At 42.9% G+C, this 288,358-nt stretch overlaps 8 protein-coding genes and 3 non-coding genes across 26 annotated transcripts in view; 9 read left to right on the forward strand and 2 right to left on the reverse strand.

Moving 5' to 3' along the window:
- The first annotated feature begins 6,422 nt into the window (after window positions 1-6,422).
- LOC129835149 (coronin-1B-like) lies at window positions 6,423-19,956 on the forward strand. 2 transcript variants are annotated; one of them, XM_055900555.1, is made up of 11 exons: window positions 6,423-6,632; window positions 8,047-8,252; window positions 9,926-10,048; window positions 10,877-11,006; window positions 12,061-12,242; window positions 14,114-14,233; window positions 14,481-14,585; window positions 14,703-14,848; window positions 15,075-15,132; window positions 15,349-15,675; window positions 17,547-19,956. In XM_055900555.1, the coding sequence occupies exons 2-11, from the start codon at window positions 8,049-8,051 to the stop codon at window positions 17,667-17,669; spliced, it is 1,518 nt and encodes a 505-aa protein (XP_055756530.1). In that variant the 5' UTR covers window positions 6,423-6,632; window positions 8,047-8,048; the 3' UTR covers window positions 17,670-19,956. The 2 variants fall into 2 exon arrangements, with proteins under 2 accessions (XP_055756530.1, XP_055756529.1); XM_055900554.1 differs by having other exon boundaries at window positions 6,424-6,892.
- Window positions 19,957-21,720: 1,764 nt separating this feature from the next.
- si:ch211-119e14.1 (uncharacterized) lies at window positions 21,721-25,732 on the forward strand. Its single transcript, XM_055900558.1, has 3 exons — window positions 21,721-21,862; window positions 24,052-24,187; window positions 24,557-25,732. The coding sequence occupies exon 3, from the start codon at window positions 24,559-24,561 to the stop codon at window positions 25,201-25,203; it is 645 nt and encodes a 214-aa protein (XP_055756533.1). The 5' UTR covers window positions 21,721-21,862; window positions 24,052-24,187; window positions 24,557-24,558; the 3' UTR covers window positions 25,204-25,732.
- Window positions 25,733-25,989: 257 nt separating this feature from the next.
- Window positions 25,990-26,061, forward strand: trnaa-cgc (transfer RNA alanine (anticodon CGC)). The gene has a single exon. It is a non-coding gene; the product is annotated as a tRNA-Ala (tRNA).
- Window positions 26,062-26,283: 222 nt separating this feature from the next.
- Window positions 26,284-43,083, forward strand: dtx4a (deltex 4, E3 ubiquitin ligase a). Of its 4 annotated transcripts, none has more exons than XM_055900559.1 (8): window positions 26,284-26,701; window positions 27,376-27,590; window positions 30,661-31,771; window positions 38,899-38,960; window positions 39,291-39,452; window positions 39,563-39,945; window positions 40,081-40,170; window positions 40,287-43,083. In XM_055900559.1, the coding sequence occupies exons 2-8, from the start codon at window positions 27,383-27,385 to the stop codon at window positions 40,515-40,517; spliced, it is 2,247 nt and encodes a 748-aa protein (XP_055756534.1). In that variant the 5' UTR covers window positions 26,284-26,701; window positions 27,376-27,382; the 3' UTR covers window positions 40,518-43,083. The 4 variants fall into 4 exon arrangements, with proteins under 4 accessions (XP_055756534.1, XP_055756536.1, XP_055756535.1 ...); XM_055900561.1 differs by having other exon boundaries at window positions 26,285-26,701; window positions 30,700-31,771; XM_055900560.1 differs by lacking the exon at window positions 26,284-26,701 and adding an exon at window positions 26,966-27,193.
- trnaa-ugc (transfer RNA alanine (anticodon UGC)) lies at window positions 41,774-41,849 on the reverse strand. Its single transcript has one exon. It is a non-coding gene; the product is annotated as a tRNA-Ala (tRNA).
- Window positions 43,084-45,942: 2,859 nt separating the features above from the next.
- On the forward strand, window positions 45,943-47,544 carry LOC129835790 (myb/SANT-like DNA-binding domain-containing protein 1). Its single transcript, XM_055901570.1, has 3 exons — window positions 45,943-46,228; window positions 46,508-46,795; window positions 47,226-47,544. The coding sequence occupies exons 1-3, from the start codon at window positions 45,975-45,977 to the stop codon at window positions 47,524-47,526; spliced, it is 843 nt and encodes a 280-aa protein (XP_055757545.1). The 5' UTR covers window positions 45,943-45,974; the 3' UTR covers window positions 47,527-47,544.
- Window positions 47,545-49,043: 1,499 nt separating this feature from the next.
- On the forward strand, window positions 49,044-117,452 carry LOC129835154 (regulator of G-protein signaling 12-like). 7 transcript variants are annotated; one of them, XM_055900565.1, is made up of 18 exons: window positions 49,044-49,143; window positions 50,667-52,643; window positions 55,053-55,169; window positions 86,791-86,812; window positions 89,931-90,103; window positions 90,495-90,587; window positions 90,807-90,950; window positions 91,491-91,664; window positions 92,033-92,186; window positions 92,669-92,766; window positions 93,172-93,372; window positions 95,664-95,737; window positions 95,940-96,066; window positions 98,612-98,711; window positions 99,154-99,224; window positions 99,755-99,851; window positions 100,577-101,164; window positions 116,218-117,452. In XM_055900565.1, exons 2-18 carry the CDS (start codon window positions 50,760-50,762, stop codon window positions 116,535-116,537), a joined length of 4,437 nt encoding a protein of 1,478 aa, XP_055756540.1. In that variant the 5' UTR covers window positions 49,044-49,143; window positions 50,667-50,759; the 3' UTR covers window positions 116,538-117,452. The 7 variants fall into 7 exon arrangements, with proteins under 7 accessions (XP_055756540.1, XP_055756541.1, XP_055756542.1 ...); XM_055900566.1 differs by having other exon boundaries at window positions 49,044-49,138; XM_055900567.1 differs by having other exon boundaries at window positions 49,056-49,143; window positions 50,678-52,643.
- On the reverse strand, window positions 109,879-109,955 carry trnav-uac (transfer RNA valine (anticodon UAC)). The gene has a single exon. It is a non-coding gene; the product is annotated as a tRNA-Val (tRNA).
- A 543-nt stretch (window positions 117,453-117,995) lies between the features above and the next one.
- LOC129835157 (hepatocyte growth factor activator-like) lies at window positions 117,996-134,236 on the forward strand. Of its 2 annotated transcripts, XM_055900577.1 has the most exons (13): window positions 117,996-118,477; window positions 118,630-118,693; window positions 119,377-119,470; window positions 122,924-122,997; window positions 124,314-124,457; window positions 124,786-124,917; window positions 125,782-125,892; window positions 126,183-126,314; window positions 129,091-129,376; window positions 131,582-131,721; window positions 132,323-132,463; window positions 132,769-132,911; window positions 133,725-134,236. In XM_055900577.1, the coding sequence occupies exons 1-13, from the start codon at window positions 118,424-118,426 to the stop codon at window positions 133,896-133,898; spliced, it is 1,689 nt and encodes a 562-aa protein (XP_055756552.1). In that variant the 5' UTR covers window positions 117,996-118,423; the 3' UTR covers window positions 133,899-134,236. The 2 variants fall into 2 exon arrangements, with proteins under 2 accessions (XP_055756552.1, XP_055756553.1); XM_055900578.1 differs by lacking the exon at window positions 126,183-126,314 and having other exon boundaries at window positions 117,997-118,477.
- A 40-nt stretch (window positions 134,237-134,276) lies between these two features.
- LOC129835155 (protein Dok-7-like) lies at window positions 134,277-185,352 on the forward strand. 5 transcript variants are annotated; one of them, XM_055900572.1, is made up of 13 exons: window positions 134,277-134,473; window positions 134,570-134,615; window positions 136,889-137,119; window positions 138,880-139,080; window positions 145,785-145,904; window positions 149,782-149,886; window positions 150,242-151,068; window positions 153,930-153,978; window positions 154,257-154,913; window positions 159,147-159,244; window positions 159,870-159,939; window positions 181,456-181,632; window positions 183,591-185,352. In XM_055900572.1, the coding sequence occupies exons 1-13, from the start codon at window positions 134,420-134,422 to the stop codon at window positions 183,749-183,751; spliced, it is 2,796 nt and encodes a 931-aa protein (XP_055756547.1). In that variant the 5' UTR covers window positions 134,277-134,419; the 3' UTR covers window positions 183,752-185,352. The 5 variants fall into 5 exon arrangements, with proteins under 5 accessions (XP_055756547.1, XP_055756550.1, XP_055756548.1 ...); XM_055900573.1 differs by having other exon boundaries at window positions 134,278-134,473; window positions 159,147-159,229; XM_055900574.1 differs by having other exon boundaries at window positions 134,279-134,473; window positions 183,615-185,352.
- Window positions 185,353-285,093: 99,741 nt separating this feature from the next.
- LOC129835158 (alpha-2 adrenergic receptor-like) overlaps window positions 285,094-288,358 on the forward strand; it is a 3,755-nt gene continuing 490 nt past the window's right edge. The window contains exon 1 of the mRNA XM_055900580.1: window positions 285,094-288,358. This exon is cut by the window's right edge and continues 490 nt beyond it. Coding sequence (XP_055756555.1) covers window positions 285,441-286,739 — 1,299 coding nt within the window. The 5' untranslated portion in view covers window positions 285,094-285,440 and the 3' untranslated portion in view covers window positions 286,740-288,358.

Raw genomic sequence — 288,358 nt, forward strand, 5'->3', positions numbered from 1 at the left:
GTGGGTCGGGCGAATGGGGAACCAGCATCCTCCTCACGATGTCTGCAGAAGCTGGGGTCCATGGCATATGTTGCCTCCTATGGATTTGAGGTCTTACCAATGCCTTGCCCAGCTCCCTGAGAAAGAGTTGTCTCCTCTGGAGCTTCCCTCTGTTTAAATCTGGGTTCAACGCTATCCAGATGACAAACGCGTTGTACGCTGAGATGTCCAAGATGTTGAAGAATATCACAAGTGGCCAATGTAGGGTTCTTCTTTTGCAGCTGTAGCCAGTCACCACCTTGTCTAAATTGTCCACCCCTTCTTGTGGCATTGTAATCAATTATGATTTCTGGTTTTGATGTTCTTAACCACAGATTCTTCCATTCCTATGCAGCATACTCATGAGTAACACATTTTTTAACTCAAAAATGTGTTACTCATGACATGTGATGAAGCAGCATCACAGGCAGCCCAGATCTTGATTCCATATTTTGCGTGTTTAGACAGTATGTACTGCCTGAAGGGGCAGTGGCCCCTAAATGACATAAGCTGCTCATCAACAGTAACGTTGGGCTCAGGGTTGTAAAACGGTAAGGCGATTCACCCACTTGTCCCACTCTGACCTGATCACAGCTAGCTTGTCTCTCTGCCGCCGAGCTGGTCTGGTGTCTCGGTTATAGAAGCGGATAGTCCTGGAAAAAATGTGGAAGTTTTCCAGAGACATTGTTGCACAGAAAAGTTCTGCATCCCACAGGGATTCTGTGGATTCTCCACTGGATCTGAAAGCACCAGCAAGGATAAGAACCCCAAAGTATGCATGTAAATGAGTTTGGTCCATCTCCCATCTCTCTCCAAAAACACACCTTCCCTCCAAATTAGTGCAGTCCATTAGTTCAGAATGATTTTCTGGATGCTGTCAGGGATGAACAGTTCAAAAGAAGACTATGTCCTGCACATGAGTAACCGCCATCCGCGTCAGCCCTGGTTGCATCCTTGTCACATTGGCAACCGCCTTACCATGGCTTATTCCTTGGGCAAGAAGACCATTCAATTTCACTTTTTTCTTTACATCCATATTTCTCCTTCTGCAGGCTGCTGATGAGCTGGTTCCTGACAGGCTGGTCCTGTGGCCTGGCTGAGGGTTAATCTCATCTTCTTCTAACTCACTGTCAGACTCCGAATTGACAGAGACATGATCCTTATATTTGGAAAATTGTTAATCTTCCAAAGTGGAAGACGCTCCTTCCACACTAGCTCCCCTCTGTGCAAAAATGATTTCTAAGGCCCTCTGAGCAGAGATAATTTTTGCCATACTGACAGATTGTGGTAAGGAGCCACACATGCAAAGATATTTATTTGTTGTGTCCCTCCCCCAATTTGCACCTGGCTGGGGTAGAATGTGGGAATACACTGAATTTTTTACAATGTATATCAAAAGAAAACATGAGCTGGCGCACACCCAGAAAAATGTGTTTGTGTGTAGGTGCTGACTACTGGCTAATAAAGAGAGTTGCACACTCCATATATAAACTCCCAGTAATTTATTGGGTATTTACCAACAACGTTTTGCCGAAACGTTGGTAAATACCCAATAAATGACTGGGAGTTTATATGGAGTGTGCGACTCTATTGTGATAGTTCAAAATTATGTATTCCAGCAAGACGTTGTTTCACACACACACACACACACTACAAAGGGTAGAGAGGGCAAGAGAAAAAAGGACAGGCAGGGAGGAAGAAAGATAGGTTATTGGTGCTGTTGAACCAGCAGGCCCAGGGAAGAGGAAGAAAAATAGGTTATTGGTGCTGTTGAACCAGCAGGCCCAGGGAGGAGGAAGAAAGATAGGTTATTGGTGCTGTTGAACCAGCAGGCCCAGGGAGGAGGAAGAAAGATAGGTTATAGGTGCTGTTGAACCAGCAGGCCCAGGGAAGAGGAAGAAAGATAGGTTATAGGTGCTGTTGAACCAGCAGGCCCAGGGAAGAAAGATAGGTTATTGGTGCTGTTGAACCAGCAGGCCCAGGGAAGAGGAAGAAAAATAGGTTATTGGTGCTGTTGAACCAGCAGGCCCAGGGAGGAGGAAGAAAGATAGGTTATTGGTGCTGTTGAACCAGCAGGCCCAGGGAGGAGGAAGAAAGATAGGTTATAGGTGCTGTTGAACCAGCAGGCCCAGGGAAGAGGAAGAAAGATAGGTTATAGGTGCTGTTGAACCAGCAGGCCCAGGGAAGAAAGATAGGTTATTGGTGCTGTTGAACCAGCAGGCCCAGGGAAGAGGAAGAAAAATAGGTTATTGGTGCTGTTGAACCAGCAGGCCCAGGGAGGAGGAAGAAAGATAGGTTATTGGTGCTGTTGAACCAGCAGGCCCAGGGAGGAGGAAGAAAGATAGGTTATAGGTGCTGTTGAACCAGCAGGCCCAGGGAAGAGGAAGAAAGATAGGTTATAGGTGCTGTTGAACCAGCAGGCCCAGGGAAGAAAGATAGGTTATTGGTGCTGTTGAACCAGCAGGCCCAGGGAAGAGGAAGAAAAATAGGTTATTGGTGCTGTTGAACCAGCAGGCCCAGGGAGGAGGAAGAAAGATAGGTTATTGGTGCTGTTGAACCAGCAGGCCCAGGGAGGGGGAAGACAGAGTGAAGGAACACAGTGGGGGGGGGGGGGGGGGGGGGGTGCAGAGTGCACTCAATGAAAATGTGTTATTTTGCAAGTTCTTCACAGAAAATGAGCCAAGGCCAATGAGTCTCAGGTTGAAAAAAAAAACAATCGTATCATTTTTATTTTAGTAAACATTGAAAATGGGCCCCACAGCCCCAAACACCACACAAGGGTGAAATGTGAGAGATACATTTTCTATAAAATATCTGTAGTCTTATGGATTAAGTAATTTGTCTACATTGCAATGGTCTCATGTTTTAAATGCAACAGTAGCCTAAACAAATCCTCATGGACAGTTACTGGGTGTCCAGGCTTGTTTTAGACCTGCTCAAACACACCTTGCTGTTGGAAAAGTACTAAAACGGACTTTCTGTTGTCATGTACTTCCTCTCACTTATTTTGTCTGCTTTAGGCTTTCAATCAAAGATGCTCTATGTTCCAGTATAGCATGTCAACGTACTAACTACCGACACGTCACAACCGGTTAGCCACTTAGCTAGCAAGCTCAAGTGACAAAAGAAATTCTACGGTTGTTTAGTCTTACTATTACTTTTCTTGTTTTTGTGACTTGTGAACTTAAGTTATGTACTGGATATCGTTAGGCTATTATAACCAGAAGCAACTACTTCTCACGCGAAGACTTCTCAAAAAAATATTTGTTCCTTCCTTAGCAGCAAGCGTGTTCGGATGATCTACGGCGGACTGCAACAAACATTTTGACCAAAGTTGTTATTCTTCTTTGAGATTGGGTTGGCGGATCGCATCCAACTTTAAAGTAGCATACACCGCCACCTATTGTACTGGAGTGTGAAGTCAGCCACGGCCTACCTACATTCGATTATCTGCTGTTCCTCTAAGAAAGTGAAATAGAGCCTTGACACCGCTTCCCTCTCCCCACTACACCAACCAAACCCCAATCCCGTCCAGCCTTTCTAACACTTTCACACAATATCTCCCTCTCTATGTCATACGGTTCCCAAATATCCATACATGCTCCACCATTTCCTCCACTAAAAACACAGCCAGTTTCCCTATCATCCAAAACGTGACGATCAAAACTGTCCCCAAACCGTAATCTACTCCACACAAGTCCCTCTCTCTTACATTTTTGTCATTCAGCAGACGCTCTTATCTAGAACAATGTACAGTAGTGAGTGTATAGATGTATAATACTTTTTTCGTACTGGTCCCCCGTGGGAATAGAACCCTGCCACTGCAAGCACCATGCTCTACCAACTGAGCTTCACGGGAGATGACATCAAGCCTCTTCATTTACTAACCAGTGGCTTCTATATTCCAGAGTTTGTAGTGAGTGGAAAAGCCAAACGGATGCTTCACATTTATACATCCGGTGAAATATCTGTCTCATCGTTTCAGCCGTGCTATTGTCCCACTCACTCCATTTTCCCCAAAGTTATTTTAAGTAGCGCATTTCTCTTTGTGGGACATGATCGCCATCTTGTGGTTAGTATGAGCATGGAATTATAATCATATTTCTAGGGGTGAGAAATACATAAAGATGATCATATGATATGATATTGGAAGGGATAAGATAATTTCTTGACCCAAATAGTCACACAAATAAATACATAATAATTTAGCGATATTAAAATGTGAAAATTGTATTTCTCAATCTCAAGTGTAACAAATAATTGAATTTAATGTTTACTCATCACAAGATAAAAAAGTGTACGTTTCTTCCACCTGAGCGAGTCTGACCACAAGTCAGAGACCACTATGATGACACACCAAATGTGTTTGATGGATCGCGGGAAAGGAGCAGGAATATGCTTTTGTAGGCTACAGTCCAAGCTATGTCTTCCAATGGTGCGACTGTTGTCGGCATCCAAAGATTATCCAATTTGAATACACGCTATGGATGACAGCAGTGGTGTAGTCTACGGCGATACGGATATCACTTATTATTGATATCTACATAGCGCATTGATGTGAATCACACTGCTGCTCTCTCATTTAGCCATTTGCGCCTTATGGATTGTGGTTGTTGTTGATGTCTGTTCACAAATCTAAATGTTTATTTGAACCCAATAATGGTTGAATTCCAGAAGTTTAGTCTGCCTATCAATCATTGTTTTTGAAACCAGTGGACAGACAGTGAAAAATGCGCTCTTGCAACAGCGGATCCAAGCCTGTGGAATAAAAGTGGGCCTTTTATTGCTCATTCTAATTCATGCTGATAAAAAAATCCATAGGCCTAATGGACACATGCTCAAACTTACACTCTTTTGATAGACTTAAAGGGGCAATCTGTAGTTGCTACATCCATTTTTGGATTTATAAATTATATATAACCATTGATTCTTGAAGAATATAAATGCCTCATGAGCTTAGTTCTGTCACACTCCATGAGAACCCAAAATATAAGCCTGTTTTACTCCAATGTTTGTAAACATTGTAAATGTAAACAAACACTGTATTGCCTCAGAACATGTTTAAAATAATACTTTTTATATCAACAAAATCATAAAAAACTGAGTAGGGCTGGCTAATAAGTCCTTAGTTTTGGGGTCATGCTCAGGTAAAACAATTTGGCTAATATATACTTCCATATTTCCAAGTCCTATTCTTAAAAATCAAGGGGTATAACATTTATTGGAATGACTGGAATTCTGATAGATTTTGGTTTTTGATGTAAAGATATAATGTAATATTATTATTATATGTAGTAGAAAGTGATGGGTTAGAAGAAGCCTACATAACCAACCCATAAAGTAACATTTAACATCCATATATGACCAGCTATGTAAACTTTAACATTGATTTATCCTACAATAGATGTTGTTCAATTGGTAACGTACATTTTTGTCTTCTTCTAATGCCTCTTAAGGGGAAAGTAATCTAAAAGTAACTCAATGTAATCAGATTACGTTACTGAGTTTGGGAAATCCAAAAGTTACGTTACTGATTACAATTCTGGACAGGTAACTAGTAACTGTAACGGATTACATTTAGAAAGTAACCTACCCAACCCTGCATGTATACCCATATATGTCCAGCTTTGACGTGGTCAATTACACAGCTTTTTTGCTGTTGTCATATATGTGCAAATATAGACAGAATGTGTCACACGCCCATAATCATTTCACTTGTCATGCATTTTAGACACCTTCTGGTGGTGGGTGGGTCGTACCTGAAAAACAAGGGACAAGCAGAACTGTGCATATATGGCCTGGTATGCTTCATATGGTTTAACAGCTTTTTTTTGCTGACATAATGTAATGCCATGCAAATGTTGACAGAATACGTCACTTACACACCCGTTATGTCCACCATTTGATATGCATTTGAGTTAGTACAGTAGGGCTTTGTGTAAGTGCAGCAGCCCAATCGTTGGGTAATGCGTTGGATACAACGCTATATCAAAGAGTTTCTATTATATTGACAAGATACTCGAGTGACCGCTCTAACAATGGAAATGCATATCCTCAAAGATGGAACGCATGCGGGAGGAGACGGGATCAGGTGGGAACCTTCTAGCCAATGAGAGGGCAAATACGCGGAAACCGCTGATTTACAGTTTATTTTATTGTATTTTTTGAAATGTCACGTGCGTCCAATTCTATCAGTGCTTTCGTAACAACCTGAACATTACGAAACTTGTATTCCATTAAATAAGCCTCACGTAGGAAAGTAGCAATACATGATTTTGTTGACCAAATTCGACATTCTCTCATTGACCTCCATTCAAAAAAATCCTCTCTACGTGGTATTATTTTCGTGAACAGATTTTGAGCGGAGCAAACCCTCTCGCTTCACCTCTTCCTCTCTTGCTACTTCCACTATATCCTGCCAGGGGCGGAAGTCTGGATTTCTGTTCCAAACAGTAATCATTCCAAAACGGAGTGCGTAGTGTCAGCATCTTTTCGGTCGCACGCCCATCATTCGCCGTTACCATTCCCTTGTCTTCGTCTACATTTACGAAAATTTTGTCATGCTTGCTCAGGTTAAATATTGCATCACAGATACGCAATTTTTAACCAACTGGGTGGGTAATAATTTTGCATCGGGATTGTGCGCTGCGCGTATTTATTTTTCTTGAGCTCTAATCATCAATCACCTGGCTGTGTTTAATCATCTACAACAATTATTTCCTGCCATCGCAGTAAATCGGCTGTGTAGCCTCCTCTCCAACATAGCAAAGGATTAAGTTACTGCTGGTGGCGGATTATTTTATTGGCTTCCTCTTGTCACGGTTTAGCTTCAGCCTTTTTATCTTTTCCAATTAAGAGGTTGTCTGAAATCGAGGTATAGTAATTGAAAAAATGTCATTCTCTTTGTAAAACACCTTGCTATTGTATTTACCTTTCCTAATCTCTTAGAACCACACATTGTCGACCCTCTTCTCGATAATGTAGGCTACTTAACGTTAGGTTATTTGTCGTCTGTGACATTCATTCCCTTAGTTGTATTTTGTGTCCTTATATGGACATTTTCCGACCCATCTATTAAATTCTTGTTGATGCTGATAATAATGTGCCTTGTGCAGATAATCTATTTGGAAACTACACCTGCCACTCCCACAGGCATTCCTACATTCAAATGATTTGGATGCAAGCCAACGTTTCGTCATGTTATTATAATTTACAAACAATTTGTTACTTTGGAATGTAACATGTTAACATTAACATGTTAGATTAGATTATACTGTAGCGTCAACTGTAAAGAATTGGGTATCACCCTGTATAGGCCTATAGAATTACCCCGTCCCCCCCTTGTGTTTTGACTGCAGGCGGATCATGCCCTCTTGTCCAGTCAGCCTTGACTGTTCTTTTTAGAACTGACTGACTCACAGTATGGGGGAATTTGGCTGATGTTTACTTGCTTCCTTCTCCTCAGTATTAACATTCATTAAATGTTACTGATTAACTGAATAAACAAGTTTGTGTTGGTCAATGCCATATCCTGTACTTTGATCTGATAGGCTTAAAAAAAAAAGTTAAGCTTGACTCTTGACATTGTAGCCTGCTTGAGGTTGTTCTTAAAAGAACATGGCTCACTTTAGGAACTCATTGGCTTAGTATTGACTTGCAAAACTAGCCCCACCAGAATTCAAATACTTTTTAACCACCACTTGCATGTGACTATTTCAATATACAAGGAGTATACCAAACATTAATAACATCTTCCAAATATTGAATTGCATCCCACTGAATTTGTCGGAACATGGACTCTACAAGGTGTCAAGCATTCCACAGGGATCCTAGCCCATGTTGACTCCAATGCTTCCCACATTTATCAAGTTGGCTGGATGTCCTTTGGGTGGTGGACCATTCTTGATACACACGGGAAACTGTTGAGCGGGAACTACCAGGCAGTGTTGCAGTTCTTGACACCTACTACTGGGTCACCGAATTGACAAAAGTGATCCGCTCGAACGCTCCCAATATCTCTCTTCACAGTCATGTCGTTCCGAAGAGGTGTGGTCAGACAGAGCAAGTTCAGGCACGTCTTCGCCCAGGCTTGGAAGGCAGAGCACTGCATCGATGACGTCCGAGTGTCCCGTGTCACATGGGACGGGCCCCTCTGCGCTGTGAACCCCAAATTCACCGCAGTCGTCATCGAATCAGGTGGAGGGGGGGCCTTCCTAGTTCTGCCACTCAACAAGGTTTGTGCTAGCACACTTAAGCATCCACCCAGGGGTTCCTGGAGAAGTTGGTACAATCAAATTTTGCCCCAAATTTTCCAATCAGCCCGCCCGGCCAAAGGAAAGGTGCCATGCATGAGAAATAATTTGAGAAACAGTCGCATGTACTCTGAATGACCTAAAATGATACATCCCATGTTGGTCTTTCAGTCCGGCCAACCTAAGCTGTACTGTGCGAGTAGTGTAATAGTAGGCCTACTATTGAAACTGATAAATTATGTTTAGTTTAATCAACTAAGTTAGATTTTTTTGCTCTCAGTCACACTTTTGTAAGAGAAAAACAGCAAAATTGGTGGTCCTAAGTACATAAAAATGCTTAAACCACATCAGGAGACCACTTTCGATGTCTGGGAAAAATCTACAAAATGTTGATTTTTGATTGTAGTTACCCTTTAATTCAAGTGCACAGGTACCTAGCACTGTTGCTTGTTTTGCAGTATTTCTGTAGCACATGAGATTGAGTTTGCAAAACAAATGGCCACTTGATTGATGCATATAATCATATCATTCTGCCAGGTAGGCATAGGCTACTTTGTAGCTAGTTAACATTTAATTAAGAAGACTGTTAGGCCCATCATTAGCATCATTATATTTTTCCTGTTCCTTAATTGTTTGAAACCTGGACGTTTTGCTTAATGTTATGAGCCATGTATTACTTTGCTTCAAAGGAGCCTATAGCCAAAATCCCATTATAGAAACATGGAGGCACTTCCTCATATGCGTTCTGTTGGTTTTCTTTCAACTTTCTTTCATTGTGTAGCAGCCAAAGGCGGCATCCTGGTCGTATTAGCAACCCATGATAGTCGTTGCATCTTTAGATCTTCCCGCTTTCATTTCTAACGGATGTTTCCATCTCTGTCCATAAAATCGCTCGCATGTGCGAAACGTATACTGTGTTTTCCCGCACATTACATTATGGAACATTCGCGTGTATGCCTATAGCCCTGTGCACAGTGCTGCTCCTAAAATGTGAAAAAATTAAGCAAAACATTCTGATTTGTTCCATCAGACTTATTAATTGATGCAGCATATACCTCTACTACACTACTTTGATACGCACGGTGGGGATTAAGAAGTGAGTATATGCAATGCCCACTAAAAAATAAGTGGGTATATGCGCTCCCGAGTGACGCACTGCATGACAGGGCAAGAGGCGACACTACAGACCCTGGTTCGAATCCAGGCTGAATCACATCTGGCCGTGATTGGGAGTCCCATAGGGCGGCGCACAATTGGCCCAGCGTCGTCCGGGTTTGGCCGGGGTAGGCCGTCATTGTAAATAAGAATTTGTTCTTAACTGACTTGCCTAGTTAAATAAAAAAAATGGCATATACCATCCACTACACCATGGCATCAAACCTCTCAGATGGAAGATTAGGATCAATACCCTGAAAGTGCCCACCTATCTTGATATCGTATCCCTGTAATTTTATGACAAATGTAACAGATTAAAGGCCTATTATTATAAGAAACCATTTGCATTGTGAAAAGTAACTTAAAAATAGTTTATAACGCCATTGATACTCCCAACCAATATTTTTTTCAAATAACAGACCACCAGTTGAAAACCACTGACCTGGAGTTTTGTGCCAACCAGATGATGATGACCATGCCCACCTGCTTCTTTTCCACAGAGTGGCAGAATTGACCAGGCCACACCCACAGTGTGTGGACACGCAGCTCCAGTGCTGGATGTCCAGTGGTGTCCCCATGATGACAACGTCATCGCCAGTGCCTCAGAGGACTGCACTGTAAAGGTAGGTGGTGATGTGAAGGTAGCTGCCCTCTAAAAAGAAAACATAAACAGTTATAGGGTTGCAAAGGGAGGGTATATTACTGGAAACTTTCGAAGTTTACTAGTAAACTACCAGAATTTTTGTTAACTTTAAATAGTTTTGGGGAATTGTATCAGGTGAAATCTAGTGTCCTTTTTGGATACTTCAGATTCTCAGGTGTCTTTAATTATCAGGTAAAATATGATTATATATTATTTTACATACTTTTATTTATTTGACTATGTCTTTGTTGTAAATGTTTTGGCGCCAAATTGGTGGGTGTTGTACATTTTTTTTAAATAATAATTATTAGTTGGAAGAGTTGCAGAGTTCATTGAAAAAAATGCCGTTGTTGATTAGGTACTTTTTTCATTAATTAGGCTATTTTCTCTTGAAACATTTGGTCTATCCACTAGAAACCCATGGACATAAATTACTAAAGTTACCATAGATTATCGGTTAATTACCAAATTTACTGAAGATTCTGGTAACTTTGTTAAATTACCGGTAGCTTTGCAACCCGTAGCAGCTCACTATTGTTTATGAGAAAAGGTTCAACCATTTGTCCAGACCTTTGCATTGATTGAGACGGGCTGTAAGATGGCATAAAGCTGGATGAATAGTCATAAGTGTTTTAAAAGGAGTAAATAACATGCGCTGCTCTAAGATGGCCTTATGACTACTATCAAGAGGGCATATCTGTGTTGAAAATGCTGCAGATCAGCAGATGTATGCCGATGGGAGGGAGGGTCATCTGTATGCTCTACCCCTGTAACAAAGCATTGTTATTGGTTGTGCTGTCTATTAAAGGTGTGGCAAATCCCTGAAGGAGGGCTGAATGGACCAATGACAGAGCCCGTGGTGACACTGGAGGGCCACAGTAAACGAGTGGGAATCCTAGCCTGGCACCCGACAGCTTTCAATATCCTCCTAACTGCAGGTAACTTAATCTATCTGCACCTCATTGTCGTACGTCAGATAGAGCGACATCGTCTGCACTGATGGTTCGTGGCAACACATGGCAGAGGACAATGTCTTCACCTCGAACAGTGTATGTCTGTGCAAGTTTGGACTATCCAGGTCACTATTCACAAGCAATGGCTCCTATGTCAGTGAATGTGTGTGCTTAAAGCTGCAAGGAAAGGTTGACTAGACATATTGATAGTATTATGACACACGTTGGTCACCACCAGTCATGATAATGTGAGACCGCTTATGCTAGGACTTTGATTTTTATGCATAATAGGTCCGTGGTCTGAGAAAGAGGAAATGTGGTTTTTTTTTTTAGGGGGAAGTGTTGAATGTAGTCACAACTGCAAATAGACATGCTGATAGTGTTGGGACATAGCTTGGCCACGAGTCATGGTAGCATGTAGTCCTAGTCACCCATGTGTTAAACATTGGCCCTCCAGAGAAAGGGAAGATGTGGTAGTCAGTCAGGGTAAACAGTGAGAGTTGAAGGACAGCTTTAAACGTACTGGAGAGGTGTTCCATGACAGACCGTTCAATTCCCAATGCATTATGCAAGCCAGGAATTGAGTATCCCTGCCTTGCAATTAACAGCATGTGCTGCACGTTTTAAAGGAGAATGTAGTTAAGGTTAATGGGAAACTGAGTATCCTTCAAGAGGACATCGGAAGGTTTCAAAAGTCAAAAGCAATTGATTTGTCTATGTATGTGTCTGTGTTACTTAGAATGGTATGTCTATACGTTTAGTATGTGCCAGTAATTGTATGTTTGTCTGTATTTTTAGATGCTACGTCTCTATATCCTTTTGATTATTTGAATGTTTTGCATATCCATATTTATTGTGGGAACTCTTTAAAAAAACACATGATTTTACAACTTTTATTGAGATCGACGTTTCGGTAAAATAAGCTTGGTAGCGTGCGTTTTAACCCTCTTCTGTGAACTTAGTTTTGTCTGTGCTCTCCCAGATTCTGTGTTCACGGCTGTTTTTGACTGATGCAACTCTCTCTCATTCTCGCTCTCAGGCTGTGACAACCTGGTGTGCGTGTGGGACGTGGGCACGGGGGAGCTGGTGTACCAGATAGCCGATGCCCACCCAGACCTGATCTACAGTGTGAGCTGGAACCGGGAGGGCAGTGCCATCTGCACCGTGTGCAAGGACAAGGCGCTGCGTGTCATTGACCCGCGACGGGGGACCGTCCTCAAGGTGCTTCATGTCTAGCCCATGAATGACACGCATGCAAATGAATTGAAATAAGTCAAATTAATAGTACCAAATACCATAAAACTTCCCTTATCCTTCAAGGAGAAATTCAACAACACACAGGAGACCAAAGCAAATAAGCACCACCTTGTTCACATAATGTCCTTTTTTGAAAGAAAGTGACCTTTGCCATGCTAAATTGGCTGCAGCTAATCAGCACTTGTAAATACAGCATATTTGATACAGTGCCTTCAGAAAGTATTCAGACCCCTTGACTTTTCCCACATTTTGTTAGGTTACAGCTTTATTCTAAAATCGATTAAAATGTTTTTCCCCCCTCATCAATCTACACACAATAAATATCCCATATTGACAAAGCAAAAACAGAAATATCACATTTACATAGGTATTCAGACCCTTTACTCAGTACTTTGTTGAAGCACCTTTGGCAGCAATTACAGGCTTGAGTCTTCTTGGGTGTGATGCTTCAAGCTTGGCATACCTATATTTGGGGAGTTTCTCCCATTCTTCTCTGCAGATCCTCTCAATCTCTGTCAGGTTGGATGGAGAATGTTGCTGCACAGATATTTCCAAGGCTCTCCAGAGATATTATATTAGGTTCGGGCTCTGGCTCTGGCTGGGCCACTCAAGGACATTCAGAGACTTGGCCCAAAGCTTATGGTTGTTGTCCTGTTGGAAGGTGAACCTTTGCCCCAGTCTGAGGTCCTAACCTGCTCCAGAGCGCTTTTCATCAAGGATCTCTCTGTACTTTGCTCCGTTCATCTTTCCCTCGATCCTGACTAGTCTCCCAGTCCCTGCCGCTGAAAAACACCCCCACAGCATGATGCTGCCACCACCATGCTTCACCATAAGGATGGTGCAAGGTTTCTTCCAGACACGACGCTTGGCATTCAGGCCAAAGAACTAAATCTTGGTTTCATCAGACCAGAGAATCTTGTTTCTCATGGTCAGAGAGTCTTTAGGTGCCTTTTGGGAAACTCCAAGTGGGCTGTCATGTGCCTTTTACTGAGGAGTGGCATCCGGCTGGCCACTCTACCATAAAGGCCTGATTGGTGGAGTGTTGCAGAGATGGTTGTCCTTCTGGAAGGTTCTCCCATCTCCACAGAGGAACTCTTGAGCTCGGTCAGACTGACCATGGGGTTCTTGGTCACCTCCCTGACCAAGGCCCTTCTCCCTCGATTGCTCAGTTTGTCCTGGCGGCCAGCTCTAGGAAGAGTCTTGGTAGTTTCAAACTTCTTCCATTTAAGAATGATGGAGGCCACTGTGTTCTTGGGGCCCTTCAATGCTGCAGGCATTTTTTGGTACCCTTCCCTAGATCTGTGCCTTGTCTCAGAGCTCTACGGGCATTTCCTTCGACCTCATGGCTTGGTTTTTGCTCTGACATGCACTGTCAACTGTGGGACCTTTATATAGACAGGTGTGCCTTTCCAAATCATGTCCAATCAATAGATTTTACCACAGGTGGACTCCAATCAAGTTGTAGAAACACCTCAAGGATTTTCAATGAAAACAGGATGCACCTGAGCTCAATTTGGAGTCTCATAACAAAGGGTCTGAATAATTATGTAAATAAGGTATTTGTTTTTAGTTTATCAATTAGCTTTTTTTTTAATAAAACATGTTTTCGCTTTGTCATTATTGGATATTGTGTTTAGATTGCTGAGGATTTAATAAAATAAAAATATATTTTTTTAGAATAAGGCTGTAACGTAGCAATGTGGAAAAAGTCAAGAGGTCTGAATACTTTCCGAAGGCACTGTATGTCTACATTAACTACAGGCTGTACATAGAATGACTTATTGACATTGACTCTACCTTCCCTTATAACACCTGTGATGTTGTGTGTGTCTCAGGTGAAAGAGAAGGTCCATGACGGCACCAGGCCCATGAGGGCCGTGTTCCTCTCCGACGGGAAGATCCTGACCACCGGATTCAGCCGCATGAGCGAGAGGCAGCTAGCATTGTGGGATACGGTACGGCGGATAGATGGATACATGTCATAAACATGACTTTGCAAAGTCCTATGGGAGTGTATGAGACATTGACGCCTCAGAAACAATGCTCTGACTGTATGGTAGAGGAGAGTGGTGACCTAAGGTATCATGACAGTACAGGTCAGGTCAACCCTGTTTATTTTCAGTTGACTCAACTCACACAGCACTGAGGGGTTCGCTACACACACTGACCGGATCTTCTAATGATTGTATCTGTGTGTTGCAGAGGGATATGTCTGAGCCAATGGCAGTGCAGGAGATGGACACCAGTAATGGCGTTCTCCTCCCCTACTATGACCCTGACACCAACATGGTCTACCTGTGTGGAAAGGTACAGTACACCTGTTTCCAAGCAACATTTTCAATAACAAATTCAGCTAGTGTCAAGTGATCAATTCTCCCCACCGTATGTTTGGTTTAGCTCGGTTTATCTGTTGATCACTCTCAGGGGGACTGCACCATCCGGTACTTTGAGGTGACGGACGAATCGCCCTATGTCCACTTCCTCAGCCTGTACAGCAGTAAAGAGCCCCAGCGAGGAGCAGGCTTTCTCAGCAAGAGGGGCGTGGATGTCAACAAGTGTGAGATTGCCAGGTGAACAGGTTTTTCAGCATGTCTTTATGGTTATTACTTGAATTGTTTCTCAGTGTATTCAGTGTATTTTGCTCTCTTTTTCACCACTCATTTCCACCTCATACGTTCCCTCTTTCATGCCCTCCCACTGTAAATCATTTATTTATTTAATTAATTCACTCTCTTTCATTCACCATTTCTTTCTCTTTTTCGCTCTTGCTCTCTCTCTGTCTCTCTCTCATTGCAGGTTCTACAAACTGCACGAAAGGAAAGTAGAGCCCATTTCTATGACGGTACCACGGAAGGTAAGCTGCCATGCACACAATTTGAAACAAAAGCCCTTCCTCATTTATGACTAGAACTATGTTCAAATAGCCATACTAGAACCCCAATTACTAGCATGCCCAAAACATTGCTTTACACTAAGTGGCATGCTAATGTGGATATTGGAACCAGTCAAGCTTGACTGAATTTGACTTAAAACGCTCTCCCTGTGACCCCCTCCCTCTTTTGCCCCCCAGTCAGACCTGTTCCAGGGGGACCTATACCCGGACACGGCCAGCGTGGAGCCCTCCCTTCTGGCCGAGGACTGGATTGCCGGGCAGGATGCGCCGCCCCTGCTGGTCTCTCTGAGCGGTGGCTACGTGGTCGCCCCCTCCAAGAACAGGGACACCCTCCGCAACAAGCCCAAGCTGTCGTCACAGGGCTCCGGGACAGACTCTCCCCCAGTCCCCCAGCAGGCCGCCATGCCCACCGCAACAACCAGGGAGCCGGAGAGCGAGGGGGTGGGGGTGGTGCAGCAAAGGGTCATTCAAGGAGAAGGAGCATCCGATAGGGTGAAAAGAGAGGTGAGAATGGAGTTTGGGTGTAGGTGGGTATAGCAGTAGGCATAGCAGGGGTGTATTCACTAGTGCAAACCGTAGCAAAACTTTTGTAACCGACAACGTTTTGCAACGAGCGAGAGTTTCTTGGTCAAGTTCAGGTAGTCCCTCCCTGTTTTGGTCTGTTTTCTTCTGTTTTGGTATGAATAAGAGGTTAGAGCTGTAGGTATGAGTACGACATAGAAGTGCCAGAGAAGTGTTGAGTAGACTTGTGTAGTGCCTTGTGGATTTAGGATGTTATCATGTACAATACCAATCAAAAGTTTGGACACACCTACTCATTCAAGGGTTTTTCTTTATTATTACTATTTTCTATATTGTAGAATAATAGTGAAGACATCAACACTATGAAATAACACATATGGAATCATGTAACCAAAAAAGTGTTAAACAAATCAAAATATATTTTATATTCTTCAAAGTAGCCACCCTTTGCGTTGATGACAGCTTTGCGCACTCTTGGCATTCTCTCAACCAGCTTTATGAGGAATGCTTTTCCAACAGTCTTAAAGGAGTTCCCACATATGCTTAGCACTTGTTGGCTGCTTTTCCTTCACTCTGCAGTCCAACTCATCCCAAACCATCTCAGTTGGATTGAGGTCAGGTGATTGTGGAGGCCAGGTCATCTGTTGCAGCACTCCATCACTCTCCTTCTTGGTCAAATAGCCCTTACACAGCCTGGAGGTGTATTGGGTCATTGTCCTGTTGAAAAACAAATGATAGTCCCACTAAGCGCAAACCAGATGGGATGGCATATCGCTGCAGAATGCTGTGGTAGCCATGCTGATTAAGTGTGCCTTGAATTCTAAATAAATCACTGACAGTGTCACCAGCAAAGCACCATCACACCTCCTCCATGCTTCACGGTGGGAACCACACATGCGGAGATCATCCGTTCACCTACTCTGCATCTCACAAAGACACGGCGGTTGGAACCAAAAATCTCACATTTGGACTCATCAGACCAAAGGACAGATTTCCACCGGTCTAATGTCCATTGCTCATGTTTCTTGGCCCAAGCAAGTCTTCTCTTCTTATTGGTGTCCTTTAGTAGTGGTTTCTTTGCAGAAATTCGTCCATGAAGGCCTGATTCACACAGTCTCCTCTGAACAGTTGATGTTGAGATGTGTGTTACTTGAACTCCGTGAAGCATTTATTTGGGCTGCAATCGAGGTGCAGTTAACTCAAATGAATTTATCCTCTGCAGTAGAGGTAACTCTGGGTCTTACTTTCCTGTGGTGGTCCTCATGAGAGCCAGTTTCATCATAGCGTTTCATGGTTTTTGCGACTGCACTTGAAGAAACTTTAAAAGTTCTTGAAATTTTCCAGATTGACTGACCTTCATGTCTTAAAGTAATGATGGACTGTTGTTTCTCTGTTCTTATTTGAGCTGTTCTTGCCATAATATGGACTTTTACCAAATAGGGCTATCTTCTGTATACCACACCTACCTGGTCACAACACAACTGATTGTCTCAAACGCAATAGGAAGGAAAGAAATTCCACAAATGAACTTTTAACAAGGCACACGTGTTAATTGAAATGCATTCCAGGTGACTACCTCATGAAGCTGGTTGAGAGAATGCCAAGAGTGTGCAAATGGTGGCTACTTTGATGAATATAAAATATATTTGATTAGTTTAACACTTTTTTTTGATTACTACATGATTTCATAGTTTTGATGTCTTTACTATTATTTTACAATGTAGAAAATAGTACTAATAATGAAAAACCCTTGAATGAGTAGGTCTGTCCAAACTTTTGACTGCTACTGTGACTACATTCTCCTTCTTAACCTCCATCTCGCCCTATCCATCCATCCCTCTTCCCCACTCCAGGAGGAAGTGCTGAGCGAGGTGCTAGCGGAGGTGAAGGCCCTACGTTCGGTGGTCTTGGCCCAGGGCCAAAGGATCGAGCTGCTGGAGAGGCAGCTGGCCCGCATCGAGGACGGGGACGTCTGATTGGCTGAGGGGCGTCACCACTACACCCGAAGGGCGTTCTTACTAAAACTCCATAGACCATAGCCTTACTAGAATCAACAACAGTACCTTAAGCTGTGTGCGTGTGGGAGTGGGAGGATGTAGTGAAGTGTAGCTGAGTTACTAAACTGTGGGAATCACAGAGGGGTCGAGAATAAGGTGAACTATTATAGTGAAGGTGTACAGAGACCAATTGGATTCTGCGGGTGAATCGCAATTGTATTTCCTCGTGTCCTCCTCTCTCCTCGCCTCCTCAAAACGTGTTGGAGGAAAAGGTCAGAGGTTCCAGAGGTTCAGAGGACCTTCTCCAATGCATTTTGAGAAGGTGAGTAGAGAGGAGGACACGAAAAAATAAGGAAACACCATTGAGATGCACCCTACAACTCTTTAGATGCTGATTCAGTTGTATAGTGGGTGATATAGGATGAAGGGGGATAATCTGCATAGGACTTCCATACTGCAGTAAGATATGTTACCGGTTTTTATTAAGGAGCGTTAATGGTGACACTATTTGAAGGTGTACACATTTAAGTATCCAATATTGTGTATCACTACAAAACTTAAGACATGAGGATTCAATTGTAGCCTTCTCACGAATCCTTATGCCATACTGTATGACAACTGGCACAAAGGTCTATGTTAATTTGGCACATTTACAAAAGGGCACATCTGTCTATATTATTTTGTATAATATGAATGCACCCTCAACAAGTGTTGTCAAGTAGATAGGCAGATCATTTCCTGTTGCTGCTCTCATTGAAGCACTCGCATTGTGAATCCGTTAGGGATTGTTTAATCGGGTAGTTAGAGCTGCTAACCGTGATGCATATCAAACGTCATACTCCAGTTTATTATTCGTGCTTATACATTTGTACATGTATGCATCTATACATTATTTTTCCATTCCATCATAGGAATCTCTTACCCTAGATTAGCTGAAGAGATGAAGTCGGACCATTGGTATTAAGCTAAAATTGATATATACTGTTTACAAAACTGCACTGGTTAATTGCGATTGGGTAAGTTGTATTAAACTGTGCTGTATGGCGCCTATATCGACATATAAAGAAAAAACATTGGTCAATTTCCAAATAATGTTGATTTTTGATATGGGGCTTTTTCTTACAAATGATGTGAAGGACTTGAGTTGGAGGTACCTTAAATGATTGCTATCATGTATGTTGTTAATCTCTTGTGTGATTTGTATTTACATTTTTTGCCTTCGAAGAGAAGGTAACACTAAATTTGTGCTCTCCAACTTAAGTTGTCTTAGGTGAATGATCCCCCTTTGGTGAAGCCAAAAGCAGACTGACTAGCAACATGTAGTATAATTTGTCACAAGGTGTTGTGAACTCCAATGACAGTTTATAACAGAGAGCTCAAGTAAAGTGTTACCTCAGAAAATGTGTTCTCAGTAGAACAAACTTAATATCATACCATTTAAATCATAGCAGTTCTATGAGTGTCATGAGGCACAGAACTAAAGAAAGTTGCAATGAAATTTGAGGAGTTTTTACAAACTGTGTGAATGATGTATTCCAAGTCAGTAGAACTAAATATAATCGTTTTAGAACAGTGGTATTCAAAACTTTTTTAGCTGGGACCCCATTTTTTTCCGCAAGTATATCTCTCGACCCTACCTCGAAAACTAATAACAACCTTAAAATCTGTACATTATGATTTTTACGTGCACAACCATCCACAATACATTTACCCAATAAAATTGTATTTTTCAAATTATCTTTCTCAAAAAAGTTTGTATATTGTTCCATTTTATAATCTTACCCCCCAAAAAGTTGGCAATTAATGAACACCGATTTGACAACGATTTTGAATACCATTGTCTTAGACTAATATAGCAGCAGCTGTGGATTGTATTTGAAGATAGGAAAGAAAGGGCATACAATGCTCAACTGTTAGACAGAACTGAAAATAATAGTTCACTGTGTTACATTTAGATTTTTTGCATTTGTAAGCAGTTTATACTTCACCGTTTTGCAGCCCTCGGGTACAGTTCATATCTAGCCTTATCCCAGATCTGCTTTTGGCTGTATTGTCGACAACGACCACAAGAGGTGGCGAGACGGCACAAATGGGTCTGGGACCAGGCTAGTTCACATCAAGCTCATCACGATTAATTTATTTACTAGATTCATATTTATTTATGCACTGTCATACTACACATCATGTTTTGTGTGGTTGTGAACCAATAGGGGATGAAAATGACACTCCACTGTGCGACTCTTCCAATAAACAGTCTTTCCTCTTTTGCGGTTGTAGAATGGCCACTTATTAACCCTCTCAGGTCACATGACAGGAAGTCTTAGCTCTCATTGAAATTACTTCATAAGGCAGTGTATTGACGCACCAAAAATAGAAAAGTGAGTACACAAAACATTAGGAACACCTGCTCTTTCCGTTACATAGTCTGATTAGGTGAATTCCGGTGAACACTGATCCCTTATTGATGTCATGTCAATCAGTTTAGATGAGGAGAAGACTGATTAAAAAATGATTTTTAAGACTTGAGACATGGATTGTGAATGTGTGCAATTCAGAGGGTGAATGGACAAGACAAAATATTTAAGTCTCTTTGAATGGGGTATGGTAGTAAGTGCCAGGCTCACCGGTTTGACTGTGTCAAGAACTGCAACGCTGCTGGGTTTTTCACTCTCAACAGTTTGCCGTGTATCAAGAATGGTCCATCACCCAAAGGACATCCAGCCAACTTGACACAACTGCGGGAAGCATTGGAGTCAACATGAGCCAGCATCCCTGTGGAATGCTTTCGACACCTTGTAGAGTCCATGCCCTGACGAATTGATCCTGTTCTGAGGGCAAAAAGGGTGCAACTCAATATTAGGAAGGTGTCCCTAATGTTTTGTACACTCAGTGTTTACAACCAGTAGTACAATTATTTAGTTTCATATTAAAAACAGTACATGAATGTTTATGATACACTGTGTGACACAGTGGTTATCTTGTGTTATCATGCAGGGTAAAGCAAGCATGTTACTAAGGCTGTTCTGATTGATTCCTCAGAGAAGGGGGCTTCTTTGGAAAGAAGAAAATTAGAGTCGTTGGAAAGAAGTCAATGAAATTCTGCATTACAAATGGAACATCAAGTGTAGTCCTCCCACAACGTTATTGCTGAAATGTAATCAAACTCAATTAAGAGACCACACAGTGCATTTGTTAGTAGGTTTTAAACATACAGAATCTGAATGGGTACCCAGTAGTGTCTGGTGAAGTGTTTGTACTAGCCAGTGGAGCACATAACAGGATGTGGTTCAAGGCTGAAAGCACATCAGCTCTGTGCATTTCTTTTGAACCTGCCCGTGTTCCATCATTCACTTCCTGCTTCTGGGCTCTGCAGTGTCAGCTGAGTGGTTCTGCACTTCAGCGGACAAACTCAACTCTAACCATGCATTGACTGTTTAAAACAAATAAAAAAAGATGTATACATATTATTTGTGTAAGTCTGGATAGAACAAAATGGGACCTGGTGCAACTCAAATACATCTCACATCTCACTTGCTTAGAGTTTGCATTGATGAGAGTTTGTGTTTATTAGCAGAATCAGTAGGTCCAGTTATGTTAATCCACTTTATGCATCTTATGTTCATACTGTAGGTGGGTTCCTTTGCAGCTGTTAACTTCCTATGGCTGTACAAATAAATTCCATAGCATATTGGAGACATATTAGATAAGGTTTACTTGAAAAGTAACCAAACCACAACCTTACCTACGCCAACTGTCACACCTTCTGTCATACATGAAAGCACACTACACCTTCCTCTTTCTATATTTGGGTGCACATTTGCTAATCTCTGCGCTTTACTCTCTCTCTCTCTCTCTCTCTCTCTCTCTCTCTCTCTCTCTCTCTCTCTCTCTCTCTCTCTCTCTCTCTGTCTCTCTCTCCCTCTCTCTCCCTCTCTCTGTCTCTCTCTGTCTCTCTCTCTGTCTCTCTCTCTGTCTCTCTCTCTCTCTCTCTCTCTCTCTCTCTCTCTCTCTCTCTCCACCCACATTATATCCCCCTCCTGCTCTATTTCTTACATGCCCTTCTTTAAAAAAAAGAAAGTTCCACCACTGACACGCCTGTGAGTTCTTGCTTCCTCTCTGGGTGTCTGTTTTTTCAAAACTCCTAAAGCATGTTCATTTAAAGCAAGACATTGGTGAGTTTTATAGATTTTTTTAATCTACTGACCATAATTCAAATTTTCCGTTTTCTATCTGACATTTATTGTATCATCTTTCCACTCTCTCCATGTCCATCCTCAGCTTCACAATCTCCTCCCAATCTCTTTCCACATCTCCTCCTCACTTCCCTACCACCACTGTTTCTCTCCTTTCACGTTGTCTTTATTTTCTCTGTCACATCAACTCTTTGTCTGTGCCCCTGTTTTATTTACTTTCAGAAATGTAGTAAGAATCTGTATTCGGGTCTAAAGAGTGTAGTTAATACTTCCATATCAAGTGGGCTTTTAATTTAAACATTTAAATTATCTGTACTAATTTATGGTGCATAGGTAATAGACATATAAACAGATGGAGTATGTTAACAGCACATTGCACAGTGGGATCTTTATTCATCTATGCTCCGCGCCAATACTGTACCATGACTGCCTATTACATGTGAAAACATGTAAGGTCATATGCAGAAATGTAAAGGCATTGTAGAATGTAGAAAGAGAGAGAAAAGATTGACTATCATATTTTGTGGCGGCAGGTAGCCAAAAGGTTGGTGGATCGAATCCCCGAGCTGACAAGGTAATAATCTGTCGCTTTGCCCCTGAACAAGGCACTGTTCCCCGGTAGGCCGTCATTATAAATAAGAATTTGTTCTTAACTGACTTGCCCAGTTAAATTAAGGTTCAATAAAATATATATATATATATATTTTGCATAGTCTAATTGGTAATCTAGTTGAGATTAGGTGTGCTTTGTTAATAACTTTCATCTGATGAGCAGAATGTCACATTTGTACATCATATGAAACAACACGTCCACATATATGAATCCAATTGCATTCATGTATGAACTAGAAATATTTGTTAGTCTTCTTTATTATATTCAATTAGTGTTCAGTGTGTCAGCTATCCACACAGGTCAGGGAGGGAGAACAGGTACACTTATTGCAAAACGCATGTTTTTAAATAACTTGTTGACATCCATATCTATGCATATAATAGTTGAAACAACAACAAAAAATGAAACTTTTATTTATTGAGACCAGGGTCTCATTTACAATACAACAAATTCAAAATGATCAATAAAAATAAAATAAACTACAAATTACAGAATCAACACTACAACTTCAAACATCACAAATACAATTATTTAGATTGAATCCAAACAGTTGCAATTCACATTAAATTCATTCAACATTAAAGTCCTAAACTGCCATAGAGGCACCAGAGTCTAGATGTTGGGAGTTTTGCAGGCTATTCCAAAAATAGGGGGCACTAAAACTGAAGGCGGATTTACCTAGATCGGTATGTACTAGTGGAACCTCGAGAGGTAACCATCCCTGTGAACGGGTTTGGTGTCTCATATTTTTACATTTTAACAGTGAAGTGAGGTATGTTAGAAGCTTGGGTAGTAGAGCTTTGTAAATTATAAGGGAGTAATTAAATTATCTACGGGACTTTAATGAGGACCAGCCAACCTTTTATACAGGATACAGTGATGCATATTAAAACTGTCACCTGTAATAAAGCGAAGGATGCTATGGTAGATGGAAATATGTGGGGCGGAAATGTAGATTTTCTGTAAAAAAGAGAGAGAGAGAGAGAGAGAGAGAGAGAGAGAGAGAGAGAGAGAGAGAGAGAGAGAGAGAGAGAGAGAGAGAGAGAGAGAGAGAGAGAGAGAGAGAGAGAGAGAGAGAGAGAGAGAGAGAGAGAGAGAGAGAGAGAGAAAGAGAGAGAGAGAAAGAGTACGCTGGCTTCCTGTTAGTGAGTCACTCAGGCAGAATCATGGCTTCACAGACACTTCCTGTGTCTGAATGTGTGGGATGCTGCATATATAGTGACAGTACACTGTACAGAACAATACAACAATGACATGACACGTCAACTACCATGAAATGACTCCTGTCAGAACCATTTATAATCAGTCACCGTGACACCTGACCAAACACCTCTGTGGTGTAATGACACATTTATTGTATTATTATTCATAGGCAGGTTTCAGGCTGCATTCAAAACAGGCCTCACTTTATCCTTTAAAAAAAGTGTGGGAAAATCTACGTTTCTGCCACATATATTTCTTTAAGGTGTAATTATCTGTTTTAAAGATTTTGCTGCATGGATATTGACATGTTTTGGGCAGTAGGTAACTAATGATCCATATACTTTATTTACAGATCCAGTAATACATCTATGTATGGATCAGCTGCAGTTGAAAGAAAAGAGCGCCCTCAATTTCCAGTAAACTAGATCTCCTTCACGGCAGAGTTTGGCCTTGGATTCCTTCAACTTTTCGGATAACTATTTGAAGAGGTACGTTGCGAAATCAAATCTATCTGAACCCGTTCACCCCAATAAGGGTGGATTTATGGTTTTGAAATTCTGAGAGGATTTATTTTGTTCTAATAAAAGGCCAAGCATGACTGGACTTGAACAGCTTTAGATTAAGAGACTTGTATTTTGTGACCGTCAAGGTGGGGTCGATTCCATTTAAATTCGGTTTGACAATTGAAATATAATTGTTACAGTGCAGATCAGGCCAAACAAACACTTCAGGATCCGAATCATACAGACAGTGTAAAACCCCTTAGATCCAGATTAATTTGGCGTTCAGATCCCAACCAAATGTCCCTTTCAAATGTCAGTCTAAACAGTCATTCCAATTTTACTCTTCACTTCTAGGCATGAACAACGTATATGACAAAACCACATCCACCAGAAAAGTATTGATCGCCTTCTTCATCCTGGTCTTCCTTGTTTGCCTCCTGATCTCCCTGTACATGTGGCTGAACCGCAAGACTAATGGCCAGTACACAGTCCACCAACTGGTCTATGGGCAGGATGGGGCCAGGGACCGGATCATGGGTGGGGTCAGGTTCCTGGAAGTGCGGCTTGGGCGCCGGCTGTGGCCTCTCGGCGCGGATGAGGAGGCCATAAGAGAGGAGGAACCCAAAAATGAAGAGAGGGATGTGGAGAGAGGGAGCGAGGGAAGGGAAAGTGAGGGGGAGGAGGAGGGCGATGAGAGGGAAGACGGAGGGGATGACTCGTCGGACGACTACTCTAGCATGGAGGGCTGTGACCTGAGGGAGAGAGCAAAGCTCACAGGCGAGAAGGAAGAGAAAAGAGAGTGTGAGGAGAAGAGAGTGGAGAATATGGAGGAAAAGTGGGAAAGCAAAGAGGATGGAGAGAGTAATGAGGGAGCAGTGGGAGGAGAAAAAAGTGGAGGAGGAGGTTTGCTGATAGACCTGCATCAGTTCTCTGGTAGTGCCATCTGGTCTGAAGATAGGAGTGAGGGAGGCAGAGACAAGGATGATGTGACTGCATTGTGAGGGAAGGATCAGCGAGGGAATGTTTCAAATATTTCATCTTTGTACAGCAATAGCGCTTGACAGTAGGTTTTGTCGTCATTATCGTCATAATTGTAAATTGTAAACCTTACAAACCAGTGTTACAACCAGATTACAACAATCAGAGCAAAGAGCAACAGAGACAAATTAGAGTGAATAAAGGGACTGACAAGAGCAACAATTGCAGAATGAATACATTAAACAATATGAATGTTTTTGAGATATTAAAAAGCTTTTGTATAGGTTTCATATGATGAAGCTCAGGTTTTGGGTGGCACTGTTTTCTGCATTAGTTTTATTACTATTGGATTATTTGTGGCGCAGTGGTCTAAAGCACTGCATATCTGCGCTTGAGGCCTCAATACAGACACCCTGGTTCGATTCTAGGCTGTAATACAACCAGCTGTGATTGGAACTCCCATATGGTAGCGCACAATTGGCCTAACGTCATCCGGTGTAGTCCTTCATTGTGAATAAGAATTTTGTTCTTAACTGATTTGCCTAGGCTAAAGGTTAAATAAAAAAAATAAAAAAATAAATGTGTGTTTTGTATATTTTAGGAATATTTGTTTGTATTGAAATAAAGGGCTTAATTCGAATTATTACTTGAGTTTTTTTTAATCACATAGAATAATTCGTGTATAATACTTTCACATTTTAATATCACAATATCACACACTTAAATATAATTTCAAACAACCTAATCCGCTTAAGCTTTACCTGTTGCAATTGTTATATTCCATTTTGAATATCGCTTTTACAGGAAATGGGGATGTAGCTCAGTGGTAGAGCGCATGCTTCGCATGTATGAGGCCCCGGGTTCAATCCCCGGCATCTCCACAGCTTTTTAAAAACTGAAAATGTAACCTTACGTCTATTGTCTACACAATTAATTATTGATTACAACACCAAGTGATAATTCGGAGCTAAAGTCATTCTACCACATAAAAACATTTAATAATGTAATTTATTTATGACGTTTTAATTAGATCTAGTGCTGCTTGCAAAATGTGCCTCCTTGTCCGCTCAGTCATGGGCGGAGTATTGGGCCTTGTTTCTGGAATTTGATTGGCTACATTACCTCTTGCTGATAGATAAGGGCTGGTTGAAATTACTGGGTGAAATGCTTGTCAACGCACTCATGGCAACATTTTGTAAAAAAAATATTTTTGACCGGGGATGGCCCACGGAATTATTTCTAGTTGTTCCTCGCGTTTAAATGCAACCCACTCATAAAACCAAGACACATCATGGACCAATTGCACGACATGGCTATGCAGGCTTTCGCGGAGATTCAAACAAATAGCCTAAACACATTTTCTCGCAACAACAGCCTTGGATTTGCACTACTATAGGCAATACTTCCTAACATAACGAGATGGATAGTAGCTAAACCAAGAAAACCCTAGCCTACACTGGATTGGCTTTGATTGGAGGTAACGTTAGCCTACGGAAGGCGAACTAAAAGTATCCAGCATTGGTAAATATGTCTATATTGATTTACTTTAGGCGGTATCCTACCTACAAATAAACCAATATTCCTAAAATGTGAAGGATATACAGTGGAATAAAGCCGTGGAACTCTCGACAGTTCATGGATTTTTGGTCTTTACAGTGACCAGTGGAAGCTCACTGCGTATCTGTTACATTGTATTAAAATAATACCATGAGAAATTCATATAGGCTACATTGTCGCAAAATGAAACCACTTGTTACAGTAAATCACTTTGTCGATGTATGATGTAGCCTATCCATCCCATCATTTCAGCACACCACCACAGCATCTTCACACATCAAAACTGATTGTGCCATAGAAATGATTTACACGCCATTTTTCTGAATACAGGCTAAAATGCAAGGAACCTGTTTGTTTCCCCCCCCTGCCTAAGAACAACGATTTTAATGATGTATTGATTCGCTTGATCAAAGAAACGATTTATTGTTGCACCTGTACAGAATATCAACATGGAAGGTAGGCGCCACTTACAGGTTGACAGAGCTACGCTGTTATTATAGGCTAAATATATCTCAATAGCCTATCCTAGCTTGCAAATGGCTCAAGATGGATGCAGCTGCGCATGGATATGTACGTAAAATGGGACATATTCAAAAGAAAACCACCTAAAAATGCATTTGTGCTATTCTATTTTGCAGGCGTAGGATGTTACTAGCGTCGGCCGTGGTGGTATGGGAATGGCTGAACGAGCACGGGCGCTGGCGGCCTTACAGCCCGGCCGTCTCTCACCACATCGAGGCAGTCATCCGCAACGACCCACGGGGTGGTAGTGTTGTCTTAGGCCAGGTGGACTCTCGCCTCTCGCCCTACATCATCGACTTGCATTCCATGCACCAGTTCCGACAAGATACAGGTAAGACTCATGTGACTGACGACCATGACAAATGTGTATTGAGGGAATGTGAATATAGGTGCTATGCTATTACAGTGTTATTACCGCAGTGAAACTGATAATGTAGCATAGGCCTACAACATATCAGTACAATAGCCTGCACTATCCAGTTACCCCGTAGAACCAAAATAATATGGTTTAATAACAGCCTTTATGTTCTTGTTTGATAGGCTACCGCATCTTATGCAGACTAGCCTATGTGTGCATGTATAGTTGTGTATATAGTTCACATATATTTTTCAAGGCCTTGTTTGTTAACTGCCTCCATTATCCCAAACATAGAGCTTATTTTATGTTTTTCTCATGATCATGTGTTTTGCATTTCACGAAACATTCTTTCACAAGAGTCTTTCAGCATTATCATTGTTATCATTTTTCGATTTTGGATCTGCATAGCATGGGTAGGGGCAGAAGAGTAGCCTAGATAGATAGATAGATAGATAGATAGATAGATAGATAGATGGCACCTTTTTCCCCCCAGAGTCTGTCTATCTAGAACCTAAAAGTACCAAGATTTATGTTGTTGTTGTCAAGTTCCTTAAATGAGCGTAGAATGTTCCAAAGCCAAGCAACTATCCTGCACCATTCCGGTAAAGTTGTAAGCAAAATAACCATAGGACAACCACGCTCTCACCAAACACTAAGAAACATATGGTTCTCAGAACGTTACGTGCTAGCTGGGCAGTGACACACTGTACACTCACAGCCCTTGAGGTAGTGAGCGCAGAAGACAAACCACCTTCCAGTCTTACTGCATCTACCGTAGACTACACAGGCAGTATGTATCAAGTGTATCAGTATAAGAGTGCTGATTTAGGATTAGTTCTTTTAGATCACAATAAAAAAAAGATTGCATGGACAGAGGGGACCTGATCCTAGATCAGCACTCATACTCTGAGACGCTTGATACATATGGCCCCTGATAAGTGACAACTGTTTGAGCACACTTAAGTACAGTTTTCCAGGCCCAATTTAGTTGCTTTACACATATTTCGATATATTTATTTTTAGATTCCAGCATGCCAGCATGATGTCATGGCACACTCTTAGAAAAAAGGGTTCCAAAAGAGTTCTTCGGCTGTCCCCATAGGAGAACCTTTTTTGGTTCCAGGTTGAACCCTTTTTGGTTCCATGTGAAGCTCTTTCCACAGAGGGTTCTACATTTTCCGGTCAGGAAACGTATGGCTTTGTTCCCACAACCAATGTGAAATCAAAAATATATGTACAGTACAAAAAATAAAAAAGTATGAATGTATGTAATTGTAAGTCGCTCTGGATAAGAGCGTCTGCTAAATGACTTAAAAATGTAAAAATGTAAAAAATATGTGCTGCCAACTTCCAAGGAACCAAATGTGCTAGCTGGGTGGTTGTTGTGTGTGAGTGGACATCTACAGTATATGTAGGGCACAGTTATGGATGAGCTGTTCTCATTATGAGTTATTATGCAAAACATGATCATGAATAAAGATGAATGTTGAGGGAAAATTGGTATCAATTTTTAGCTTGTTCCCCTTTTGATCTCAAGAACATTTTTCTTGAAATAAAAAGTGTGTATCCTACACACTACTTTCTCACACTCTTTCATGACACATACCCAAACCATGTGTACAAATGCCTCCAATCCCGGATTGGGTTCACATTCACAGTGCAACTGCAAATCTCACATGCTTTCTCGTGAGCAGCAAATATCCAAAGTAAAACTACTGTATTTACTCTCACCTATGACTGGCTATCTGAACTTCACCCCAAAACTCTCCCTTATGTGCCTCATAATAAGGCTGTTAATGCTATGGCTGATTGTATCCATCCCTCCAGACAGAGAGACGTCTTCACACAATGAAGTGAGGAAAGTGGGCGACAACACAAAGAGAAGAATTGTCAGACGTCTAACTTTGACTCTGGCGCCCTTTTCAAAACTTTGGCTGACAAACACTTTTGTGCGGTTTGCCTGCTTCCCAGACGGTGATAGCTGTGGGGAGAGAGGGGGTAGGGTGCCCCAGTCCCAAAACCAGAGTGAGGTGAGATGAATTGCAGAAGTCTGAGGTCATTGAGAGAAAAGGGGGTAGTTTAGTTGAGTTCAGATACGATGAAAAAATGACTCTGTTGCATTCCAGGCATTGTTATATGTCTATTACATAATTCAATAAGTATGTTCATGTATACTTTCCATTCAAACCCTATTGTTTTGAACAGAAAACTGTGTTTATAGATACATTTATATTGGTTTATGTCTTCTTATTTAAAGATGTCGTTTTCTATTGCAGCTTGGCATCTCAAGCACTCCGGATTTATTCTCTCAAAACGTGTTGTTTGTTAAAAAAGCAACCATCCTTCATTGTTTACCAGTCATGCTCACTTTAATAAGACTTTTTGGGAGTATAAATGAGTTAAACCCAGGATTAGAAATTCTTTGAATCCTAGGTAATAGGACGACAGTTGATATGGACTGAACGTTTTTTGAACATTCTTGGAGTTAAGTCTCTGGACTAGGAAAGCAAACATAACCAGCTCTGAGCAGCTCTGAGCCCAACCAAGGCCAGCAACCAATCACAATCCAGAACATGGTGTGCTGTTACCAGGGGCAACCTGTTAGCCTGTTTGCCCAAATTCTTAGCGAGCACACACTGATTGATCAAATTTGGTGGTGGTGTAATTTGCTTGTCTACAACAATTATTACAGCAGGGCCTACAGAATATTTAGCTCATCTGCACTCTTAGAAAAAAGGGTTCCAAAAGGGTTCTGCGGCTGGCTCCATAAGAGAACCCTTTTTGGTTCCAGGTAAAAAATAACCCCTTTTGATTCTAGATAGACCAACAAAAAAGGTGCTGTCAACCAAGCCTAATTTTAAAAAACATAACTTTTTATTCGTGCTTTTCTTTCACTTGAACAGGTCATATCAATAGTCATTTGTGTCAATGTATGTCTGTTACTGCACTGTGCTACAAATGTCATCGGTGTTGTGTTATGACTGAATGTGGTTAGTTGAAAGGTCTTCTGGAACAGGTCCTTCTTGTGTTCCCCTCTCTGTAGTTCTGTGGCGTGACCCTCGTCTCTCTACCGTTACCCCAGGTACCCTCCGACCGGTGCGTCGCAGTTTCTACGACCCCACGTCGGCGCCGGGCCAGGGCTGGCTGTGGGAGTGGGAGAACGACACAGGCTCGTGGACAGCCTACGACACAGAGGTGGGCATCGCCATCCAGGCAGCACGCGACCGTCAGCAGCCCTGGCTGGACCTGGCGCCACTGGGCTTCTGCTACCTCATCGACTTTCAGAGCATGACCCAGATCAACGGGCAGACGCAGCGCTGCCGCCGCATCCAGCGCCGCTCCGACCTGGCTTACCCTCTGGTGTCGGGGCCCCTTCCCAAGACACACCACGCCTGGGGACCCAGCCCTGGAGGACTGCCGGGGGTGGGGGTTTCCGGAGTGGGCATGGGGAACGGGAACGGTAGCGCCTACCCCAGCGGCGCCCTGCCTGCCTCTGCCATCACATCGCTGGGCCAGCCCTGCGCCTGTCAGCAATGCATGCTGGTCCTGAGCGTCAAGGCAGGCGCCATGGCGACAGCTCACACCCTGGGCAGGAGGCCGCCTCAGAACAAGCCGCCCAGCCCCAAACTAGGTGGTGGTTACTCGGCCATGGGGGGGTCTTACTCGCTGACTCTCCCCCGCCCCCCCTCCTCCATGGCCAGGTCCTTGTCCCCCCACAGGACGTCCGCGGGCTGGGCTAGCAGTGGTGTAGGGGTCGGCGGCGGCTTCGCCCACTCGCTCTCCCTCCTGGGTTCGGCCACCGCCGCACTCTCCCTCACCTCTACCCGGCCCCCTCCCCCGCCTCTACCCCCCCTTCCGCCTCCTCCACCGCCTCCGCCCTCCTCCATCGCGTCCGGTGTCATTCTTCCTCCCTCCTCTTCCTTCTCCATGGCATCCTCCGGCCCTCCGTCGATGCCCGCGCCGGCCCCTCTTCTCATCTCCACGGCAGCCTCCTCCTGCACCCCCTCACCCTCCGCCCGTGTCCTGGGGCCCGTGTCTTCAGCAGCGGCAGCCTGTGCAGCCCCCCTGCCACCTCGTGCCAGCCTTGCCGGGCTCAGCCGACCCGCCCTGCAGCGCATCGCCATGGCCCAGTCCAGAGCCCTCATCGCCTCCGGGTGAGTCACTGCTCCAGCTGTTATGTCACTACAGTTCACAAAAATTCTCCTCCTGTGTACCTCCTTTATGACGAATATCTCTACACATGTCTATCTGATATGATATCTAATACCACAAGCAAGCACACTCAATATCATGCACATCTAGTGGTTTTGAAACGTTTTTGTGCTGCGAGTGACTAGAATTGTCTGTCTACTTTGACAGTCCAGTCTCTTGCCATAACCCGAAACAAGTCAGTTGTGACCCAAACATTGATCTACGCAACCTGCAAGATGGACAAGAACATGTTGGTAATACATAGTTATGTCTCCATTTGAACCGATATCAGAACTGGGCTCAATCTGTGTGCTGGACATCGTGCCAAACAGTGCTTAAAGAAAGTTTTCTTTCTGAAGACAAGGGAATTTCAGTGTTGAGAAAGAGACTTAGTGATGTTATGGAGCCTATACAATGGTTAATCCCAATCCGAAAACACGATGGACTACGCCCGACATAGACTTGTCTCTCGCAGGAAAACACAACACAAGGTATGAAAAACAAGGATAGACGAGGAATTGAAACATTTTGATCCAAGGCGTTTCCACTGGCGAAGACATGCCTCCATAATCACTGCACATATCTGACATTAACACCCCATTAGCATTAATAAACCTTTAATCCCTATGACACATTCTGTTAGCTGGTTCATTTCTATGTGAAATTCCATAACACGTTCATATCAAATACGCCACGATGTGTCACTCAGATTTGATTCACCCAGTTAGAATTTGAGAGCCAGGACGGTGGGGGGAGGGGGGGGGGGGTAAGCGGGGTAAGCGAGCACTTGTGTAGATCGGAAAGGATAGGAGAGGTTTAAACAATGTGATAATAGCGCCATATCTCCTGTCTAAGGTTTTCAAATCTGTGCATAGAGGGATTGGGTGCAAAAGACTGTGTGGAATGGGGTCCTGGTAAAGGACAACAGAGGTAGATAGAGTTTATTTTTTTTAAGCGAGGTAGCAGTTACTTCGGTAATCCATACATGCATATAGATGAGTTGCCACCCGAGCATATGCTCGCAGAGCGAGTATCAATATTGACACAGTTACTGGCTCTGTGTGAATAATGTGTTATTGTGAGAGTAGTGAGGGAGTCTAGCAATGATCTCCTCTTAACACTAGAGGGCATTGTTCGCCACGTGACCAACTCACTGTGAAGAGCTGAGGACTTGTTGCCTGTCTACCCAAACGCCTTGCTCCGGCCAAGAGCCACGCCCACGGACGTTAGTTTCCTCTCCGCATTGAAGTGGGAGGCCAGCTTGTGGAGGGTCAGCTATTTGTGGACAACTAGCTTGTTTGGGGCCAGGAATTGTTGATAACTTGCTTATTAATTATGAATTACTTTTCAATTATCATTTTTGTCAAGTGATACAGTTTTATGAGAGGGCAGCTTTTAGGCATTTCTTGTGGCTTCCAGAAGAATTCACTTGACAAAATTATCTTTAATTGTTTCTCGGTGTCGTTTGTCTCAGAAGTTAAATCAAGTATCAAGTAAGATGTTTAATTTTTTATTTTTTATTATTATAAAACAAAAAAATATGTACCCCTTTTCTCCCCAATTTCGTGGTATCCAATTGGCAGTTATAGTTTTGTCTCATCGCTGCAACTCCCGTACGGACTCGGGAGAGGCGAAGGTCGAGAGCCATGCGACCTCCGAAACACAACCGCACTGCTTCTTGACACAATACCCACTTAACCCGGAAGCCAGCCGCACCAATGTGTCAGAGGAAACAACACCGTACACCGGGCGACTGTGTCCGCCACTCTTCCCGGCCCGCCACAGGAGTCGTTAGTAGTCGATGGGACAAGGACATCCCTGCCGGGCCAAACCCTCCCCTAACCCGGACGACGCTGGGCCAATTGTGCACCGCTCCAAGGGTCTCCCGGTCGCGTCCGGCTGCGACAGAGCCTGGACTCGAACCCAGAATCTCTAGTGGCACAGCTAGCACTGTGATGCAGTGCCTTAGACCACTGCACCACTCGGGAGGCTGAGATGCTTTTTTTTCTAGTAGCCCGCATTCATTACTTAGGGCCGAATCCCTACTTGAGTTGCATGTGCTAAGCTCTAACCCAGTCATGCATTGATGTCAATAGAAGATATACATGAAACCTCAATGGAAGATTTACATGAAAACTAGACTACATGGGATCTTACATTAGGATTTGGGGCAAAAATGCTCAACAAAAAAGTCTTAACCCGTAAAATTACAAGCCGGGGTGACGGTGGAATGGAAAACTTCCCTAGGTAGGTAGACACTTTGTAGATGTACTCCCAGTGACAGAACTTTTGGTGAGGAGGAAAATTGAATCAACTTCCCTGTCAGTTGAATAAGAGGTCAATGTGAAACACTATACCTCCACTGTTGGGAGATAAAGGGATGGTTCACCAAAAATCAGAATTTATTAAATATTGCACTTACCTAAACCGTTGTTAACTGAACAAGATAATTTTAAAGTGCATATTTGGTATTTAGTTGCCTAGCATTAGCTTCCCAGAGGAGAACTAAAAGCCTCATCAGTTGCATACAAATTAGTATTTTGCCAGTGTACACTCCTCAAAACATGGGGGCATTCTCTTCCACATTATTTGAGTATTCATGTTATTGTTTAAAGTTATTTTATACACATTTTATTTTATTTATTCATATTATAAATTATTTTGCAGACGAATGTACCCAGAGTAACAAGACCCAATAATTTCTAGTAATGCACAGCAGACAAACAACTTTAGACTGGTACACAGAACCACACACACTGTAACAGTTACCATGCCAAGTTCACTGACACACAGAGGGGGCTAAAAGGGAGGTGGAACAGGCATGTGAAGGGGAAAAAACAAACACCTGTGTAACGTCATTTAAAAAAATCCCATGGACCAAAAGATTCACTTGTAAACCAGCTGTCGCTTTCCTCAAAAATAGAGTTAAGAAATTAAGAAACCTCAGCGCCACCATTTAATCTCTGTCCAGGACAACCGGCCCAATACGTTGAATTTATTCATTATGTCAGCCTCACTCAGCACATCATAACATAGTTGTAAACTCTGTTCGTGTTTGTTTGGAAAGTTGTTCTTGGAAGACCTGAAGTGAGTAGGTGGGACGATGACCGATGGTTAACAAGTGAATTTTATTTTCCTGGGTATGGTCAACCACTTCAAGAGATTAACCATATGACGTTACAGGGTCAACCCCCTTCTCCCCTGTCACGTGCTCGTCAGTGGTCCAGGGAAGGTGGTCCTGGTACCTATGTATTGCCAGGTATCTGTGAACCAAACAGTTGTTTTAGGATCTGACCCACAACGTGTGATTTTGGAGCTTGTAGGTTTTGTATGTTTCCTATGGCTGTGTGTGACTATTCGTGTCCTGTACACCATAGCAGCCTCTTGAATGGATCAGCCAGAAAGTGCACTAAAGTTTTATATTAGCCAGGGATCAAACTGAACCACATAGTTACCTTCATAGGGATTAGACGGGCTAAAATCCCGTTAACGGGATCGATTTGACAACAGCCAGTGAAAGTGCAGGGCGCCAAATTCAAACAACAGAAATCTCATAATTATAATTCCTCAAACATACAAGTATTATACACCATTTTAAAGATAAACTTGTTGTTAATCCCACCATCGTGTCCGATTTCAAAAAGGCTTTACGACGAAAGCATACCATGCGATTATGTTAGGTCAGCACCTTGACACAGAAAAACACAGCCATTTTTCCAGCCAAAGAGAGGAGTCACAAAAAGCAGAAATGGAGATAAAATTAATCACTAACCGTTGATGATCTTCATCAGATGACACTCATAGGACTTCATGTTACACAATACATGTATGTTTTGTTCGATAAAGTTCATATTTATATCCAAAAATCTCAGTTTACATTGGCGCGTAATGTTCAGTAATGTTTTGCTTCCAAAACATCCGGTGATTTTGCAGAGAGCCACATCAATTTACAGAAATACTCATCATAAATATTGATGAAAATACAAGCGCTATACATGGAATTAAATATATACTTCTCCTTAATGCAACCGCTGTGTCAGATTTCAAAAAAGCTTTACGGAAAAAGCACACCATGCAATAATCTGAGTACAGCGCTCAGGCACCAAAACAAGCCATACAGGTACCCGCCATGTTGTGGAGTCAACAGAAGTCAGAAATAGCATTATAAATATTCACTTACCTTTGATGATCTTCATCGGAATGCACTCCCAGGAATCCCAGTTCCACAATAAATGTTTGTGTTGTTCGATAAAGTCTATCATTTATGATCAAATACCTCCTTTTTGTTTGCGCCTTTAGTTCACAAATCCAAATTCATGAGGCGCAGGAACACTTAGTCCAGACGAAAAGTCAAAAAAATGATATTACAGTTCGTAGAAACATGTCAAACGAAGTATAGAATCAATCTTTAGGATGTTTTTATCATAAATCTTCAATAATGTTTCAACCGGACAATTCCTTTGTCTTTAGAAATGAAAAGGAACGCAGTTAGCTCTCACGACCGCATGCATGATTTAGCTCATGGCATTCTGCCAGACCCCTGACTCAAACAGCTCTTATTTGCTCTAACTTCACAGTAGAAGCCTGAAACAAGGTTCTAAAGACTATTGACATCTAGTGGAAGCCATAGGAAGTGCAATCGGACCAAATTTACACTATCTTGGATAGGCAAAGACTTAAACCTACAAACCTCAGATTTCCCACTTCCTGGTTGGATTTTTTTCTCAGGTTTTTGCCTGCCACATGAGTTATGTTATACTCACAGACCTCATTCAAACAGTTTTAGAAACGTGCGAGTGTTTTCTATCCAAATCTACTAATAATATGCATATCTTAGCTTCTGGGCCTGAGTAGCAGGCAGTTTACTTTGGGCACCTTATTCATTCAAGCTACTCAATACTGCCCCTCATCCATAAGTCAAGTCCCAAGTCCTCCCCACTTTTTCGCTCTCCCTCCCTCCTTCACTATTTTCCTCCCTCCTTCCCTCTTTTCCCCTCTCCTCCACCCTCCCTCCTTCTGTATCTCACACCTTGCACGTCCGCTCCCTGGCACAGCCAATGTGTTATGCCGTCTGCTCCAGTTCACAAGGTGCTTTTCATTCGTCCACATCTTCGTATCTGTGAGAGAACACTGGGCAAGAGCACCCAGACACATAAGGCCGGTGACCCAATGAGCTGCGCTGTGTTTCTCGAACTGTAAGCCAAGTTGGGGATCCCATATCGTGCGGCGGAACAGGGTTCATTTTGGGGTTTAGCCTTGATTGGTTACTTGGGATATGGCCTACAGTTGTACACTTTCCAGACCCTCAGTTCGTTGAAAGACCACGTTGGTCCCGCTTTATTTGGATAGTCGCCAGACAGATGCTCAGATGATAAAACAACTATTGTGATTGGATGAATTCGAATTGAACTACTACTGTTGACATGTAATCGTTGGTTTACTATCCTCAGCCACTCAGGCTTTCAAATTTGTTGTAATATGTTGCAGCTGACACACTCGATAAATGAAACCAATTGCGCTTGCTGAACATCTACGCTAGATCATCTGTCGGGGTAAGGGGCTTTCCGAATAAAGTATTACCAAAATGTTCAAAGAGGGACTGGTGAGGGTGTAACTGATTTGAAATATGCAGATGAGGAATACCTCTGTTGGGGAATAGACCTTGGAGATCATACTATACACAACGAATGAGCCACAGTTGTTCCGTGCTGTGTTTTCTTCTACAATAGAAATATCATAAGTTGGTGATGGGCGAACAGTATTTTTCAGTACCTATTTGAAACAATGTAGCTGAATCATTGGACTAAATGTAGCCTTTATAACTTTCCCACGTTTAGGTTTTATGTGTGCGGGGGGGGGGGGGGGGGGGGGGATAGACGTCACAAGTAATATTCTCTACCTAAAGTACTTTCAGATAATCACCCAATACCAATCCACGCCTCTGCTTTTATGTCAAGGACAATCCCTCAGTGAAAACGCACAGCATTCCCTCACAGCATGTAACGCTAGAGGGGTTAACCTCAGCTAATGCCGTTACTCCAGTATGCGCTGGTGTCTGTCTGTCTGCTGTTTGGCAGCCGTGCACTGTGACTTGCTAATTGGCAGGTAATCTCAGTGTGGTAACGTCAACAGATGGAAAATCCCTATACTGTAAAAGCCAGAGGAATATGAGACATTCATACACCTTCTGACTGGGAGAGGAGAGGGAGACTGGAGCAGGGAGATGCAGCGTATCTGAGGATATACATACTCGACAAGGATTTATTATTGAGATTTGGAAAGGAGACTGAAGAGAGGATTGAGAAAGATTCAAGTTTGGGGAAGCGATAGTGAAAATCTTCTTTGGGATACGATTTTAATTGGTTCCTGAGGGGTTTGCAGATTTCAGCTGGGAAATAAACCCCACAATCAAAGTCAAGATGACAATAATCAAATTGAACACCTAGTCAGTACGGTTTCTGTTTGGATCATATTGTGGAGAATGTGGAGGCTCATGACAAATGCTTACAATGATACAGCCGTCTTTCTTTCAGTTGTCTGACAGTGGGACTATGTTGGATGTGAATAACTGTAGTATTGAGAAGGCTGTAGGGAATGATGGGTTATTTCAATTCCTGTCAGTTATATTGGGCATGGAATTTTTCTATAGGAGTGGTATTCCATTCCTGAGTTGATCGGAATTAAGATGAAATTGACCGACTGGCCAACAAACATTCTGAAGTGTAACAATCTATGCACTCCTGGTTTTCTCAAAGCAGTGTTGGCTCAGGTGAGGGTTGTTGTTTTCAGTCATGGCGCAGACAACTAGGGGAGTCCTGGATGGCGTAGCGACGTGTCAACAACGTGGCTCAGCAACAGCTCTTTGACCTGCTAACATGGTATGACCCTTGACACAGAAAACACCAGACACTGTGGTCATTGGTCACCTGAAGTTTACCGACGACACACCTCTGATGTGATTTGTGATTGTTTCAAAATCAAATCAAATTGTATTTGTCACATGCGCCTAATACAACAGGTGTAGGTAGACCTTACGGGGAAATACTTTGTGTCTGCTAGGTGTGTGTTCTGAAGTGTGTTTTATGTTTAGTGTCCCAACGGTACCTGTGAAGAACCTCAATGGATCTAGCCCTGTCCACCCTGCGTTGGCAGGTAAGAACAACCATTAAGTCTTAATATCAAAACAAGAAGCTTGAAGCTGCCTGGGAAGCTATGTTTCCTAGTCAAGCTATTAGGGAACTTTGTACCAGTGTCTCCAGCCATTTTCAGTCTTCATTTACTAGGCCTATTTTGGTCATTTAGTGCTCAACGTCACTTTATCTAATAATGATAGACAGTGTTACAGAGAATCAGGCTTCATTTGTTAATGTGAGCCATAAATAGAGAATGAGTGTAGCTTAGGATGGACCAGTGTCTACCTGGCATAAGCTCAATAGACAGTGATGGTGGAGTCTCATTGCTCCCACTGCTGGTTGTCTCTAGGTATTACAGGGATCCTGATGAGCGCCGCAGGACTTCCTGTTTGTCTGACCCGCCCTCCCAAGCTAGTGCTCCACCCCCCGCCCGTTAGCAAGAGTGACATAAAGCCCATCCCCGGCCTCGGCCACTGCTGCCGCAAGACCACCAAGAAGCAGGCTCGCAAAGGTGGGTGTAGCGCCCGCAAACACACACACACACACACACATCCCAACATAGGAAATGTGGGTCACAGTGATTAATTCACTAAAAATGTCTCTTTCATCTCTTTCTCTCAGGCAAGACCCCTGAGGAAGTAGTGAAGAGGTACCTTCAGAAGGTCCGCAACCCCCCAGAGGAGGACTGCACTATCTGCATGGAGGCCCTGGCTGGGCCCTCGGGATACAAGGGCCCCGGAGTTGGGGGAATCCAGCGGGCAGAGTCGGTTGGTCGCCTGGCTCAGTGTGGGCACCAGTACCACCTGCAGTGCTTGGTGGCCATGTACAACAATGGCAACAAGGACGGCAGCCTACAGTGCCCTACCTGCAAGACCATCTACGGCGTGAAGACTGGGAACCAGCCACCCGGCAAGATGGAGTACCACGTCATCCCCCACTCGCTGCCCGGCCACCCTGACTGCAAGACCATCCGCATCATCTACAACATCCCCCCCGGCATCCAGGTAACAACCTTACTGCCCATCCACATACTACACGCATCTGATGTACTGTAAATACAAGATGATGGGCGTTCTTGTGAATTCACCCATTGACTGTGCATGATTATTCATATTCTAATCCCTTTCACCTTTTCCCAGGGGCCTGAGCACCCGAACCCGGGCAAGCCATTCACCGCCCGGGGATTCCCCCGACACTGCTACCTCCCTGATAGCGAGAAGGGACGCAAGGTAAACACCAGCTGACTTCCTGTTTACTAGTTTGTACTGGTTTGCTGTAGATGAAATGACTGGGTTGGGTAGCTAACTTTTCTTTCCATCCCTTTCTTTCACTCTTTTATTTCTAGGTACTGAAGCTGCTGCTGGTGGCGTGGGACCGCCGGCTCATCTTCTCGGTGGGCACGTCCAGCACCACGGGCGAGTCGGACACGGTCATCTGGAACGAAGTGCACCACAAGACTGAGTTTGGCTCCAACCTAACAGGCCATGGCTACCCTGACCCAGGCCACCTGGACAACGTTCTGGAGGAGCTTAAGGCCCAGGGGATCACAGAGGAGGAGTGCCTACCCAGAGACTGAGCTAAAGATGGGTCAATGGGGAAACAGCAACACAGAGACTTGTTCTGACTCTGGAGACTTGAGACCGAGCTTAAACAATGAACATACAGACTCAGTGAGACACAATGGAACAGAGATGAGAAGAAATAGACAAATGAATATGTAAAAAAAAAAAAGAGAGAAATACAGAAATGAACACAGACAGCGCAACTGTGACAGCAACAGAAACCGAATGCCTGAAAGACTGCATACGAGAAGAAATGACTGAACGGGTGAAAAGATGAGCCAAGAAAAAGAACCAACGGCACATTAAACAAATAGAGAAACAGACAAATCGACTGTCTGACTGTAGTTTCTAGCGACACTGACTGAGGTACAACATCATACACCCTCTGAACAGGTGGGCTGTGGCTCGGCTGCATGGGTCGGGTGTATGATAGAATGTTTTAGTTTATTTCTGCTACACTAATGGTGGCGTCACAAAATGTCATTCAGTGAGACGTTTGAGGCAACAGTGCACATACAATTCAGTGTTGGACAGAAGCTGTTGTTTACACTGTGAGAGTTTGACAAGAATGTACGGAATCTGTATTGGTCCAATTGAATTCAATGGTGAACCAAGTTACCAGAGCTGCTGTAAGTGGTAGAATAAGCACTAAAAATGGGTATTAGTGGGGTTATGATAGATAGGCTAACGAATGGTAGAGGGCAAAAAAGTATTAGACCACTGGCAGCAGAGTAACAAATCTCTCATTACAGAAAACGTTAACTTTCAAAAATATTTCATGTTTATGACTGGATGTGTGAGCATGAATGTGTAATGCCCTCTAGTGGTACTTATCGAAAAATACATTCCCTTTGCCTCTATAGGGTTTCTTCTGTATTTTATGAATTGCTGTATCATTTTGAAAATGCATTGTTGTACATTTTAAATAGTTGTTATATATTGGCTCTGTTGAGTTTATATAATTTTTACATTCCATTTTGTTTTTACCTGGTTAACGTTGTATGTTGTCTGTTTGATTTCTATAGCATTATTTTCTATATGTGACATTGTAAGGAAATGAGTCAAGCTTGAGTCTTCCTCGAGAGGGCTCCTAAATATTACAAGCCTTTGTGGGTGTGTGTTAATATCTGAGTTTTTACCTCGGACGATTTAAGACTCAAAGTTGCCAGGCACTTTCAGTATTAATTTACATTTTTTACATTTAAGTCATTTAGCAGACGCTCTTATCCAGAGCGACTTACAAGTACATACATTCATACTTTTTTTGTACTGGTCCCCCGTGGGAATCGAACCCACAACCCTGGCGTTGCAAGCGCCATGCTCTACCAACTGAGCCACACGGGACCTGATTTGGGAACCCTCTCGATGGGGTGGGTGAGCCTAAAAGCACAAAATGAGTCCTTTTCAAACCATGTGTGCATCTCAATAGTCTTACATAGCTTCCTCTCCAATTATTTCACGCCAATGCAGATGAATGAACAGAGATGGGGGGTGGGAAGGGCACTAGACTTTTGAGATGCACCCCAGAAGGAATTAAATCAGATATAAAGCTATGATTGGATCTGCCACCAGAGGTCAGATTTGCACTGCACAGAGCATCATCTTTCCTTATTCCTTTAGTCAAAAGGAAACATGGAAAGTTAGGCATGACCTTAAGAAGTTATATCTAACAGTTAAAACTACTTTGGGTTTAATTTTCTTTCTTTTACACACCGGCTTCATTCGTCTCCGAGAAAAGCGAACCTTCTGTTGTTTTTTCTGTAAGGAGGTAGAAAGATTAACTCTGTCGTCGATCTAACCTGTTGTCAAACGGTCCAGTCGGTTTGTGTTAGGTCCATGACGGACCTGCTTATAAAGCGGTACTATTGACAATATGTTTGAGTATGTGTTAACATGCAAATGTTAGGCCAACATTTATAGTTTCTGTTTTTTCTGTATGTATGTGTGTGTTTATGTATACAACTTTACATTAAACATTTTGTAAAGGTACGGTTATAACGTAACTCTATACTTAATTCATTTTATTTATTGTGCTCTATTTTTTATACTTTTTATCGAATTGTTTTTTTTGTAAGTTGCATATCAAAACCACTTTTTTTTATTTTAAACTTTGTATTGTTTAGCCACATTTTACAGCTGTGTGACTACATGAAGTCTACATATCCATCACATGACTGCTGTATTGTACTTTCTGGGTAAGGTTACTGCATTTGCCACATGTTATGTGACTGTATCCCCCCCCACCTCCCCAAAATACCAGCAACTGGTTTGGATGTCTTATGCAGGACTTTATGTAGTCATGTTTTATGTCTATTCACTTCTTGCACTGCTCAGTTTGGCACATGTCATTTTCTTTCCCAGGCACAGTTTGACTACATGTCCGTCAATGGGAATAAAACAACGGTTGAAGGCTCATGATCACTTTGTAAAAAAAACTGTTAATAAAACCTTTGTAAAAGTTGTAATGGAGAGAACGAATGACGTTGAGAACTATGATGGCAGAGAATGTAGTAACATATAAAACTACAAAAGATTTGCATTTAAAGTAACAGTGGGACAATTAAAATAACAGTATTATGATTAGGGTGTTGGTGTTTCTTCGTGTGGGTGTATGTATGTATATACCTATTATGCAGGGATTGATATTAAGGGTTTCCCTATTGGCCGGGGCAAGTAAATTGAACAGTTGAGCAAGGTGGGCAGTTTTCCTTACTCAAACAACCAAACTGCAAGAATTCCAGTAGCCTAACCCTAAACTTTCTGGTTCCTCCCCATCGTTTAAGTGAAATACGGCCAATTTATGGAATTTCTGCATGTAAATGTATATGGGCAAGTGACCATAAATGTACTCCTGATTTGCCCGACTGGCAAGTACCTTTCGGAAATACAGTAATTCTAAGGTTTGTCCCCAGATCATTCACTCTATTGACATGACAGGGTCAGTCTAACCATGCGAAACTACGAGGGACAGTTTATCTCTAGATTAGTCTGAGCTCTGGATTAGTAGTCTGGATTATGTCCACTTTAACAAATGAGAAAAGGTAGTAAGATAACTATTTAAGAATAGCCTATAAGATTTAACAATGACTTTAATGTCTGCTCTTTCAGTTACTAGGCTAATGTGTTGGACAGTAGCCAACACACTAACTGGCATCGGGCAGTCTCTAGACTACCAGCCAGTTTCTATATCACTGTGTGTGGTTATGAGAGGGCTTTTGTGCCTCAAAGTGCCAGTTCTGGCCAATTAAGTCCAATTTCTCAATAGGTTTTCATCTATTTGACAGGCTCGAGCTGCTTGAATACAGTTGCAGACGGTCAAGAGGTATAAATTGATTAACATATGTGTCATGTATTTTATGTAATTATATAGAACTGCAAGGTTTGCTCTTTTACCATCTTCTGCCACCTAAGGACAGATATTTAAGACAATATGTGGTGTTTTGTGGTCATGGGTTCAATTCCTGCAGGGATCACATACCAAAAATATATGCACTCAACTTACTAGAAACTTTAACCAAAACAATTTACAGTAAGTGGCTTAACATAAACCTCTAGATCTCTGTCCATTTCAATGGAGGAGGTACACTAACATTCAAAAGTTTGGGGTCACTTAAAAATGTCCTTAATTTTTTTGTCCATTAAAATAATATCAAATTGATCAGAAATACAGTGTACACATTGTTAATGTTGTAAATGACTATTGTAGCTGGAAACGGGCGATTTTTTAAAATGGAATATCTACATAGGCCTATAGAGGCCCATTATCAGCAACACTCACTCCTGTTTTCCAACGGCACGTTGTGTTTGCTAATCCATGTTTATCATTGTAAAAGGCTAATTTGTCATTAGAAAACACTTTTGCAAGTATGTTAGCACAGCTGAAAACTGTTGTTCTGATTAAAGAAGCAATAAAACTGGCCTTTAGACTAGTTGAGTATCTGGAGCATCAGCATTTGGGAATCGATTACAGACTCAAAATGGCCAGAAACATAACTTTCTTCTGAAACTCATCAATGAAGGCTATTCCATGCGAGAAATTGCCAAGAAACTGAAGATCTCATACAACGCTGTGTACTACTCCCTTCACAGAACAGAGCAAACTGGCTCTAACCAGAATAGAAAGAGTGAGCGGCCCCGGTGCACAACTGAGCAAGAGGACAAGTACATTAGTGTCTAGTTTGCGAAACAGATGCCTCACAAGTCCTCAACTGGCAGCTTCATTAAATAGTACCCGCAAAACACCAGTCTTAACGTCAGCAGTGAAGAGGCGACTCCGGGATGCTGGCCTTCTAGGCAGAGTTGCAAAGAAAAAGCCAATGTTATGGCATGGTGGAACGTCTGTCAGTTTCTATGGAGCAGATGGACCTCAAGATTTAATAAGGACAAAACTGTGTTAAGACAGTGACAGCAAAGGGTACACTAATAAAGACAAAGTGATGGTAAATCACAGATGGGTCCGGCTATTAGTGGCACTGGCATTATAATTTCTTCCGACTTCAACGTGGCCCCTTCTTGGAAATCTGGGGATTGGCTGGGGGAGTTTACACAGACAGTATTATGTTCACGTTGTCTCCAGAGTGCTTTATGTCCTCTAGTATTGAAATCTAACATTTACTATAATGGCTCGTATCCATCATTGCACTCTGTCTTGTGTGAACCTGTACCTGTTGCTAGTCGAGAGCAAGAGAGAGAGAGCTAACATGCTGAGCCCACCCTTGCACGCCAAGGGCCATATCGTGGTAAGGAGTGGGGGAGGGGTTCAAGTGTCCACACGTAAGCTGACCTACTGACAGGACTCCCATTGTCTTGGTTTTACATACACTGCCCCCCCCCCCCCCCCCCCCCAAACGTCTTTCCCCTGCACTTTCATACAATTTCCATATCATTTCATCTTGCATTGAGAATAGTAGCCACACAGTCCCTGCACTCCCAACTGTATGTTATTAAAAGCTTTTAAATGCAGCAACTCTTGGCAGCCTTGTTGCCAAGGAAACAAATTAAACCCGCTCTCTCATTCTACTCCCTCCCTTGGGGCTCACATTTCAAATCTGTTTTCCCTGTAATCTCTGGCCTAACTCGTTGCGTTTCAGCTAAAAGCTTTTTGTTGTGGCATTGGAGCCAGAGAGGACATGAGAGACAGGGAATGGTTAAGAGAGCTGGGGGAGGAAGAAAGAGGGTCCTCCTAGTTGCCAGGGCAACTTGACATCACAGTGACGATTTCCTCCATTTAAAAGCTTTTAACCAGATCCCTCTCCTGCCCTAGGCCCCATTTTGAGTCCTCTTTCAGCTAAACTCGGGGGAAAAGCACAGGCAAAGGAGAGCGGTGAGTGGCTGTTTGCAACCACATTCCACTGACGACTGCTAGAAACACCTTAGAGCAGAAAAGGGCTTTCAAACTAAACCGTTTTGGAGGCCTATTTTTGTTTACCAAACCAAACCAGGAATAGAGTACTTTCGAGTGGGCTTTCAAAATGGCCACCGAGGACAGTTTCAATTACCTCTTCATGGGCCACAGCGAGAAACACAGAAGGGCCCGAAACTGGACCGATGCGGAGATGAAGGGGCTCCTGTACGTCTGGGAACAGAACGTCGCTGAGCTGAAGAAATGCAAGAGGAATGCCAAGATCTATGAGAAAATGGCCCAGAGGTTCTTCGAGCTCACGGGAGAACAGCGCCACCGGGAGGAGATCAAGATGAAAATAACCAACATGTCTTTCCAGTACAGGCAAGTGTAAGAAATACACAATTTATTTGTTTGGATGGAAAGAGGTGGCAACATAAATCCATTAAAATATAATATTGTATGAACTTACTTAAATATCCACAGAGAGAGTAGACAAACGTGGGCTATTTCTTGAGAATTTAACCCCACGGGTGTCAGAGCAGCCTGCATACCTAGAACTCAATACAGGCAGCTATGATACCTATAAACCCAGATGTCTGATGCCCACTACTGGACCCAAACCAATATAGACCATCCTTAACTTCTGTCCTTCTTTGACAGGAAAATGAAGTGCACGACCAATGGGAGTGGAGGTACCCCGGACTGGCCGTACTACAAAGCCATAGAGAAGATCCTCACCAAGACTGCCGATAATGGGACTATGAACCCATTTGAGCTCCAGTCTTCGGGCCCCTCCACCTCCACGGAGGCCTCGATGTCCCATGCGGAGGGCCTCCCCATGGGCGTCCTTCCGGAGTACACAGGCTCCTCTGATGAGATGGAAATGAGGGAGGACCTGGGTGGATCGGAGAGCTCTGGCAGTCTGCATTCCGGGCTTCCCTGTCCTGAGTAAGGCCATGTTTACAGAGAGAGAGAGAGAGAGAGAGAGAGAGAGAGAGAGAGAGAGAGAGAGAGAGAGAGAGAGAGAGAGAGAGAGAGAGAGTGGTATCAAGCTGAGGTATTGAGCTAAACTGCCCACCCTTGCCAAGAGGGGTACTACATTATCATTGTTAGGGTGTGATAAAGAGTCTCCACAAAGTTCTCTAAGTGATAAAGATGAACAATGAATTGTGATGATAGTTAGTTAGCATGAAAGTACTTAGCATACAGTGAGTTTACTTCTTTAGTTCCTGGCTTATCCCAGAAACCGTTTAATTGAAAAAGGTTCCTACATATGGAGAGAAAAACATATCCATGAAATCTCTTGAGTACTTGCATAAACTCTCTATAAATTGTGTCATTACCATTACTTTGACTAACAAAACCACTTTCTGTTCAGTTCCCACCCGGCACCGGCCAAGAGGAAAAAAGTACACCAGCACCTCTCCCTGAAGCGGTGGAAGCTGAAGGTGATGGAGGCAATGCTACAGGAGCAGCGGAAGGTGAGCCGGGCGGTGGAGGAGACGTGCCGCGAGGTAAGCCGCGTCATGCACCAGCAAAACTTCCTCCAGGTGCAGAGCCTACAGCTCCAGGAGCGCATGATGAACCTGCTGGAGAAAATGATTCAGCCACCCGCTGCCCCGACACCCGCCTGGGGTGCTGCTGCCCAGCCAGGGGTCAAAGAGCCAGGGCAGGGGTGAAGGGTCAACAGTGAGGGGTCAAGGGGGGTGGGGGTGATCAATATATAGCTATTCTAGAAAATAAATTCTATATATGACAAAATGCTATAAGGCTATGCTTGGTGATCGCTATGGCTATGCTAGAAAAGACCTGCTATATGGCACTTTCAAACACCTGATTGATAGCGAATACTGACTGTAATTGTCAATCTCACCCTTACCCCTAACCTGGACACTTAATCCCCAGAGAGAGGGAAAAGCTTATCAACTTGCTCAGCAGTACTGAGAGAATATAGATGGTTTCGTCCTTTCTAGAATGGCCATCTTGTAGTTTCTGTGAGAGAGTGAGAGGTCAGGGATGAGGATTCCGGGGGGTGTACGGCTGAGGCTAGTTCTTAGACATGTTCCACCATTCAGATTTGAACGATATCTACAAGCTAGGAAAATACGTATTCACATCGACAAAAGACAATGTATGTCCACAAATTCTATATCTTGATGACAAAAGGCATGGGCATTTGATGTTGTATCAATGATGTTTTAATGTCTGTCTGCTATGGTATATGCATATCCCGACTAGCATAGCCTACTTGTTTGAAATGTATGACTGAAATAAAAACATATGTTCTGTTATCATTTTTGTTTTGTCTTTCAACTATTCCTGGTACCATCACGTCTCCCTTTCATTCTAGATATTGCTATAATGTAGCCTACATATGCTGTGTTTACACAGATAGCACAATTCTGATCTTTTTTTAACTAATTCGATTTTTTGACAAATCAGAATAGCTCTGAAAAGATCTGATGTGAAAAGGTGGAAAAAATATCAGAATTGGGATGCCTGTGAAAACGCATACATAATGTTAGCATTCACACTTAGTGTGTATGTAATGTAATAGGATCTTTATACAATAAAACACATAATATTATATGATAGCAATGATATAATGTGTAACAATAACACAGTGTCTGATGCTCTTGCATGGTAGTGGCTGGACTGGTTTAGAGAGAAAGGATATCACCACATTAAACGATTGAAAGTGCTAGACAGGCAAATCCAGGAAGGGGTTTACCCTCAGTGTTGTGGGTAATGTGAGAGGACAGTTACATTAACTCACTTTAAACAGCATTGTCTTGAATAATTAACTGTTGTCTGAGAGGATTAGGGGAAACCATGGGATTAAATAGAAGGGAGTTGAATGTAGCTTTGCCACGTATAGGTTTAGCATTTTAAATGCACTTTTTTTTATTTAATTAATCAATATACTGAAAGTGGGTCCTACTGCAAAAAGGTAATAATAGTCTGCTTATTCCCATTAAATTACTGTCTTTCACTTCACTAGCCTACTAGGCCTAAGTTTTTTTTATCCTGGGTTTTAGTAGGCCTAAACATTGGTAAACATCTACTTTTGGGCTTGTAATATGTTTACATTGATTGACTCACTTCTGAGTGTATATTGGTCTAGAGACTGTTGTGTGTACAGTACGTGTGTAATAGGGTCACGTGACTCGCCCTTGCGACCGTTGCAGAACTTTGACCACAATGCAGTTTGTTTACAAGTAGCGAGTGGCAGGATGCAACAAAGTATCACTTCTCGAGCTGTGTGGTTAATACATCCAGTTAAGATTTAATGTAAGGTAATTACGATGTTATGATAATTATCTTGTAATAAATCCATTATTAATTGTGCAGTGGATGTTGCATTACATTATCATCTTATAGCTTTGATTTAAACGTGCATAGTTAGCCTATGTGAAATGCTTAAAAGTGTATTTTGGTAATGATATGTGTGAATTGTAGCTTAAATATCGGTGACAATGTTTATATTTAGCCTATCAATTTTGATGATCAGAAACAATAGGATCATACCGCAAATATTTGAATATTCAACACGAGCGTTTGGGCGGATTCGATTATGTTGGGCCACCGACAAAGGCTACCGGGCAAAGCACCGTCACGTCAGCGGGCAAAAGCGGGGAGGGAGGAGCGTCATTCTCATATCGAACAGTAATATGTGCCGCTCGGTCATTTTGACAAGCAGCATGGTGCATCGTCCAGAAATGTCCTTTACATAAAATAAGTATTTTAATTTTCAAAAACAAATCATTGGTAAGGCAGATGAAGCATTTTTATCAAAAGCACTTTTGCACGTCACTTTTGTTTGGAGCCGACTTCGCAGTGGGCTTTGAACAGGGCACCTGGCTGGAGCCCGGGAGGCAGCTGGTTCCAAATCGATGCAATCAACTTTCAGCCGATGCAAAACACGCCTACACGGCGAGATTAATCGAATCCCCTCATTGGCGAATGAAATAAATCACGTGCTCTGAAAACGTTAGGGTGTCATGGTTACTATGAAAGACGCTTTGTCCCCAACATGAATGTTTGTCACCGCCATATGGAATACGGAATACGAGGGAATTTTTGAAAACATAAATTATTACGTGTCGGAAACTACGCACATGAAGATTTCTAACACTTTTGGACGTTTGGGATTATGCAATATTTGAACTGACTTCATAAAGTTTTGAAACGGTAACGTGAATTTCAGTGGTACATTGTATCTGCGCCTAAACTTAATCGGGATAGGCCGGGCAACTTTAAATTTAAAACTCTAGCAAATGTTTTAGAAAATATTTAGGGTTTTGCTGTATTTTGACAGACAAGGCAAAAATGTAATAACCAAGGGAAGTAAAATAAAAAAAAAGGATGTGATGTTCAACGAAACCAATTCAAGGCGCTCGAACAGGTTTGTCTGGTTTGAAAGCTCTTGCTTTGATTGAACTGTTCTTGAGAAGGGGGCCAGCTGGCGCTGTTTGCTCTAGTAGACGGTTTATTTTCACGCTCACAGCCCACACGTGTCTGGTTAAACTATAATAACTCAATATATTTTTGTCCCAAAATATGGAGATTGTTATTGTGTGCAGCATTAGCCTATCGAAGTGGAATAACATATTTTTTAATTCAAGGGGGAAAGCATTTGATGAAATCATTATTCTTTTGTAACATTGTGTAACAAATACGTTGTAACAATAGTATCACAGGATAAGTGTTGCTGTTTGTTAACAATATTGATTCTGGAGGCCTATGCTTAATCAATATTTGATACACTGTATCTCACTTATCTTTGCCCTCTCTCTGTCTCTCTCTTGTCTACTTTGAGTTTTTATGCAGGATGACTAAAAGACTTCAGTGTTGGCACTAAACAGATAACATTCCAGTGTGACATTGAGTTGCCACGCTCTCCATTTGAAAAATGGCCACATTCAGGATGAGGATGCCGGGACAGAACGACAGGGCACGAAGGCGTCTGAATTTGACCTCCCCTCAGGAAGTCAGAGGGGTCGAGGTTGTTCGAGGACGTGTAGGATACGGGTTCACCTTATCAGGACAAGGCCCGTGCCTCTTGAGTGGTATATTGGAGGGGAGCCCTGCAGACCTGCTAGGACTAAAGCAGGGGGATTGTATAGTGAGTGTAAACGGAATCGATGTGGCAAAGGCTTCCCACGAGGCTGTGGTGCAGTTGATTGGCACCTGTAAAGGACCTTTGCGGTTGGTGGTGCTTGTCGGGACCGGGTCCACGGCGGACCCTTCCTCCAGCAAAGAGGAGTTAGGGCTTTCTAGAACAGAGGGAAAGGGGCTTTTTCAAAAAGGGGGAGTTTTTCGAGCAGTTTTGGACCACTCTGGCAACTCGTCATGTAACTCAGTAAACGCCACTCCATTTAAGCCAAGGCCTTTGTCAGAACCGGACATGTCCCACTGGACCCAACCGTGGAACTCCAAATTCCAACCTGGCTTCCTGTCTGAGGAAGAAACTGCCAAAGTGGCAGACGTCGACTCTGTTTTCAATGACCAGGAGAACGATGTGAATCCAGACTGGAGAATGCTGAACACAGCCATGGTGGTGGGCTACCTGGGTTCTACTGAACTGATCTTGGCCTTGTCCAGCCCCAGCTCAGAGGATGACTGCCTACAGGTGATCCGCAGGTGTATTAGACGTATGGGCATTGAGCAGAAGACCCACACGCTGGTGATGATAAAGATCATGTTCGACTGCGTCCGCCTCTGTGACGACGCTGGAGCCGTCCTGGCAGCCTTCCCTTCTGAGAACCTTGTCGTAGGAGTTGTGTGTTCCGAGGACAGGCGCTTCTTTTGCCTGGTCACCACTGCACACGTCTCTGGTGGCCATGTGGGGAAGAACGGTCCCCTGAGGTCCTCCTGCCATGTCTTTTTCATCGACCCCGAGCTGTGCCACCACAGTGACCATCTGGGCATCGCCGGGCGCTTCGGCTTTGACTGCACCCCAGACACCCAGGGCTGCCAGGAGTTCCCCCTCACTCCCCCCTCCGTTCTCCAGTTTGTGTCTGTCTTATACTGTGACATGGGGGAGGCGGTGGAGAGGCTTAGAACCAGGTTGGACAGAGAGTCGGCCCACCACCTCCACACTCAACAGAACAGCAGCAGAGCCTGCAAGAACGGTAGTGCCAGCAGCAACAGAGACAGCGGGATCGGAAACGCTTCCCCCCCTGAGGAGAGACCGGACAGGGATTTCCCAGTTGCCCACGGAACCAACCCCGGGGGCAACCTCCCCAGCTGTCCATGGGAGGATTACCACCAGGCCGAAGCAAACCTCACCCAAATAGTAGCTCACCAAAATGGCTGCCTAAACTTAAATGGTCATCCTAATCCGGGAAGCACACATTCCCTTTCCGAATCTCTACCGGGCCCAGCGTCGTTAACCGGCCCATCCGGAGGCCCTCCTCCCAAGTTGGAGTTTCAGTTCAAGCCCCCGCCACCGCCTTACCCTGTGGGTAAGATCCAGAACCTAACAGAAGGAGGAGGCCCCTTCAGAAGCAGTCAACGCTGGTTCTCTATGAGCGTCAAGCAGAGGTGGCCTAGGGGCCACAGTGGAGAGCCTGAGCCCCAGGCAACACCGGCCACTAACAGCTGGTCAGGACCAGCCACGGTGGGTTGCACCAACACCCTGCCACCCCCCATGAGTCAGATCCCACCAGAGAGGTACCAGGCAGCAGAGGCCATGATGCTTCTGCCTCAAAGGGAGGAGTGGGCCAAACGACTCTGGAGAGCAGAATCTGGAGAGCTGCTAAATGGAAAGCCCAGGAGAGATGCTAACACCAAGGTAAGATTAGAAGAGAGAATGTTGTTGTGTTGATAGAGATTTGTTGTTGTGTTTATGATTCTGTGGTGTGTCTATGTGTGTGTGTTTACTTAATATATAGGCCAGAGTTTGTGTTTTCCCTAACCCAAAGTTAATAAAGGAGATTGTGCAAAGGCTGAACAAAAATACCTTTGCATGTCCCTTCTGTTTAACATCCAGTTTTGTGTTTCTTTTTGCTTTATGTTCAACTTTATTCTACAGGAAGTTTCAAGTTTTATTAGTTGCATGTACGGGATAAGCATGGTATACACAGTCCAGCAAAATTCTTTCTTGCAGGTTCCTTCTCGACAATGCAACAACAGTAGATAAGAATATGAACATAAAGTAAATGGTTCAGTAGAATAAACATTTTAGTGTAAGTATAATACAGGAAGTCACAATTTATAAGCCAATATTGTGGGGAATGGTGGATTGGTGCAAGTGTTTTTTTTTAAATTGTGCAGTATTCAGCAATCATGATAATAGTCTGGTAGCAGCAGTTGCGATGTGTGTGTAGTATGAACATACATCTGGTTTTGTGTTTCTATTAGCTTTTTGTTCAACTTTATTCCACAGGAAGTAATAAATGGTTTGCAGGAGTCGAGTTGCCAGGCACTGATTGGGTGCATAGTCCATTCACTCTCACACCTAATATAATACACCATTTCACCGCTCATTTGGCTGGGAATTGAGAAAAAAATGCCACCTGTTGACTTATACCACAATGATGTCTTTGTCATAAATCCAACAGGCTTTTTTTGTTGTTTTCCTTATTATCCACAAGATGTCCCTGTTTCACTATCTAGCTGGGATGGGAGTGATTTTCCCCATGGAAGAAGTACTTTGCTACTTATTTATGTTTTTTGTTGACACAAGGAAATGTGCATTCCAAACTTGTGATATTCTGGACCCCCCCCCCCCCCCAAAAAAATGTAATAGCCAATACAGAAAGTTGACCTTTTATAATATGGTTCTCCTGTGGCTGCAGTATTGGAGGGTATGAGTGTAGATAATGATGGATGTGTTCCATGGAAATGCAGGCATTTGTCAAAACAGAAACTTTGTTTTGACAGAGTGGAATATTTAAGCAGAATCTGGTAAGAAATGGAGAGAATCCTCCTCCACCATCTAATGTGTTTTTGTTTCTGCTCTTCTTCTTTCCAGTGCAGAGAGCAGATTCCCAGAGTCTGATGATAGTGGAAAATATGTGCGCTGTTTATCATTGTGTTTGTCTCTCGCTGTTTATCCAAGTGAAAGTTATTGTCCTGTGTGCATACTCCGGGATGAATCGCATGTCTGTCTCTGTTCTGAAAAAGAAGACAATTTTGCACAGGAAGCGAAAGAAAATTACAGGGTAGAGCCCATGTGATACCATGGTAATTACCGTCAGTTCTTTATTCCAGCTCAAACAGGCTGGGCTTTCACCCATCATCATTATAATAGTAGGGCTGCTGGCGAAATGCGTTTCTCATGCTCGTTTAGCATATAGCAGTTAAATTGTGAGATTAAGGTGCAGATGAATAGGGGAGGAGTTGAGTTTGATGGAGGCTTTTGAGATAAATTGAAAATCAATTTCTTCACTCCCACAGCCCAACTGGTGTCTGTGAAATCGTCAGCATTGTGCCAAACTGAGACTAATGGGCTTGACCATGTTGCACATGGGGCTCACTGTAAGTCTTGGGTGGCCAGTCTGTTATTTTTATACAATCTGAGAGCCAGTCACATTTGCCATGATGAGTTATGTTGTCTGGCAGAAGGGAGTTTTTTAAATGTTATTTAACCAGGCAAGTCAGTTAAAACAAATTCTTATTTACAATGACGGCCTAGGAACAGTGGATTAACTGCCTTGTTCAGGGGCAGAACAACAGATTTTTACCTTGTCAGCTCGGGGATTCAATCTAGCAACCTTTCGGTTACTGGCCCAACACTCTAACCACTAGGCTACCTGCCGCCCCTAAAGTTGTGTGTCATGACCCATGTTAGATAAGGACACAGCATATGGCCTTAAGGTCAAGGCAGGAAGAACATTTGTCATCTTGGTTGGTTTACATCATCTCGGTTAAATTGCCCAGTGAGATAGTTCCTTATCACCCTCCAAGTTTCCCCCAACACTGCAAGCTTGTTTAAGCCTTGTCTGTTTTGTACGGAAGTGTATTCCAGACAGAAGAATGATCATGTTAAACTGATCAATGATACATTTACTAATCCCTAATGCTTACCTAATAAGGTGTTATGTCATGTTTTTGTCATGTTTATGATGGTGTTATGTAGGCTCATAACCCATTACTAAGTATGACAAAAACCACGATAAGATCAATTGTGTCCATGTAATAGTGTGATGTTTTGGCAGACAGTCATTCATTCTCGTGATTTCTCTTCTCCCCTTGACAGGGCTCCAAGTTCTGGGGCATCGGTGCGAGACGCTCCTCTAGCCGTCGCTTCTCGGGCCGTCGCTCATTTGGACACCCCAAGAAGCTCAGCCTGGCACGATCACTGGATGACCTGGAGGTAGACCCAATACAGTTCCAGTACAGTATTTATAACTGCAGTCATATACATTTAAACCTAGCTCCATCCTACTCAGGGGGTTGCGTGGTATTAACCCATTGGAGTTTTTGGAATTATAATTATTTGAATGAGAGTAAAATATCTGGTGCAATTCAATCGACTTAATTCAATACAACTCTGTTCCGGCTTATCGTACCAATGCCTTTATATTACAGCATTGAACAATGGCCCTGTTACGCTGTGTACCCATCTTTTATGGGAACGGTATTTTTCCATCATGCCGTTCACCTCTATGCAGAGGAGATGGTCTAATTTGAACATTCAGCCAAACGTCCCTCCCCTTTCCGTTCTACTCCAGTTTCAGCTCTTTCTTAACCTTTCATTTCTGTTTCCTTCTCGTGTTTGGTGCCACACTTGTGGCGAGGGTGGCTCACAAAGTGGCCTTTGTGTGGAGACCGAGGCATGGGCCCTGTTGGTTTGGCCTTGCTAATGAGCAGCGCTGCTGAATGACTAAACGACATGCCCACATTTCTCCCCTATTAGCGCTGCTTTGGGATTTTACTGGCTCCTGCTTTCACACATACCCTACTGCATACACGCGCACACACACTGCATATATACACACACACTGCATAAACACACACCCTGTCACTCGCCCCCACGCTAAACAGTAGTGTCAGAAACTTGCGGCCTCTTGTTCTCTGTTTAAGTTCCATAGGGTTATCAACAAGCCTCCCTGGAAGATAAACCTGTACCGAACAGCCTGACACAATGTAAAGCACATTTCTTATGTCTAACCTAATATGTTTTGACATTTAGTTTTGCTCACTTTTGCGTTTGTCATCGAACGACTCAACTTCGAAGCCGTCTGTCAGCACAACGCATGATTCGCTTTCTTATCTCAACGCGGCTGCACATTTTTTACTACACAGCATTAAGATGTCATGACTAACGGTTTCTGCTCATCCTGTCTGAGGGATTTCTGAGTCACTGGCGCTGTAGAGGAGTGAAGAGAAGATAATGGTATTGTCAGCTCGTGTGTGAACCCTGAACTGGGAACTATATAAAGATTTGCTCCAGTTCACCATTTGCTTATGTTACAGCGATGATGTCATTGGTGTAGGCCATCTGGAATTCTTCCGGTTGCGAGGAGCCAAGTACACTCTGGCCTTGCAGCCTCTTCAGGGTCAACAGCTACTGTGACGGCTAGGGAGAAAGACAGGGTGTTTTAAGTGTTGAAACTGTCCGTGACATCAATAAAGAGAACACACAGGCTTTCATATGTTAGCATTAGCAATGATCTCTGTCTACAGAGCCCACCCTCACATGCTAACTGTACATGCGGGCATGTAAGCAACTATATGATACACATAATTCTAAACTGGGTGATTCGATCCCTAAATGCTAATTGATTGACAGCCGTGGTATATCAGACCGTATACCACGGGTATGACAAAACATTTATTTTTACTGCACTAATGACATTGGTAAAACGTTCATAATAGCAATAAGGCACTTCTGGGATTTGTGGTATATGGCCAATGTACCACGGCTAAGGGCTGTATCCAGGCACTCCGCATTGCGTTGTGCATACGAACAGTACTTGGCCGTGGTATATTGGCAGTATACCACACCCCCTCGTGCCTTATTGCTTAATTATAAACCTATAATAGGAACCTATAGAAAAGGGTCCGTTATAGGCCTACATTAGAAGTCTGCTACCTGCAGATGAATCACTTATTTAAAATAAATAAATATTTCACCTTTATTTAACCAGGTAGGCAAGTTGAGAAGAAGTTCTCATTTACAATTGCGACCTGGCCAAGATAAAGCAAAGCAGTTCGACACATACAACAACACAGAGTTACACATGGAGTAAAACAAACATACAGTCAATAATACAGTAGAAAAATAAGTCTATATACAATGTTAGCAAATGAGGTGAGATAAGGGAGGTAAAGACAAAAAAGAGCCATGGTGGCGAAGTAAATACAATATAGCAAGTAAAACACTGGAATGGTAGATTTGCAGTGGAAGAATGTGCAAAGTAGAAATAGAAATAATGGGGTGCAAAGGAGAAAAATAAATAAAATACAGTAGGGGAAGAGGTAGTTGTTTGGGCTAAATTATAGATGGGCTATGTACAGGTGCAGTAATCTGTGAGCTGCTCTGACAGCTGGTGCTTAAAGCTAGTGAGTGAGATAAGTGTTTCTAGTTTCAGAGATTTTTGTAGTTCGTTCCAGTCATTGGCAGCAGAGAACTGGAAGGAGAGGCGGCCAAAGGAGGAATTGGTTTTGGGGGTGACCAGAGAGATATACCTGCTGGAGCACGTGCTACAGGTGGGTGCTGCTATGGTGACAAGCGAGCTGAGATAATGGGGGACTTTACCTAGCAGGTTCTTGTAGATGACCTGGAGCCAGTGGGTTTGGCGACGAGTATGAAACGAGGGCCAGCCAACTAGAGCGTACAGGTCGCAGTGGTGGGTAGTATATGGGGCTTTGGAGACAAAACGGATGGCACTGTGATAGACTGCATCCAATTTATTGAGTAGGGTATTAGAGACTATTTTGTAAATGACATCGCCGAAGTCGAGGATCAGTAGGATGGTCAGTTTTACGAGGGTATGTTTGGCAGCATGAGTGAAGGATGCTTTGTTTGCGAAATAGGAAGCCAATTCTAGATTTAACTTTGGATTGGAGATGTTTGATGTGAGTTTGGAAGGAGAGTTTACAGTCTAACCAGACACCTAGGTATTTGTAGTTGTCCACATATTCTAAGTCAGAACCATCCAGAGTAGTGATGCTGGACGGGCGGGCAGGTGCAGGCAGCGATCGGTTGAAGAGCATGCATTTAGTTTTACTTGTATTTAAGAGTAGTTGGAGGCTTATAGCTCTAATACTTATAGCTCTAATACAATACAATAAAATGGATACAACATGGTATTGTCTGCACGACGAGGACATTTGCCTTGGGCTTCACACAAAGGACATTTATAGATATAAATAAAATATTGCAATACTAGGAATACTTTGTCATGAGCATTTCATTTGACATATAGGACTGGATTCTCTAACGTAAGCATGTATTGAATTAAATAATAACTAGGCCTGGCTCATTTTGACGTCCCTTTTTTAATTGGGCTTTCAGGGTAGTAGCTAATCCTGCTATTTGATCCTCTATATGACGCAACTGTAATTTTATTTTCAGAAATAGTTTTGGCCTAGCTACTTGTGAAGCAAAAAAGGCTCTATTTGGGTGGCCACAGTTCAAATGGGGAACAGTAAGTAAGAGTAGTACGATTCCCTAAAGTGTTTCCTGGAACACTAAGACGTGTGTGTGTATTCAATGAGCAAAATATCATTTTGGTCAGCGGCCGGCTGCCCACTTACCTAAGTGGGGCTAAGTGAATTTGAACACAGTTTGGCCAAGGGAGCCGCGCCTTTACAGTATAGCGTTTTCCTCAAGATGTACATTTCCATGTTATGAAACTGTGGAGTTCAAACTTAAGGGTTTCTTAGGAGTTGCTGGTCCTCTGGGATTTTTCTTGTGTAGTCACTATTTCAGCCACCCTGTAACCATGACGAAATGAATGCAATGAGTGAAATTGACCCATGCTGATGGTATACATTTAAAAATATATCTATTTTATTTAACCTTTATTTTACTAGGCAAGTCAGTTTCAGGTAATGACTTTGTTTGAGGTTTTGTTCTAATGGCGGCCAAAGGCGATTAGATCCTCATCTATGGCTATCACCCACCCCTGGTTTCCACGTAAAGAGCTCATTACCTCGAGGGCTCAGTGTCACCAGCCTGGCTAAACCAGACTGAATGCTGCAGACACCATTGTTTCATTCAGTCTGGTTTAACCAGCCTATAGAGGCTTCACAGGATTACCAGTCAAAGATCAATGAGTCACTCCTAAAGGCTCTGCGCTAGCAGATCTCAACCATAAGGAATATGATTATAAACTATGCTGAGATAATAGGTAATCTATTTGCAGAGGTTAGGCAGTTATTTTTCTCTGTATTTACACTGTGTTGGATTCCGTGAACCATTGATTCAGTGTCATAAACCCCCTAATACCACACCCTGTAATGGAACCTCCGTGTCTATTATCCTGCCTGGTAACATGATCAGCTACTGTATTCAATGCTAGAGAAGATGAAAAATGACAGCAATAGATAAGTAATCTGCTCTTTTATGATAAGGAAAGTGAGAGCCTCCCTTTGGCAGGCATTCCGTAAAGAAAAAATATGGAATGACAAACTGGGGCATGAAGTACAAGCTACATCAAAGGAGTTTTACACTCAAACTGTAAGATTTCCTATGTTGTTAGTTGTTCCTCTCCATATAAATAGCAAGTGTCATTGTATCTCAGCCTCTCCAGAAGCAAAGGTGAATACACATGTTTATTAAGTAGTTTGCATCATATTGGAATATCCCATTACACAGGGATTGGAAGGTGTTTTTTGAGGGGAGCTTTTCCTACGACTACCCTCCTGACTCCTAAAGTTCCTTCCTCAGCTCCTTAGGATGTTGTTGAGTCCTTTTCTCACGCTGTGCGAATCCAAAATGTGATAAGCCGCCATTGGTCACTGCACACATCTGGACATGAGCGGACACCGTGGGACCCTGGTAGACCCTTCCAGCGGCGTTGTGGCGAGACCCCTGCCTGTGGATAACCTCTCGCCGTTTGATGCTCAGGAAGCCGGGGCCCTGTTTCTTTTTCCGTGGTCAGTAGTGTGCGTCAGAGCAGTGGCAATAGGAGTCAGGAATCGGTAAACGCTGTTCTATTTTCCGCACATCACAGAGCCTCTGACACGTAGCTACCCCAGATTGTCCTGTCGGCTAGCCTAATCTGGTGATTTTCCTGGTTGCTGTTTGGTCTCAGCAGAGGACTGTGATGATCAGTGGTTGATGTACAGAGCCTTCAGAAGTATTCATAACCCTTGATGTATTCCATATTTTGTTGTGTTACAGCCTGAATTCAAAATGACAGAAATCCAGAAATATCTAATTTACATAGGTATTCACACCCCTGAGTCAATACATGTTAGAATCACCTTAGGCAGTGATAACAGCTGTGAGTCTTTCTGGGTAAGTCTCTAAAGCCTTGTTCACGCTGCAAGCCTTAATGCTCAATTCAGGTTAGTTTTTAAAATACATTTTGGACTACTGACTGTCCAAACAGCAAGTTACAAGTGACCAAATCGTATTTGTGCGTGTTCAGACAGCAGTCATTTGCTGACATGGCTACACTAGTTGTCATAGTAACGACGGGTGTGTGTGCAGTGGTGTAGGCTGATTTATTATTTTATTTCACCTTTATTTAACCAGGTAGGCCAGTTGAGAACAAGTTCTCATTTACAACTGCGACCTGGCCAAGATAAAGTAAAGCAGTGCGACAAAAACAACGACACAGAGACACATGGGATAAACAAAAGTACAGTCAATAACACAATAGAAACATCTGTATACAGTGTGTGCAAATTAAGTAAGGCGGTAAGGCAATAAATAGGCCATAGTGGCGAAGTCATTACAATTTAGCAATTTACACTGGAGTGATATATGTGCAGATGAGGATGTGCAAGTAGAAATACTGGTGTGCAAAAGAGCAGAAAAACAAATATGGGGATGAGGTAGGTAGTTGTTTGGATGGGCTATTTACAGATGGGCTGTGTACAGCTGCAGCGATCGGTGAGCTGCTCTGACAGCTGACGCTTAAAGTTAGTGAGGGAGATATAAGTCTCCAACTTCAGTGATTTTTGCAATTCATTCCAGTCATTGGCAGCAGAGAACTGTAAGGAAAGGTGGCCAAAGGAAGTGTTGGCTTTGGGGATGACCAGTGCAATATACCTGCTGGAGCGCGTGCTACGGGTGGGTATTGCTATGGTGACCAGTGATCTGAGATAAGGTGGAGCTATACCTAGCAAAGGTTGGTGGTGATGCTTGTGCAAATGTAGCGAGCTAAGGTATTAGTTATGTAGCAAGCTAAAGTGACAACAATGCCAGCCATGGACATTTCCCAGTTGTTTTGAATGTTCAAAATCATAGGGTAAGAACCCATTTTAAAGCCTCAAAGGATAAGAGGATCCAACTTTCAAAACGAGTCATTTTTGGCTAGCCATAGCAGTCAACTAGCTAGCTAGGTCGCTGTTTAGCTTTCTAGCAAATTCACAAATTTGTTTGTAAACAGTAACAATCTAGTTAGCTACCACATGCTCTTGTCAAACTGTCAACAGAGTAGATAGCAAGAACAAGATATGCCGAATAACAGTCTAAAAACCACTTGAGGGCAAATAAATTAGATTTGACCGTTCAGACACAGGAATCAGATTTGTATCTGACTTCAAACCACCTACAACAGTGGTTTGAAATGTGGCTTGAAATATCCGATTCCATGTGCTTTTTGGCTGTTCAGACTGCAGGAAAAATAACAGATTTTTCAATCGGATATGCAAATAAATAAGATTTGAGTAACTTCAAGCTGCCAATGTGAACATGGTTTAAGAGCTTTGCACACCTAAATTGTACAATATTCTTAAAGCTCTCTTAGTGGCAATATGGAACTTTTTGGGCGACCCGACCAAAATCACATAGAAATGTGAGTTATAGATCTATCATTCTACTTGAAAGCAAGTCTAAGAAACTAAGAAGTTTACTTTCGGTTTTGTAAACCAGCAGAAACAGCTATACTTTTGGTTGTGGAAAATATATTTCACAGCGGTTTAGATGGTACAATGATTTTCAAGACGATTTATTTAATTTAATTTAAAATGTTTATTTATTTTAATATTAATGTTTTCTTTCTTCTTCTTTTTTACCACCTTTTTCTCCCCAATTTCGTGATATCCAATTACGATCTTGTCTCATCGCTGCAACTCCCCATGCGTCCTCCGAACATGACCCACCAAACCGCGCTTCTTAACACCCGCCTGCTTACCCGAGAAGCGAGCCGCACAAATGCGTCGGAGGAAACACCGTTCAACTGACGACCGAAGTCAATCTGCAGGCAGCTGGCCCGCCACAAGGGGTTGCTAGAAAGCGATGAGCCAAGTAAAGCCAAACCCTCCCCTAACCTGGACGACCAATTGTGCGCCGCCCTATGGGACTTCCGGTCACGGCCGGTTGTTATGCAGCCGGGGATCGAACCCGGATCTCTAGTGACGCCTTAAGCACTGCGATACAGTGCATTAGACCGCTGCATCACTCGGGAGGCTCTTTTAAGCCAATTTAAGTCAAAACTGTAACTAGACCACTCAGTAACATTCAATGTTGTCTTGGTAAGCAACTCCAGTGTATGTTTGGGCTTGTGTTTTAGGTTATTGTCCTGCTGAAAGGTGAATTTGTCTTCCAGTGTCTGTTGGAAAGCAGACTGAACCAGGTCTTCCTCTAGGATTCTTCCTGTGCTTAGCTCCCTAGTTCTTTGCCGATGACAAGCATATCCATGACATGATGCAGCCACCACCATGCTTGAAAATATGAAGAGTTGTGTTGGGTTTGCCCCAAACATATTCAGGACATAAAGTTAATTTCTTCCCCACATTCTTTGCAGTTTTACTTGAGTGACTTATTGCAAACAGGATGCATGTTTTGGATTTTTTTTTAAAATTCTGTACAGGCTTCCTTCTTTTCACTGTGTCATTTAGGTTGTATCTTGGAGTACCTACAATGTTGTTGATCCAACCTCAGTTTAAAAAAAACTCTGTTACTGTTTTAAAGTCACCGTTGGTCTCAAGGTGATACCATGAGCAGTTTCCTTCCTCTCTGGCAACTGAGTAAGAAGGACACCTGTATCTTTTTAGTGACTGGGTGTATTGATACACTATCCAAAGTGTAATTAATAACTTCACCATGCTCAAAGGGATATTCAATGTCTGCTTTTTATTTTATTTTTACCCATCTACCAGTAGGTGCTCTTTTTTGTGAGGCATTGGAAAACCTCTGGTCTTTGTGGTTGAATCTGTGTTTGAAATTCATGACTGAGGGACCTTACACATAATTGTATGGGGTACAGAGATGAGGTAGTCATTCAAAAATCATGTTAAACACCATTATTGCACAGTGAGTCCATGCAACTTATTATGTTAGTTGTTAATCAAATTACTCATAAATGTATTTACACTTGCCACAACAAACGAGTTGAATACTTATTGACTCAAGACATTTCAGCTTTTCATTTTAAATTAATTTGTAAAAATTTCTATAAACATAATTCCACTTTGACATTATGGGGCGTATTGTGTGTAGGCCAGTGACACAAACATCAACATTTAATCAATTTTAAATTAAGGCTGTAACACAACAAAATGTGGAAAAAGTCTAGGGGCGTGAATACTTTCTGAAAGCACTGTATTTTGTGTGTGTGGGGTTAGAGCGATAGGAGCGGCTCGCTGCACACTGGAGCTTTGCCAACCCCCTTTTTGTTTGGGCATGTTAAAGAATGTGGCGCTTTGTAGCTCTTCTATTTGTTTTTCCGCACACTTGTCAAATACCTGCCGGCCCCCCCCCCCCCCCCCCTCCCCCTTGCACCCGAGCCGGTTCCTTCCTCATCTCAGGCTTTAATTTCTGACTGAAATCAGACACGTTGCACACTAAGTAGACGATGGAAGGCAAGCACAACACAGTTCACAAACTTCTGAGATGACATGGAGCGTTTCTGTTTGTAGTGTCTGTGCGTTTCTGCGGTCTGTGTACGAATGCATTGCAAATGGTGTGAAGGAATGCTTGTGAGTATATGCTATTTTGTGTACCTATGACATGTGTGTGCAAAGAGTTGAAGGTGCTCCCATATCTGTTAGTCTAAGGTTTTGTGTTTCCCCCTCATATCATAGGCTGGATAGCGTAGTTCTGACATCTACTTTGTGGGCGTAGCAGGAACGGTGAGGAGGAATGAAGACAGAGGAGGGAGAGGGAGTCACAGAGAAATAGAGAGGTAAAGGGAGGGAGGGTAGAGAGAGGGAAAGAGGGAAAGAGGAAGCAAGCCACAGCAGCAGCAGAGAGAGAGATCGTTTGAACTCTCAGTAGCTGTCAAGATCTTGGGCGTTCCTGCACTGCCCCTGAGTTGAGCTCTCCCTGGCTGCAAACACACACACACACACCGCAGAGCGCGCCTGCGGATGGACTTGTTTACACACACCGGGCGTGTGGAGCTGCAGCAGCGCTGAAGACAAGCCAAACACACACGCTGCACACAGCCCCATACATGGAGAAAACTTTAACTCTCAACTCTGTAAGTCTTCTACCTCATTGAGCATGTGTATATCTTGTTCGCTCTCTCTTCTCTATCTATCCCTCTATCATCCTTTTGCTTTCATACAGTAGCTCAGGCTTATTGAACAGGAATGCTGCCTATGCTGTGCTGTGGTGTCTTCCAGTGTCTCCCTGACAGCTTTCATGCCTTCTTTGGGCTCTTTCTCTCATATTTGAGTGTTTAAGTGGCTCACAGTGGTTAGCTTGTGTGCTCCTTCAGAGGAATGTTTTGATCAGCTCCAGCCTCCAACGGATCTCGCATGTGTGGCTATGTGACACACTGTGTCGTTGTATACAGAGATACTGTCCAGCTTCCTGAGTCCTGGGACCGGGGACACAAACTGAATTTAAATCAGGCATCATACTAAAAGGGTTTTGTGAAGTGATGAGCGATTTTTCTCGTCGTTGATTCTCATGAAGCGTTCATTATGAACTGTTGACTGAGCGGCGCTGTGTTTGGGGTCCCTTGGCTAGTGACCCATTTCAAATGAATTAGTGTCGTTTGGAGGAGTGAAGCAGAGTTTTGGTGTGGAGGAATTAGAGTTGGAGACGTTGTCAACCCGAAATCAGACCCAACCTACGTGGAGAACATAACATTTTTTAGGGTTGCCTATAGCCACTTGAGTTGAGTTTGAACTTGATGTGGCTATATGTGGTTTTGCCCTGCCCCTCTCAGTTTGCTATAACACTTTACTGTGATTCACCCCTACTCTTAGACAGTCTGTCCGTTTTGTCTTAAAGGAACCTTTGTTAACGTTACTACTGGCAGTGGTGGCACATGTGTTTTTTGTATATATGTTCTCTTCGATCTATTTTTGTCTTAAAGCAACCTTTATGAACATGTAGGCTATGTTGTTGGGCTAGATGTTCTATTCGAATCTAAATGTATTGGATACGAGCCATATATAGAAAATGCCTAGTATGTATAGTATACAACTGGATTGGGTTTGGCATACTGAACAAAAATATAAACACAACATTTAAAGTGTTGGTCCCATGTTTCATGAGCTGAAATAAAAGATCCCAGAAATGTTCCATACGCACAAAAAGCGTATTTCTCTAAATTTGCTTGTACAAATGTGTTTACATCCCTGTTTGTGAGTATTTCTCCTTTGCCAAGATAATCCATCCACCTGACAGGTGTGACATATCAAGAAGCTGATTAAACAGCATGATCATTACACAGGTGCATCTTGTGCGGGGGACAATAAAAGGCCAATAAAATTTGTAGTTTTGTCACACAACACAATGCCACAGATGTCTCAAATTTTGAGGGAGAGTGCAACTGGCATGCTGATTATAGGAATGTCCACCAGAGCTGTTGCCAGAGAATTTAATGTTAATTTCTCTACCATAAACCGCCTTCAACGTCATTTTAGAAAATTTGGCAGTACGTCCAACCGGCCTCACAACCGGAGACCATGTGTAACCACGCCAGCCCAGGACCTCCACATCCGACTTCTTCATCTGCGGGATAGTCGGAGACCAGCCACATGGACAGCTGATGAAACGGTTTGTACAACCCAATAATTTCTACACCAACTGTCAAGAACATCTGCGTGCTCGTCGTTCTCACCAGGGTCTTGACCTGACTGCAGTTTGGCGTCGTAACCAACTTTTTCAGTGAGCAAATGCTCACCTTGGATGGTCGCTGGCACGCTGATTCATCTTCACGGATTAATCCCTATTTCACCTGTACCGGGCAGATGGCGTTGTGTGGGCGAGCGGTTTGCTGATGTGAACAGAGTGCCTCATGGTGGTGGTAGGGTTATGGTAGGGGCAGGCATAAGCTATGGACAATGAACACCATTGCATTTTATCCATGGAAATTTGATTGCACAGAGATACTGTATTCTGTAATCCCAGTCATATGAAATCCATAGCTAAAAAATGTTTTTTTCAATTGGCTGATTTTCCTATATGAATTGTAGCTCAGTAAAATCTTTGAAATTGTTACATGTTCCATTTTTATTCAGTGTATGATGCTGATGTTGTGACTTGAAATGCGGTGCAGAAATAGTGTGTTCTTGGGGGGATTAGCAGTTGAAAGAAGAGCTCGACACGCTTTTATCTCGCTGACATCACAGGGCACCAGCGTCGGAGTGTGGGTGGAACGAAATGTGTCCTCAGGCACAGTATTATGGGATGTAAAGAGCAAGCGGCCTGACATTTTCTAAATCTCTCGACAGTGGTGTACTTTTTTCTCCTCCTGCAGAGGTTTCATTGCATTAAATATGCCGCCTCTCTGCCCACGGACCCGAAAAATGGCTAGCTGCCTTGGACTGTTACGTTAACATGGCCAACAAGTCCGGATTAATATAGCTGCAGTACTCAGAAGATGGAAACTCAGTGACCAAACAACCAGATGTGAAAGTGGTTGCTGACTTCGCTGTTCGACCGCCTCGTGACCATAGAAGGAAAGTAACATCTGACCAACCGAGGGCAGAAATACAGTACTGTGTACTCCCACACTTACCAAGTGTTTGGGTTGTTATTATACATGCAGCTCACAGCTTAATGATGTCATCACCATCATACCAAAACCATGATATAATTTGTCAACAACATCTAGCTAACTGCCTAGTGGGAAAGATGTATACCTATCTAACCCTCACCACGACCAAGCCCACTACTGCTACTGCTAACACCATCAACCCCACCAGCACCGCCACTACCAGCCATCCCACGACACCAAGCCTCTCTGGCTCACAGCTTCTTAAAAACACCACTCACCTGCATGAGGACCTGAAAAAAACATTCGGAGACGAAGAAATGGTTAAAACTTCTTCGGGGTCGGTGTCCCTTCCATGGGACGGTTGAGCTAACATAGGCTAATGTGATTAGCATGAGGATGTAAGTAACAAGAACATTTCCCGGTACATAGACGTATCTGATATTGGCAGAAAGCTTAAATTCTTGTTAATCTAACTGCACTGTCCAATTTACAGTAGCTATTACAGTGAAAGGAGAGTACAATATTTTGAACATGAAAAGTTATTAATAAACAAATTAGGCACATTTGGGCAGTCTTGATACAACATTTTGAACAGAAGTGCAATGGTTCATTGGATCAGTCATGTATACCTATCTAGCACTCCAAGTGCACTGTTATGTGCCTTTTACCGAGGAGTGGCTTTCATACACTTATGCCATCTAGTGGCAAATATCTAAATTGCACCTGGGCTGGAATAATACATTATGGCCTTTCTCTTGCATTTCAAAGATGATGGTACAAAAAAAAATACAAAAGAACGGTTGTTTTTTTCCTTGTATTATCTTTTTCCAGATCTATTGTGTTATATTCTACTACATTCCTTTCACATTTCCATAAACTTCAAAGTGTTTCCTTTCAAATGGTACCAATAATATGCATATCCTTGCTTCAGGGCCTGAGCTACATGCAGTTAGATTTGGGTATGTCATTTTAGGCGAAAATTGAAAAAAGGAGGTAATCCTTATGAGCAGTGCCACACCCCCTCTGCATCCCTCTGGTTGATCCTTTCTTAAAATGTTAAAGCCAAGAATGAGTAATCTTGTATTAGTACTTCAAAACGTTTTGTTGATGAGGCAATGCTGGTTTGCTTTTCTGAAAGAAGTTGTATCGGCTCCTGTTTGTTTCTCCTTATGTTTCTGATGTTAACATGTAAAACATTTGTTGGAGTAGCCATCTGATTTGAAATGCAGTTAGGCTATAAAAGGTGTTTAAAAGTTAAGAGTTAAGACTGTCGCTGTGTATTTTTATGCTCTCCATGACTCTTAAAGGAAGGCATTGAGTACTCTGAAGCTGTTTTTAATCTCACAAAAGAAGAAATTAACCAAAATGTGTAAACTGCAGCAAAAGTATGTCATAAGGATGTGGATGTCATAAGGTGAATGCACCAATTTGTAAGTCGCTCTGGATAAGAGCGTCTGCTAAATGACTTAAATGTAAATGTAAATGTAAGTAGTTTTAAATGCACACACAGCTCCCCTGATAGCCACTATATACTGTCCAACCTTAAGAACACAATCTAAAAAACTGTTCACTGCTCTCACAGCCAACAACTGCCATACCAAATATAACTGTAACACAACAAACCACTCGGGAAGAGTACTAAGGGACATCCTCAACAACACAAACCTGAGCATGCTCAACATTGATGAGCCCGCACACATCCACTCCTCCTCCACCTCCACTGCAGACATCCTTGACCTTGTCCTCTGCTCCCCGGACCTGGTTGCTAAACTCCTCAGCTTCTCCGTCAGTCATGACGTGGGAAGTGACCCCCTTTCTGTCCTTGCCTCCTTTTCCCTCCAACTTCAACAAGCACCTGCAAAACAAAGATACAACTACAAGAAAGCAAACTGGGAAAAATACAGAAAATGCATAACAAACATTGCAGCAGCAACAAAGAACACCAAGGAGCTGGACCAGCTGCCTGAGAGGCTCGGGAGTGTCCTCATTCAGGCCCGATAGAGACTATTTCTCTTACCACCAAGTCAACAACTCCCACCACACATCCTCAGCATTATCAAGCAGAAGAGAAAGGTCTGGAGTGATTTAATCAGAACAAGAGCACCAAACTTGAAAACAGAAGTTAACTGGCTACAGAATCATAATGTACATCAACTCACCCTTCGTAAACAGAAACAGTGGACTGCCTTTTACCACCAGCTAGATCGGAACACCAACCCCGTGACCTTCTGGTAAACAATCTAAGGCATTAACGGAAACAAAACCAACAATATCATTCCTATGTTGAAGTCCCAAGACCAACTCATAGAAGTTAACAAAGCAATACTATTCAGAAACCACCTACAAAATGTCCACTCTTACCCCAATGACCCTCTCTTTGACCAAGAATGGAAAAACAAACCTCTCTCCCGACACCAGTAGACCATCCTCTCACCCGATCCCTCACTATTGAAGAAGCTAAAATCCTTCTGAAAAAAAGAAAAACAAAGCATCTGGGGAAGACAATGTTGACAGCACACTCATCAAACAAGCACCCGATGAATACCTGCACCTCCTTTCCAACCTCTTCCCCTCATGTCTCACCCACGGCCACTTCCCCCTTCCTCGGAAATCTGCAGTTGTTATAATGATTCACAAACCTGGTGAAGACCCATACAACGTCACAAGCTACAGACAAATCAGCCTCCGCAGCCATGTTGGAAAGCTGTTTGAGAGATTACTCACCCAAAGACTGAGCAGCCACACTGAGGAAATGGGCCTTCATGGAGTCCATCAGGCTGGCTTCAGAAAAACAAGATCAACCACAGATAACATTCTAAGACTTTCAGAAGACATTATTTGGAATAATGGACTGTGATTTCAACTTGCAGACTCCAGTCTTAAACTATGACCCTCCATCAGAAACATCATCACCAGCTTCCTCACAACCACACAATTAAAGGTCTCCACAGCAATAACCCCACCATTTACCCATGAAGCAATTGTCCCACAGGGGGCAGTCTTAAGCCCACTACTCTTCCTGTTATACATGTCAGACATCTATTAACCCCCCACCCACCATAGGTCAAGTCTCACAGTTTGCTGACGACCTCTGCTACTGGTCCAGCTCCAGCAGTCTATTCAAGAGATAGAGACATGGTTTAACATGTGACGCGTAAAGTTGAACCCACTAAGACCCAATGTGTCCTCTTAGATCCCAAGCTCTATGGCGAAGTAATACAAGTTGAAAAATAGGCTAAATTCCATGGCATCACTTTTCAGAAGAACATGCACTGGACAACACATATAGCGAACATAGAGAGAGAGGGATGAAAAAGACTCAACCACTTAAAAACCCTGTGCGGAAGAAAATATGGAGCCCCACCGCAGACAATGTTGAAAGTTTATATCAGCTATATATGATCTCTCTTTGAATATGCTCTACCAGCCTGGATAACAGCCTCACCACAGCAGATGAATTGGCTACAAACAATCCAAAAAATAGCTATAAATATGGTCTGCAGACTACCAACCGATAATAATTTCACCCACAGCATATCTGGACACACAATCAAAGACAGACATTCGGTCATTGGTCAGAAGTTAATTAACAAAGCCATCAATAACCCATCATTGAAGGAAGCTGTGGAAGAGGCCGAATGGACCACAGACACACCCATGTCCGACATGCTACTAGGCTGAAAACTGACCCAACATATCCCTCTATCTCTGACATAGCCATGCACAACTGACTCCAATCATACATTGCCATATTTTATTTTATAAAAAAATAAAAACAATATGAATAATATGTATTACCTTTTTTTTTTAATCTATCCAATTTATTGATATCTAACCCTTTCCCCTACCATCTACCCTTATCCGGGTTCATATCCTCTACCACCCCCCACCCAAACCCCATCCCTTACCCTTATCCGGGTTCATATCCTCTACCACCCCCCACCCAAACCCCATCCCTTACCCTAACAAGGGTTCATATCCTACCCCCCCTCATAGTTACGTGCTTTTATCTTTTATCCTAATATAGTTTGTTTTAAATAAAATCATGTTGGGAAAGAACAATAGTTGAACATATAGTCAATTGTTTTCTCAACAGCACCTTTAAATCCTTTTAGGCTGGGTGGATGCCTTGCTTTGACCACACCCTCCTTCCTTGCTCCTGGTCTGCCTTGCTTCTCCCACCCATCCATGTGTTTATATGGACAAAAAAGAGCAGATGCTCTGAGCTGTCCAATCAGGCCCAGTGTCTAGTGTCTCAGTATGTATTGAAGCAATCCCTCCCTCGGCATCTAGAAGAGTAGAGTTGTCCATACATTTTCTTTCTATTTTAATAAAGTTGTTTATCCCATCCCCCAACCCAAAAGCCTTCCCCTAAACCGGGTCTGTATACCGTCCTCATCCCCAACCCTTCCCCTAAACCTTTCCTCTAAATTGGGTTCGTATCCTATCCTATATATCTTTATTTCTGTGAACTACAATGCCCCCTCCCTTGTCCCTTGTTGCCCAACCCAAAACCTCACCCGGAAACCGAGAAGAGTGATAGAAGAGGGGATGAATCCCTTAGCTGTCAAGTACCAAGGTTTGTTGTCAAGATTTATTGAATTACTTTGCAACAGTCAGCGCGCTGTTGTCCCATCTATCTGTCTGTGTTGGACAACCTCCTATCAGGGATTCAGGAAGGCTCTGGGAATGAAGCAGTGTGATTCAGCTCTAAGGCCATCTACGCTATTTACCTTCCTTGCTTCCTTTTACTATTAACACTTTCCTTCATACTGATTTGTTTGCAGTACATCCCTTGCCAAGCGTGTGGAATTTACTTAATGAAGGAAAACCGTGGAACTAGAACTCTGTTTATCATCAAAGGAAACAGTTTAGACATGTCCGAGAGAGAAACTGGTACACTTTTATTCTTATAAAATACAACATTTACCTCACACCTGTGACTGTATTGCACGGGCATGTTTCCGCACAACCCTGACATTGGGTAAGAGGGGGTGTCATGTTTGAAGTAGTGTGGGAAAAGAGAATGTGGTTGTTCAACGATGCAGGGAATTACTGCGTTTGTTGGTATCTTTGGCCTTGTGTTGGCAGAGAACGTCGAGAAACGGTGCCAAGGTTCTGTCTCCTTAACCCCATGGATGTAATTAACATAGATTGTTGTTAGACCAGTTTCTCTCCGATGCTATTGCGAGAGCCCTGCACTATCACTATTCCTTCTCAGGAGATATTTCAAAAACTTGTCAACCCATATCAATGGACTGAAATATAGTAGGGTATATAATGTTTGCCTTTTAGCAGATGCTTTTATCTGAAGCGACTTACAGTACTGTATACATCATTTTTCAAACCGACGATCCTGTTGTTACAAGCACCGTGCTCTAGCAACTGTGCCACAAAACCATGGGCATTAAAATGGAGTTTGTCCCCCCACAGCCCACTCTTCTAGGAAAGCTTTCCACTAGATGTTGGAACATTGCTGTGGAGACTTGTTTCCATTCAGCCACAAGAGCATTAGTGAGGTCGGGCACTGATGTTGGGCGATTAAGCCTGACTCGCAGTGTTCAAATTCAATTTTGTGTTCAAATTCATCCCAAAGGTGTTCGATGTGGTTGAGGTCAGGGCTCTGTGCAGGCCAGTCAAGTTCTTCTACACCGATCTCGACAAACTATTTCTGTATGGACCTCGCTTTGTGCACAGGGGCATTGTCATGCTAAAACAGGATAGGGCCTTCCCCAATCTGTATCCACAAAGTTGAAGTCATAGTATTGTATAGAATGTAATTGTATGCTGTAGCGTTAAGATTTCCCTTCACTGGAACTAAGGGGCCAGCCCGAACCATGAAAAACAGACCCACACTATTATTTCTCCTCCACCAAACTTTAGTTGGCACTATGCATTCGGACAGGTAGCGTTCTCCTGGCATCCGCCAAAACCAGATTCTTCAGTCGGGCTGCCAGAAGGTGAAGTGGGATTCTTCACTCCAGAGAACACGTTTCCACTGCTCTAGCGTCCAATGGCGACGAGCTTTACACCACTGCAGCCAACGCTTGGCATTGCACTTGGTGATCTTAGGCTTGTGTACGGCTGCTCAGCCATGGAAACCCATTTCATGAAGCTCCTGACAAACAGTTATTGTGCTGACGTTGCTTCCAGAGGCAGTTTGGAATTCCGTAGTGAGTGTTGCAACCGAGGACAGGTGAATTTAACATGCTACACGCTTGCTGTTGATCAAAGCAGCAACACCTGTGGTTTGTGCTGTAACGTGCAGCACATGGAATGTGGTCATGGTGTTTCCAGAGGTGGATGTTGTCCCTAAAATGGGATCAGCTTACTCTCCCCATTCCCCATAGGAGGTTAAGCGAAAAGGCAGAACACATTGCAAGGATAGGTGGGTGGATAAGGGATGCATATAAATATGAATATTTGGATTACTTAGCACCAGTATGTTCGATTTCTTTCTTAGCATTTTTTTTTACAGCAGGCCAAACTCTCTAGAAGGAAGATGGTGGGTGGTTCAAAGGATGGATAGCTCAAGTAAAAGTGAGTCACCCAGTAAAATACTACTTGAGTAATAGTCTAAAAGTATTTGGTTTTAAATATACTTAAGTATCACAAGTAAATGTTATTGCAAAAATGTACTTAAGTATCGAAGTAAAAGTATAAATAATTTCAAATTGTTCATATTAAGCAAACCAGACAGCACAATTTATGTTTAAAAAAAATATGGATAGCCAGGGGAACACTCCAACACTCAGCCATAATTAACAAAGTTTTTGTGTTTAGTGAGTCTGCCAGATCAGAGGCAGTAGGATGACCATGGATGTTCTCTTGATACGTGTGTAAATTGGACCTTTTTCCAGTCCCGCTAATTCAAAACATAACAAGTACATTTGGGTGTCAGGGAAAATGTATGCAGTAAAAAGTACATTCTTTTCTTTAGGAATGTAGTGAAGTAAATGTAACAATGTGCGCTGAGAGGCGGGAAGCAAGTTCAGGGAGTGAATGTTTTAATAAAATAAACAGACCATAATACAAAACAAGAACCTTGAACATACATACATACATACATACATACATACATACATACATACATACATGAAACAATGACATCTGGGGAAGGAACCAAAGGGGGTGACATGTATAGGGCAGGTAATCAAGGAAAGGATGGAGTCCAGGTGAGTCTGACGACACGCATGTGCGCGTAACGATGGTGACAGGTGTGCGCCATAACGAGCAGCCTGGTGACCTAGAGGCTGGAGAATGAGCACATGTGACAGTAAAAGTAAAAGTTGTCAAAAATAAAGTGAAGTACAGATATCCACAAAAAATACTTAAGTAGTACTTTACACTACTAAATCTAATTTAGACAGTTTATTGTAATATTTCCGTGTATTTTTTTACAGCAATCCACATAACTCTCTCTAATCCACTCAGTCTCCGTTTCCCTTCAGAAACGTCTATTTTTGCCTCTGAGAGCTGCCCCGAACTTGTCCCCATGCCAAATACCGATGAGGATAAACTAGATGACTGCATCCCTTCGCCTTTCCCCTGAGGGGACCGACTTAACCGAAACTCCGTTCCCCCCTTGTCTTCTCCCAATGTCCCCCAGTCAGCTCAGGTTCCCAGTATGACCAGTAGAACCAACCGTGCACTAGATCACAAGATCACAGAATTGAGAATTGAATATTACACTCAGGAAGTCAGGGAATGGGACTATCTCAATGTCAAGGCCCAGTCCTTCTCCATTCCTGTTACAGTGCATTCCTGTTCAGTGCATTTTCCACATTTTGTTACATTACAGCCTCATTCTAAAATGGATTAAATATAGTCTTCTTGGGTATGACGCTACAAGCTTGGCACACCTGTATTTTGTGAGTTTCTCCCATTCTTCCCTGCAGATCCTCTCAAGCTCTGTCAGTATAGATGGGGAGCGTCGCTGCACAGCTATTTTCAGGTCTCTCCAGAGATGTTCGATATTGATCTAGTCCGGGCACTGTCTGGGCCACTCAAGGACATTCAGAGACTTGTCCTGAAGCTGCTCCTGCGTTGTCTTGGCTGTGTGCCTAGGGTCGTTGTCTTGTTGGAAGGTGAACCTTCGGCATGATGCTGCCAATACCATGCTTCACCATAGGGAATGTGCCAGGTTTCCTACAGACGTGACGCTTGGCATTCATGCCAAAGAGTTCAACCTTGGTTTCATCACACCAGAGAACCTTGTTTCTTATGGTCTGTGAGTGTTTAGGTGCCTTTTGGCAAACTCCAAGTGCACTGTTACGTGCCTTTTACTGAGGAGTGGCTTTCATCTGGCCAGTCTACCATAAAGGCCTGATTGGTGGACTGCTGCAGAGATGGTTGTACTTCTGGAAGGTTCTCCCATCTCCACAGAGGAGCTCTGTCAGTGACCACGGGGTTCTTGGTCACCTCCCTGACCAAGGCCCTACTCCCTCGATTGCTCAGTTTGGCCGTGCGGCCAGCTCTATGAAGAGTCTTGGTAGTTCCAAACTTCTTCCATTTAAGAATGATGGAGGCCACTTTGTTCTTCGGGACCTTCAATGCTGCAGACATTTTTGGTACCCTTCCCCAGATCTGTGCCTCGACACAAACTTGTCTCGGAACTCTACAGACAATTTCTTCGACCTCATGGTTTGGTTTTTGCTCTGACATGCGCTGTCAACTGTGGGACCTTATATAGACAGGTGTGTGCCTTTCCAAATCATGCCCAATCAATTGAATTTACCACAGGTGGACTGCAATCAAGTTGTAGAAACATCTCAGGGATGATCAATGGGAACAGGATGCACATGAGCTCAACTTTGAGTCTCATAGCAAAGGTTATGAATACTTATGTAAATAAGATATTTCTGTTTTTAATTTTTAATAAATTAACAAAACTGTTTTCGCTTTGTCATTATGGTGTATTGTGTGTAGATTGCTGAGTATTATTATTTTTTAATCAATTTTAGATTAAGGCTGTAACGTAACAAAATGTGGAACTGAATACTTCCCGAAGGATACAGTACCAGTCAAAAGTTTGGATTCACCTACTCATTCCAGGGTTTTTTACATTTTTTTTAACCATGTTCTATATTGTAGAATAACAGTGAAGACATCAAAACTATGGAATCATGTAGTAACCAAAAAAGTGCTAAACAAATCAAAATATATTTTATTTTTGAGATTCTTCAAAGTAGTCACCCTTTGCCTTGATGACAGCTTTGCACACTTGGCAATCTCTCAACCAGCTTCAGGAGGTAGTCACCTGGAATGCATTTAAATTAACAGGTGTGCCTTGTTGAAAGTTTCTTCAAGTGCAGTCGCAAAAACCATCAAGCGCTATGATGAAACTGGCTCTCATGAGGACCGCCACAGGAAAGGAAGACCCAGAGTTACCTCTGCTGCAGAGGATAAATTCATTAGAGTTACCAGCCTCAAGGCCTCGCAAGTTGCGCAGTGTCTCTGTGCCACTAGAAATCCTGGTTCGAGTCCAGGCTCTGTCGCAGCTGCCCATGATCGGTAGACCCATGGGGCGGTGTACAATTGGCCCAGCGTCGTCCGGGTTAGGGGAGGGTTTGGCCGGCAGGGTTGTTCCTGTCCCATCGCGCAGAGACAGGAACTCCTGTGTTGGGCCGGGTGCAATGCACGCTGACACGGTCGCCAGGTGTATGGTGCCTCCTCTGACACATTGGTGCGGCTGGCTTCCGGGTTAAGCAGGCGTTGTGTCAAGAAGCGGTGCGGCTTGACCTGGTTGTGTTTCTGAGGACACATGGCTCTCGACCTTCGCCTCTAACGAGTCCCGTACAGGAGTTGCAGCGATAGGACAGGACTGTAACTACCCATAGGATACCACGAAATAGAAAAATGGGTAAAAAAAATGTAATAATAGTAATATAAAAAATGAGTTACCAGCCTCAGAAATTGCAGCCCAAATAAATGCTTCACAGAGTTTAAGTAACAGACACATCTCAACATCAGGTCTTCAGAGGAGACTGCATAAATCAGATCTTCATGGTCGAATTGCTGCAAAGAAACCACTACTAATGGACACCAATAAGGAGAAGAGAATTGCTTGGGCCAAGAAACAATGGATATTAGACCGGTGGAAATCTGTTGTTTGATCTGATGAATCCAAATATGAGGTTTTTGGTTTCAACCGCTATGCCTTTGTGAGACGCAGAGTAGGTGAACGGAGGATCTCTGCATGTGTAGTTCCCACCGTGAAGCATTGAGGAGGAGGTGTGATGGTGTGGGGGTGCTTTGCTGGTGAAACTGTCAGTGATTTATTTATAATTTAAGGCACACTTAAGCAGCATGGCTACCACAGCATTCTGCATCGATACGCCATCCCATCTGGTTTGCGCTTAGTGGGACTATCATTTGTTTTTCAACAGGACAATGACCCGACACACCTCCAGGCTGTGTAAGGGCTATTTGACCAAGAAGAAGAGTGATATAGTGCTGCAGCAGATGACCTGGCCTCCACAATCACCCGACCTCAACCCAATTGAGATGGTTTGGGATGAGTTGGACCGCAGAGTGAAGGAAATGCAGAAAACAAGTTCTCAGCATATGTGGGAACTCCTTCAAGATTGTTGGAAAAGCATTCCAGGTGAAGCTGGTTGAGAGAATGCCAAGAGTGTGCAAAGCTTTCATCAAGGCAAAGGGTGGCTACTTTGAAGAATCTCAAATATAAAAAATGTTTATCACTTTTGTGGTTACTAAATGATTCCATTTGTGTTATTTCATAGTTTTGATGTCTTCATTATTATTCTAAATTGTAGAAATTAAGAAATTAAATTAAGAAAAACCCTGGAATGAGTAGGTGTGTCCAAACTTTTGACTGGTACTGTGTGAAATATATATATATATATATAATCAGTGTTAGCCAGGCCATACTAGGGCAGCAGTGATGGTGATGCCATGTTAGCAAGGAGTTACTGTGTTCGCATTCCTCTCGCTGGAGATGTTTACCTTACTCATTCCTGATGCCCCACTTCTCTCAGGGTCAGACACACCAAGCCCAGGCTACATAACAGTCAGAACTGAGTGTTTCCTCCTTGTCCTAGAGACCATATCAATTTAACCCCGCCTGACCCTTCGTAAATATACAGTCACCTTATTTTCTTCTGAGGCATGACATTCGCGCCATTAAGTAATTACTACTGTCACTCTGAATGCAGATATGTCAGTGTGGTGGAACCATCAAAAATGGGTAACTTAATTTAGAATAGATTGGATAACATAGCTGGAATCTCAGACTTTCATAACAGGCCTACTGTACAGTGTGTGGTGTTCAACGTTAAGCTGCAAACATAATCTTTGGGGTAAATCAGTTGAGGAACATTGAGGAAGACTGAACTGGTCCATGCAAGACACATATTCAGACACAGGACACAGGTTACCTCACATCCTAGTTGACTATGATGAAGGAGAGGCTCCCCTCCCATGAGCCTCGAGGGCGTGCAGAGTTAGAGTTAGCCACATAAGATGCTACCACACCCTTGTCCTGCTTTCTCCCCCCTTTCACTCCCACACAATTACAAAATGAATGGGTTTCCCAACCTGAACTTGTAATTATCCCAGATTCCTCCCCCTTAGTCTCCACCAAAATAGTCCCACTACAGAGAGAGAAATCTTGAAGGGTTGCATGCAGTGTTTTGAAAATCTGGGGTCATCTTATTTGGGTGGTTTTGTTGTAGCGAGCCTTGTGATTTGTGGGCTTGGAGTTTTTCAGCGCATACGGAAAGTATTCATACCCCTTGACTTTTTCCACATTTTGTTACGTTACAGCCTTATATAGTTTTCCTCATCAATCTGCACACAATACTCCATTATGACAAAGCGAAAATACGTTTTTAGAAATGTTTGCAAATTTATTCAAAATAAAAAGCAGAGCAAAGGGAACAACTACTTCAGGTCTCAGAGCAAGTGACGTCACCGATTGAAATGCTATTAGCGCGCACCACCGCTAACTAGCTAGCCATTTCACATCAGTTACATTCACCCCCCTTTTAACCTACTCCTTTTCCGCAGCAACCAGTGATCTGGGTCAACAGCATCAATGTAACAGTTTAATCCATCCTCCTGCCGGGCTTGAACCAGGGACCCTCTGCAGACACCGACAACAGTCACCCACGAAGCATCGTTACCCATTGCGCCACAAATGCCGCAGCCCTTGCAGAGCAAGGGGAACAACTACTTCATTTCTCAGAGCGAGTGACGTCACCGATTGAAAAGCTATTAGCGCGCACCACCGCTAACTAGCTAGCCATTTCACATCGGTTACACGTCAAAGAAAAAACCAAGCCATGAGTTCGAAGGAATTGTCCGTAGAGCTCCTGATTGTGTCGAGGCACAGATCTGGGGAAGGGTACCAAAATACCAAAACAATTCTGCAGCATTGAAGGTCCCCAAGAACACAGTGGCATTCTTAAATGGAACTACCAAGACTCTTCCTAGAGCTGGCCGTCTGGCCAAACTGAGCAATCGGGGGAGAAGGGCCTTGGTCAGGGAGGTGACCAAGAACCGGATGGTCACTCAGACGGCGCTCCAGAGTTCCTCTGTGGAGATGAGAGAATCCTCCAGAAGGACAACCACCTCAGCAGCACTCCACCAATCAGGCCTCTATGGTAGAGTGGCCAGATGGACGCCACTCCTCAATAAAAGGCAGGAGACAGTGTGCTTGGAGTTTGCCAAAAGGCACGTAAAGGACTCTCTGACCATGAGAAACATTATTCTCTGGCTGATGAAACCAAGATTGAGCTCTTTGGCCTGAATACCAAGCGTCATGCCTGGAAGAAACCTGGCACCATCCCTATGGTAAAGTATGGTGATGGCAGATCCATGCTGTGAGGATGTTTTTTAGCGGCAGGGACTGAGAGACTTGTCAGGATCGAGGGAAAGATGAACGGAGAAAAGTACAAAGAGATCCTTGATTGAAACCAGCTCCAGAGCCCGGACTTGAACCCGATCGAACATCTTTAGAGAGACCTAAAAATAGTTGTACAGCAACGCTCCCCATCCAACCTGACAGAGCTTGAGATGATCTGCAGAGAAGGATGGGAGAAACTCTCAAAATACAGGTGTACCAAGCTTGTAGCCTCATACACAAGAAGACTCAAGGCTGTATGATAATAAATATAAATGTGATATTTCAGTTTTTTCTTAGTCATTGTGGCTAAGCAAAAACTTGTAGATTGATGAGGGAAAAAATTATCGAATCAATTTTAGAATATGACTGTAACGTAACAAAATATGAAAAAAGTCAAGGGATCTGAATACTTTCCAAAGGCACTGTATATATACATACACACATACACACACACACACGTCATACACACACATCAGCTCAGGGGGACAATGGCTGCCGTTTACATGCAAATTTAGAAAGATCTTAAATGACAGTAAAAGGCCCTTCATGCATTCATCTTAAGATAGCTAGGTGAGACAACCACGTATCACAATTGTAAAAAGTCGGTGCTAGTAGGAAAAGACAATTGCAATTTTTCTTTATGTGGACTGCTCAAAAAAATAAAGGCAACACTTAAACAGCACAATGTAACTCCAAGTCAATCACACTTCTGTGAAATCAAACTGTCCACTTAGGAAGCAACACTGATTGACAATAAATGTCACATGCTGTTGTGCAAATGGAATAGACAAAAGGTGGAAATTATAGGCAATTAGCAAGACACCCCCAATAAAGGAGGGGTTCTGCAGGTGGTCACCACAGACCACTTCTCAGTTCCTATGCTTCCTGGCTGATGTTTTGGTCACTTTTGAATGCTGGCGGTGCTTTCACTCTAGTGGTTGCATGAGACGGAGTCTACACCCCACACAAGTGGCTCAGGTAGTGCAGCTCATCCAGGATGGCACATCAATGCGAGCTGTGGCAAGAAGGTTTGCTGTGTCTGTCAGCGTAGTGTCCAGAGCATGGAGGCGCTACCAGGAGACAGGCCAGTACATCAGGAGACGTGGAGGAGGCCGTAGGAGGGTAACAACCCAGCAGCAGGACCGCTACCTTTGTGTTGTTTAAGTGTTCCCTTTATTTATTTGAGCAGTGTATTTTTTTTGAAAGACGATACTCTTTGAAGAGGTGTTGTTTTAGAAATTTCTCAGAAGATGGGCAGGGACTCTGCTGTCCTAGCATCGGGAAAGCTGGTTCCACCATTGTGGTGCCAGTCATCTAACCATCGTTCATGAGCTCATCATCACATCTGAGCTGATGATACACAGTGTGTATCAGACCTACAGTGGCTTTGTCGCGCCAATAACATTTTTGGACACAAGTCATAATCTCTAAAGAACACAACACAAGGCTGTCTCTCTGTCTGGGGATTTCTTCAGTTGGTCGCATATCGCCAGAGGACTCTCTCTTCTCTCTCTTCTCCTCACTCGGTTGTGGAGGAAATGTCTCTTCCATCTTATCAGTCGCTGCGTCCTTGCCCTCCCTCCCTCAAAAGGAAGTGGCTTCCAAGGCTTTCTCTTGTAATTATTTTCGGAGGCATAGTTTGTTGTCTGCCATAAGATAGCAGGCAGAGATTCGTTGTCTTCTTCAATTTGAGATTGATTTGTTTAGAACTCGACCAGTGCTGCCTGGGTCTCGTTGACATCGGAGTGTTCGTTTTTTTGCATAGGAATACAGGGAGGATATAGGGAGGAAAGGAAATATTTGAGTAATTGATTTGGCTCTGGTTGTGGGGAATGTTAGCTCAGTGTCATTAAGTACACTTTTGGAGTCTCATCATAAAATGCCTTCAGTTTGATGATTAGAAGCCCTGGGACACAAAAGACAATGGTTGGGACAGACTAAGGCATTTTGGGAAACGTCAGTAATCAATTGTGGCAATTTTCTGCAAGGCTTTCTTCTCACAGCCAGGTAATTCAGCAAGGTAGAATGGTAAGCATGACAGTTGGATGAGGAGCAGATCTAAAGAGATGCTTTAAGTGAAACCAAAACATATTGATTGGTTACTGCTTGTTTGTGTTGTGTGAAGTTGTACACATTCTCAGAGCTAAATTGAGATGAACTCACCAACCCTGAACTGTCCACCCCAAGATGTGAAAGAGTCAAGAGGTCAGGAGGGCTGTTTTTATTCTGATTATTCATTAGGGTCTGACTAATTTGGTCTATTTTCACCAGATTCTAATTACAGCTTGTCAGATGTTATTTATTATTATACACACCCTCTCTCTCTTCCCCCTTCTCTCGCTCTCACTCTTTTGAAACAGTCCCTGACTGATAAACATGAATAGACTCGCAGGAAGAGTAGCTGCTGCATCAGAAGCAGCTAAGGGGGATCCTGATATAATTGTAAAATGCGTAGACCATAATAGATCATGTTTGAATGCACTAGGACAGGAAAAAATCCACCCTAAAATCTTGCATGTTAAGAAGTACTGCATGTGAAAGCACGATTACACTGCACTTTCAGGTCATGAGGCAACGAGTGTTTAGAGAGGAATTAAATGCAATCAGGCTTGTCCATTAGCTATGGGAAAACCTCAGAATGGGCCACCCATGTTAAGGAAAATAGAGTGGGTCCAAAGCAATCTGCAGGCAGATCCCAGAGATTGCCAAAAAGCAGCAGAAATGCGACTCAGTCCGACTCCAATGCCAAAGGTTTGGAAACGTATTTTCCTTCTCTTTTGTGCTAGTAGAACCAGTCAAATAGTTGACATGATTCTTTTCATGAAATCATACATTGTTTTCTTGGTTATAGCAATTGTCCATTGATTTTGTAGTTGTAGTTGATAGTTATGGTGGAACAAATTATAGCTGACTGGTGCAACCTGATGAGGATAAAAAAACTGGAGCAGAAATGTAAGGATGTTAATAAATACTAAATCTGATTGAACATTAATCTGGTTTCAATTTAGCAGTGACTCCAGCCTTCTCGAAGCAATGAATATAGAATACTGTGTCTGGAAACAAAGGGGGGGGGGGGGGTTATTTCATCTGAAAGTCTAACGCCCTATGGTGGCAGAGGCTGTACTGTATTGCTCGTGTGGATCGCCACGGTAACAAAAAGCACAGGAGTATAGGGGAACAGAGCTTCCCCTGTCTGATACCTCGTCAAATTTCCCCGGCTCGCTCTGACTTGTACAGACATGGTGGCAGCGTTTGGGTGGGGAGTGTTCAGGTATGCGCTCAGACACACATCTGTCTGCCTGTTAGCATACACCAGACTCTGAGAATAATGAGTCTCAAAAAGAGACTCTCCTTCAAGAAAACCTGGTATTTCAACACTGTAAGTAAACTTCTGACAACTTTATAGGACAGTTTCAGTCTTTTGTCTGGTGGTGGTGAAGGACTCAGCTGCTTTAGTCATTACTTTCCACAGTTATGATTTGAGAGAGAGGAACTGTGAACGTTGTGAAGGCATTTCTCTCTCTGGCTCTACTGGTGTGATCGACAGAGTTCATCTCTCTTAACACGGTTCTAGGGACACGAGCATGCCTAAACAAGTCAAGAAGTGTGATGTGATTTGAATGTGTGGTGTTTAGGACAAAGCGTCATCAGTGTTGGAAATGTATGCATAGCTTGTGCCCACCATACTGTATGTTAATACTTACATTGGAAAAGTCATTTTTTTTCTCTCTCTTAACCTGATTGGGCTTGTACGTTGTCGCACCTGATATGTTCTTTACATCCCCCATTGCTGTCTTGCTCTTCAATTTATCTTTATATCGTCTTTGTCATGCTTCATTGGATTGCACTATCCAATATTGCCCACATTACTTTTGAGAAATCCCTGTATAATCTGTGCCCCCTGAAGCTCTCTACCAGCACCTAGGCTATATGAAAACCGCATAACTTCAGTAAATTACACTTTAGCAGTGTCTTTTCCAAATAGTGGATTAGGACCCGCTGGCGATGGATCACTAAAACCTGGATTGTAGCTAGAAACATAGCTTTGTTTATTTTGTAAGACCTTTGTTGGCAACTAATGATATTCTGCTCAAGGCTTGTCCTGCCTAGTGCCACCCATGGATAGAGCTTGTCTGCGGGGTGTCACTGGAGGTGTGAACAGAGGAAGAGAGCAGAGCAGTTGAGACAACAGAAGTGGCCAGCCATCACTTGATCTCTTCACAGTTCTGTATTGCTGTGGAAGCAATAACGAGCTGGAAAACACACCGAGGTGTATGTGTGGTCTCATTAACCCCTGTAGGCTGCTACACACTCACACGCAGACACACACACACACGCTCCGTTTCATTAATCAACAGAGCTGTAACAACTTTAATAGGTGTGGCGACAACTTTAGCCTTCATGATGTTAAAGGCAACCTGACATGACTTGTGACGTGACCTGATGTTTTCATTCATCAGAAATACTTCTCATATGACGCATAGTAATTTAGAAGGGCAGGTATTAGGTTGGCTAACATCCGCAGTGTGTCATGATGAGATTTACTGTGACATGCTCTCCTATGAGTCGTCATGAATGAAAGATTGGTTGGGAAGGGAGTTCATTATCCTCGAGAACAGGATATGGCTGACATCTCAACTCTTTGAACACCAATCTCAAACTACTACTAGGTCTGTACAGGCTACGACTCTAGTGACTCCCCTGTATAATTTCATGGTTTCAGTAGGGACTTTTTACGAGTTCAAACATGCCAAGACGTATGTCATAGATGATGGCGGTCTAGTTTAGAATGAAACATGGTTTCTGGAGACTACTGTGTATTTAGGATGGTGGTTTAGGTGCTAGATCTGCTGCTACCACTGAAGCAACAGTCGTTTTGAGCGGGTGCTCTCTATATTTTCTTCCTCTATTTTCTATTGACCTCTTCATCTTCTCTCTCTTTGACTCCTGACTATATGTGGCCTAGCCACCACAGAAGAGGTCCAGGCTGTATGTGTCACGTCTACTCCCGCCCTGCATCACGCACTCCTGCCATCTATTACACACACCTGCCTTCCCTCATCACGCGCATCAGCGATATTGGACTCACCTGGACTCATTCATCACCTGTTTATTTCCTCCCCTATATTTGTCAGTTCCCTTGCTCTGTTCCCTGCTGCTGCATTGATTGTTCTTTGTCTGTATTACTCGTTTGCTGACGCTGTTCCTGTCTCCTTCCATGTCCGTTCTATATTAACTGTTTGACTCCCCGTACCTGCTTCGTCTCTCCAGTGTCATTCCATGTGACAGTATGGGACAGTATGGGTTTGGTTCAGCAGCCTTGTGGTTGTTGAGTGAAGACTAGATGTTGTGGTTCTTGGGACTACACTCTCTTCACCTCTGTGAGAGGGGGAAAATGCTGATGCGACATTTACATGTGGTCACCATCACTCCCATAATGGAATGGACCACAATGGGTGCACATGACCGTGATCCTTACCCTAACATGGTCAAACAACATAAGCCAGCCACTGACTGACTGGTAATGGGCAGGTACAAAATATGTCTGGTCATATTCCTCAAGTCATTGATCAATGTTATTTTAGATGCGTAAATGACTTCTCCCAGCTGTGACCAATAGTAGATCCATAAAGAAAGGATATCTTATTATGCACTCCTTTAACTTAAAACATTGCTAATTAGGCCTATGCATAGAAATATTTTTAAGTAATTTCAAATCAATTATCATCTGGGTGGCGGGGTAGCCTAGTGGTTAGAGTGTTGGACTAGTAACCAGAAGGTTGCAAGTTCAAATCCCCTAGCTGACAAGGTACAAATCTGTCGTTCTGAACAGGCAGTTAACCCACTAGGCAGTCATTGAAAATAAGAATTTGTTCTTAACTGACTTGCCTAGTAAAATAATAAAATTGGTCACATACACATGGTTAGCAGATGATATTGTGACTTTATCAAAATGCTTATGTTATGTTGATGACAACTTTCAAATCTCTTCAATTTCAACTTTCAAGTCTCTAGATCTGATTTATATTCCACAATATTGTTGAAATCCATTGAAATCCAAAATCAGGGCTTGAATTATCTCCAGCCTTGCTGGAAGTGGCCTGTCTAGACATATATCCCAGCACATTCGCAATTTGAAGTGGCTTCTCGAATGCTCGTCGGGCATCACTCTCTTTCTTAATGAATCCTCCAACATACTGATTTAAAGAGTGCTCTTGGAAAGAATGATGCTCCATTCATTTCCTTTGCGGCATGTGAAAATATTGTAATTTTTTTGGCTCTAAATCTTTATTTTCTATCTAAACTGATGTTAACAGGTATATCTGGCTTTCTGACATTCTTCTTCCAGCAATGTCTTCTAATTCTGTTTGCCATGTGAATTTATAAAATCAAGTCAGGGATTGGTTGTGTGAGAGCATCACGCTAATAAATATGCCAGTGAAATACCAACACTTTGGTGAAATGCAATTGTTGAGTCTTTCCAAAGAAGCTTGTTGGAATGACTCTTCACTCTGTGACCTATAGCCTTGTATAGACTTTTATAGCCCACCCAGCCCCTGAATTAGCATGAGAAAAGTGGCCCATTACTGCAAGCAACGGCCTCTTAAGTGGCTCCTCATAATGACTTCTGATCTGACCACGACACCAGCGAGAGGGATTGTGCTACTTCTTAGTCTTTGTGTCTCTGTGTGTGAAAGAGAGTGTGTGTGTTTGTCTGTGTGTGTGTTTCTCGTTATTTGTCTGAGTATGTTCTTGTGTGTTCAAGACGTGCGAGTCGTAGGTGGTGAATGTGTGTGGTGAGGGGAGGGCCACGATCTTGAGGTGTGACCAGCTGTGTGCGCAGAGGCCCTTGGTCCACCCACATCCCTACATTAATGGCCCCTGATTAGAGAACAGGGGCCCTCCCCTTGCAGTAACACACACACTCACACTGGTGGGATGTCTGGAGAGACACTGTTTCTCAGGCTCCAGTTGTTAATTGCCTCAGAGCAGGAAGAGGACATGAGGGCAGCTTCTCACTCATGTCTATCTTTGTTCTCTTTCAGTCGACTGCTTCCTCAGATGCTGGTGAGTACGTTTATCTTTTCTTTTCATTACACCCATTCTGACATTTAGCTACTTTATCCGGGATATCAAAACACAGCAAAGAGATTTGTTGCATGCAGCTGTATGTACTAGCTGTAACTAACTGACAAAATTAGTTTTAAGTTCAGTTCAACTAAGAGTTCCTAGACAAGCCCCGGACCAATTAGGGCATTTTGTCCCGCCATACACTCGTTCCAAGAAGGGTTCTGCGGCTCTTAGTTCCAGGTAGAACTCTTTTGGGTTCCATATGGAAAGGGCTCTACATGGAACCCAAAAGGGTTCTACCTGGAACTAAGAGTGGTTATCCTATGGGGACAGCCAAAGAACCCATTTTGGTTCTAGATAGCACCTTTTTTCTAAGAGTGTAGACCCTTTTGAAGAACAATAATGGTCACTTTTGTGTGCATTTGTTTTGAATGTGACTTTCTCGGTTTCCAGTTTCTTTTTTATTACACTTTCCACCACACGCAATTCGGAAGTTATTGAATAGAACAGGCACACAGAATATGATGTCAACCTATTTATTTACGACTTTAACAAGAGGCGCTTGTGCAGGGGTTTTAGTGCAGGGGTTTTAGGGTTTGGCCTTTGGTGTTTGCTGTCTGTTCCCCATTTCACAGACGTTTAATAATGTTTGCTGAACGCCACGGTCAATGGAGCTTCGGCGTTGCCGCTGCTTACCGCATTTTCTGAGGTTTTGGTTCAGACACCCTATGCTATTTACCCTGTGTTACTCATTAACAAAGTAACACAGGCCCCATATTTTCTCTCTGCTGGCAAACACAATATTCCCAACACCCGAATCTAATACAGCTAACTCCAAACCAAATATCTTGTCAACTCCAAACCAAATATAATGTCACCGAGGTCAATTGTCAGAGTTGAAATAAAAATATAAACAAACGTCTGGGACAAATTGATTGCCACGATAGAAAATGGAATACGACTCTTGCGTCTTTGAATGGGAGATGTAATGGTCTGTAAAATCAGCTTGTTTTATGCCTCTTTTGGCACATGTACTGATTCAGCTGGGTGAATTGGCTAACAAAGGCATGAGATGCTATAGTTAGACTGCATGCCGTGACATTACTCACAGCATTGTAAAGTAGTCAGTCACGAACAGTCATGATTTGGTGTCCACGGTGTCATGTAATATTTGCAATAGCATGAAGAAACTTTGCTTGATAAACCTCAAATGAAACTACATCTATTTGTAATTCCTCCTGTGCTTCTGCATGCTTATCAGTGATTAGATACCTTGGTGCTGGAGGCTATGGATGAATCTTAGATTATTCTCAGTGTAGTGTTTTCAGGAAACTCCCAACAGAGGCTATTCAAATTGCTCAATTTTGGTAACATGTCTTCCTTTTGTATTTTTGTATTGTGCTTTCTCTGATTGGTGGGACTTACAGCCATGAAATTGCCATCTGGTGCCATGATATCAAGTACTAACTGTGAGTCCTTAGAGGTACTTGTTTAAATCGGCCTAGTTGTCTAGATTCCACAGCTCCGAAGCTATTCCCTTCTTTTGGGTGTAAAGATCTAGAGTAATAGCCTCGTCCACCGTCTTTTAGAGTATAGTGATCATGTCCCCCTCGTGTGTGTCCCTGAATTATCTCTCTCTGCTGTAGACGATGCTGGCAGGGTGCAATATAATGGTGGTGGGTTGCAGCACTATAAGGGCTGTTGTTGTTAGAGCAGTCGCTGTCACAAACCCCTTTTCCCCTAACCAATCAATCAATGAAATGTATTTATGAAGCTCTTTTACATCAGCAGATGTCACAAAGTGCTTATACAGAAACCCAGCCTAAAGCCCCAAACAGCAAGCAATGCAGATGTAGAAGCGTGGTGGCTAGGAATAACTCCATAGAAAGGCAGGATCCTAGGAAGAAACCTAGAGAGGAACCAGGTTCAGAGAGGGGTGGCCAGTCCTCTTCTGGCTGTGCCCAGTGGAGATTATAAGAGTTCATAGCAATTAAGTCCAGATTATTGGGACGGCATGGGAGAGCACTAGCAAGCCAATGACTCAGCCCCTGTAATAGAATCAGATGCAGAGAATCCCAGTGGAGAGAGAGAGAGGAGCCGGCCAGGCAGAGACAGCAAGGGTGTTTCGTCACTCCAGTGCCTTGCCGTTCACCTTAGCAGTAAAGACCTAAAGATTGCATCACTCAAATGGATTGACAGATCATTCCATAAAAATGGAGCTCTATAGGAGAAGGCCCTTCCTCCAGCTGTTTGCTTAGATATTCTAGGAACAATAAGGAGGCCTACTTCTTGTGACCGTAGCGTACGTGTAAGTATGTACGGCAGGACCAAATCAGAGACATAGGCAGTAGCAAGTCCATGTAATGCTTTGTAGGTTAGCAGTAAAACCTTGAAATCAGGAAGCCAGAGGCTAGCACTGTAGTAATATGATTGCATTTTCTGCTTCTAGACAAGATTCTAGCAGACGTATTTAGCACTAGCTGAAGTTTATTTAGTGCTATATCCGGATAGCCGGAGAGTAGAGCATTGCAGTAGTCTAATCTTGAAGTGACAAAAGCAGCAGATCTCTTTGTTTCTTGGGACCTAGAACTAGCATCTCTGTTTTGTCCATGTTTAAAAGCAAAACATTTGCCGCTGTCCACTTCCTTATGTCTGAAACAGGCTTCCAGGATAGGCAATTTCGGGGCTTCGCCGTGTTTTATTAAAATGTACAGCTAGCTGTGTGCCATCTGCATAGAAGTTGACATTGTGTTCCCGAATGACCAAGAGGTAGCATATATAATGAAAACAATAGTGGTCCTAAAACAGAACCTTGAGGAATACCGAAACTTACATTTACCACCTTAACGAGTACGTTCTCAGTACTATGATGGGCTCTAAAACCAGACTAGAGTTTTTTGTATACATTATTCGTCTTCAGGAAGGCAGTGAGTTGCAGAGCAACAGCTTTTTTGTTTTAAATGAGAGGAATGGGAAATTTGATATAGGCCGATTTAGTTTTTTAAATGTTCCGGGTCAAGGTTTGTCTTTTTCAGGAGAGGATTTATTATTGCCTCTTTTAGTGAGTTTGGTACACATCCTAACCACTTTTCCTACCCCTTTTCTCTCTCTCCAGACTATGGTGGTGGTGTGCAGCTCCAGGGCTGCTGCAGCCAGAGCAGTCTGAACAGCAACAGCAGTCTGCCCGGCGCCGGCAGCCATAAGAGGCTGTCAGAGCGCCGGGTGGCCAGCTGGGCTGCCTGCTTCGAGCGCCTGCTCCAGGACCCCATTGGCGTCTGCTACTTCTCAGTACGTACAGTAAAGAACACATTTTAGTTCACTGGGAGTTTTAGTTTAGTTATGTGATCTGAAATTCAACGAAATGAACAGTTAATTATCTCTCTCATTCTCAATTTGTTAGATGAAATCAATACTCGTCTACCTCAGACGTCCAACCGTGTTCTGTGGGATAGAATTAGCAGTACGCTTTACAGCTAATCAACAACTGGGAAATTGAGTTTTAGTTTGCAAGTTATGAAATGTTACAGTTAACTCTCTCATTAAATCAATAGGAAGCTAATTAGACATGAAAACATTATATTCTGTGGAATAGAAGCAATAATTATAGCCAATCAACACGACCAGAACATTTACCAGGCTTATTGCATGTGTGATAAAGCTGTTGTGTGTGTCTCTGCAGGAATTCCTCAAAAAGGAATTCAGTGAGGAGAATATCTTGTTCTGGCAGGCCTGTGAATACTTCAGTCAGGTACCTGCAACAGACAAAAAGCAGGTAAGCTTATTCCCCTTACTCAACACCAAGACCAAACTATACTTTCCTATATAGTCCAGTTCAGAAGTCCATATAGGTTTTAGATGTCGTGGACTGGATAGAAAAAGCCCTCCATTGTGAGGGTTGATCATGGCTTAAAGTTAAAAACCATTCCCCTTTATATCATTGGGTTATGTCATGGTTGTGTGTGTTTATAAAACCTCTTCCTCTCCTCCCCAGTTATCCCAGAGGGCGGGGGAAATCTACAACAGCTTCCTGTCCAGTAAGGCCACCACGCCGGTCAACATTGACAGTCAGGCCCAACTGGCCGATGATGTCCTCACCTCCCCATGTCCAAACATGTTCAAGGCTCAGCAGTTACAGGTGAGAGGACCAACTGCCTACTATATGTTATGTTATACCCTAACCTAAAACCTAACCCAAGCCTAAAATAACTATTTTTCTTGAGTGGACAAGCAAAATGTTCCCACTTGTCTGAATTTTCCTTGTTTTATGGTCCCCACAAAGATAGTAAAACCAAAAACACACACACACACACACAGCTAGGAGCAGCACAGTGTCAAATGCAGGGCTGTGCTGCTGGAACATTGTTATGATTCAGTGCTATGTGTGAATGTTCTTTTACTGTTTTACTCCAGTACAAAATGTTTTATGCTCAGTGTCGTTTTTTTCAACCATCTGCCTGTTTCCAAAAGGGCTATTGTGCTTCAGGGCCAAACACAAACTAGCATACACACACACTCTCAAGCCTTTACAAGGTTGTTTTAGGTCTGTACAATGTTCCAAACGTGACCGAATCATAGCTGTTATGACATATGTCATAACACCTGTCATAACACCTGCAATAACCATTTGTGACCCTTCACAAGACAAGATCATTTTCTCTCCCTATTTTTTCTGTAGATCTTCAACCTGATGAAGTTTGACAGCTACTCCAGGTTCCTCAAGTCTGGCCTGTACCAGGAGTGTATGCTGGCCGAGGTGGAGGGACGACCATTACCCGACCCTTACCAGATCCCCTGTAGCCCCGCTCCCTCCAAGCACAGTGCCAGCTCCGGCCACTCCACACCGAATAAGGTACCCACCTTGTACCATAGTAACCATAACAGCCAAAAGGGTATCTGCTATTATCTTAGTAACCACCTTAGGTGATTGTGTAACTCGCCTGTGAGATGCACATTTTGTGTTGTAGCCAGTACAGGTGTTTGTTGGTTTGTTAGTCTTCAAAACATCAGGGTCGTATTCACAAGGTACCAAACGGAAGAAAACGGACCAAAACAGGGAGGCACTACCTGAACTTGTCCAATAAGAAACTCTTTTTCTATTGGAAAATATTTTCCGCTGCTAGATGTTTTCCATGGCAAACGGTTTTCTACTGTATGCACTAATGTATCGACCCAGGTGTTACACAGGTTGTTTGAACTGGTTGTTTTGTTGTACAATAGGAGGCCAGGAATCAGAAGTCAGGGAGGTCACTGAACGAGGAACCCGGAGACGAGCACGATGAGCATAAGAAACGGGGCATCTTCTTCTCTTGGTCCCGGAACCGGAGCTTCGGGAAGGGACCCAAGAAAAAGGACATTGGAGAAATCAACATTGGTGAGCAACTCTCAGTCATAGAATAAGTCACAAGGAGTTAATCCTATGTATTCAATTCAAATACCTTTTCTCCCGTGAGGGAACTTCTTGTGTAGGATTTCAATATTGACATAAAGCTTTCTGTCATGCATTATGGTGGTAGTTCTTTGGTCTGGCAATACATAGCACTACATTGTGTGCTTTACATTTGTTATTGATAGGCAGGAGTTCAGTGATGTTGGTAATAAACTGTTCCTTCTCCATTAATGTGACCTGACCTGACCTCAGCCCCCATTCCTCACTAATCTACAGCTCTCCACCCTTGTCAGTGACCGCAAACATATACATTCCACCTGTGGCCTTTCCATAGGATACCTGATGATTAACAATATTTCAAGTTTACAAGTCAGTGAGTTTTATGTGTGTGTGATGATGCATGGATAATAATTGTGGAATGAGTTGTATCCTAACTGTGGCCTCCCTATCCTTCCTCTGTTGGGTAGATTCCTGGGGCAGCAACGGTCGGAGGGAATCACAGGGTTCCTTGTCCTCGGGTGCTAGTCTGGAGCTGGCCACTTCCTGTTCAACGAGCAAGACCGAGGTAAGATCCTGCTGCAAGGCCAGGCCAAGTCACCATGGCAACATGGACCTAAGATAGTTCTGTAGTAGAAGCATCTGTTAAACAGATCCCGACACTGTTAGTTTTGTGGCATGTTGGCAGAAATTCTGCTTGTCAAGGGATTTGGGTAAACCGTTGTCTGGATGGTTACAGGTGTTATACTGTATGCTACATGAGTTGAAGGGGATTAATTTCAAGGTCCAGATGTTCAATTTTGTTTTTATTATCCCACAGGGAAATTTGGTTTGCAGGCAGGGCGAACATCAAACACTACATACAAAACATAGAGACACCGTTGTGGTTGTAGTTTTGTCTCTTGGTATTCTCTCGTGCTTCCGTTGAGTTCTATCATCTCCGACTATGGTTTGTCATGGTATTCCCGTGCAGGGGGACAATCGTCACTCGGTGCCGGTGTGGGAGAGGGTAAGGGAGTGCTCCAAGATCTGCAGCATGACCCTGCCGGACGGCTCGTGTTCCTCTGTGACCCTGCGGCCGGGGGCCACCATCAGGGAGGTTCTCCGGGACCTCTGTCAGAGCCTCCGCATCAACATGGCTGCCGTAGACCTCTTCCTGGTGGGAGGAGAGAAGGTGAGTCAAACTCACTATGGTTATCAGCACAGTTACTGTTTCCCTTACTGTGCATCTCAATGTGGATGTAGTGTTTTTCCTTGGACCCAAGCTTAGGAAAATATGCAACTATACATAAATATCGGTACATTTCATTGCCCTTATGCCTAAAACAAATGCAATATAGACAAAACAAATAACAATGAAATTAAATATCCATCTAAATATATATTCATGTTTATTTTCCCCCATTAAAACACTCTTACATATCTGTCTATGTTGGAACTGTTGCTGTTAAAATACAATAAATAATTTTCATTCTGAATTGGAATTGACTGAATTGGAATTCTCATTCTGAACTGGAATAAACTGATTGATCACATCACACAGATGAATAACAGAACACACACACACAGACTTTTTGATAGTGCAACCCTAAGTAACAGTACAGATGAAAAATTATCAGGCCTATTACTGTAGAAATGATTGTTGATAGAAAGTCTGTTGGAACTGTTGCTGTTAAAATACAATACATATTTTTTATTCTGAACTGGAATAAACTGATCACATCACACAGATGTAGACCAGAAAACACACACAAACAGTCCTAATGAGAGGTGTGTGGCTGGTTGAAGTTCTCAACAAGCATGTCTATTCTTTTTGACAGTACAACACTGAGGTCATGCTCAGCCTTGAAACTGTTTCTGTACTTGTTTTTTAAGTATGTCAGAGTTGAGAAACCTGACTCGCATAGGTATGTGGTGCCAAACTGGACCAGAACATCTACTGCTTTCTCAGTCAGGCAGTTAATCGCTTCCTGCTGCAGATGAACAACACAGAAATGTGTGAGCGTTTGCCTCAAAAAGGCATCTTGCTTCAATCAGTTTATTCCAGTTAAGAATACAAAATATTATTGTATTTTAACAGCAACAGTTCCAGCCTAGACTAGTTTTCAACAATCATTTCTACAGTTGTCACGCCCTGCCCGTGGAGAGCTTTTTATGTCTCTATTTTGGTTTGGTCAGGGTGTGATTTGGGTGGGCATTCTATGTTCTTTTTTCTATGATTTGTATTCCTGTGTGTTTGGCCAGGTGTGGTTCTCAATCAGAGGCAGCTGTCTATCGTTGTCTCTGATTGAGAACCATAAGGTTGCCAAAAAGGTTGCCTTTTCTCACCTGTCTGTGTGGGTAGTTGTCTATGTGTAGTTGCATGTCAGCACTCGTTGTATTAGCTTCACGTCTGTTTTTGTTGTTGTTTTGTTAGTTGTTCAGTGATCTTCCTTTAATTAAAGAAGAATGTATTCACATCATGCTGCGCCTTGGTCTCCTCTCTTTGACGGACGTGACAACAGTAAAATGTACAATAGACCTGATAATTTTTTCTCCTCATCTGTACTGTTACTATGGGTTTCACTATCAGTAGTTAGCTTGCTTTGGCTAATGTTAGCTATTAGCTGTGTAACGTTACAAGGCAAGGGGATTGTTTGAAAGAGAAACTCACATCTAACGTTACTACCATGAGATAGTACTCCCTTATTTCTGCTCATCATCACCTGTTATAAAATGACAACAATGCCTTGCTAGTTGACTTACTTTTTCACTTTCGAAGCACTGTTTCCTGAAGCATTTAGCCCTGTTCTGAAAGAACTCCCTGGGTTTACCGTCATGTTGTGCCTGAATGTTTGGTCAGGACGTGTCGTTTTATTAATTTGTTCGTTATGAGAGACTCATTACTACGCACTTCCACACGCAAAACACATTGTGGGGACTCCTTGTTATAAGTTTGTATGAAAGAGAGAGAAACTCGTCGCTTTATATGCGTTTCATGACGATTGAGCTCAGTCAGAACTTGTGGCTAGCATGAGTCCATTTCATGACAGCGGTCAGTGATGGCGAGTGGGAATAACAAGTCAGTGACTTGAACAACAGCGCTGCAGCGTGTGGGTCACTAAATGATCTTCAAGAAATTGCAGAAACTTTAGAAAAAGATCTGGTAAACTTGCTCAGCTGCCAAACTGAGCAGAGACCGCTGATAAGCAGAGAACGCACTGAACAGAGAGCGCAGATGCACTTGGCCAAATCAATTCCAGTAATTCATGAAATAATTATAAATTTACTCTGACACATACTTTAAGAAAGGCTGATTTAGAGTGAAATAATGCAGATTCATTGATGTATTAAGTGGTTAGTTCCACTTAATACATCATGTACTTTGGATAAAAGTGTCTGCTTAATGGCATACATTATTGTTTTAGTAAGGCATCGCTTCATGGCTTTGTAAGTAGGTTTTCATGTTGTTTTTGTTCTTTTTAGCCTTTGGTGCTGGACCAAGACTGCATGACCCTCAGCGCACGGGACCTCAGAATGGAAAAGCGCACCCTCTTCAGGTAAAATATGCATCTCTACCTCCCTATATCTTTATGTCTCTATATCTCTCTCTATTTCTCTCTCGCATTCCCCCCTTTTTATTCAACAATGTGAACTTTAAAATAACTCTTTGCACCTGCATTCCTCCCAGTAGAATCTGAAGAAAATCATATGATCGTGTTTCAGAAAGTATCTGCATATTTATTTTCCCTCTATTTTTAGGTTGGACCTGGTACCCATTAATCGCTCTGTGGGATTGAAGGCCAAACCCACCAAACCTGTCACCGAAGTCCTGCGTCCCGTCGTGGCGAAATACGGCCTCCACCTCAAGGATCTGGTGGCCAAAATAGTATGTCGGTGACTGGCTGGGTCGCCTCAATATTTTCTGTTTGCAGCTGTGTGTCCAACCAATCTTCTGTAGAGCATGTAAAAGATGACAATGCTGCTGGGTAGTTGGCTCATTCTGACTCAACTGGCCTCTGAAGATACAAAGAGAGAGGGCTATAATTATGAATGACGACACTCCTAAAACATGCAGGGCGAAGGGGAGTAGAGAGACTCCCTTCTCGTCCAAATCCTTGCCAGTTAGTTGGTTTATTTTGGTCCTGTGGTGGTTTTCCAAGCATTACCCTACTATTACACACAGTGGCGGTTCTAGCTTGTATGGCTCCCTGGTCGAACTGCCCCCGCCCAAAAAAAAACAAAAAAACATTCTGCACTGACTGTAATTTTTCAATCATAACATTTAAAACTATATAAATATAAAAATATATACAAAAATAAGACTCATAAATATCAAAAATAAGTAACAAAGACACATAGAAACAAATTTGTGTTGATTTGGCACTCGAGCATCAATACATTACCCATCCCTCAACACTGTCAACTAAGAGTCAAGACTAAACCAATTCACCTTGGTGGTGTGCAGACTGGTTTTATATTATTCTTAATGATTTCGCGCAAACCAGAAAAAATGCAATAATATGTCTGTGAAACTATATGTTCACAGTATTATGAATGAATTGTGGTTCATTTGGTAGCATTACGTAGTGTGACTGATTTTACTAATTGCATTAGTACTGTACAAAGTTAGAGGTGTGCTATTTGATAGATTCCCCCTCTCCCCCTACCTCGGGCTCCAGTGGGGAGACCTGAGGTCAGCCTACCCCCACCCCCTCCCCATCTCGTACTTCTGAAGGGAGATCTTCCCAGGCAGTAGCCTGCCTAGCTCACAAACTAGAATCAGGGCGCCATCAGGGCGCCTTGACTTGGGTCAAGGTTAATTGACCCACAGTCCCACACGGTGACATGATATCATTGACGTGACGTGCAAATGAGCGATAGAAAACCGATTGCGCAAATGTCACCCTTCCCCAAAAAACTGTGTGGGTGTCCCGTGCCGCCCCTAGTGGCTGCCCGTGTCGCCTATACCTAAATTTGCTACTGATTACACAGTGAGCTGAAAGCCACATTCTAAATGGAGCGAAGGCGTCCATATCTTACATAGTTAATGAAAGTACACAGAAGTTGTGACGATACGCTAAAGTAGCAACTTGTCTGTCTGACATGTCAGTATGTCATCATGGTCATGTGACGAAATTGATGGAAACATGCCAATAGGCTAAAATGCATGCAAACTAACATGCTAAAACACAGGAACGTCATGCACCTAGTATGTGAGGATAGCTGGGGGGTAGTCCGGATGCGGGCAGATTTTTCCTGCAATCTAGAGCCATAATCATTATGCTTAATTCTATGTAAAAAATATGTATCTTTTTCTGCATAGCTAAGCATACCTCTTCAGCTGTCTCTATCATCCTGACTGGTGGTTATTTTTTAATTTTTAAAAAAAAGGAACTAAATATGCTTCTCTGGGTAAAAGATAGAAAGGAATGTGAGTACATTTAGATATTGCTTGCTTTTCTAAAGTCTACCAACCTTGCCAGCAGGTATGCCAGCTAAGATAGACAAGCTAGATACTCGAACTTGATTGATAGCCTGAAATGGCTTCTTGGTAGCTCGTTTGGGAGAGGTTGGGAGATTGTGAACCTATTTGGGCTAGCTAAAGTCAACTCCATAAATTTGCTGTGGCTAGTAGTATTACAGAGAGAAAAAAACAACAAAAAATATACACTACATGACTAAATGTATGTAGACATTTCATTTCATTGTCATTAATATGGAGTTGGTCCCCCTTTTGCTGTTATAACAGCCTCCACTCTACTGAGAAGACTTTCCACTAGATGTTGGAACATTGCTGCCGGGACTTGCTTCTATTTAGCCACAAGAGCATTAGTGAGGTTGGGCACTGATGCTGGGGGATTAGGCCTGGCTCGCAGTGGCCGTTCCAATTTATCCCAAAGGTGTCCGGTGGGGTTGAGGTCAGGGCTCTGTGCAGGCCAGTCAAGTTCTTCCACATCAATTTTGACAAACCATTTCTGTATGGGCCTCACTTTGTGTTATGGGGGCATTGTCATGCTGAAACAGGAAAGGGCCTTCCACAAACTTTTGCCGCAAAGTTGAAAGCATAGAATTGTCTAGAATGTCATTGTATGCTGTAGCTTTAAGATTTCCCTTCACTGGAACTAAGGGGCCTAGCCCAAACCATGAAAAACAGCCCCATACCATTATTCCACCTTTAAAGTTAGCACTATGCATTGGGGCAAGTAGCATTCTCCTGGCATCCGCCAAACCCAGATTAGTCTGTTGGACAGCCCGACGGTGAAGCGTGATTCATCACTTCAGAGAACACGTTTCCACTGCTCCAGAGTCTAATTTGAACGGGTGTCCACATACTTTAGTATATATAGTGTATATAAACAGGACAAATCTGAGGTGCCATGTGCCCCCTATGAGCATGACGACTGCTAAAATTTTGTGTTGTGTTTTGACAGAGTGGAGAAACGGAGCCCCTAGACCTGGGGGCGCCCATATCGAGTCTGGACGGCCTGCGTGTGGTATTGGAGAGAGCAGACCCTGTTGCCTCAGGGAAAGGTAAGACAGCCCATCACACCGAACACCAAAACATGCACTAAAATGCAGATGAGAGACAGATAATGAAGTAAGCCAACATTCCATCTCAGAGATAACGCCTACAGTGACCTAGCCTGATCCCAGATCTGTTTGTCTTGCCAAGTCCTATGGTCATTGATTTGGCATGACAAACGAACAAACATTAGTTGGCTATACAGCACTGACACTCAAACCCCCCAAACAGCCAAGATAGTGGCTTGAGAAATCCAATCCAATTCCTCCAATGTTGGACTGGCACTTCAGCCTGTCTGTTTCCAGGAATTCAAACAGCTCTTGTAATCAATGTCCTGTTTTGTCCCCACTGACTTCCAGTGATAAACAAAGATATCAGAGTGATGGAGGACATTTGGGATGGTTCATTGGCTCCTATTTTACCTCACTGTTGTTTTTTTTCTCTCTATAGACTCTAAGTCCAAGTCAGGCTCCTTGAAAGCACATCTGCCATCATTGACCACCAAGAGTCTTTCTGCAACAGTAAGGAGACCACCATCATCCTCCTCCTTTTATCCCCGTTTTCACTTTCTCAAGTATCCTTGAATTTCTAAGTGTGCTGTAACTCCCCTGCTATGCTGCTTCTTAACAATTTAATGTCACATAATAATTGCTCAAGTGCTCTATCCTACTTTGTTCCTGGCTCTTTGTCATGTTGTTTCTTCCTTAAATGCTGGCTGTAGCTGACTTGAACACTGGCTGACCTCCCACTTTATAGTTCAGCCTCCAGGTCACCTTTGTAGTTGCGATCCGACCTTGTCTCCTAGGGATATTACATTCATCTGATTTACTAAGCACAAAAGAAGCGTAAAAAGAAACAACAAGCATCAAAGAAACCACACGCTCGTGTTTTATGGTTGTTTTTTGTGTTTCCTATAGTTAATAACAGGGGCACAGGTGCGAACACTTAAGTCAATGTGCCCAGGATGTGTTGTAGTGGTGTTAGTACAGGGCATGCACAACCTCCTCCCTCACCCCCTTAATGGAGTGCGTTGTTATTGTTGCGTCTGCAGGGAGATGACAGGTCGTCAGGAAAGGCAAGCGGACCAGATCCGTCGCTCCCTGCGGAAAAGAGAAAGCCGAAAAAGATTAATATAGATGAAGCTGAAGGTAAATCCCCCTCTCTTTCTAACGTTCTGTTGCTTTTCTGAGCTTTGCTTCGCCGCGTCACTAACACCAGCTGTGAAAGAAGCCTTCAACCTTCATGGTTATCTGTCAGTGCAGCTTGGGACTGTGTACTGTGCACGTTAAATGATCTAATCCCCTTTTTATTTGACATCTTTTCTCATTTTTTGGGAGGGTTTTAGATAGGGTTGCAAAATGATGGTAACTTTCCTTTCTGGAAAACACTTTTGGGGAAAGTTACCGGAATTTTGCTACCCGTATTATTATATATTTTTTTCTTCCCTTTTTTATATACCCCTTTTTTCTCCCTAATTTCGTGGTATCCAATTGGTAGTTACAGTCTTGTCTCATCGCTGCAACTCCCTTACGGACTTGGGAGAGGCGAAGGTCGAGAGCCGTGCGTCCTCCGAAACACAACCCAACCAAGCCGCACTGCTTCTTGACACAATGCACACTTAACCCGGAAGCCAGCCGCACCAATGTGTCGGAGGAAACACGTACACCTGGCTACCGTGTCAGCGTGCACTGCGTCCGGCCCGCCACAGGAGTCGCTAGTGCGCGATGGGACAAGAACATCCCTGCCGGCCAAACCCTCCCCTAACCCGGGCGACACTGGGCCAATTGTGCTCCGCCCCATGGTTCTCCCCGTCACGGCCTACAACCCTAGTTTTATGATTATGAAGTAACTCTACTGCTTTCTCTCTCTTTAGAATTCTTTGAGCTCCTGAGCCGGGCGCAGAGCAACCGGAGAAATGACCAGAGAGGCCTCCTGAACAAAGAGGACCTGGAGTTACCTGACTTCTTGCGGTTAACCTCCGGCTCCCCCTCCACTGCCTCCCTAGACATGGCCTGCTCCACCCCCACCTCCGTCAAACAGGGCCAGGGTCCTGGCAGGGAGAACGGGGTTGGCGGTGCCCCCGCCCGCGGCCCCCTCAACGCCAGCCTGCGCTCTGAGAGCCTGGACTCCTCCCTCAGCAGCAACGGACATTCCCATTCTGCTGCGGGGCGCCGAGCACTACTGCCCCCACCCCGCCGCCCCGTCCCCCCCTTCAGCGCCGCCCTCTCACCCATCCCCTGCCCCTCGGAGTCTAGAGGCCCGGCCCTCAGGACGCTGGAGGAAGACACCCACGCTGACCTGACCCTGGTGGGCGAGGGAGACATCACCAGCCCCAATAGCACCTTGTTGGCCCCTGCGCTGCTGTCCCACGAGGGCAGCCTGCCCGAGGGAAACTTCATCCCTCCTTCACCCTGCGCACACTCCTTCCATGATGGTGGTGGGAATGGCCAGTCAAGCTCAGGTATTTCCACAGTGTGACTATGCATAAGTGTGTTGGTGTGTGTTTGTGTGTGTGTGTGAGAGACAGAGAGTGTGTGATTGTGTGTGTGTCTGAGGGTGACCTGACCAACGACAACTCCTTTTATACTGACTTCAATGCACTTTATTTACAACTGAAAATGTATTCTCTCTCAGTAGTACCCCAGTCATTTTTACTCCTTTGAATATTTTCTAATGAACATAGATAGCATTGTTTATGTGGTCACTTTCAATAGTAAGTTCAGCTCAATTGTAAATAGTGATGTATATATTTGAAATGAATGACATTTATATTCACACACCACTGAACTTATGAGTTTTACAACTTAACTGAGACTTGAGGTGATAGTAAACCTTAGAAAGGTTCATATTGTTGTACCACACAGGTTATATGAGGATGCAGGTGAATAAAAACTTGTTTCATAATGCCTACTTACTGTAATGCTGTAATACTCAACATGACAGTTGTCATTACAATACATGAAAAATAGACATACTATAATTTGACAGCAACCAATTGCAGTGAGCTACAATTACCATGCAAGTGTGAATTGTTTGATTGATTCAAATAGAGAACCTGGAATAGATTTCAATGAGTCACAGCCTTTCATGTCAATAAAATGCTCAATGCTGGCATTATGAATGTATAATTGGAGTAAGGTCCTAAACCCAAAACATAGTTACAGACAAGATAAAATGTAACCAAAGCGTTATGTTTTTTTTTAATTTTTTTTTTTAAGATGAGCATGATTGTTCAACCTGCCTGTACTTTTTTAATCGAAAAGCTGTATTTACTTCCATCCCATCCTCTAATGCAATGCAATTCAACAATTTTGCTCAGATTTTTTTCTGGTAATTCATAGAAGGAAAACTGAACCAGTTTCTTCACAATATGTTGATAATTATAGAGTCCTTGATGAAAAAAACAGTAATGATAGAGATCCTTTTGAAATGAACGGTATCGTTGTTGAATTGCGTGTCACACTGTCTGGAATTATCCTCTCTCTCTGTAGATGCCTGTTGTAGATGATCATGACAATTCATTCTGTATCTGTGCTTGATTAGATCTAATAAATGTTAGACCTGGAATCACATCATCTGTCTTTTTACACGTTTGTGATCTCAAATTCAGTTGCCACTCCATGCCTCTTCTTCCCCAACTTCCCCTAACACTACATACATCTCTGTCATTTAGTTTGTCTCCCTGACCTGTGCTTGCATGGTAGCGGCTTTGTCTATGCCCTTCTGGGAAGCTTGTGGCATCTGTGTCAGAGTAATTCTGACTTGTTTGTGTGTAGTTCTGATTGTTGTGTCTGTAGTGAGAGGTCATTCTGTGGCGTTTGTGTGTAATTCTGCCTGTTTTGTCTTTCTTGTTTTAGTCTGTCTTTCTAAGGGATTGCAAAATGTCTGTAACTTTCCCATAATTCCTAGGTTTTCCCAGAACTCCCAGTTGTAAGACTACCAGCTTTCCGGCTTCTTCCTTCCTGATTCCAGGAATCTTCCAACCAGCATTTCTGGAAAACCTGAGAATTTTGGGAAAGTTACTGGAATTTTGCAACACTAGACTTTTTATTGCTTTCACTAATGTACCTCAGCTAATGCATAATGCTTTCTCTGAGCAGTGAAGAGCTGTATCAGTCCTGATTTCATTGTCCATACCCCCTTACCAACTGGTCAGTTTCTAGTTCTCCACTACGTAGTAAGTCAGATTGATAGTCAGGGTGAGCCTGATAAGTTTGTGAATGCAGTCAACTAACTCCCGATAAGTGCAGTTTTACAATTTCCAATTAAATTACATCTACCACAACAGTCCCAAGCTGTTGCATTTATCTGGAGTCAACTGTATATCATTCACTATCTCTATTGGGGTGGGTAAGTCTGTCAAAACAGAATGAACAGTTGATTGTGGTGGGCAGGGCATCCATCATAATCACCAACATTATCCGCCACAGTTATTTATTGTTGTCACAAGACAACCAGTTTAGCTTTGTCATTTCACTGCAGTCTTGTCTCACCTGTGTTCAAAAGCCATATTAGAGTAATAACAACACACTTTGATGTCCCAACTTAAAAGGAAGCCTTATCCAACTGTGCTGTTTGAAGATCTGTACAGTTAAAAAAGGAATTAAGAGATGGCTAGAATTCATTTTTTTTTTTTACATGGACTATTTTAAGTACTGTCTCCAACAGCATTTGTTTTGTTTAAAATACTTGCACTTGATTGAGCTTGTCTGGCGCAATGGAACCAATGGAATAAAGTGCAAACCTTGTCCATCTAGCACTCCTGGCAGGCTCAATCACTCGCTGAATGTATTTGAAAGAAAACAAATTCTATTTGAACCCAGTCCTGCAGCTCCGAGGAAGGATTACTTCAAAGTATACAGAGGCCATCACTCAGGTGGACACAACATGTCTAGCCCTGGCTTTTTCTCAATAGCTCTGTCAATAGATATATGTACTGTGATATGTGTACACAAGTCGATATTAGAGGTTAGCATAAGCCTTGCAGTGAGTTTCTCTTGCTCTTCTGTTCTGGTTGCTAAGCGCATCAGCCTGTCTCTTCCACCTTGGAAACCATGGTAACGTGTCCAACTTGCATGAGTTGACTGTTTTGCTGCAGAGAGAAAATATTGCTCTCTCTCTCTCTCTCTCTCTCTCTCTCTCTCTCTCTCTACATCTGAAAGGAAACCTTTTTCTGTCACGTTATCATGGTCGTGTAATTAAAAACCTTTAACCCTTAAAGAGGACAAACTGACACAGCAGCATATGTTCCCTGGGGTTTACTTAGAGGAGTGGAACGGAGTTCACCTCCACTTTGAGTTAGTGGTTAATTAACTAATTTAGTTAAGGATGAAAAAGCTAGTGATTCTTAGCCTGGTCCCAGATCTGTTTGTGCTCTTGCCTACTCCATTGCTGTCAGTCAAGCCTAACTTGTATGCATGACAATGAGTGTGACAGGGAGTTGGCATGATGGCATCAACAGACTGGCACTCAGACTTAGTGGTTCTGGGGTCAGCTCCTATAGGATATCCCAATTCAATCCCTGACTACAATGTTAATGTAAACTCATGTTGAAAACAAAACACTGGTCTGCTAGGGTCACTCCACCTGATGTGAAATAACAACCAATATGCCCTTATGAGTGTGATGTGTTGAGATTAATTTACCATTTTAATATCTAAAAGATATCAGCTGTTATCTATTGTAATGATTGTTTTTGCTTTCCGTGTAAAATCAAATGATGGTTGTGCGCCTGGTCAGATAATCATGTATTGCTAATTGCTTTCTAATTAATGCTTTAGTCCACCAGAGGGCGACAGTATATAGTTAAACTGTTGTTCCACTACCATGCATTGCATCAACGTCATCTGCCATACTAGGGCATTTGAGGATTAGTCCAAACCTGTTCCACTTTCTAGTCATAGCAAAGAACCAATACATAAAATTAGACTTCCTCCCATTTCTCGTTACCAATGTTTGGGATATCCTGTTTTCACTGTATTTATCATATCAAGTGCAGGTGTATAGTATTAGGCTTTGTGATGTCATTGGCCTCTCACACAAGTTTTTGCAGAAATGGGACTGATTTATCTTTGCCCATATCTGGAATTTAGAAAAGCTTTTATACTTTAAAATGCAATCGACCACTTAGGCACAAGGTTAGGCTTAGTATTCACCCCAATGCAGCTGCTTTTTAACAACAAAATGAAAATGTAATACCCAGAAAATTAACACAATTAGCTTACACTGATTCAGAATTCTTGCCTGAGGGACCTAGTGGCTCAATGACCCTTTAGCCTCACGTTATATCTCACTGTCTTCTCCATCTGTCTGAATGACACACCTGAAAGCTGGCTACAGCTGACCCTGAATCAGTCTTATCATCCATCTGGTGGAAACCAGGGGGCCTTGTGGCTGATCTCAGCTTGCCTTAGTGAGCTGTGCAGCTGGTTCTGTTCCAAAATGGCCCTGGGCAGAAATGGTCTGTCTAGGCGAGTCTGGTGCCATGGCCCATTGACGGACAAGAACCCGACAGCCAGCCAGCACAGGCTCATGTTACGAACAGTGCCAAGACAGAAATTATACCTCTCAACTCAAATAGGCCTACTGTAATGAGAGAATGTTTATTCCAGACCACTTCAATTGTATTTTAGGAATGTATTCACACCACTTGACTTTTTCCACTCTTTGTTGTGTTACAAAGCGGGATTAAAATGCATTAAATTGTAATTTTTTGTCAACAATCTATACAAAAATAGTCTAGGTCCAAGAGGCTTCTAAACAGCTTCTTCCCCTAAGCCATAAGAATACTGAACATCTAATCAAATGCTACTCAGACTATTTGGATTGCCCCCCACTTTTACACTCCTGCTACTCCTGTTATTATCTATGTATAGTCTACCTACATGTACATATTACCTCAATTACCTTGACTAACCGGTGCCCCCACACATTGACTCTGTACCGGTCCTCCCTGTATATAGCCTCGCTATTGTTATTTTACTGCTTCTCTTTAATTAGTTGTTACTTTTATTTATTATTTGTAATTTTTTTAAACTGCATTGTTGGTTAGGGCTTGTAAGTAAGCATTTTACTGTAAGGTCCAGCTAGACCTGTTGTATTCGGCACATGTGACAAATACAATTTGATTTGATTTGATTGTACGATATTTGCACATTATTCTGTTAACTTCGTCAGGATTGGTGGGTCCACTGCGGGTCGGTTGAGCTAATGTAGGCTAATGCGATTAGCAAGAGGTTGTAAGTAACAAGAACATTTCCCAGGACATAGACATATCTGATATTGGCAGAAAGCTTAGATTCTTGTTAATCTAACTGCACTGTCCAGTATACAGTAGCTATTACACTGAACTAATAACATGCTATTGTTTGAGGAGAGTGCACAGTTTTGAATATGAAAAGTTATTAATAAACAAATTAGGCACATTTGGGCAGTCTTGATGCAACACTTTGAACATAAATACAATGGTTCCTTGGATCAGTCTAAAACTTTGCACATACACTGCTAAATTGCACCTGGGCTGGATAAAAATAAATAAATATGTATTTCACCTTTATTTAACCAGATAGGCCAGTTGAGAACAAGTTCTCATTTACAACTGCGACCTGGCCAAGATAAAGCAAAGCAGTGCGACAAAAAACAACAACACAGAGTTACACATGGGATAAACAAAAGTACACTCAATAACACAATAGAAAATGCTGTATACAGTGTGTGCAAATGAAGTAAGGATGTAAGGCAATAAATAGGCCATAGTGGTGAAGTAACTACAATTTAGCAATTAGCACTGGAGTGATAGATGTGCAGATGAGGATGTGCAAGTAGAAATATTGGTGTGCAAAAGAGCAGAAAAACCAAAACAAATATGGGGATGAGGTAGGTAGTTGGTTAAATGGGCTATTTACAGATGGGCTGTGTACAGCTGCAGCGATCGGTAAGCTGCTCTGACAGCTGATGCTTAAAGTTTGTGAGGGAGATATAAGTCTCCAACTTCAGTGATTTTTGCAATTCGTTCCAGTCATTGGCAGCAGAGAACTGGAATGAAAGGCGGCCAAAGTAGGTGTTGGCTTTGGGGATGACCAGTGAAATATACCTGCTGGAGCATGTGCTACGGGTGGGTGTTGCTATGGTGACCAGTGAGCTGAGATAAGGCGGAGCTTTACCTAGCAAAGACTTATAGATGACCTGGAGCCAGTGGGTTTGGCGACGAATATGTAGCAAGGACCAGCCAACGAGAGCATACAGATCGCAGTGGTGGGTAGTATATGGGCCTTTGGTGACAAAACGAATGGCACTATGATAGACTGCATCCAATTTGCTGAGTAGAGTGTTGGAGGCTATTTTGTAAATGACCGAATAAATCGCCGAAGTCAAGGATCAGTAGGATAGTCAGTTTTACGAGTGTATGTTTGGCAGCATGAGTGAAGGAGGCTTTGTTGTGAAATAAGAAGCCAATTCTAGATTTAATTTTGGATTGGAGATGTTTAATATGAGTCTGGAAGGAGAGTTTACAGTCTAGCTAGACACCTAGGTATTTGTAGTTGTCCACATATTCTAAGTCAGAACCGTCCAGAGTAGTGATGCTGGAAGGACGGGATGGTGCGGGCAGCGATCGGTTGAAGAGCATGCATTTAGTTTTACTAGCATTTAAAAGCAGTTGGAGGCCACGGAAGGAGTGTTGTATAGCATTCAAGCTCGTTTGGAGGTTAGTTAACACAGTGTCCAACGAAGGGCCAGATGTATACAGAATGGTGTCGTCTGCGTAGAGGTGGATCAGGGAATCACCCGCAGCAAGAGCAACATCATTGATATATACAGAGAAAAGAGTCGTCCCGAGAATTGAACCCTGTGTCACCCTCATAGAGACTGCCAGAGGTCCGGACAACAGGCCCTCCGATTCGACACACTGAACTGTATCTGAGAAGTAGATGGTGAACCAGGCGAGGCAGTCATTAGAGAAACCAAGGCTGTTGAGTCTACCGATAAGAATACTGTGATTGACAGAGTCGAAAGCCTTGGCCAGGTCGATGAAGATGGCTGCAGAGTACTGTCTTTTATCGATGGCGGTTATGATACCTTGAGCGTGGCTGAGGTGCACCCGTGACCAGCTCGGAAACCGGATTGCATAGCGGAGAAGGTACGGTGTGATTCGAAATGGTCGGTGATCAGTTTGTTCACTTGGCTTTCGAAGACTTTAGAAAGGCAGGGCAGAATGGATATAGGTCTGTAACAGTTTGGGTCTATAGCGTCTCCCCCTTTGAAGAAGGGGATGACTGCAGCTGCTTTCCAATCTTTAGGAATCTCAGACGATACGAACGAGAGGTTGAACAGACTAGTAATAGGGGTTGCAACAATGGCAGCAGATAATTATAGGAGGAGAAGGTCCAGATTGTCTAGCCCAGCTGATTTGTAGGGATCAGATTTTGCAGCTCTTTCAGAACATCAGCTGTCTGGATTTGGGTGAAGGAGAAGCAGGGGGGGCTTGGGCCAGTTGCTGCGGGGGTGCAGAGCTGTTGGCCGTGGTTGGGGTAGCCAAGTGGAAAGCATGGCCAGCCGTAGAGAAATGCTTATTGAAATTCTCGATTATCGTTGGTGACAGTGTTTCCTAGCCTCAGTGCAGTGGGCAGCTGGGAGGAGGTGCTCTTATTCTCCATGGACTTTACAGTGTCCCAAAACTTTTTGGAATTAGTGCTGCAGGATGCAACTTTCTGTTGCTTTCCTAACTGACTGTGTATATTGGTTCCTGACTTCCCTGAAAAGTTGCATATCGCAGGGACTATCGCAGGGACTATTCGATGCTAGTGCAGTACGCCATAGGATGTTTTTGTGCTTGTCAAGGGCAGTCAAGTCTGGAGTGAACTAAGGGCTATATCTGTTCTTAGGTAAACATTTTTTGAAAGGGGCATGCTTATTTAAGACAGTGAGGAAAGCACTTTTAAAGAACAACCACTTCTGCTTGCAGAAGTGTTTTATGGAGCGTTTGACAGTGATGAGGGGTGGTCGTTTGACCGCGGACCCATAGCAGTGATTGCTGAGATCCTGGTTGAAAACAGCAGAAGTGTATTTAGAGGACAAGTTGGTCAGGATGATATCTATGAGGTTGCCCATGTTTACAGATTCGGGGTTGTACCTGGTAGGTTCCTTGATAATTTGTGTGAGATTGATTGTAGGACGGCCGGGGTGTTAAGCATATCCCAGTTTAGGTCACCTAACAGTACAAACTCTGACGATAGATGGGGGGCAATCAATTCACATATGGTGTCCAGGGCACAGCTGGGAGCTGAGGGGGGTCTATAACAAGCGGCAACAGTGAGGGACTTATTTTTGGAGAGATAGATTTTTAAAAGTAGAAGCTCGAACTGTTTGGGCATAGACCTGGATAGTATGACAGAACTCTGCAGGCTATCTCTACAGTAGATTGAAACTCCGCCCCCTTTAGCAGTTTTATCTTGATGAAAAATGTGTAATTGGGGATGGAAATTTCAGAATTTTTGGTGGCCTTCCTAAGCCAGGATTCAGACACGGCTAGAACATCAAGGTTGGCGGAGTGTGCTAAAGCAGTGAATAAAGCAAACTTAGAGAGGAGGCTTCTAATGTTAACATGCATGAACCCAAGGCTTTTACAGTTACAGTCAAGTCAACAAATGAGAGCGCCTGGGGACACACAGGGCCTGGGTTAACCTCTACATCACCAGAGGAACAGAGGAGGAGTAGGACGAGGGTACGGCTAAAGGCTATAAGAACTGGTCATCTAGTGCGTTGGGAACAGAGAATAAAAGGAGCAGATTCAGTGGAGGTAAACCTGGCATTGAGTGACGATGAGAGAGGCTGCATCTCTGGAGGCGCCAGTTAAGCTAGGTGCGGTCTCCGCATGTGTGGGGGGTGGGACAAAGGAGCTATCTGAGGCATGTTGAGCGGGACTAGGGGGCTCCACAGTAAAATAAAACAATGAGAGCTACCCTAAACAACAGTATACAAGGCATATTGACATTAGAGAGAGGCATTAAAGCCATCACAGGTGTTGATTGGGAGAGCTAAGACAACAACGGGTAAACAGCTAAGACAACAACATTTACATTACATTTAAGTAATTTAGCAGACGCTCTTAACCAGAGCGACTTACAAATTGGAAAGTTCATACATATTCATCCTGGTCCCCCCGTGGGAATTGAACCCTGGTCCCCCCGTGGGAATTGAACCCACAACCCTGGCGTTGTAAGCGCCATGCTCTACCAACTGAGCCACACGGGACCAACAACGGGTAAATGGCGACGAATGGGCAGAGAGGGTCAGAACACAGGGGCAGAGCAAGAAACAAAATGAAGTACAGTGTTAATGAACAGTCCAGCAGGCATCAGCTGTGTAACCCTGTGATCATAGGGTTCAATGAGCAGCAATAGATGGGGAGCCGTTCGGTAGTCGTTACTATGATAGGCGAGCGGGAGACACGGCGTTCAGAAAAGCTAGCGGGCCGGGGAGAGCAGATGGATCTTCACCGACATCCACGATGCAGAGGCCGGTTGAGAGCACATCGGCTGAATTACGTCAGCAGACCAGCAGACCAGTCGTGATGGATCGGCGGGGCTCAGTGTCGATAAAGGGTCCAGGCCAATTGGCAAGAGAGGTATTGTAGTTGGTGTACTTCGTTTTCTAGCCGGGAGATGGGCCTAGCTCGAGGCTAGCTCGATGCTAACTGGTGCTTGCTTCTGGACAAGGGCGTTAGCCACAATAGCCACTCGGTAGCAGCTAGCTAGCACGATGATCCGGTGTAATGGTCCAGAGCTTGCGGCAGGAATCCGGTGATGTAGTGAAAAAAGCAGTCAGATATGCTCAGGGCTGATATCGCGCTGTGCAGACTGGCAGGTATTATCCGGGCTATCCGGGCTAAAGCTGCTGGTGTCTGAGCTAAAGGTAAAGACCGCTAGCAGTGGCTAACAATCACTAAATAGCTAGTAGCTAATTAGCTGGCTAGCTTCTGATGGCTAGCTTCTGAATGAGGTTCCAGTTCTAAGGTCGAAAAAATAGCAGATCCGTACCACATTGGGTGAGGCGGGTTGCAGGAAGGTATATTTAATTCAAAAATGGAAAAAGAGATTGAAATATATTGAAATGTATGCAAAAAAACCTAGAAAAAATGAATACTTACAAGGGACAAAAACAAACACTTGTTACTGCTACGCCATCTTGGATCTATAAGATCCAAGACATAATTCCACTTTGACGTTATGGGGTATTGTGTGCAGGTCAGTCACACAAAATCTCAAGTACAGCCTTCATATCAGCATGGCCTTTTGGAATATTCACTAACCCTGATATGGCATAAGCACATTTTAGATAACAGCCATAATGATGACACTCCTACTCTGTCATTGTAACGATGTATCTATTAAGATACCTTATTATGAGCTCTGCATAGCATGACACGAATGCGCTATAGATATGGTAAGGATATATTTAATGAACCTTTAGTAATGCTGTTTGGACCTGTTATAACATGATCATGAAATGCTTATAGATGTGTAGTAAATGCGTTATGGATATGTAGTCAGAGTAAATCGTTACTGTTGCTTCATGAGAAAATATTGAGCAGATCAACTTGTTAAGTAGGCTTACCCTTGGCAAATAGGTTCTGTTTGTGTGTTCAGCTGTGACAAGGGAATGCTGTGGAGGCTGTGTTTATAACACTGCTTTGACTGATGAATCAGAGACGTAGGAGGTCAGAAGGTGTGTGTGTTGGAGTGCTGTGTATGAATCACTTAGAACTTCTGTTGAAAAGCTGGGGGTCACTGAGTGCAGGATTGACGAGGAGAATTACCACTCAGGGTTAGCTTTGGCCTCTCTCGCCTCACGCATCCTCAATAGAGACGTGTCGCGGAGGAACTGTATGAGTCAGCGCACTCTCCAACCCTTTCCTCATGTGACGTCTCATTATGTACAACGGCTTCAGGTCAGATATTCTTTCTCCATTGCGATATTCACTTTTGTCAATCACTTGTCAAGATAAGAATACAGCTAAAAACTGCACAGAAATGTGAAACAGTCATAGTGATCCAGCTCCATTGTGACTACAGACTTCAATCTGGATCCAGAAATGCACCTTTGAGAAAGTTCTGTATTATTAATAATCCTGTTTAATAGTGTATCATCATATCAATGCAACATGGCTCAGTATGTGGGCAAGCACCACGTTTTGTTGACATCAACAAGTCTACACTCTTAGAAAAAAGGGTTCCTAAAGGGTTCTTCGGCAGTCCCCATAGGAGAACCGTTTTTTGGTTCCATGTAAAACCCTTTTTGGTTCCATGTAGAACTCTTTTGGTTCCATGTAGAACCCTCTGTGGAAAGGGTTCTACATGGACCTCCAAAGGGTTTTACCTGGGACCAAAAGGGTTCTTCAAAGGGTTCTCCTATGGGGACAGCCAAAGAACCACTTTAGGTTCTAGATTTTTCTAAGAGTGTAGACCAGGTCTCTCCAACAATGTTCCTGGAGAGCTACCCTCCTGTAGGTTTTCCCTCCAACCTCAGTTTTAACTGAACTGTTTCAGTTTATCAACCAGCTAATTATTAGAATCAGGTGCGCTAGATTAGGGTTGGAGCGAAAACCTACAGGACGGTAGCTCTTCAGGAACAGGGTTGGAGAGCCCTGGTGTAGACAGTAGTACAGTACAGTACAGTACACAGTTGATCTAATGAATAACCAATCAGTTAAACTGTTTCAGTTTGTTCTTTTGAAGCCAAGTGGACAAGCTGAATGGCATGCATAGAGCTTTTGATGTTTGAGATGGTTTCATTTTGTTAGCTCATAGGGCACAATGTTCTGAACTGATCCTGGGCCAGAAGCCATCAAGCCAAATACTCTGAGCCTGATGCTTTGTCACCCCCAGGTCACTGCTCTGAGATCAGTTCAATGGACGTACTGCATTTCAAGGGTCAGAGCTCTATCATAATGGAGATGGAAAAAGCTATTCCAGAGGGTTTCTTAACCCTTCCCCTACCCCTCCCCTGTCCACTGTTTTTGTCCTCTACTGTCACGTTCCTGACCTGTTTTCTGTTGTTTTGTATGTGTGTGATGGTCAGGGCGTGAGTTTTGGGTGGGCAGTCTATGTTTTCCGTTTCTATGTTGGTTTTGGGTTGCCTGGTATGGCTCTTAATTAGAGGCAGGTGTTTTGCGTTTTCCTCTAATTGAGAGTCATATTAAGGTAGGAGGTTCTCACTGTTTGTTTGTGGGTGATTGTCGTCCGTGTCTGTGTCTGCACCACACGGGACTGTAGCGTTTGTTCGTTCGGTTTGTCATAGTCTGTACCTGTTCCTACGTGCTTCGTGTTTTATGTAAGTACTCATGGTTTAGGTCAGTATACATTCGTTTTTTGTTATTTTGTAATCCTTCCCAGTGTTTGTTTTCATGTTTCGTCGTTTACCTTAATGAATTCATTATGTATTCACAACCCGCTGCATGTTGGTCGAATCACTACTCCTCCTCTTCGTATGAAGAGGAGGAGGAACATCGTTACAGAATCACCCACCAAACCCAGATCAAGCAGCGGGTTAACGGACAGCAACGACAGCAGCAGTGGGAAAAGGAGGATTGGACATGGGAAGAGATCCTGGACGGTAAAGGACCCTGGGCAGAGCCAGTGGAGTGTCGCCGCCCCAAAGCGGAGCTGGAGGCATCGAAAGCGGAGAGGCGACGTTATGAGGAGGCAGCACGGAAGCAAGGCTGGAAGCCCGCAAGTACTACCCTAAAATTTCTTGGGGGGGGGCTAAGAGGTAGTGGGCCGAGGGCAGGTAGGAGACCTGCGCCCACTTCCCAGGCTAACCGTGGAGAGCGGGAGTACGGGCAGACGCCGTGTTACGCAGTAGAGCGCACGGTGTCTCCTGTACGGGTGCATAGCCCAGTGCGGGTTATTCCACCTCCCCGCACTGGTAGGGCTAGATTGGGCATTGAGCCGAATGTCATGAGGCCGGCCCTACATATCTGGCCACCAGTACGTCTCCTTGGGCCGGCTTACATGGCACCAGCCTTACGCATGGTGTCCCCAGTTCGCCAACACAGCCCAGTGCGGGTTATTCCACCTCCCCGAACTGGACGGGCTACGGGGAGCATGCAACCAGGTAAGGTTGGGCAGGCTCAGTGCTCAAGGGAGCCAATACGCCTGCACGGTCCGGTATTTCCGGCGCTACCTCCTCGCCCCAGCCCAGTACCACCAGTGCCTACACCACGCACCAGGCTTCCAGTGCGTTTTAAGAGCCCTGTTCCTCCTCCACGCACTCTCCCTATGGTGCGTGTCTCCAGCCCAGTGCCTCCAGTTCCGGCACCACGCACTAAGCCATCTGTGCGTCTCCAGAGCCCTGTACGCCCTGTTCCTCCTCCACGCACTCTCCCTGAGGTGCGTGCCCTCAGTCCGGTACCTCCAGTTCCGGTACCACGCACCAGGCCTATAGTGCGCTTCAAAAGGTCAGTGTGCCCTGTTCCTGCTCCCCGCACTAGCCTTGAAGTGCGTGCCGTCATCCCGGTACCTCCAGTTCCGGCACCACGCACCAGGCCTACTGTGCGCCTCAGCAGGGCAGAGTCGGCCGTCTGCCCAACGCCTTCTGCACTGCCTGTCTGCCCAGCGCCGTCTGAGCCATCTGTTTGTCCAGCGCCGTCTGAGCCATCTGTCTGCCCAGCGCCGTCTGAGCCATCTGTCTGCCCAGCGCCGTCTGAGCCATCTGTCTGCCCAGCGCCGTCTGAGCCATCTGTCTGCCCAGCGCCGTCTGAGCCATCCGTCTGCCCAGCGCCGTCTGAGCCATCCGTCTGCCCAGCGCCTTCTGAGCCATCCGTCTGCACAGCGCCTTCTGAGCCATCCGTCTGCACAGCGCCTTCTGAGCCATCCGTCTGCCACGAGCCATTAGAGCCGCCCGTCTGTCCCGAGCCATTAGAGCCGTCCGTCAGTCAGGAGCCGCTAGAGCCGTCCGTCAGTCAGGAGCTGCCAGAGCCGCCAGCCAGTCAGGAGCTGCCAGAGCCGCCAGCCAGTCAGGAGCTGCCAGAGCCGCCAGCCAGTCAGGAGCTGCCAGAGCCGCCAGCCAGTCAGGAGCTGCCAGAGCCGCCAGCCAGTCAGGAGCTGTCCTACAGTCATGAGCTGCCTTACAGTCATGAGCTGCCCTACAGTCATGAGCTGCCCTACAGTCATGAGCTGCCCCACAGTCATGAGCTGCCCCATAGTCATGAGCTGCCCCACAGTCATGAGCTGCCCCACAGTCAGGAGCTGTCCCTCAGCCCGGACCTGCCAGAGTCCCTCAGCCCGGACCTGCCAGAGTCCCTCAGCCCGGACCTGCCAGAGTCCCTCAGCCCGGACCTGCCAGAGTCCCTCAGCCCGGACCTGCCAGAGTCCCTCAGCCCGGACCTGCCAGAGTCCCTCAGCCCGGACCTGCCAGAGTCCCTCAGCCAGGACCTGCCGCCCCTTATCCCGGTGCCGCCCCTTATCCCGGTGCTGCCCCTTATCCCGGTGCTGGCCCTTATCCCGGTGCTGCCCCTTCATTTAGGTGGTTTTAGTTGGAGGGTGGTCATTGGGAGGGGAATACAGAAGCGGGGAGTGACTATGGTGGTGTGGGGACAGCGTCCGGAGCCTGAGCCACCACCGTGGTCAGATGCCCACCCAGACCCTCCCCTGGACTTAGTGCTGGTGCGCCCGGCGTTCGCACCTTGAGGGGGGTGGTTCTGTCACGTTCCTGACCTGTTTTCTGTTGTTTTGTATGTGTGTGATGGTCAGGGCGTGAGTTTTGGGTGGGCAGTCTATGTTTTCCGTTTCTATGTTGGTTTTGGGTTGCCTGGTATGGCTCTTAATTAGAGGCAGGTGTTTTGCGTTTTCCTCTAATTGAGAGTCATATTAAGGTAGGAGGTTCTCACTGTTTGTTTGTGGGTGATTGTCGTCCGTGTCTGTGTCTGCACCACGCGGGACTGTAGCGTTTGTTCGTTCGGTTTGTCATAGTCTGTACCTGTTCCTACGTGCTTCGTGTTTTATGTAAGTACTCATGGTTTAGGTCAGTATACATTCGTTTTTTGTTATTTTGTAATCCTTCCCAGTGTTTGTTTTCGTGTTTCGTCGTTTACCTTAATAAATTCATTATGTATTCACAACCCGCTGCATGTTGGTCGAATCACTACTCCTCCTCTTCGTATGAAGAGGAGGAGGAACATCGTTACATCTACCACCAAAAATGTGCGTAGGTCAAGACGCAAAGAACTGGTGGCCTTCACTGGCCTATGTCACTGCTTTAGACTGATTATAACACAGATGATAAAATCGTCTGGAAGGCTTTGTACCTTTCCAGGGAGGTGGTAGACAAGTCATAACATGTGTTTTGTAGTAACCCATCAGTAAATCATTGACATGTTAACCAATGCATGCTGTGTTTGAGGCCTCAAGGCTATGGTAGATTGGTAACTCTCCTCCATACACTGTAGCTGGGCTTTTGATTTGTTTGACCACTGTGGTTAAAACTTGTCTGATTCTCCCATCACTCCCCTCTTCCCAGAGAGAAGACAAAGAGCATGTGCTCTTGACCGCTCCCACAAGAGGTCGCCGTGTCTTGGAGCACTCCGCTCTCAGACAGCGCTGCAGGAGGTGATGGACGTGGAGGGAGTGTGCCTGGAGGAAGAGGAGGAGAAGGTGAGGGAGGTCAACATCACCCACGGAGAGGACTCGGAGCTCAGCGTCAGTTTCCAAGGGTACGCGGCTGAGCTCCGGCAGTGCCAGAGTCGAATGAAGACCTCCCAGGTGCCCCTCAACACCCACGATCAATCAGAAGGGAACAAAGACTCCAAGACTGACATATACAAGGCCACCATTGTGTGAGCTCTGAGGCTGACCAACCCTCACCAGCACTTTCCAAGCTTGATTCATGGTCTGTTCAAACAGGAACTTACTTGATGAACAAGGGACTTTTACTGTAAAAAACTGTAATTTTTCATGCTAGAACTGATGTATATGTATAATAATTGTATGGTGATAGATATTGTATTATTGATCATTACTGACTATGCCGTACTGTTTAGCGGGTATACATTTTCAAGAAGTGATGAAAAGGAAAATAATTGCCAGTTAAGATTAATGAACAATTTGGTAATAACTTAGTGTTTGGAAATGTATTAAGGGATACCTTGTTTTAGATGGATGCTGATAATGTAGGTACTGTAAAGCAGGGGCTATAGAATTAAGCCTCTTTCAGGTAGATTATAGGATTCACACATTGTAGGAACATGAGAAACTCCTTGCAATTCTAGTGCATGTTACTGTATTATTCTGGTCACACACTGAGTGTAAAAAACATTATGAACACCTGCTCTTTCCATGACATAGACTGACAAGATGAATCCAGGTGAAAGCTATGATCCCTTGTTGATGTCACTTGTTCAATACATTTCAATCAGTGTAGATGAAGGGGATGATGCAGGTTAAAGAATGATTTTTATGCCTTGAGACAATTGAGACATGGATTGTGTATGTGTACCATTCAGAGGGTGGATGGGTAAGACAAAATATTTAAGTGCCTTTGAACAGGGTATGGTAGTAGGTGCCAGGTTCACCGGTTTGTGTCAAGAACTGCAGGTGTTCTTAATGTTTTGTACACTCAGTGTACACTGTTTCATGGTGAACAAAATATGATGCCTCTTCATGTCTGTACATTTGATCTATTATGGTCTGGCTTGATGTTTGGTTGGTCAAATTCCACTCAATAAACATTCCCACCTTTATAATGCCAGAATGGAAGCCTCTGTTAGTCTCGTTGAAGGATTTTATTAAAGGGTCAAGCTGGTATTTAAACAACCGCAACTGATGGGGATATGACAGTGGAACTAACCCACTGGGCACAGACGTCAATTCGACGTCTATTCCATGTTGGTTCATCGTAATTCCATTGGAATTGGAATTGGAAACAGCTTGATTGAACCAGTGTCTGCCCAGTGGAAAGCTCATGAGGCATTTATAAGTTATGTTCTTCAAGAACCAGTGGCTATATATCATTCATTTAAACGTCAAAAAATGGATGTACCAATCCAAGATGGCCCCTTTAATGATTAATTTCGCTTGAAATAAAAATTATTTGTAAGAATGCAAATCCTTGACACCCAACCAGCTCCAAACATAGACCTGTCAAGCCATTATCATTGGTCTTTAAGATATTCACATTGTCTTGTCAGGAAGTCGTTTCTTGTCAGTAAGAATAATATATCTCCGAGTGTAGTTTACCAGCAGGCATTTCAATTACTGCAATCTTTGAAAATTAGAGGCTTGGTTATGGGACAGGTTGTGTTCTTGCCACAGCACGCAGCACTTGGAATGTTTCCGTATGGTTACCAAGCTATGAGAGGAGGGATCCGAAACCATCACCCGCCACCTCCAAAAAGTTACTTTCCATTACATCAAAGATCAGCACTTTCAAGATCTTGCATGTTTAATCGTGGGCGTCTCGTAAGGGAAATTAGTTGCAATTCGATGTTTTGCGTGGAGTGATGGCCATAATCAAAAAGTAGGTCTAATGACGCATTTGATTTACTCAATAGAGTTTGCAGGGAACAGGCTCGCTCTTGCAGCATATCCCACGTTCTCCATGACCAAAAGCAGGCTGAGTTCTCTCGAATTGACAGATAAAACGTGACATTTATCTGACGGACCTGATTGAAGAAATTAATTTAAATAATTTTGCGCACGATAACATAGACTACATAACCCAAAATATTATGATGCTGTACTTTGTGTTACTTTTCCTACCGTATGTCCTCAGTGCACGGACGGTAAGTGGAGCTATTTCTTACAATTCAAGCAGTTCTTCTAGAGCGCAACAAGTGAACGGTTTGTTTGGATAGGCATATTTTGGCGTGCATCATTTGCCAAAGAAGTAAACTAACCGTGCATTACTTTAATATTGTTTTCACTTTGGTTCCAGCGAATGGTACTCCCAAGATATGAAACGTTTAGTGCAAGAAATGTGAACAGAGATAGTCATAAAGGTAATCATTACTATTAACATTAACAACATGCATTACCTGTTTAATTGATTACAGTTTTGTGCGTAGTCGTCAGTATCCTGTTTCAATGTTGTTTATAAAATGTTGAAATATGTTGTTTGTATAATAGGATTACACAACTGTACAATACAGCCCATCAACCAATTTACCAGTCAAGAACTCAATGATAATGACCTCTTTAATCGATGGAGTTGGAATCCAGAATTATTCATCTTGTGTTGGCAAGGGTACACAAACTCTTTTCATAACAGAATAACGATTAGGCTGTCTAGGGGAATGATATAGTGCTGAGATCTATGCATCCCTTCTACTGGGCTTCCCTAGTAATATAACTTGATTGGGTCCTGGCAGGAGCCGCTGTCAAACTCAAAAGATTAATTGTCTATCATATGCTGTGATCCCAAGCCATGGGAGAACACCTGCTTTCTCATAGCATATTCAAAGTGGCCTCTAATCTGACGCAAAGTGTTTTAGGGTTAGTATTGTTTTTACTTTCAATATTGATGTTGAACTGGTCTTGTGCAGTAAACTTAACGAAATACAGATTTTTTTAAATGTCTTGCGGGGAATAAGGAATTTATGACTAGATTATGTGTAAAATACAATATGTTCACAATATGTTCACTGATAACCGTATGTCTCTACTCCCGTTTCTGTGGATCCAGTCCTTACAGTAGAGGGTAAAGAATGTAAATTCCCATTCCTTCATGGAGGAAGCATTCACCACCACTGTATCACCATCAGCTTCTCCAGCTCTTGGTGAGTCCAGTGTCATCCATTTCAAGTGTCTCTTGGTCACTCTAGTATCCAATGTTTTAGAAACACAAACAACCACTTCAACCACACGCACATTCAGCATAACACTGCCACACATTTCCATTACTCAAAGAGATACACTATATATACAAATGTATGTGGACACCCCTTCAAATGTGTGGATTTTGGCTATTTCAGGTGTCTAAAATTGAGCACAACGCCATGCAATCTCCATAGACAAACATTGGCAGTAGAATGGCCTTACTGAAGAGCTCAGTGACTTTCAACGTGGCACCGTCATAGGATGCCACCTTTCCAACAAGTCAGTTCGTCAAATTTCTGCCCTGCTAGACCTGCCCCGGTCAATTGTAAAGGCTGTTATTGTGAAGTGAAAACGTCTAGGAGCAACAACGGTAGGCCACACAAGCTCACAGAATGGGACCACCGAATGCTAAAAAATCATCTGTCCTTGGTTGCAACACTCACTACGGAGTTCCAAACTGCCTCTGGAAGCAACTTCAGCTCAAGAACTGTTTCGTCGGGAGCGTCATGAAATGGGTTTCAATGGCCTAGCAGCTGCACACAAGCCTAATATCACCATGCGCAATGCCAAGTAGTGTAAAGCTTGCCGCCATTGGACTCTGGAGCAGTCGAAATGCATTCTCTGGAGTGATGAATCACGCTTCACCATCTGGAAGTCCAACGGCCGAATCTGGGTTTGGCAGATGCCAGGAGAACGCTACTTGCCGAATGTATAGTGCCAACTGTAAAGTTTGGTGGAGGATAAATAATGGTCTGGGGCTGTTTTTCATGGTTCGGGCTAGGCCCCTTAGTTTCAGTGAAGGGAAATGTTAATGCTACAGCATACAAAAACATTCTAGACGATTCTGTGCTTCCAACTTTGTGGGAACAGTTTGGGGAAGGCCCTTTCCTGTCTCAGCATGACAATGCCGCAGTGCACAAAGCAAGTTCCATACAGAAATGTTATGTCGAGATTGGTGTAGAAGAACTTGACTGGCCTGCACAGAGTCCTGACCTCAACCCCATCAAACACCTTTGGGATGAATTGGACCGCAAACTGCGAGCCAGGCCTAATCGCCCAACATCAGTGCCTGACATCACTAATGCGCTTGTGGCTGAATGGAAGCAAGTCCCCACAGCAATGTTCCAACGTCTTCCCAGAAGAGTGGATGCTATTATAGCAGCGAAGGGGGGACCAACTCCATATTAATGCCCATGATTTTAGAATGAGATGTTCGATGAGCAGGTGTCCACATAGTTTTGGTCATGTAGTGTACCTCACTCTTGTACACACAAAGGGGTTTCCCAGTTATAGGTTGGTGAGGTGAGACACCCACGCACACACGCACACGAGAGCCATGTGAAAGCCATGCCGAGTCCACATCACTAAGCATCTGTCATGGTCTAAACATACCAGCACATTCATGAAGAGACCACGACAACGCCTCTCCCCCCTCGGGAGGCTGAAAAGATTTGCCATTTGTCCGCAGATCCTCAAAAGGTTCTACAGCTGCACCATTGAGAGCATCTTGACTGGCTGCATCACCGCTTTGTATGGCATCCGACCCGCAAGGCGCTACAGCGGGTAGTGCGTACGGCCCAGTATATCACTGGGGCCGAGCTCCCTGCCATCCAGGACCTCTGTACCAGGCGGTTTCAGAGGAAGGCCCTAAAAATGGTCAAAGACTCCAGCCACCCAAGTCGTAGACTGTTCTCTCTGCTACCGCACTGCAAACGATACCTATGCACCAAGTCTGGAACCAACAGGACCCTGAACAGCTTCTACCTCCAAGTCATAAGACTGCTATATAGTTAGTTAAATAGTTAACCAAATAGCTACCCGGACTATCTGCATTGACCCTTTTTGCACTAACTTCTTTGACTCATCACATACGTGGCTGTTACTGTTTATTATCTATCCTTTTGCCTAGTCATTTCATTCCTAGTTAGATGTACATATCTATCTCAATTACCTCGTACCCCCGCACATCGACTCAGTACTGGTGACCCTTGTATATAGCCAAGTTATCGTTTCTCAATGTGTATCTATTATAATTTGTATTATTACGTGTTATTACTTTTATATTATTTTTCTATGTTTTTTCTCTCTGCATTGTTGGGAAAGGCCCATAAGTAAGCATTTCACTGTTAGTCCACACCTGTTGTTTACGAAGCATGTGACGAATACAACATGATTTGAAAATGTAACCACTGACAGACATTCTAACCACTAACAGACATTCATTGACACATGCATTTGCACTGTGACTGTCTCAAGACCCTTAATTACTACAGTAAATATAAAGACTTAAACTTAATTATAGTCCTCGTTAATCCATGTGGAATTGCCCTAAAACGTAATGAGGTGACTGTATGCAAACTTCCACAACCTAATTGGGCTATCCTAAATGGCTTCATATGCCAACGCTAGTCAGCACTGCTAATTTATTTGCCAGAAACTGTCATAAATGCTAATGTCATGTTATAACACATTTATGACACGGTTGCACAGGTTTTATAACCTAGAATTGAGTTAATGGTTTGTAGTAATGACTGTCTCATGTCTCAGAACTAACTATTTACTTTTCACAAATTGTGACACAGCAAGATGCCTCATTGCCTTCTTGTTTTGATTAAACTCTTCTTTTGTGAAAACAACTAGACCACAGATCTGTGTCTCATAACCACAGAGCTGTTGGACAGGGAGTGCTATGATAAAGTCATCTGTGTGGCTGCAGCCGCAGAGTAAATCCACTCAGGCTATGACAGGGCTGGTGAGCGTCTGCAAGTATGAACGTCTAGGATGTAATTCAACATGAATCTTGCCCTCTCCCACTCAGTCCTCAAGTAACAACAAGTGCCCAGTGCTGGCTCATCTTACACTCTGAGGGTTTTCGAGGGTGTGTGAGGGTGTGTGTGTGTGTATGTATGCGTGGTTGTGTAGGTGTGTGAATGTATTTGTGTATGTGTGTGTGTGTGTGTTCGCTTATGAACTCAGCCACTGGGATCCCAGCTTGAGAGTCACTTTCATCTCAATGTTTCTCCATTAGTTTCTCAAGGGATTTTGAAACCCAAGTCTTTTGGTTTGGTGTGTTGGGTGTAGTTACTGCAGTTAGCGGGTGTGGATTGATGGGTGGGGGAATCAATAAAACTTCTAACCCATTTTGGTAATATAGCTTTGGTCCCAAAAGGATTAAAGTGCAGTGCTCCTCAACTATTATGAAAGACAGTTAATAAATATGGTGTCAGTTTCAAACCCACTTCTTGTACTCCCTGGAGATATGCAGGTTTCTGAGGAATGTCCTTATGGTTCTTAGTCAGGTGACTGACCGTGTTCAATGTGCTGTTGATTTGCTTTCTGACTCCTTGATCTCAATGGCCAGGTTGAAACTGTTGCATGTGCGCTACAGGAATGTTTTTATTTCTGCATCATAGGTGCTCTCTGACGCACAACTTGGATCGGGACTTTCTCTGGGGATACTGTGCACCTGGGAACACTCAGCCCATTGGTGAGAGGTCATTCTTGTGGAATCTGTGGACAAGACCTCATGGTCTACAAAGTCTATGTTGTCTCTGTGTATTTATACAATCTTCAAGATACATTTCCTGCTATTTGCAGTAGTGGCATGCATGAACATAATATTTTTTAATCACTAGCCAGGTTTCCATCCAATTGTCGACAGATTCCCATGTATAATATTCTAGAATCCGTGTTCCCACCAGTGGTTTGTTTACACCAAACGGATTTGTTGTGGATAAAAATCAGTGAGGGATGACGTAGTGCACAGAAAATTTACTTTTTCACTTAAGTTTTCATATACCGAATAAAAATATAAAGTTCAATGTGTTTCCATCGCATTTTCATCTCTACCGATAGTTAAATAGCAAATGTGTCTACTCTGGTTTTGACACCTACGCTCTAGCCAACAGCTCACAGATACGGTCTAGTCTACATGATGAGATTATTATTGATAAGAATATTTTTTATTTGTCAAAACAGCAGTCAAGAATCGATCATCATGTCATCAGAATATGACCCCACGGATTGTTGAGGGAAGGCTCTCGGGGAACTGTGGGGGGGATTTTAAAGGGCTGGTGGCCTGGCGGTTGGGAGCTAGGGCCGGTGGATAATAGGTCGCTGGTTCGAGTCCCCGCTTTTTGACCTTGTGGGAGATCTGTTGACGTGTGATCGAGAAGGGTGTTGACCTTGGTTGCTGCGGTGGGCCGCTTAGATTACTGAATGTGGTGTAGATGTTGAGCAGCTTCACCGCAAGTAGATTGTATGTTTTAATATTCAATATATAAAAACATTATACAAAACAAATACTCATCAATGTGCACTTTCACCACCCTGTGAAGTTCATCATAATTTATTTAAACTGTAGTTTAATAAACTGCATGGTTTCCACAGTCAAAATGGGAGGACCACACACCATATCATCGCGTGACTCCAAATTTACTTTGATATGATGGTTATTATATCAATATTTGCGCGTAAAGGCATTTGTACCGCCATTTCCCACATAATTAATTTTACCGACACAAAAAGATCCCACCATGTCGAACAAACAAATTATCTGTTGCCATTTATAAATTGACACCGCCATTTAAAATAAATACGATTTGACTTTACTGGCATAAAAACTGCAGATGGAAACGTGGTTTCCTCATTTTCCTCCATTGCATTCATCTACTACTTCTACTTTTCAAACAGTGTTCAAATTAAACACACCAAAGTTGGTAAATACTTTATTCTTATGTTACTGAGGTAGCATGCTGTTTCTTTCTAATGTTTTCACTAATGTTCTCAGTTGTTGTGTTTTAGTGTTCGTCCACTCATCACGCAGATTCACAGACCCTTGTCAGGTGAATCCATGTCAAAATGGCGGCATCTGCACTCTGGTCCCCCGCAGACGCTCCTTCGAGTGCTCCTGTCCAGAGAGCTTCACTGGGAGGCACTGTGATCAGAGTGAGTAACTTTCAGTATCATACTTTCCATATGGACTTGTGTTTCAAAGCAGTTTCAATTAAACTAAACCAATTATACATTTTAGGTTAGAGTCAATTGTCAATGGGGTTTTATTTCTCATTGCGGTATGCCAAAGTGTGGGGGTGGTAGAGAAACTGTCTTCCCTTTTGAGAAGTACCTTTAGTGCATTAACCCTTATCTTGCTCTTCACAATGCCAAACACTTACCACAAAACATGCCCCCCTAACTCCTCATTGACCTGTTCACTACCTCCTCTTCTCACGTTTCACCCAACTACCTTTGATTTCTCTATTCTCCCCTTTGTCAGGGAAGTGCTATGAAACCATACACCTGAGATATTACGACACTGGAAAATCATGGGGAAGGATCTACCTTCGTAACGTGGAACGGTGCACATGTGTGGACGGGGAGATCTCCTGTGAGAGAGTCCGCTATACTGGTAAAAGACATTCTTACTCAGATCCTTTGTTACTTTAGCTTCAGCCACTCTATGCTTTTTTGTTGTTGTTGAAAATGAGAGTGGAACCTTAGAGTTGATGAGGTGCTGTCTCTTGGCTAGGAAATGGGTCCCTGAATGGGCCCCTGAGTTGAGGGCCCCCTAATACCTTTGGAGTATGAGGGCTTCTCCAGTTGAAAATCTTCCCATCCCGACATTCCTCAATCTCCCACACCTTTTGGATGATCAGATCTCTAGCCTCGGCTGTGTTGCCAGGCATCTCACTATATTCTCAATGTCTTAATGGTTGGAGGCCCCTCAGGTTCCTCTTTTGGCTGAGAGAAACCTCTCAGCCAAAAGATAAAGGTGCTTTCGTCTCTACGGTGGAAGTTTGATGGGTGTTGAAAAGACACTTTGGAGAGCCACTTGGACCAAACTTGTTTTGTTTTGTCATGGTATTAGGATTTTTATAAGGTTCTGCAAACGAATTTCATTTAACACTACCATTTCCTGCACCCCACCTTCCCAGCCTGTTATGTAGGCTATTCCCACTCATACTGCCCCCACATGGCCACTCCAAGAACAACATGTCAAATCAGACAACTACTGTACACCAGGGTCTGTGTTTGTGAATGCATTTCTCCCATTCTACTTTTGCAACCCTGAACCATAAGTGCTCGAACGTAGGTAGTCTAATGCTTCATGTGTGTTTTGATCAAAGTTAACACGCTTAAAGCGCTAATGCAAGACCAGCTCCTGTGTTTATCATGCAGTGGCGGGAGGCAGGATAAGGGTGGTTGGAACTGATCCCAGTGCTGTGGTTTGTCATAATGTATTATACCTGATGAAGTGTGTAACTGTCCTCAGTCTGCAGTGAGAACCCCTGTGAGAACGATGGTACGTGCCGACTCATCACAGACACCAGGGAGGAGGTGTGTGCCTGCAGGCCTGGCTACAGTGGACCTTACTGTAGCATTGGTGAGTCCAACCGCTACATGCTGACACAGTCACTGTCCGATTTACATTGCTAGGTTAGCCTAGCTTAGCAAAGCTTTAGTTTAGCATTACTGGTCTTAGCCAGAGGTCATACACTGGGATAGAGAAGACATTTTATGATGTTTATTCTGCTCTGTGACTACAAACATTTAGATAGTCCAATATAAATAAGGTAAACAGATAGACACGCACACACTCTCATAACACTTAAACACAGGAAGCTGTGATATACATGGTATACTGTCTCATCCTCCACACCTCTTGTTGTTCAGCTCCGGTGGTGGAGTGCTATGACAACAAGGGCACAGACTACTGTGGCGTGGTGGGCACCACCGTCTCTGGTGCCCGCTTTCTGCCGTGGAGAGCGCCCCCCTCAGGGGCTTGGGGAAAACCTCCTACTGCAGGTGTGTGTCCAGCATTAGGTTGTCTTTCTTTCTTTCTTTCTTTCTACATCTTTATTGACAACCAATCTGGCAACCCAAAACAGAAGCTGAAGTCTATGCTTCATGCCTGTCATGCCAGCACTATCTCACCACTATCATCCACCTCCCTCAGTCTGTCTGACCTTGATGGTAATATGGTCATTCACCTTCCCCTTTGTCTGGCCTTGGTGATATGGTCATTCACCTTCCCCTGTCTGTCTGGCCTTGATGCTGATATGGTCATTCTACCCGGTACAGACAGAAAAGGATGGGCCTCCCCTCTGACTCTGATTCCTCTTGAGGTTTCTTCTTTCTTGGGAATTTTTTTCCTGACACTGTGCTTCTGCTAGCTGTTTGGGAGTCCAGGCCAGGATAATGTTAAGTGTCATAACAGCAGTGTAACATGTCCACTGTGTCCAGAAACCCAGATAGGGACAAGATGCCGTGGTGCTACACTCTCAGTGATGGAGTCATCTCCTGGGAGAACTATGACATTCCGCCATGTGTCATAAGTTTATGTGAGTAGCATAAGAGCTCAGGGGTGTAGCCAGGGTCTGAATTTTAGTGACGTCCATGTTATTTGGACAACAGCAAAAACAAAAAAAATGACCCCAGCCATTATCACATTGGCTGCTGTAGCTTCATTAATCTCAGTCGATCTACAAACACATAGCCTATTAGCTATACAGATAGCCGCTACACATGAACTCACATTAACTCAGCACTGAGATTAAAAATGATAATTGAATAGATACAGATGGATCTGTTAGCAGAAAAAAAAGTTATTAGCAAAGGTTTAACAACTAAGTTTGCTTTACAGAACTTTTTTTATATTGCAATGTTATAGCAACATTTCTGCAATTCTACACATTTTGATATTTGAAGGAGAGTAACTAACAAAATCAATGCAGGCCCCCTGGAGGTCAGGGCCCCTGGGCATGGGCACGCGTGCTCGGTCGGTAATTCGGCCATGATTACTACAAGTTTAGATAGCTGGCTGGACTAATTTACCAATCTAAAAATGTTTTACTGACATGGGCTAAATGAGTGACTGTCAGTGAGGGACATAACAAGAGGAAAACTGCTGATGCTCTACCGAGTTTCGAAATTGCGCCTTTTTTTATTCTACTGTTCTAATTCTCAACAGTAAATTGAGACCCTGACTGAGTTCCTTTAAATAAAATGGTGTCTTCATATGTAGCTACGGCCCTGTAAGTGCTATAATGGGGCATCGCAAAAGCAGCGGGTTTTTTAGTTGCTACACTGGAGGCTTAGTTCTTCCCAGCGTGAAAAGAGCCGCAAGACACTTTATCAAATATTTTCAGGTGTGAGCCGCGTGTCCAAATCTTGAAAAAAGAACTCTGGTCTTGTCATATCACAATGAATAACCTTGTTATAGGACTTCATTTAAAGGATTGATTGATTATACCTTTGTGGATAAAGCTTCCTTTAAAAAAATAGTGTTGAGTTAAATGTCTCCAATGAACCTGCTTCAAATTATAGAGGTCGGCGAGTCTCTCTGATCCGTGAGGGGCTTTGTCTTAAATCAACGGTGAAATATGCATTTGGCAGTCTTCAATTTCTTCTCTCTTAAAACCTTTACTGTGTTATTATGAGCTGTGAAGAGTTTGACAGCATTTTGAATCCCACCAGCAGCTGCTTCTCATTTAAGTGGAATAGAACATCCTCTCTCTTTATATTCCCTCTAAAAATGTTTTTCTCCGCTTTCACAGAACTATGACAACCCCATGACACTATGCCTCCGTAACATTCAAAGCACTTTGCAAACTTAATTAAAAATATCTGCGTTAGTGATTAAAAATAAGCTTCTTGGAATTGTACTGCACTTACCTTTCCTGTGCCAGAAGAGAATGTTAACTTTACATAGGTACTGTTTCAATAGAAAGTCAGAATAGTATCTTGACACATGTAGCCTACTGTTTGAAGAGAATAGGTTAGATGAGAGGAAGTATGAGTCACTCAGAATCAACATGTCAAGTGTTGCCAAATGCTTCTGTAGTGACTGGGACAACTTGGCTCTGTTACATCAATGTCATGATGCCATGAGTATGCACAGAAAGCACATTCTTTGGCCAACCGCTATTTCACCACTTTTGTTAATGTTAATTGTTGGGTGGCAAATTGTATGCAATTCGGAACGTCTGACAATGCGTTATTGGGATTATTTTTAGTACTTTCAATAAAACAGCTCTATTTGTTGATTGTATTTTCAGGGGAAAATTAGCCATTGGTAAAGTCCAAAATGATAAGAAGAGGCATACTTAGCAGCCTTGGATGTAGCAATTAACTGGGTTTAGCCCAGTTACTCCAATTGTGGGAGCATGCTGGTAGGTAGTAGTAGTAAGCCTAGTAGTAGTAGTAGTAGTAGTAGCAGTAGTAGCACTACTACTAGTAGTAATAGTATTAGCAGTAGTAGTAGTAGTAGTAATAGCACTAGTAGTAGTAGTAGTAGTAGTAGTAGTAGTAGCAGTAGTAGCACTAGTACTAGTAGTAGTAGTAGTAGCAGTAGTAGTGAGCAGTAGTAGCACTAGTAGCACTAGTAGTAGTAGTAGTAGTAGTAGTAGTAGCACTAGTAGTAGTAGAAGACTACCATCAGTAGTAGTTTAGGAGTACCAGTTTATGACTAGTATTACCCTATCACATGTTGACAATGAAGTCAATGCTCTTCAGTAAACGTGACCTGATTTGAACTGATTAGATTAGCACTTGTAAACTGCTTCCATATTCATTTACACAGCTTCTTTGCGGAGAGTGGTACCATTGCCACAGCTGCCACCGCCACCTAATGTCCTTCCTGACACCAACCAAACCAACCACACCAAGCCAGACAAGAAGCCTGTGTGCGGAAAGAGGAACAATAAGAAGATATCGGTGGCCAGGGGTCGTATCCTGGGTGGCAACTCTGCCCTGCCCGGTACCCATCCCTGGATGGCAGCCCTCTACATAGGAGATGACATCTTCTGTGCGGGTACCCTGGTCTCGTCCTGCTGGGTGGTCTCTGCTGCCCACTGCTTCTTCCGCAGGTACCGTAGAAATAGAGCATATAGACACTACAGATGTAGGATCTTAATTTTATCACTCTGTTGCAGGATAACTTTTCTGCAATGCAGGTAATTTAAAACGTGTAGTTTATTTGAGGTTTGAAAAGGCTTCTGAAGTTTGTAAATTCCACTTTCGAAAAATGTGCACTATATATACAGTAGTATGTGGACACTCCTTCAAATAAGTCTATTCTGCTATTTCCGCCACACCCGTTGCTGACAGGTGTATAAAATTGAGCAGACAGCCATGCAATCTCCATAGACAAACATTGGCAGTAGAATGGACTTTCTGAAGAGCTCTGGGACTTTCAACGTGGCGTCGTCATAGGACGCCACCTTTCCAACAGGTCAGTTTGTCAAATTTCTGCCCTGTTAGAGCTGCAACACTACCGAGTTCCAAATTGCCTCTGGAAGCAACATAGCCGCACACAAGCTTAAGATCACCAATGTGCAATGCCAAGCGTCGGCTGGAGTGGTGTAAAGCTTGCCGCCATTAGACTCTGGAGCAGTGGAAACGCATTCTCTGGAATGATGAATCACGCTTCACCATCTGGCAGTCCGACGGATGAATCTGGGTTTGGCAAATAACAGGAGAACGCTACCTGCTCAAATGCATAGTGCCAACTGTAAATTTTGGCGGAGGAGGAATAATAGTTTGGGGATGTTTTTCATGGTTCGGGCCCCTTAGTTCCAGTGAAGGGAAATCTTAACACTACAGCATACAATTACATTCTATACAATACTATGACTTCAACTTTGTGGATACAGTTTGGGGAAGGCCCTTTCCTGTTTCAGCATGACAGTGCCCCTGTGCACAAAGCGAGATCCATACAGAAATGTTTTTTTTGTGATCGGTGTGGAACTTGACTGGCCTGCACAGAGCCTTGATCTCAGCCCCATCGGTCACCTTTGGGATGAATTGGAACGCAGACTGCGAGCCATGCCTAGTCACACAACAACAGTGCCAGACCTCACTAATGCTATTGTGACTAAATGGAAGTCCCCACAGCAATGTTCCAACATCTAGTGGAAAGCCTTCCCAGAAGAGTGGAGGCTGTTTTAGCAGCAACTGGGGGACAAACTCCATATTAATGCCCATGATCTTGGAATGAGCAGGTGTCCACATACTTTTGGTCATGTAGTGTATCAATCCCAACAAAAATGTCCATTAACTGTAATCCACATAATAATTCACATACTGACTCAAATGAATATCCTACACCTGTACAGCACTCTTTGAAGCATTTGTGTTCATAATTTTTTTCACCTGTTTGTGTTATGCAACATTGAGTCTATTTGACTGTAGAAATAGAGCATATAGAGTAGACAGTTGGACACTACATTGGCATTTGCGTTTATTATTTTGTCACCTGTTTGTGTGGTATGGAACTATGAGTTAGTCCTACGTTCCTCGAGGGACCATGCACATATATAGGCCTTGGTTTATTATTTTTGGGGTACTTTTTACACCTTTTTCATGATTTCGAATTGGCAGTTACAGTCTTGTCCCATCGCTGCAACTTCGCGTCTCCCGTACCGAGTCGGGAGAGGTGAAGGTCGAGAGCCATCCGCTGCGTCATTCAGGAGGCCCCACATATAGGCCTTGTTAAATAAAGAATGATTAATATCTTAGGAGTTAGCGTGTTGCACAGGTACGTAAGGCAGTGGAGAGTAGGGTATTTTGTGTGCTTATTTTCACATGCAACCTTTAACCTCACATTTAGGTATCAGCACATCACAGACACTAGTGGTCAGTACAGTATTTACACTCAACATTTCCCGTTTTATGAACACACTAGATTTCGACGCAAATATTCAGTTTGAGGAAAAGCTTAAAAATATTTGGTTTTCAAATGCCATTTGTAGGCCAATGGGGGAGGGTTTTCGTGGTTACTATGGTCTCGGGTCTTTAGATTTGAACATTTTCAGTTCAGGCACTGTATGTATCAAGCATCTCTGTAGGAGTGCTTAGGATCAGTTTCACCTTTTAGATTACAATGACAGAAATGACATGGACGGGGGGAACCTGGCCCTTGATTAGTACTCTTACTCTGAGGTACTTGATACATAAAGCCCCGGGGTAGTAATATCATACAAAATAAGTGTCATTGCATTCAGTTTAATTCATGTGACATAATTATCGTACAATGTGCTACTAATGACAGAGAATGATGTGTCTGTCCTCAGTCCCCTTGTGTCAAAGATTCGTGTGATTCTGGGTCAGCATAAGTTCAACGTTACGACTCCTGACACCAAAACCTTTGGAGTGGAGAAGTACATCTTTCCAGAGCGTTTTTCTGTTTTCAATCCAACTCTCCATGACATTGGTAAATATATTATTTCACGTTCCTATTCACTCACACTGACTATTAGCAAACACACACACTCAAACACTCACACAAAGTTGACATTATAGCACACGCTCGTCCACTGACTCACACACGTCATCCTAAAACTACCACACTCGCCCACACACAGACTAACAAAAACACTCACACATGCCAGTCTGCCTGTCTGCAGCACACACTCTGTCTGCACTCACAGCTGTGCATCTTGGAACAGCTGGCTCCAATGTGAACACACACATTTGAGTGTGACAGTCTCCGGGCATCTGCATCCATTCCCGAGGGGACTTTCACTTCTCTCTTTTTCTTCTCTTTTCTGAAAGCAAAACAGACATTATTCAATAGTGCAGCAATCGTTCTGTGATTTCATGATTCAACATTTGAATAACGATGACAGTACATCATACAGCGTGCTGTAACGTATTTGGATGTTTCAACCGATCAAGGGCGTAATCATTGGAAATTTACAGCGGTTCTCAATTTACCTACTTAAAGGTTAAATACAGGTTCAGTAAATAACACCTGCTATTGACTCTTTGTCACATTTTCCTGTGTTATGATGAGAATGTTTCTATTCCAACAGTTCTTGTGAAACTGAAAAAACAAGATGGCCGCTGTGTAAAAAAGACCCAGTTTATACGGCCAATCTGCCTGCCCAATAAAGACATGACCTTCCCGGACCAATACTGCTGTCAGATTACTGGCTGGGGCCACATGCATGAGAGTAAGTGTTGTGTCAAAAACTTCATTGCTTCTGCTTCATTGTGTGTCTTTCACCCTAGTGTAGTGGTCAGATATGTCATTATGGTTTTTAATGTTTTCATATCACCTTCAAAACTACACTGTAACATCTCAAATAGGCGTATATGCATCATATCCAATCATGTGCGCTCCCATATAGGCCCGTCCTTCCTATTCATGTCTTTACATGAATGTCTCATGGATGACACTGTTTCCATATGACCAAATGCTTATAGTATATGACTCTATCCCTTTCATTACTGATTTGTTTGTCTTATTTTTCCAAAGAGGCAAATAAATACACCAACCTGCAGGAGGCCGGTGTGAGGATCGTCCCGTTTGAGAGGTGTATCCTGCCTGAAGTCTACGGCAACCATGTGACCTCCAACATGGTCTGTGCCGGGACCAACCGATGTGCGGATGCCTGCCAGGTAATAGTGCATAGATCTAGGGCTCTCTGGACCCAAATTGGAATAGAATGATATAGATAATGTTTTCTTGTAGATGGTAGCCAGCCATGTGATAATGATGTGTATTGTGTGATACTTGCTGAATCACATCCGGCCGTGATTGGGAGTCCCATAGGGCTGCGCACAATTGGCCCAGCGTCGTCCCGGGTTTGGCCGGGGTAGTCCGTCATTGTAAATAAGAATTTGTTCTTAACTGACTTGCCTAGTTAAATAAAATAAAAAATACTGTATAATATGGAGGAACCACTGGGCAAAGTTTACATAACAAGCGGCTCTGCCTATACGCAGACAACGTGCTGCTCATAGGACCCCTGAACAATAGCATTTTTCCCTATGCTCTATGGAAACATTTGTAGAATTGCAGGACATTAACTTTAATGCTGAAATTGCTCTCTCCGCCGCCAAAATGGGGGCCACTAAAATGTTTTGCACTCAAGGTGGGGGTGGGGGGGCCCCAACCAAATCTAGCTTACGGCCCCCAAAATGCTAGTGGCGCTTTTGGTTCACAGAACATGCATATGGAGGCTGCTGTAAGAATTGCATGGCCTTCAGTTGCTTTCTCTTTAATGTAAAGTTATGGTTAACTTCCCACCTTGTTTATGTGTTGTAATGACAAATATTGCATTTAGGTAGGAATGGAATTGGTTTATATTGGTGTGTGTAATATAAAGTTTCAAGGGGATGACTCATTGTTTGTTGTTTGTGTGTGTGCGTGCGTGTATGTGTGTGTGTGTGTCTGCATGTGTGCCGCTCTGCGTATGTGTGTTCCCCCAGGGTGACTCAGGAGGCCCCCTGGCTTGTGTGAAGGATGATGTCAGCTTCCTGTATGGAGTTATCAGCTGGGGCGATGGCTGTGGAAAGACTGGGAAGCCTGGCGTCTACACCAAAGTCGTTAACTACGTGAACTGGATCAACACAATTATCAAGCGCAAGCCCAAGTCTAAATAAATGGTACAGCTGGTATTTTTTATATGTACTATGTACTATGTATATGTACTATGTGTACATACTGTGGAAGAATAGTGATATTTACACAACTGTGAAATAAATATTATTTTGTGACTGAATAAACATTTTAAATGTTGTTAAACGTGTATGTCCACCTGTCTTGAAAAATCGTAATTTGATGAAGGGTTCCCTGTAACTATACATTATTTCTGTCTTAGTGAACCACCCCCAGATGATAACAATTTAATATTTTATTAATTGGAATTAATCTTAGCGTCAATTGCAAGCAGGTTTTATTATACTTATATGTCGATTAAATATCACCTCTTGAAAAATCACCTGCTGAAAAATATCCAGGAAAATTTCTGAATTGGGTGTGTGCGGTTCTGTGTGTTGGTGCCGGAGGGGGGTGCACGAAACGAGTGTGTGCCCCTCACCAGTAGTCTAAAGCTATTTTGAAAGTGACCCCTCATTCGGGCACGGGACAGCGACACTGCAGCTGTTTGGAACCATGACTGAAGATGACGGATTCGGTTGTCGTGGAAGGATATGTCAAATTCAGAGATGGAAAAAAGGTGTTTACAAAACGAAATAATTCATTGAATTTGCATGTGCTTCAAAGTTATTCGGCATTTTAACGCTAGCGTCTATTTTGTATCCTTTTCTCTCAGTGGAAGACTAGGTGGGTCGTACTTCGCAAGCCATCGCCTGTAGCAGGTACGTCGCTCATTCTGTTCAACATTTCAAAGCGCGTAATACCATACACGTTGTTGGAATAAGACCGCACAGCTTTACAATGTTTGTCTTTGTTAAATGTATGTGGTAATTTAAAACCATTTCATTCGGAAGTTTACTGCTGTGGTCTATTACTACCCTAGTAAATTGATAAATAATTTATGTTTGTCATTTACTAAACATCCCAAATGAAAAGCAACTGGAAACGAAGTTGCATTTCTGCATGCCATGGAATGAAATATTTTCTCATGCATAGGCCACTGTGCTGATGATAGGTTCGAATTTCAGGTTGCTCATTCAGAACTTTGGCTATCCCGGTGGCCCTGTATTAAAGTGAATGTGTTCTGCTAGGCTACTAGGCTACATTTAAATAGGCTTTTGCTGCGTGTGTTTATAACTGACGTATAAAAACAGAGTCGCACACTCCATATGTATAAACTCCAAGTAATTTATTGGTTAAAACGCCAACGTTTCAGGATCACTGTGCCTTCTTCAGGTTATAACTGGTTTATAACCATGAATATCAGTCAATTAAGCTGTAAATACAATGTAGAACATGTAGGCCAATAGTTAAATGTAAAATGTCTGTGGTTATAAAGAATTTAAACTATAGTCTTCTGATTGGAAGTGATTACCCTTACTATGTTATAATTATTGTGTTTATTTATTATATGTTCAGATATAATAGTAAATGCACTCTGGTGAAGTGTTGACTTTTCTTCAGTGCATGTTATTGTGATTGTGGGATACCGCATGAATAGCCTACTATTCTCAAGTGGAAATAATTTGCAAGCATTGAAGACTTGCAGGGCAGCGGGCGCCAACTGTTTTGCACCATTGACTGACATTTCATGCTTTTAAGTGGGGTAACTCACAAAGACATGGGCTTTCATGCTCTTCCACACTTTGATTATGCAACCGCAGTGGAAATAGATGGAGCAGCCATATTGTGTTACACTATAGCCTCCTTCTCTTTGCCTATCTGGGCTCTGCCCGTCCCTAGGTGTTTAATGGACTAGGCCGAGGTTGGATGCAACCATTCCTCGTCCCTTTGAAGTCCCTGTTATCTCAGCTGTCCACAGTCATGTGTGAGCTGTGTGTGTGTGTGTGTGTGTGTGTGTGTGTGTGTGTGTGTGTGTGTGTGTGTGTGTGTGTGTGTGTGTGTGTGTGTGTGTGTGTGTGTGTGCTTGGCGCCAGTGTGTGTGTGACAGATAATAAAAGGTCTTGTTTTGTCAGTTGACACTGTGATTGTACTTCGAAAGTGCCGAAGAGAGGTGCGAGGAGGCCTCTGTCCCCGACTACTGTCTATCTTCACCGTGCCTGTACAGCCACAGTAAATTCCAAGCACTCAAGATATCTGTAGGCTACCCTCTGACTTTCATGCCGCGTCAAGGGGTACTGGTACTTACACTAGGTCTGTTATCGTTTTATCACATTGAGTGAGGATGAGACTGGACTAGAGAACAATCAGCATGTTTTAAATGGCATAGGCCTATTATGGGATTTAGCCATGCCTTACAGGAGCCAGGTGCTGTCAACAGGCTGGCTGAAAGTGCAAAAGTTGCTTATTGAGTTATTGTGTAGAGTGTAGCATTTCAGGATATTATAGTGAAGTCAGAGTCCTTTTGATCTTTTAGTTGCAGGCTTGAAAATATGGACAATTTATTTCAGCCGTATTTCTTCCCTAGACAGCAGGGATCCACTGAAGTCGAGTATAAGAACTGACATTTTCTAATGTTACTTTACTCTCTCTTTTCCTCCCCATCTCATCCTCTCACATCCGAACAGTCAGTACAGTACACTACACTTCAATTTAGTACAGTACAATACAATACAGTACAGGACGATATGATACAATACAATAAACAGTTTAACTTTTTTGCGTAACTGTTCAAGGAGTACCTGTTTTTTAAAACCTCAAATTGATTCTCACTTCACCCTATTCCCTGGAATGTTTCTCAGTACTATGGTAACTCAATGTATAACATACCTTTCTGGTTGTATTTAAGCTCCTGTCATACCTAGCCTCAACATTTACCAACAACTAGGACTTCTTTTAGACTGTGAGCTAGGTTCCTGGACACAGATTAAGACTAGTCCTGGACTAAAAAGCACTTTCATTGGAGGTTTCCTTTGAACATGCTTTTAAGTTTTAGTCTGTGTCCAGAAAACTGAACCTGTATGTTATAGACCATCAGTATTTTGTCAAATGTAAGGTTTTTGTTATGTTCTCTTTTCTCTCCCCATTTTCGTAGACTGTTTGGTGCTTCTCGTCTACAAAGACAAGTCGGATAAAGCCCAGGGCCACCGGGAGAAGGGCAGCATCACCTTGGAGGATATCTGTGGACTGGAGACAGGTCTCTCCTATGAGGGGGTAAACTACACGCTGGCTATCCTCTGCCTGAGCCAGGTTGCTGTGCTGGGCTTCGACGGCAAGGAGGCTCTGCTGGCCTGGGATATCCGCATCCGCTACAGTCTTGGTGAAGGTGGGATACTTTCTTTTCTGAAGTTGTTTACAACCAAACATCCCTTTTGGGAACGTTAATTCATTTGGGGTTTTGTTTTTGTACTAGATTTGTCTTCTTTTTTTATTTTATTTAAAAAAAATTACAACCTAAGAATAAATTAATAGGTGTGCAAAACCATAGGTCTTTTCCACTTTGAAGTTTTAACTTCCAAAAGATTTTGGCCCAAAGTCCTAGACTTTTGTGTTTCTGTGGTTGAATCAACATGGGGCCAAAACAAAGCCTGGGGCTAAGAAAGTGTTATGCCACCAGGTAGGTAGTAGATAATATGTATTACTCTGTGCGGCGTTGCGTCAAATCAGCTTGGTATAACTTGACCTGGCACATCGGTATCTGCTACAGCATAGGCACCAGCTAGTCTGATGCGTAGGTCCTTGTTGACAGTGTTCTCCAATTACATGCTCTTCTGGGTGACCCATGTGTTGTGTAATATGGATTCATGTCACATGGGCATCAAACCAAATAATGTTATAGTGAGGTGTTTTAGATGTCAGTTTCATAACTGATTTAGTATGGAAACAAAGGTTATAATGGGTTGTATCTGATGATATCCCTGTCAGCACCTGGAAATACCTATTAGTTTACATCTGCTTCGACTTTTCGATGTTCTGATGTTGTTTTAAATGTTTATTAATGCAATTCAGATTTTGTAGGAATCTCAATTACTCCACAGAGTCCAACTGATTTGTGTTGTGGAACAAATGAGTGTAAAAGAGGTCACAAATCACTCACAGAGGTAATTAATCTATTGTGTGGAGTATAATTGGAATGGTCAGGCTGCCCTGTCCTGTGTGTGTCTGTGTGTCCAAAGTTTATGCCAATTTGTGTGTGTGTGTGTGTACAATGTGTATGCCAATGTGTGTCTGTTCCACTCCACTGTGTGTGTGTTCCACTGTGTGTGCGTGTGTACTGATTGTCGTGCTCTGGTCTGAAGTGTGGCCAGGCACGTAGAAATGTCACCTGCCAGCCCGTGGCTGAGGTCTGCTGTGTGCCAGCGCTTTTGTTGTGAGTTGTGTCACCCCATGAATCTCTCTCAAACTGAGCGTTGATGTGACGGGACTGGCCGACATTTTTTCATCATCGAAGCCATCAATCTCTCACCTAACAGAGTTGACTCACTGGTATCAGTCATGTGTTTTAATGTAGTTGCTGCTTAGCATCAAGGATCTCTAACCTGTACACATACTTAAGCACTGTTTCGCAAACACTTACAATTCACACACACACACACACACACACACACACGCACACGCACATGCACACACACATACACATACACACACACACACCACTTAAAACAGATAGATAAACGGACACACAACACATGTTCCTTCCCTGGCCGGGCACTGTCTTTCCTCTCATGTTGCTCATTAACAAAAATATTGAGTCTATTACATTGTTGTTAGTGACAGGCTCTGATTGATTACATTTGGGCTTCGGATCTGAGCTCTACTCTGTTCTTAATTCAGCCTACTGATCTCACTCTCAATGCGCTCAACTGTTTCCCCTTCTTTTTATTGTGCAATTAAATCAAAGCCATACTGGAGCAATAATGTTTGGAAATAAATAGTTTTCTCTATCCCTTTATAGTTATTGCCTACCATTAATGCCGAGGGAGGCATAGTCTATAATGGGATACGTTTTTATAAAGTCAAATGACCTCATTTGTTTTTATTGTCTTTTGTTTAAGTGGTTTTCAACTTCTCTTCTTCTCTGTCCAGTCCACAGGTTTAGCGTTGGCATCTTACCAGGCACCAAGTTGGAGAGTGGGTCTGCGATCCTTCACTTGTGTAACAACCTACTGGTTCTGGCCAGGGACATCCCCCCTGTTATCATCGGCCAGTGGAACCTCCCGGACCTACGCAGATATGGGCCTGTACCAAATGGCTTCGTCTTCGAGGGGGGAACGCGCTGCGGCTACTGTGAGTTGACTGATGTTGCTGTTATTGTTGCGCAATGGTCTATTAACCATTGTGCTGTTCTGTTGTCTCACGACAAAGAAGAATGGCATCGTCATTGGTGCTTTCCAGTTTGACATTTGGCTTCAACATGTGGATCCTTTGAACCTAAACCCAATAAGTTTAGACTTGGACTGTTTTCTAAGAACTGACACAAACATCTATGTCTATGTGATCTGATTAAGTACCATGGAAGTAGTAAAGAGGATGTATCTGCTTGAGCGAGTCATAAGACTACTAATCCAATACAGTACATAACAGTATGTGACAAGAGAGAATGATCCCACACAGTAAAACGTTGATGGAGTCAAATGGCACTCTGACATTTTATGTAGGTTATACTGTTATTATTTCCGCTGACCTTTGGGTACTTTGAGAGGACAAAAGGCTTGATTTTATTGATCTAAGATGATGAGTGGACTTAATGACAGGAAAGTTGACAGTTATAGAAGTTCATTCAAACTACACGTTTGCCTCGTTTCACACCTCATTCACATGCAGAGTATATTGACTTGTTCTTTCAGCCTGTTGTATCACACCACAAGATGGTCTAACTGACATGTGTCTATGATTGATCTCCTCTTTGGGACTTTTTCATTGAGAGCATGAAAGACACGTTTGTCATTTTGGAGGATTTAAATCATTACACTTCCATGGGTTTTTACTCTTAGATTCCTCTACCCTGTTGGAACAGCGTGCCAGCTGGCATCATTCAGACAGGGAACATTAGTGTCGGAACTACGACTCGTGACTAGAGGGATGAACAGAGTTGCTGGGTGTTTCTTCATTTTTCAGACTCCAGTGTAGCTCTCCTTGGGGCCAACTCACATTAAATGTGCTCAATGGTGTTTGGCGAGACAGAAACATACAAATGTATCTTTGTGTATGTGAAGTATTGTGTATTGCATCTGCTTTGGTAACAACATGAAATAAAGGACTTGGTGTCGTGGGCGATTTTGTTTCACAAAGCTTGCAGGCTTTGAATAGAAATCCAATCTCAGTTAGCCTTGGTCCAGCAAGACTTAATCTTTAAATATAAAAAGTCAATGAGAAGTCATACTTGAGAAATCAGAGAGCACATTAAGTTCATTTCCATATCTGAAACATGTGTGTGATTTGCGGTATGGTATTTTGCAGTTTACTTCCTGGAATAAACACAAAACCGTTAGAGGGGGAATGGACGCGTGTCAACACCTGGAGTGGACACAGACAGGCACGCAAAGTACTCCACATAGCTTGAAGACATCAATATTAATACACACGATCCACTGGAAACACGAGACTCCAGTATGTGAAGCGTGATTTATTTAGCTCCATTCAGTCTTCCACTAGAGGCACAACTTAATATCGTGAAGGTCACATCGGGGAGAGTTTTCCAATCCATGCGTCGTAAAAAAAGGAAAGCACATCCCTTTTTTAGAGAGGGGAAAAATGTGTGTGTGTTTGTGTGTACATGGGATCTACAGTGCATTCAGAAAGTATTCAGACCCTTTCACTTTTCCCACATTTTGTTACATTACAGCGTTATTCTAAAATAGATCAAATTGTTTTTTACCCTCATCTATCTACACACAATACTCCATAATGACAAAGCAACACCAGGTTTTTAGAAATTTTTGGTATTCAGGCCAAAGAATCATGTTTCTCATGGTCTGAGAGTCATTTAGGTGCCTTTTGGCAAACTCCAAGCGGGCTGTCATGTGCCTTTTACTGAGGATTTGCTTCCATCTGGCCTCTCTACCATGAAGGCCTGATTGGTGGAGTGCTGCAGAGATGGTTGTCCTTCTTGAAGATTCTCCCATCTCCACAGAGGAACTCTCGAGCTCTGTCAGAGTGACCAACGGTTTCTTGATCGCCTCCCTGACCAAGACCCTTCTCTTCCGATTTCTTAGTTTGGCCGGGCGGCCAGCTCTGGGAAGAGTCTTGGTGGTTCCAAACTTCTTCCATTTAAGTATGATGGAGACCACTGTGTTCTTGGGAACCTTCAATGCTGCAGACATTTTTTGGTACCCTTTCCCAGATCTGTGCCTCGACACAATCCTGTCTCGGAGCTCTACGGACAATTCCTTCGCTGCAGAACTTATTTACACGCCTGTCTAAAACTTATTTACACGCCTGTCCCCGCAGCGAATGGCGGCGCCTTTGTTTGGTCCTATGGTTCTGACTTTATTATGTAGAAGTGGAGAGGTCCATTACGTTAGGATGCGGGTGGGTATGGTGTGATGTGTGCTGCTTAGCTTTCTTGAAAACTTTTCATGATGTCATTATTAAAGGAAGTTAGTTATCTCACCTGTTGCTTGTTGTTGTAGCCAGATCCTTGAGTTGTCCTCAAAGGACCACTCATTCATTCAATGCACCACTCAATGACATATGACTTTTCACTCAAGTACGGAAATAAATTGATGCAGTAGTAGACATTGCATCTGTTGAACCCATTCATACTGTAAATGATACTCAAGTGAGATTATTAACTAGCCTTTTGAATTGGCCGTTTTATTCAGAACCGGATGATAGACGACAACAGATTACTGCAGACAGGAGATGTTGTAACCAGTGGAGGCTCTTCATTGGAGGAAAGGGAGGACCATCCTCCTCAGTGAATTTCATAAACATTTAAATAGTCAAACATTCAAAAAGTTATCCTTTGTAGATAAAACTATACTAAATATATTCACGTCACCAAATAATTGATTATAACACACTGTTTTCAATGGAGGTCTACAGTAGGCTCAACAGCACTCTGTAGGGTAGCCCCGTGGTTTAGCCGGAGGACAGCTAGTTTCCATCCTCTTCTGGGTACATTGACTTCAATACAAAACCTAGGAGGCTCCTACCCCCTTCCAGCTAGCTAGTTGAGCCTACTCAAACACCCTGCTCAAACAGAGAGGGATGCTATGTTACCTAGCTGACTACGGCTATCCAACTCTAGAACTCTTCCAAGTCAAGGTAAGCTTTTGGCTTTATTCATTTATTGACACCGGAACTCGCCGGTGTAACTGCTAAACTGCTTGCTAACTGTACACTGTACTGGATGATTGTAGAGGATTTACTAAGGCGTTAGTTATAGTAGCTATGTTATTGACTTGACGCTAGCTAATATGGTGACAACTATCTAAGCTGTGTGTCCACAAGCAAATGGAAAAGGTGTGAGGAGGAGAGCGTGTAGATCACAGGAGGTTGGTGGCACCTTAATTGGGTAGAACGGGCTCGTAGTAATGGCTGGAGCGTTATCAGTGGAATGTTATGAAATAAATCAAACACATTGTTTCTAGGTGTTTGATGCAATTCCATTCGCTCCATTCCAGACATTATTATGAAGCGTCTTCCCCTCACCAGCCTCCTGTGTCACGTATCCCCCCCGGTACTGATGCTCATTCTGTTCACCAGTTCCGGAGGTCTACGTCACCGGCTTTCTAGGCTTCACTGAACGGGATTCATTATCATCAACCCCGGACTGTCTTGTCTGTTTATACACACCTGGTTCCCATTTCCCCTGATTAGTATGTTATATATGTTCCCTCTGTCTTTGTCGGTTATTGTTCCCATGTCCGTCGGTGGTGTGAGTGCCTATGCGTTGGTGCAGCTGTTATGCTGCGTGCTATGTATATATATTGTGTATTACGGGTATTGTCCTGTGGCGTTTAACGAGGTTTACCCTCCCTCTTTTGTTTGGGTACAGCCCAGTGTTTTGTATATGTGTTTGTTATGGGTGTATGAAAAACCCCTATTGTGTATTCCTGCGCCTGTCTCCAAAATCCTTTATACACTGTGGCGTAGATGCAAGAAGGAATTATACAACGATCTGGCTGGCTGCTATGAAAGTGAAATGTGTTTGTGTGTGATCAGGGGCGTATTAATTCCTCCGATTCTTTTGAAAAACATTTCTTAAACGTAATCAAACGGAACAAAATGGAGATAAACATAACTGAAGTTGTTCAATAGAAACTCTCGTTTGCAACGGCTGGACTGATTACACCCTAGATCACCTAAATGCAGGCAAGATTGTGCAAGGCGGTATTGAATGTGTAAGTGTCTGTCACCTTCAAAATTCTCTCGATCTGTGCACCTACAGTATGTTGTAAACTTTAATTCATAGGATAGGTTGTAGCAACTTCATGATGGGTATAGGAACAATTTGAGTATCATGTAGTAGCCTAAGCCTATCATTGTTACATTGAGCTGGGTGAATGTAATATGACTGACAGTCATCCAATATGCTGTAATAGAAATAAGGCGATGCTCATTAAAAAAATGATCATCCTCCCTCATCTTAAACGGCACCGACCGCCACTAGTTGTAACATACGTCTTGAGTCCCCCTCAGTGTAAACATCTGAGTGGTTTTAGCTGCTAACCTCTGACCCCTTCTTAGGGTCGGTGGCATCTAAAACATGCGACAGGGGGTAGCTCTGTGGTGGGTGGTCTCACGACCAGGTGACAGAAAGACCCCCTTGGTGACACCCCCTGGTGTGTCTTGGGCTTGGGAATGGCAAGAGGGCAGGAGAGTTCCTGACCCATTAACCCTCACACCCATGTACCCTTTACCACCTTTACACTTTGAATTTTACATTTTGAGTGACCGGAGCTGTATACCAGAGATTTCGATTTTTGACCGTTCATTTGTGTTGTGTGAGGCTTTATTTAGCCTAGGTTATTTAGCATGCAGATGTAGGGTCTGAATTTGATCACAGCAGGAAATGCACATTTGTAATGTATTTAAGGTTTGAAAAGGCTTCTAAAGACTTGATTTGCCCTAACGAAAAATATATCAAGACCTACAAAAAATGGCTATTAATTATAATCCACATACTACACTGAACAAAAATATAAACACAACATGTAAAGGGTTGGTCCCATCTTTCATGACCTGAAATAAAAGATCCCAGAAATGTTCCATTCACACAAAAAGCTTATTTCTCTCAAATTCTGTGGACAAAATCCCTGTTAGTGAGCATTTCTCCTTTGCCAAGATAATCCATCCACCTGACAGGTAAACCATATCAAGAAGCTGATTAAACAGCATGGTCATTACACAAGTGTAGCTTGTGCTGGGTACAATAAAAGGCTACTCTAAAATGTGCAGTTTTGTCACACAACACATTGTGTGACAAAGACGCAGGGAGTAAGGAAGCAGGTGCAGTCGGTGAGTTTAATACGAACAAACAAAGTGAATACACGAACTAGAGGAGTGTCTGAACATGAACACAGAAACAATACTGCCTGATGGGGGATAATAACGGAGTGCTAGATAAAGGGGGAGTAATCCGGGAAGTGATGAGGCGCAGGTGTGCCTAATGATGAGGCGCAGGTGTGCGTAATGATGGTTGCCAGGTGTGCATAATGATGGGTTGGCAGGACCGGTGGTTAGTAGACCGTTGACGTCGAGCGCCAGAGGGGGGGAGCGGGAGTAGACGTGACACAATGCCACAGATGTCACAAGTTTTGAGGGAGTGCAATTAGCATAATGACTGCAGGAATGTCCACCAGAGCTGTTGGCAGATAATTGAATGTTCATTTATCTACCATAAGTCGCCTCCAACATTGTTTTAGACAATTTGGCAGTACGTCCATCCGGCCTCCCAACCACAAACCACGTCTATGGTGTTGTGTGGCCGAGCCATTTGCTGATGTCAACGTTCTGAACAGTGTCCCATGGTGGTGGTGGGGTTATGGTATGGGCAGGCATAAGCTACGGACAGCTAACACTATATTTAATTTAAGCGATGGCAATTTGAATGCATAGAGATACCGTGACGAGATCCTGAAGTCCATTGTCTTGCCATTCATCCAGCGCCATGACCTCATATTTCAGCATGATAACGCACAGCCCCATGTCGCAAGGCTCTGTACACAATTCCTGGAAGCTGAAAATGTTCTTCCATGGCCTGCATACTTACCAGACATGCCACCCATTGAGCATGTTTGGGATGCTCTGGAACGACGATGACGACAGCATGTTCCAGTTCCTGCCAAAATCCAGCAACTTCGCATAGCCTTTGAAGAGTAGTGTGACAACATTCCACAGGTCTCAATCAACAGCCTGATCAACTCTATGCGAAAGAGATGTGTCGCGCTGCATGAGGCAAATGGTGGTTTCACCAGATACTGACTGGTTTTCTGATCACCGGCCTTACCTTGTTTTTTAAAGTATCTGTGACCAACAGATGCTTATCTGTATCCCCAGTCATGTGAAATCCATAGATTAGGGCCTAATGAATTTATTTCAATTGACTGATTTCCCTATATGAACTGTAACTCAGTAAAATCTTTGAAATTGTTGCATGAATATTTTCCTGCTGTAGCAAACTGGCTCAAATTAAGATCATACATCTGTATTCTGGAATGTAGTGGGTTAACATAATTTAACCTCAGCATTTTTTTTTATATCTAAAGAAGTTCAATGCTGCTCTTATTTCAGTATCTGGCTAAGTTGAAATGGATCTCAATTACCAGACGGATGACAATCCATGGTGATGTCCATTCAGTCTGCAAACAAAATGAGTGGGTGCTAGCTATTAGTGTGCTTGTGTGCCAACTGGCCAGTACAAAGATGTATCTCTGTACACTACTTCCATCCAGTTATAATTGACCCAGAGGGGTGTGGTAAAACATTCTGTCTAAAGAGCGAAATGTGACATTAAGCCGGCGGACTATGTGTGTTTCCTACAGGGGCTGGCGTCTTCTTCCTATCGTCCATGGAGGGAGAGCAGATCAGCTTTCTGTTCGACTGCATCGTCAGGGGCATCTCCCCCACCAGAGGCCCTTTTGGACTGAGGCCAATCCTGCCTGGTCAGTACCAAAGGTGTTTACTGCTTCGTAGGTATGAAAGTTGTCACGGCTAGCTATACGACTTGCCCAAACAAGTACATACAGACCAGGGTAGTGAATTTATAGTACAGGACATATGGGAGTTAGGAGTATTTTTTATCAAATTTCTGGGCAATTTAAATGGAGATAATGGATGAAATGTAGCCTTAATGTATCCTTGTCATTCTAAGGTAAGTTATGTAGAGGTATATTATCCATTGCCCTTTCGCCTTCTGACTTGGCAAACACTTAAATCGAACATTTGCAGTCTTAATTAAAACAAGTGTTCTTCAAGAGATACTTTGTGTGGGATTTATCCTCACTATAATAGTGGCCCACCATGTGCTTTCTGGAATGCAGCCACTTCCAGAGGTTGTTGCTCTAAGTCCCATGGATTCCATCCAATGTACTTTGATCCAACAGCATTATGACTGACAGCTGTTATATACATCATTGGATTAGCTGGGTACAGACTATAATATTAGTGAATAAAATCTGATATCCACTGGCCTAACTGTACCGCAAGCAGCGTATACAACGGGGCCACCTTATACATATGTAATATGATAACCACTGTACTAACTGTAATTATAGCAGCAAATTCAATCCAGTCACCTCTGTATAGTCTGTCGCATCGTGAGAGAGGTACAGTAGGGGTAAGGGTGGGCGCTGCAGCTGTGTCTTGTCACACTGGGTGTTCCTGGTTTCACACATCCTCTCGCCCAATCAGGCATTGAGCTCATCTCCTATTATTGTAGTCTGTAGTAGAATAAATAGCAGGGGACGATGTCAGAGGGAGAGCGGGAGGTCAAAGTCACAGTTCACACAAGCAGAGCGCACCAAACCCTTCTAATCACTCTGGGCATGTGTGTAACCTCATCCCCAGGATTCCTGTGTCACTGCACCCCCCCCCAACCCCACCACCAAAAGCACTCACTCTGGGCCTCTCTCTCTCTCTTTGTCTCTTTCACATTTCCCCTTGCTTTGCCGCCCCCATTTCTCTCTCTCTCTCTCTGTTTCTAATATCCCTACTCTCCTGTAAACACCACTGTCCCTTCTCATGCAAAGGGAACAGGGTTGTTGACAAGAAGCTGAAGCAGATGTCAGCTGTTACATCTAGTTGATTGCAGTCCTTTCGGTAACTGATAGATATGCCGGTATCACATAAATGGCAATCCATTTGAAATTCTCAAGGTAGTCTTTTGCCATTTGTATGTCACTTTGCACTCTACTTGCACAATCAAAATGACAATGACCCTTAGAAATTACCCATGACAAAATATTGGTTGACCAGGAAATCAATGTAACTTAGCAATAACAGCTGACCTTGGGTTGGAACTAAGGTAACTTACATTAGATCCTCGGCGCGGCGCTAATGATCCGTAGCCACACCATCTCCATTACGCGTACCACAGGGGCCACGTGGCAAGCAGTGCTATTAATAAACACATGTAGTGTTGCACAAACAGCAAGGTGTACCCCTGTGTGACCCTGTTCTCTATTACCTCACTAAAGGCCTGGCGTTATCACCCTCACAGATAGAGGGCGTCGTGACAGCACAACGATTACGATTGCACGAAAGCACTCAGTACTGGGTCTTGTTCAGTAGGGCACACCGTAGCAAAAGGTTTTGCATAGGAATACAAAAATCTGTATTCAAATTGGATACTTTCAGGTATTACCTTTCGGTTTGACTTCGTTTAAGGTCCTTTTCTTCCTACTGAATAGGACCCTGTACTTGCGTCTACTGATACTGCCTGTCCTATTAGATGTGTGCTAGAGAAAATGTAAATTGTGTATAAACAGGGACAAAGGGATAATTTTGCTGGACATGAGTACATGTTTATTCGGCAGCCCCCCCCCCCCCCCCCGCCACACACACAAAAAGTCCAAACAAGCTAATTGAAGTAATATTTGTGAATTCTTGGCCATGGAAACATTTCTGGTCAGTCTCAGTGAATTTAAAACAGTTAGGAAGGGAGACTTTGAAAACTGGATTGAGTGAAGTAGCAGCAAATATGTTAATTGAGCAACTAATGAGCATGGAGAACCTCAAGTTTGAAAAAAAATCACCTTACATGTTTTCAGTTTAATCACCTTGTATATATTTTCAGTCTAATACGGCTGTTTACTTACTTTTGTAGCTCTTCCTCAGAAGCATGCTGTTTTAACTGTCCTCTCGACCGAAAGGATTTGATAAATGTGATTGTTGACGATGACATTGGCCTACGTCTCACCTTATGCTACGCAGAATATCAGATCTCAACAACGATTGGAGAAGTGTTTAACATCTCCGGTACCACATCCTTATGATATATATCTTGTCAAAAGTGCAACTTGACTGCAAACGGAGATCTGTATATAATGACGAGATGCTCATGTCTCTGCCCTAACAATGGGAGTAGTCCCAAAGGCTGGAAGGCAGGTGAAAAACTTAGGTCCAAAATAAGCCCATAGAAACACATTGTTGCCAGCAGCATACCACCCTGCATACCACTGCTGGCTTGCTTCTGAAGCTAAGCAGGGTTGGTCCTGGTCAGTCCCTGGATGGGAGACCAGATGCTGCTGGAAGTGGTGTTGGAGGGCCAGCAGGAGGAACTCTAAACAAAGATCCCAATGCCCCAGGGCAGTGATTGGGGACACTGCTCTGTGTAGGGTGCCGTCTTTCGGATGTGACGTTAAATGGGTGTCCTGACTCTCTGAGGTCATTAAAGATCCCATGGCACTTATCGAAAGAGTAGGGGTGTTAACCCCGGTGTCCTGGCTAAATTCCCAATCTGGCCCTCAACCATCACGGTCACCTAATAATCCCCAGTTTACAATTGGCTAATTCATCCCCCTCCTCTCCCCTGTAACTATTCCCCAGGTCGTTGCTGCAAATGAGAACGTGTTCTCAGTCAACTTACCTGGTAAAATAACGGATAAATTAAAAATAAAATAAATTGTGCTTATTTTGGACAGATTTTGGGGAGTGAAACCTCTCGCTTTGCCTCTTCCTCTCTGTTGCAAAAGAGACATGCTAGAATGCCTGACTGAAATATGGAACAAATACAATTTTTTTTTAATGGTGTTAGAACATGATTGTTTGGTTGTGGGACACGGGACGAAGTGCTAAAATGCGGGACTCTACCGCACATTCCGGGACATGTAATCACCCTAATCACAAGGGCCCCTCAAGGATTCATTGGCACACTGGTGATTTATGTTCACATCTGTCCCAGTGTCACCTCATGCACCTAATGCAGCAGGCATAAAACAAACGCCTGAGCAGCGCTTCTTTCTTTCTAGTCCTGTCAGGATGTTGCCATACAGGATGTTCTCTTCTGCACTGTTGAACCAATCCAGTAAATGTGGAGGAGGAGTTAAGACGGAGTGTTGCCTTGTTAACGTCCAAAAGCAGAAGTCACGTCACAGGCTCTCTTTCCATTTCCCCTGAAAACCGGATGCATCCAGTTAATAATGACCCTGCAGAGGGAGCCTCAATACGAAACACTCTGCTTCACTCTATTGACCCCATGTCACTGTGACATCAGAAAGGCACCCAAGGTTAACCTCTCCTCACAGATAATGATGTATACTATTATCAGTAGGCCTCCTACCGAGGTTTACGACTATTAATCAACAGACATAAACAGAATTTTGTCCTTTCCATTGAATTGTCTCACAGGGGCCTGTCTAAACGGATATATTCTTTTAGGATACTGTAGTAAATGACCAAAAGAGCAGTAGAATATTGTTTATTGGAATTACTATATCATTGCTATGGTGTGCTATTGATACTATGTATTGTTGTTGACTGTTGACTGCTAGTAAACTAAAGGTAAAGTAAAATGTATACTGTTGTGTTTCACGCCGACAGACCCCAACGCTGCCGCCAACCAGGCCTACTCTGAGGAGAGGGTAAACCATGAGGCCCAGGAGCTGGAGAAACGCCTTAGCATGCTGTCTCACCAGAGCAGCACAGGTGCATTACCTTTCAGTCTATTCCAACCATTAGAATGAGCCTGTACTTCAATGCAAAATCATCACAGTCATTGCGCTGTACTAAAAGTGCTCTATCTTGAAAACTTGACTGCTGACATGCACCCTTTTTTGGGGGATTGTATTAACAATGGGCTAATGAACATAATACTACAATATAGTTTATGAGTGAAGTATTGTGAGTATTATGACTGTGACTACCAGTTAGACAAGTGAGGAGACCTATTTTGGATAATCTCATGTTATGCTTTATTGATGTGCTTGTCTAGATAAGGTGTATAAGTAATAGTTTTGTTTATATAGAATAAGTAATTTGTTTTCTTATGTGGTTTTGGAAGCCTTCGCGTATGGTCTGTCTGAGGCGGGAGACGACCGCAGCATATCAGGCTCCTCTGACACCTCCGACACCAGCCAATCAGACTCCAGCATTGGCAGCCGGCTGGCCATTTGGACTGAGCCCGTCACAACAAGCTCCGCCCCCACAGACACCATCATTGGCCATTCTGGGTCCAAGGTGGCCTTACAGGCCGAGGATAAACTGTCCGTCATCCAGGTGTGTGGAGCTCATGCAGTAGCCAAGCCCCCTCGGTCCCGGCAGCTGCAGGAGATTGGTCGACAGAGCTCATCCGACAGCGGCATCGCCACAGGAAGCCACTCCTCCTACTCTGGGAGTTTCTCCTCCTATGCAGGTAGCCTGGACATTGGTTCTGGGGGGGATGACTTTGGCTCCCTGCTCAGCCTGCCCACTCACCTAGACCTGGCCCCCTGTACCTGCCCCCCAGCCCCAGGAAAGGAGTACCAGGTACCCACGTCACTGAGATACCTCTATGACACCCCCCGGAATCTACTGCAGGGGGGAACAGGAGGGGCCAGGGGGCACCAGACCTCCACAACATCTAAGGACCAGGCGGGTAGTTCACCCCAATCACCCCCATCATGTAAGTCAGTACAGAGGGAAAAAGAGGGTCCTCTCGGGGGTCGCTCGGACACTGTTGCCAGGCGCTCGACGGCTGATCTCTTACAGGGCCACTCAGAGGAGAGTAAGAGCAGGGTGGCGCCCTCTAGTGACAGTCAACACCCAGACTCCTATCAGATATGCAGCAGTTCCCAAGCCACTGCCTCCAAAACCCTCCTAATCATCTGCGCCACCTGTGGAGGATTCAAGGTACAGACAGCTGGGGTTATTGTATTTCCTTAATTCCTTCCAAGCTAGCACATAACATTCTGAGAACCATATGTTTCTTAGAGCTTGGTGAGAGGTTGGTTGTCCTATTGTTATCTTGCATACAAACTTCCCACAAATGTACAGTACTTTAGCATAATGTTGTCTTCAGGTTTCCTCATGGTTCTATTTAAAGTAATGTTGTCAGAACATTAAGAAAACTTTCCAATAGAACATTTGTAACATTCAAAAAATGATTACTATTATAAAAATATATACATTCCGTTCTCAGCGTCAACGAAACTCTCTCTATCCTCTGTTAAGTGTGTTCAGCTGTGTTGGCTGCACCCACTAATTGGCCACACCTGATCTTAATGAGTGCTTGTTTTCTTTGAAATGTGGTCAGTTTGAATTGACTAAAATGAACAGCTTTGTATGAGTAATAACCATGGCATGCTACAGTGGATTAATGCCATAGATAGAGAACAGAAGATCATAGGTTAGAGTCTCACTGACCCCCATGCCACAATAAAAAATAAATGTGTTTCAATGAATAAACACATTTATTTCCATATGTTCTGTGCTTGCAGTTCAAAACAGTTAAGCTAGCAGTCTTATTAAAACATTTTCTCATAACGTTATTTAGTTACATTCAAATAACTTATCATTTATATACCCAGAACGTTATTAAAACCTCTCAGGAAAACTTTCAGGGAATCATAGTAAAACATTCTCAGAATCTCCCTGCAACCAGAAAATTAACGGTCCCAGAAAAGGTGACATTTTCACTTCCGTTCTCAGAACAATAAAATAACTTTCCGTATTACTGGTCAGAAATCGTACAGCTTCGTTCCCAGAACCAACGAGAAACCAAAAATGTACGTTCCCACAACTTCTAAGGAACCAAATGTGCTAGCTTGGTTGTGTGTCCTCTCTCCTGACTTTCTTCTCAAAACTTATTGGAGTGGAGGAACTTTTGATCCTCTCCTCCAATGCGTTTTGCGAAGGAGGCGAGGAGAGTAGACACGATGAATTAAGGAAATCCAATTGAGATGCTGCCCTGGTTACTTTTATTAATCTATTGTTGAAAAGTGTACCCTTTGTTTATTTTCATCCAATTGACTGTATTCCACTGGTTCATCTCACTTTTATCATCATCAAATTGATACAGTTTGGGCCAAAGTGTTACATTTCTTCAGTATTTCTTTGTTTGTCTCATGAGTACCAACTACAAAAATACTGTCAGCAGCTTTCGATTAGACTTCATCATTCAGATTCACAAACAAAGTAGTCTTTGACAGAAAAATGTATGGCAATTGCTTCCATTTTGGTTTGTATCTGAATTTTTGCATTAAAAAACATAGCTCCCTCCCACTCTCATATACTGTAGCATGTCCGTCCAACTCCAACTCAGTGCTTTCTGCAGCTCTGCTCCTCTTGTATAACAAGTCTTTATAACAGCTTGTATGACTGCGAGTAAGGCTTAGTCATCTTGGTATCACCTGTTGCCGGCTATAGCTGTCAATATGGCCTTTACTGAGAAATCTCACAGCAATTGGTGTTGGAACATTAACATTCTTGCTGCCTGTCTGTCTGGCAAGGTGTGCACTCTACTAGCCATTTGAGGTTCTAGCTGTCCTTTCACTCAAAATGGTCTGTGCGTAGATGTTGTTCTTATAGTCTCTCAAACACTCCCATCTCTGTAAGAAGTGTCTTCATAAGAGCCTCTGTGTCACCATAGTTATTGCTCTTCTAATTGGGCCTCCATTTTGGGATTGTTCTATCAGTCTGGGTTGACTTGGGCTTTTCAAACGGATACTCTTCTCTCTCTTTGAGGTCATCCAAGTGCAAGAAATTGATTTTAACTTCTTCTCGTTACAAACTTTTTCTTCCACTGTCTTTGCTTGTTATGGAAATAAGAAAGAATAGCCCTTTCGTTTGATCTTTGAAGATGAATCTCGTTTACAAGTGATTTACAACGTAAAGCCTCATACTCATATACTTTGAAAGAAGACATATTCGTACAGAGTATGACATGTGATTAGATCCCAATTTATTCATAAAACATTCTCTGTGGAATAAAATAACTGATTATAGTCATTGATCCTTTTTTTGTCATCCAAAATATACCTCTTTTATTAAGCATTGCTTTTGATTATATTAAAAAGACATCCAAATCAATGAATAAAATGTCAGACCATCAGAATTTCAAACATAGAACAAAGTGCTTTTCTTTGGTCAAAGCGGGTCTGTTTTACTCTCTGATGAAACAACTTCAATTGATGTTTATGTTTTTTACTACCCCGTATATGAGTGACTTTCTATTGATCGTTTAAACCTAGAGCCCCATCTGCTGGTGGTGCATTTAGATATTAATCATCCAAAATTGGTTGGAGAGACATTTATCAAGGTTAATTTCTGATGATCTTTGTAGAAAACAAAAATAACATTTCTGTTGTTTCCTCTGACTTGTCTTAAGTGTAGCTTTCAGTCTCTTTGAAAGATATTTCCCGAGGGTGATGTAAAGCTCCAGCCTTACAGTGCCACAATTCCTCTGTTAGTTGCCTAGCACCAGTCCTATGGAATAAAGCATTGTGTGGGTGGACATCTATCAACACAGTTGTAATACTCAACCTCAGTTATCAGCTAGGAAAACAAAGACCCTTAAGGGCCCAAGGGTTCCAATAACTCAATGTAACTCTATGTGAACAAGCCATAGCAGCTCTCATGTTTTTACCAATAGACAATGCCCTAGCAGTATTCATTGAAAGACTCTGGCACAAAAATATTGTGAAAGGAACTGTACCTGCTGACACTGTTTCATCTAGTTATTGAAGATGTTCTCTTTCCTCATCTTCTCACAGGGGACTCCAGTCTCCTACACTGCGGGCTCAGCAATGCCAGCCGTACCAGGTAAGTCAGCTCCACTAGGTGTGTGTGTGCGCACCCGATGCCATGATTTCCCTTCAATATCCCTGTCCAAGCATGAATAGATTTTTCAGACCTGTGTTTACTTTGCAACGTGTTTAGACAAGTAGTTTGTTCTTAGGAATGAATCCGTTTAATTATTAAACCGATGTGCAGATTTCCTAACCTGTATAACTAGAAAGGAGATGCGTTAAGCTCCAAGGAAATAACCTATGGACTGAGGATTGGCAATTGCCTCAGAACCTCCCATTTTGAAAATCCAGCAGGTGAAAGTATTGATAAGTGCCCGTGCAGACCCAACAACAGCTCCTCAGAATATATCAAGGTTGACGCACTGAGGAAAACTACAGAGACCACGTCCTCACCTGCCTCAGTGACCAATCACCGCTCTGAGAAGCTAAAGATGAGGGATGAGGGATCAGCAGCTCTACAGAAGAAAGGCAAGGGGAAATTAGCTGACCTCTTAGCAGACCTATTAGGCTATGGCGGCACATCCGGAGAGCCAGGTACAAAGACAAACGAACTGAATCTTTATGAGTCAATGGCTTCTGCTTTGGGACGTGAGCTTAGATCCCAACAACCTGTTATCAACTGTGATCTGAACTCAGCAAGACCAGGGGACAAGGAGACTATCATTTACGAAAACTGCTTCAAGTGCAAGAAAGGGGAGGAATGCCATCTGCCTCCTTGGGGGACAGCAGCATTTCCCCGGAACAGCTTTGTCCTTCAGGTTGGTCAAATGCACCACAGTGGTGTATGTTTTGGACAGCCACTACCCTCTGAGCCCTTGAAGAACAGTGTGGACTGTGAAAAGACATCTAACGAAGAGCAGCCTATTGAAGTGCAACTGCTGGGCCCTACACTCCAAGATGGAGACCTTCCATGTCTGGAGGTGAAAGATCATTCAGTATCGGTTGAAGGTAAGAGAACGCCCACTTCTGATTTATTCTTCTTCTCTCTTCATGGAATGAATTTCATGCTAACAAACGAAGTCAGCCTTTTTCCTGGCTTCCTCCCTCCTTCCTTCCTTCTCATCCGCGCCCCTCAAACTGTTTCTTTAATGTTTTCCTCCCTGTTCTTTTCTTTGACTTTAATTTAAAAAATATCCTTTCTTCTTCGTTTCCTCTGTATTTTTGGGGGGGACTATTTCTCCTCCCTCTGCAAGCTGGTGATGCCTCTATGTTCTCTTCATGCTGTATTCATTTTGTGATTGAGCTGCTTTGAAGGTTGGGATAGATGCAGAGAAGCTCAACCAGCTGCTGCAGTATGAAACAAAATGTGACTAGATACAATGTGTCACGATCGTGTGGAGGATTGACGGACCAAAACGCAGCTTTAGGAAAATAAGCCATCTCCTTTTTATTGGTGAAGAAGGCAATCGAAACAAAAACACTTAAACACTAAACAAAACAAGAAAACGATCGTGAAGCTAAACAACGATGTGCACACACTGGCTACAAACGTATCACATAGACAATTACCCACAACCAATGAGAGCCTATGGCTACCCTAAATAAGGCTCCCAATCAGAGACAACCGAAATCAGCTGTCTCTAATTGGGAACTCATTCAGGTAACCATAGACTCTCCTAGACCACTAACCATACATAGACAACACTAGACACATGTACTCCACACAAACCCATATACTATACAACAACCCCTTTACCATAAAAAACACCCAAAACCAACAAAACACAAACATTCCCCATGTCACACCCTGACCTAACTAAAATAATAAAGAAAACAAAGAATACTAAGGCCAGGGCGTGACATAACCCCCCCCTTAAGGTGCGAACTCCGGGCGCACCATTACACAGTCTAGGGGAGGGTCTGGGTGGGCTTCCATCCATGGTGGCGGCTCCGGCTCTGGTCGTGGTCCCCACGTCACCACAGTCCCTAACCACCTCCTTAGCTTCTTCAAAATGACCCCTCTCCACATTAACCCCATTGCATTAAGGGGCAGTTCCGGACTAAGGGACAGCTCCGGACTAAGGGCCAGTACCAGGGTAAGGGGCAGTACCAGGGTCAGGGGCAGTACCAGGGTAAGGGGCAGTACCAGGGTAAGGGGCAGCACCAGGGTAAGGGGCAGCACCAGGGTAAGGGGCAGCTCCGGACTGAGGAATGGCAGCTCCGGACTGAGGAATGGCAGCTCCGGACTGAGGGACTGCAGCTCCGGACTGAGGGACTGCAGCTCCGGACTGAGGGACTGCAGCTCCAGACTGAGGGACGGCCCATGGCTGGCTGACAGATCTGGCTGCTCATGGCTGGCTAACGGATCTGGCTGCTCATGGCTGGCTGACTGATCTGGCTGCTCATGGCTGGCTGACGGATCTGGCTGCTCATGGCTGGCTGACGGATCTGGCTGCTCATGGCTGGCTGACGGATCTGGCTGCTCATGGCTGGCTGACGGATCTGACTGCTCATGGCTGGCTGACGGATCTGACTGCTCATGGCTGGCTGACTGATCTGGCTGCTCATGGCTGGCTGACGGATCTGGCTGCTCATGGCTAGCTGACGGATCTGGCTGCTCATGGCTAGCTGACGGATCTGGCTGCTCATGGCTAGCTGACGGATCTGGCTGCTCATGGCTAGCTGACGGATCTGGCTGCTCATGGCTAGCTGACGGATCTGGCTGCTCATGGCTAGCTGACGGATCTGGCTGCTCATGGCTAGCTGACGGATCTGGCTGCTCATGGCTAGCTGACGGATCTGGCTGCTCATGGCTAGCTGACGGATCTGGCTGCTCATGGCTAGCTGACGGATCTGGCTGCTCATGGCTGGCTGACGGATCTGGCTGCTCATGGCTGGCTGACTGATCTGGCTGCTCCTGTCTGGTTGGCGGCTCTGGCAGATCCTGTCTGGTTGGCGGCTCTGGCAGATCCTGTCTGGTTGGCGGCTCTGGCAGATCCTGTCTGGTTGGCGGCTCTGGCAGATCCTGTCTGGTTGGCGGCTCTGGCAGATCCTGTCTGGCTGGCGGCTCTAGCGGCTCCTGTCTGGCTGGCGGCTCTAGCGGCTCCTGTCTGGCTGGCGGCTCAGTGGGCTCATGGCAGACGGGCAGCTTTGCAGGCTCATGGCAGACGGGCGGCTTTGCAGGCTCATGGCAGACGGATGGCTCAGATGGCGCTGGGGAGACGGATGGCTCAGATGGCGCTGGGGAGACGGATGGCTCAGATGGCGCTGGGGAGACGGGCAGTTCAGTCATCGCTGTGCAGACGGCAGACTCCTGCCGGCTGAGGCGCACTGTAGGCCTGGTGCGTGGTGCCGGGACTGGTGGCACCGGGCTGGGGACACGCATCTCAGGGCTAGTGCGGGGAGCAGCAACAGGACGCACAGGACTCTGGGGACACACAGGAGGCTTGGTGCGTGGTTTAAACACTGGTGGTAAAGGGCTGGAGACACGCACCATATAGCTAGTGCGTGGAGGAGGCACTGGTGGTACTGGGTTGGGGCGGGGAGGTGGCGCCGGAAATACCGGACCGTGCAGGCGTACTGGCTCCCTTGAACGCCGAGCCTGCCCAACCTTACCTGGTTGTATGCTCCCCGTCGCCTAACCAGTGCGGGGAGGTGGAATAACCCGCACCGGCCTATGTAGGCGAACCGGGGACACCATGCGTAAGGCTGGTGCCATGTACGCCGGCCCGAGGAGACGCACTGGTGACCAGATGCGTTGGGCCGGCTTCATGACATACGGCTCAACGCTCAGTCTAGCCCGGCCGATACGTGGAGCTGAAATGTACCGAACCGGGCTATGCACGCGTACAGGAGACACCGTGCGCTCTACTGCGTAACACGGTGTCTGCCCGTACTCTCGCTCTCCACGGTAAGTACAGGGAGTAGGCGCAGGTTTCCTACCTGACTTCGCCACACTCCCTTTAAGGCCCCCCCCCAAGAAATTTTTGGGTTGTACTCACGGGTTTCCAGCCTTGTCTCCGTGCTGCCTCCTCATATCGCCTCCTCTCGGCTTTAGCTGCCTCCAGCTCTTCACGAGGAAGGCGATATTCTCCCGGTTGAGCCCACGGCCCCTTACCATCCAGTATCTCCTCCCATGTCCATGAATCTTGTGTAGGTAGGTCCTGTTGCCGCTTTCCATGCCGCTTGGTCCTATAATGGTGGGTAATTCTGTCACGATCGTGTGGAGGATTGACGGACCAAAACGCAGCTTTAGGAAAATAAGCCATCTCCTTTTTATTGGTGAAGAAGGCAAACGAAACAAAAACACTTAAACACTAAACAAAACAAGAAAACGATCGTGAAGCTAAACAACGATGTGCACACACTGGCTACAAACGTATCACATAGACAATTACCCACAACCAATGAGAGCCTATGGCTACCCTAAATAAGGCTCCCAATCAGAGACAACCGAAATCAGCTGTCTCTAATTGGGAACTCATTCAGGTAACCATAGACTCTCCTAGACCACTAACCATACATAGACAACACTAGACACATGTACTCCACACAAACCCATATACTATACAACAACCCCTTTACCATAAAAAACACCCAAAAACCAACAAAACACAAACATTCCCCATGTCACACCCTGACCTAACTAAAATAATAAAGAAAACAAAGAATACTAAGGCCAGGGCGTGACACAATGGCATTTTACATGACTGTGACGGTACACAAGAAAATTACAAACTGAAATGAAAATTGTCATATTTGTCCAGCATGACCCCAGATTGTATAGCATCGCTCTGACAGTTATTTAGACTATGTGGTTTTGTGGATGTTTCCATTTGCACTGGAAATGACATCAGGGCCACTGTGTTGGCTGCTGTGCTCGTAACAAAGCCATCCCCGTGAGTAATACAGCACTTATCCCAACCACACTAGGGAGCTCTAGACAACGTCAACAATGTAATGCTATATCCTGTCCTCTGACATGTTGCGGTCTTGTACGACGATGATTAATCTGTCCCTTGCAATTGTCTTCCAAGTCGTTTCCCATCCTTGGATCAAACAGGTTATGTGTGTTTGGGGACCGAGAGACGCCGCTTCGACTGCATTAGTTCACAGCATGTGGTAGACGAAAAGGAGAACATGATATAGGGATCTTATCCTCACAGGCTTTACTGCAGTGTAATAGGAGTCCGTTGTATTGTTGCGCATCTCAATCGCACTTTATTTTCCTCTTTCCACCAGACAAGAAGCAGAAGAGTAAGGAGGAGAGGCACAAAGTCGAGTATGAGATCATGGAGAGCCGGGCGTTGGAGAAGAGTTCAGAGGTGGAGCATCAGGAAGTGGGCTTACTCAATCCTCTTAATAAGATCATCACACTCACTTGTTTCAATTGTTTTCTTGCTATGGTCCAAACGTATAATTAAATACCTGCGAGGCCAATGTCTATGAAAGAAAGAGGAATACTTTAGAGGGTGTACACTGCAGTATGGAAGTCAGTGTAACATAGTGTTGTGGTACTGTAGGGCAGAACACATTGTGTGAGAGTGTTACCTCAGTCACATCCCACTTTTCAGTCAGACAGAGGGCAATGAGGCTGCCCCTTTCCACCATGTTTTCACACCAGAGACTAGCAAAACCACTGGAACACTTGACTCAGTTGGAAAGGCATGAATAAGCTTTAATAAGAACAAGAGATGCTTCAGGCTACATGCTTTTTTTCAATTTAAGTAGACAAGTCTGTGAGGTTTCAGTATACTCAAATTAGTCAAGTCTGAATCTAACTTGAGTGCCCCCAGTGAACTGTTAAATAGAGATTAGCATTTGTCTGCGGTTTAATTTTGATTTACTCAACTTGGACTGAAATCTTTGTAATTAATTCCAGCCCCAGGCTTGACCTTAGTTTGATGTAGCCTAAGCTACCACTTAGAAACCAGCATCTTATTTACTGTGTACTGTGTCTTTCAGCCAGAAGAGAAAAGCAAGTACGAGCTGATGGGCAGTTGTGGACAACAACGGTTACTTCATGAGACTGAAGGTGAGTGCATTTTATGTTCCAGTGTAGAGGACTGTGCTGGACTGATTTCTTCATCCCACTCCTGTCCTCTCTCGCAGGTTTTTATACTGGACCTGCCCACTCCGCAAAAATATCCTAAGAAATAGGTTCAATTACCAGCGATTCTCACGTTGCCCATTATATTAGGCTATGAGTATTACTGGGCTATATCAGCCAATATGCTAGACGTAGTTTGAAGAGAGCTGAGTTGGAGAGAGAGCCGACACTTTCTCTTGAGCTGCGTTTTACATATATCCTTTTTTGGAGCGGGGCGATATTCAGACGGACACAAATATGGGTGATTAATATTTATTTCCAGGCAATGTAGTAAACTGTAGCCTAATCATATTTAGGAAGTACATTTCCTTGGAAAGATACCTGTCCAGTGCCTACTCTATTTAATTTAAGAGTCTATTGACGCACCCGTGTGCACCTGTCAATCTAAGTAACATAATAAAATATTCCCCATCAAAATCTGTCAGTTTAAGATAGAGATATCAGTTTTTTTGCATTGGGCTGCGTCTCAATCCACCGCATCTGCCTATGTCCTTCCGCATCTGCGGTGGGAGGTGGCCGAGCTACAGCTGTCAGACCGGTCTCCTCACGATAACGTCTGTAGCGTCCAAACGGTTTGGCCTAGACTCTATGGAAAGGGGAGACGAACATGATGGCGTTCTCCGCTTTGCTGCTCTATGACCCCCACAAGTGTCACAGGACTCATCTGTGGTTGGGTAACGCTGATGAGCCAACTTCTGTCTGTAGGATCTGAAACGTTTGAGCTACAAACTAATATGACTTCACTATGGGGAGACTCTCACGAACACGATGATGTTCTCCGGACGGTATCCTTTCAGTTGAGTGTACTAGCACTTCGCCTGTCTACCGGAAGTTGATGCTGTTGCTATGCAACCTCTTGCTAGCTTGTTAGCATAACAAATTACTAGCTAGACATTTTACGATTTCTGGTGTGTTCTTGAATTCAATTTGAAGTGTCAGAGTGCACTCTGGGCGTTCCTAAATCCAGAGCATTGTTAGATTGTCCATTCGTAAATTCAGAGTGTTTAGCTTTCAGAGCGCGTCACTGGACACTCTGGCAGAAGAGTAGGGTTGATCCGTGCGTTCTGACCTCACAATGGCAGTCAAGCACCCAAGCTAACTGGCTAACGTTATCTAGTTTGCTAGCTATTTCCAGACAAATGAGAAAACACCTCACTCTGACCATTTTACTTGCCCTAGCAGAGCTGGTTAGGCTGTCTTCATGTTATCCAGAGCGTTGGTGACTGTAACTGTGCTGCTGGCAACAATTTAATTACGCTTTTTTTTATTATTTTTTTATTTAGGGGTGGATCAGCTTAGTATTGCGGAAAGAATGTTGCTTCCAATGTAATTGTCTGCATCATTTCCATTCCCCCATATTTTTTTGGGGTAAATATATATATCCATACACGTATGCATACATATACACATATATACATACACATACCTATATAGACATACATACTTTTTTAAAGAATATGCCTTTGTTATTATTCCCCGCGACCCTACCACCAATCCCCCAATTTGAGTAAACTTATAAACACTTCTGCTTTTACCTTCAATTTCTACATCTTATACCTATCTTACAGACACAGTCCACTTTACAATAGTTCTCTCTTATTTGTTCTTAGTCCTTCCTCTATTTCTGTTGTCCATCCAATTTTATTTCCACTTGTAACTGTGCTATTTCACAAAAGCTCCGCACCTATACACATTTCACAGATCCCGTATGCCCTATATTGTTTATCTTGTTATTAGTCCCACCCTTCAGCTCCACCCAACCCCTCCCATCTATCTTCCAACATCATCCATTTCGGATTTCTATTTGCCATACATTTCTCAACTGTGCTGTGATGCTTCACAAAAGACCTGAACCTTCCTATTCTCATAGCTTCTACAGATTGTAAATTAAAAATAAACATCTTTGCCAAAATAATTATTATATTATTGATTGATTGACTATGGCTTTTCAAATCCCCCAGTATTGCTATCTGTAGCGTTAGTTTTAGGCAAATGTTGCAATTCTTCAGCCATTCCTGGACCTGTGACCAAAAACGAGCTACATATGGACAATACCAAAATAAATGATCTAATGACTCTGCCTCCTCACAACAGAATCTGCAGAGCTGGGAAGATTGTATACCCCATATATATAACATTCTATTAGTTGCAAGAATTTTGTACAGTAATTTATATTGAAAAATTCGAAGTTTTGAATCCGGCGTTGTTTTGCGTATCAATTCATAAACCATGTGCCATGGAATGGGTACATCGAAAATCTCTTCCCAACTATTTTGCAATTTGTATGGCACAGCTGTTAGTTTTTTGGTCCTTAAATGAAATTGGTATATGTTTTTATTTATCACACTTTTCTTTAACCATTTTTGTTCTTTAATACAGGGCCGACATACAAGTTCCTTACTTTTTTCCCCTTCTACTTGCCTCTTCCATTTTTGTGGTAATGCTGCAATTAATTGGTTGTAATTTTGGGTAGAGCAGACTTTTCCATATGTCTGTGTTAGCTGCATGTGTGACATAACTCCACCAGTCCTATTTATGATATCATTCACAAAAATTATACCTTTTTTAAACATTTCTTCGATAAATACAGTTTTTTTATCAATTATTATATTTGAATTTAACCACAATATTTGTTGTACTATTTGTTCCGTCCTTTCAGGTGGATTAAACTGAAATTGCAACCAACTTTCTAAGGCTTGTTTAAAGAATAAGGATATTTTGGAGATCATTTCCTTTTCAAACAACCGAAAATGAGCAGGTGTAATCTGAATAAAGGGAAAAAGGCCCTTCTTGAACATAGGATGAGACATTCGTACCAGTTTACTAGAGAACCAGTTTGGATTTAAGTATAACTTTTGTATGACCGATGCCTTTAGTGAGAGGTCTAATGCTTTAATATTTAATAATTTCTGCCCTCCGAATTCATATTCGTTATATAAATAGGCCCTTTTAATTTTATCTGGCTTGCCGTTCCAAATAAAATTGAATATTTTTTGTTCATATAATTTAAAAAACAGGTCACTAGGTGTAGGCAAAACCATAAGCAAATAGGTAAACTGTGATATGACTAAAGAGTTAATTAGGGTGATTTTTCCACAAATAGACAGGTATTTTCCTTTCCATGGTAGCAAGATCTTATCTATTTTTGCTAACTTTCTATAAAAATTTATTGGAGTGAGATCATTTCTTTCTTTTGGGATTTTTATACCGAGTATGTCCACATCTCCGTCAGACCATTTAATTGGTAAACTACATGGCAATATAAAATGTGTATTTTTTAGTGATCCAATACGTAATATGGTACATTTATCATAATTTGGTTTTAATCCAGAGAGGATAGCAAAGGTATCTAGATCCTCTATGAGGCCCTGGAGAGACTCTAGTTGTGGTTTTAAAAGAAAACATGAATCATCAGCGTACAATGACACCTTAGTTTTTAAGCCATGGATTTCTAATCCTTTAATATTAATGTTTGATCTAATTTTAACAGCTAACATTTCGATGGCAATAATAAATAGATATGCCGATAGTGGACAACCTTGTTTTACTCCTCTAGATAGTTTAAAACTTTCTGAGATGTAGCCATTATTTACTATTTTACACCTAGGGTTACTATACATAATTTTAACCCATTTTATAAGAGATTCCCCAAAATTGAAATATTCTAGGCATTTATATATAAACTCCAGTCGTACTTTATCAAAAGCATTTTCAAAATCAGCTATGAAAACCAGGCCTGGTGTCCCCGATATCTCATAGTGTTCTATTGTTTCCAGTACTTGCCTTATATTATCTCCAATGTATCGTCCATGTAAAAAACCTGTCTGATTAGGATGAATAATATCTGACAAAACTTTTTTTATTCTATGCGCCAAGCATTTTGCTAGGATTTTTGCATCACAACACTGAAGTGTAAGAGGTCTCCAATTTTTTTATTGGACTGGATCTTTATATATACCACTTGGGTCCTGTTTCAGTAATAACGATATCAGACCTTCTTGTTGTGTGTCTGATAATCTACCATTTATATAGGAGTGGTTAAAACAAGTTAATAATGGTCCTTTGAGTATATCAAAAAACGTTTTGTATACTTCCACTGGTATGCCATCCAGCCCTGGAGTTTTCCCATCTTTAAAGGCCCCAATTGCAACAAGCAGTTCCTCCTCTGTAATTTGCCCTTCACATGAGTCTTTCTGTTCAGATGTTAATTTTACATTATTAATAGGAAAAAAATCCATACAATTAGTTTCAGTTAGTGGAGATGGAGGAGCCTGAAACGAAAACATATTCTTAAAGTACTTTACTTCCTCTTTCAAAATATCATTTGGTGAATCATGCGTGACTCCATCATTTGTCACAAGTTTTAATACATTTTTTTTGGTAGCATTTCTATATTGAAGATTGAAAAAGAATTTGGTGCATTTTTCCCCATATTCCATCCAGTTTGCTTTATTTTTATAATATATTACACTGGATCTTTCTTGAATAAGTTCCTCCATTTCTTTTTGTTTTTCCTCTAAATTATTCTGTGCCTCTATGGTACCGTTTTTATTGCTATCTAACTGTACTGTTAGTCCTTCAATTTCCTTTGTTAATATGGACTCTTTTGATCTAAATTGCTTTTGTTTTATAGATGAGTACTGAATTACGCTTTTTTTGCCAACGTTTACTGACACCGGCCATATATTCAAACGGTGTTGAGCGTTCATAAATTCATCAGTTATTCTGCACTCTGGCACACTAAGAGGAGAGTGCTCTGAAATCGGAGTAACTAGACATAATTAACAATGTCCATTGAGAACGCACAAAGACTATACCACTTGGCTAAGAACGACATGAATAATCAAGTCAATAAATGTTGGATAGTTAGTTAGATTATAGTTAATATACTGCCTGGCAAATTCGATGTATTAGTAGCCAACTAACGTTAGGTAACTAGCTAACATACAGGTACATACTGCTGTAATGCTATACGGTTCATAAAGATAGCACAGCTAACAAATTGTCAGCCAACTTAACGTGCAACGTAACTTTATTACTTCCCTCAACATTTTCTTAACATTTGCATCCGGTCTCGTCGGACTTTGTCTGCATATTTTCCGCCACTTTCTTCAAATCTGAAAACGTTGTGAAGCCACGGCCATATTCAGAAGAACTGCATTATGGGCCCTAAAAGCACAGAAATAGTGTCTACTGCTGTCACGCCGAAATAGTGTCTACTGCTGTCAGGTCAGGGCGTGACTAGGGGGGTTTCTAGGTATTATATTTCTATGTTGGTGTGTGTGTATTTTTCCCAATTGAAGGCAGCTGATAATCGTTACTTCTAATTGGGGATCATACTTAGTATGTCCTTTTTCCCACCTGCTTTGGGGGATATTGTGTTGTATGAGTGCCTATGTGCGCTACATATTTCACGATCGTTATATCTTTGTTGTTTTGGAAGTCTCACTATCGTCAAAATGTGGAACTCTACTCACGCTGCGCCTTGGTCCAATTATTCATACGACGGTTGTGATAACTGCTTCTATACTTCATATTTTGGCGTATTTAGTACACGACATCCGGGAACTTTTGGCATACTAACTATATCCATACTATGACCAATTATCATACTACAGTTGTGGCCAAAAGTTTTGAGAATGACACAAATATTAATTTTCACAAAGTCTGCTGCCTCAGTTTGTATGACGACAATTTGCATATACTCCAATGTTATGAAGAGTGATCAGATGAATTGCAATTAATTGTAAAGTCCCTCTTTGCCATGCAAATGAACTGAAATCCCCCCAAAACATTTTCACTGCATTTCAGCCCTGCCACTAAAGGACAAGCTGACATCATGTCAGTGATTCTCTCGTTAACACAGGTGTGAGCGTTGACGAGGACAAGGCTGGAGATCACTCGGTCATGCTGATTGAGTTCGAATAACAGACTGGAAGCTTCAAAATGAGGGTGGTGCTTGGAATCATTGTTCTTCCTCTGTCAAACATGGTTACCTGCAAGGAAACACGTGCCGTTATCATTGCTTTGCACAAAAAGGTCTTCACAGGCAAGGATATTGCTGCCAGTAAGATTGCACCTAAATCAACCATTTATCGGATCATCAAGAACTTCAAGGAGAGCGGTTCAATTGTTGTGAAGAAGGCTTCAAGGCGCCCAAGAAAGTCCAGCAAGCGCCAGGACCGTCTCCTAAAGTTGATTCAGCTGTGGGATCGGGGCACCACTAGTACAGAGCTTGCTCAGGAATGGCAGCAGGCAGGTGTGAATGCATCTGCACGCACAGTGAGGCGAACACTTTTGGAGGATGGCCTGGTGTCAAGAAGGGCAGCAAAGAAGCCACTTCTCTCCAGGAAAAACATCAGGGACAGACTAATATTCTGCAAAAGGTACAGGGATTGGACTGCTGAGGACTGGGGTAAAGTCATTTTCTCTGATGAATCCCCTTTCCGATTGTTTGGGGCATCCGGAAAAAAGCTTGTCCGGAGAAGACAAGGTGAGCGCTACCATCAGTCCTGTGTCATGCCAACAGTAAAGCATCCTGAGACCATTCATGTGTGGGGTTGCTTCTCAGCCAAGGGAGTGGGCTCACTCACAATTTTGCCTAAGAACACAGCCATGAATAAAGAATGGTACCAACACATCCTCCGAGAGCAACTTCTCCCAACCATCCAGGAATAGTTTGGTGACGAACAATGCCTTTTCCAGCATGATGGAGCACCTTGCCATAAGGCAAAAGTCATAACTAAGTGGCTCGGGGAACAAAACATCGATATTTTGGGTCCATGGCCAGGAAACTCCACAGACCTTAATCCCATTGAGAACTTGTAGTCAATCCTCAAGAGGCAGGTGGACAAACAAAACCCCACAAATTCTGACAAATTGATTATGCAAGAATGGGCTACCATCAGTCAGGATGTGGCCCAGAAGTTAATTCACAGCATGCCAGGGCGGATTGCAGAGGTATTGTAAAAGAAGGGTCAACCCTGCAAATATTGACTCTTTGCATCAACTTCATGTCATTTGACACTTATGAAATGCTTGTAATTATACTTCAGTATTCCATAGTAACATCTGACAAAAATATCTAAAGACACTGAAGCAGCAAACTTTGTGGAAATAAATATTTGTGTCATTCTCAAATGTTTTTGCCATGACTGTACATACTCAATTTACGTCACAAATAGTATGGTTAGTGCGATTCTTATGAGTATTCAAACACAGCTTATGTGTTTAAAAGACAAAAATATTTCCAGAGCTTTCTTACATCTCCTAAATATAGGACAGACACTTGAAAACCTTATTCCATATGATTTATGATCTTTTTTTTGCCATTATGAATGTGTTATTCAATGCGTTTCTATGGGCTATAGTAGTGCAGGCCAAATTAAATATATATATATATAAGAAACCAGAAGGGGTCCTACAATTCCAAATCAAATTGATCCATTGTAAATAATCCATTGTATGACCATCTTAAAACAATTCCATGTTAGCGTAGCACCCCCCCCCACACGCATGCCCAACTAGGAGAGGAGAGGTAAGCTACTGAACTTGATGTAGCAAGAATGATGAGAGCAAACACTTGCACTTTCTCTTGACCTACGTATTGCATATAGGATGTAGCACATCTTTTAGCGTGGGACGATTTGCAAGCAGAGACAAATAAATAGGTTATCAATATTTATTGAACAGGAAAGGGCTATGTTATGCGTGCGTTACGCCTTTTCCTTTTCAATGATAATAACATTTTTGATTGCAGCTCAAATCACCTTGGTTAAGCGCCCTCCACTTCTTTCCATTACCAATATTTATTTACAGACACTGTGGTAAACAATCGCCTAATCATATTTAAGATCATTTCTTTGGAAAGCCCAAATGCCACGTGATTCTCCACCCATTGAATTGGCAGCCTAGACCTACTCTATTTCATTGAGACCCAGAGCCGCTGGAAAATGTGTGTCGAGACAGGATTTTCCTCTGTGCATTTCAATCTTGCTTGGCGCCGCCACACCCCTTTCACACCCCTTTTCAAAGCAGCAGCGCCAACCGGGCCACAGTTTTGCATTCCGGTTCAACATTCACCTACTCTGTCACATTCTACCATTGAAAACCATTGAAGACCACACGCAGAAAAAATCCTATTCGTATTTGAGCAATATGATTGGCCGTTCATTCAAGCACCACTATGCTCCCGCGAGTCAACTCTTCTCAAGCACTCGAGCAGTACAGAAATTGATAGCTACGTTCACACAGCACATGCGAGTTGTCCTGAGCTAAAAGAAGCGCCCATCAATCTACCGTACTCGCTGAGCTTATTTATTTTAGGGAAAGTGATTTTTCAAAAGTTAAGCTTCAATAGTGAACATACTATTAATATGCTGGCTACTGTTGATAGTCCGCAAAAAGAAAGCTACAAAAATACACGTTAGCATTTGTCTTGGCTAGCCTACTGTAGCCAGGTCGATATCTACTGTATTTTGGAATGCAAATGTTTTTAATTAAGGGGGAGAGTCTTATTTTGAGATATTCATTTTTAGAAAGAAATATGTACAAAAATGTAATTCTAAAGAATAGAGTAATGACTTACATTGCTAAATTATATTAAACTGATGTTTAATACATATCATAATTACCAAATATAGCTTGTTAACGGTTGAATATGAGAAAGCATGCCAGGCTATAGGCTCTGCAATGACCCCAATACATTTAAAAACTACACCATGTCCGGGACAGTAGAAATTCTGTTTGGGCCAGTAGATTTTTGGGCCAATGGCTAGCAGATACCATAGACTCCCAGTAATTGTGCTAACGCTAGTTAGCATTGGCTCGCAAAACTACTTCTTAACTTCATACTGCACACAGAGAAGGAGATAAAGGGTAGATAAATGGTCTTATTGCCAACATCCCAAAGTATCCCTTTAATGTTGGACCATGTCATAGCCTACAAATAGGGCCCATTTGGGACCTGTTTTGCCTGACCAGGTCATGAGATCTGGAAAAACTCCAGGCCCCAGAAAATAAAATACATTTTGACACACCACTTTTGAACCTGTGGTGCCACCTCTGTTGAGACCACACTTGATCTTGCACACCCAACTAGTAGAAGAGAGGCCACTGAACTTGAAGCAGGGATTGCTGAGAGGGTGTGAATAATGCGTCAGAGGTGCTTTCAATACAATCAGTAGGCTTAGTCTAACTCATAGAAATCAGAAAGATGTCTGTTTCCAAATAACCTACGAAACAAATCAATTTTTCATCTCAAATTGTCCGCCTGACCGAATGCAGCCCTCTATTCCAGTGTTCTGTCTCACTGTAGACGGAAATGAGCACGGAGAGAGCAAAATAATCCAGTCTGTCATTGATGTTACAGTTATTTGTGGTCTTTGTTTTGTCTGAATACTGAGTCAATCAAAACATCTTCAAAGAGTGCCCTTAAATTGCCTAGACCATGACAGTTCTCAGTTGTCTGTCTCAACTGAATTTCACCTTGCCCTTTCTGGCACAACTTCCTGTGCTCTCGCGCCATTAAAGTGGATCATTTTGATGAGTCATCTATCTTGAATCAACATATCCCCTCCATCACCTGTTACTCTGTGTGCATGACCGTGTGGAATGGCAGACAGACAGCACCCAGGTGGATTTATACAGAAACCAGATGCAGGGGTCAGAGAGGGCAATGGTGAAGTCTCAGAAGCGGTGACGAGGTACAGACAGGTCTGCGACACCTGGAGTGCTCTGTGAAATTGAGCCAAGCTAATGGACTCTGGTGCCTGACAGGTAAAACTTCATTTGAAGAGGTGTACACAACTTGTATAGAACACCTAAGCATGAGAATAGCATGCTATTCACCTATTATTTGTTTGGGGTGGAGATGTGGTGGAGTTGTGTCTACGCTGTATTCTGACTTAATTTCCTCAGAATTCCACACATTTTATACACTTCAGGGTCCTATTGGATCCAGAATTGGTGCATCGGTACCGCTTGCCGTGCAGTAGCAGAGAGAACAGTATGACTTGGGTGGCTGGAGTCGACAAACATTTTCTCAGCACCCCCACCACTAAACCTCTTCACTCGGCCACGTTCCTCTGACACCGCCTGGTATAGAGGTCCTGGATGGCAGGGAGCGAGCTCGGGCCCCAGTTATCTACTGGGCCGTACGCACTAATCTCCGTAGCGCCTTGCGTTCGGATGCCAAGCAGTTGCCATACCAAGCGGTGACGCAGCCAGTTGTCATGACGTTGCCCTCTTTGGGTACAGCGAGCACCATCCCCCTCTCTCTGCATCACCCCTCTCTCTCTCTCTCTCTCTCTCCTACACCCAGGCTGCTGTTAGGCAGGTCATAAATTCCTGGAGGAGATTCTTCCTCATGGCCAGACAGTATAGAGAGAGAGTGAATTTTCATAGAGAGAACAAAGGAATTTCTTCCACCTCAGAGAACTTGAGAACTGAACAATATTCATGTTCTGGAGAATGTATAAAAGGTCGGTGAAGCAGCCAGCTACGAACTGGTCCGTTTGGTACAATTTTGTGAAACTCATGAGAGACAATACAGCCACATTACCATAACCCTGTTTATACAAGAGTCTCTGTTGTGGGGCTTGCATCTAATTGTTGAATGGGATGAATGAGTAAAGATGAAACTATTTGTGATATTATGTAATGTGCTTTTAGACTGTTTAATGGAAACTCCAATTCCCTTTGGAGTTTAATTAAGTCATGGGCCCGCCCCATGAGCGCAGACATTGATCTGGAGTCATGGGACCGCCCCTTTCTACTCTTCCGAATATAAACCCCACCTTGGGAATTTATCTTCAGACCATGCATCTCTCAATTACGAGAGGGCTAAGGTTTGAGCCCATTGGTGAATTCTTAACCATACCACGTGGTGAAACTCTGAGACTATCTAACTGACAGAATAAGAACAATTATTTGACACTAATTACTAGTCTGCAGCTAGGAATTCGGTATCATTGAACTCGAAGACTGACAAACCGCCGAAACATCTATTATATAACAACATTGCTGAATGTTACTCTGAACTATCCATTCTAACCACGGCAGAGAGAGAGGTTGGACAAACTCTCCAACAGAAACAAACTTTCCAACAGGGATCACGGCGACACACTGAAATATATATATATATATATATTGATTGCAATTATTCCCGAACGAGTGAGCGTTCATGTGCAAAGGATTAGCATTTCAATTGTTATAATTATCACTTTGTAGTGTCTTTTATCTCAGTCGACCCCCACTTTCCTTTTTGTCAACCAAGATACCGGTTTATCCCACTAGGGAAACTCCACTATCATTTCCTTGTAACTATCTACTGTTTGTTTGTGTGCATTTCTGTGATTATTTAGTTAGTAAATAAATTATTTAAGACAATTGATGTATGGATGACTCATAGTGAAGACTGGGTTCGTGGAGATAACCAACAATTTACGACGTTTGGAATGAGACTAACGTGAGGTAAAGAATAATTCATTAATTGGAAGACAAATTGATCAGATTTTAAAATATCTGAAAGTTATATTAGGAAAATTATAACTTTGTAATCTGAATATTTTCCTTGGTGCCCTGACTTCCTAGTTAATTACAGTTACATGATTAAGTTAGTTTAATCACCTAATAATAATTAGAGCATTTTTTATAAAAATAAGTCTTCAGTTTAATGATGCCAAAGACACGACACAGTCTAGAAGCTCTCAATGGTGCAGCTGTAGAACTTTCTGAGGATCATCTGGCCCATGCTGAATCTTTTCAAATCAAATGTTATTTATCACGTGCCGAATACAAATAGTGTAGACCTTACTGTGAAAGGCTTACTTACAAGCCCTTAACCAACAATGCAGTTCAAGAAAATAGCTATTATTTACTAAATTAACTCAATTTAAATCATAAAATCAAATCAAAAAGTAACACAAGAAAATTACATAACAATAACGAGGCTATATACAGGGGTTACCGGTACCGAGTCAATGTGCGGCGGTACAGGTTAGTCGAGGTAATTTGTAAAGTGACAATGTGTAACTAATAAACAGCAAATAGCAGCAGTGTAAAAACAAAGAGGGGGTGTCAATGTAAATACTCTGGTTAGCCATTTGATTAATTGCAGTCTTATGGCTTGGGGGTAGAAGCTGTTAAGGAGCCTTTTGGTTCCAGACTTGGTGCTCCGGTACCGGTTGTCGTGCGGTAGCAGAGAGAATAGTCTATGACTTGGGTGACTGGAGTCTTTGACCATTTATTGGACCTGGATGTCAGGAAGCTGCCCCGTACACACTACCCTCTGTAGAGCCTTACGATCAGATGCCGAGCAGTTGCCACACCAGGCGGTGATGCAACCAGTCAGGATGTTCTTGATGGTGCAGCTGTAGAACTTTTTGAGGATCTGGGGACCCATGCCAAATCTTTTCAGTCTCCTGAGGGGGAAAAGGTGTTGTGCCCGTTTCACAACTGTCTTGGTGTGTTTGGACCATGATAGTTCCTTAGTGATGTGGACACCAAGGAACTTGAAACTCTCTTTAGCTTGCCTGGTAGGCTCGCGTCACTGGACAGCTCGCAGCTGGGTTTCCCTTGGTAATCTGTGATAGTATCACCTTTTCCACAGTGTAGTTTATGAAATGCTGACCTTATAACTTTCAAGAATGACATTTGGAGACCCAAGTAATAGGCTTCTGTAGCCATGCTCAAATGACAGTAGAGCGCCAAACCTACCGAGTTGATTTATGATTTCTAGAATGTTTTAATTATAGGCCCTGACTTTTCACTGTCTTTTTTTACAAAATGTGTTTTGTGTTAAATTAGCCACTATCAGTAGCCAATGTTAGTTATACACCCACATACATTTATATCTGTCACTTTAGTGTTACTTTCCATACATTTTTGCATCATTGCATTACATAGTTAGTTTACCTTTCTTTCCCCTGTCATGTTCGTGTGGTTGTTCCTGAGGATCGCTAGCAATAGTGGATGATATTAGGCTAACGTATTACAATTTGGCAAATCATTTAGGCCAATTTGAATCAATATGGAACGCAGACCATATGTAGCCATTTAAACCTGGAGCCTGGCGCATGGTTCACGACGACTGGACTGTTGTCATCACAGTTCCATGATTAGTAAGGATAATTAGGGTAGGTTTATAGCACTACTGTTCAGCCCCTATTGTACACTTCTCACCTTCCAATATTTCATCGATTGAACAATTACATTTGACAACTTTCAGGATGAATCAAACCACTCTTTTTTTATTCACCAATATATTTTGTGCATTAGTCTGTAGAGAAAATTCAAATACAATTAGAATGAAAAGGTACACCAAATTTGAAAGGATGGCTTTAGAAAATGTACAGAAACCCCATTGAATGAAAACTCTGTTGGCCAGCAAGTGGGAGGGTTTTCAGTGGTTGAATTAAATGTATTCAGTGCACGCAAGAGAACTATGCTGAGAAGGAAAGGCATGCCTAAGAAAGGAGCACATTTCCTCTATCTGAGTGCCTTACCTAACATCTGTAAATAGCATTACAGAATGGACAATAGTAGGTGAATGCACAGTAGTGCCTGTGTCGGGCTAGCTTTATGCATTGAAGTATTGTACAGTACAGTGAGTCAGAACTTGTTTTGGTAACACACTGTACACTTCTCAGGCCTCTGTCTGCTTCCATGTCTGTGGCTCACCTCACCTGTGTTTTTGAAAATTGCTGAGAGATTCACTCTGGCTTTGTATTTATGTAACTCAGTAACTCATGTTGCATAATGAACACACATTCTTGTGCTGCAGCTGTGATGCGTACACAGGGGAGCACAGGGCCCTTCCTGATACGTCCCCTTAGTCCTTTACACACCTGTTCTAGAACTATCCTTACCGCTGTCTCACATTGGCACCACATCCATCACTCACTCCACCGCTCATTTGCCTGCCGCACCTGGCTTTAGTTCCCATGTCACCTTCCCACCCTCCTCCTGTTGAAGCCATAACATGATTCATTAGTGCAAGAACTCCCTCTAGAACTCAGAACACTCTTTAGGACAGGTCTTTGGTCATGAGCACTGGGGACAGTGTTGTTAACCTTACGAAAGCATTAGCTGTCTAGCGACTGTACATTTTTATGCCCAACAACCTGTGCTGCACAATTCCTCGAGCTTCTCAAAACTGGCCACCTTTAGCTCCTTATTAAAAACAACCGTTCTTCTCAAAATTCACAGAACGTCTGTGACAACATAATCTTTCCCATGGGCTCAATAAAACAAATCCTCACTGCCAGTGTCCCCAAACAAAAAACTAGCATAGAAGCACAGAGCCCCTGCTTACTGCATCAGCACCGACCATTGGCACTTTGTTCTAAAAGCTGGAGCAGTCGACTGTGCTGAGCTCCTGTCGCTACTCTTAGCCAGGGGTTACCTCCGTGACATCCACTTTCAAAGAGAATCCACAGAGCGGTGCTGCTTCACAAAGAGCCATCTGCCAAAATGGCCTCCCCCATGCTGGGCTAACTCTGTGTGAACGCTGTCTAAAGGGCCCCTGCACTAAGCTGTGGGCATGCCCACTGTTGTAATGGACAGCCATTATGGCCTGTTGTGAATGTGAGGGCCAGTTAATGTGATCAATTAGGCATCAGACCTCACAGATGATGCCAAAGGACAGACCCGCAGAGACTCTGGCAGTCTCTAATGGCTTCGCAATGACTGTGGAGAAATATTGCCCTGTAACTGTTAGTGCGCAGCTGATTAGGGGGTCCATGTCGCCATTTTGAAGGATTTAAATGGAATGAAGGAAAGGAATCACTGTAGAAGTAGCTTTGTCCGAGCCAGAATAGCCCACAGGGCAGGAGCCTATTTACTGTTTCTGTAGCGTGAGGCAGCTTGATGTACAGGTACAGCCTCTGCATAGGACACAGGAGTATGCATGACAGCCTCTGCATAGGCATAGGAGTATGCATGACAGTACGTCCGCGCAAATTGTTTAGCAAAATCGTAAATTCCCCGTATAGTATGTGAGGGCTTGCAAATCTGACAAATCGCCGCACTATTTCCCGCATAAAACAGTCAAATCATTGCAATATTTTTGCATAGAAATTACCCATCAACGCAGAACAAGAAGATGGCTCGCAATTTCAACCAATCGCTGCACATTTACCTCATAATGGTAAAATCAAGCAAGCCACACGTCAACAAACGTTTTCTCTCGTCAACGCATTTTCGTGACAAATTGGATAAAAATCATTGCATATTGCCATGCAAAATGTCAGAATTGCCGCAGCAAAATCAAGCATTTTTGCCCGCAAATATATATTTAAAAAATCGGCCAAATCCTGGATGGCATGAGGAATACTGTAGTTTGACTGTCTTGAGAGAAGCTGAACGAAACAGAGGCTTGTGTCAAACACTGTAGGCAGTGGCGGATTTAGATATAGGCGACATGTGCAGCAGCCCATGGCGGCACGGGGCGCCCGCACAAATAAATTCAGAATGGTAACATTTGCGCGATCGGTTTTCTATCGCTCATTTGCACGTCACGTCAATGATATCATGTCACCGTGTGGAACTGTGGGTCAATTAACCTTGTCGGAGTGGGCGCTCTGATTCTAGTTTGTGAGTTAGGCAGGCTACTGCCTGGGAAGGTCTCCCACTCAGAAGTACGAGATGGGGAGGGGGGCGGGGGTAGGCTGACCTCAGGTCTCCCCACTGGAAGCCCGAGGTAGGGGGAGCGGGGGAATCTATCAAATAGCACACCTCTAACTTTGTACAGTACTAATGCAATTAGTAAAATCAGCCACACTACGAAATGCTACCAAATAAACAACAAATCATACTGTGAACTTATAGTTTCACAGACATATTGTTGCATTTTTTTCTGGTTAATGCGAAATCATTAAGAATAATATAAAACCAGTCTGCACACCACCAAGGTGAATTGGTTTAGTCTTGACTCTTGGTTGACAGTGTTGGGGGATGGGTAATGTATTGTGAGTGCCAAATCAACACAAATGGACAAGAAAAGGTCTAAGCCATCAGGTGCCCAGTTTAGGAAAAAGAGGAAAGAAGAAGAGGAGAAACGTGCAGCTAAGTCATCTCTTTATGAGTATAATATTATGCATGTAATGAAATAGGCTAGTATAACACTTATGTTTGTTAGCCTATGTTGCTATAATGCTTGCATTGCTATTACACATAGGGCGACAATATGATGTTTTCTGTCCAACTAGCTTACTTAACATTGGATATAATTCCACACAGTTTCATCATGATAATGTGTGTAGCCTGCAGAAAAACGATTACAACCTAACTAGCACATTATTGATTTGGGTAACTTTCATTGAGGTGACATCATAAAGGTTTTCTGTGATTGTATTGACTAGGTCCTGAGCTCAGTCAGGGGAATTTCCAATGCTGTAGGCTAACTTCAAATATGTCTATATTATGCTCATATTTTGTATCTTTGGTGATATATTGAGTCTTTTGGGGTGTCTTATGCCAAGAATTAGCCAAGGAGGTTGTATGGTTCATTTGGTTCCCTATTCTGAAAGTTTGATCAATTGTGCATAATGACATGTATATTTAATTGTGCTACAAATGTATTTCGGGTGTCAGACTCATATACTGTATTTCAATGCAAATTCAGGGTCACTTCTGAAATATTTTGGAGCACCCTCTGGCACTGGCCAGGATGAGGAGCCATCCACCTCCTCAGCCACACAGGCCTCTTCACAAATGTTGTGTGAGACTGAGGATGAGGATGAAGACCCATTTGCTTCCACTTCTCCCCAGCAGGATTCTTGAGGTGTGTGTGGGGGTACACGCACATGTGTTTATGTGTGCATACCTGCATAACATAATCAAAATCAATAATTTCCCTTTTGCAAAGTTTAAAGTTTCCAGTTTGTAGGTAACAATGATGATTTTATAATTACTGGGTATGTATGTGGGATGTTCCACCACTATAAATGCTGTGAATAACGTGTGTAAACTAATGCCCATGTGATCTCCATTAGAAATGCCTGTAGCAGCATCCCCACCAAACCCTGCTGCTGAGGATGAACCACTGTCTACAGACCCTGCTGACTGACCTTCAGTTCTCACAGACAGAATTCGGACACAGCTAGTTTGCAGAGGACCAAGTGAGGTACCACCTAACTTTGTTCTCCCAAGGAATGAGAGTGATAGAAGAAGTTGCCACCACCAGTATTTCAGGAAGACCTTGTTGAGTGGTGAAAAAATCCCTAGAAGTTGGTTGGTGTATTCTGAAAGAAACAACAGCCTCTTCTGCAAACTCTTTTCTAGGAAGAAAATGTATTTAGCAAACTCAGGACTGACAGACTGGAAACATGCAAGTTCTTTGCTGACTTCACACGGCAGCAGTCCAGAACACCAAAACTGCATGGAAAGAACTGTCAATAAGGATCAAAAAAGGGGAAACTATTGATAAGCACAAGATGGCACTTATGTAGGCTGAGAGGATAAGATGGAGAGAGAGGTGTTGACACGTCTGACTGCTATTGTGCAGTCTCTGGCAATTAGACATCTGGCACTAAGGGGACACACAGAAACACTGTACTCTCCATCAAATGGAAATATCCTCAAAGAGGTTGAACTGATGGCACAATTTGATCCAGTCATGAAAGAGCACCTTAACTGTGTCCAAAAAGGGACTTCAAGTCACACCACCAGCTACCTTGGCCACCAAATAGAGAATGAACTCATTGATTTGTTGAGCAGCAAGGTCATTTCAATAATGGTGAGTGACATCAAGCTGGCAAAATTCTTCTCTATCATTCTAGATTGCACCTCAGATGTCAGCCACACTGAACAGTTTTCAGTTGTGATTAGAATTGTGTCACTGAAGGAGGAGCCCCACATAAAGGAACATTTTATGGGAGTTATGGAGGCAGAGGAGTCCACGGGCCAACATTTGGCATCTCTGATTCTCAAAAGATTAGCTAAAAATTCCTTTTGAGGACTGCAGAGGACAGTCTTATGATAATGGGGCCAACATGAGAGGCAAAAACAAAGGTGTCCAAGCCAGACTCCTGGAAATGAATCCAAGAGCTCTATTTGTGCCATGTGGGGTTCACACATTGAACCTGGTTGTGGCTGATGCTGCTAAAAGTTCTGTCGATGCCACAGGTTACTTTGGCATCTTACACAAACAGACACCTTGTTCTCAGCCTCCACACAGCGATGGGCCATCCTGAAAAAACATGTGGACATCACTTTGAAGATGTGGACTAAGACAAGGTGGGAGAGTAAAGTTAAGAGTGTTGAGCCACTGCGGTATCCGGCAGCAACGGTGAGAGATTGAGGTGAGGGATCAAACCAAAGACCCTGTGATAAAGATTGAGGCCCAGTCCTTGTCAGAGGAGTTGGGATCATACCACTTCAGCATCTGTACAGTGGTGTGGTATGACATCTTAAGCCAGATCCAACATGTGAGCAAGCTGATGCAGTCTCCCAGTATGCATGTGGATGTTGCAGTCAGTCTCAGAAAGACAGAGCGAAGTCTCAGCAACTACAGGGCATCAGGCTTTATGGCTGCACAAACTTCAGCCAAGGATATTTGCGAGGGAATGAATGTAGAGGCCGTTCTACAACAAAAAAGTCTAAGGTCCACAAAGAGGCACTTTTCATACGAATCATTTGATGAGCCTTTGAGTGATGCCCTGAAGAATCTGGGGGTGACATTTTTCAAATGTGTGGTTGATGCTGCAACCTCAACCTGCCACCTTGGAAAATGTGGGAGGGAAGTTTGGAGTGCTGTCAACCTTCCAAAGTCTCTCAAATGAGGAGCTGACAGAACAATGTGAGGCCCTTAGTATGACTCTGCACTATGAAGAACACTCAGAATTGGATGGCAGAGAGCTTGCAGAGGAATTGAAGAACTTGCCTGACTTGCCAGATGGCAGTTGTGCAATTTAGTTTGTGTGTTTCTTGCTTGAAGTGCAATAGTGTAATAATCAGATTCTCTTCTTTATATGTGCGTTATTATAGTTGTGTATTTGTGTGATATAGGATTTGTGCAATTTAGTTTTATTTGTGTGTTTTTTGTTAGCAATAGGGTAATAGTGTAATAATTTGATTCTCTTTTTTATTTATATACTACAATTTGTTTCTATTTGTCTTTGTTACTTCTTTTTGATATTTATGAGTCTTATTTTTGTATTTATTTATATAGTTTTAAATGTTATGATTAATTATTTTTTGTTGTTCCAAATGTCTGAATAAAAGGTTTTATCCTAGTTGTATCTGTGAAACATTTGTATTTGGTGTTTTAGATCCCGAAGGAAGCTAGCTAACTTTACTGCAGGAGAAAGTGATGTCAATCCTCCCATGATCTGTTTAGAGCTGTCTGTGTAGAGATATATCTGTTTTGATATCCCACTGTTTTCACAGTCAGACGCACAACATAACTGTTGTTTTATATATAAAGGGCCTTTAATGTAGTGTTTGTTCTTCCATAAAATGGCCCCTGGCTTTAGAGAGTAGCTAGATACACTGACCTAGAAAGATGATTTTGATGTGTGGATTTAACCATGTTTACTAAAGAAGAGCTGCTTCCAGTGTTTTGCATCTTGCCATTGGTGGTAGTAGATAAGTAGGCTAGAATAGCAGATGTAGTCACGTTAACAGTAATGATTTACAGTGCCTTCAGAAAGTATTCACAGCCCTTTACTTTTCCCACATTTTGTTGTGTTACAACCTGAATGTGTAATGTATTACATTTAGCCTTGTGTCCCAGACCTATACACAATACCACAATACTCCATAATGTTAAAGTGGAATTTTGTTTGTAGATTCTTTCTAAATTACTAAATAAGGTCAGGAATGAAAATGTCCTTAACAAATCGCATATTAAGTTGCATGGACTCATTCCGTATTCAATAATAGTGGTTAACATGATTTCTGAATGACTATCCCATCTCTGTACCCCACACATACAATTATCTGTAAGTTCCCTCAATTTGTTGAGTGTTGAATTTCAAGCAGAGATTCAGCCACAAAGACCAGTGAGGGTTTTCAATGTCTCGCAAAGAAGGGCACCGATTGGTAGATGTGTAAAAAAAAAAATAAAAAAAAAAAAAAAAAAAGCAGATGCTGAATATCCCTTTGAGCATGGTGAATTTATTAATTACACTTCGGATGGTGTATCAGTACACCCAGTCACTACAAGATACAGGCGTCCTTCCTAATTCAGTTGCCCGAGAGGAAGGAAACTGCTCAGGGATTTCACAATGAGGAAAAAGGGGATTTCAAAACACGTAGAGTTTAATGGTTGTGTTATAAGAAAACTAAGGATGGATCAACAACATTGTAGTTGCTTCACAATACTAACCTAAATGACATAGTGAAAAAAAAGAAGTCTGTACATAATACAAATATTCCAAAACATCCATCCTGTTTGCAACAAGGCACTAAAGTAAAACTGCAAAAATGTGGCAAAGAAATACACTTTTTGTCCTGAATACAAAGCGTTATCTTTGGAGAAAATCCAACACAACACATCGCTGAGTACCACTCTTAATATTTTCAACATGGTGGTGGCTGCATCATGTTATGGGTATGCTTGTCATCGGCAAGGACTAGGGCATTTTTGGGGGGATTAAAAGGAAAAGTGTTGACACCTACTGTAGCTGATAAAAAGCCACTTCTCTGAAATGCACATATTTTAGCTGTGGTCTATACCATTGTATGAATAAGACATTGAGGTCAATGGCACTCAGCAACCCAGCAATGTAGGCCTTTTACCCTGAATGGCTTTCAGCTTTATGACAGGCAAAGCACTTTGGAGACCTCCTCTTATCACTATGCACATCTGAGAGCTGGTTCAAAACGTGTTGATTGAACATATTGACTCTGTATTTCTCTCATTTGTGTGTTTGGCAGAAAATACTTTCCTGACAAATGGATATAATAGACAGCTATTGGTTGTATAAACATTTTTCACAGCATTTCAACTGTTCATCAATAAACTATGACTCTAGTACTGTGTAGTACTATGTATAGTATGTTCAGTTGCACACATTTGCTAATACATGCTTGTAGGTCCTATCAAACAGATGGAAGACATAGGCTTACCTGTGCTAATTAGCTGTCTGTGTCTCCGAACACCTGTGTGTAAACGGAAGACGGACAAACATGTTGTCGGCTGCAACTGTGTTAAAACCGTATATATTTTGCATTTGTGAAGTTATTTTGATGTGATATGTTTCTAGAACTATACTGCAATTGAGAAACGTTAAGATTAATTATTTGGCTGTTTTGCCTACCAGAGCCAATTCTCCTCTAAACAGAACATGTAAGGTCCTTGGACTATAAGGAGTAACGTGAGGCTCCTTTAGTCCATTGTTGGGCTAGCATCACCTGTGCCTGCTGATAAATCGGCCTCATTCGGCCACCCAGACAGATTTGTGGTTGAATAACATCCTGGTATTTCTTCATTGGCAGCGGCCATGTTTGTGTTCCCGCCAGAAATGGCGGCTCCAGAAAGACCCCGCGGTGATGGAGTGACCTACGTCAATATTCCCATCAGCCCCACGTCCAAGAAACAGCTGAACTACATGGAGCTGGAGCATCAGGAGCAAACTGGGGTCAGGGGGACTGGCCAACACCTCCCAGGACAGAGTAAGGGCCCATTTTCTCAATAACAATCAGTCTTTTGTAGGTAATTGGTGGTTTGCTCTTCTGTGGTTCCAATGTCTTTGATCTTGCTACAAATTTTTCTATAGCCAATCGACATGATGTGCCTCTTGAAGTGCAATAGTGTACATGCAGGTACACTATATTCAAAAGTGATGGAGTCAAAGAAAATATAAAGTGGCAAACATTATATTTCTTGTGTGAGCAGAGTAAGGGCCCCACATACTCAAATCTGACCATTTTTATTTTAAGGTCCAATGCAGCCATTCTTTTTAATCTCAATATCAATTTATGGTACCTTACTGTGAATGGTAAAAAATAAACAAAAATTGCTTCTTAGCAAAGAGCGTTATTTGCAGAGAGATTTGGAACTCTTTCTTATTGGTCAATTAACGGCCCAGTGCAGTCAACAATTCAGCTGTTCCTGTGTTTTATCTAATATTGTACAACAGCTGATGAAACTAACCCTGTAAAAGTGTGAATTTGATCAGTGTTATTTCCTGATAGTTGCTGGTTGAAAATACAATCGACACAGAACATCTAACCAGCAGGGTTGCATGGGTGGGAGTTTTGGCTTTCCATGGTGACACCATGCAGTACATTGGTTAATAGACCAATAAGAAAGAGAGTTCCAAACCTCTCTGCCAATAACCTCTAGTTTTCAGATTTCCCCTCCCACTTGGCACAGACGTCAGTTCAACATCTGGTTTTGATTTACGTTTGGTTGTTGTCAACTAACGTGAATTCAACATGAAATCAGCAAAAAATGTCACCATGTCATTGGATTTAGTTGAAAGTTTTGTGAAAAAAAGCGAAATTCCCATACGTTGATGACCTTTTAAAAATCCAATTAGTTTTCCACGTTGTCATCGCATTGAATTAAAAAATGTACAACGTGGAAAGTTTGATTCAACCAGTTTTTGTCCAGTGGGTCCCCACTCAAACCACTCCCACAGAGTCCAAGTCAAATTAATGCTTGTACCCAGAAATGATTTGATATTGAAATAAAAATGGCTGCATTGGGCCTTTAACTAATTTACTGTCCGAGATGTCAGCAGGCAGGCTAAAACTCCATCCCCACCAAAACAGGCTGACATTTCTTTTCAAACAGCTCTTACACTAAAAGTGCATTATCATAATTTTCACAATTTCACAGTATTATTCTAACTTCATAGTGTGGAAATGTATATAAATCACAGGAAAATCCCGTTTTTGACTGCACTGGGCCTTTCAGATTTCTTGTTTTTTGCTCACACTAGAATGGCAAAGAGGAACAGAAGGGTGAAGAGCGACAGGGTAGCTTGCGACCACTAGCGTATCGATTCAAATCAGACTCAAGAGACTCATAGTAAATTATACTTCTCAATTCGATTCCCGCTTAGTCAGAGATAAGAAAATAACCCTTCAACGATAACGTTGATTGCTCCCCGTCTTGTGGAGCGACACTCAAGCTGCTGTCATCAGGTGCGGGGATGCGATAGCATGGTCTAATAACGTCGTTACTCTCCGGGAATATGAGGGACGCTCTTGCTCGATGCGAGAAAGGTTAATTTCCAATGCCATCTTGACGGTTTTTGTCACTTGGAGGAGAGTGCCAGCTTAGCCGAGACGGAAGGTCGTAGGGTGTTCAGAATACCGCGGTGAATTCACTTGCTCTAATGGGGTCCTCTTCCCAGACTGTGTTGTGTGTGTGTGTGTGTGTTTGTTCATTTTTCCACTTCATGAAACTGCCTGGAGAACGTATAACTGAAGCAATGGTTGTTAATGCTTCCTCTGTAGTTCACGGACAGGGAGATATTGCTGTTCTCTCTGATTTGAATGATAATCGTACATAAGTGTGGTCACTGTGTTTTTGAATAAACCTCTCTACCATGTTTATTTTATTTTTATGCATGACACCCTGAAAGGAGGGTCTACAACACTCATTATTACTCATCTCATAGACTGCTTGTTTTTTCTCTCTACAGGGAAAAGTTCCACTAAATATGCCCAGATTGACATCACTGCTACGGATGCCGCCCACAAAACGGGTACCCAGCATGCCCTGGGGCGAGAGGAGGGTCTTCACACCCTGGAGCAGAGGAGGAGGGGAGTACCACAGTGACATCACACCTCCAATCTTGACCTCCAGAGGGCCTCTGGCCCAGACCAGACTGTTGTATAAATCTCTGGAATTCACCAGAAACTTGGATTTCCGGGGGCACCTCCAGCTGCCATGATGTCAAACTCCTCAGAGATCTGCCACATTTGATTTCTCTAACATCAATCTAACATCAATTGTTGACGTCTTCGGACAGTACTGTCATTCTGCAATCACGAAAGCAACATGAAAACAAACTGTAATTAAAAAGACAAAAGCTGCTGCATGGATTTAAGGGATGTAAGGGGACATTTCAATCCCTTGTGGAACCAGACATCTCATTAGAAGGCATCACTGTCACTGTCACAGCCCTGGGCAGACTTGGGAGGAGTGGGGGGCTGAAAGTGCCAGTCTTGGAACTGAGTCATTACCCAGGCTCAAACCCCCGGAGGAGCAGTGGGTTTTTCACAGCCTCGCCTGTGCCACCCCTAATCTAATACAATACGGTTAGAATCTCGTTTGGGGGAGATGAGGAGGGAGTTGAAAAAAGCATCACCCTCCATAACTCCTCTCTGATTATCGTTATACTAATTCTATAGTGTTTAGTTGTATGAAAGCCTTGATTGGGGCCTTTTGAAAGAGGCTAGTTTAGCACAGGGCCAGATAGATAATGGATAATCAGTCTATATTTATCCTGTACAGTACATGCAGTCTTACTCATTCAGAATGTCGAAGCTACAGCGACGTTCAACAAACTTTTTAAGAACTTTATGAAGCTAATACGACAAAGTGGGCATAGACGTTCCGGCGGTGTTTGTATACCAATGAGACCAACGTGATTAAGCCCTCATTATCGGGTTCTGGTTACTCAGCCCAGGCTTGTAATTGTTCCGCGTTGGCTAAATGAACTTTGGTTGGCTTGAGTGTGCCTAATTGCCCGCTGTTGACCACATCCGTAGCGTTCGTTTCTGGGCGCTCTCCATTTGTTTTTCAACTTCACGGTTCACGTGGCTTCGCTGAGGGACAGACAGACAGAGCTTCAGCAACATACACCCTATAAATAATTCATTGGATTTTTTTTAGCTTCGCAGAAAGGAAAAATGAAAAACAATATCCCGGAAATGTTTGTCAGAAAGAAGCGCCTGTGGCCCCCCATTATGCAAACGTATATCTTTTTTTTTTTTTTAAATAGCTATATAATTTAAGACAGGAGTTCCTATGTAAATGGAACCTTATTGGAATAGAAATTTCTTCTTGTCTGTATTCCCTACTGTGTGTTGAACGTATGCGTTTGTTTTGCTGATACTTTAGACAGTCATTATTTTATTTGTGATGTTAGTGCGGTTCTCATTATATTAGTACATATATCACTTTTTCATATACGCAAATGTAACCTTGTCTAGAGAGAAATATATTTGTATTAAAACCAATATATATTTCTCCAGTATCTGTAAATACATTTCCCTGTTTCTGTTCTAGATGACTTGGACTGCCATACATTATATATTTGAAGATAATGTGTATGTACAGATCAATGTTAAGAGTTTTACACACGATGTCTGTATTTTTTCAAAAGCCTTTTATTTGAATATTTTATTTATAACAAATAACAACCTTTACTTTGACGTGTGAGTTCATTTCTTTATGTACTGGTTCACTGATTGGACTATTTTTATCCGCATGTGGCTCATTGAACATAAAGCCAATGGTTACACTGCACTTAAAACAACCTTTACAACCAAATGGTTGTTTGTTTTGGTTGGAGTAAAAGAGTCTAGTCCATTGTCATAGGGACCGGATGTTGGAGCTGCCTTAAGGGCAGTAAGTAACAGGAGGCAACAGAATTCGGTGCAAAAAGTGTAAGCAATCCAATGGATATTTACATAGGACTACAAAAATACTTGTAGATTCTCAAATACTGTCAAAACACTGGTTTGAATTAAATAAAAACCTAAAAATCAGGCATACTCTGCCAAAACAACTATAGCAGGTTGAGGTATACCAGGCCACCCCACATGAAAACATATTATAGTATACTATGACATAAATACTATAGTGTTCACTGTAGTGTTTTTGCAGACTTAAGTCAGCATGCTGTAGTATTTACTGTACTATACTGTAGTATTACAGTTAACTATAGTGTAAAAGAAAATTGTACTATATATACTTTAGTAATTCATGTAGTGTTTTTGCAGATTGTAGTATACTATAGAATTTACTGTCGTGTTTACTATAGTGGTTTTGTTTTATTATCTTTGACATTGAAGTTGAAGCGTTCTCCTTGAGGAAACCTACTGGATAAATGCTAAAAGACTACATTTTCCATAACTGGTAGGTAGGTAGGACTGGGGTCTGAACAGAGTTCAGGTTTCTCACTTATGGGTGGCGCAAATTGGGATATGGGGGAGGGGAATGGGCAGGACATTTACAAATTAAATACTGTAGTATTTACTATAGTTTAAAAAATTATAGTGTTTTTGCAGACTGTAGTGTTTTTGCAGACATTACTGTAGTATTCACTATACTGTTTTTTTGCCGATAATACTGTAGTACCACACATAGAAGGATACTACAGTGTGTAGTATAGCATAGTATATAGTAAGTACTGTAGTATTCTATAGTAAACTGTACTCTTTTTCATGTTGTTCCTCCAGCTCATACTGTATACCTGAGCTAGAACAGAAGTGAAGCACAGCACTTCTGATAAACAGACATTTTTATACCAATGGGGTGATTCCGCTTCTAAAAGCAGATACAGACAGACATGGAGCCCCGAGACGAGCAAATTATAAACAAAGGAAACATTACTAGGCTATAAAACGTATTTCTCGTAAGAGTAGCGAGTGTTCGTGTGCACTTGAACATCACATCCACTTCGAGGATTGCAAACTGATATTTTTACGGCATGAAACTGAAATGTGTGCTAATAATTTGACTAAACACTTCCTTGATATGTGATTAGACCTGCGAACACATCTTGAATTCTAGTCATTCAGGCCTTCATGTAATGCATGTTTTAATGTTCCAAGTAGAGTAGCTTCTGGCTTCCATTCTCAAACAAAATCGATGCTTTAGAAAAATACCTTAAAAATGCATAAATGACTATCGCCCCATTGCACTAACCCTTGTCATAATGGTGATTCGAGACGCTGGTCATGGCCCACATCATTATTATTATTACTACTACATCTAGACCAGCATGCCAGACACACTGGAGCTGGGCTGCAACATGATATCATAGAAAAACGTGATCCTGTGACGTTTTTTCAAAAAGATAGGTCTCATGATATATGACGCTTATGTCATTACATTGCATTCAATGGAAAAACATGAGCGTCACAGCAGTTGAAGCTTAGGTCAATACATTACATTCAATAGGAAAATATGAGCGTCACAGTGGTTAAGACATTGCATTCAATTAAAAAAAGTTGGTGATAAAGCTGCAATAGGGATATAGACAGACAGACAGACAGACAGACAGACTCATAAGACAGACAGACAGACTCATACGACAGACAGACAGACAGGCAGACAGACAGACAGACATAAACACTCAAAGACAGACAGACATTCAAAGACAGACAAGACATGAACACTCACAGACAGACAGACAGACAGACAGACAGACAGACAGACATAAACACCCAAAGACAGACAGACATTCAAAGACAGACAAGACATGAACAGACAGACATAAATACTCAGACAGACAGACATTCAAAGACAGACAAGACATGAACACAGACAGACAGACAGACAGACAGACAGACAGACAGACAGACAGACATATACAAAGACAGACAGACAGAAAGACAGACAGACAGACAGACAGACATAAACACTCAAAGACAGACAGGCATTCAAAGACAGACAAGACATGAACAGACAGACATACAGACAGACATAAATACTCAAAGACAGACAGACATTCAAAGACAGACAAGACATGAACACAGACAGACAGACAGACATATGCAAAGACAGACAGACATGCATAAATACTCAAAGACAGACAAGACATGAACACTCACAGACAGACAGACAGACAGACAGACAGACAGACAGACAGACAGACATGTACACTCACAGCCAGACAGACAGACACAGACCGTATCAAGTCAATGTAAAATAATGTGACCGAATTCATTCTAACAAGGCTTTTAGTTTCTCGAACTGCAAGACCATTGTGTCCAATTAAGCCAAAAATACTTTTGGACCAATTCACTTCAAATTTCACATGCCAGGTCTCTACAGTTAGAAATATGTAAAAGTTAGGAAAACTCCCCAAATGACTTCCAATTAACCTCAGCTAAACGATACCATATGTGAATTGTGCTTCTAGCCTAACAGTTCTGTTGATGTCACTCAAAAGCACTTTAAATCTAGGGCAGGCTTCAAGTGAGGCCTACCTTTCTGCCAAGCAGTGGGGGGAGGGGGAAATTACTTAATTCCTAATTGGATTAGGGTTAGGGTTATGTCTATGGTTGAGACCGTAACTCTACAGTAGCTTCATGTCCATTCCCAGCTCAACCCTAAAACTAACCCTAATTCTAACTCTAACCCTTACCCTAAACCTAACTCTAACCCTAGCTTCATGTTCACAGCCAGGCTTAACCCTAACCCTAACTCTAACCCTAGCATCATGTTCACATCCCGGCTCAACCCTAACGTTTACCTCAATCCTGAACGTAACCCTGTCTGTCTGTGAGTGTATATGTATGTCTGCCTGTCTGTGTGTGTCTGTCTGTCTGTCTGTGTCTCTCACCAATTTGCCCATTGCAGCTTTATCACCAGCTTTAATTGCATTGAATACAATGTATTGACCTAAACATCAACCACCGTGACGCACATTTTTTCCTATCAAAGGAAATGTATTGATCTAACCGCCAACTACACTGACGCTCATCTTTTCCTATTAAATGCAATGCAATGACCCTACTGTGACGCCTACCTTTTCCCATTAAATGCTATGTATTGACCTAAGCATCAACTACTGTGACACTCATCTTTTTGCAAAATCGTCACAGGAAGTTTTTAGGCTGATACTAGGCTGGGACCCACTCCAATTTGCTTACCCATCCAACAGATCCACTCAAGATGCCATTTCCATCTCAATCCACAGAGCTCCATCACACTTGGACAAGAAGAACATCTGTGAGAATGCTGTTCATTGATTATAGTTCAGCATTCAACACCATTGTTCCCTCCAAGCTTGTCACCAAGCTCAGGGCCACCCTCTATAACTGGATCCTGTATATCCTAACGGGCAGACCACAGGCTGTGAGGGTTGGCAACAACACCTCCTCCACAATGGCTCTCAACACGGGGGACCCTCAGGGATGTGTGCTCAGCCCACTGCTCTACTTGTTCACCCACGACTGCGTGGCGAAGCACGACACCAACTCCATTATCAAGTTTGCTGATGACACCGAGGTTGTAGGCCTGATCACCAACAGCGATGAGATGGCCTACAGGGAGGAGGTCAGAGACCTGTCAGTGGGACCACAGTGGAGAGAGCGCTTCAAGTTAATCGGCATCCACATCCCAGAGAACTTGACATGGATCCACAGCACGACAACTTTAGTCAAAAAGGCTCAACAGCGCCTCTTCTACCACAGGCGGCTGAAGAAATTCTGCATATCCCCCGAACAATCTGCAACTTCTACCACTGCACAATTGATAACGTCCTGACAGGCTGCATCACAGCCTGTTACAGAAACTGCTCCGCTCCTGACCGCAAGGCCCTTCAACGGGTGCTGAAGATAGCCCAGTCTATCACTGGGGCCCAGCTCCCACCCATACAGGACATTTACTCCAAGCGGTTCCTCAGGAAGGTCTGCAACATCATCAAGGACGCACACACACACCCCAGCCACGGACTGACTGTTCACTCCTTTATCGTCGGGCAGACGGTATCGGAGCATCGAGATCCGGACCTCCAGGCTCAGAGACAGTTCTTACCCTCAGGCCATCTGACTGCTGAACACCTGAATCGGGACCAACCACCGATTAGCACACATACAGTACGTACAAAGTAAACACATATACACACTTTCACAGTACATATCCCCGACTCCAGCTATTACATACTATTATTGCACATTCAATAATTTGCTCTCATTTCCCCCTTCCTGGCACGTGTAAATATCCTACTGTAAGTGTTTGCCCCCTTTAAATTGTTTAAATGCCTACCTGTATTTATATTTCTGCAAAATGTACTCTATTTCTATTCCATTGAGCTAAATCTATTTTATTATTCCTTTTTTTAAATTCTTACTATGCAGCATTGTCGAGAGTGAACCTGCAAGTAAGCGTTTCATTGTATTGTGTACCATGTGTATCCTGTGCGTATGACAAATAAGCTTCACTTGACACAGGCGCAGCGTATTCTTTTCAATACCACTGGGTCTATATAGACAGCATGCTGACATGTTTTACTCAAACAGAATGTGAATTATTCATAAAAACATTATCAATCGGCTACATAGGCAGAAAACCACAAAGCCAATATGACTTGGCCCAAATCAGCACCACAGACAAGGGAAACGTTGTCCAAAGCCACACAGCTGAGCCTCATCCCCAAATCACCCAGCTACAGCGGATCTGTAATTAACAACACTTTAGTCTCCCAACACGGCAGCTGGTAAGCTTTTATCAGAACTGCTGCTTGCTCTCGCACTGTTTCTGCTGTTTGTAAATCCCACAAGTAACTCCGTGGTCTCCGTTGATTTCTAGGATTGTGTAGCCTGGTTTTACTGTAAACACTGGCTTGGTGGGCTTTAGGCAAACCAGGTCACCATGGTAACCCATGGACAGGCAGACAGACCTAGATACCCACAAGCTTGGGATCTTGGCCAAGTAAAAAGTGTTCCCGGATGTGAAATAATACACATATAGTCTAACCTACAGTCAACCCGCCAACCACATCATTCAATGTATTGAAGTTTCATTTCAACTTTGACTAACACTTTGATTGATTGTTGTTGAAATGGGAAAGGTTGAGTTCTCCTCATCCGAGGCTCCGAGCCAGAGGGAGATGGGTCTGAGGTTTCCTCAGGATGCCATGCCAACCGACTGCTCTGTCTGTCCGCGGTAAGACCAATCAAGTGTAGTGAAATCTTTCTGTCATTCAAGTGTGTTTGAAGTGAGGTTCCTGCCTCTTTTGATTGGCATGCATAATACTGTATGTTCAAGCAGAGACGAAGAGAGGCCAAACTGGGGAAAATCTCCCTCTGGCAGGTGGCGTTTTTTGTTGTTGTTTCGCCCACCAAGCAAGAACCTTTTGTATGGAGGTCAATGAGAGTGTAGAAGTTGGTCAACAAAAGAATTAATGGCTTATTTGCCACGTGAGGTTTATTTGATCAAATAGTAGTTTTGGGAATGCTTAAGTTGTTACGAGTGTACTGCTATAAGTAGACTTTATATTGGAGTTGTCTTGAGATGGCTATTCATGGCATGAGGCTAGTAAAATCGCATCTCTCTCCCTTGAATGCATGCGGTTGACGTCAACAACCCTCGTCGAAATGTAAAAAAAGGATTACAATAATGAGATGTATCCAACAATCCAAAGCCAGGATAGGCGGGAGCTAGACAGCCTGCCGTGCCGCTTTGTGGACAACAACTCCAATTGTTAGGGTGGAAAGACATGTACAGTATCTTGTCAGTATATCCATAATCTTTGGTTCAAGCCTCCTCTCACCAAGCAGGATTCCTACTACAATGTGAAGTGCCTATGAAAGCAATGATGTAGCTGACCTATGAGAGAGAGCATTTAACGAGTTCAGTGAGTTTTTTTGTCTCGGAAACCCTCTAGCTTTTAGCTTTGGAGAAAATTACAACTGTTGAATTAGTTATGTAGACCTGAAAATGAAACCTGATGTTTGATTTGTCAATCTTACGTCTCGCCAAAAACAAATTCAAATAACTGCACACTTCTCAATTATTCAGGCGCAATTCTGCTGGAAAATACTTACTCAGCTTTATAGCAGTCTACATTCTTGGTTTTTCAAACAACTTATAACGAATAAACCACCAAATTCAATAAAAAAAATTCAACAACAGAGGGAGACTGAGCCTTATTCGCACCTTATCATCAAACACAGAGAGCGGACAACACAGGAATAGCCGAGCCTGGGCATGGTTTAACAAGCTTTAGTTAATAACATTGAGAATATGATGATATTAGATTTCCAGAGTATATGGTGACATGGTTGGGAATGAGTCAGCATAACACCATGTCAGTTTTCTCATGTCAACATGACCACACAATGACCTTTCTCACTTCTTCCTCTCCCCTTTTCTCCTTTTTTTCTCCATCCCTTTTTGTTACTTTTTCCATCCAAAAGGTCACCAATATCTCACCCTTATCTGTTGTTTTTATTTTTTAATTACTGTGCAGGAGAGAGAAAAGAGGGCTGGCTAACTAGAGGAGTGAAGGGCAGATGGAAAGAAACCCCCCTGGAGGTGTAAATGCATAGCAACCAGCTCTATGATTAGAACCAGGTGATAACAAATCCTTTCAAAGGCAAAGGCCCCCCGGAAGGCACTGTGCGGGTCAACTTTACAAAAGTACATATTGAGTGATATAATAGATACAATACATTAGCCACTGAAGTATTTTAGCCATTGACTTTATTGATCAACATCATTTTCGCACTGTTGGTCGATTTACTTAATCGCCTTTTTTCCCGACGTTGTTTTTCGATCTACAATAATCATTTTTTGCTCTTGAGTCATTCATGCAGCTAGGTGTATACGGCAGAAAGGAAGGAGTCACACTTAAAAAGGCTTTCAGTTGAGCACCGGAAAACAGAAGCATGACACACTTGAGACATCCGTTTGACATTTGAATGCCTTTGCACTCGTTCAGTGTGTTGCACGCAATGTGAAAGTAAAATAATGCACGTGTCAATTCAAATGACATGTAGTACTAATGTTGACTGTCATATTATGCTTATGTAAGAATGGTAAAGACCTCATATGTACCCCCTCCACTAAAGCATCTCTGTGAGTAAGCGTCACGACTATCATGGCAATCATGCCAAGCATGTCAACTCATAGGTGTCATGCTCGTCCTCATAAGTGTTCGGAAATGGTCTCCAAGTGTTTTAAAATGGTCTTTGACGCACATTGGCGCTCCAGCCTTCAACCTGCATCGATTCTAAGTAAATGCTATGCCTCCACAAATAGCAGCTTATCAGTTTAGCTGTCGGACGTGATCTGTTGTGAATGGTCAAGGCCTGGAGGGCTGGGTAACATTTCCAAACGCCTGGCAACCCAATAAACCTTGGCCACTGACCTTTCCGTCCTGGTCATTGGGCCCTGGTCATTGGCCTCGTTGAACGCAACTCGATTACAGCCCCTAATGTCCCACAGAAAGTAGCTCTTACAGGCAGTACCCACGAGGCATTGTGTAGGAGAGATGTCCTAATCTCGTTGTTTGTCATGTATAATACTCTCTTTCTTTCTTTTTGTTGTTGTTGTTATTGCTGCTCCACTATCTGATGCTCTCTCTCTCTCTCTCTCTCTCTCTCTCTCTCTCTCTCTCTCTCTCTCTCTCTCTCTCTCTCTCTCTCTCTCTCTCTCTCTCTCATATGTTACACTGACTGTTTCAAATTGATTGACACACCTTGATGAGAATGCCTTTGTTGTAGAAGTGATGTTCCTGAAATAAATCTGGAATTGATAAACTTCAAATAAGAAAATAAATAAAAAATGTGAATGGGTACTCTCAATGCTGTTTATTGTCTGGGTTAGGCCCTTCCTTGACAGAATGACTGCCAGTGGGGGACACAAGACTGGCTCTGTGATGTCTTCATGGAAGATTCCAGAGGCACAAACAAGGCTCAAGGTACAGAACAACATTATAAGTTAATGACCTTTGTCTTTGTAACTCGCCGTAGTATAGTGTGCTATGAGTCATGTAGACTAACTAGGGTGAAATTGAATATTCGGGAGGTACCCATGGCTCAAGGTAGGCTCAGAACAACATTATCAGTTAACCACCTTTGTCTTTGCAACTCCTCACAAACTTTTTGCAGTATAGTGTGCTACGTGTAGGCTAATTAGGATGCAATGGTAAGCGTCAGAGGTGCTGTCATCAGAACTCGACAAGGTTACTTCTGGCCACCCAGAGGATGTGATGACTAACACTGAAAGCCGCATCATAATCCGCAGCTCATACATTGAGCTTTGACTGTCGTGCGCAAGCACCTTGGAGTGCCTGCAGAGCATCCTCCCTGTCCTCAAAACTAAAGGCAATATAATCACAAAAACAATCCACTTATCAATGACGTCACTGTGTTGATTATGCAGCCCGGCGCTTATCCTTGATGAGATTTTTTTTTAAAGTATTTCTTTATGTAGCGTGGTTCATTCTGCGTTGTGTAATTCTTAATGAAGACGCTGCCACAACTGATGGTCTGCTCGTTGAAATCTTTTTATTTGCCCTGCACACGAAGAGACAACACACACGTTACCCTTGGTGCAGTCACAGCTCTCCGGCACCTTGCTAACCGAGGGTCAGGCAAAAGAGCGCCAAAAGGAATTAACAGGTGCTGCGTGCACACACTCGCTGCACCACAGCATATACAAGTAAAACTATACAGAACATAATTCTGACAAAATAAAAGACATACCTGCACACGAAGAGACAACACACACGTTACCCTTGGTGCAGTCACAGCTCTCCGGCACCTTGCTAACCGAGGGTCAGGCAAAAGAGAACGATAAAGTGGTATGGGGATACAGATAGCCCGCGATGGGCCAAACCAAAATATACAAAACTTTTACAATCACTTGTATGTACAATATTGGTATGAAAAAGTGTTTGTACACCAAATAAAAACATTAGCTATGCAGCTGTAATTAAATAAAAAAATACACTGAATTATTATTATTATTATCAGATTATTAACATCCCCTCTTGACCTGGCCTATTTGAATTGGTCCTTGTTTGCAATTTGGTGCGTAATCTAGGGGAACAACATCACACTGCTACATTCACCCCCACTGTTTTACACTAGATTATAGACCCAAAACAAAACACATTACCTCAAAGGTAACAAAGCAAAGAAAGAAAAAAAAATTCACACCCACAGGGCGACAGAGTAACCCAGTGTAGTCCCTTAATTCTAGACCCACAAATGGTCGATCAGCTGAAAAGCTATCCCGCGAAGGATTAGGAAAAATAAGGGGTAGCTAATCCCTTATTCAACCGTATACGAAAAATGCCATATACATTTTATGCCGATGGACTACACACAAAGTTACATGAATTGTCAAATATATTAGACAAACCCACAAATCATTCTAAGACATGCTTAGATTTCCTACATTCCTACAAAAGAAAAGGTAGGCAATATCCTACCGTCACTGAGAAACCAAGAACTGTTTCATTTCCTGTGTAGACATAGTTTGGATTAACCTATCCACTGGCTTAATAAGTCTACCCAGTCTAGTCCGAACACCCTCACCCACAAACCTAGCAGGAATGTCACAGACAGCACTAACCCTGCTCAGAGGTCTAACCTCAGGATGGGGAGTACTACAGATCCGCATCTCCGGAGCCAGCACACTTTCAGTTACCGACTCAACACTAGTAGTGTCAGACGACTGATCAGAATCCTGGTAGATTGTCACAGACCACACTGACGAAGCATCTTCAACCAAGGTAACATCATCCACACTGAATGGAGTTTCGCAATCAGAACTCTTGTAGGCTTCGGGGATATCTCTCTGGTCCACTTCTGCTGAGCACACCTCACTTAAGGGGACTTCATACGGTTGTTCCACCTCACTTCCATCAGCCGGGACTTCACCATCCTCTTGGAGTATCCTCCCAGAAGACTCAGGAAAGCCTGCTACCCAGTGGACAGTCCTGGCGTCACTCCCATCCATTTGGCTGGACATTGCAGACATCTCAGAGATCACGTCACCACTCGATAGAGATCCGTGACCCTCAGGTTCCTCCCACGAAGGTAAAGGCAGAAAGTTGACTGGCATAATCAGGTTCCTATGCACAGTTTTGATGCGTCCAGTGGTAGGGTGTTGGATACGATATGTGTTCAGTGAGCTGTTCTTTGCAACCACTATGTACACCACACTCTCCCAGCGATCAGCCAGTTTCTTCTTGCCCCTCTCCCCCTTGTTAGCAAGTAGAACTCTATCTCCCTTCTGCACCGAGTGACCCTTAGACCGTCTGTTGTAGACCTCGGCTTGTCTCTTTTGTTGCTTACTGGCATGCTGCTGGGCCAATGTCATGGCCTCTCTCAGATCCTCACCCAGAGACTGGACATACTTATCCACATCTACTGTGTCCCCATCCAACAGCACACTTTCAAACATAACATCTACCGGCAACCTAGGGGTGCGTCCGAACATCAAGAAGAAGGGTGGAAACCCAGTAGTCTCATGAACAGTGCAGTTATAGGAGAATGTCAATGTGTTCAACATCTGAGGCCATTTAGCCTTAGACCTAGCTGGCAGAGCTCTAATCATCCCACCCAGTGTGCGATTCAGACGTTCTGCTTGACCGTTACCCATGGGATGATAAGGTGTGGTGTGGGACTTTTCAACACCAGATAACTGAAGTAATTCTGCAATAAGTAAACTCTCGAAGTTTGCACCCCTGTCAGAATGGATGCAATCAGCGAACCCATAAATGCAGAAGAAATTATTCCAGAGAACACGAGCAACAGTCTTAGCAGACTGGTTTGGACATGGATACGCACAGGCCAGCTTAGTAAAGTGATCAGTCACTACTAACACATCAATAGACTTGTTGTTTGAATCTTCGGCAGTCCAGAAATCAATACACACAAGTTCTAAAGGTGCCGTTGTCACAATGGAGACAAGTGGAGCTCTTGCTTCAGGCTCAGGTGCTTTACTCAACACACATCTCTTACAGTGGGCCACATATTCCTTGACATCCTTCTCCATAGATTCCCAGTAAAACCGCTGTCTCGTGAGCCACAATGTGCGCTGCTGACCCTGATGACCAGCATCATCATGAACTCCCTTCAACACAAGGCCTCTCAAAGACACAGGTACGACATACTGGAATATTTTCTTCTTACTCACTGGGTGTTTTGAGACACGATACAGAATCCCTAACCGCGTGGTGAGTTTCCCCCACTGTCTTAGAGTATAAACTGTTTCTTTAGCTTCAAAGACTCGCTCTCTCCTAGATGGGCGCCGGCCTCTATCTACAAAGAACATTACTCTGCTGATGATAGGATCCAGTGACTGGTTATCATACAGCTCCTTGTGTGTAAGGACAGGTAAAGGGCTCTGACCCATGGACATCAACTTCTCAAGGTGCTGCACATGTGAAACGGACCTCACTGTGGCACCATCATCCCATCGGCGATGGGCTTGGAGGACAGCAGACACCTCTTCACAGGAAACCAACCCACTGACATCGTCTCCAGCTCTACTCAACTCACTCCCAGGAGCCATAGACGTTCCACAGCCAGCCTCGGGCTGCTCACAGGAGAGACGGAACATGTCTTGTACATCATCCAGTCGAAGACCTCTGGCTTCCTCCAGCAGGACATCATATGGAATTCTTGTCAGTCGGTGCAGAACTTTGGGGCGGACAAATGGCTCTCTGCTCAAAGCATCAGCAACGACATTCTTGGGCCCTGGTATGTACTGGATATCAAAATCAAAAGGTGCCAGCTTTGCAACCCATCTCTGCTCACATGCATCAAGTCTCGGCTTTGTAAGAATATATTTGAGTGGATTGTTGTCGGTCCACACCGTAAACTTATGCCCTCGCAGCCAATGGCTGAACTTATCATGAATGGCCCATTTCATGGCTAGAAATTCCAGCCGGTGAGCAGGATACTTGGATTGTGCATGATTAAGAGATTTACTAGCAAAAGCTATTGGCCTGGCTATGGCCTTCCCATCTTGCACTTGGGATAGTACAGCTCCCAAACCACTAGTAGATGCATCAACAGAAAGCAAAAATGGCTGAGAAAAATCTGGATGAGCCAGCAGTGCCTGGTCAACTAGTGCTGCTTTCAAAGCTTCAAAAGCGAGTTGACACTCGGCAGTCCAGTCTGCAGCAGTGAGCCTGCGAGAGGGACCAGGCATCTTTCTGCCCTTGCCTCTCCTAGGCTTCTTCTGACCTGTAGTCAGCTGAAACAATGGCCTAGCAACCATGGAACAATTCTCAATGTAGTGTTGATAGTATACTACCATACCAAGGAAAGAACGGATTTTGCTAGAAGACGGAGTGACACCATCAGCTTCCATCATCTCAATCTCAGTCACATTCAAAATGGTTTGAATCTTAGCAGGATCAGTGGCTACGCCCTCCTGAGAAATGATGTGGCCCAAAAACTTAACAGACCTCCTCAAAAACTTGCACTTAGACGGAGACAGTTTAAGATTGTGCTCCTGCAACCGCTGGAAAACCATCTCAAGTCTCTGCAGACTCTCTTCCTCCGTCTTAGCAAAAACCATCAGATCATCCAAATAGCAAAGGAGACTTAGAAAGTTTTGGTCCCCAAAGATGGTCAGCATCATTCTCATAAACGTAGCCGGGCTGTTGCAAAGGCCCTGAGGCAAACGATTGTACTCGTGCAGACCTAAAGGAGAGGAAAAGGCAGTGTATTTCTTATCCTCTTCATGCAGTGGCACATTGTAGTACCCTGATGTCAAGTCCATTGTGCTGAAGAAGGCATTACCTCCCAGCGCCGCCAGTACATCAGCCTGATGAGGCAGTGGATGAGCATCCTTCACTGTGCGGGCGTTTAACCACCTAAAGTCAGTACATAGACGCAAGTCCCCATTCTTTTTCCATACCAGCACCAATGGTGAGGCATACTCGCTGCTGGATTTTCTGACGATTTCCTTTTCCTCCATATCATCCAGTGTTTCCCTGAGTTTTTGGTAATCAGCTGGAGAAAGCCTACGATAAGGTAATCGAAATGGGCGGTCATCAGTCAGCCGTATGCGATGGCAGAACTCTTTTGCCTCTCCACAATCCAGGCTATGTCTAGAGAACACCGTGTCATACTTCTCAATTAAACCGACAAGTTTGTCTTTCCAGAACTGTGAGACTGGACACTCCTCAACAGACAGGCCTTGAAGTCCAAGATTGCTCAGTGTACTGTTGTCATTAACTACACTGCCACCAACTGAACTCTTAGCTGTAAGACTGCCATGTGAGCTGTCACATTGTACTTTTGCCACGTTCTGGTAAGCAGCTTGCTGCTTGACATCCTCAAAATCCTCCAATGCAATACAAGGGTACACATCTGCCACTTTAGCATTTCGTCTCAGGGTAACTGGCGAAGTTGTTGGATTCACAATCTTCACAGGGAGCCATCCATCCCCCCACAGAGGCGTAACTACTCTCCCTACTAGTATGTGTCGATTCACACAACGAGACGTGCTGGGCTCGACAACAACAGTACTGCCCACAGAGAGTTTTGTCTTTGGGGGTAAGCGGCCCCACACCAGATGCTCACTCATGGGTTGGAGCGTTACTGCCCTCTTCAACTTAATGGTGCCCACTTTATCTGGGATGGAGTCTCCTCTCCATCTCTCCAGATTTGATAGGAGACGCAGGAACTGGCTGTCCTCACACTGGCCAGAGGGACCTGGCGTACCCACCACCCGCCAGTAGCTGTCATTTGATTTGAACTGTCTAATCAGAGACTTCAACACGTTAGTGCCAACAATGAGTTCATCAACCTGCCCATCTACAATCAGCACTGGGACTACATAACTGAAGCCATAAAGCTGTAGTTTCAAGTCACACATGCCCACTGGGCTAGTTTGCGTCCCACCACAACCCACCAGTATGATGTCTGAAGGAGCTAGAAAGTTCCCCTCTACCACTCCTGCCTCCCTCAACCGAGGTACAATATCTGCGCGCAGAGTAGTAGCCATGGACCCACTATCTAACATCCCCTTCAGCTCAACTTTATCCTGTACTAGCACGGTGGTGTAAAACAAACTGTCATTCTGAGAAATTCTCATTGTGTTCTGAAAAATTACTGTGTTGTTCTTGGGTACTGACTCACAAAAATAAGAATAAACAGATTGGATATCATCATCATCAGTAGAGGAAAAATTAGCCTGCCCCACATTGCCTTCCTCAGAATGGAGGCTTTCTAGTTTTCCAGACCTGCCAGTCTGTCCACATTCAGGGCTCTTTCGCTTCCCAGTCTCACTACAGTCAAAGCTCATGTGGCCAGTAGAGAAGCACTTGAAACACAGCTGGTGCATCTGACAGTGAGCTTTGGTCCAGTGATTAGTGCTTCCACAGACAGCGCACTCACGCTCACGTTTGGGGAACTGTTTACGGGGCCCTCTGTTCACAGACTGAGTATTGCTGAGAAGAGCCTTCTCTAGCATACTCAAAACTTTCTCTAATGTCCCACCCTCAGATACAGATTGGGCCTGTTCTGGTTCACGGCCACATCGAGAAAAAGATGACACATTAGGTCTGCTCTCAGGATCCACTTCCTCCTGGGGGGAGTCGAAGACAGCAGCCACCTGCTGTGAAAGTTGTGTTCTACATGCTTTACGCTCCCTTAACAGTTCATCCAAACGATCCTGTACCTCACTGGCTGTCCAGTCACGAAGGGGTTTGCATTTGAACACTTGGGCCAACTCTTTATCGGGACAGTTGCGCACAAACATGACTGCCAACTCTGAGCGCTGATTGGGCAAAGTTCTACCCTCACCTACAAGATACTGTTCAGCTGCGTCTGCAGCTTTGTTAAGCCTAATCCAGAAATCTAGTGGACCCTCATTAGCATATGGTTTCATTGAATAGAAATCAGCTAATGGCATACCTGAGTAGACAGTATCCCCAAAGTGTTGCATGAGAACACTGAACACTGCCTTAACATCTGTGACAACAGGGTTGTTACGCATCCAGACTTTGGTCACATCCCGTGCCCTCCCCATGAGCCTAGACATCACCTCCCCAACATTCTCAGACCCAGTGTAACCCCTCTTCTCTAGGTAGACTCCCATTAGCTCCTCCCACTCCAGGACAGAGTACTCATCTGAGCCATCACCCCTGAAGAAAGGTGGAGCACTAACCTCTGACTTCACAACCAGATTCAGCTTGGACGCATCAATAAAAGTTGACCCACATTGTTCAGGCCGGGGAAACTGCTGGGATTGGTCAGGGGAATGGGCAGGAGAAAGACTTGAAGCCCCAGGCTGCAGTAAACTCGCCCTGATAGATTCTCCTATCTCTGAACCAATCTGCTTTATAAGGTCACTAAGCTGACTCGGTGTACCATTATTACTGAGGACTGGGGACGATGGTACATCATGAGACAGAGGTGGGATACCCTGGTCAGGTGGAGTAAACAGCCTACCCCTCCCAGTGCTTGTAAACTCAGGACTAGCAAACACTCTACTCCCAGGAGCTGACTGTACAAATGGTGTAAATGCATGGACACCCCTCCCTCTACCCACACTAACCACACCAAAATCCCCAGCATAACTCATCTTATGGACTTGAGAGTCTTCCATGGCTCAATAGAGAACTAAACTACAATGTAATTTACTGCATACAAATACAAAAAAAAAAATGCAATAAACAAATTCCCTCAAAACATGCAAATAAACACCAATACAATTATCTAGTGAATATGCTACATTCACCTTCACTATTTACAGTATACATTCACTTATAGCAAACCATCAACAAGTGCGCATGCGCGGATCGCGCATCTCCTCCACATGCACAGCTCCGGTGGTCAGCTTGAGCTAACCAGTCGGCAGGTCGCGGCACCAGTTTGTAGCGTGGTTCATTCTGCGTTGTGTAATTCTTAATGAAGACGCTGCCACAACTGATGGTCTGCTCGTTGAAATCTTTTTATTTGCCCTGCACACGAAGAGACAACACACACGTTACCCTTGGTGCAGTCACAGCTCTCCGGCACCTTGCTAACCGAGGGTCAGGCAAAAGAGCGCCAAAAGGAATTAACAGGTGCTGCGTGCACACACTCGCTGCACCACAGCATATACAAGTAAAACTATACAGAACATAATTCTGACAAAATAAAAGACATACCTGCACACGAAGAGACAACACACACGTTACCCTTGGTGCAGTCACAGCTCTCCGGCACCTTGCTAACCGAGGGTCAGGCAAAAGAGAACGATAAAGTGGTATGGGGATACAGATAACCCGCGATGGGCCAAACCAAAATATACAAAACTTTTACAATCACTTGTATGTACAATATTGGTATGAAAAAGTGTTTGTACACCAAATAAAAACATTAGCTATGCAGCTGTAATTAAATAAAAAAATACACTGAATTATTATTATTATTATCAGATTATTAACATCCCCTCTTGACCTGGCCTATTTGAATTGGTCCTTGTTTGCAATTTGGTGCGTAATCTAGGGGAACAACATCACACTGCTACATTTACATAATTTTTTTTATTGATTTCAATTGATCTCGGTCATACGATGGTCTGGTGAATGGTATATTGTGATGTCATGTGATGTGATGTGATGATTGTGATGTCAATGTGGCTAAGTTGGTGTGGCTCAGTTGGTAGAGCATGGTGCTTGCAACACCAGGGTTGTGGGTTTGATTCCCACAGGGGATCAGTATGAAATAGTATGAAAATGTATGCACTCACTACTGTAAGTCGCTCAGCATAAGAGCTTCTGCTAAAATGTCAAATGTGTCATGGCTTGGACAAATTGTCCTTCTGCAGGAAGTCAGATTTATGATTGACCACATTAGTTATCTACTGTACAAATCCAATATTCACAACAAGGGGCCTCCTGAGTGGCGCAGTGGTCTACAGGTGTCACTACAGACCCGGGTTTGATCATGGGCTGGATCACAACCGGCTGTGATCGGGAGTCCCAAAGGGCGGCGCACAATTGGCCCAGCGTTGTCCAGGTGAAGGGAGGGTTTGGTCGGGGGGAGGGGCTTTACTTTGCTCATCGCGCTCTATTAGGTTGAGGTAATAAAAACGAACAATTTAACTCTTACAACATTAACGGAATGTCTTGTGCAACCTAACTTAAACATTGTATGAATGTCATCACAACTGAGCATATTTTATGTTTTGGGAACCTATCTCTTGTAATGTACCCGCACTGCTCCAACAACCTAATTACATTTTCTAGGAACCTTTAAAGAACTCAGGAAGGTTGTTCTGTCAACATTCTTGCAACATCTAAATAATGTTTTTTGCACCCTAATAGAAACATTGTAGAATCATCCACACAACTGGACAGTTTTTGTGTTTTGGGAACATATCTTTTGTGATGTCTCCACATTGTTTTTACCAGACTGTTCCCACAACCTAATAAAACATTCTGGGAACCATTAAAGAACAGATTAAATGTGTTCTAGGAACATTCTTGCAACATCAGGCAAATGTTTTATACAAACATTCTATAATCGTCACCACGACTGGACTGTTTTTGTGTAATGGGAACATTTGACACGACCTAACCAATGTTCTGGGAACTTTCACAAAACCAATAAGTGAACAGCAGTTTCAAAGGTGGTTGGGCTGTTCTAGTTCATCTCATGAACCTATAGTAAAAATGAGTATCAGACCTCTTTCTGTACAAGCCATGACTTGAGATCCTGGCCTCCTTAGGTCATTGACATCTTGAAACACAGTCATCTTGTTCTGTGAGTGACTAAGTATTGTATACCATTGTGGTGGCAGATACAACTCTTACCTTCACTCTTACCTTGACTCTGTAATGCACTCACATTGCACTTGCAGTAATAGTCAACACATTCAGCTCTGTGAGATTCCAGTGCACTGGTGAAATGAATCTGTCTGTAAGTCAGTTAAAAACGCAATGACTCATGTGTCTAGCATTCTAGCAAGACCTAATTACCGCTTAACAATTGAACAGCAACAACTGGATTTCAAGCCAATGGCAAGTTTTTAGATAACCTATAACGTTTCATTTGGTGTATAGTATGAGTTTTCTGTTGGTGGGGTAAAAATACAGCTTTGGACAAATCAATATATGTGCCTTTGTCACGTTCTGACCTTAGTTCCTTTTTTATGTCTTTATTTTAGTTTTATGTCTTTATTTTAGTTTTTATGTCTTTATTTTAGTCAGGGCGTGAGTTGGGGTGGGCATTCTATGTTTTGTAGTCTATGTTTTGTATTTCTGTGTTTGGTATGGTTCTCAATCAGAGGCAGCTGTCGATCGTTGTCTCTGATTGAGAATCATACTTAGGTAGCCTCTTTTCTCACTATGGGTTGTGAGTAGTTGTTTTCTGTGTCCTTTCCATACAGAACTGGTTCAGTCTTGTTCATGGTCTTCGTTTGTTGTTTTGTCATTCAGTTTTAAGTTGGATTTCATTAAAATTGACACTTACCACGCTGCACATCAGACGAGGACGAGTATCCTTACAGCCTTGACATTGAAATAACAGTCAGGTAACAGGAGTGTGAATAGATATGTGTAGTTTAATACAGCTGTTTATCCGAGGTTAAAACATTTCTTATATCCTTTCTATCATTTCAGAAAGTAACGTTCCTCATTCGCCGGTTTGATAATAATGATATACAGTATAATGTGTTATCAACTATGTATATCCTATTTTTGACTTTGTTTACAGCTGATTTCTTTGATTTGTTGATGCTACCGTGGTTACGGATAGTCCTGACTGAATCATGATTAATGATGAGTGAGAAAAATGGCAGGCATAAATATCATACCCCCCCAAAAAATGCAAACCTCCCCTGTTATTCTAATGGTGAGAGATTAGCATGTCTTTGGGGTATGATATTTGTGTGTCTAACTTTCTCACTCATCATTAATCACGATTCATTCAGGACCATCTGTAGTAACGATAGCATCCTAATGAATGTAGAAGTGTTTAGAAAAATATTCTATTCTTATTTACAATAAAAGTGACTCCAAAATGACACAATACATGATTTACCATGTATTTCTATTGGGCACCAAATAATCTGAAACAGAACCAAAACAAACAGCAAATGCATCCGACAAGTTTGTAGACTCTCAAGCTTGATGTAATCATTGCGTGCTAGGAATATATGGGACCAAATACTAAACTTTTCTAGAAATACACATAGAAGTGAATTTGTCCGAATACTTTTGGTTTCCTGAAATGAGGTACTATGTACAAAACGTGCTGTAATTTCTAAACGGTTCATCCGATATCGATGAAAATACCCTTGAATTGGACAGTCTGCACTTTAACCTCATAGTCATTGTATAATTTCAAATCCAAAGTGATAGGGTACAGAGCCAAAACAACAACACAATTTACCCCGGGTATGGGGTATATTTCTTGGCACAATTTACACAGGGTTGGGGGTAAATTGAGCCACGGGACAGGGTAAGTTAAGCCGTCTACATAAAATATTACCACTACCTATTTAAAACCATGTCTATCTTTCTTTCCCAAACACAATTCAAAACAATCACTTTTTTGTATTTTAGTCATTTTAAGCATATTTTAACACACCTAGCAAACACTTTGTACTTTTTTAAACACTTAACATAGGCCCTGTTGTTACCTCATATCCCAGTGAAGAAAACACTTACATTTTCGCAACTTACACCATGGCCATTGGCTCAACTTACCCCATGGCAAACATTTTGACTACATTATCTCACAGCTACGAGGATGCACTTTCATGCTAGGTTTAGGACCTCATATCGAAGCTTATAGAGACCCCAACTGATGTATACTGTAGAACAATCTTAAAATGATCTATTTTGGTTTAGATACAAGCATCATGAAATGTCGAACACAATAAATTAATTTGACTTGGTGAAAATCAGTTTTGTGGACTTAACTTGCTTATCACTTTTTCCATGGGGCTTCTTCCTTGATCATGAAACCTCTTCCTAAATATTTGGTAAAATTATACATTTTGTGTATGGTTTCCTTCAAACAAGGGTCACTCAACTTACCCCACTCCCCCCTATATCATGTTCAAAATACACAGTGAGATTGCTTGTATCTGAGTGTGTGTCTCAATTTCTGACCTGTAAAGTACTTCGAAACTTAACTATTTATAGTTTAGCATAACATTAAATGCAGTGGTGGAAAAAGTACCCAAATGTCATACTTGAGAGTAAAAGTAAAGATACTTCACTAGAAAATGACTCAAGTAAAAGTGAAAGTCACGTTCGTAATAATGATGGTCGGACCAAGGCGCAGCGTACTTCGGAGTTCCACATGTTTTAATGAGAGTGAAACTTAAGCAAATGCAAAATCAAGAATAAACGAACCGTGTTGACAATGCAGTGCGAACAGGCAACTAAACATAAACAATAACCCATAACCCACAGGTGGAAAAATGCAACTTAAGTATGATCCCCAATTAGAGACAACGATTACCAGCTGCCTCTAATTGGGAATCATACACAAACCCCAACATAGAAAATTAAACCTAGAACCCCACATAGAAATAATAAACTAGACTAAAACCCCTAGTCACGCCCTGACCTACTCTACCATAGAAAATACAGGTTTTCTATGGTCAGGACATGACAATACCCCCCCCCCCCAAGGTGCGGACTACGACCGCAAAACCTGAAACAAAAAGGGAGGGTTGGGGGGGTGTCTAGTGTCGGTGGCGGCTCTGGTGCGTGGCGAAGTACCCGCTCATCCTGCGGATCCAGCCATGGACCTTGAAGTTCCAGACCGTTTACCGTCGCAAAAGGTTCTCTACCATAGAAAATACAGGTTTTCTATGGTCAGGACGTGACACCCAGTAAAATACTATTTGAGTAAAAGTCTAAAAGTATTTGGTTTTAAATATACTTAAGTATCAAAAGTAAAAGTATGAATAATTAAAAAATCCTTATATAAAGAAAACCAGATGGCACAATTTTCTTGTTTTTTAAAAATGTATGGATAGCCAGGGGCACTCTCCAACACTCAGACATAATTTACAAACAAAGCATTTATGTTGAATGAGTCCACCAGATCAGAGGCATTAGGGAACACCAGGACTACTTTTGGGTGTCAGGGAAAATGTATGGAGTAAAAAGTACATTATTTTCTTTAGGAATGTAGTGAAGTAAAAGTAAAAGTAGTCAAAAATATAAATAGTAAAGTACAGATACCCCCAAAAAACTACTTAAGAAGTACTTTAAAGTATTTTTACTTATGTACTTTACACCACTGATTAAATGTCATGTTAACAATGCATACTAAAGTAGCTAATCCTGCCTCTGTAGAAACAGTGTTTCATAACATCCTTCAAATTAATTTCAGTTTTCTCAAGTGCCCTGTCCTCTGGGACAATTTACCTTAGCACTCATCTCAAACTTGTCAAACAGCAAAGATTCTCTCTCCTCTGCCTCATTGTGTGTGAAGAGGTTATATAACATTTTCGTTTCTGGTCAAAAAAACACTGTAAAATCACCAGGAATTCAGCGAAAGGAAATCTGTAGTATTCCCATGAATATGATCTCAATGTAGTCAAGGTTTGAAATTATTGTAATTTCAAAATCAATTTTGTAAAATAATTTTTGGGCCCTAGTTGTGGTCAATTTGCAGTGTACAAATTATTATAATTATGTTCCGACCACGCGCTCCGACAAAAACTGGCCCGCGGCTGAATCTAGTTGCCTACCCCTGCCCTAAGGGGTTAATCAAAACACCTCACAATGACAGAAAGCATCAAACAGAAAGCCGCTGGGAAACTTCTGGAATTGATTAAATAATGAAAAACAAATCTCATCTGGAGAACAAAAACACGAATGTCACTTCCATGAAATCGTTCCTGCTGAGCATATAATAGCTTGCTAAAAGTATGTCTTGTTCTGAATGTCCCTATGTGATGTTTCATGCTTCAACAATAGGCTAAATATACAACTTTTGAAATGTAAACAATAACCTTTAATTGTTTTAATAAAAAAATACTTTTAATTGTGTTTTTAATTGTGGTAAATGTCACACATACAAACAATGAATAATTACAAAATGCCGCTGCGAGACATTCAATGCTCAAACAGCACACCCAATTCTACATGTCACTTACTTGAAAACTGGCAAACAATAAACCGTGACAAAGGTTGGATCACATAATACCAGTCTGTGTGTGAGGCGGGCGGGGGAAGAACAGATGTGACAGATATGACTCCTTATCTCTCTGTGTTTTTCTCTTGTGTGTGCACTGAATCTTGTTGTGATGCATGTTTCTAGCCTTCTGCTGTTTGTCCAATTTCTACATCAAGGTAAAATAATGGATGGAACATGCATGCATGCACGCACACAAGTAACAAAGGAGGTGAGGAGGGCTACCAAGTCTTGGAGGGGGGGGGGGGGGGTGACATGCTGTGCAGTAGATGTCGATGTTGATACTGTTATAGCTGTAGTAGTACAAACTGTTAAGCTCTGAGAAAGCGGAATTCTGGTGATGGATCAAGTCTAGTGGCTGCAACTATACTGAACAAAAAATATAAACGCTACATGCAACAATTTAAATGATTTACTGAGTTACTGTTCACATACGGAAATCAGTCAATTGAAATACGTTCATTAGGACCTAAACTATGGATTTCACATGACTGGGAATACAGATGTGAAAACCAGTCAGTATCTGCTGTGACCACCATTTGCCTCATGCAGCGCGACACATCTCCTTCACATAGAGTTGATCAGGCTGTTGATTGTGGTCTGTGGAATGTTGTCCCACTCCCTTTCAGTGGCTGTGCAAAGTTGCTGTATAATGGCGGGAACTTGAACACACTGTCGTACACGTCGATCCAGAGCATCCCAAACATGCTCAATGGGTGACATGTCTGGTGAGTATGCAGGTCACTGTCACCATGGAGCACTTTGTTTACAACGTTGATATCAGCAAACCGCTCGCCCACACAACGCCATACACTTGATTTACGGTTGTGAGGCCGGTTGGACGTTCTGCCAAATTCTCTAAAAGGACGTTGGAGGCAACTTATCTAAGAAAAATGAACATTCAATTATCTGGCAACAGCTCTGGTGGAGACATCTGTGTTTTGTGACAAAACTGCACATTTTAGAGTGGCCTTTTATTGTCACCAGCACAAGGTGCACCTGTGTAAAGATCATGTTGTTGAATCAGCTTCTTGATATGCCACACCTGTCAGGTGTTATGGATTTACTTTCAAATGAGAAATGATCACTAACAGGGATGTAAACAAATTTGTGCACAACATTTTGTAAAATAAGCTTTTTTGTGTGTACGGAAAATTTCTGGGATCTTTTATTTCAGCTCATGAAACACGAGACCAACACTTTATATGTTGCGTTTAGATTTTTGTTCAGTGTAAAACCGGACTGACCATTCCGATATGAAATGCGTCCCGACCTTTAGGAAAACTAATAGCAGTACCTGTCTTCTAATGATTCTCAATTAACTTATAGGGAAAATGTAAAGACCATGCTATCACATAAATATTAGGCCTTCTAACTGCACAAATTGCTGCTAATAATCAGTTATTGCGCTATTAGTTATGCTAAATAACTGCACAATATAACCATTTCTCAGAATATGCATTGTATCTCAAACTCGTGTTTCTAAATGACTCTTAATTTGAAGCTATTATTTGCAACGTTTCAATTCAGACTGATCTTTGCCATTGTTCGCTCTCTATCATCTTAGCTTTCTCCTCACTCCTTTTTCACTGACTCCAGCTTTCTGTCACAGTCTATGACACACACTGAGAGAGTTGCCCATTTGCCCCCCAAAACTCCCCCCTTTCATTTCTATATTGACAACTAAAATATTTTACTTCAAAGCCCAGTGCATAAAGAATACAAATTTGCAATGTAATCACTCCATCCTGTTCACAATGGAGCTGACTTTCTCATTGCTTTTGTTTGAACAAATAGCTTTCTCCTCACTGCTTTTGTTTGAACAAATATGCCGACTACGAAAATATGCTTTATGTAACATCCTTAACTAATCTGAACAGCACTGTGCAATTCTAAGATGCTTAGATTTGACTCACTTAGTGGCAAACAGGTTGTACAGTGTCATTCATCTTAACTGTGGCCTTTAATGTATTTAAGAAGAGATTTGAATAAGGTTTCCTTTGTATTAAAATATACTATTTATAATGTAAAAGTGATATCTTCTAAGAACAGCGAACTAGTTTTGATCCGAAGTTGACCACAGATCCATTTCAGATGAGCCCACATAGCTCAGTTCATAGGTGAAACCCGGTACCCATACAAAGAGTATGAAGCATTTTTATGGTAGAAACTTCAGTTACGCCACTCTAGAATCCACTGTAACACAAAGCATATTGTCTTTTGGCACGTAATTATTTTCTGCTGAATAAAATGGCCGACACAGAAGGTCAGTTTCCAATCATTGGATTTTTGAGGAATAAGTCCTGTACTATCCAATAGCCATGTAATGAATCCCCAGCCATGCTACAGTGGAATGGACATCCGAACTGTGGTCCGCTGAGCAAGTAAATGAGCTCTACTGTATGTGCTTTACATATTAAGGTTTGGCTAAGGTATTTACTTCTCATTTGTGCTTTTCTCCAGCATGGCCAGGTAGCCTAGTAACAACCATGAAAGTAAGTAATGACCGTGAAGCCCCTTGTTCAAGGTAACAACCACACGGTCTTTGAAGTGCAGTCTGGGATATGGTCACAGATGGGCCTGCCATGTGTGGGAATGACCCATGACCTCCCTCTGACCCCAGCTATCCCTCAACGATCTTCCCAGGAGGTAACAGCGACAGTGGTCAGGTGCCTCCACTTCCACAATCCACTGCTCTGGGCTTGCATAACAACAACTCCTAAACACAAGATAGGAGATCACAGAAATTGCAGGCAATAACAAAAAGCAAAGGAATAGAGAGAAGACATGAAAAGATACATGTTTTGCACTTTGCCCCGGGGAGATGATGTTATGCTTGGAGAGGACTGATGCCCAAGTAAGCAGCAGACGGCTACTTGGTCTAAATTAGTATTCACATAGCGGCAGGGAGACAAATGCGTGGTAGATCCAGAGCTGAGAGATGCGTGGACATGTTACACTGCAATAACTGCCAATTGGAGGAGAGGGTCATGGATGTTAAGAGAAGTGGGCAGCATACTTTGGAATTGAATAAGATTACATGCACTGTAAAAATAGAAAGACTCAAAACACCATCCTTGTGTATTAAAACCATGGAAAGTAATGCACCTAACCTGATATTTGGATGGTGTTTGAATGTAAACCCAATGTAAGCGTTATGATACACATAAAGTGTTTCAAAACAGAATAGAATTACTCTGAAACACCCAAAGTGGTTCTTTATTGGACCATTACACAGTCAACCACACAGCAAAAAAGAATTCTGCGGTGAGTTGAAATTGACAATAAACAATAATAACAACCAACATACATTGAGTATATCAAACATTAGAAAAACCTTCTTAATATGGATTTGCTCTCATAACAGCCTCAATTCGTCGGGGCATGGACTCTACAAGGTGATTTGATTTCAAATCAAATCACATTTTATTAGTCACATGTGCCGAATACAACAGCTGTAGACCTTACAGTGAAATGCTTACTTACAAGCCCCTAACCAACAATGCAGTTGAAAAAATATTAATAAGAAATAAAAGTAACAAGTAGTTAAAGCAGTAAAATAACAATAGCGAGACTGTATACAGAGGGTACCGGTTCAGAGTCAATGTGCGGGGTCACCGGTTAGTCAAGGTAATTGAGGTAATATGTACATGTAGGTAGAGTTATTAAAGTGACTAAGCATAGATAATAACAGAGAGTAGCAGCGGCGTAAAAGGGGGGAGGGCAATGCAAATAGTCTGGGTAGCCATTTGATTAGATGTTCAGGAGTCTTATGGCTTGGGGGTAGAAGCTGTTTAGAAGCCTCTTGGACCTAGACCTGACGCTCCGGTACCACTTGCCGCGTGGTAGCAGAGAGAATAGTCTATGACTAGGTTGACTGGAGTCTTTGACAATTTTTAGGGCCTTCCTCTGACACTGCCTGGTATAGAGGTCCTGGATGGCAGTAAGCTTGGCCCGAGTGATGTACTGGGCCGTACACACTACCATCTGTAATGCCTTGCGGTCGGAGGCCGAGCAGTTGCCATACCAGGCAGTGATGCAACCAGTCAGGATGCTCTCAATGGTGCAGCTGTAAAACCTTTTGAGGATCTGTGGACCCATGCCAAATCTTTTCAGTCTCCTGAGAGGGAATAGGTTTTGTTGTGCCCTCTTCACGACTGCCTTGGTGTGCTTGGACCATGTTAGTTTGTTGGTGATGTGGACACCAAGGATCTTGAAGCTCTCAACCTGTTCCACTACAGCCCCGTCGATGAGAATGGGGGGCGTGCTCGGTCCTCCTTTTCCTGTAGTCCCCAATCATCTCCTTTGTCTTGATCACGTTGAGGGAGAGGTTGTTGTCCTTGCACCACAAGGTCAGGTCTCTGACCTCCTCCCTATAGGCTGTCTCATCGTTGTCGGTGATCAGGCCTACCACTGTTGTGTCAACAGCAAATGTAATGATGGTGTTGGAGTCGTGTCTGGCCGTGCAGTCATGAGTGAACAGGGAGTACAGGAGGGGACTGAGCACACACCCCTGAGGGGCCTCCGTGTTGAGGATCAGCGTGGCGGATGTGTTGTTACCTACCCTCACCACCTGGGTCGGCCTGTCAGGAAGTTCAAGATCCAGTTGCAGAGGGAGGTGTTTAGTCCCAGGGTCCTTAGCTTATTGATGAGCTTTGAGGGCACTATGGTGTTGAACGCTGAGCTGTAGTCAATGAATAGCATTCTCACATAGGTGTTCCTTTTGTCCATGTGGGAAAAGGTAGTGTGGAGTGCAATAGAGATTGTATCATCGTCGCCATTGTTCGGTATGCAAATTGGAGTGGGTCTAGGGTTTCTGGGATAATGGTGTTGATGTGAGCCATGATCAGCCTTTCAAAGCATTTCATGGCTACAGACGTGAGTGCTACGGGTCAGTAGTCATTTAGGCAGGTTACCTTACTGTTCTTGGGCACAGCGACTATGGTGGTCTGCGTAAAACATGTTGGTATTACAGACTCGGACAGAGAGAGGTTGAAAATGTCAGTGAAGACACTTGCCAGTTTGTCAGCGCATGCTTGCAGTACATGTCCTGGTAATCCATCTGGCCCTGCGGCCTTGTGAATGTTGACCTGTTTAAAGGTCTTACTCACATCGGCTACGGAGAGTGTGATCACACAGTCGTCCAGAACAGCTGGTGCATGCATGTTTCAGTGTTATTTGCCTTGAAGCGAGCATAGAAGTAGTATGGCTTGTCTTGTAGGCTCGTGTCACTGGGCAACTCTCGGCTGTGCATCCCTTTGTAGTCTGTAATGGTTTGCAAGCCCTGCCACATCCGACGAGCGTCTGAGCCGATGTTGTACAATTCGATCTTAGTCCTGTATTGACACTTTGCCTGTTTGATGGTTTGTCGGAGGGCATAGCGGGTTTTCTTATAAGCTTCCGGGTTAGAGTCCCGCTCCTTGAAAGCGGCAGCTCTAGTCTTTAGCTCAGTGCGGATGTTGCCTGTAATCCATGGCTTCTAGTTGGGGTATGTATGTACGGTCACTGTGGGGACGACGTCATCGATGCACTTATTGATGAAGCCAATGACTGATGTGGTGTACTCCTCAATGTCATCGGAAGAATGCCGGAACATATTCCAGTCTGGGCTAGCAAAACAGTCCTGTATTTTAGCATCTGCTTCCTCTGACCACTTTTTTATTGATGGAGTCACTGGTGCTTCCAGCTTAAATTTTCGCTTGTAAGCAGGAATCAGGAGGATAGAATTATGGTCAGATTTGCCAAATGAAGGGCGAGGGAGAGCTTTGTACGTGTCTCTGTGTGTGGAGTGAAGGTGGTCTAGAGTTTTTTTACCCTCTGGTTGCACATTTAACATGCTGATATAAATTTGGTAAAACAGATTTAAGTTTCCCTGCGTTAAAGTCCCTGGCCACTAGGAGTACTGCTTCTGGATGAGCGTTTTCCTGTTTGCTTATGTCGGAATAAAGCTCATTGAGTGCGGTCTTAGTGCCAGCATCGGTCTGTGGTGGTAAATAGACAGCTACGAAAAATACAGATTAAAACTCTCTAGGTAGATAGTGTGGTCTACAGTTTATCATGAGATACTCTACCTCAGGCAAGCAAAACCTTGAGACTTCCTTATGTCGTGCACCCTGCTGTTGTTTACATATATGTATAGACCGCCCCCCCTTGTCTTACCAGATGCCGCTGTTCTATCCTGCCGACACAGCATATAACCAGCCAGCTGTATGTTGATAATGTCAGATATTACAGTTTTTATTGTCTCATTGGTAGTTTAATCTTCCTCGTATATCGTCGATTTTATTTTCCAATGATTGCATGTTAGCTAGAAGAGCTGGAGGCAGGGGGTGGGTTTATTCAATCGCCTACGAATTCTCAGAAGGCAGCCCGACCTCCGTCCTCTTTTTCTGCTTTGCCTCTTCACGGGAAAGCAGTAAGTCGTTCACGGCGGGCTTGTCAGACTCGTTAAAGGAAAAAAAAGCTTATGCCAGTTCATGGTGAGTAATCACTGTTCTGATTTCCAGACGTTATTTTCGGTCCCAAGACACGGTAGCAGCAACATTATATACAAAATAAGTTCAAAATAAGTTACAAACAACGCAAAAAAACAACATAAAAACACAATCAGTTAGGAGCACGTAAAATGTCAGGCATCTTCTCTGGCGCCGTTTCAATCTGAATATTGGTGTTTTTAAGAGGGGGTTTCAGTGCATGTAAATGGCAGCATTAAAACCCCAAAAAACTGTGTCTCTCATACAATCAAATGGTTATGAAATGCAAATTGGCTATAGCCTAAATATTGACTGATGATAAGGGTCTATGAAGAATATTTTTGTGGAATTCCACCGTCAATTTTGAAATGCTTGTTTAGACAGATTAGAAGCAGGAGGAGACACAGCAGGATTTAAACCCCTGACTTTTGGGGCAGGAATATGGTACATTTAATTGAAATTTCATTGAAACATTACACACTCAACCACACAGCAAAAAATATTCTGGGGTGAATTGAAATTGACAAACAACAACAACAACAACCAACATACACTGAGTATACCAAACATTAGGAACACCTTCTTAATATGGAGTTGCACTCATAACAGCCTCAAATCATTGGGGCGTGGACTCTACAAGGTGTCTAAAGCAGTCCACAGGGATGCTGGCCCATTTGACTCCAATACTCCCACAGTTGTGTCAAGTTGACAGGATGTCCTTTGGGTGGTGGACAATTGTTGATACACACAGGAAATTGTTGAGTGTGAAAAACCCAGCAGCGTTGTAGTTCTTGACACAAACTGGTACGCCTGGCACCTACTACCATACCCTGTTGAAAGGCACTTAAATATTTAGTCTTGCCCATTCACCCTCTGAATGGCACACATAAACAATCTATGTCTCAGTTGTCTCAATGCGTAAAAATCCTTCTTTAACCTGTTAAGAAGTGTCATCAATAAGGCATCTGCCACACCCTGATCTGTTTCACCTGTCTTTGTGCTTGTCTCCATCCCCCTCCAGGTGTCGCCCATTTCCCCCATTATCCCCTGTGTATTTATAGCTGTGTTCTCTGTTTATCTGTTGCCAGTTCGTCTTGTCTCGTCAAGCCTACCAGCATTTTCCTGTTTTCGCTCTAGTTCCTGTTTTCCCGATTCTGACCATTCTGCCTGCCCAGACCCTGAGCCTGCCTGCCGTTCTGTACCTTTCAGACACTGCTCTGGATTACTGACCTCTGCCTGCCCTTGACCTGTTGTTTGCCTGACCCCTGTTTTTGTAATACACTTTTGTTACTTCGAACTGTCTGTATCTGGGTCTTATCCTAAGGTCTGATAGTATGAACTGGCCATGACTGACCCAGCAGACTCAGACCAGCTCCGCAATGCCATCTCCTCCCACGGAGCCACCATTAGGTCTTTGAGGTCTTCTGGACGGATTTCTGACCTTGGCAGAACGCCATGACTGTGCCTTGAATACATGGCTGGAGCAATTCCACAGATTATCTGTGAGGCAGCCGGTCACGACAATAGCCTTCCAGCCCTCCAGTAACACCGCTGTCAGCAGTGCGTCTCTCCAGGCCACCCCGGCTTACTGAGAACCCTGCTTACCTCCTCCGGAACGCTTTGCTGGAGAGTCAGGAACCTGTCGGGCGTTTCTCTCCCAGTGTTCCCTCATCTTCGAGCTGCAGCCCTTGTCCTTCCCTTTGGGTTCTCATTGACTCTGGGGCCAACGAAAGTTTCATGTATGCCATCCTGGTGTCTGAGCTGGGCATCCCCACTCAGCTCCTCTCCAGCCACCTGGACGTTAGAGCACTGGATGGGTGCTCTATAAGCAGGTTCACCAACAATACTACTCTATCCACCTGCATGTGTCCGGGAACTACAGTGAGTCTATGCTGATCAAGTCTTCTCAGGTTCCTGTGGAATTGGGGTTTCTTGTCTCCAGAGCCACAATCCCCCTATCAACTGGACTGCTGGTACTATCGTGGGCTGAAGCCCATTCTGCCACGCCCATTGCCTGAAGTCGGTGCAGCCTGCCGCGGGACGTTTTCATGTGGGATTGGAAGAAGCCTCGGACTTCTCCGCCGTTCCCGTGGAGTACCAGGATCTCTGGGAGGTTTTCAGCAAGGCCCGGGCCACTTCGCTTCCTCCACATCAGCCCTATGACTGCGGGATCGACCTTCTCTCGGGCACTACACCATCCCGGGGTCGGTTGTATTCACTGTCGGGTCCAGAGACCAAGGCTATGGAGACGTACATTGAGGACTCCCTGGCTGCAGGGGGTATCCGTCCTTCTGCCTCCCCCGCCTGCGCCCGCGCATCGACTACCGGGGCCTCAATGACATCACGGTTAAGAACCGCTACCCGCTATCACTCATCGCCTCGGCTTTCGAGAAGCTCCAGGGGCCACTATCTTCTCTAAGTTAGACCTGCGGAACGCCTACCACCTGGTACAGATACGGGAAGGTGACGAATGGAAGACAGCCTCCAACACTGCTAGCGACACTATGAATACCTGGTGATGCTATTCGGTTTGACCAATGCTCCTGCTGTGTTTCAGGCTCTGGTTAATGACATTCTCCAGGATATGTTGAACCGGTTCATGTTCGTCTACCTCAACAACATCTTCATCTTTTCCCGCATGGCTCAAGAACACTTTTGTCAAAGCCGAAAAATGCGAGTTCCATCGCTCCACCATCTCCTTCCTTGGATACATCATCGCTGCTGGGAATGTGTAGATGGATCTGGTGAAGGTAAGAGCGGTGGAGGATTGGCCACAACCCATGTCCAGAGTGCAGCTGCAACGTTTCTTAGGATTTGCCAATTTCTATCGCCGTTTTATCCGGAGTTACAGCACCCTGGCTTCCCCCCTGTCAGCTCTCACCTCTCCCAAGGTCCTGTTCACATGGTCCCCAGCTGCTGACCGGGCGTTCCTGGACCGTAAGCACCATCTTGTCAGTTTGTGGTGGAGGTAGATGCTTCAGGTGTCGGAGTGGGGGCCGTCCTGTCCCAGTGTTCTGCCCTGGACCTTAAGCTGCATCCCTGCGCCTTCTTCTCCCATCGCCTTAACGCCACGGAGAGGTATTATGATGTGGGGAACCGAGAACTACTCGAGGTGAATATGTCCTTGGATGAGTGGAGACACTGGTTAGAGGGGGTGGAACTTCCATTATTTCCATAGTGTGGACGGATCACAAGAACCTGGAATATCTCTGCACCGCCAAGAGTCTCAACTCCAGGCAAGCTCGATGGGCCCTGTTGTTCACCCGGTTCAACTTCACCATCTCTGTTAAGCCGGACACACTTTCACGCCGCTATTTCCCCGCTTCTGCACTCTCGGACCCCGACACCATTCTTCCTTACTCATGCCTGGCGGCTACCTTCGTCTGGGCAATTGAGAACCATGTCCGTGAAGTGCAGCGTTTCCATGGGGGGGGGGGGGGGGGGGGTGGCTTAACAGATGTTTGTCCCAGATGCTGCCCGCTCCCCGGTCTTAGAATGGGCTCATTCCTCCAGGTTAGCCTGGCTCCCGTCGGACACTGGCCTTTGTGCGACAACGCTTTTGGTTCCGGACGTCTCTGCGTTCGTCGCCGCCTGCACCGTCTGTGTTCAGAACAAGACTCCTCGGCAAGCTCCTGGTGGCCTCCTTCAACCTCTTCCTGTCTCTCACCGTCCCTGGTTACATATATCCATGGACTTCGTCACTGGTCTCCCTCAGTCTGATGGCAGCACCCCTATCCTCACGGTGGTGGACAGGTTTTCCAAAGCCGCCCAATTCCATCCCCCTCCCCAAGCTACCTTCTGCCAAGGAGATGGCCCAGCTCATGGTGCAGCAGGTCTTTCGGATCCATGGACTTCCGGTGGACATGGTTTCCGACTGTGATCCTCAGTTCTCGTCACGGTTCTGGAAGGCGTTCTGCAGACTCATTGGGTTGTCGGCCAGCCTGTCCTCCGGGTTTCATCCCCAGTCCAATGGTCAGTCGGAGCATGCTAATCAGGACCTGGAGAGACTCTTCGGTGCCTCGTCTCGGCCAACCCCACCACTTGGAGCCAGCAACTCGTGTGAGTGGAGTACGCCCGAAATCCTCTTCCCTGCTCGGCCACTTTGCTCTCGCACTTCGAGTGCTCAGTGGGTTGTCAGCCCCCGCTCTTCCCGGGGCAAGAGGAAGAGGTCAACATACCCTCTGCTCAGATGTTCGTCTGCCGCTGTCGGTGTACCTGTAAGAGAGCTCGGCTCCCCGCTATTGTCTTGGGCAGAGGGTATGGTTGTCCACTCTGGATTTGCCCCTCCGGGTAGAGACCCGCAAACTTTCCCTTCGTCTTCTGTTGCCCCGTACCCTCTGTATACATCACACTTTTCATGTGTCTAGGATTAAACCTATGTCTCACAGCCCTGTCTCCTGTTTCCATTCTGTACTTTGTGTCTCCTGATTCTTTTCTGTACCTTGTGACACTGCCCTGGATTACTGGCCTCTGCCTGCCCTTGAGCCTGCCTGCCATCCTGTACCTTTCGGACTTTCCTCTGGATTATTGACCTCTGCCTGCCCTTGACCTGTCGTTTGCCTGCCCCCTGTTTTTGTAATAAACTTTGTTACTTCGAACTGTCTGTATCTGGGTCTTGAGGTCTGATGGGATCATACTGTAACTTTCACCAGGATTCACCTGGTCAGTCTGTCATGTTTTATATACTCAGTGTATACTAAAAAGGAATGCAAGTCGTTTCAATAATCCAACTTAATATGTTGGTCAAAATGTAAGTATCTTTTATGTGGATACCCAAAGATAGAGAAAATTTAGTGATTTAACTCATTAAAAGGTTTAAATCTCCTTGCACTTGAACCGGATTGTGCTCGTTAATTGAGGGTTGTGGGTAATATATCTTTTTTTATTTTATTATTTTACACAATGTTGTATGAAAAAAGAAAAGTATACTTTCCTATATTAGAATTAATCCGCTTGCCATCAGGTGTAATGGATCATGAGGAACATATATCAGAAAATTACGTTCAATGATGAGACGACCTATTCCCACATTTCAACTTCTAATGATAGTGGCAAGTTCAATATCCTGCAATGCTTGCTGTAAAACCCCTGCAATGCTTTCTGTAAAACCTCTAGTTACTGCTGGTGGATTGAGCACTGTGCTCAACAATGCCTGCCAAAATGGATTAAACTGGCAAATGATCAGATACATAAATCAATGTTAAACATTAAAATACTTATAAGAAGTGAACTTATTCTGCACTAGACAGGATTTGAAACACTGTTTAGAAGCTTAAAACCTTTTCTCAATAGGGGGTGCTGTTTTCACTTTGTAATAATTTCGTTCCCAAATTAAACTGCCTCGTACTCAATTCTTGCTCGTACAATATGCATATTATTATTACTATTGCATAGAAAACACTCTATAGTTTCTAAAATCGTTTGAATTATATCTGTGAGTAAAACAGAACTGGAGTTAGAGCAATTTTCCTATGAGGATGTGAGAATGCTGAAATCTGCTGGCTGTTCTGAGGTCAGTTTATAAATCTGCCTGTCTTCTATTGGTTGAGATGCACTGCATACGCCTTCCCCTGGATGTCAGCGAATAGTGAGAATTGAAATGGTGTTGCTAGGCAGATCTGAGAGCTTATAAATGGGCTGGGAACGTGAGGACCGGCCTTTCTTCTCCTCGCCAGGACGCAGAAAGGAGCTCTGGCTGTCGTTCTGGAACGCTCCCGTTATAGCCCTTAGATATATCCGGCTCTGTTTTTATTCGATATAGGTGTTAAAGACATCATAATGTTGTTATATTAAACCGAGTTAGATCAGTTTATATCAGTATATTACGATTTTCGGATATTTATTTGTGCTGCCTTCTAGGGACTTGGGCACGTCTCGCCCATATGGCTAATGTTTACTGCTAATTCGAACGTTGAAGAGGACAATCTACAACCGAGCAACGATTCTTTTGGACAAAGGACACCTTTGACAGACTCCATGAGGGTGGTATGAGGGCCCGATGGTCAGGCTACCTCTGGCGAGCACATGGAGGGTTGTGCGGCCCCCAAAGAAATGCCACCCCACACCATGACTGACCCACCGCCAAACCGGTCATGCTGGAGGATGTTGCAGGCAGCAGAACGTTCTCCACTGCATTCTCCAGACTCTGTCACGTCTGTCACATGTGCTCATGTGCTCAGTGTGAACCTGCTTTCATCTGTGAAGAGCGCAGGGCGCCAGTGGCGAATTTGCCAATCTTTGTGTTCTCTGGCAAATGCCAAACGTTTTGCACCTGTGGACGTCGGGCCCTCATACCACCCTCATGGAGTCTGTTTCTAACCGTTTGAGCAGAAACACATGCACATTTGTGGCCTGCTGGAGGTCATTTTGCAGGGCTCTGGCAGTGCTCCTCCTTGCACAAAGGCGGAGGTAGCGGTCCTGCTGCTGGATTGTTGCCCTCCTACGGCCTCCTCCACGTCTCCTGATGTACTGTCTGTCTCCTGGTAGCGCCTCCATGCTCTGGACACTACGCTGACAGACACAGCAAACCTTCTTGCCACAGCTCGCATTGATGTGCCATCCTGGATGAGCTGCACTACCTGAGCCACTTGTGTGGGTTGTAGACTCAGTCTCATGCTACCACTAGAGTGAAAGCACCGCCAGCATTCAAAAGTGACCAAAACATCAGCCAGGAAGCATAGGAACTGAGAAGTGGTCTGTGGTCACCACCTGCAGAACCACTCCTTTATTGGGTGTGTCTTGCTAATTGCCTATAATTTCCACCTTTTGTCTATTCCATTTGCACAACAGCATGTGAAATTTATTGTCAATCAGTGTTGCTTCTTAAGTGGACAGTTTGATTTCACAGAAGTGTGATTGACTTAGAGTTACATTGTGTTGTTTAAGTGTTCCCTTTATTTTTTTGAGCAGTGTATATATACTATAATATACTATAATATATCAGTTTTAGTACAGGGACACAGTCTTGGAAATTTGTGTTTACCCATCGCTATGAAGACAGGACGCACCTGCTAAAATCGGTTTCCTATTGATCATACTTCTTTCCGTAAGAAATATTATAGTTTGATTAAATTTGAGGGTATCTGAGGAGTAAATAGAAACATATTTTGACTTGTTGAAAGAAAGTTTAGGGGTAGATTTTCAGATTTCTTTCTCTGCATGTTGAACGAGTGGATTACTCAAATCGATGGCGCCAACTAAACAGACTTTTTGGGATATAAAGAAGGATTTTATCTAAAAAAACGACACTACATCTTATAGCTGGGACCTTTTGGATGACAAATCAGAGGAAGATTTTCAAAAATTAAGTGAATATTTCATCGCTATTATGAATTTATGAAACCCGTGCCGGTGAAAAAATATTTTGATGTGGGGTGCCGTCCTCAAACAAACGCATGGCATGTTTTCGCTGTAATAGCTACTGTAAATCGGACAGTGCAGTTAGATTAACAAGAATTTAAGTTTTCAGCTGAAATAAGACACTTATATGTACCTAAATGTATAATATCCATCATTTTTATGATTATTTGAATTGCGCGCCCTCCAGTTTCACCTGAAGTTGAAGCGGGACGCCTAGCCCTAAAATTGATCAACAATGCAGTTTTAAGAAAAATACCTAAAGAAAAATAAGACTTGCTTCCATTCAGTCACAAGAACATTAGTGACGCCGGGCACTGATGTTGAGCGATTAGGCCTGGCTCGCAGTTGGCGTTCCAATTCATCACAAAGGTGTGCGATGGGGTTGAGGTCAGGGCTCTACAGGCCAGTCAAGTTCTTCCACACTGATCTTGACAAACCATTTCTGTATGGACCTCGCTTTGTGCACAAGGGCATTGCCATGCTGAAACAGGAAAGGACCTTCCCCAAACTGTTGCCACAAAGCTGGAAGCACAGAATCGTCTAGAATATAATTGCATGCTGTAGCGTTAAGATTTTCCTCCACTTGAACTAAGGGGCCTAGCCCGGTCCATGAAAAACAGCCCCAGACCATTATTCCTCCTCCACCAAACTTTACAGTTGGCACTATGCATTTGGGCAGGTAGTGTTCTCCTGGCATCTGCCAAAACAAGATTTGTCCGTCGTACTGCCAGATGGTGAAGCTTAATTCATCACTCCAGAGAATGCATTTCCAATGACAGCGAGCTTTACACAACTCCAGTAGACGCTTGGCATTGTGCTTGGTGATCTTAGGCTTGTGTTTGGCTGTTCAGACATGGAAATTAATTTCATTACGCTCTTGACGAACATTTCTTGTGTTGACGTTGCTTCCAGAGGCAGTTTGGAACTCAGTAGGGAGTGTTGCAGGTAGTGAGTATTGCAACCAAGGACAGACAATTTTTACACGCTACGTGCTTCAGCACTTGGCGGTACCGTTCTGTGTGCTTGTGTGGCCTACCATTTCATGGCTGAGCCGTTGTTGCTCCTCGAAGTTTCCACTTCACAATAACAGTACTTACAGTTGACCGGGGCAGCTCTAGCAGTGCAGAAATTTGATGAACTGACTTGTTGGAAAGGTGGCATCCTATGACGGTGCCACAGTGAAACTGAGCTCTTCAGTAAGGCCACTCTACTTCCAATGTTTGTCTATGGAGATTGCATGACTGTGTGCTCGATTTTATACACCTGTCAGCAATGGGTGTGGCTGAAATTGCCGAATCCACTAATTTGAAGGGGTGTCCACATACACTATATATACAATATTATCTTATTATGCACTAAACAGAACTCGAAACACCAAACTGCTATTTACAACCTTTTCGGGTAGTGCTCCCAGTCCCTGTCAAGGTGCTGCTCAACACGTGATTAAATGGTGTTACAACCTAGCATGTAATGTTTCAAAACATCTCAGGATGATGTGTTTCAATACTCAAGTAAATGTAAGGTTGTCTCTCGCATTAGTGACAGCTCAGTTGACACTAGTTTTGGTGTTACAAAGCACTTCATTTTAACAACGTGGTCTTATTGTGTGGTCTCTTAGCTGTTACAGATGGGTTAAATTCCCCAGTTGGGATTTGTTTCTGTGGGAAGGGATTACGATTCTCAGAGTTTAAGTCTTTGTGTGAGTATTTATAGACCGTATTTAATCTTCCCAAATTTTTTCTCAGTAATAAAAGAGGAAACACTCAATGTGATTTTTGTAAGGAGTAGATCAGAAAGCATGGTAGAATTGTATCTATGGGCACAGCTGGACTTTTGAAGGTAGGCTGTGTTATTCCCTAACTAAGGACTTTGTAGCAAGGATGAACTCTGAGGTGAAAAGTTTACAGGCTGTGTTTTGGGAACCATTAGGGGAAAAAGCAAGTATATATTTTCAAATGTCTGAGGACTTACAGATTTAGAGGTGGCCAGGCTAATACAAGAAGCTGCATTACACTTGTCATTTGTCCAGTTTAAAATCTTCAGAACTTCGATTTTCTGGGACTTGGAGTGACTGTTTGAGTACAACTTATCAGTAGGATCAGACAGGGGACATTGTAGCTGGTTACAGGTTCCCCAAAGTGGTGCTGACTTGTCAAGTTTGAGTGTTCTTTATTTCAACCATCCTCAGACTTAGCTATAGTGTTTCAACATAACTTATTTTGCTAACGGAGAGTGACTGAAGCCCTGCACAGGGAGGTTAAATGTGTCTGCCAAGTCAAAATTTCTCTTGGAAAGTGCTCCAAAAAAAGGAAAGTGCTCCAAAAAGAGAGCCAGAGTGAAAATGGCGCCGGAAGAAATGTCAGCAGTTTTACGGGCGCCCAACCAATTGTGCTAATATGTGTTTTTTTTCGCGTTATTTGTAACTTATTTTGTACATAATGTTTCTGCAACCGTATCTTACGGCAAAAAAAGAGCTTCTGGATATCAGGACAGCGATCACTCACCTCGGACTAGACAAAGATTTTTCTTCAACAAGCAGGACGCACAGGACATTCTCTGAACACCCGACAAGGCGTTATTTGCAAGAGGAAGGGACGCAGGTACAGAGGACACAGAGTGGGATGCCTCGTGGGGACCCGCAGAAGGCAAGTGGGAAAGCTGCCATTACCGTCAATATTACTCGCCAACGTGCAATCATTGGACAATAAATTAGACGAGGTACGATCACGAATATCCTACCAACGGGACATCAAAAACTGTAATATCCTATGTTTCACAGAATCGTGGGGGGGGGGGGGGGGTCTGTGCATATTTGTAAACAACAGCTGGTGCACAAAATCTAAGGAAGTCTCTAGATTTTGCTTGCCTGAAGTAGAGTAAATTGTGATAAATTGCAGGCCACACTACTTGCCTAGAGAGTTTTCATCTATACTTTTTGGGGCTCTTTATTTACCACCACAGACAGATGCTGGCACTAAGACCGCACTCAGTCAGCTGAATAAGGAAATAAGCAAACAGGAAACCACTCACCCAGAGGCGGCGCTCCTAGTGGCCGGAGACTTTAATGCAGGGAAACTTAAATCAGTTTTACCAAATTTCTATCGACATGTTAAATGTGCAACCAGAGAGAGAAAAATTCTAGATCACCTGTACTCCACACAGAGAGACGTGTACAAATCTCTCCCTCGCCCTCCATTTGGTAAATCCGACCACAACTCTATATTCCTGATTCCTGCTTACAAGCAAATATTTAAGCTGGAAGTACCAGTGACTCGGTCTATAAAAAAGTGATCAGATGAAGCAAATGCTAAACTAGAGGACTGTTTTGCTATCACAGACTGGAACATGTTCCAGGATTCTCCCGATGGCATTGAGGAGTACACCACATCAGTCACTGGCTTTATCAATAAGTACATTGAGTACGTCGTCCCCACAGTGACTGTACGTACATACCTCAACCAGAAGCCATGGATTATAGGCAACATCCGCACTGAGCTAAAGGGTAGAGCTGACGCTTTCAAGGAGCGGGACTCTAACCCGGAAGCTTATAAGAAATCCTACTATGCTCTGCGACGAACCATCAAACAGGCAAAGCGTCAATACAGGGCTAAGATTGAATCGTACTACATTGGCTCCGACACTCATCTTATGTGGCAGGGCTTGCAAACTATTACAGACTACAAAGGGAAGCACAGCCACGAGCTACCCAGTGACACAAGCCTACCAGATAAGTTAAATCACTTCTATGCTCGCTTCGAGGCAAGCAACACTGAGGCATGCATGAGAGCATCAACTGTTCCAGACAATTGTGTGATCACACTCTATGTAGCTGACGTGCGTAAGATCTTTAAACAGGTCAACATTCACAAGGCTGCGGGGCCAGACGGATTACCAGGACGTGTGCTCCGGGCATGTGCTGACCAACTGGCAGATGTCTTCACTGACATTTTCAACATGTCCCTGATTGAGTTTGTAATACCAACATGTTTCAAGCAGACCACCATAGTCCCTGTGCCCAAGAAATTGAAGGTAATCTGCCTAAATGACTACAGACCCGTAGCACTCACGTCCGTAGCCATGAAATGCTTTGAAAGGCTGGTAATGGCTCACATCAACACCATTATCCCAGAAACCCTAGTCCCACTCCAATTTGCATACCGCCCAAACAGATCCACAGATGATGCAATCTCTATTGCACTCCACACTGCCCTTTCCCACCTGGACAAAAGGAACACCTATGTGAAAATGATATTCATTGACTACAGCTCAGCGTTCAACACCATAGTACCCTCAAAGCTCATCACTAAGCTAAGGATCCTGGGCCTAAACACCTCCCTCTGCAACTGGATCCTGGAATTCCTGACGGGCCGCGCCCAGGTGATGAGGGTAGGTAGCAACACATCTGCCACGCTGATCCTCAACACTGGAGCCCCCCAGGGGTGCGTGCTCAGTCCGCTCCTGTACTTCCTGTTCACTCACGACTGCATGGCCAGGCACGACTCCAACACCATCATTAAGTTTGCAGACGACACAACAGTGGTAGACCTGATCACCGACAACGATGAGACAGCCTATAGGGAGGAGGTCAGAGACCTGGCCGGGTGGTGCCAGAATAACAACCTATCCATCAACGTGATCAAGACTAAGGAGATGATTGTGGACTACAGGAAAATGAGGACAGAGCACTTCCCCATTCTTATCGACAGGGCTGTAGTGGAGCATATTGAGAGCTTCAAGTTCCTTGGTGTTCACATCAACAACAAACTAGAATGGTCCAAACACACCAAGACAGTCGTGAAGAGGGCACGACAAAGCCTATTCCCCCTCAGGAATCTAAAAAGATTTGGCATGGGTCCTCAGATCCTCAAAAGGTTCTACAGCTGCAACATCGAGAGCATCCTGACTGGTTGCATCACTGCTAACCCTGCTATCTGCATTGTGTCCCGCCACCCGCCACCCACCACCCGCCAACCCCTCTTTTACGCTACTGCTACTCTCTGTTCATCACATATGCATAGTCACTTCAACCATATCTACATGTACATACTACCTCAATCAGCCCGACTAACCGGTGCCTGTATGTAGCCTCACTACTGTTATAGCCTCGCTACTGTTATTTTTCACTGTCTTTTTACTGTTGTTTTTATTTCTTTACTTACCTATTGTTCACTTATACCTTTTTTGCACTGTAGGTTAGTTCCTGTAAGTAAGCATTTCACTGTACACCTGTTGTTTTTGGCGCACGTGACAAATAAACTTTGATTTGAGGTTACAAAGTTGGAAAGAAACTTTATCTTGGGGAGGAAAAATCACTTTGCATTGTGAAATTGCTACCCTTATCATTCGGGTTACTGTCACACCCTGATCTGTTTCACCTGTTTCACCCTTCACCTGTTTCACCTGTCCTCGTTATTGTCTCCAGTTGTCTCTAGTTGTTCTCACATGTAGCTACAGCTCTGTCTACGGCTGGTCTAATTTTCGAGTTTTCACTGTAATTCAGATTTTCAACATTCTGTTAACTTCTTGTGAGTATTTTCATTGACATTTCCACATTGCTATAGCAGCAGCATTTGCAAGTATCAGTGAGGTGATACGCCAGTGGGTTGGCATGGACGTCAGAGAAGTTCTGGGTCTGGTGCCAGGCTAGGTCAGTCGAGGCTGGTGACTCCTATGACCTATAGCACCCTCTTCATCTTACCACACCTCAGCTCCAACATGAATTATTCCAGTTTGAATGAATGTATTTTATGTTCCACTTCTTAACTAAATGAACCGTTACATTTCCTGCGTCATAAGATAGATTGCTTACAACTCTCATGTTTTACTCTTGAGCTTGGGTTTGATGAAGCGTGATGGTGAATGATTTTCCTCCTGACTTTTTCTTTATTGAACTTTCCTCTTTTCCAATACAATTTAACATCCAAGCTACCCAGCAGCACTCCACCTGACTTAGGTAGCACTGAAAATAAGATAAAATGCATAACAAACTATTCTCAAAAAAATTCAATAACAGTTGCAGGCAGAAAAGGTTGATTTGAATTTAGCAAGTGCTTTTGAAAAGGGATATAGAGACTGAGGCATAGCTTTCAGGTGGCAATTATTTTAAAGATTTCCTTTGAGATGTCTTTATTCAACAGTCCTTTTAAATCATTTACTGAAGGGATTCAGGTGATGTTGTGTCATTACTCACAGGAGCGAGTAGAGCGCATTAGGATTCAAACCTGTTGCCCTGTGGTCACCAATCCGATTCCTTTCGACCACGAAGGCCTGATTCACGCAGTTTCCTCTGAACAGTTGATTTTGAGATGTGTCTGTTACTTGAACCCTGTGAAGCATTTATTTGGGCTGCCATTTCTGAGGCTAGTAACTCTAATTAACTTATCCTCTGCAGCAGATGTAACTCTGGGTCTTCCTTTCCTGTGGCGGTCCTCATGAGTGCCAGTTTCCTCATAGCGCTTAATGGTTTTTGTGACTGCACTTGAAGAAACTTTTAAAGTTCTTGAAATATTCCGGATTGACTGAACTTCATGTCTTAGGGCTATCTTCTGTATACACCCCCTTTTTGGTTACTACACTTTTTTGGTTAGTGTATGATTCCATATGTGTTATTTCAAAGTTTTGATGTCTTCACTACTATTCTACAATGTTGAAAATAGTTTAAAAAAAGAAAAACCCTTGCATGAGTAGGTGTTCTAAAACTTTTGACCGGTAGTGTTTATATTTATTATTAGGATTATTATTATTATTTATTTTTTTACAGAGGTCCGGACCTTAGTTGTCCTCATATGTAGCTACAGCTCTGTCTACGGCTGGTCTAATTTTGGAGTTTTCACTGTAATTCAGAATTTCAACATTGTGTCGACTTCTTGTGAGTATTTTCATTGACATTTCCACATTGCTATAGTTCTTGAAATGTTCCGGATTGACTGAACTTCATGTCTTAGGGCTATCTTCTGTATACAACCCCTTTTTTTGCCCTGTTTATCAAAAGTGTTGGAAAAACGTGTCAATAAACAATTGACTGGCTTTCTTGATGTCTATAGTATTCTCTCTGGTATGCAATATGGTTTCTGCTCAGGTTATGGATGTGTCACTGCAACCTTAAATGCCCTCAATGATGTTACCATTGCCCTTGGTTCTAAGCAATGTTGTGCTGCTATTTTTCTTGACTTGGCCAAAGGTTTTCATTCCATTCTTGTGGACCGGCTAAGGAGTATTGGTGTCTCTGAGGGGTATTTGGCCTGGTTTGCTAACTACCTCTCTCAGAGTGCAGTGTATAAAGTCAGAAAATCTGCTGTCTCAGCCACTGCCTTTCACCAAGGGAGAACCACAAGGTTCAATAATAGGCGCCACGCTCTTCTCAATTTACATCAACAACATAGCTCAGGCAGTAGGAAGCTCTCTCATCCATTTATATGCAGATGATAGTCTTATACTCAGCTGGCCCCTCCCTGGATTTTGTGTTAAATGCTCTACAAGCCAACCCATGCTAGATTACGAAGACATAATTTATATATCGACAGGTAAGGGTGCTCTCGAGCGGCTGGATGTGCTTTACAATTCGGCCATCAGATTTGCCACCAATGGTCCTTATAGGACACATCACTGCACTCTATACTCCTCTGTAAACTGGTCATCTCTGTATACCTGTCGCAAGACCTTCTGGTTGATGCTTATTTAGAAAACCCTCTTAGGCCTCACTCCCCCTATCTGAGATATCTACTGCAGCCCTCATCCTCCACATACAACACCCGTTCTGCCAGTCATATTCTGTTAAAGGTCCCCAAAGCACACACATCCCTGGGTCGCTCCTCTTTTCAGTTCGCTGCAGCTAGCGACTGGAACGAGCTGCAACAAACACTCAAACTGGACAGTTTTATCTCCATCTCTTCATTCAAAGACTCAATCATGGACACTCTTTCTGACAGTTGTGGCTGCTTTGTATGATGTATTGTTGTCTCTACCTTCTTGACCTTTGTGCTGTTTTTAGTGCCCAATAATGTGTGTACCATGTTTTGTGCTGCTACCAACACCGTGTTGTGTTGCTACCATGTTGTTGTCATGTGTTGCTGCCTTGCTATGTTGTTGTCTTAGGTCTCTCTTTATGTAATGCTGTGTTGTCTCTCTTGTCGTGATGTATGTTTTGTCCTATATTTATTTATATATATATATATATATATATTATATATATTATAAATATATATATATATATATAAAAGCCCCCGCAGGAGGCCTTTTGCCTTTTGGCAGGCCGTCAATGACAGAACATTTAGATATAAATGCATTGTGTAGAATGTTCAAAACTAATGTTTCAGCTCATTGAACATACCCCAGGTTGTGAGATTCCATAGGGTCTCAGAGCATCCATTATCATTGATCTACGATCAAGACTTTGACATGCTGCTCTGTAGGCTATGGTGGAAAGGTAACCTACTTCTACTTGGGGATCTTTAACTAGGAATCAACCTCAAACGGGAGACCAAAATGTTAGCAGACATTTTCCAGAGTCAACTCTCTTAAAGGGATAGTTCGGGATTTTGGCAATGAAGCCCATTATCTACTTCCCCAGAGTCCAGTGTGAAGGAAGTTAGAGGTAGTTTCGCAGTGAGCAGCTTCTTTCAAACAGCACGCAAAGTCATAAAAATGTTATCCATGAGTTCATCTGACTCTGGGGAAGTAGATAAAAGGGCTTCACTTCCAAAATCACAAACTATCCCTTTAATTCCTGTGCTTAGCCTGGCCTTGGGGGTTTGGCATATAGGCTGGTTCTGATGGCTGAACGAGATTAGGTACTCTACCCTCTCATGTGCTCTGTGCCTAGTCCCTGTTCCCCTGTCTCTTTCAATTAAGAATTGTGTCCTGAGGACTGACCCAGAAAAGGCTTGGATCCTAACCTACTTCATAAAGGCCATGTGAACTTGAAATTCATGGCCTTTGAGTTTTTGCAGATAGAGAAATTCCTTTACCTTTTAAGGCTACATCTTGAGTTGAATTGAATATGACTGAGCTTGACTATCAACCAACTAAACTAAATCATGAATCATTTGCAAGATAGCTGCTACAACAAAGATATGATTTGCAAAAAATGATAGATAATCATTGTGGAGAGTAGAGAGACTACAATAGATGTCTTAGAATATGCTGTATGAAATTACTTGCCAATGAAATAAGCCAATTGTCATTGTTGTAGTCTCTTTCATGTTATGAGTATCTTTTGAAGTTTCATGCACCGTCCTTGAAGCCTGCTTGAACCGGTTGCCATGGAGAAGTATTGGCACAGTCACAAGAAATTACAATTAATTTGGAGCTTGAGAGAACTCTTCTTTCACATCCTTATGTCAAACTGGCATATGACTTTTTTTGTGAATGAGGTTGCGGTTACAATAATTTAGCCAACAACAATGTTGGTCAAATTCCTGTTTATTCCAATTTGTCCACGTTTCCCATCTGTGCAATAGCTAGGGACGCTCTGAAAGGGAATAAACTGAAATAAAGATAAATGCTAGCCTCGCAAGCCAACTGATCTAGCAAGCTGACATGAATGGTTCGCTACCACAGAATCACATGATTGCGCAGCAGTCATCAGTCTGGTAATTATGAGACTAGATACATTTACCTTGGAGGGGAGATGCAGTTTAATTGATTCACATTTATGACAGAACAGTTGAGAGTAACAGTTTCTTCCAGGGGTAAATCTCTTTTGAATTGCTTGCGGGTTAAAAGGTACCTTCACAAAGGCAGTCCTTTAATGTAAGTGGTATATGATATTTGTCCTAATAACCAGTGACGAAAAACCCAATCACCGAAACTAATGCTGCTCGTTATCTCACACATCCCGTTGTATCATGACAGATCTACGATACCATTTTTTTGTTAACGTAGTCTGTCCACGAGAGATTAGGTATTGTGTTATCCTGTATTTGAAGACAGATAGGCCCTCACAGGGTATACTGTATTATGCTGCTTCACAGAAGCCTTAGTCACCTACAGTTGTTTTTCCCACCACTAGTTAAAAAGTATAGACATCCTTGACTCTACTGGCCAATATGTGACACGTTCATGTCTTACCCTCTAATGCTTGTTGATATGATCACCAATAAATGTGATTCATGGCAGAAGTCGCTGTCCTCAATCATTCTTTTATTTTCCCGCTCGGAGCCAATTAAAAGACCCTTCAAAACCCCAAATTCACTTGTAATTTGTCAATGACGCCATAGCAATCAAACTCTAATTTAGCTCAAGTCTGCTGCCGACAAAGGAGCGACATTACTAATGCAGGCGCCAGGCAACCCGACTCGAAGATCTATTAACTTTCACTTTCCAAGTGTTTTATTACTATCTATGGGAGATATTGTCGGGGGGGAACTACATTTGAGAAGAAAGGCTGCTGGCTTTCAGGAGGGGTGATAGAAGCACGTTTGTTTTAGCCAGGCTGACTTGCTGGCACACACACAGCACTCACAGGCAGCTCTCGCTTGCCGAAGTGATTAAAATACTGACTTCTCCCGATGGAGATATAGTTGAGAGCGCACCATGATTCCTTGTTTCATATTGACGGGGCGCAACACGCATCATTTGTGCAGATGGAGGGGAAAGACGTTCTGATGTATGAAATATCTGGGTTGCGTCCAGCCAAATGAACTGATAATGGCATATAGTCTATTGTATCTACATTTGCTTCTGTTCTGGAGGCATGGGGAAAGCCACAATGTCATTATGTGGGGACTCTATACACTTCCCCTTATATTCTTCTGAAGATTTATGGAAATGTTCTTTCCTCCTCTTACTTATAGACTATGGTATAAAGTAAGATGGCGGTGCTGGGTAGGGCGCTCGTCTTGTCGGTTCCTGGTCGATTGTATGGCAATTTTTATAATTATTACTTTGTTTGCTCAGAATAATCATGTAACAATTTCCTATGACCGACAAACACTTCTGGACATTAGATCCGAAGCTATAAACTTCCCAGATCTGGAATATATTCAGTCATTTGCTGTTACCTGTTGCTGCTGACCGGCGGACTGAAAGGAGGACACCAAGCTAGGCTGAAAAGACAGGCACCACGGCCTCCTCTTGCTAGTATTCTGATGGCTAATGGCCAATCACTGGATAATAAAATTGACGAACTCAGAGCAAGGTTTCAATCGCAGAGGGACATCAGGGAATGCTGTGTTTTTGTCTTCACAGGAACATGGCTGACGAACAATACACCAACCTCAGCTTTTCAACCAGACGGTTTCTCCATCTTCCGTATGGATCAAACCGCAGAGTAGGGGGAGGTGTATGCTAAAATACAGACCCCACTATCTGCCGAGGTAATTCGCATCTGTTATTATGACCTCTGTGTACAAATACCGCCACAAGCCAACTCCCCAGCGGCCCTCAGCGAACTGTACAAGATCATTAGCCAACAAGAATCCAAACAAATGTTAATTTTATTTTATATCATCAACATGTGTTCTGTCCCACAAGAGGAACCAATGTACTAGACCATGTGTACACAAACCTCTGTGACTCATACAAAGCCATTCCCCGCCCCCAATTTGACCAATCAGATCACGTCTCTTTGTTCCTACTCCATGACTACAATCAGCTCTTCAAGAGGAAGCCACCCGCACAGAGAATAGTGAGGTGCTAGACGGAGGATGCAGACTCAATGCTGCAGGACTGCTTTGAGAATACTGACTGGAATATGATCAAACACTCATCGTCAGTCACAGGCTTCATCAGGAAATGTGTTGACGATGTTATACCCACAATAACAATCCAGACATAGCCCAACCAAAAACAATGGATGAACGGAGAAGTACGTGCCATGCTGAGAGCCCGTACTGCAGCATTCAAGGTCAGTAAAACGAACCCCAATGACCCGGTTGCACGCAATGCGTGCAAGGTGAGCAGGTACGAGCTCCGCAAATCAATTAGGGATGCAAAAAGACAATATTGACTCAACTTGAATCACTGTTCGGTAACTCAGACTCGCGACGCATGTGGCAAGGACTACAAGCTATCACGGAGTACAAAGGCAAATCCAGGTATGATCCCCACTGAAGCCTTTCTCCTAGACAAGCTTAATACATTCTATGCTCTCTTCAAGGCAGACAACACAGAGCCATCCAGGAGGGCTCTCGCTGCGCCGGATAACCAGGTGCTTTCGCTCTCTGAGGCTGACGTAATGGAAACTCTGAAGGGAGTGAATACTCACAAAGCCACTGGCCCAGAAGGCATCTCTGGCTGCTTCTTCATAGTGTGCGCTGGGCAGCTGGAAGGCATCTTCTCAGACATCTTCATGTCCCAGGCTGTAGTCCCCACTTGTTTCAAGGAGACCACCATTGTCACAGTGCCCAAGAAAACAGAGGTGACCTGCCTAAATGACTATTGCCCCGTCGTACTCACCCCTGTCATGAAGTGCTTTGAGAGGCTGGTCATGGCCCAAATCAAGGCCAGAATGTCAGACACACTGGACCCACTCCAATTTGCCTACAACAGATCCACGCCCTAACACACCTGGAAAAGAGGAACACCTATTTGAGAATGCTGTTCATTGACTATCGTTCAGTATTCAATACTATTGTTCCCAGTTCAGCATTCAATACTATTGATCCAAGTTCAGCATTCAATACTATTGATCCTAGTTCAGTATTCAATACTATTGATCCCAGTTCAGTATTCAATACTATTGTTCCCCAAGGTCGTCACCAAGCTCAGGGTCCTGGGCCTGAGACACATTGCAGTAGAGAGAGTCAGCAGTTTTAAGTTCCTCAGCGTATACATCACAGAGAACCTGACAGAGAAGCCTACGACCGCAAGGCCCTCCAGCAGGTGGTGAAGATGGCCCAGCACATCACTGAGGCCATGCTCACCCATCCAGGACATCTATTCAAAATGGTGCCTGTTACGGATACAAATGTTCTGTGTGTATCCTGTGTGTATTTCTTTTCTCTCCTTCTCCCCTACTCACAGGTGACAATAATTTGGGCTCTCTCTTCCGCCTCCAGTTGGAACTGTATTGACCGGACATCCCTCCTGGTTTTACCGGTTGACTGTGGGGAGAGTGGATCAAAACGGGGCAATGTGGCTGGAGCTTTAGCCTCACCCTCAGACACCACTGGGCTTAGAGGAGCAGCAACATCCCCTACAGGGGTAGTAGGCTCAGGTAGCGGAAATACAAGCACCTGTTCTTCCAACAAAACATTCAACACTAATTGTTTAACCTCCGCTTTAACTACATTCTGTGGAATCAATACTGAATAATGGTCAGCCAAGGTCACTAAATCCACTCTACGACACCTATCAAAAACCTCCCACGAAGGGTTATCCAAAAAGCACTTCAAATCAAAAGTAGCCATCTTGAACTACCACACAAGAGTCAACAAAAATAGCAAACACTAATGCTACTTCAGCTACAGCGCTCAACACTGAACTATACCACTACAACAATTTGCATAAGCGGTATGGGTGTCAATGAAGACAAAGATCCCGGACGACTGTATCGACACTATTGGAGCTGCTAAGTATGTTACTAAGTTGGACCTCTTAAAAGGTTACTGGCAGGTTCCGTTAACTTCACGTGCTTCGGAGATTTCAGCTTTTGTAACCCCCGACAACTTCCTACAGTACTCAGTCATGGCTTTTGGGATGCGAAATGCACCAGCCACTTTCCAACGACTGGTTAACTCCGTATTAGCTGGAGTACCCAACTGTAGTGCTTATCTTGATGATCTGGTGATTTATTCGTCTGAGTGGTCAGATCATGTTGACTCTCTCTCAGGGTAGTATGTGAACGGTTGGCAGCTGCTTCGCTAACCCTGAACTTGGCAAAGTGCGAGTTTGGAAAAGCTACTGTTACTTATCTTGGCAAAGAGGTCGGCCATGGACAGGTGCGCCCTGTTGATGCCAAGGTGTTGGCTATAACTGCATTTCCCGCACCTACCACCAGACGACAGCTACGCCGCTTTTTAGGGATGGTTGGCTACTACCGTAGTTTCTGTCAAAATTTCTCTGCGGTAGTTGCGCCATTGACCGATTTACTTAGTCCGGCTAAATCATTTGTGTGGTCTCCGGATTGTAAAATAGCTTTTGAATCTGCAAAAGCCCTCTTGTGTAATACCCCTGTACTTGCTGCTCCGGATTTTGAAAAACCGTTTCAACTTGAGGTAGATGCTAGTGACAGAGGTGCTGGTGCTGTTCTACTGCAGCAGGACAAGAGTGGAGTGGATCATCCTGTTTGTTATTTTTCTCGGAAGTTTAACAAATGTCAGACAAAATATGCCACAATAGAACAGGAAGCTCTTGCTTTGTTGTTGGCTATGCAGTACTTTGAGGTGTACATTGGTTCCAGTGCCCTACCAGTAATTGTATATACGGACCACAACCCCTTAGTGTTTCTCCACCGCATGTACAACCAGAACCAGCGCCTAATGCGTTGGGCCCTTATTGTACAGAATTATAATATGGAAATCCGCCACAAAAAGGGTTCAGAAAATGTGATAGCAGATGCTTTGTCGCGTGTGTAAAAATAAATAAGTTTGTATGTTTTGTAAATGTGTTCGCAATCCCCCTAGGGTTGCTCTTTTAAGGGTGGGAGTGTTACGGATACAAATGTTCTGTGTGTATCCTGTGTGTATTTCTTTTCTCTCCTTCTCCCCTACTCACAGGTGACAATAATCATTCCCCAATCAGTCATCAATCAGTCGCTAATCGGAAGACACCTGCTCCTTTTCCCTTACCCAATCACAGTCCCTTTCCCTTGGTTTAAAACCCCTGTCAGTTGTTTTCTCCCCAGCTCAATCTCTTTTGTAAATGCCTTCTGTCTGTAGATCGCTTGTGTGTTTTGCATCTACATGTCACCTTGTCCCCACCTGTGAGTATTGTTTTGGTTATGGTGTTTGAGTGTTTGTTTAATGGTGGGAAAAGGGGATAACCAGACAAGTTGCCCTTGGGCTACACTACCCGTAGTTAAATATTGTTAAAAACACTAGTTAGAACTGGGCGGACCACCCCCTGTATTTTTGGTTAGTTAGTTAGCTGTTTGTGAATTAGGCTAGTCTAGCTTAGGGGTGTTTTTGATTTGGTATTCTTTCATTCCTTGGGTCCCGCTCAGCCCCTTTTTCCTGCTCCCCCCATTACCGTGTGTTTGTAAATAAACCTTGAGTGTTTGACGGTAGTAATTTAGTTGTCTGTGGTTATTTTTGTTCTCACTGTTACGTTGTCACTATAATAATTTGCATGAGTTGTGTTACGGGTCCCATTACCATCCCCCCTAGACTGTCGGGCCAGAGGGATTCGTAACAGTGCCTGAGGAAGTCCCACAACAAAATTAACACGGCTGAGATCCCGTTAATGGGATCGATATGACAACAGCCAGTGAAAGTGCAGGGCGCCAAATTCAAAACAACAGAAATCTCATAATTAAAATTCCTCAGACATACAAGTACTGTATTTTACACCATTTTAAAGATAAACTTGTTAATCCCACCACAGTGTCCGATTTCAAAAAGACTTTACGACGAAAGCACACCAAACGATTATGTTAGGTCTGCACCTAGTCACAGAAACACAGCCATTTTTTCAGCCAAAGAGAGGAGTCACAAAAAGCAGAAATAGAGATAAAAGTAATCACTAACCTTTGATGATCTTCATCAGATGACACTCATAGGACTTCATGTTACACAATACATGTATGTTTTGTTTGATAAAGTTCATATTTATATCCAAAAATCTTAGTTTACATTGGCGCGTTATGTTCAGTAATGTTTTGCCTTCAAAACATCCAGTGATTTTGCAGAGCGCCACATCAATTTACAGAAATACTCATCATAAATGTTGATAAAAGATACAAGTATTAAACATGGAACTTCAGATAAACTTCTCCTCAATGCAACCGCTGTGTCAGATTTTAAAAAAACTTTACGGAAAAAGCACACCATGCTATAATCTGAGTACAGCGCTCAGAGCCCAAATAAGCCATAACCAAATAAGCCATAAAGATATCCGCCATGTTTTGGAGTCAACAGAAGTCAGAAATAGCATTATAAATATTCACTTACCTTTGATGGTCTTCATCAGAATGCACTCCCAGGAATCCCAGTTCCACAATAAATGTTTGTTTTGTTCAATATAGTCCATCATTTATGTCCAAATACCTTCATTTTGTTCGCGCGCTCAGTTCAGTAATCCAAATTCATGACGCACAAAGTCAAACAATTCCATTACAGTTCGTAGAAACATGTCAGACGATGTATAAGAATCAGTCTTTAGGATGTTTTTAATATAAATCTTCAATAATGTTTCAACCGGAGAATTCCTTTGTCTTCAGAAATGCAATGGAAAGCAGGTCGCTCTCACGTGAGCGCGCATGTTCAGCTCGTGCCAGACACCTGACTCAAAGAGCTCTCCTTCCCTCATTCTTCACAGTAGAAGCATCAAACAAGGTTCTAAAGACTGTTGACATCTAGTGGAAGCCGTAGGAACTGCAATATGACCAATATCCCACTGTATATTGGATACGCAAACCTACAAACCTCAGATTTCCCACTTCCTGGTTGAATTTTTTCTCAGGTTTTTGCCTGCCATATGAGTTATGTTATACTCACAGACATCATTCAAACAGTTTTAGAAACTTCAGAGTGCTTTCTATCCAAATATACTAATAATATGCATATCTTAGCCTCTGAGCCTGAGTAGCAGGCAGTTTACTCTGGGCACCTTTTCATCCAAGCTACTCAATACTGCTACCCAGCCATAAGAAGTTAAGGACCCCACTCATCCCAGCCACAGACTGTTCACTCCCTTACCGTCAGGCAGACGGTATCGGAGCATCGGGTCTCAGACCAACAGGCTCAGAGACAGTTTCTATCCACAAGTCATCAGGCTGCTGAACACTGGACTGATCACCTGCACTGACTCTACTCACCTTAGCATACATGCATTCACACACATAATCGCCCCTTATCCGACACACATGTAAATATTGTACTATAAATTGTTAATAAAAAATAAATAAAAAATTAATTGTATTTATACTTTATTCTTGTGTTTTATCATTTCTTATTGTTGTGCATTACTGAGAGGGAACCTGCAAGGAAGCATTTAGTTGGACGGTGCATACAATGTGTATCCTGTACATACTGTACTTCTAACAAAACTTTAAACGTTGCATAATGAGTCATTTGATTGAGCTAGATAAGGAAGTCCTGTTACTACAAACACAAATACGTGTAAAACCAGGGGCAGCCCTTTTGACCCGAAATTATAGTAACGCAATGCAAGCTATAATGTCAAAGTCATTCATTTCGTGTTACCATTATATTGACATATACTTCACCCTTAATTTACTTCTCAGTGCACATGTATCCCTCATTCGTGCAACAAATGTTATTCACTCATGTAACCATATAATGTTAGAGTATATGTTAATTGTATTTTTATTATTGCGAAACCAGTGATCAAGTACAGTATGTTGAATACAAACTATATGCAACTCCTGTTGAAATATTTTTGGAGAAGCAAGACCCCCTTAAACCCTATATTTTTGTATACTGCCAAATCAGTCAAATCTACCACCTATTCTGTTAAACATGGAAGCATGATTTTGATTGTACCACGTTATGGCAAGTTAATATAATATTTCAGAATATTGTAAGCTCTAAATGTTAGTTGATCATAGATAATGCTTAAAAGTTTCAGAGTCATAGTGTGCTTGTTTGTGGCGTCAGCATGTTGCATGAGGAGAATATGGTAAGAGCAGGGGGGAGGGGCTGGTCCAACTCAAGGTGTCACCCCCCTTCCCAACATTAAAACTATTTTCACATGACCCTCCCCTTATACTGTAAAAGAAATGGAACACCCTCTCCCGTATAGAATCATGTTTATGACCAACAATAACAATCTGTAGCGATTATTGTACTAATAAACGTGAATATTGACTTTACCACTTCAGCATGCTTTTGTGGCACAGTCGACACCACGCAGGGCTATGGGTCAGAAGGTTGGGGGTTCGCCGACCACCACAGACAAGCTCACTCTACATGCCTGTTTCATTACACTCAGATCCGGCTGCAGACAATGATCAGCTAGGGGGAAATCCGATTTCTAACATGTCGATGCCATACTTATAATTATATCAAATAGATGCAACAAATGTTCCACCATCAGGTTTCTGTGCCATTGCACCACACAACCAACCATTAAGCAAAGCATACCGACTTTGGGCACTTCAATATCATGGTTTGTGTTTTAAACCTCACAGTAAATAGACTATGTAAATCTTGACAAACAGAAAACAAATCCCTCCCTACCTCGTAGGCTTACTCAGTATTGAAGGCTTGACAATCTCTGAATGTTATTCATTTTGGTGTTTTGTAACAGATGTCTCTTTACATTCATCTATTGGCCACTGCACAGTTTGGATTGTTTGATTCCTTTTATTTGTCAGTAAAAAAAAGACAAATATACACAAAGATTTTTAAAAGTGTAAAAGTGAGCGGGATTGCACAATAAAGTCGGGAACTTACTTCAATTGTCGTCCCTATTTTTTTTTTTTACATAAATACAATGCATTCTGAAAGAATTCAGACCCTTGACTTTTTACATAAGTATTTAGACCCTTTGCTATTAGAATCGAAATTGAGCTCAGGTGCATCCTGTTTCCATTGACCATCCTTGAGATGTTTCTACAACTCGATTGGTAAATTCAATTGATTGGGCATGATTTGGAAAGGCACACACCTGCCTGTATAAGGTCCCACAGTTGACAGAGCATGTCAGAGAAAAAAACAAGCCATGAGGTTGAAGGAATTGTCCGTAGATCTCCGAGACAGGATTGTGTTGAGGCACAGATCTGGGGAAGGGTACCAAAACATTGTCTGCAGCGTTGAAGGTCCCCAGGAACACAGTGGCCTCCATCATTCTTAAATTGAATAGGTTTGGAGCCCCCAAGACTCTTCCTTGAGCAATCAGGGGAGAAGGGCCTTTGTCAGGGAGGTGACCAAGAACCTGATGGTCACTCTGACAGAGCTCCAGAGTTCCTCTGTGGAGGTGGGCTATATTCTGTATACCTCCCTATCTTGTCACAACACAACTGATTGGCTCAAATGCAGTAAGGAAAGAAATTTCACAAATTAACTTTTAACAAGGCACACCTGTTAATTGAAATGCATTGCAGGTGACTACCTCGTGAAGCTGTTTGAGATAATGCCAAGAGTGTGCAAAGATGTCAAGGCAAAGGGTGGCTACTTTGAATCATCTCAAATATAAAATATATTTTGATTTATTTTGGTTACTACATTTATTTTTTGGTTACTACATGATTATTTATATATGTGTTATTTCATAGTTGTGATGTCTTCACTATTATTCTACAATGTAGAAAATAGTAAAAATAAAGAAAAACCATGGAGTGAGTAGGTGTGTCCAAACGTTTGACTGGTACTGTATACGTATATATACATATACATACAGGAAGAGAAGCTTGGGCTTAACCCAAGAGAGAGAGAGAGAGAGTGATAGAGATGTGATGGTGGCATGCTACGACACCGACATGCATTTATTTATGACAGATGGCTACTGCATCTGCTATAGAGATATACGTAGATGTGCAGAAGGAATCTAATTCTTCATTTTTTATCCACATATTTTGTATAAAGATAAGCATTACATTTTAAGATTATAAGAGCAACTCTGGCAGGCCTGAAACTATCACATTTTAAGGTATGACTCAGGTGCAGACAGTGTTGAAGAAACAAAGGTTTATTCTTTAAACAGGGGCAGGCAAACAACAGGTCAAGGCAGGCAGGGGTCAAAAATCCAGAGAGGGTGTAAAGCACCGGAACAGCAGGCGGGCTCAGGGTCAGGTCAGGCAGAGGTCGGTAATCCAGAGTAGTGGGGCAAAGGTACAGGGCGACAGGCAGGCTCGGGGTCAGGGCGGGCAGAACGGTCAGAACCGGGAAACTAGAAAACAGGAGTAAGGAACAGGCGGGAGCAAAGAAGCAAAACGCTGGTAGGTTCTACAAACAAAACAAATTGGCAACAGACAAACAGAGAACACAGGTTTAAATACACAGGGGATAATGGGGAAGATGGGCGACACCTGGAGGGGGGTGGAGACAAGCACGAAGACAGGTGAAACAGATCAGGGCGTGACAGAAACAGACTTCCTCACCTCAAGTTCAACTGTCTGAGTCAGTTGGAGTGCCGGAGCGCACTGGTTTCATATCATAGGCCTGCAGTAGCTAAAGCTTAATAATAGCCACACCATACCAAACCTTCACAAATGTTTCTAAACTTTATCAGGGATATATCAAAAGTACGTCAAGCCATTGTTCATAGAGAAAATACGAGCAGAATGCACTTTCCACCCCCGTGCCCAATAAAAAAAAAACAACCCTCCCCAAAGCAACCAAAAAAAGTTGGACAATCCTCCTTTATTTTGGACCACCCCTCCCCCCCAGTAAATTCAATCTGTACCTTAAACTGGGATAATTGTTAACATTGTCGTTGCATCATTGTCGTAATCGTCGTCATCATCATGATCATCTCCACCACCGCCTCCAAACATCCACACAGTTAGTATATTAAAGTCACTGTGATCTCCGTGATGAGATCAACTCAGGCAATCGTGAGCTATCTGGCCAAATACCATATAGCACACATGACACCATCTTCATGTTCTCTCTTTATTTAGCTTAATTTCCAAAGATGATCACAGTCATCCCATCAGTCTCTAATTATTATTAGAGCAATTTCACATCGGGCCCACTGACATCGGGGATAAGTGCAGTGGTGTAGAAGCCATGCCTATGCTGGTGCTATAGGTCAGCACTGCTGGGTTAGTTAGGCAGAAGCCTCTCGGTACAGACGTCTTCGGTTTAGACGTCTTGATGTCTGGAATGGAATCTGTCTGGAACACAAGACAGTCAATGTGGTTGACTTCTAGAATCTAACTCTCAGTCTGTAACCACGTTTCCATCCACAGTTGTTATGAGAGTAAAGTCATACCGTATAAAAAAAAAAATCATGACAGCTGTGATGGAAACAGGAAGTTTCTGTACAATTTTATAAATGCCAACAGATAATGTGTTAGTTCGACATGGTGGGAATTAATTAATCAGAGACATGGCAGTGGAACGAGGGCGGAAGGTAGCCTAGTGGTTAGAGCGTTGGGCCTTTAAACGAAAGGTTACTAGATCGAATCCGTGAGCTGACAAGGTAAAAATCTGTCGTTCTGTCCCTGAACAAGGCAGTTAACCCACTGTTCGTAGTCCGTCATTGTAAATAAGAATTTGTTCTTAACTGACTTGCCTAGTTAAATAAAAAATAATTATGCACAAATATTGATATAGCAACCATCATATGGAAGTAAACTTTTGAGTCTCGCGACGACATGGAGTGTGGTCCTCCCACTACGACTCCGGAAACCATGGAGTTTATTAGACTACAGATGAAATGACACACGATAAACTTCACAGGGTGGTGAAAGTGCACAGGGATTTTGATGCTCCTTTCCAATAGATGTAGAGGGTCTTATTCTGGTGACTTAATGATCAATGCTTGACAGCCGTTTGACAAATAAACATATTCTCGCTCTTATCCATAATCTCATCATGTAGACCAGGGATGGGCAAGAGATGCTTTAGAATTGCAGGGCATCATTTCTCTTCTCTGTCATGAGGGGTTGCCGCAAAAATGGGTGTATGGATGTAGGTACGCAGACAGGTTTTTTGTGGCCCCCACCCCCATCAAAATTGCCCATCCCTGACCTACCGGCAGAGCCTACCCACTGTATCTGTGAGCTGTTGGCTAGAGCGTTCGTGCCAAGACCAGAATAGATACATTTGCTTTTTAACTCAACAGTTTGAGATAAAACTACTGGAAAATGCAATGGAAACACATTGAACATGTAATTTTTATTCGGTTAATAGAAAACTTTAGCGAAAAAGCACCGAAGTCAGTTTGATGGAAACACAGCACTGGTGGTAAAATTCGTATATTTTCTTTATGCAGATTTTTTTTAATTCGCATGAAAATCTGTTGCCAATTGAATGGAAACCTAGCTGCTGTTATTTATGATGTCATGTCTCTTTCATGTTGTTATTCATTTATTCACTTGATTATTTACTTCCGATGCTTGGGTTGAGGTGAGGACCACTCCTGATGCCATTTATTGGGAAGATTGGGGAGAAGACGATAAGAGTGACTGAGAGATATTAGAGGAGGGGAGTTATTCCTTTTTACACCACCACACAGTTATTCTATTGAAGATAATTCAAGCTAAATAAGGCCTTTGAGAGCTGTTAATTAATTTCCTTCATCAAAGCATTTTTTTTTGACATCAAGGTTTTACCCCCGGGATTTCATCTGACCCACACCTGACTTTGCAGGATGTCACTGTCCTTGCTGGTGTAAACAGGTGGCATTCTGGGAAACATAACCTTCTGTGTTTTCTAGAAAAACTAAGCCGACGCTTATTATTAACCTTCTTAGAAGTGTCTCATGGAGCAATCTGACATACAGCCATTCAGTCCATCATATGTTAAATTACTTTCGGCCATTTGTTTTTTCAGTCATTCATGCATTCCTTCTTTCGTGCTAAAGATCTGTTATCTATGATGACATGTCTCTTTCATGTTGTCATTCATTCATTCACTTGATTATTTACTTCCCGTGCTTGGGTGGAGGTTAGGACCACTCCTGATGCCATTTATCTGAAAGATCGGTGATAAGACGATAAGAAGTGACCCTTGTTTAATGAAAGATATTAGAGGAGGAGAGTTGTCCCTTGTAAAGGGGTCTTTTTCGAATGAGCAAAAACCTCTCCAGACCACGAGCGAGCAGCCAAAATAAAAAAATCCTCAAATGCTGACCGACTTCCAGGCTTTGACACCACCTTCCTCATGCTGCCTCCCTTAAAAGCAACCTCCTGCCTCTCAGCTTCAGCCAGCAACCATTCAAAGGTGTTTGTTGTCGTCTCCTTTGCTGTCTGTGCTGTTTCCTTCCTCTTTATTCCCTCGCTTGTCCTCAGGTTGAGTGCATGCATCATTATTCTCTTTGATTTGAATTGCTCATTGCTTCACAGTGATAGCTATTAGGTTTATTCTTAACACGTTTTGCTTCTACTTCTTCGTTTTCTTCTTCTTTGTCATTGCGGTTCCCTGCTGAACTTGGCTAAAGACGACTGACTTAAATGTTTCAGAAGGTCATGACAGCATGGCCGATGCAGCATATGGTTCATGTGAAACAGCGTGTCTGATCAATTATTCATCATGGCGTCTTGTTTATAATTTCTCACCCGAAAAAAATTTGTGGAGAGGTGTCGTACTACTTCAGGAGTTTAAATCAACAGCTAAAGTCACCTTATAGGGTAGAAATCATGAGTTTTTAGTCACCAATGTAGCAACTCAGTGTGTTCAAAGACTTAGTTGTAGTCACAATCTGGTTACCTATAAGTACAAACATAGTTCTGTTGTTGGGTTATTACATATTTATTAAGTTATTTCGGATATCTTCTAATCTACCCATAATGCACTATTTCTCAACGTCATATGGAGGATCTACTCTGTGCTACCGAGTTTGTATGCTAGCTCGATAGATAGCTCGAGCTGACTGACGTTAGCCACACCTCATGCTCTTCATGGACTTTGTGGCTGTGTTGTCTAGTGGGAACCCATTAGCACTGCAGGCTCTGGAGGCTACTTTCATACCTGCTTGCTGTAATTGTGTAACGTAAGTACCTCATCTGTACTCTATCTATTTTGGATTTTTCTCACTATAGCTATTGGATTTTCCCTGACTCTTACCACCGATCAGGCCTGAGCCATTAATCTGTAATTGGACTTTTTCCACATTTTGTTATGTTACAGCCTTATTCTTGTTCTTATTCACGACCTGACCTTTGAGATCCTTTTTATGTCTCTATTTTGGTTGGTCAGGGCATGAGTTTGGGTGGGAATTCTATGTCCGGTGTTCTATGTTGTCCTTGTTTTGTATTTCTATGTGTTTGGCCTGGTATGGTTCCCAATCAGAGGCAGCTGTCTATCGTCGTCTCTGATTGAGAACCATACTTAGGTAGCCTGTTCCCACCTGTGTTGGTGGGTAGTGGTTTTGTGTGTCGTCCCCTTACAGAACTGTTTGTTTGTCGTTTTGTTGTTTTGTTCAGTTGATTGATTAAAATATGAACACTTACCATGCTGCACCTTGGTCCTCTTCTCCTTCTCCCGACGACGTTCGTTACAATTCTAAAATTGATGTTTTTGCTCCTCTATCTATACACAATACCCAATAATGACAAAGCAAAAACAGGTTTTTAGAAATTTTTGCCAAAAAACTAAAAACAAAATATTTACATAAATATTCTGACCCTTTATGCAGTACTTTGTTGAAACACCTTTGGCAGCGATTACAGCCTAAAATCTTCTTGGGTATGACGCTACAAGCTTGGCACACCTGTATTTGGGGAGTTTCTCCCATTTTTCTCTGCAGATCCTCTCAAGCTCTGTCAGGTTGGATGGGGAGCGTAGCAGCACAGCTATTTTCAGGTCTCTCCAGAGATGCTCGCTTGGGTTCAAGTTCGATTGGGTTCAAGTCCGGGCTCTGGCTGGGCCACTCAAGGACATTCAGAGACTTGTTCCAAAGCCACTCCTGCATTGTCTTGGCTGTGTGCTTAGGGTCATTGTCCTGTTGGAAGGCGAACCTTCACCCCAGTCTGAGGTCCTGAGCACTCTGGAGCAGGTTTCCATCAAGGATCTCTCTGTACTTTGCTCCGTTGATCTTTCCCTCGATCCTGACTAGTCCCCCTGCCGCTGAAAAACATCCCCACAGCATGATGCTGCCCCCACCATGCTTCCCACAGGTGTTATTACTACCTCTGAGGGTTTAGAGCTTGAGGTAGTCACCTCATACAAGTACTTTGGAGTATGGCTAGACGGTGCACTGTCCTTCTCTCAGCACATATCAAAGCTGAAGGCTAAAGTTAAATTTAGACTTGGTTTCCTCAATCGTAATTGCTCCTCTTTCACCCCAGCTGCCAAACTAACCCTGATTCAGATGACCATCCTACCCATGATAGATCACGGAGCCATAATTTATAGATCGGCAGGTAAGGGTGCTCTCGAGCAGCTAGATGTTCTTTACCATTTGGCCATCAGATTTGCCACCAATGCTACTTATAGGACACATCACTGCACTTTATACTCCTATGTAAACTGGTCATCTCTGTATACCCGTCGCAAGACCTTCTGGTTGATGCTTATTTAGAAAACCCTCTTAGGCCTCACTCCCCCTATCTGAGATATCTACTGCAGCCCTCATCCTCCACATACAACACCCGCTCTGCCAGTCATATTCTGTTAAAGGCCCCCAAAGCACACACATCCCCGGGTCGCTCCTTTTTTCAGTTCGCTGCAGCTAGCGACTGGAACGAGCTGCAACAAACACTCAAACTGGACAGTTTTATCTCCATCTCTTCATTCAAAGACTCAATCATGGACACTCTTACTGACAGTTGTGGCTGCTTTGCATGATGTATTGTTGTCTCTACCTTCTTGCCCTTAGTGCTGTTGACTGTGCCCAATAATGTTAGTACCATGTTTTTTTGCTGCTACCATGTTGTTTTGCTACCATGTTGTTGTCATGTTGTGTTGCTACCATGCTGTGTTGTCATTTGCTGCCTTGTTATGTTGCTGTTTTAGGTTTCTCTTTATGTAGTGTTGTGTCTCTCTTGTTGTGATATGTGTTTTGTCCTATATTTATATTGTATTTTTATTTATTTTTTATTTAAAAAAATCCCAGGTCCCCGTCCCCACAGGAGGCCTTTTGCCTTTTGGTAGACAATCATTGTAAATAAGAATTTGTTCTTAACTGACTTGCCTAGTTCAATAAAGGTTCACTATTTCTTTTTTAAATGGTGCCAGGTTTTCTCCAGACGTGACGCTTGGCATTCAGGCCAAAGAGTTCAATCTTGGTTTCATCAGACCAGAGAATCTTGTTTCTCATGGTCTGAGAGTCCTTTAGGTTCCTTTTGCAAACTCCAAGCGGGCTATCATGTGTCTTTAACTGAGGAGTGGCTTCTGTCTGGCCACTCTACCATAAAGGCCTGATTGCTGGAGTGCTGCAGAGATGGTTGTCCTTCTGGAAGGCTCTCCCATCTCCACAGAGGAACTCTGGAGCTCTGTCAGAGTGACCATCGGGTTCTTGGTCACCGCCCTGACCAAGGCCCTTCTCCCCCGATTTGTAAATAAAGTATTTCTGTTTTTTATTTTTAACAGATTTGCAAAATGTCTAAAAACCTGTTTTCGCTCTGTCATTATGGGGTATTGTGTGTAGATTTATGAGGGATTTATAAAACATTTTATAAACAAGGCTGTAACGTAACAAAATGTGGAAAAAGTCAAGGGGTCTGAATACTTTCTGAATGCACCGTAGCTAACCGTCTTTGATATTTGGTTAGATAGCGTTATGTATTTCCATAACTTTGGTTTACTTTAATGCAGCTGTAAACTGGGTGTTGATAGCAACTGGCTGACACGTTCAGTGCTAACATAACATTAGCAGGCTGGTAGGGCTAACATTATCTGACCAGTAGGGCTAATGTTAGCAGGCTGGTTGGCTAGCAACCTTGCAAGTTGATTTGTAACAATAAATTCATAAAGTATTTGCTTGTAAGTTTGGTGAAAATTAAATTGAAACCAGTAATCCTGAGGGCAAACAATTTGGTTAAATTTGAAGTTATACATTTGAAGTTATTTTTATTGGAGTTTACATTATAGAGAATAGGCTGGCTTGCCGAGTCCCCATATTACATCAAACCCCAGAAAAATATTTTCCAACATGACTTCGTCATTCTTCAGAAATCTGAACTCCAAAAATATAATAGTGTGGTGAAATTTTGCATTGGGACTTTTGATTCGTATACTAATGTAAATCCATATGTAACATTTATACTACCTAGCCTTAGGCCCCCACGAGAGAGCAATGCTGCCCCTATTTCAATGTAATTCCTGTCCTAGAGGGGAAATTGTCGTTCAGGTTCCACCTCCAAATAATGACCAGGCTGCTGCTACATATTCACGAATTGGGGGTGGGAACATTGTGTTGATTTCCAAGTGGAGTGGAAAAATAACTGGGCACTGACAGCTGTCAGTGTAGCTAGCTAGCATTCTAACCTTATCTAACTACACCGTATTGCAGCTAACGACTGGAAGGAGCTGCAAAAAACACTCAAACTGGACAGTTTTATCTCCATCTCTTCATTTAAAGACTCAATCATGGACACTCTTACTGACAGTTGTGGCTGCTTCGCCTGATGTATTGTTGTCTCTACCTTCTTGCCTTTGTGCAGTTGCCCAATAATGTTTGTACCATGTTTTGTGCGGCTACCATGTTGTGATGCTGTCATGTTGTGTTGATACCATGTTGTTGTCATGTGATGTTGCTACCATGCTGTGTTGCAAACAAATTGCAAACAAATGTTTCTGTACCAAATATTAAGTTCTGCTTTTCTGATGTATCAAATACTTATGTCATGCAATAAAATGCAAATGAATTACTTAAAAATCATACAATGTGATTTTCTGGATTTTTGTCTCTCACAGTTGAAGTGTACCTATGATAAAAATTACAGACCTCTACATGCTTTTTAAGTAGGAAAACCTGCAAAATCGGCAGTGTATCAAATACTTGTTCTCCCCACTGTATGTACCAACACCTGAAGCACATCAGACAAGGAATAAAACACCAATTTCAAATGTAACAACCACACAACAAAATAGACAAACAAGTTTGTGGAATTGTTTCGCAGGCGTCTTTTCATTATAATGTGATGTAATGTAAAAGGGTGACTGTCAAAACAATGAAACTCTAGTAGGCTCTTAAGTATCACATGCACTCATGTCAGTCTCATTAAGACTGCAGAACTGGCAGTTTACAAGCTTAATCTTTATTAACAGAGTACAACATAATACATGGACTGGCATGACACTTTCACCCACAGTTTGTCCAACAGAGCTAGCCCAAGGCCATGCCTCCAACATGCTACACCTCCAGATCCTATAATAGGCAGCCGCCACGACAATAGGATAGAGACAGTTGTGGTTTCTAGCTGCACCAATCAAAAGGGGAGCGGGGTTCCAAAATGCAATCACATCACACGCAATTTTACCATTTATAAAATGGTCATATACATAATTTTTATACAGACTAACTAAAACATAAGTGAAATTTGACAAATGTCCAATGGATTATGATAATTTGTTAGTAAAAAAGTGGAGGTGCAAAAACACAAGTTTGGACCCTCTATTTTATTTGTCTCCATGGCGGCCAAGTGTAAGCTATGGCGAAAAGTTCTTTGGCTCAGCTCAGTTTCGACTCGCGAAGAAGAAGAACTTTGCAGGTGCTTCTGATTAATACACAATGCCATGCTGGTGGGTGGTAACATTCAAATAAAACCCAGCCCTGAAAAGAAACGAAGGCTGAAAAATATTAGCACGTCATATCATACGGGAAACACACAGCATTGACACAGAAAATAGAAAAAATAGGGTAACAATTTCCTAAGTCCAAATATATCATAGTTATAACTAAAACGGTGTCATTGACTTAAATTGTTGTGCAATCGTTGTGCAACATAATGGGAATTGTCTTTCAGCTCTAAAAGGGAATTTCTGCTCTTGTGGGCATTTAATGTCACCCTTGTCCATGTTGGCTCAAGGGAGAAAAATACTCAGGTCGAATTTGGAATACAGGTACTCTTATGCTTGAAACAACTTTGGAACCAATTATCCACCTACTGTAGATAGCTACATTGGTCCAGGGACCAGCTAGCTAGCTAAATTAGCTAGGCTTTAGCTTTGCCGGCAAAACTCCAGTAAATAAAAATCTGTATTCCTCCTTGAGTATTCAATTCAGCTGCAGAAGAGGGAGGAGGAGAGTGGATGGTCCTCCACCTCGTAACGTTAGCTGATCCATAATAATTCGCAAAGCTGCCATGACTGTCACCCAAGACAGGAGGTGTGAGGAGCCATAGGTATAAGGAGCCATACGTTGATGTTCGGAGGTAGAACTAAAGGAACATTTCCACTGTAGAACCAGAATGACATCAAAATAGGGTAACAATTCCCTTCTGTTGTGGCACTTTAAGCAATAAGGCATGAGAACCCAGGGATTATTGTGTGAATAACTCCCGACTAAGGGCTGTTCTTAGGCTCGACACGAAGCGAAGGACCGGGGAACATCCCTTAGGAGGGTGTTATTCATGATAATTCCAGGGTTCAAGGGTCCCTATTGCTTTAATAAAACAGTTGCCAACATGAAATATAAAAATGTTTTACATTGAAAAAGTTATTTTCACAAATAAATTATTTTTATTTCATCCTTCCACCATATAATATAGTCCGGGCTAAAGCCAGTCGTTAGTTCTGAGATTCTGACTTTGCTAGCCAAACTGGCTGGTAGTCCATTCTTCCATTCTAAGCAAAAAAATTTGCTATGTAGGTTAGCTACTTCTCCTTTGATAGCTAGACAACCAAGGCAAACACACAATCATCAAGCAGTTGAAATGACAGCAAACTATATGCATTTTAATTTGTTTTACCTTTGTTTCTATTGTCATTGATTTGGGTGGCTCAGAGAAGCTGTCAGTCTCGTGCACACATGTTCATTCTCTATGGCAGCAAGGTTTAGACAAACCCCAACATTTGCAAACCAAATGCTTGGCTATAAGCATGTGGAAGAAATGTCTAGATCCATTTTTCCAGTGAGGATTACGTTTATGAATTGCCTGGCTGGGTTGTTGGACAGTGTTTGCGCACTGATAAATGAAGGCATTATCCGGGGATTACCCAGGGATTATGGTGAATAACTCCCTGCTATCAACCAATCAGTACCCAGGATCCAAACAACCCGTTTAATAATTTTGTTTTATTCATTTAGTGTGTCAGTAAAAAATAAGTAGCTAAGCCCAGAAGACGCATTTTTGATGTCTATACCTCCTGGTGGCTTCCTCTAAATTTCTCTGTATTTGCCACTAAAGTGGGCAGGTAGGAAAGACGAAACAAAACCCTTCCCTGCATCACTCACTCTATGTAGATAAACACTTTATTAAAAAAGACGACTAAAATGGTTGGCTTCGGAAACAGTTGGTTTTAGATATGTTTTCTAACACAAACCGTCAACATTTTACATTAATTACACTTACTCCAAATCTGTGTGCATAAATATTCCAGCAACTATCAGACCAATAAACTATAAATAAAATGTCTCTCTCTCTCTTTGGCTGTTCCTATGGGCTTGCATGCAATGAGCTTTGGGGTACAATTTGGGTTCCCGAGCAATGGGGGTGCCACAGGTTCAGTTAGGGGGACAATGACTGCATGGATTCAATGCCTCCCATATGTACACAGCGTCAGGTGTATAAAGATGTCCTTTCTGAAAGGGTGGAAGTGATGAATGTCACCCTACCAACAATCCAATAATACTTAGATTTATTTGACTTGGCACAAAATGTTTCCAGGTGTGTCTATTGTCAGTGAGAATTGCAATGTGCTGACAGCAACCACAGACACAACACCAGCGACTTCCGGTTCCCACGAACAGCTGTGTGGATGCTAATGATATGAAATATACATCCATATACTGTAAATATGTGTGTTGTGTGCGTTGTGTCTCATCAATGAAAAAGCATTACCTACATAATGATCATTATCCAGACAGGTCGCCATTGTTTGCATGACTAAGGGGGAACCTCTGACAAACGACGCCATTAAAAGGGGCCATCTTAGGAGAGCGAGTTAGAAGTCGTGATTGATCCAATGACTGGCCTGCTCAGCTCTAATTAAATGTTATCGCCTGTTAACGATGCTCATGCCGGCAAAACCACAAACACTCGCAGGGCGTTTCGTCATTCCAAACACATTTCATCACCTTGACGATGGTTCACCTCGATTGAGATGCTGTAGCTGACTGTGACTGGTAGACTAATGTGTGGCTCAGTGCTCTCCATGAATTCTGCACCGGCCAGGCCCATTGACCATTCTAAAGTGGCTTACTCAATGACAAGTCCCTCTGAGATTCATAACAAAGACATAGAGCGTGTCATGTCTCTCCTTTCACTTGTGAATGTCTTGTCATAAATTTCCTTGTTATTACATTGATATAATAACCATAAAATGACAAGGTAATAATCATTCATAAGCCCCTTAATCAGTTCATGACTTGAAAACAGCTTAATTCGATTTTCCACGCTGATTATAAATAAGCTCCATGCATAACAATCAGCAGACAAAGCAATCCCTGTAAGTCCCATTTGCTTGTTTTGTATTCGTCCCCATGCCTCACAATTGGAATTCTACACACATTTAACAGTATGCTTCTCACATGGTAGCCTTGGGAGACCATTTGTTCTTTCGGTTCCCTTGACTGGCTGCTAGGGAAGGGTTTATGTCTGGCGAATCCTACCCTGTTGTAATGACGCTACTGTTGCAGCCCGCTCACACATTTGGTCTTGGCACAGGAAGCAACTGCTTCTGCGTTTGAAGTCAAATCTCTTTCCCCCCTTGCTCTGGGCCTGCCGGGAAAAGTCCATTCTCACATCAGGCATGTGAGTTGCCATATGCACTGCATGCTAATAACGGCAGAACACGATCTATCTCTCTCTTTTCAGAATGTGTGAAGGTGAACATGATACCTAATCAGATGGAGAGGGAGAAGACACTGGCAACTTAATCAAGCTTAAACAGGCCACTGTCGGGCTCAAAGTGTCAAAATTAATGATGAAATGTTCCAGGTAAATTGCAAACTTAATTTGTCTCCCTGGATTCCTTGTTTTTATACACTTAGAATAAAAGGTGCTATCTAGAACCAAACTGTTTTCTTGGCTGTCCCCATAGGAGAACCCTATGAAGAACCCTTTTTGGTTGCAGGTAGAACCCTTTTGGTTACCTACAGGGTTCTACATGGAACCCAAAAGAGCTGCTTCGGGGACAGCCAAATAACTGTTATAGAACCCTTTTTAAGAGTGAAGTGAGCTTATTTAGAGCCCTGGACTAAAGTACTTGTTATCACTATTACAGTACTTGTTATCACAAAAACAAATGTACACACACATTCAGATATCCACATGTACACCACTAGGAGATGCTTGCGGAAATTTGCTGACTTGAAGACCTGTCGGAGACTAGGTGAGTGATATAAAACAATGACTTTTGAATCTCAGAATCAAATTATTGCTGCCAAGAACATCCAGAACGAACTCAAAATACCGTTCAAAGACAAGGCTGTAACGGTTGTCGTCTGGAGGAGAAGGATCGGACCAAAGCGCAGCGTGGTAAGTGTTCATGTCTTTTTAATAAACAAAACTGAACACTGGAACAAAACAATAAATGAAGTGAACAAACGAAACAGTACCGTGTGGCGACAAACACTGACACGGAAGACAAACACCCACAAACCCAAAGACAAAACAGGCTACCTAAATATGGCTCCCAATCAGAGACAATCAGAGACAAAGACAAACACCTGCCTCTGATTGAGAGCCATATCAGGCCAAACGACAAACCCAACATAGAAACACAAAACATAGATAACCCACCCACCTCACGCCCTGACCACACTAAAACAAAGAAAATACAAAAGAACTATGGTCAGAACGTGACAAAGGCATTCATATTGTCGTACATGGCAGCCTGTGTTATCAACAACATTAAATGATACCTATTTGTGTCAAACTTTCATCAAGACTTTACTTTCATATTTAACAGTTGGGTCATTTCTTTCTACAGTGAGTTACCAGAGACAGCATTGTAATGCATAATGTGCATCACTGTCATATACCATAACAGTCAAGAACAACTCATCATATATTAACTCCCTAGCTTCTAGTACATGTTCCATATAAAAGGGTAACTATTGCAAACCCCTAGCTATGACAGTTATCAGGGTGTTGAGTTATTATGGAAACCAATCATTCCAATAGCACAGAGTTTGTTGTTTCTAAGCCAGTCTGAATATAATAAGCAACTACCCAGCTGTATGCATGTAAAATATGAACGATACAAGACGTGCTTTTACTGTTTGATGCAACCGTGTGTGTTTCAGCCCCTATAGAGTGAATACTTTATCCTACAGTACATGTAAATGTCCTTGACAGTATAGGTCACTAAGGTCTTAAAAACCCCAGGTGGCTCCACAATATAATTGCACCAATAGTGTTACTTTCCTTTAAGATAGGCATATCATAAAGATAAAGAATACTGATGTATTCAGGAGAAGGTCCAAATAATAATTTAGAAAGAAACATGAACACAAGTCATCTATTGCATTATTCATAGCATGTGTTGACAGCTTGACAAGCCCAGCTTAGTGGAGCGCTCCAAAGAAAAAGCAAGCTCTGTAGTAAATACTGTATATCCACAGACGTTTAAATTAGCATGGTTCTCCAGAGAAAAAAACAAAGGACGTTTTAGTCTGGATTTTAGTCTGTTACTTTTTTTTTAGCTCACAGTTATCCATCTCCTATCAGACCTTCCTGGTTAGGTTGACATAAATTGGAGGAACAGTAGAGCCAGCATTTAGTTTGGTCATTCCTGCATTGTAATGGGCTAAAAGTTAGTGTACCATACTCCTGGATCTGGCCGAAATAAGCAGTAGTAATACCTAGTAGCAGCAGTCAAAGTGGAGTCCACTGACTACTGATTATTGTGATCTGAGGTCAGTTCATTTGTCACAAAACCAAACAAAAATTAAAAGAATGGCTCCCAGAGATGATGCTGGCACATTCGTACAGTCACTCAGCAAATACCCTGTCTATTTTAAGGGGTGAACCCCATTGGTTAAAAAATAAACAATGGCCCCAGAGCTTTCACATGGCACAAAGCACTCATGCTGACAAAATGTCCTTAACCTCCAACCCACAGTAATCCCCTCTCTATACATACACACACATGAATACACACACATGCGCGCGTGCGCACACGCACGCACGCACACACACACACACACCCTGGGGCAAAGCACTGCGTGTGTCTGTTCCATGTTAACTCAAAGAACTCGTCACCATAGGGCATTTCATCTCTCCATTACGTCTCCACATGGTCCCGAACTCCAACAGCGTTCACCACATCACCACTCAGAAACTCCTTGAACTTAGAGTGGATTTGACATTAGGGCTCCTAGACTTTGGAATGGTCTGCCAGAGGAGATCAGGTTTGCAGATCATACATGGCAAAAAATATAGGCCAAAAATAAAACAAAAGGAAGAGTGTTTTGAAGTCTATGAAATGCATTAGAGAGACATAACAAAGCTCAGGAGAGAAGAAAGCACCTTGTTTAACCTGTATCTAAGCAATAAGGCACAAGAGGCATTGCTGTATCGTGAATACAGTCACAGGGAAATGCCGGTTTTCGGCCCGACGCGATATTGACTTGCATGCCTTATTGCTTTTATAAAACGTTTACTAACATATTAAAATAACAATGAATTACACATTTTCATTAAAACATTTTTTTGATAAGTCCATTTATAAAATGTCATTCTTTCACCAGAAGATATAGTCCAGACAAAAATCTGGTTGTTTGTTATTTTGGTCGTAGTCATGAACTATTTTTGCATAGTTGCTAAATAAAAAAGAACTGGTCTTCTGTTCAAACCAAAATGGTTGCTATGCAGGTGTAACGGATGTGAAATGGCTAGCTAGTTAGCGGGTACGCGCTAGTAGCGTTTCAATCAGTTACGTCACTTGCTCTGAAACCTAGATGTAGCGTTGCCCCTTGCTCTGCAAGGGCCGCGGCTTTTGTGGAGCGATGGGTAACGACGCTTCGTGCGTGTCAGTTGTTGATGTGTGCAGAAGGTGCCTGGTTCGCGCCTGTGTCGGGGCGAGGGGACGGTTTAAAGTTATACTGTTACATTGATGCTGTTGACCCGGATCACTGGTTGCTGCGGAAAAGGAGGAGGTTGAAAGGGGGGTGAGTGTAACGGATGTGAAATGGCTAGCTAGTTAGCGGGTACGCGCTAGTAGCGTTTCAATCAGTTACGTCACTTGCTCTGAAACCTAGATGTAGCGTTGCCCCTTGCTCTGCAAGGGCCGCGGCTTTTGTGGAGCGATGGGTAACGACGCTTCGTGGGTGTCAGTTGTTGATGTGTGCAGAAGGTCCCTGGTTCGCGCCCGTGTCGGGGGGACGGTTTAAAGTTATACTGTTACACAGGCTGGGTAATGTTCTTGTCACTTGGCTAGCTAGCTAGCCAACTTCGCTAACTCAGACACATCAAACATTGCACCTGGAATGACAGTGCACTAGCTGCATTTTAATTTATTGTAGCGTTCTATCTATTGGCATTTACTTGGAGATATACATGACAATGACCTTGATGCCTGATTTCGCCGGATTTCTCCTGGAAATAGTTGTCTGGGCTAGCTAGCAAAAGTGAAACTGTTTCCGAGGTCGAACAGGCAGACAGCAAGGCTTATATTAAGCGCTGTACCAAACTAAATGCTTGGCTGGAAGCAAGGTGAAATAATGTGCGAGTTGAGATAAATACAAGAGATGATTCGGACAGCAACATGAACATGATATTCTTATGGAGGCACAGTTAAACTTTTCAGATGGAACGGTTAGCAGGCATGGTGTGCCTGTGACAACCAATACAGCCTGGCTCGGAACACTGCTTGTCCAATCAGCATCCAGGATACAAACTGATATGCTGACCCGTGTTGACATTGACCTGACAGAGCAGTACATCGAAGCTGAATGTGGACAACATGATGTCCAAACATAATGTCCAAACTCAGCTGAACTGTGGAACACACAGGTTGACACCAAGACTTGAAACATCCAGGGCCCGGTTTCCCAAAAGTATCTAGCTAAGTTCATTGTCAGAACGTTCGTAGGAGGATCGTTAAATCTCAGAGCTGTTTAACAAAACCATTGTTTTTCATGTTGCACTTCACAATGTTCGCCATCTAACGCCTGCCTCACACCATTCATAGAACAGCTAAGTGCGTCATTAGATGCTTTTCTGCCCTCCCACATCTGTTTATACACAGAAGATCTCCACTAAATATAGAATCACATAGTTTATCCGTCTCTCTGTGACCACCGATAACTTCAGAACACAGTTGACTACAAATACAAAATTGTAAATGTCTTTGCAATTGAAACCAACAAGTGACATGTAAAAAGACGCTTCAATTGAAAAACGAGATGACTGCATTAAAATATAAACAGTAGGCTATAGGCCTATTTCAATCACAGTGAGTCAATACAGCTTTTCCTCATTGAGTCGCCCTATGTTCCTGTTGTTTTGGGATTTTCTTGGCTCCAAGAAAACACCACAGAGTACCATGACCTCCTGGAGGTCTTCAGCAAGGCACGGCTACTTCTCTTCCCCCGCATCGTCCCTACGATTGTGCCATTGACCTTCTCCCAGGCACCACACCGCCTCGTGGTTGGCTATATTCTTTATCCGGCCATGGAGGCCATGGAGGAGTATATTGAGGACTCTCTGGCTGCTGGAAGCATCCGTTCTTCTGCATCCCCTGCCGGCGCAGGGTTTTTCTTTGTGGAAAAGAAGGACAAGACCCTTCGTCCGTGCATTGACTACCGGGGTCTTAATGACATAACAATCAAGAATTGTTACACCCTACCACTCCTCTCATTGGCTTTCAAACCTCTCCAGGGGGCTACCATCTCTTCCAAGCTGGACCTTCGGGAATGCCTACCACCTGGTTCGGATACGCAAAGAAGATGAGTGGAAGACAGCCTTCAACACTGCCAGTGGACATTATGAGTACCTGGTCATGCCGTTTGGTCTCACCAACACCCCCGATGTCTTCGAGGCCCTGGTAAACAATGTGCTCCGGGACATGGTAAATCGTTTTGTGTTTGTCTACCTCGACGATATCTTGTTTTTTTCCCGTTCTGCCCATGAACACGTCCTCCATGTTCGACAAGTCCTTCAGCGCCTCCTGGAGAACCAGCTATTTGTGAAAGAGGAGAAGTGCGAGTTCCAACGTTCTACAATCTCCTTTCTGGGATATGTCATCGCTGAGGGAAACGTCCAGATGGACCCTGAAAAGTTGAAAGCAGTAGAGGATTGGTCCCAACCTACGTCCAGGGTGCATCTACAATGTTTCCTGGGGTTCGCCAATTTCTACCGCCGTTCCATTTGAGGCTACAGCACCCTGGCAGCCCCCCTCTCTGCACTTACCTCTCCCAAGGTACCGTTCACATGTTCCCCAGCTGTTGACAGAGCCTTTGTGGACCTGAAGCATCGGTTCACGACAGCCCCCTTCCTCGTCCATCCGGACCGTCCTGTCAGTTTGTGGTTGATGTTGATGCTTCTGACGTTGGAGTGGGGGCTATCCTGTCCCAGCGGTCTGCCCAGGACCAAAAGATCCATCGCTGTGCTAACTACGATGTAGGTAACCGAGAATTTCTGGCGGTCAAGAAGGCATTGGAGGAGTGGAGCCACTGGCTTGAAGGAGCAGAACATCTATTTTTGGTTTGGACCGACCATAAGAATTTGTAATATCTCCGCACAGCCAAGCAACTTAACTCCAGGCAGGCCCGATGGGCTCTATTATTCACCAGATTCAACTTCACCAACTTCACCTACCGCCCAGGGTCCAAGAATGTGAAACCTGATGATCTCTCGCCTATACAGTTCCGCTGCCACACCCTCCTTCATGCCTTGCTGATTCAGTGGGCTGGGGTATTGACACCCTGGTCCGCAAGTTCCCAGCCTGCCCCTGGAGGGGGCCCGGGCAACAGGTTGTTTGTCCCTAATTCAGTCCAGTTCCGGGTCCTGGAATGGGCTCATTCCTCCAGGCTTACCTGCCATCCGGGTTCCTATCGAATTCTGGCCTTCCTCCGACAACGTTTCTGATGGTCTACAATGGTTCCTGATGCCTGTGTCTTTGTTGCTGCATGCACTGTTTGTGCTCACAATAAAACTCTGCTGCAAGCTCCGTCTGGCCTCCTTCAGCCACTACCTGTTCCTCATCGTCCCTGGTCCGATGTTTACCTGGACTTTGTCACTGGGCTCCCTCCGTCTGATGGCAACAGCATCATTCTGACAGTAGTGGATCGGTTTTCAAAGGCCGCCCATTTCATTGCTCTCCCCAAGCTACCCTGTGCCAAAGAGACGACCCAGCTCATGGTGCGGCACGTCTTCCGGATCCATGGACTCCCGGTGGACATGGTCTCCGACCAGGGTCCTCAGTTCTTGTCTCGGTTCTGGAAGGCGTTCTGCACCATTATTGGGTCGTCGGCCAGCCTGTCCTCCGGATTCCATCCCCAATCCAACGGCCAGTCGGAGCGAGCGAACCAAGACCTGGAAACAACCTTAAGATGCCTTGTCTCGACCAACCCCACTACCTGGAGCCAACAACTGGTCTGGGTGGAGTATGCCCGGAACACTCTTCCCTGTTTGGCCACAGGACTCTCCCCTTTTGAGTGCTCCACGGGGTTGTTCCCAGAACAAGAGCAAGAAGTCAACATACCCTTGACCCAGATGTTCATCCGCCGCTGTCAACGTACCTGGAGAAGAGCTCAGGCGGCGCTTCTCAAGACCAACTCCAGGTATCGTCAACAAGCGGATCGCCACCAGACTCCGGCTCCTCGCTATCGCATTGGGCAGAGGGTATGGCTATCCACACGGGACCTGCACCTTTGGGTGGGGTCCTGTAAACTTTCTCCCGATTTCATTGGTCCTTTCCCCATCTCTAAAGTCCTTAGTTCCATTGCTGTTTGTCTTTTGTTACCCCGTACCATGTCTAGGATTAAGCCCATGTCTCACAGCCCTTTGTCTTCTGTTTCCAGATCCACCCCTCCTCCCCATGTCATCGATGGCCATCCAGCGTACACGGTGAGACACCTCCTGAGTGTTCGACCACGGGGCAGGGGTTTTCAGTACCTGGATAACTGGGAGGGTTATGGCCCGGAGGAGAGGTGCTGGGTCCTCGCTAGAGACATCCTGGACCCAGCCCTGATTGCCGACTTCCACCGCCGGCACCCTGGTCAACCAAGTATGCGCCCAGGTAAATCTGTGATTTAGTGTGTTTTTATTGGGTAAGCATGAGAGAAAGCCGCCTCAATATTGCTCAGGGGAGTTTTACTTACTTAAACATGTTACTTACTTAAACAAAGGATTATGATTGGAGATACAATTTATATTAATGTTCCACTGGGTAGAGATCAGAGCCATTTTTATAGATGTGTGGCAAAAGAGATGGGACACTGAGCACAAGGGCCGGCATTTATATGCCCTCCAAAGAAAGGTTGGTGACCAAGATTCAAAGGTGAGATTAGGAAGGAAGAGGTGGTGTTGGCTCGATTGCGCTTAGAACACTGTACATTGAACTCGTCATTATATCTGGTTGGCAAGCATGTGAATGGTTTGTGTCTGGAGTGTATGGTAGATGAAACGATGTAGCATGTGTTGTTATATTGTTGTAAGTATGTTGAAGAGAGGAATAGATTGAAGTGTAGGGTCATTGATGTTGGAAGACATTTTGGGAATGGTGGAAGGTCTAAGATTTATTAGAAGTTAGTAGGAAGTACTGAGTTAGGTAGGAGAATTTAGAAATGTTGTAAACCGTGATTGGCAACACACTCCAGCAGAGTAGGTGGCGGCATGCACCTTTAATGTTGGTTTGCGGACCGCCATTATATCATAGAAGAAGAAGAATACCAAACTAAGAGTAGATGGAGGAGTAGATGTGTCACTTGATGGGTTTTGAAAGCATTTGAGGGTGAAAAGTAAAGATTAAGAAAACAATTCTGCAGGAGGAAGTAGCAAGAAAGCAAACCAAGGTAAGTTGAATATAGCTAGCAAGTTATTCATTTTTGCACATTAATGTCCTGTTTCCAGCTAGTCTAAATACTTTATTAAATACTAAATGTGATGCAAGCTAAAGTTAGTTTGCTAAAATGCTATTCTAGCTACTGTTAGCTAGCCAACAGTAGGTTACCAAGCTAGCAAATAATTTAAGCCTGCTAGCTAGCAAGCTAAGTATAGCTAGCTAGCTCAACAGTTTTAGCCTTAGGTTACCAAGCTAGCTTGATAGTAAACAATTTAAGCCTGCAGGCTAACTAGCCAGCTAAATATGTTCCTGTTCTAGTAGTAGCAGCATGAATGAACAGAGAGTGCTGCTGCTCTTGGAACATAACTGTGTCAATCACAGTAGGTATTGCTGCTCTAAGAGCAGTTTGAGTCAACTGGATCTTCTGCTGCTCTAAGAGCAGAACTGTATTGTGTTAACTTGATGTTGCTGATCTAGGAGCAGCTCAAGTAAACTATCAGCACTGCCGCTCAACTAGACCTAGATTTTGCTGCTCTAAGAGCAGAACTGTCAATACTGGGCTGCATTCCAAACACGAATTTCTGGGCAAGGGTAGTCCTTTTAAAAGTCCTTCCTACTTGACTGCGCTACAGTCAATTATGATTGCATGTCTAATTATATTAACTATATCATTATTCATACGCCTACTGTATGATAGCTAGCAAATTAATTAGCGAACTAACTTAACCTGTCTAGCTGGAACTTCTGAAGAAGGAAAATGTTTTATTTCTACAATTTCCAAAAGCTAACAAAAACAACTAGATGAGTTTGTGCATTAGTAGCACAATTGAACTTATTTACATTTGTTTTTACTTGCTCTTGTATGTTGACTCCATCTTAATGTTGAGGTTTTAAGTTTTGGCAGACTTTTCTTAGCGGATGTACAATCATCGTGAATTGAATTATGGGGCATTATGGGGCATAAAAACTAGGGCTGAGGGGCTTACGTTGAAAACTTCCTTTGCTTGACTAATAATTTGGACCGACGACAAATATGGCTGTGTAAGTGGACGAGGGTCTGTCTTTTATGAGTTTGAAACGCAGCCCTGGTCATCAGTCAATACTTCATATTCCTCTTTCCCCATTTTCCTACATTCTTTTATTCCCTTTTTTAAGGATGTAAAGTGTGTACTCGAGACGCATGTGAAATGCACTTCAAATAGACTGGGTATAATTTGTGGAACGTTCCAACAGGAATCTATTACAAAACTTCGTAAAGTACAAGAATGCCAACAAACAACACATACAGAGTAGCATGGTCAATTTACCTAGCTAACTAGCTTCCGAATAGGCATCAACTCACCACTTAGCTTATTCTTAATGTTTGTCCGTAGGTTACCAGAGTGAGGACCGACATTTTCGGAATAAACGTGGTGAGTGAAAAACGTATTCTTATTCTGCAGATTCCTGTTGGAACATTCCACAAATTATACCCACCCCTTCAAATAAACTCTGATTTGACTACTAACATCACTTCTTTCCTGACTATAAAACATACATCATAAGATTCTCACCAACTCAGTAATGTATGTTGGGTCGTCTTTTTGTATTTAGGAGTGTAATGAGCTGGGTCAGATCTGGATGGAGTCAGGTGTGAGTGAGAATGCCGTGTCTGGACTAGGGGTGGACGATATGAACAAAAATTCATATCACAATATTTTCCACTGTCCGGACGATAACATATCACGATATACCGTACAATTTTTTTAAATTATATTTTTTACATGTTATGAGCCCTTCAAAGTTTGCAAGCCCTAAGTCGGGATCAATATGACAACAGCCACTTCAAGTGCAGGGCGCGAAATTCAAAATATATATTTTTTAAATATTTAACTTTCACACATTAACAAGTCCAATACAGCAAATGAAAGGTACACATCTTGTGAATCCAGCCAACATGTCCGATTTTTTAAATGTTTTACAGCGAAAACAGCACGTATATTTATGTTAGCTCACCACCAAATACAAAAAAAGAACAGACATTTTTCACAGCACAGGTAGCATGCACAAAGCCAACCTAACTAACCAAGAACCAACCAAACTAACCAACAAACAACTTCATCAGATGACAGTTGTAACGGCGTTCCTCCTCCTCTTCATGTGAAGAGGAGGAGTAGTGATTCGACCAACGTGCAGCGGGTTGTGCATACATAATGATTTATTAACACAAAGACGAAACACGAAAACAAACACTTGGAAGGATTACAAAATAACAAACCGACCTAAACAGACTTAAACTTAAGAACTACATGTAACACGAAGAACGCACGGACAGGGAAAACAGACTACACAAAAACCGAACAAACATACCGAAACAGTCCCGTGTGACGCAACACACAGACACGGAAGACAACCACCCACAACGAACACTGTGAAACAACCTACCTTCATATGACTCTCAATTAGAGGAAACGCCAAACACCTGCCTCTAATTGAGAGCCATACCAGGCAACCCTTAAACCACCATAGAAACAGAAAACATAGACTACCCACCCAAATTCACGCCCTGACCAATTAAACACATACCAAAACAACAGAAAACAGGTCAGGAACGTGACAACAGTCTTATACATGTTATACAATAAATCTATGTTTTGTTCGAAAAATGTGCATATTTCAGGTATAAATCATAGTTTACATTGCAGCTACAATCAGAAATTGCACCGAAAGCAGCCATAATAATTACAGACACCAACGTCAAATACCTAATTACTCATCATAAAACATTTCTGAAAAATACATAGTGTACAGCAAATGAAAGACAGACATCTTGTGATTCCAGCCAATATTTCCGATTTATTAAGTGTTTTACAGCGAAAACACAATATAGCGTTATATTAGCTTACCACAATAGCCAGAAAGACAAGCCATTTCCCAGCAGTAAAAGTTAGCGATCGTAACAAACCAGTAAAAGATATATAATTTTTGACTAACCTTGATATTCTTCATCAGATGACAGTCCTATAACATCAGGTTATACATACACTTATGTTTTGTTCGAAAATGTGCATATTTAGAGATGAAATGAGTGGTTATACATGTTGCTATCGTAGCTACTTTTTCCACAACGTCTGGATATTTTTCTGACACTTTTTCTGACACACATATTCTGACCAAATAACTATTCATAAACATAACTAAAAATACATGTTGTATAGGAAATGATAGATCCATTAGTTCTTAATGAAATCGCAGTGTTAGAATTCTAAAAAATAACTTAATTACGACATCCAGCTTTGGTATAGCTAGAGTACTCCAAAGTTGGGCGTCGACGACTAGTTCACATGTACGACAGATATATGAAATAGCATCATAAAATGTTTCTTACTTTTGCTGATCTTCCATCAGAATGTTGGACAAGGGGTCCTTTGTCAAGAACAATCGTTGTTTGGATTTAGAACGTCCATTTTCCCTCTCGATTTAGCAAGCACACTAGCCAAGTGGCGCGAATCTCTCCATGTCAACAAACGGAAGAGAATGGAACACGGCAAAACTCCCGAAAAAATTTCAATAATCTAATGAAACTATATTGAAAAAACATACTTTACGATGATATGGTCACATGTATCAAATAAAATCAAAGCCGGAGATATTAATCGCCTATAACGGCAGCTAAACAGAAGGCAAATCCAGGTCCCTCTTCGCGCTCTCCAGAAAACAAGAAATGGGGGACACGTCATACAAAGAGCTTGTATTCCACTGCAGACCAAGATAAACACTAAATTTCTTCTCTCACCGCCTCTTGACATCCAGGGGAAGGTGTATGACATGCATGTATACTAATACGTATCATGCCCATTTATAGGCAGGAAGTAGAACAGAGCCTCGATTTCAGACTTTCCACTTCCTGGTCAGGAAGTTTGTGCCAAATGAGTTCTGTTTGACTCACAGATATAATTCAAACGGTTTTAGAAACTAGAGAGTGTTTTCTATCCAATAGTAATAATAATATGCATATTGTACGAGCAAGAATTGAGTACGAGGCCGTTTGAAATGGGCACCTTTTATCTGGCTACTCACTACTGCCCCTGCAGCCCAAACAGGTTAATAAATGACTAAATATTGCTTTTAACATTATAGAAACAGAATGGGGGCATTGCACATAATTATTTTTATTTTTTTGCTTGTGCCAAACATGAAACTTAAAAAAGGTATACGAAAACAAAAATGCAGTAAAATTAAATAAACAAATATTTAAAGTACTTGGGATGTAAAGAAAATGGCTACAAATGGCTTATTTTTTCCTGATAAATATAAGTATTTTTTCAGCATAACACTGTCATTTTGAATTCAAGTTGTAAACCTTTTCAAACTAACTTATTCAAGCCTTAACCAGACAGTGTGTATGTTTCTCAGTTAACCTGTTTGGGCTGCAAGGGGCAGTATTGAGTAGCCAGATAAAAGGTGTCCATTTCAAACGGCCTCGTACTCAATTCTTGCTCGTACAATATGCATATTATTATTACTATTGGATAGAAAACACTCTCTAGTTTCTAAAACCTTTTGAATTATTTCTCTGAGTGAAACAGAACTCATTCTGCAGCACATTTCCTGACCAGGAAGTGGAAAGTCTGAAATCGATGCTCTGTTCTTCTTCCTGCCTATAAATGGGCACAAGACCTATTAGTTTACATGCACGTCATACACCTTCCTCTGGGTGTCAAGAGGCTGTGAGAGAAGAAATTAGGTGATTATCTTGGTCTGAGATGGAACACATCATCTTGGAATGACGTGTCCACCATTTTCTGTACTCTGAAGAGCGCGAGCTTGACAGTGGGATTGCCTTTTGTTTAGCTGCCGTTATAGGCGACTACAATCTCCGGCTTTGATTTTATTTGATACATGTCACCATATCATCGTAAAGTATGTTTTTTCAATATAGTTTCATCAGATTATTGACATTTTTTCGGGAGTTTTGCCGTGTTCCGTTCTCTTCCGTTTGTTGACATGGAGAGTGTCGTGCCACCCGGCTAGTGTGCTTGCTAAATGAAGAGGGAAAGTGTCCGTTCTGAATCCAAACAACGACTGTTCTGGACAAAGGACACCTTGTACAACATTCTGATGAAACATCAGCAAAAGTAAGACCCATTTTATGATGTTATTTCATATATCTGTCGTAGTCGCCGGCGCCCAAGTGTTTCTGGCTATTGTGCTAAGCACTTAAAACACTTAATAAATCGGAAATATTGCCTGGAATCACAAGATGCCTGTCTTTCATTTGCTGTACACTATGTACTTTTCAGAAATGTTTTATGATGAGTAATTAGGTATTTGACGTTGGTGTCTGTAAGTTTTATGGCTGCTTTCGGTGCAATTTCTGACTGTAGCTGCAATGTAAACTATGATTTATACCTGAAATATGCACATTTTTCCAACAAAACATATGCTATACAATAAATATGTTATCAGACTGTCATCTGAAGAAGTTGTTTCTTGGTTAGTGGCTATTTATATCTTTATTTGGTCGAATTTGTGATAGCTACTGATGGAGTAAAAAACTGTTGGAGTAAAAAAAGTGGTGTCTTTTGCTAACGTGAATAGCTAATAGATTTACATATTGTGTCTTCCCTGTAAAACATTTTAAAAATCGGACATGTTGGCTGGATTCACAGATGTGTACCTTTCATATGCTGTATTGGACTTGTTAATGTGTGAAAGTTAAATATTTAAAAAAATATATATATTTTGAATTTCGCGCCCTGCACTTGAAGTGGCTGTTGTCATAAGTGTACCGACGTCGGGCTTGCAGCCAGAAGAAGTTAACCATGTAACAATTCACTGACTCCCTCTTCACAAGTTCTGTGCCAGGAACACCAGCCTATTGACAGATTCTGGCTTCAAAGTTGCTCTGTGGCATGTGACCACATTGCCCCCAGTGCTAAATGCTCTCTGAGGTTGAACTTGTGGCAGGGATGCATAAGTATTTCAGATAGAGTTATCAGACAACTCACTTGTGGGAAGTTGGATGCGTGAACTCGCTACCAATCCAAAGGATCAGCCTCACTGTCTGCTGCCATCATCAGAGTGTAGCTGTCCAACTCTTGCTCGATGGCCTGTCTCTGGGTTCTTAAGGCCGGTGCACTACTGGTTTTCTTTAAAAACCTCCCAAGGCTCTTCTTGGACTTCTTTGCTGATTGTGGAGCAGTGGCAGCTTCTTTCTCTCTCTCACTCTGGTCCTCTTCAAGAGAGAAGTCTCCCACGTCTGTGTTCCCTACCAGGAGGACTTCTGTCTCTGAGGCACCTCTCACCGTCACCTCCACCAGCTTCTCAGTGGTGATGTAGGTGGTCTTGAACCTTGGGTCCAGAAAGGTAGCCATGGTGAGCAGCTCATCTGTTTTAGGGTCGGTGTATTTGTCATTCAGGTAATCTTAGACCCTCATCTTAATCTTTCGGGTCAGTTTGGCTTCGCCCTTATTTGATTTCAGAACCTCCGTCTTGAACAAATGGAGGACGGGCTTCAGATAGGACACACTCACATATGTCTCTCCTGACAGGGCATCTGTGAAATCCTGGAGGGGCTTAAGTGCTGCCGTGATAGATTCAAAGACCTCAATGTCTTGCCAGGAGGGTGCAAGGTGACGTGTTTTTTTGTCTGCCTCCAGGACTCTTTCCATCATCTGAAGGTGAGATCCCCACCTTGTCAGGGATTCCGTGATGATCTTGTGGAGGGGGAGGCTCAGTTTATCCTGTGCACTTGTCAGGACCTTCTGCTTCTTCCAACTATAGGAGAACGTGCTGAACACTTTTTTGCACACTTCTGTGGCCCGGGAAACACGAGGTTCGTTTTGGACACTCCTACCTGGAAAAAGTACAAATGTGAAAAATATAAATAATTATTCAATAAAAATAACATTGCATCTGCTGTAATTACAGAAATTTACAGCATGGACTCTGGACATGATTACAAATGTAATCAGTCTATAGATTTACATACAACTGTTGTGATTAAGAGAGCTATGTTGCTTTAGAAAACGGGTTCATTTATTGAGTAGGCTAGGATGGATTCATATATTGAAACCATAGGCTAATGTATAAATAAGAAATAAAAAGAATCATGTTTGGATATTGCACACATTTATAAATGCTATAGATTTATATAGCTGTATATATTTGGCTTAACTTAAGAAGGATCCGGCAGTGTAGTCAGTTATAACTTTAAACAGAGGAAATTAAGAGTACAATAGTTATTCTGCATTTTAAGTTAAGTTGTTTTTATGTTATTTTTCTAACTTGCTCTGTGTTTTGGACATTGTAACTTACCAATAGCAATGTGTAGCCTGTGTCTGAAACACCCTAGTCTTGTCCATTTGTTCACCTCCAATGCTTTGATCACGTTCGATCCGCTGTCAGTAGTCATACATACTTGACGAGACTCTTTCAAGCCCCAGGATGAAAGTGCCCCCCTCAGCCCAACTGCAATTATTTCTCTATTGTGGTCGTCTGGGAAGTAAGAGGTCTGAAGGCTTTTCCTTTGCAGCTTCCAGTTGTCATCAATGTAATGAATCGGGAGGCTAATGTATGGCTCTGTGGTCCGACTTGACCATAAGTCGACAGTGGTAGAGAAGAATGCAGCGTTACGAATTTCGTTGGCAACTCTGTCCCAACATTTTGGGTAGAGTTCTGGCAGACATGTTTTGCTGAAGTATTTATGACTCAGGATCTCATATCTTGGGTCTAGAGTTCGAATTGACTTTCTGAAACCGTCTTTCTCCACAGTTTGAATTGGTTTCATGTCTTTCGCTATGTGATAAGAAATTGCACTCGTTCTCATTCCACTTCTTGCTCGTCCTGTCATATGGAGTACCACTAACGAATTATGCCTTGAGTGATAGCTGAGTGCGGGTCGGGTTTAAGATGTCTTGGGACTTCCTCTGGGGATTTGTTGCTCGCATTCTGGGAGATTCTTCATATACGCGCGTATGCAGGGTTTTCAGGCGGTGAAAAAGATTGCTGTAGTTTCCACCTTTTGGCTAGCACAATGCGTCGACACAACTTACAGTACTGTTTTTTTGGTTTGTTTTTTACCAATTCTTTGTCGTCCTGCAAATCAACCTCAATAGCGCTATTTTCCTTGTGTCAGCGTGCACTGCGCCTGGCCCGCCACAGGAGTCGCTAGTGCGTGATGAGACAAGGATATCCCTGCCGGCCAAACCCTCCCTAACCGACAACGCTGGGCCAATTGTGCGCCACCCCATGGGCTTCCCAGTCGTGGCCGGCTGCGACAGAGCCTGGACTCAAACCCAGAATATCTAGTGGCACAGCTAGCACTGCGATACAGTGCCTTAGACCACTGCGCCACTCGGGAGGCCTGTTCTCCTTAATTTTTGAATAAATTAATTTGTTAAACTGTTCAACTATTGTCTTTCTCTCTCTGAGTCAACTATTCACCACAATTTTATGCACTGCAGTGCTAGCTAGCTGTAGCTTATTCTTTCAGTACTAGATTCCTTCTCTGATCCTTTGATTGGGTGGACATGTCAGTTCATGCTGCAAGAGCTCTGATAGGTTAGAGGATGTCCTCCGGAAGTTGTCATAATTACTGTGTCTGTCTATGGAAGGGGGGAGAACCATGAGCCTCCTAGGTTTAGTATTGAAGTCAATGTACCCAGAGGAAGAAAGAAGCTACCTGTCCTCCAGCTACACCATGGTGCTACCCTAAAGAGTGCTACTGAGGCTACTGTAGACCTTCATTGCAAAACGGTGTGTTTTAACCAATTATTTAGTGACATGAATATATTTAGTATAGTTATCTAAAAATTATAACTTTATGTTTCACTATTTTTATGTAATTCAGTGAGGAGGATAGTCCTCCCCTTCCTCCCCTGACGAGCCTCCACTGGTAAACACATTTGAGAGAACTAAGCTTTTTTGTTGCATATGGACAATTTCTGGGATCTTTTATTTCAGCTCATGAAACATGGGACCAACAGTTTACATGTTTCAATTTATATTTTTGTTCATATGTATACATACAAAAACACAAGTTACTGCTATAGAGATTAAAAAGATGTCAGTGAGTTTTCAGTGCTGTGCAGTGTACTAATCTCTTTGTGCCTGTGACAGTGCGCTCCTCCCCTGGTGGTCGCGGCTAACATCGATGATAAGATAGGGGTGTGTGCTGCCAGCCTACCCAATACCAAAATGTCCTGAAGTAAGATCTGAGTGACATTTGTTTGTGTCCCCCATATTCCTTAGGAACCAAACGGAAGAACATTTACTAAACCAGGGAGACACTACCTGAACTTGTCCAATAGGAAACACTTTTTTTTCCTGTTGTGAAATGTTTTTGCAACGGTTTGCCCTAATGAATAGCAACCCTGATCGTAGCCCCTAACAATGCTTTGTGGTTCTCTTGCAGGTACCTGTTGAAGTTTGGCACTGTCAGACGCTACCTGGGCTACAACACTATGCAGGACTTCTTTTCCACTATGGCCACTGCAGGCCAACCCCACGTGTGATGACCGCCACTGCAGAAAACAGCAGGACAGCTATAAGGTAACCAAGGCTCCTTCCTCTCGCTCTCACTTTCTGTCTCTGGTGGTCGCTGTGTTTTGCTGTCTCTCTCTCTCTCTCTTCCTGTTTGTCTATCTCCTTCTCTCTGTCTCTCTCTCTCTACCTCTCCCATCGTGACCTAAGGTGTGTGAGGGGATGTACTATATGACTAAGTACAGTTGTAATTGACGGTATTGTGTGGTTTACATTTGATTGTCACAGGCCACATGACAGAAGCTCCATGGAAAGTGTCACCAATGTTTTTTACCACATGATGTGCTGTATGTACATGATGTACATGATGTAACATCATGTGCTGCAAGATCGAATGTGCTGCAAGATCGAATCCCCGAGCTGACAAGGTAAAAATCTGTCGTTCTGGGCAGTTAGCCCACTGTTCATAGGCCGTCATTGAAAATAAGAATTTGTTCTTAACTGACTTGCCAAGTTAAATAAAGGTCAAATATATATATATTTTTTTATTTCACTTGCTACATCTAATGGTTTTGATCATGTTGTGGCGTTGACGAGGCCATAAACAATACCTAGTAATGCTTATACTGCCAGAAAGATTAAAATCTCGCCTATCTGGTAAAAATAGTTATAAATTGCTGAGGTGTAGTCACTTTTGAGGACACAAGCTCAAGTACACAGTATAGATATTATGTATTTTTTAAATTCAACAAAAGTCGGAAAATAAAGCTTGAAATAATTGAAATGCTTTCTAAATATAGTAACAATCAAACTATAAACTATATTTCACCATTCTTCTAACTATGAAATAAATGCTTAGTGACAGTACAAAAGTGGTCTTGTTTAAATTCTACTAAATGTTTAGTATTTTTTTATGTTGAGAGGAGCTGCGAAGTTTGATCTTTTGTCTGGATGAAAAGAGAATGTGATGCTTCACCTCCAATGCAAATTAGATTTCAGATTTCACATACTGCATCTCAGATGAGATCGGAGAAAGGCACGGGACAACCAGAGCTGTCACGGGGTACGCCGAAATTGATGTTGCACCGTTCACAGAGTGATCTGTACACAAAATGTTGGCCAGAATGGTCCAGAACCATTTAACGTTCCGTGTCACTCCCGACTGTGTATCCCAGGGCAGCCAAAGTGTTCTTGAGCTCTTGACCCGTCTGGAGATGGGTCAGAGTGTGTTGGGGCCAGACCGCTCGAACTGTGCCCAGTCCCTCAACAACCAAGCTGCCCACCACACTGAGAGGAGGGAGTACGACAATGCAGAGGACACGTACGAGAGAGCCCCGGACATCAGGATGAGAGCCCTGTCCCCTGACCACTCCTCCCTGGCCTACACCCCCAAACACCTGGGAATGCTCTTCAAACACAGGGTAGATTGAGGAGATGGGAAGTTTCTAACCAAGCCACCACAGGGCTGTTGCATATAACCCCATTAAACCAAGTCCTAGACCAGGAGAAGTTTACTCTTTTTACAACCAATTCTGTATTTTGTATGTAAATGGCATGTTATAGATGTGTGGGGACAGTTATACATAAAAAAAAAAATAGAATTCACCCAATTTCACTTGTTTTTGAGAAACTTACCCCAAGCAGCGATATACTTCTTCATTCTCGTTGTGCACTACAGGGGTGCCGAAAAAACACGAACAAAGGCTCCCAAAACTTGTCCTTTTAGAAATGGAAACACTCTCAGTTTAGTGCTGCAGGTCTTTAGATGTTGTACACATGAAATTGTGTCATTCCGAACTTTATCTGCAAAGTTATATTCCATTTTGTGCGAATCGAGCGGTTTCCCCTATCCAGCTGTTCCATTCTCCGTGTAGCCTGCTGCTAGAATGGACAAAGGTATCACTTCTAAAGTTTTGATTGACAGTATTTGTTGTATACAACATCTAAAGACCTGCAACCCTGTACTGAGAGCTTTGACGTTTCTAAAGGACGTATTTGGGTATTTATGGAGCCTTTGTTCATGTTTATCCACAGCACCCATAATGCAGAACGAGCAATGAGGAAGTGTATTGCGGGTGGGGAAAGTTTCTCTAAACCAAGGGAAATCGCAAAAGAATTCTCTTCTATAACATTGCTGTTTTGAAAGTTAGCTTAGAGACCTTATTCATATTCCTCACTCAACTCAAATTCTATTAGGTTGTAGGTTGTGTGTAATCCTGATTTGTGACTCTGACAGAGGATATGTGTGATGTCCAGGGGAAGCTGGAGAAGGCTGTTCCTGTATGAGCTGGCTCTGGACATCAGGGAGAAGAGTTTTGGACTTAAACACCCCAGTATGGCCACAGTATCGGTCAACCTGGCTGTATTCTACAGCAAACTGGTGAGAGGACCAATACTGCTTATATTTCACTGCATACCAGACCAGAGTTCAAAGATTTAAAAAATCCTTTTAAATAGATTATCGTTTGGTTGAATCTGCCTGGAGTGCCAGATGTGCGGGGGTTGCAGTTTTGGGACTCTTCTATTGGTTTATTAAGCCAGGCAAGCTGGAACAGGCACAAACGTGTTTGAAATGATTTTTCATATATTTGAAACCCAGTTCTGCTGCATGCATACTAGGGACAGCTGTGTGTGGTTTGATTTTAATTGGATCCCCAGCTTAATTAGATTTCAAATGGAAAATTAGACTGTTTCTCCCAGATTCTGTCGGTGTGTGCTTGTGTCTGACAGAAGAAGCACTTCCTCATCCTCATTGTGCAGTATGGGGGTGCTGAAAACATGAGCAAAAGCTCAAAAAAGACCCAAATATATACTTTTAGAAACTGAAACGCTCTCAGTATATTGATGCAGGTCTTTAGATGGTGTACACATGAACAGTCATTCCAAACTTTATCCGCAACGTTATCTTCCATTTTGTGCTACTAGAGCGGTTAAACACTTTTAAACATACTTTTACTCACACACACACACACACACACACACACACACACACACACACACACACACACACACACACACACACACACACACACACACACACACACACACACACACACACACACACACACACACACACACACACACACACACGCACACACACACACAATGTTATTGATAGTATACATACAGTACTATGAGCTGAACATCGTCATCAACCTTGTTTTGTCTCTGTCCATCCTCCTCCCTCTCTTTTTCCCCAGCTATGAGGAAGAGGACTTTGAGAAAGAAGCAGAGCTCTACAAGCGAGCCATGGAGATCGTAGGCGGAGCCTTCTCTGGTGTGTGGGAAAGCCCCGTCTTGATACTCATCCAGTGGAGTCACGTTTAGCCTGCGAGGGCCCACCCCTCTCCCACACGCCCCTAGGTGACCCCTCCCTCTACCGTGCCTCCCAAGACCACAGGTGGTGGATCTCATTTTGTCTGTCCTTGATCCCATGTGTCCATTTCCTTGTGTCCTTCCAGAAATGCATTGGTTGAGAAGGGTGAAGATCATAGGCGCCAGATTCCCCCCCGCCTCTCTGTCTCCCCCACCAGTTTTATGACGGTCACAAATACCTTGTAGAAACTCTGCCTTTGGGTTTGGCAGGATTGAGGGCAAAGAAGCCTCTTTGTCACAAGGAGATTCCTCCCCCCAAAACGGTAACATCAAAAGATTGAATAATGAAACAATATTTCAGTAATCCAAGCAGGTGGAATGGTCCGTGGGTACTTAAAGAACAATCCTGTCGAAAGGACAGTATAACAACATAACTATCTCTGAATGTGTATATTTCCCAGTTGTCAGGGTCACATCCAAATGTTGCGGAACTTATATGATTAAATATGAAACTATTTGTGAGAAGATTAAATGTGATGTTAGCCTTGTAAATGAGAGAATTGTTTTTCATATAAAGTCTTAACTAGTCATTGACCACACCCACGTGTGCACAGACATTCCGTCAGCGTTATGGAACGCCTCCTTTTCCCAGAGAGTATAAAACCCACTTCTAAGAAAATTTACAAAGAACAGAAAGTGTGAAGCGGTGGCTACATGGCTGAGAAATGGTTTAAAACTAGAGACCAAGCAGGCGGACAGTGTGAACTGGACATCACAAATGGTTAGAATCGATTAGACCAGAACACGGCGGGTTGCTGCTGGTGTGGAAAGTGATCTTGGCTGTACCCAGAAGATGAAGACTACACAGGAACATTCAGTCTGCAGCTGTTTAAGTACTTTAGTCTAGTAAACAGGAGTGGTACTCTGAAAGATCCATTCTAAACGACCATTGGTACGTCTGGCGTAAACATTATAACAGAGCTACAACTACGAAAGATTTTGATCTCTGGTGGACAAACCAGAGACTTTCTGTTGAATTACTCCCCAGACGGACCGGCGATTTCAACAGAGAGACAAGACATACACAATTAAATACGTGCATTGCAATTCTTTTCGACTGTGCGGCCGTGCATGTGCAAAGTATTCACATTTCCATGAGCATAGTTACCAGCTGTATATGCGTAGGGAAGTCCTTTGTTTCTTCTCCCACTCTTTCTTACATGCCCCTCCCTTTCCCTCTCTTTTGAATCCGCCATTTTGTGGAACAAGCCGCCATACCGGTTTAGTTGCATTATGTAGTAATCAATGTGTAAACTATTCTCTTTGTGTGTTTGTCACTCTGTGTGAATAGTTAGTGAATAAAGAATTAAGCCAATTTGTACATCTCTGATTCATCATTTATGGTAGAGTTCGTGCAGATATCCAAGGGTTTTGCGACATTCAGAATGAGACTGAAGGTAAATAAGAATGAATGAATTGACTGTGACTGATGTAAGCGATTTATATACTAAGAGTTTAGTTGGGAGATAGTAACTCGTTAAATAACTTTTTCCGTGGTGCCCTAGATTACTACTTAATTGTTACATGAGTAATTTAATCGCATAATAATTTAACGTGGTATGTAATTGACTTATTTTACAGAACAATCCCGTTAATGATAGTCAGGACACGACAAAGGGCAGGAACCTGGAATCTTCTCGAATTTTGAGAAGCGTGAAAGGAGAGAGGACATGAGGAATCACAATTTGAGGGTAACCCAGTGTTCACAATCTGCATTCCTGTGAAGAACAAAGTCCATTGAGAGTGCAATGGTTCGTTATGCTGCTTTCTGATGGAACAGTGTAATGGCGTCGCCTATCAAGTGTACTGTAGCTAACGGCCTTTTTGGAGATACAAAGTATGCTTTATTTAATAATGGCTGTTTAATAATATGCATTTTTGTAAATGTTTTGATGTAATCATTTATTATGAAAGAATGTGAAATGACATCACCAGGTTATGAAGATTTAAATTTTTTATTCCATATTCACAAATGCTTCCAAATTACCATGGCTCTCTGTTACTGTCTATGGAAACATATACAAGGCCTTCAAAAAGCGGATTACGCCTTTTTTTACTCTGCTCTGTTCCGACAGGTGCGTGATAATGGCCCATTCTAAATCGAGAGAGAGAGAGAGAGAGAGAGAGAGAGAGAGAGAGAGAGAGAGAGAGAGAGAGAGAGAGAGAGAGAGAGAGAGAGAGAGAGAGAGAGAGAGAGAGAGAGAGAGAGAGAGAGAGAGAGAGAGAGAGAGAGAGAGAGAGAGACAGAGAGACAGAGAGACAGAGAGACAGAGAGACACAGAGACACAGAGACACAGAGACACAGAGACACAGAGACACAGAGACACAGAGACACAGAGACACAGAGACACAGAGACACAGAGACACAGAGACACAGAGACACAGAGACACAGAGACACAGAGAGAGAGACAGAGAGAGAGACAGAGAGAGAGACAGAGAGAGAGACAGAGAGAGAGACAGAGAGAGAGACAGAGAGAGAGACAGAGAGAGAGACAGAGAGAGAGACAGAGAGAGAGACAGAGAGCGTTTTGGTGCCCTTCCCCAGATCTGTGCCTCGACACAATCTCAAGCTCAAGGACAATTCCTTCAACCTCATAGCTTGGTTCTTGCTCTGACATGCACTGTCGACTGTGCGTGTATGTCTTTCCAAATCATGTCCAATCAATTGAATTTGCCACAGGTGGACTCCAATCAAGTTGTAAAAACATCTCAAAGATGATCAATGGAAACAGGATGCACCTGAGCTAAATTTCGAGTCTCATACTGTAGCAAAGGGTCTGAGTATTATTTTTTTATTTTTAATCCATTTGCAAATTATTATTTTTTTTGTTTGTTTTGTCATTATGGGGTATTGTGTGTAGATTGCTAAGGGAAAAAAAACATTTAATAGATTTTGTTAGACCTGCCTAAAATAAATCATGGATTATTGGGATGGTGTAGGATAATTTGACTTTTTAAAATGGAGATGTTCCAAAGGTCTGCATCAGTAGCTTGTAGTCTATGTGTGGAAGCCAGGAGATCCTAAATGTGCTTATGTTAAATAATGGTAAATTATCGTGAGACCAGCAGTTATTTGAATGACTATCACTGTCTGACAAAATTTCATGACCACCACAGCCCTAAGTGTCACAGGGTTTATGTTTATCTCAATACATGGGTTCATAGGTAAAAGATGAATGTCACAGGGTGGATGATTATGTAAATACATTGCAGTCAATGTGAAAAGATGTGAAAAGATATGAGTCGACCAATTTGATCTTATGTCAATAATTTGCAGTCAATGGGTAAATAGGACTATATAGGAAAATAGGACAGTGTTGATGCTTATGTCAATAGGACAAGATGAGTGTCACGGGGTTGATGCTTATGTCAATGCATTGCATTCAATGGGGGAAGATTAGCATCACAATATGGACACATAGAAAGGCATCACTGACATGACAGCATCACTGACATGACACTTTCCTCTCGCTCTCCGTCCCTCTCTCTCTCTTCTTTCTCCCTCTTCTATCTCTTTCCCCCCTCCCTCCTTCAGTCTCTCCCTCCTTCCCCCTCCATTTTATCTCCCTCATTCTAAAAATTAGGGGTTCAACAACGGTTCTTCTAAGATCCTCAAAGTTCTTTGAAGAACCTTAGTGTTCTTGGCACTGAAAATATCCCCCAAAAGGTCCTTCCAAGAACCCCATAGGAGGTGGGGTTCATCGAGGGACCTCCGTAGTTGGTGGGTTCTTGCAGGACCCTAACTGCCCAACTGAAACATTTGGATTTGAATTTGAAAGGACAGCAGGTGCAAGCACTTAACTTTAAAATGTAAAGTTCTCCTCAATTTTTAAGGTAGGGTGTGTCTCTTAAATGATCTAAATGTATATTGTTGTTTGATGATACCACCTATCTTTTAATATTTGTGCAAATCTTTCTAAAACAGAAAATGGACACAATTCAATGGATATCAATCAACAAATAGGTAAGAATATGTACTGTATGCTATAAGAATATTCTGAAGGCTAGCTGTATTGGGTGCGGATGACTGAACTGCTCACTTTTGTGTCTGTGTCTGCATGTATGCAGTTGAGGAGGCATGTCTATTGGTATGTTATGCAGATCACACATCCTCCTTCCTTAACTCCTCCATGAAAATCCCATGGACAAGGTACAGTTTAAGTCGGAAGTTTACATACACCTTAGCCAAATACATTTAAACTCAGTTTTTCACATTTCCTGACATTTGGTCCTACAAAAATGTCCCAGTCTTAGGTCAATTTGTCACGTTCCTGACCTGTTTTCTGTTGTTTTTGTATGTGTTTAGTTGGTCAGGGCGTGAGTTGGGGTGGGCATTCTATGTTATGTGTTTCTATGTTGGGTTAAATGTGTTGCCTGATATGGTTCTCAATTAGAGGCAGGTGTTTGACGTTTCCTCTGATTGAGAACCATATTAAGGTAGGCTGTTCTCACTGTTTGTTTGTGGGTGATTGTTCTTGTGTCTGTGTCTGTTGCACCACACGGGACTGTTTCGTGTTTTCATTCGTTTGGTTAGTCTTTCCTGTTCGTGCGTTCTTCGTTTTATGTCGTTCTCATGTTCAGGTCAGTCTACATCGTTTGTTTGTTATTTTTGTAATTATCAAGTGTAGTTCGTGTCAGTGTTCGTCTTATCAAATAAATTCAGTATGTCTACATTCAACGCTGCATTTTGGGCCGACCCTTACTCCTCCTCCTCTTCTGAGGAGGAGAACAACTTAGACAGCCGTTACACAATTAGGATCACCACTTTATTTTAAGAATGTGAAATGTCAGAATAATAGTAGAGCGAATGATTTATTTCAGCTTTTATTTCTTTCATCACATTCCCAGTGGGTCAGAAGTTTACATACACTCAATTAGTATTTGGTAGCATTGCCTTTAAATTATTAACTTGGGTCAAACGTTTTGGGTAACCTTCCACAAGCTTCCCACAATAAGTTGGGTGAATTTTGGCCCATTCCTCCTGACAGAGCTGGTGTAACTGAGTCAGGTTTGTATGCCTCCTTGCTCGCACACGCTTTTTTCAGTTCTGCCCAAAACTGTTCCATAGGATTGAGGTCAGGGCTTTGTGATGGCCACTCCAATACATTGACTTTGTTGTCCTTAAGCCATTTTGCCTCGTCTTTGGAGGTATGCTTGGGGTCATTGTCCATTTGGAAGACCCATTTCCGACCAAGCTTTAACTTCCTGACTGATGTCTTGAGATGTTGCTTAAAATTATCCACATCATTTTCCTTCTCATTATGCCATCTATTTCGTGAAGTGCACCAGTCCCTCCTGCAGCAAAGCACCCCCACAACATGATACTGCCACCCTCGTGCTTCACAGTTGGGATGGTGTTCTTCGGCTTGCAAGCCTCTCCCTTTTTCCTTCAAACATAACGATGGTGATTATGGCCAAACAGTTCTATTTTTGTTTCATCAGACCAGAGGACATTTCTCCAAAAAGTAAGATCTTTGTCCCCATATGCATTTGCAAACCGTAATCTGGCTTTTTTATGGCTGTTTTGGAGCAGTGTCTTCTTCCTTGCGAAGCGGCCTTTCAGGTTATGTCGATATAGGACTCGTTTTACTGTGGATATATATACTTTTGTACCTGTTTCCTCCAGCATCATCACAAGGTTATTTTGCTGTTGTTCTGGGATTGATTTTCACTTTTCGCACCAAAGTACGTTCATCTCTAGGAGACAGAACGCGTCTCTTTCCTGAGCGGCATGATGGCTGCGTGGTCCCATGGTGTTTATACTTGCGTACTATTGTCGGTACAGATGAACGTGGTACCTTCAGACATTCGGAAATTGCACCGAAGGATGAACCAGACTTGTGGAGGTCTACACTTTTTTTCTGAGGTCTTGGCTGATTTCTTTTGATTTTCCCAAAATGTCAAGTAAAGAGGCACTGAGTTTGAAGGTAGGCCTTGAAATTCATCCACAGGTATACCTCCAATTGACTCAGACAATGTCAATTAGCCTATCAGAAGCTTCTAAAGCCGTGATATCATTTTCTGGAATTTTCCAAGCTGGTTAAAGGCACAGTCAACTTAGTGCATGTAAACTTCTGACCCACTGGAATTGTGATGCAGTGAATTATAAGTGAAATAATATGTCTGTAAACAATTGTTGGAAAAATTACTTGTGTCATGGTAGATGGTCGTGGTAGATGTCTTAACCGACTTGCCAAAACTATAGTTTGTTAACAAGAAATCTGTGGAGTGGTTGAAAAACAAGGTTTAATGACTCCAACCTAAGTGTATGTAAACTTCCGACTTCAACTTTGTGTATCAAAGCCATCATCAAAAAAAATTATAATAATTCACATTTACCACTCAAACCAAGGTATGAATGCTGTTGTGTGCATGTTTTGTTAAACACCTGTATAATTACTATTTTTGGGATTCACCCTCCCTACACCTCTGATGAATATAACAGGAAACCTGTTCAATCACCATGCACTGCAAAATCGTTCTGGCTATGAATACGGAGAACATCAACACATTAACATCAACAGCCAGAGGAAATACCCATTGGACTTGGGGCTCTGCTGGGAGTTTACCTCACATTTACATTTTTTTATTCTGCTTTGCCACTAAAATCTAAATCAACACTGACAACTAAAATATTGTGTTATGGTTATGCGTATTATTATGAATAATAGGGGACGGAGGTAGTTAAGAAATGTACGCCAAAAGGTTTTTCAAAAGGTTATTCGAGGATCCAATAAGAGGGGTTATTTGAAGAACTTACAGGGGTTCCCCCGCAGTTTCAATTTGAAGAACCCCTAAAGGATACTCCAAGAACCTTTTATTTTTAGAGTGCTTCTTCTTTCCCCCTCCCTCTGATCTATTTCTCTCCCTGTCCCTCCTCTTTCGCCCACCTCCACCTCTCTCTCCCCTTTCTCACCTCCACAGACAGGATATTGACGCATAAATATGCATCAAAGGTATTGGCGCATAAGTCAATACATCGCATTCAAGGCAAAAAAAGTTAGTGATCGAGCAGCAATGGGTAAATTGGTGAAAGACTCAGACAGACAGACACATCCACTAACAGACATATAGGCAGGCAGACATATAAACTCACAGACAGACAGGCAGAGAGGAAGGCAGGAAGACATACTCTAAACTCAACCCTAAACCTTACCCTTGCTTTGGGAAGGTTTAATCTTCCCAAATTATACACATTTGTAACTGGGGGACCAGTCATGACCCGGGAATATGACATTTGAAGACAATCGACACAAAAGCATTTTTGACCTCCATTGGACACAATGGTCTTGCAGTTCTAGAAACTCTGAGCCTTGTTATGAAGGATATTGATCAATTTGTTTGTAGAAGTACTTGAAACTTGAAACTGTCTGTGTCTCTCTGTCTGCCTGTCCGTGTGCCTGTCTGTGTGCCTGCCTGCCTAACTGGCTACCTGCCTACAGGTCTATCTATCTGCCTGCCTGGCTGCCTGCAGTCTGTGTCTGTTTCTCTGTGTCTGCCTGTCTGTCTGTCAGTCGGCCTTTCTGTGGTAGAGGGAGAGAGAGATGAGAGGAGGGGGAGGCAAGGAAAGAAAGAGGGAGAGAGAATGGAGGGGGAGGAGAGAGAGAAAAGGGGGAGAGTGAGGGAAGGGGAGAGAGAGGGAGAGGGTGAAGGAGGGATGGGGAGAGAGGAGGAAGGGGGAGAGAGATAGAGATGAGTGCAGGGGGGAGAGAAGGACAGGATATCTGCAGGTTCCATCAAGTTAAATGTAAGACTTAAGACCTTTTTAATGCCACTTGAAATACAATTTAATACCAATTTTGAGGTCTGCGTACACCACAAACCTGCTAATATTTCCATATTTTTTTAATGCAATCACCAATAGAAAAAATATGTAGGCTAATCATCTCCTAATGGCACGAATATCATAGACTAATATATTTGGTGCTAATTCACCAGCTGGGTAAGTGGAAACTCAAAACACAGTAGCTAGATCACGACCTCTAAGTTGAATTTCCACTGGAAGTAGCCATGTTTTAATCTAACAGTAAAGTAATTATGAATGTCCAAAAATGTTTTGCTATCATAGACTAATACCCAATGAGACCGATGTTCTCGGAGAGGCTGATGCGCTTTCACTTGCGCCGTATCTCAAATCCGTACACGCTAAAAAGACAATGTTCCTGAAGTATAAGTTAGGGGTTCTTCAAATTGAAACTGTCAGGGAACCCCTATAAATTCTTTGAAGAACCCTTTACAAGGGTTCTTCAAAGAACCCCTTTTAATGGATCCTCAAATAACCTTTTGGGGTAAATGTTTTAACTACATATAACAATAACAACAATAACACAATATTTTAGTTTTCAATGTTTATTTAGATTTTAGTGGCAAAGCAGAATAGAAAAATCCAGACATGAGGTAAACTCCCAGCAGAGCCCCAAGTCCAATGGGTATATCCTCTGGCTGTTGATGTTAATGTGTTGATGTTCTCCGTATTCATAGCCAGAACGATTTTGCAGTGCATGGTGATCTAACAGGTTCCCTGTTATGTTCATCAGAGGTGTAGGGAGGGTGAAGTCTGTGAATCCCAAAAATAGTAATTATACAGATGATTAACAAAACATGCACACAACAGTATTCATACCTTCGTGTTTGGGGTAAATGTAAATGTTTTTATTTTTATTATGGACATGCCTTGTCCATAATGTAGAGGCCTATGGGATATTTATTGAAGAGGTAAGGGAGGAGGATGGTAAATCTGATCTGCATAACATACCAATACCAATTGGTATACCTTTGTATGGCTCCTCGTCTGTATACCTGCAGACACAGACACAAAAGTGAACAGTTCAGTCATCTGCACCCAATACAGCTAGCCTTCAGAATATTCTTATAGCCTACAGCACATACTTATTACCTATTCGTTGATTGACATCAATTGAATTGTATCCATTTTCTGTTTTAGAAAGATTTGCACAAATACGAAAAGATAGATGATATCATCAGAAAACAATATCAATTTAGATCATACAAGGGACAAACCTTACCTTAAATTGAAGAGATCTTTAAATGTTTCAGTTAAGTGACTGTGCCTGCTGTCCTTTCAAATTCAAATCCAAATGTTTCAGTTAAGTGCCTGTACCTGCTGTCCTTTCAAATTCAAATCCAAATGTTTCAGTTGGGCAGTTAGGTTTCTGCAAGAACCCCCACCATGTAAGGAGGTCCCTCGATGAACCCCACCTCCTATGGGGTTCTTGGAAGGACCTTTTGGGGCCAATTTTCAGTGCCAAGATCCCTTATGGTTCTTCAAAGAACTTTGAGGATCTTAGAAGAACCCTAGTTGAATCCCTAAGTTTTAGAGTGTATCAATATCTGGGTTGTAAAATAGACAGCTGAGAAATGAAAAATATTCCTGCACAAAGCTGATTATGAAGAGAATGCACTTGTGGGAACAAATCTGTTTCAACAAATCATTTAATAGCTAAATAGTTAACTAGCTAGCTAACGAGTGCGCTAACCAGCCAAGCTACAAGCAATGCTTCGAATTGGCTATCTATTTTGTAGCCCACCTTACTTCCTGTGCTCTCTCTCATCTGGCAATGTCCGACTTGCAGTGGCACACGCACATCACACCACACAAAGAGTCTTAGGCTACATGTGAAGTTCTCAAGTATCTCGAAAATGCGCATCAGTTAGGAGTAGGTTATCATTTGATGTTTTTTTTTGTGTGCATTTTTACAGATTTTGCCATGGTGGCAACAATTAAGCAGCTGCACAACATAGCGGAAACACTGAAGTCTTCTCCGGGTGCATTTTTTAAGACCATTGAAAACTGAATTTAAGACAATTTAAAACGTTTTAAGGCCACACGGGCACCCTGGAGTGAAAGGAGGGAAAGAGAATGAAAGGGGGAGGAGAGAGAGAAAGAAGGGGGAGAGTGAAGGAGGGAGGGGAAGAGTGAAGGAGGGACGGAGAGAGAGGAGGGAGGGGAGAGAGCCAACATACAGACAAAGGTGGGAGAGAGATGAGAGGAGGAGGAGGCAGGGAAAGAAGGAGGGGGAGAGAATGGGGGAAGGAGGAGGGAGAGGGAGAAAGAGAGAAGGGGGAGTGTAAGGGAGGGGGAGAGAGGTGAGAGAGAGATTGAGAGGGAGAGGAGAATGAGGGGGGGGTAAAGAGGAGGTAGAGAAAGATAGAGAGCGAGACAGACATGAGTAAAACGTCAACCCTGTGACATTCATCTTTTCCCATTAACTGCAATATATTGAGAAAAACGTCAACCCTGTGAAACTCGCCTTTTCTCATGGACTGCAATGTAACATTTTACATGTTTGCAAAAACGTGCCAGGATGACGTTTTCCTATGACATCATGTCGATGTCAACTTGGCTGATGAGCTCAACTCAAAACACCCAAAGCGTGGAATAAAAAAAAAACAAGTGCATTTGATTCCAGCTTCATCACTGGCATGTTTTTCATGTTTTAGTATTGTAATGACGATTTTTTTTGTAATATGTAAAGGAGTGATTATAATAATCAGTTACAATATATATTTCAGGTGACAATAGATGTGTTCGCAAATAAAATGTTCTCCCTCATTTAATAATTACCTTAATTTGAGTTTCGTTATCTAGCGTATTGGCATGATAGACAGGCATAAGTTATAATCAATACATCATATGATCATTTGTCAGACGACTTATTTCAATATAGCCTAGTCGTCTTTCACAAAATAGCTTATTGAACTGTTATAACAAATACAAAAGTATTGCATACTGTAATTCAATGAGGCACCAGTTACCAAGAAAATAATGCACTGTGTTGGGGCGGGGCAGAAATCAGTTAGTTGTAAGTGAACAACACATGGGCACTGACTGAGATAGCTTTCTGATGTCGCGGCGCGCTGAGAGGGAGGCAGCAGCCGATGGAGAAGGGTTGCCTGTCATGATATAACAGTGTGCATGTACAAGGCAAGGTGGCATCTTCGTTTAGTCAATTAACCAGATATATGTTTGGTGATTTTCTCTTTGAAGAAGTCTTTTTTGGCATCTAATCCAGGAGATGGCATTTAATCCATTCCTTCACCATTGTGCGCATTTTCGTTTTGGCAATGTCAATACTGCCTATTTATCTTGGACCTGATATTTTCTGATGGACTCTATATGCATAAAATGACTACTTCTTGAATGGACCATTCTGGAATAACACTAACTACATAGACGGGATGGGATCTTTTAATTCAAGCGGAGTTGACGCGTTCCCAGTTTTCAATTTAAATTCCTCATCAGAAAGTCCATATACTTTGCCTACTATAGCGAGTCTTGCAGCACTTGTAAGTTGTCTTATTTTGTTTACAGTGGTCGGTAACGTTCTGGTTGTAATTGCGGTGTTAACAAGCCGGGCACTGAAAGCACCCCAGAACCTGTTTTTGGTTTCCTTAGCCACAGCAGACATTCTGGTCGCCACTTTGGTGATGCCTTTTTCTCTGGCAAACGAACTTATGGGCTATTGGTATTTCGGGAAAGTTTGGTGTGGAATTTACCTTGCTTTAGATGTCTTATTTTGCACTTCGTCCATTGTCCATCTGTGTGCAATCAGTTTGGACCGTTACTGGTCCGTTACGCAAGCTGTTGAATACAATCTCAAACGGACTCCTAAACGAGTGAAATGTATTATCGTCATTGTATGGCTTATATCTGCGATGATATCGTCTCCTCCGTTAATATCAATAGACAAGAACAATGATAACTCTCAGTACCCAGGATGTGAGCTGAACAATGACACTTGGTACATCCTTTCCTCTAGCATTGCGTCATTCTTTGCGCCTTGCCTAATCATGATATTAGTATATATTAGAATATACCAAGTGGCCAAGACAAGGACCAGGGGCATGTCAGAGAAAAAACATGGTCCTGGTGAAGCTACAATGACTGAGAATGGGTTAAGCAAAGCCACCTCGTGCAAAATCAACGGGGACAAAGAGAACGGGCACTGGCAGTGCCCTTCCACGCCCACCAGCATGAGGACCACCGGGGTCCCAGACGAGGTGGACCTGGAGGAGAGCTCCTCCTCAGAGGGCAAAGGTCACCCCAAACCTCAGGACCTGAACCATAAGAGGGCCAAGAGAGCTAGCCGGAAGAACAGCGCCATCTCCAAACACTCCAGCCGGATCTCCAGAGCCAGCAACAAATCCATGGACCTGTTCGCTTCCAGGAGGAAGAAGAGGAGGAGGAGCTCTGCGTCCAGGAAAAAGGTATCTCAGGCCAGGGAGAAGAGATTCACCTTTGTGCTGGCGGTGGTCATGGGAGTGTTTGTGGTGTGCTGGTTCCCATTCTTCTTCAGCTACTGCCTGCACGGAGTGTGTGGGGACCCCTGTAAGATCCCCGATCCCCTATTTAAGTTCTTCTTCTGGATCGGTTACTGTAACAGCTCCCTCAACCCCGCCATCTACACTATCTTCAACCAGGATTTCCGACGCGCCTTTCAGAAAATCCTTTGCAAGTCTTGGAAAAAATCGTTCTAGATATGTAATAACAAGAGGGACAAGCCAGGACTAAATATCCCTTGAGGTGACAATATCAATAGCATAAACGTATGAAATCTACCATGGAATATCAATGTGAAAGTAGACATTTTTTTTTATTTGGCCCATGGAACAATGCAATGTGCATACTGTACTTACAGTGGACAGACACATTGTCGTGCTGTAACTCAATTGAGTCAGAGCATAATACTGAACTACGTCTTCATATCCCCTCACAGGCAACTCTCGAGTGCTTTTAACCTACTTATTTCTCTTACCGGCCTTCATATTTTCCATCCACGTTTAGTGTGTGCATAGTGGTTCCCAGAACTAGACGTACTGAAGTGTGTCGCAAGGCTTTAACGCAATGTCACGTTAGATATCCAGTACTCCTGAGTCCTTTACAACCAAAGTGACAGCAGGTAGCATTTCCAGGTTGATCATGCTAATGCAAAAAACACAGGGGAGCTAGCCTAGTGCATCTGCAGTTTAATCCAAAATACTGTATGTTTTCATGGGTAATGCTTTCCCTAAGGATTACAAGTGGTTGAGGTGTTGAGGGATGACTATAGCAGGGCTGTCTAACCCTGTTCCTGGATAACTACCCCTTGCTTTGTTTTTTAGCTCCAAGCCCAGTTGTAACTAACCTGATTCATTTGATCAACAAGCTAATTATTAGAATCAGGTATGCTACAGTAGATTAGGGTTGCAGCGAACATCTACAGGATGGTAGCTCTCCAGGTACAGGGTTGGAGAGCCCTGCTCTATACGTAAAAAGAAATATGGGCTACGGTTGCACCTGTTATTTATACGTAATAGTAAGAAAGCTCTTTATTTTTCACCTTGGATGCTGACTAATAAATATTTAAGAATAAAACAAAGTGTTTTATTTTAATACACTACCTCCCTTGTGGACTGTTTCTGTGTAATTATTTTGCATATTTTGTATTTTGTTTTGCAAGTGGTGCAGTTTCTTGTGCTTAAAGTAGTGGGCTGTCATGCAAAATAAACGCTGAAGAAATATTATGTAAGCTCTATTATAATGTTGGAGTTCTGGCATATATACAGTGGAGCACTCTGACAATGATGCACATGTGCTTTTGCTTGAGTGACTAAGGGATTTTGAGATAGTCTGCACTGCCAGCATCAATCACTGTCTAAAGTGCACTCTCTAAGATGTCTGGCAACCCATTTGTCCCTCAGATGGTATACAAACAAGATTTTTACGTTTTAAACATGTCAAAGGAACAGCTCGAGGACAACCATGCATTTACACAGTCATTTTTATTTATAGACAATCATTTGGGCATTGTCAAACTATTTAAAATGCATGTCAAATATAGTTAGGGAATGCTAAAGGGTAAATTGTTAAAATGGCCCTGCAGAAGCTTCCTGGAAAAATATCATCTGTAGCTACTTAGCTGCCTAAATATTTTCTTCGGGGGGAAGCAATTCCATTGTGGCAATCCTGATCAAGACTCTATCACGTCCGTAATCCCACCCATCCCACTGACTGGCTTGGAGGTGTTCTCACCATGGCTGCCTACCGATTATCCACCCTTCTCCCAAAGTGTGCTCTTGCACACTCCCAGTCATACAGTAGATCTACAATCGATTAG

This window comes from Salvelinus fontinalis, chromosome 36 (genome assembly GCF_029448725.1).
Source record: "Salvelinus fontinalis isolate EN_2023a chromosome 36, ASM2944872v1, whole genome shotgun sequence".
NCBI lineage: Eukaryota > Metazoa > Chordata > Actinopteri > Salmoniformes > Salmonidae > Salvelinus > Salvelinus fontinalis.

Coding starts and splice junctions, on each gene's coding strand:
- LOC129835149 (XM_055900555.1), top strand. CDS start 8,049: ATGTCGTTCCGAAGAGGTGTGGTCAGACAGAGCAAGTTCAGGCACGTC. Junction 10,049..10,876: donor CAGAGGACTGCACTGTAAAG/GTAGGTGGTGAT, acceptor TGTCTATTAAAG/GTGTGGCAAATCCCTGAAGG. Junction 12,243..14,113: donor GACGGGGGACCGTCCTCAAG/GTGCTTCATGTC, acceptor TGTGTGTCTCAG/GTGAAAGAGAAGGTCCATGA.
- si:ch211-119e14.1 (XM_055900558.1), top strand. CDS start 24,559: ATGAACAACGTATATGACAAAACCACATCCACCAGAAAAGTATTGATC.
- dtx4a (XM_055900559.1), top strand. CDS start 27,383: ATGTTACTAGCGTCGGCCGTGGTGGTATGGGAATGGCTGAACGAGCAC. Junction 39,453..39,562: donor CAAGAAGCAGGCTCGCAAAG/GTGGGTGTAGCG, acceptor TCTTTCTCTCAG/GCAAGACCCCTGAGGAAGTA. Junction 39,946..40,080: donor ACATCCCCCCCGGCATCCAG/GTAACAACCTTA, acceptor ACCTTTTCCCAG/GGGCCTGAGCACCCGAACCC.
- LOC129835790 (XM_055901570.1), top strand. CDS start 45,975: ATGGCCACCGAGGACAGTTTCAATTACCTCTTCATGGGCCACAGCGAG. Junction 46,229..46,507: donor AACATGTCTTTCCAGTACAG/GCAAGTGTAAGA, acceptor CTTCTTTGACAG/GAAAATGAAGTGCACGACCA. Junction 46,796..47,225: donor TCCGGGCTTCCCTGTCCTGA/GTAAGGCCATGT, acceptor CTTTCTGTTCAG/TTCCCACCCGGCACCGGCCA.
- LOC129835154 (XM_055900565.1), top strand. CDS start 50,760: ATGGCCACATTCAGGATGAGGATGCCGGGACAGAACGACAGGGCACGA. Junction 90,104..90,494: donor TTGGCGTCTGCTACTTCTCA/GTACGTACAGTA, acceptor GTGTCTCTGCAG/GAATTCCTCAAAAAGGAATT. Junction 90,588..90,806: donor CTGCAACAGACAAAAAGCAG/GTAAGCTTATTC, acceptor TCTCCTCCCCAG/TTATCCCAGAGGGCGGGGGA.
- LOC129835157 (XM_055900577.1), top strand. CDS start 118,424: ATGATGCTGTACTTTGTGTTACTTTTCCTACCGTATGTCCTCAGTGCA. Junction 129,377..131,581: donor GCCCACTGCTTCTTCCGCAG/GTACCGTAGAAA, acceptor GTCTGTCCTCAG/TCCCCTTGTGTCAAAGATTC. Junction 131,722..132,322: donor TCCAACTCTCCATGACATTG/GTAAATATATTA, acceptor CTATTCCAACAG/TTCTTGTGAAACTGAAAAAA.
- LOC129835155 (XM_055900572.1), top strand. CDS start 134,420: ATGACGGATTCGGTTGTCGTGGAAGGATATGTCAAATTCAGAGATGGA. Junction 134,616..136,888: donor CAAGCCATCGCCTGTAGCAG/GTACGTCGCTCA, acceptor CCATTTTCGTAG/ACTGTTTGGTGCTTCTCGTC. Junction 181,633..183,590: donor CCAACACCTCCCAGGACAGA/GTAAGGGCCCAT, acceptor CTCATCTCATAG/ACTGCTTGTTTTTTCTCTCT.